The following is a 288358-nucleotide window of genomic DNA, read 5'->3' on the forward strand; positions in this document are numbered from 1 at the left end:
TGTCTTAAAGAAAAGATATTTATATAGCATGAATATGGAAAGAACCTCTGCAGTGCTCCTTAATTTTCAGTCATGTCCTGTACTATTTACATTGCAAATTAAAACTAATAAATTGGAGAGATCCAGAAATCTAACAAGATCTTTAAATTTTGGTCATACGTAGCTCTGAGTTGATTTATATTTTAGTTCCTTTTTATATTTCATTCTCTGTCAGTTTTCTATTAAATATTTTTGACCTCTGCCTTTCCTGAGATTGTATTGCTAGCCAAGATCCTACAATTACAACTCAAATTCATAGCTTGTGATATCAAAACAAAAAAAAAGTTTCAGTAAAGTGTTCTGAGATTGTGGTGCAGATTTTAGGCTGGAAGTGGATGAGATCATTAATATAGCTCAGGGTTTCTCAAGGCTGACATTAGGGCCTGATAATTCTTTATTGTTGGCGGCTGTCCTGTGTGTTGTAGGTTTAGCAGCATCACTCGAGGCCACACATTAGTGCCAGTAGCACTCCAAAGGTGACAACCAAAAATATCTCTAGACATTGTCAGATATCCTCCGGGAGGCAAAATTACCCCTGATTCAGAACCACTGACGTAGCTAAATCTAAAATACTGGTTCAGTAGAAGGTGAGTCTGTATTTTTAACTGTTGTGAGTGTTGTATTGACAGCAAGAAAATATGGTGAACAATAAAGCAACTGGTCTTTGTTCTTGCTATGACCATTTAAAGATTTACCTGCTACTTTATTGATGAGCAGAGGCTGTAATAATTGATATGGAAACCTCTCATTCCTGGTATTCTAGAAATCTCTCTGAGAAATTTTCTTAGCTGTACAAAAATGAACCACAGCTACAAGATGTGGTGGTTTATTTAAAGAAAGTATTACTTCCACATTTTATATTTTTACCTGCATCTCTAAAGACTTAATTTTATAATAAAAACTTGACTGTAGGCTTACTTTTTCTTATAAAAACACACTCCATTCTTGTGAAAAAAGCTTGAAATTATTTGTGTCTATTTATGAATATATTACCTTTGACTAGCAATCTTAGTTTCATATAATTATTTGCATAAAATGTAGTTGTATAAAAAGTGAAAGAGTAAGAGTTCTGAGTGTTGATTATCCAATGAAATTAAACTCTTATTAGAGCAATTTAAAACATGAAAAATTGAGAACTGAAGAACCTCACTAAAGCTGAGGAGCTCAAGAAGCTGCAATGTAAAAGTTTTACATAAAGATTTTAATTCTTTGCTATTGGGTTTTAAAAATGATGAATTCGTTAGAAATGTTTTTACTTATCTATATCTGAACAAGAAAAAGTAAATGGGAACTCAGATCTCTATAACGGTTCAGGTTACTTTTAATGTTAGAGTATCAGGAGAAGAATCCACATTTGACTGCCACTGGGGTAGAAGGAAGAAAATACACTGAATATGTAGCACAAGCTCAAGAAATAAGACAGTTATTTGATAACTACATTTTACCGAATAATTTAGGAAAAGGCTAAAAATTAATGCCTGAAATATATTTCTTTATGAAAACAAGCTCTATATTATTTCTTCATAAGTTTTTTTAATAGAGGTGAAATTTACGTAATATATAATTAAACTTTTTAAAGAGTACGATTTGGTGGTATTTAGTCTATTCACAATGCTGTGCAATCACTAGCTCTAATTTAAAACTGTTTCATCACCCCGTAAAAAAACCCATAAGTAATCACTCCCAATTCCTCCCTCCTCCTATCCGCTGGTAACCTGTAATCTGCTTTCTGTCTCTATGTATTTGCCTATTGTTGATATATCATATAAAGAGAATCATACAATATATATCCTTTTGTGACTGGGTTTTTTCCCTTAGCATAAAGTTTTCAAGGTTCATTCAAATTGCAGCATGTATCAGTATTTTGTTCCTTTTTATGGCTGAATAATATTCCACCAATATACCACAATTTATCCATTCATCCATCAATGGACATTTGAGTTTCCACCTTTGGCTATTATGAATAATGCTGCTATAAACATTTGTGTACAAGTTTCTCTGTGGACGTATTTTCAATTTCTCTTGAGTATATACCTAGGAATAGAATTGCTGAGTCACATGGTAATACTATATTTAACTTTTTGAGGCAGCTCCAAACTTTTCCATAATGGCTGTACCATTTTATATTCCCAACAGTAATGTACAGGGATTCTTATTTCTCCAAATTGCCAATACTTGTATTTCCTTTTTTTTTTTTTTTTAATTAAAGCCAATGTACTGGGTGTAAAGTGATATCTCCTTGTGGTTTTGATTTGCATTTCCTTAATGTCCTTCATTTTTTAATTGGGTTGTTTGTCTTTTTGTTGTTGAGTTGTAGCAGTTCTTTTTTTTAAGATTTTATTTATTTATTTATTTTCCCCCCAAAGCCCCAGTAGATAGTTGTATGTCGTAGTTGCACATCCTTCTAGTTGTTGTATGTGGGACGCGGCCCCAGCATGGCCGGAGAAGCAGTGCGTTGGTGTGCGCCCGGGATCCGAACCCGGGCCACCAGCAGCGGAGCACGCACACTTAACCGCTAAGCCATGGGGCCGACCCATAGCAGTTCTTTATTATGGATATTAAGTTCATACTCGATATATGATATGCAAATATTTTCTCCCATTCTGTAGATAGCCTTTTTCATGTTCTTGATAATGTTCTTTGATGCACAAAAGTTTTAATTTTTATGTAGTCCAATTTATTTTTTCTTTCGTTGCTCATACTTTTGGTGTCAAATCTAAGAATCCATTGCCAAATCTGAGATTATAAAAATTAACCTTTTTTTCCTGGGAATTTTATAGGTTTAGCTCTTAAATTTAGGTCATTGATCCATTTTGAGTCATAATTTTTGTGTATGGAGTGAGACTGAGTTCCAACTTTATTTTTTTGAACATGGTTATCCAGTTGTCCCAGCACCGTTTGTTGAAAAAACTGTTCTTTCCCCGCTGAATGGTCTTGGCATCCTTGTCAAAAATCAGTTTGCCATATATGTTTGGGTTTATTTCTGTATTCTCAATTATATTTCTGTTCTTAGGCCAGTACTACACTCTTTCAACTACTGTAGCCTTGTAGTAAGTTTTGAAATCAGTTAAGTGTGAGTCCTTCCACTTTGTTTTTCTTTTTCAATATTGTTTTAGGATATTGGGGGCCCCTTGCAGTTCTGTATGAATTCAAGGATTGGTTTTTCCATTTCTGTGAAAAAGATAATTAGAGTTTTGATGAGGATTGTATTGAATCTGTAGATCACTTAAAGATTGCCATCTTAATAGTGTTAAGTATTTCAATCCATGAACATGAGATGTCTTTCCATTTATTTAGATCTTTAATTTCTTTCTATAATGTTTTATAGTTTGCAGTGTAAAAGTCTTTCACCTCCTTGGTTAAATTTATTCCTGATATTTTATTCTTTTTCATGCTATTGTAAATGGAACTGTTTTCTTAATTTCTTTTTTGGATTGCTCATTACTGGTGTATAGAAAAACAACTGATTCTTGTGTGCAACTATGCTGAATTCCTTTATTAGCTCTGGTAGTATCTCCATGGATTCTTTGAGATTTTCTATATATAGAATCGTGTTATCTTTAGAGATAATTTTACTTCTTCGTTTTCAATTTGGATGCCTTTTATTTATTTTTCTTGCCAAAGTGATCTGGCTAGGACTTCCAGTATAATGTTGAATAGCAGTGATGAAAGCAGGCATCCTTGTCTTGTTCTTTTTCTTAGGAGAAGAGCTTTCAGTCTTTCACCATTGAGTATGATGTTGATTGTGGATATATCATAAATGCTCTTTATTATATTAAGGAAGTTGCCTTTTATTCCTAGTTTGCTGAGGGTTTTTATCATGAAAGGGTGTTGAATCTTGTCAAATACTTTTTCTATAACTATTGGGATGATCATGTTTCTCCCTCCACCCTTTTTCTGTTAATATAGTGTATTACATTGAATGATTTTCTTATGTTGAACTACCCCTGCGTTCCTGGGATAAATCTCACTTGGTCATGGTGTATAATCCTTTTAATGTGCTGTTGAGTTTGGTTTGTTAGTATTTTGTTGAAGAATTTTTGTGTGTGTGAGGAAGACTAGCTCTGAGCTAACATCTGTTGCCAATCCTCCTCTTTTTGCTGAGGAAGATTAGCCCTGAGCTAACGTCTGTGCCCATCTTCCTCTATTTTGTATATGGGGTGCTGCCACAGCATGGCTTGATGAGCTGTGCATAGGTCTGCACCCTGGATCCAAACCTGCAAACCCTGGGCTGCCAAAGCAGAGTGCGTGAACTTAACCACTACGCCACCGGGCCGGCCCTTTCTTGAAGATTTTTGCATCTGTATTTATAAGGGATATTGATCTGTAGTTTTTTCTGCTGTCTTTGTCTGACTTTGGTATCAAGGTAATGCCTCATAGAATGTGTTAGGAAGTGTTCCCTTCTCTTCTATTTTTTGGAAAAATTTGAGTAGGGTTGATGTTATTTTATCTTTAAATGTTTGATTGAATTCACTAGTGAAGCCGTCTGGTTCAGGACATTTCTTTGATGGAAAAATTTTGATTACTGATTCAATCTCTTTCCTTGTTATAGGGCTGTTGATATTTTCTATTTCTTGAGTCAGCTTTGGTAATTTGTGTGTTTCTGGGAATTTGTTTCATCTAGATTGTCTAGTTTATTGTCATACAATTGTTCATAGCATTCTCTTATAGTACTTTTAATTTCTGTAAGGTCAGTAGTAATGTCCCCACCTTTATTTCTGATTTTAGTTATTTGTGCCCTCTCTTTTTTTCTTAGTAGTCTAGCTAAGGGTTTGTCAATTTTGTTGATTTTTTACTTGGTTTCATTTGTTCTCTCTATTGTTTATCTATTCTCTATTTCATGTATCCCTGCTCTAGTCTTTATTCTTTCCTTCCTTTTGCTGGCTTTGGATCATTTGCTTTTCTTTTTCTAATTTCTTAAGATATAAAGTTAGGTTGTTGATTTGAGATCTTTCTTCTTATTAATGTAGGTATTTACAGTTATAAATTTCCCTCTAAGTACTTCTTTCACTGCGTCCCATAAGTTTTGGTATGTTTTGTTTTTGTTTTCATCCATCTCAAAGTATTTTTTAATTTCCCTAGTAATTTCTTCTTTGACTCATTGGTTGTTAAGGATGCATTGTTTAATTTCCATATATTTGCAGATTTCCGGGTTTTCCTTCTGTTATTGATTTCTAGCTTCATTCCATTATTGTTAGAGAAGATAGTTTATATGATTTCAATTTGGGAGGACTATATTATGGACTAACATAGAGTCTGTTATGAAGAATATTCCATGTGCAGTTAAGAAGAATGTGTATTCTGCTATTGTTGGGTGGAGTTTTCTAGGAGGTCTGCTAGGTCTAGTAGGTTTATAGTGTTGTTCAAGTCCTGTATTTCCTTTTTAATCTTCTGCGAAGATATCTATCCATTATTTGAAGTAGGGTATTGAGGTCTCCAACTATTATTGTAAAACTGTTTCTCTCTTCAGGTCTGTCAATGTTTACTTCATCTATTTTCTGGCTGTGTTGTTTGGTGCATATATGTTTATAATTTTTATATCTTGTGAATTGACCCTTTTAACAATATAAAATGCCTTTCTTTGTCTCCTGTAACAAATTTTTCTATAAAATCTATTTTGTCTGATGTTAGTATAGCCTCCCAAGCTTTCTTTTGGCTACAATAGCATCATAAAGTTTTGATAGCTAACTTCAGATTATGATATCTTGACAAGTGATGGTGGTTCAAAAACAAGTTTTTATCATGTTATTCTTATTCATTTAACTAGAGTTAGTTTAAAAATGTCAAGTAATGTCTTGCTTATATGAATGGGTATATATATATTTTTTAAAGTGTGAGTACTGTTTACTATAGAGTTCATTCCTTTGGGATTATGGAATTCCTTGTATTTCTTTCTGGCTGAAAGCTGATGCTGTAAACTTGAGCTTATTGTATGCATCCTGTCCTAGTTGCATTAATAGTCTATGTGGTCTACTATAGTCCTCAAATAATAGTCATATTAATTGCTACTAGATTATCATATATGTGTATATATATGTGTGTGTGTCTATATATATATATATATATATATATATTTACATTTCCTTTAATGTATATCTAATGTAGATATCAAGTCAGTTTTGTATGCATAATACCCAGTAAACTTATATTTTACTTCTACACTTTTGGAAATATAGATCACTAGATCACATATACTCTTTTTTGTTGAAAATTTACTACAGGTTTTTATTTGTAAAATTCTTAGATTATATTGGCTACATATATGCCACACATTTCTCTCTAGCTATACTGCTATACAAAGATGAACACATTATGGTGTTACCATGCTATAAAAGTAAATTGAGTGGGCTAATTCAATGTCAGTTTACTATAATTTTCTATTATCAGTTTCTCTTCAATTCTTTGAAAGAAAAGTTTAAGTTCAGGCTGTTAATGCAAGATGATTTAGAAATATATGAATTTGATTACTTTTTCCTTTTGGGAAAATTAAAGACTGTAGGGCTTTATTGATAGGATTATTTACATTTTAAAATCACCTGCCATAATATTTTGCAAAAAAAATTTATTATGGAAAGAACTCACGTGTACCTGTTGGCAATTGTAAGGAATTTAAGTTGCAAAATGATCTGTGAATGTTTTTATCTGTCCTTCCCTTCCTCCAGTACTTGATGTTCGTTGTTTTGGTTCCCATGTTGCTTCCAGTTCTCTAATAATCCTTTACGATTAGTACCTAATCCCAGCAAACAAAATATTCAAGGAGTCCCTATGGATTATGATGAGGAAAAGGAAAATTTTATCAAGAAGAGATGAGGTATTAGTAAGTATTACTGTCGACTTTGTGCTCAGCACCCTGGAATTCACAGTAAGAACAAGGATATAGAGAGTCAAAGATAAAAATACAGAAATTGTCATTCAGTAAGCATTTAGCGTATATGAGCCAAGTGCAATATACAATTGTATGTCTCATACAAGCAAAGGTTTGCTTTCCTAAAAAGGAAATAGATGATGCTATTAAATAACGTAGTGGTTAAAAATCTAGATACTAGAGGAAGACTGGCCATATCCAAAACCTGGCTCTACTGCTCTGATAATGTAGCCTTAGACAAGCTACTTAATCTCTCTAAACATTGGCATTTTCGTCCATAGGGACATATCATGTCCATATCATGTCCAGGGATCATGATAGTACTTACCTCATTCAGTTGTGAGACAGTATTTAGAGCAATAATACATTTTTAATAAAAAGCCTAGTTGTCTTTTCTTGTAGAAAAAATAAAGCATCTATTCATTAATATGATTGAATGAAATGTTTGCTTTTAAAAACATTGACCAAGTCAGAAAAAGTTATGTAAGGTATGTGAACATTCATGTTTTTACATTTATTTGGTAATATAAAGAAGAATGTGTGCTTCTATAATGCATTCATTTCTAAAAGAATGTAATATAATTTCATATTACAAAGTTATTTGCAGAAAGAAGAGAATATGATGAAAAATAATCATAATCTATAAAATTCCTTTTAATAAGTATTTAGCTTTTTTTCAAATACTATTTTTCTCATAAGATTTTGATTGCAGTCAAAGGTTAAGGGAATACTTATTAAAAAGCCATTGTTGCCTCACATATGTCCTCATGCTGATATGTCATTTGTAAATAGAGAAACAACCTTTAATGCTTTTTTTCTCCCTCAAAGAGAGTCTATACCAAGTAGAAATTGAAACAAGTTTACTCATGATTTTCTTTATTTACCTATTCTATGCACTGTTCCAGAAAGGAAATAAGACTTCCATTATTGAGTTAGTTTGATTTTGATACCAGTCAATTCAGTGAAGAAAAAAAGCCCAATCAAATCACATGCTATGTTGATAAGGCAATGAATTTCTTTGTTTGTTTGTTTGTTTTACAATTCCACTTCTTCATGCATTTTTGTAGGGGTCATACCATTTGAAAACATGTTCTGACTTATGTTTGTGCAGATTTTAGGAGGAACTGAATTCTGACTACCTCAAAATTGTTTGGTCCAGCCCAGTAACACTTACTGAACACTGAATAGATACCAGATACTGTTCTGGATATGGTCTTCAGAAGCAGATCAGGGACCTCCAAGAATATATTTCAATGAAATGATGTCACTTTTATTCACAAAGTGATATCTCCTGGATTTACTACATGGTATGGTGCTTCTCAAACTTTTCTCCTCAACAGTACTGTGTATAGCACCCTATGCTTCTCCTCTGTAGCAGGCTTCACATCTATAAATAATTATTTATTTGTAATAATTACACTTTTGTTAGAATACAAGTTCCAAGAAGACAAGTCCATCTTGTTCATTACTACGTCTCTACATCTTAATAATAGCTGGCACTTAGCAAGCATTTAATAAATTTTTATAGCATAAAGGACCTTTCTGAAATTACCCCTAATGGCCACTAGTCAATGCATACCTCCTAAGATATGGAGGCATAGTCCAAAGCTGCCTCTAACAATCAAAATATCTCTGAAGGAATCTGTTTTATTTACCTTTAAAATTCATGTGACTTTTTAATTCTCATCCATTACATGTTTCCTTTAATATGTGTTTTGTTATTCTCAAGAAAAATGGATGCATCAGGAATATGTATCATAGTTTTAAGGATATAGCTATGTGTGAGTGTGTGTAGTGTATGAGCTTTGGAATTAGAACTCTGTTCAAATTCTGTCTTGATTTTTAGTAAATATTAAAAACTTGAGTTAGCATCTGAAAAACAGGTTTAAGAATACTTTGAAAGCTTTTGTTGTTTTTTAAGAGGATAAATTGCAAATGTACTTAAAGTACTTGGCATACATAATAGACACTCAAATATTGGCTCCCTTTCCCCCTCTTACTAGAAAACTTCTAATTTCCCTTCCAAAAACCTCAATTTATATCTGATTCTTTCCATTAAGTATATATGATCAATAACTGTCAACTAAGAACTGAAAGTATTCTCAGTCTTTGAGCCAGGATTATAGCTATTCATCTGGGGACAGAGTTCTTTTACTGAGCATAGTGAATACCTTGTAGATGAAAATTTTCTAGCTATAATTTTTAAACCAGTGCCAACAATGTCCACAGAGAAAAGTTAAATTGAATTAATTTTTATTACTACTTATTTAACACAAGTTTACTTGTCCTAGACAAGTAAAAATTTATAGAATCTGTGCTTTATTGCACTACATGGAAACTAGAAATGCAGTTACACTGATATAGTGCAGTTTGTGGGAAATTAGGGATGGTGGTCTCCAGAATACATGAAGATTCTCAGTGATTGTTGCAAGGAATCACAAACGAGATCTTTGGTCCAAAGAAGACATCTCTGAAAGAAAGTACAACATAAGTTAAATACAGCTGAAAGTTATGATATATTTTAGTCTTTCCTGGGTTAAAAATTGTCAGTGATTTCCAGGATTTCAGATATGACTATTCTTTTTAGGTGAATAAATTACAAAAAGAATGAATGGGAGGACTTGCTACAGAAGCAACAAAGACCAAGAAGGTAATCAATTCTTCTACTTTCTCTCCATTTGCCATTGATATGCTATCGTTTATCCATAATGAAAAGGAAAGATTGAGTGATTTCAAAACATATAGTCATACAAAAAAATTTCATTTCTCTGATATGGGTAGGGATATGTCATGAAGTCTAAATCTACAGGTAAGAAACTAAGATTAAAAATTTCTTAGAAAGTCAGTAAATCAATTTCTAAGTTTTATAGAGAAAGGAGAAATGTTTAGCTACTCAACTCTGTTTTTTGAAAGATCACATCAGGTAATGCATAAAAATGTGTGGAATAATTTAAAATTGTATATGTGTGCAAGGTAGTGTTATGATTATGGCTCATTAGAAATATATTTAGCATGTCATGTACAACATGATAAATACAGTTAACATTGCTGTATGGTATATTTGAAAGTTGTTAAGAGAGTAGATCCTAAAAGTTCTCATCACAAGGAAACAAATTTATTTTGTTACTGTATGAGGTGATGGATATTAACTAAACTTATTATGGTAATCATTTCACAATATATGTATGTCAAGTCATTATGCTGTACACCTTAAACTTATACAGTGCTGTATGTCAATTAAATCTCAATAAAATTGAAAAAAATAGGATGGCAAATTAAGATTTGTGTTTACAGGCAGAAAAGAAAAAAAGAAATATGCTTAGCAAGGTAAGTCTGTTGCTACTGAGAAAATGATAACCCCAAATCAGATAGAAACTACTTTTGTATGTCCATACTTCTGTTCTCATCTATTAACACAGATAATCACAAAATTATATCATGAAATAAATACAAGTACATTTCAGTTAATTGGTTTCAAGTCCTACATTTAAAAAAAGCAAACATGGTATTTTAATAGTAGATGTCATTTCATTTATGTAGTAATCTGGGATAAATTAAGTCATTTTATGGAATCAGTTAACTCAAGTTCTTGTTATCATCATTTAATACAGTGATTCTCAAACTTTATCATGCATCAGAATCACCTAGAGGGTTTAAGCCATAATTGTTATGCCTCAGCTCCATTGTTCCTGATTTAGCTGGTCTGTTCTGGGGCCCAAGGATGGATGTGCATTTTTAACAAGAACTCAGGAGATATTGAAGGTTTTGTTCTGGTAACCATACTTTAAGAACCAACTGGCTTGATAGAAAAAATGTCTGGTCCAAATCAGAAGACCTGGGTTCTAGTCTTGGTGCTGATATTAACTAGTTATGTGGGATGGTGCTAGTCATTTTACCTCTCTATACCTTTCCTTGATAAGATGGTTATATCTGCCCTTTCTACCTCACAGATTTCTTAGAAAAATGAAAATATGATGACATATGTTGAAAGTAATTTGTAAAAGCTAATTTCAGTATGAAATAGCTAAGATCATAGTATTTGAAAGATTTGTCAGTAACTAGAGGAAAAAGATTTTAAAATCAAGTGCTAAAAATATTTATTGATTTATCTACCATTGTATTATACTTAAAATACATCTACTTTCCAAGTGAGTGGATAACTTCTATTTAGTTAATTTCTGGTTAACTCATACATAGAGCTAGAAAATTTTTCTTTGACCTTTACTGAAGTTTTCTGTCTAGTTAATTACTTGATCCTGTTCACTGGAATCTCGTATCTAAAGCCTTTTATTAGTTTTTCAAATTGGTTTAAGATGTCAACCTTGAAGGTGACTTAGCTACCAACAGGTTTTTTTTTTTTGTGGTTAAAATCAGATAGGAGGGCTGCCCCGTGGCTTAGCGGTTGAGTGCACGCGCTCCGCTGCTGGCGGCCTGGGTTCAGGTTCCGGGCGCGCACCAACGCACGGCTTCTCCGGCCATGCTGGGGCCGTGTCCCACACGCAGCAACTAGAGGGATGTGCAGCTATGACATGCAGCTATCTACTGGGGCTTTGGGGGAAAAAATAAATAAATAATATTATAAAAAAAAATCAGATAGGAAATTTAGAATTTAATAGATTGGAGTGTTATTAATTTCCTGGATTTAATTTAGTTTTACTAAAATCTGCCAAACTCTGTTTCTTAAATGAAAACATTCAGTCCATACACGATGGTGATGATTCTAGAAAATAGCTGAGATTTGAACAGGATTTTACTAAAAATGGTGATTAATTTCAGCAAACTCATTATGAAGGTGTCTTTAAAAAAAGTTGTAATGCATACATTTCATAGCAATATGTTTTGTGATTGCATTTCCTTACTTTGGGCAGCAGAGCAGTTCACTGAAGTTGCAGTAACAGATCATTTCACATCCCTTCCCATCCCAGAAATGGTCCTGGACGTTTACATCCATCTTTGTCAGGTCAGCTACTCCTTCTGGAAGGTTGTGACAGTTGCGATCTTTTAGTATCTTTCTGTAGCAAGAGAGGCGATTTGCAGGCATGGCTTGAACTCCTAGCAGCAAAGTTAGCCCAACGGTGACAGCAAGCGCTATAAATTTCATTTTGGCTTTTGGCCCTGAGATAGAAGAAAAACCAAAATGTGTCAGTGTTTTTGTTTTAAGATGGAATTCATCTGAACATAAAGTTCTATAGCATTCTCATAAACCTTGGCTAGAGAGAATGGGAGTTGAGCTTTTCTGCTCTTCTCTTTGAATGTGTTTCTCAAAGGGTAGTTTTATGACCATCTACAATAAAAATCACTTAGAATATTGTTAAAAATCAAATGCCTGGGCTCCACAAAGAAATATTGAATGACAAATGCTGGGAAGAGGGGGGCGGGTATGGTAAAAGCCACAATCTGCATTTTTAAGTACCCAAAGTTGTACATTCAGTAGAGAAAAACTGCTTTTTAAGGTGGTAAAACTCATAAATTTCTAGAACAAATACCATCAGTGAGTACAGTGGTTCTTGACTTCGCATATCTTAACAACATTGTCAGAGAACCTGGGTCCCACTCTGACAAAAACGAAAAAGCCTATTTATCCTGATATTGAAAGATGATATTCTATAGATACATTTATAATTCAGTTAAGTTTTTAAAAACTTCCAGAACTATTTTTGGGGTCCATTTTTGTTGCAAAGTTTTAGTAATGTTGTGAACTTTTATCCCACATGGATTACTTCATCTTAGCCTCAGTTGAAAACAGAGGCTTGAATTCCCCCTAATAAATATCTAGCCTGTTCTTAAACACTTACCACGATGGGGAACTCATTATTGACTAAGTCTACATATTCCACTGATATAGTTCTAACATTTCCATTACTGTAAAGTATTTTTCTGTAGTTTCCACCCAGCAGTCCTAGTTTGAACTCTTGGGATCATACCAAACAAGTCTAATTCCTCTTCTAGGAGATAAATCTTCAAGTACACTATTTGCATACAACTATGGAATATTCATCATCTATTAAATCAGGCTTCTCTGGCTTCCGTGTTAAACATGAAAACAATGGAGGCTATTGTAGTAAAGGAAAATTAGCAAAATAGTGGAGGAACTAGAATCAGAATCCACAGTCATTCAGATTTCATCTTGTTGACAGGTGCCAACGTGTCTTTCCTACCATGGAATATCAAAAAGAGGGGAAGACAGATATCCTATATTGTAATTTGAAAGAAAACAATATTGTTGAAAGGAAATTTTAGTATGAAGTTTTCAGTGATTAGATACATCTCAAAGGTGAATTATTTTAGGTAAGAATAGATTTTTAGAAAAGACAGTTATTTTAGAGCAGTTTTTGGTTTACAATAAAATTGAGAGGAAGGTACTGATTTCCCATATATCCCCTGCCCTCACACACACCTAGCATCAGGCTTGATCAATATCACTCACCAGAATGGTACATTTTTTACCAAGGATGAACCTACATTGACATATCGTAATCATCCAGAGTCTGTAGTTTACCTTAGGGTTCACACTTTGTGTTATATATAGTCTATGGGTTGGACGAATGTATAATGACATATATCCATCATTATAATATCATACAGAGTATTTTCAGTGCCTTAAAAATCCTCTGTGCTCTGCCTATATAACTCTCCTCACCGCCCCCCGTAACCACTGATCATTTTTATTGTCTGTATAGTTTTGCCTTTTCCAGAATGTCCAATTCCAGTTGGAATCATACATTATGCAGGCTTTTCAGATTGGCTTCTTTAACTTAGTAATATGCATTTAAGGTTCCTCCATGTCTTTTCATGGCTTGATAGAGCTATCTTTCTTTTTTGGCACTGAATAATATTCCATTGTCTGAATGTATGGCAGTTTATTTATCCATTTACCTACTGAAGGACATCTTGGTTGCTTCCAAGTTTTTGTAGTTATGAATAAAGCTACTATAAACATTCTTGTGCAGGTTTTTAACTCCTGTGAGTAAATACCAAGGAGCATGATTGCTGGATTATATGGTAAGAGTATGCTTAGTTTTGTAAGAAACCACCAGACCGTCTTTCACAGTGACTATACCATTTTGCATTCCCACCAGCAATGTGTGAGAGTTCCTGTTATGCCACATTCTCACCAGCATTTGGTGTTGTCAGTGTTCTGGATTTTGGCCATTCTGATAGGTATGTAGTAGTCTCTCATTGTTGTTTTAATTTGCATTTTCTTGATGACATATGATGTGGAGCATCTTTTCATATGCTTATTTGCCATCTGTGAATCTTCTTTGGTGAGGTGCTTGTTAAGGTCTTTGGCCCATTTTATTATCAGGTTCTTTGCTTACTGTTGAATTTTAAGGGTTCTTTGTATATTTTGGATAACAGTCCTTTGGCGGATGTGTCTTTTGCAAATGTTTTCTCCCAGATGTAGCTTGTCTTCTAATTCTCTTGATATTTTCTTTCACAGAGCAAAAGTTTTTAATTTTAATGAAGTTTAGCTTATCAATGATTTCTGTCATGGATCATGTCTTTGGTGTTATATCTAAAAAGACATCACCATACCCAAGGTCATCTAGGTTTTCTTCTATGTTATCTTCTAGGAGTTTTAGAATTTTGCATTTTACTTTTAGGTCTATGATCCATTTTGAGTTAATTTTTTGTGAAGTGTGTAAAGTTTTTGTTTAGATTAATTTTGCTGCACATGAATGTCCAGTTGTTCCAGCACCATTTGTTGAAGAGACCGTCTTTGCCCATTGTGTTGCTTTTGCTCCTTTGTCAAAGATTAGTTGACTACATGTATTAGATTCTATCTGAGCTCTCTATTCTGTTCCATTGATCTATTTGTCTATTCTTTCATCAATACCACACTGTCTTGATTACTGTAGCCTTATAGTAAATCTTATTTTATTTTATTTTCCCCCCAAAGCCCCCCAGTAGATAGTTGTATGTCATAGCTGCACATCCTTCTAGTTGCTGTATGTGGGACGCGGCCTCAGCATGGCCCGAGAGGTGGTGTGTCAGTGCGCGCCCGGGATCCGAACCCGGGCCGCCAGCAGCAGAGCGCACGCACTTAACCACTAAGCCACAGGGCCGGCCCGCCTTATAGTAAATCTTAAAGTCAGGTAGTATCAGTCCTCCAACTTTGTTATTCTCTTTCAATATCATGTTGACTATTCTGGGTCTTTTGCCTCTCCATATATTTTCACAGTTTCTCAATATCCACAAAATAACTTGCTGGAATTTTCATTAGAATCGCATTGAATCTATAGATCATGTTGGGAAGAACTAACATCTTGACGATATTGAGTCTTCCTATCCATGAGTGTGGAATATTTCTCTATTTATTTAGTTCTTCTTTGATTTCTATTCAACAGAGTTTTATAGTTTTTCTCATATAGATCTTGTTGTATACATTTTGTTAGATTTATACCTAAATATTTAATTTTTGAGGGTGCTAATAATGTAAATGGTATTTTGTTTTTAATTTCAAATTCCACTTATTTATTTTTGGTATATAGAAAAGCAATTGACTTTTGTATATTGACCTTGTATCCTGCAATTTTGCTATAATCACTTATTAGTTCCATGAGTTTTTTGTTGATTCTGTCAGATTTGATACATAGACAGCATGTCATCTGCCAATAACGACAGTTTTATCTCTTCCTTTCCAATCTATATATCTTTTATTTCCTTTTCTTGCCTTATTGCATTAGCAAGGACTTCCAGTATGATGCTAAAAAGGGGTTATGAGAGGGGACATCCTTACCTTGTACCTGATCTTAGTGGGAAAGCTTTGAGTTTCTCACTGTTAAGTATGATGTTAGCTGTAGGGTTTTTTAGATAGTCTTTATGAAGTTGAGGAAGTTCCCCTCTATTTCTAGTTTACTGAGAGTTTCTACCATACTTGAGTATTGGATTTTATCAAATGTTTTTTCTGCATCTCTTGATATGATCATGTGATTTTTCTTTTTTGGTTTGTTGATGTGATGTATTACATTAATTGATTTTCAAATGTTGAACAGCCCTGTATACCTGGGATAAATTCCACTTGATCACAATGTATCATTCTTTTTATAGTTGTTTGGATTCAATTTGCTAGTATTTTGTTGAGGATTTTTGCATCTATGTTTATGAGAGATATTGGTCTGTAGTTCTCTTTTCTTGTTATGTCTTTGTCTGGTTTTGGTATTAGGGTAATGCTGGCCTCATAGAATGCATTAGAAAGTATTCCCTATGCTTCTATCCTTTGAAAGAGATTGTAGAAATTGGTATACTTTCCTCCTTAAACATTTGGTAGAATTCACCAGGGAACCCATCTGGGCCTAGTGCTTTCTGTTTTGGGAGGTTATTAATTACTGATCTAATTTCTTTAGTAGATATAGACCTATTCAGATCATCTGTTTCTTCTTGTGTGAATTTTGGCAGATTGCATCTTTCCAGGAATTGGTCTATTTCATCTAGGTTATCAAATTTGTGAGCATAGAGTTGTTCGTAGTATTACTTTATTATGCTTTTAATTTCCATGGGATCTGTAGCGATGTTCCTCTTTCCTTCCTGATATTAGTAACTTTGTGTCATCTCTTTTTTTTCTTAGTTAGCTTGGCCAGAGGCTTATCAATTTTATATATCTTTTCAAAGAACTAGCTTTTGGTTTCATTGATTTTCTCTATTGATTTCTTGTTTTCAATTTCATTGATTTCTGCTCTAAATTCTTATTATTTCTTTTCTTCTGCTTACTTTGGAGCAAATTTAATTTGCTCTTCTAGTTTCCTAAGGTGGAAACCTAGATGATTGATTTTAGATCTTTCTTCTTTTCTAATATATGCATTCAATGCATTCATGAATTTCCCTCTAAGTATTGCTTTGACTACATCCCACAAATTTTGATGTTTTAATTTTAAGTTATTTAAGTTATTAAGTTTTAAGTTATTAAGTTATGATGTTTAATTTTAAGTTCAAAATATTTTAAAATTTCTGTTGAGATTTCTTCTTTGACACATATTATTTAGAAGTGTTTTGTTTAATCTCCATGTATTTTGGGATTTTCCAGTTATCTTTCTGTTATTAATTTCTAGTTTAATTCTATTGTGGTCTGAGAGCAGACATTGTATGATTTCTATTCTTTTAAAGTAGTTAAGGTGTATTTTATGGCCCGGAATGTGGTCCATCTTGGTCACTGTTGCAAGTGAGTTGAGAAAAATGTGTATATTTTACCGTTTTTGGGTGAAGTAGTCTATGGAATTCAATTATATCCAGCTGATTGATGGTATTTTTGTGTTTAACCATGTCCTTACTAATTTTCTGTCTGCAGGATCTGTCCATTTCTGAGAGGTATTGATGTTTCCAACCATGATAGTGGATTCATCTACTTTTCCTTACAGTTCTATCCGTTTTTACCTTATGTCATTTGACACTCTACAAATACCCATTAAGAATTGTTATGTCTTCTTGGAGAATTGACCCCTTTATCATTACATAATACCCTTTTTTATTCATGATAACTTTTCTTATTTAATGTCTGTTCTGTCTGAAATTAATATAGTGACTCCTGCTTTCTTTTGGTTAGTGATAGCATGGTATATTTTTCTCTGTTCATTTACTTTTGATCCATATGTGTATTTATATTTAAAGTGAATTTCTTGTAGACAACATATAGTTGGGTCATATTTTTTGATCCACTCTGACAATCTCTGTCTTTTAATTGGTGCATTTAGACCATTGGTATTCAAAGTGATTATTGATATAGTTGGATTAATATCTACTATATTTGTTATTGTTTTCTATTTGTTGCCCTTGTTCTTTGTTTCTGTTTTTCTCTTCCATTCTTTTTCTGGTTTTAACTTAGCATTTTATATGATTTCATTTTCTCTCCCTTCTTAACATACCCATTATACTTTTTTTTTGCCTTTTTTATTAGTTGCCCAAGTTTGCAATATACATTATAACTAATCCAAGTCTACTTTCAAATAATATTATCCCATTTCACAGATAATGTGAGTACCTTATAATAACAAAATAAATCCTAATTCTATCCTCCCATTCCTTGTATTATTGCTGTCATTCATAAGTATACATAAGCATATATATCTATACATCTATATCTATATATATACACAAGCAGACATGATTGAATACATCGTTGCTACTATTGTTTTGAACAAACTGTTACCTGTTAGATCAATTGAGAATAAGAAAAATTAAAGTTTTTATTTTACTTTCACTTATTCCTTCTTTGATGCTCTTCCTTTATGTAGATCCAAGTTTCTGACCTATATTATTTTCCTTCTCTTGAAAGAACTTTTAACATTTCTTGCAAGGACAGTTTACTGGCAACAAATTCTGTCAATTTTTGTTTGTCTGAGTAAGTCTTTATCTCTCCTTTACTTTTGAAGAACAGTTTTGCAGAGTACAGAATTCTAAGCTGGTGATTCTTTTCTCTTAACACTTTAAATATTTCACTTCACTCTCTTTTTGCTTGCATGGTTTCTGAGGAGAAGTTGAATATAATTCTTGTCTTTGTTCCTCTATACGTATTTTTTTTCCTCTGGCTTCTGTCAGGACTTTATCTTTGATTTTCTGTAATTTAGAAATTATATGCCTATGTATAGGTTTTTTGGCATATATTCTGCTTGGTGTTCTCTGAACTTTCTGGATCTGTGGTTTGGTGTCTGACATTAATTTGGGTAAAATGTCAGTCATAATTGCTTCAAATATTTCTTCTGTTTCTTTCTCTTTTTCTTCTCTTTCTGGTAGTCCCATAATGTATGTGTTACACCTTTTATAGTTGTCCCACAGTGTATAGTAGTTGGATATTCTGTTCTGTTTTTTTCAGTTTTTGTTCTCTTTGATTTTCAGTTTTTGAGGATTCTATTGGTATATCCCCTAGCTCAAAGGTTCTTTTCTCAGCTGTGTCCATTTACTAACAAGCCCATCAAAGGCAATCTTCATTTCTGTTACAGTGCTGTTTTTATATCTAGCATTTCTTTTTGGTTCTTTCTTAGGATTTCCATCTCTCTGGTTACATTGCCCATCTGCTCTTGCCTGCTGACTACTTTATCCATTAGAGTGCTTAACATGTTAATTATAGTTGTTTTAAATTCCTGGCCTGATAATTCCAATATCCCTTCCATGTTTGTTTCTGATGCTTGCTTTATCTCTTTGTCTTTTGGTATACCTTGTAAATTATTCTTGATAGCCAGATATGATGTACTGAGTAAAAGGAACTGCTGTAAATAGGGCTTTAGTAATGTGGTGGTTAGGTGTGAAGGGAGGGGAAGCATTTTATAGTCCTATAATTAGGTCTCAGTCTTTTAGTGAGCGTATGCTTCTGGGCTGTGAACTTCGCAAGTGTTACTTAGTTCTTTTCTCCCACTTTAAGTGGGATAGTATGGCTAGAGTAGGCTCGCATTGAATATTTCCCTTCCTCCAGATCAGTTAGGCTCTGATAATACCCAGGCAGGTCAGGGTCTGGTTAACTAGTTTCCTCTGAGGGCAGGCCTTGTTAAGAAGAACAGAGTGCTCTGGTGTATTTCAAAATGTACCTTTTTCCCTCCCCCTGCCAGAATCTTGAGGGGATTTTTCTCTGATATTCACTGTGTGTACCTGGTCAAGCTACTCAGGTAAATCTCACAATATTTTGGGGGACCTCCTATGATTGGGTTCCCTTGGAGTTTTCAACTTTCAGAGTTGTCCACACTGACCCTACAGCAGTTCGTGAATTATGGTTCAGGTTTTCCTCCCTGGGTCCTGGTTGCTGTGGCAGTTTCTACTAGTGAGTCTCTGCTCTGGTCAGCCTCAGCTCCCTGTATTTGCCTGTCTGTCTCTCCAATCTTGAGGGCAGTGGTTTGCTCTGTGTCCTCCCTTCTCTGACAGATCCAAGAACAGTTGTTGATTTTTCAGTCTGCTCAACTATTTTCCTGTCGTTAAAATGAGTAGTGATTTCCAATCTCCTTACATGCGAAACCAGAAGTCCATTAATGGAGTTTTGAATAAGCACACTCACTGCTTTTTGTCAGTTTAAAAGCTAAAAATATTCTTTATACTCTGAAAGAGTTTCTGATTTTATTTTATATTCTAATTTGAATTAGTCATTTTTGGCTTTACTTATATATTTTCTTAAAATTATAAATAGAGATCTTCCTCAACTTACAATGGGGTTATGTCCTGATAAACCCATTGTAAGTTGAAAATATTCTATGTCGAAAATTCGTTTAATACACCTAATCTACCGAACATCATAGCTTAGCCTAGCCTTCCTTAAACATGCTCAGAACATTTACATTAGCTTACAGTTGGGCAAAATCATCTAACACAAAGCCTGTTTTATAATAAAGTATTGAATATCTCATGTAATTTATTAAATACTGTACTGAAAGTGAAAAACAAAATGGTTGTCTGGATACAGAATTGTTGTAAGTATATGGGTTGTTTACCCTCGTGAACATGTGGCTGACTGAGAGCTGCAGCTTGCTGCCACTGCCCAGCATCATGAGAGAGTATTGTACCACATCTTGCTAGCCCGGGAAAAGATCAAAGTTCAAAGTACAGTTTCTACCGAATGCATATTTCTTTCACATCATTGTAAAGTCGAAAAATTGTAAGTCGAACTATCGTAAGTCAAAGACCATCTGTATTCAATTTAATTTCTACCTCCAAATATTAGTGAAAGAAAAGACAAAAATAAGATCTATTTCACTTTATATTTTTTCAGATTTGATGGAGCAAGACATTACAGTGTTGTATTACACCACAATCTAGTATATATAGAAAAATACCTTCCAATAGGCCTTTTGCAGATCGTAGCTTAAGTTTCATATTTTTAACACTATAATTCTCTGAAGTGCTCTAGTTCTCAATTACTTCTAATTAGGGCCTTCTTTATACCCATAAGATAAGTGACGTTAAAAAAAGGAAGTGCTACATTTCCTGACATTTTTTCAGGTTAATCTTCAAAGAAGGGTAATTAAACCTCCTGTTCATTGAGCATTTACTATATGGCAGGAATCACCATAACCACTAAGCTTCAAAAAACATATTGAGGTATAGGACAGAACTACACTATACAGGCAAAGTTTTTAAAAACAGCTTTATTGAGATAAAGATGACATATAATAAAGTGCAAATATTTAAAGTATACAGTTTGATAAGCTTTGGCCTGTGTATATTCCCATGAAAGCATAACTACAATCAAGATAGTGAACATATCTGTCATCCCTGAGTTTCTTCATTGCCTTTTGTAATCCATCCCTCTTACTCCTCCCTGCCCCCCACTCCCATCCAGACAACCACTGATCTGCTTTCTGTCACCAGAGATTAATTTGCATTTTCTAGAATTTCATATAAATGAAATCATAGAATATGTACTCTTTTTATCTGGCTTCTTTCACTCAGCATACTTATTTTAAGATTTATACATGTCCATTGCATGTATCTATAGCTGACTTCTTTTTATTGCTGAGAAGTATTGCATTATGTATGCTATTAATTGTTTATCCATTCATCTGTTGATGGATATTTGAGTTGTTAAAACAACTCAAAATAGTTTTAGGCTATTGCACATCAAGCGGTTATGAACACTACTGTACAAGTCTTTTTAAGATCATTGCTTTTACTACTCTTGAGCAAATACCTAGGAGTGGAATAGCTAGGTCAAATGATAGGTGTATTCTTTACTTTTTAGGAAATTGCCAAGTTGTTTTTCCAAAGTGGTTGTACCATTTATAATTTCCACCAGCAGTGTGTGAGAGTTCCAGTTTGTCCACATCCTATCCAATACTTGGTATGGTCAGTCTTTTAAGTTTTTGGCCATTCTAATAGGTGTCTCATTGTGGTTTTGTATTGCATTTCCTTAATGATTAATGGTGTTGAGCCTCTTTCATGTGCTTATTTGTCATCCATGTATCTTTCTGGGTGAACTGTTTGTTCAAATCTTTTGCCCATTTAAAAAAATTGGGCTTGTTTTCTTGAGTTTTGAGAGTTCTTTATGTATTCTGGATACAAGTTCTTTATCAGATATATGCTTCCCAAACTTTTACTCTTCATCTATGGCTTCTCTTTTCACTTTCTTAACAGTGGTTTTAAAAGAGCAACAGTTCTTGAAATTGATGAAATCCAAAGTATCAATTTTTTTGTGTGTGGAATGTGCTTTTGGTATCACTTCTAAGAAATCATTGCCTTACCCAAGGTCACAAAGCTTTTCTCTTATGTTTTCTTCTGCAAGTTTTGTAGTTTTAGGTTCATCTTTGTCAAATACCAGTTTTCAATGTAAGTGTGGGCCTATTTTTAGACTCTCTCTTCTTTTCCATTGATTTATTTGTTTATCTTTATGCCAATACTACAGTTTTGATTTAACTGTTGCTTTATAATACTTCTTGGAATCAGGTGGAATTAGCTCTGAAACTTTGTTCTGCTTTTACAAAGTTGTTTTTGCAATTCTAGGTCTTTTGCATTTTTTGTATGAATTTTATTATCAGCTTGTCACTTTCCACAGAAAAATCCTACTGGAATTTTGATTGAGATTGCATTGAATCTATAGATAAATTTGGGAGTACTGGCATCTTAATAATATTGGATCTTCTGACCTCTGAACGTATTTTTCAATACTTTTATTTTTACTTATTTGTGGCTTTATACTTTAAATGTGTTTCTTATAGGCAGTCTATAGATTGGTCTTATTTTTTAATTCAACCTGACAATTTCTGCCTTTTAAGTGGAATGTTTAGACCATTTACATTTAATGTGATTATTGACATGGTTGAGTTTAAATCTGTCATCTTGCAATTTGTTTTCTATTTGGCCCATCCGTTCTTTGTTCCTTTTCCCTCTTTTTATGTGCTCTTTTAGATTAATTGAAATTTTTAAATAATTCCATTTTACCTCCTTTGTTGGCTCATAAGCTGTAATTCTTCATTTTATTTTAGTGGTTGCTTTAACGTTTATGGTATATATCTTGAACTTATTGTTGTCTCTCTTAAAATGATATTATGCCACTTTACAATTGTATACTTCCATTTCTCTCCTCCCATCCTTTATGCTATTGTTGTTATCATTTTACCTATGTATATGCTATAAACCCAAAAATGTATTAATTTTATTTTCGTTTAAATATCTTATAGATTTAAATAATGAGAAAAAAATCTTATACATTAAACCATGGAGTTTCCATTTCCAGTGCTCTTCATTCCTCTGTGTAGATCTGTATTTCCATCCAGTATCATTTTCCCTATTCCTGAAAGATGTCCTTTAACATTCTTATAGTGTAAGTTTCCTGGTGATGAATTCTTTAAGATTTTGTATGTCTAAAAATGTCTTTATTTCACCTTTGTTTTTGAACAAAGGTTATAGTATAATAGGTTATAATATGATAGGTTATAGCATGTTAGATTGACAGTTTTTTTCTTTCAGCACCTTAAGTACGTATCTGTTTTAATGTCCTTTGCTAATTCTAACATTTGTATCGGTTCTGGGTTGGTTTCAATTGCTTGATTATTCTAGTTATGAGTTATGTTTTCTTGCTTCTTTACATGCCTCATAATCTTTGTTTGGATGTCAGACATTTTAAACTTTGCTTTATTGGGTGCTGGATATTTTTGTATTCTTATAAATTTTCTTGTGCTTTGTTCTGGGATGCAACTAAGTTACTTGGAAACAGTTTGATCCCTTCAGGTCTTGCTTTTATGGTTTGTTAGGTAGTTCCAGAGCAGTACTCAGTCTGGGGCTAATTATTCCTCACTACTGAGGCAATTCCTTCCTGAGTATTCTACCCAATGCCTCATGAATTATGAGTTTTTTCAATCTGTCTCTGTGAGTATTCCTGGCCTTTTGTGAGTGCTAGGCCCTCTGTTCTCTAATCCTTTCAGATATTTTCCCCCTGACCTTGGATAGTTTCCTCATTTGCATGCACTATTTAGTTTTCTGCTGAACACATGTGTGGGGCCCTCTGCAGACCTCCAGAGTTCTCTCTCCCTGTATCTCTCTTCTCTCTGGTACTCTGTTCTGTGAACTCTAGCTGTCTTGGTCTCTCCAACTCTCAGCTCCATTTCCTCAGCTCAGGACCTGGACTCCATCTGGGTTCCCTCTCCTTGTTTTGCAGCCTAGAAACTTTCTCAAGGCAGTGGACTGGGGGAAATTGTAGGGCTCACTTCATTTGTTTCCCATCTCTCAGGGATCAGTGTTCTTCCTTGCTTGAAATCCGGTGTTTTGACAAAGGTTGTTTAATATGTTTTGTCTGTTTTTTTGTTGTTGTTTCAAGGGAATGGGTAAATCTGGTTCTTGTTACTCCATTTTGGGCAGAAGCAAAGCTTTTTATATCACTGTTAGTATTTGTAGCTACTTTGGAGGAATATGAAGGACAGATACCCAAATCTTACAGATTCTAAAAATGAGCTGTGTAGTACTCTGGTAATTTTAATACTTGAGCCAAATTCTGAGAACTATGTTTCTCCTTTCTTCTACTCTTTCTTTCCCAAATTGAACTATAATTCCTTTGACTCACACCTCTTGGATAGGGTAAGTAGTTACTGGGTCCCAAAATACAACAAATAAGACCCATTATGGTTTGCATAAGAAGTCATTTATTCAGGCTGCCCTTCCACTTCTGGAATGATGCTTGTATATTTTTTTCTAGATGAAATAGGCTGCTGAAATATAGCCTGGAATCATTCTTTTATCTTCAGGCCCAAATCTTCATATACTTTCTCAGGTGACTTAGAATCCCTCTGCCCACACCAAGACCAAACCAGCAAGGATATTCAGGAGAAGAGCAGCCAATACTGGGAAAGTGAGGAAGTCAGAGAATAGCACTGATGTAGGACTCACTGATAAAGTAATTAAGTAATTATATGAGAGAGAGGAAAACAGTAGCAAGCTGGTTTAATTTGGTTCAACTTAACAAATGTTTTTTAGTGTTTCTTTTATGCCAGGCACTGTCCCAGGTACCAGGAATACCAAAGGAATTAAGGAAAATATCAATAACTAAACATATCCTCTTCCAATAACTTCAATTTCTTCGAGTAAATGTTAAAGTCATTGCAATGGCCTCCATGTGCAATGTGGCTCCCCATTACCTCGCTGAAATCATCTACTCTTCCCCTTGTCCATTCTGTTCCACCTATTCCTCAAAAATACCAGACGCCTTCTTGCCTTAGGGCCTTTTCACTGGTTTTCCTCTGCTCTGCCACCGGATATCTATCTGCATGTCTAACCCCCTCACCCGCTTCAAGTCTTTGCTCACCGTGCTCCTCAATAAGACCTACCGTACTGTCCTATTTAAACTTGTATCTCCCCTCACATATGTTCAATCTGCCTTACTTGCTCTACTTCTCCATGGCATTTAAAATCCTCTAAATTATTATAAAATATTCTTATTATGTCTCCCCAAACTCAAATGTAATATCCAGGAAGGCAGGATTTTCCCTGATGGATAGCCCAAGCATCTGAAACTGTGCCTGGCATGTTAGTGAAAGAATAAATAATATATCCTAATTTCTAGATACTTAGAGTTAGGAAAGGAGGAGTTTCTCAGATTGCTAAACTCAATATCTAGTTGCAGAGAACTACTGTATTTATTACTGGAAGAGGTTAGTAAGCTGTCAGATCCTTAAATTTGCATGTTATCAGGTACTATTGTTTTAACTTAATTGTATTTACTTTTTTCTAAATAGTCTGACTTTAAAATGTACTTCCCAATTTGTTTTGTTTTCCTTTTTTTTTTTTTTTGGTCAAAACTAGCATTTATTCTGATCAACTAGCTCGTACTTGACTTAAAAATATATATTTGTATGTGTGTGTACATTTATCAGAAGATTCAATAACAACAAACATCACCTGCCTTTTCTCTAAACTCTCTCACCAGACTCCTCTTTATTAAAAGGTTGGGTGTAGGGGGAGGTATGGGGAGACAGTTGTAAACTTTAAAAATTCTTTTGCCTAATGTGTTTGAAGAATTCTTTTATTATTTTAGGTCTTTGGCATTTTTCATATCTTTTATAGCTTTGATCTTCCTAGTCTTCTACTATCCAATTATGTTGTTCTTATTTTTGGTAAGCTAGCTTAATTTTTTGTCTAATTTTTGTGGCTGTTGGATAAAGTCATGCATTTAGCCAACTTGGACTCTTATTTCCCTTCTTATATTTCCTGCATATAGGTAGTGTGTTCCTAAGCTCATTTCATTACTATTAACTGTGTAAGCTTTCTTTCCATTAGGTGGTTCCAATGAGAGCCATAAACCTGATTGGATATTTTTTTAAGAAAATACTTTTTCTCAAAAAATTGTAAAATACTCAGTGAAAAACATGGAAAATACAGAAAAGCATAGATAGAATAAAATTCAACTAGAGTTTCAATGTAGAGAGAACTGTTGTTAACATTTTGCTGTGTTTCTTTTTGGTGTGCATAGATGTGGGTGTTAAGAAGGAGAAATTGAGATAGTCAGGGACAGAACACTGAGAAACTCTCACATGTCTGTACTGGGTGGAAGATAAGTCAGAGAAAAGTTATAAACCAATGAAAGATATGGAGAAGGAAGTACAGGGTTGTAAAGTAATGAGCAAAGGGGGAAGAACGAGTGAGTGGAAGGCTGAGGCATGTTTGACAAACTCACGTCAAAGACCGGCATTAACTAGGTTTATTCCTCGGAGTGTCTCCACTACACTCTGCTATGTGAAAGCAGATGAGCAATGAAAATAAATAAATAAAAAAGATATATAAAATAAATAAATAAGTAGAAGCAGATGAATTCAAAATTCATATACCAGCGCTCCCTGGCCTCTTTTATACTCCCCATGTCTCTGATTATATACATGATATCACCACTCAGACAGTGATATTTAATATTATTAAAGTAGAATATTGCCAGATAAAAATGGGATACATAGTTAAATTTGAATTTCATATAAACAATGGATAATTTTTAGTATAACTATGTAACAAATATTATATAGTTCCTACTACTTGAGTTAACTTTGATAATTTATATTTTGTTAGAAAACAGCCCATATCACCCATTAAAAAATATTGCAATAAAGATGTTTAGAGTATTTCCTTATAATTCCTCCTCCATTAGGGTCTTTCTATATGCTACCCTCTCTGCCAGAAATCCTCTTTATTTGGCTGGCTTCTTCTCAACTTTCAGGTCTCAGTTTAAATGTTATTTCTTCAAAGGCCTTCCCTGACCAGCCAATCTAAAGTAGTTTCAACCTGATTCTTTCATAGTGCCCTCTTCTTTTTCCTAATGATATTTATCATAATTTAAATTACGTATTTGTGAGTTTACTCATTTTATGTCTATCATTCCCATTAGATGGAAAGCTCCATGAGGACGGTCTGTTTTGTTCACCACCACATACCCAATGGCTAATACAATGCTTGGCCCCTATTTGTAGAATTAAATGAATGATTCTCTGAAAAGACTTTTTTTTTATCCTGAGCAAGAGCCTACAGAGGTGTCATGTTATCTAAAAGACTGTGAACTTCTTAGGGCTAATCCTAAGACCTTCGTTCTGTTTTCCTCCACATGTATCACTTATTACTAATGAGCTAGCCAGACCATCAGACCAGTCATCTCTTCAATCCTATATATGTGCTTTGCCTTATTGTTCCCTCTCACCTCTTCCCTTTATATTAATTTCTGATCATCCATTAAGGACGAACCTCAAACTCATCTCTTCTAAGAATCCTTCCCTGATCCAGCCCATTTCACGCTAACAATTCCCTTGCTCTATATTCCCATAGCACTTATATATACTACAGGAACTATGAATTTGACTAAATAATGTTTTGTCATTGTCAGCATTTTTCATGAACCAGTTAAACATATGGAGAATATGGCTACAGTTGGGAGTAGGAAATTCACTGTAAGCCATTTAGCCATTTAGTAAATTGATCATTCTGTGAATTTACCTAGAACCAGGAAGGAAGATCTGGAAAGATCATAAAGGGCCTTATAGGACATGATAAGGAGTTTAGATTTTATTAGGTATATTGGGAAACCATGTCCAAATTTTTGGACAAGTTAAGTTTGAGATGCCTATTAGACATCCAAATGAAGATGTTGAGTAGGCAGTTGAATATGAGTCTGGAGGTCAGGGCTGGAAATATAAATTTGAGAGTCATCAGGATATTTATTGATAGTATTTATAGTTCTGGGACTGGCAGGGTAGTGAGTGTAGATTGAGAAGAGAAGAGACAAAGAACTGAGGCCTGGGGTGAGCCAATATTCAGAGGACTGGACGAGGAGATGCCAGCATCATGAGGCCAAGGACTGTGACTTCTACTTCTTTTGCGTCTCTCAGAGTGCCTGCTTCAATGCTGGGCTCACAGTAAGTGTTCAAAAAATATTCACTGAAGGAATGAACAAATAAATTGCTGGAAAAGTAAGTGGGTATGTTGCCATACCATCCACCTCTTCTGACTATATCCATGCCAGAGCATAAAATAGTGTTTCTGTCACGGTCTCAGTTACATACTATGATGGAAAGTTCCACACTTGGCAAGCACTTACTGGTAGTTTTTTTTTTTTTTTTTAACACTTTATAAATTACATGTTTGAACTGAAATCTTCTCTTCTTCCTTTACTTAAGTGCAGATAAATAGCTTTAACTATTATTTAGTAAGTGGAAAAATATCTGAACAGTATGTTCCTGTGATACACTGGTTTGTTTTTTCATTAAAAGACACCAACCTTAATCCTTGGCAATCCATCAAGACCATATATTTTCAAGTGCCAAGAAGAGTGAAATGACTTTGGCCAATCTGAAGCAAATTGCTCTATTTTTTTTTTTCTCTTTCGTTTGAAGTACATGTACTTAAAATTCCTCCTGGAGTACATCCAAATTACAAAAGAAAACAAAGCTAAAAACTGAATATCTGAAGGAATAAGCAAGAGATCCTTAGAAAGTTATCCATTGGTTTTTTTGGATTCAATTTTATGTAATGAACATTGTTCTAATGTTGTCTGGTACCATTTATATCCCAATAGTGGCATAATTTTTAAAAGATCAATGCAGAGGATACAGAATTATGAGCAAGATGTTTCCGATTAAGAAATAGATCATTGCCACTATCATATAGGTAGGGAATTGCAAATTTTGATTGTGTGGGGGTATTTGGCACCAGCAAGCTTTGAATGGTTGGAATTAAATGGAGACTTAAAAAGAAAAATTATCCCATTTAATGGCTAAAACTAACAGGGCTATGTAGTTTAAATGTTCAGACATTTATGGTGCAATGCTCATACTGGCAGCTGATGTCAGTTCTGGGAACTGGTATTAAAAGCAGTGGAATGAAACAGAGTTGATGAATTAGACAGAAAGGGCAGTCCGTTTTCAGATTTCTTTCATAACTTAGCAAGAGAGAAGTAAAGGCTGCAAAAGCAAATGAAAATTCCAGCCCAGAATTTGACACTTAAAATATCAAAATTATAGTTGAAAGAGTTTAAAACTGCTGTCCAGCTTGTGGTGTTTCCCACTCATCTTTCTTGGAAGATGCAAGTCGCTGTTATTTTTTAAATTCTCTGTTTTTCTTAACTGTGTTAGAAGAGGTTTTGTGTTAGAATGACTGAGTCCTGAAGTGAAACTTCTCAAAGCGTATGTTAAAATAACAGAAGTGTATTGAAAACATCTTTAAAACAGACATGATCAGCCCAAATACTCAAATGACCTTCATCAGTGGAAAAACGAAGTCCACATCCTCCCTGAAGTGATCTGCCTTCAGGCCTCTCAGAGAATGTAGAAGATGATATTAATATTCAGTCTTGCATCATTCTAATTATTTTCGTGGCTGGAATAAATCATCATTACTGGAGAAAAGTACCAGCATTTGAGAGCTTTTCACAGCCTGTATAACTAAGTTAAAGAATTTTAAAGGGAATTTTTATAAGTCCCAAAGGGAAAAAGTGTTCGCTTTATCTTAGCAGTACAGACACTGTGTTGTGTTCCGTGGTGGGGACAGCAAGGATGAATTCCCTCTTTGTATCACACATTTATACCAGTTCCTTTTTAGGAATCAGGATTTTGAAAAGCAAAAAACATTTGCTTTCTTAGACATTGCAGTTAACTTTTTGTAGACTAGGTAATATAGAGATATAGCTACTGCAGTATAAAAAAACCTATATACTTCGTCATCCTCACCTAGTTCTGAGAGGTGGAATAATAAGGTCCTGTTTTATGGAACCAGATTCAGAGTGGACGTGGGCATTAATAAGCAGTAATGGTGAGAAAGCTGCCTCTTCTTAAACCTACGATTGTGACTTTCCCAGTTAAGGAAGGTACATTTTCTATTCTCTTTTAATCTGATTCTTTTCCTTTATCCTAGGAAGCATCATCTTTTTCAACGTACATTCATCATCTCCTTAGAGGATCTCTTGCTGTCTCTCTGTCTTTCTCTTCTGACTCAACACATAAATACATTTCTGCTCTAATCTATAGCAGTAGTTTGGAGTATACTAATAAATGATATAAAATGATTTTTAAGAAAAAATAATTACATACCCTTTTCTTCTTTCCTTTTGGTGTTCTTGGCAGAGGAATCTTCTTAAATGCTCTAACTCACTGGGTGAGTTTGGGCTAAAGGAGAAGAGAGGAGGTGCTGGAAGGAGGTTCTTTATAAAAGAACCTTTGTCTACCTTGTCTCTTGCCTGGGATTGACAGACTCGCTGCTCCAGCCAGGACTGGGGGAGGAGAGGAGTGGAAGAGAGACAGGGCTGCAAGAACTGCCTCCCTTGGATTCTTCCAAACCAGGCAAGGACAAACTAAATGGTTTCTTTACAGAGGGAAATAATTAGTCTATACAAGAACCTCAGAGAGGCAGACTCTTGGAGCAGTAAAATATAGAACCTGAGGGATTTAACAAGAACACAGAGAGAGTGATTTTTAGCTCAAGAGAAATGTGTGTGTGTGTGAGAGAGAGAGAGAGAGAGAGGGAGAGAGAGACAGAGAGAGACTGAGAGAGAGGGGGACAGAGAGACAGAGGGTGGGGAAGAGAAGTGGGGAGGGAGAGGAGGAAGAGGAGGAGGAGGAGAGGCTAATATGATTTAGGAATATAGCTGAGCACCTCTTCCTCTTTTATGGTTTCTTTGTGTTTTTTCACCAAGTTTTACTCCCTGCCTAGATCTCTCATTATAACATTTACGTAGATGATATATTCCAACTCTCCAACTCCTCGCCCAAAGAGTCATTACCAGTCAATAGAAAGCAAAAAATAAAATGACTGGAAAAAAAAATCTATTCTGTGCCTCAGAAATAAAGGCACAAAAGGAATTTCACTCTATTTTGAGCAAACTGTACTAGAATTGTAGCAGCTGTTCACTATCCTTCAGTTGTTGGGGTTTTTTTTAAATTCAATTTGGAGTAGTGTTGCAGGGGTTGGAAATATTATAATAGAATAGGGATTATCTAGACAGAGAGTGGAGGGAGCGCACTCTAGGTTGTGTTAACAAAGGCATGAAGGTGAAGGAGAGGGTGACAACTTTGGGGATTATATATAGTTTCATGTGGCTGGAACTAGGGATGGTAGGAGATCAAATTAGGGAGCTAGAAAGAGACAAATTGATGAAGTACCTTATATGCTATGCTGAAAATTTTGGATTTTATCCTGAAGGTGAATGGAAAGATGATGAAAAATATTAGAAAGGATGAACCTTCTGACTGCAGTGTGAAATAAGTATGCGGGAGGAAAGAGACTAGAGACTGGGAGAAGAATGGCTCTTGCGGCAATCCAGAAGAGAAGATAGTTAGGAAGCAAAACTAAAAAGATTTACTGACCAATTAGGTTTTTATATTTAGGGTAAAGGTAGTTGAGAGAAGGGGAGGAGACTATTAAATTTCAAAGGCTTGGACCCTTGGATGGATGATGCTGTTATTCACCTCAGAAAAAGAATAAAAAAAAAAAAAAAAAAAAAAGAGCAGTTTTGGCTGGAGCAGGAGTAGGGAGATAGAAATGAGTTAGTCTGTGAATGTTGAATTTAAGGAGCCCTAGATGCAATTGGGAATGTTTAGTAGGCAGTTGGTTAAATGGACTTGGAACTCAGAAAGAAGTATGGGCTAGAGAATTAGAGTTTATCAACTAATCAACTAAATAACTAATTGAGTTATTTAACTAAATGATCTTTGAAGCCATGTCTGTACCACTTAAAAGTTACTGAGCACTTACTGTGTGCCAGGCACTTCACATGTCTGAACTCATTTACTCCTCCTTATGACCCTATGAATTAGACACTATTATTAGTCCCATTTTATAAATGAGGAAACATCAGAGATGTTAGGTAACCTGCTCAAGATCTCACACACAGACAGCCAGAAAGTGGCAAGACCCTGGCAGTGTGCTTCTAGTGTCTATGCTCTTCACCATTGTGCCTCTCAGGATGGATTGCAGAGAAGAGAATAGGACTAAGATCAGAATCTTAGGGACCACTGGCATTTAAGAGATGAGTAGAGAACAAGAAGTAGTAGAAAAATTAGGAAAAGTCATGGAAGTCAACGGAAGAGCATTTCAAGAAGAATGGAGGTGAGTGGAAGGCCCATGGTGACAACAATTTTAGGGAAGCCGTACATGTGCACCCTGATATGGAGGTATGTAGAGCAAAGTGAAGACCAACAAAACCAGCCCCAAGAGAGATGGAATCTCTGGTCTCCGTTTAATTGAAGCTGGAGCAAGTGGCATGGAATTCAAGAAAAGCGATGAGAGGCATATGTGCAATTGAATGCACATTTCCTTTGCATATTTATAAATAAGTTTCCTGTGATACTTACTAAATAAAGATTATGCCATAGATAGGGTAAATTTATTTGTATGATTTAAATGTATAGAAATATGTGAGTGTAAGAAGGAAAATGGAACCTGTTCAGCCTTCACTCCATCTCAAGGGCTATCCATCCCGTTACTCCATGTCCATCTAGACCAGAAGTATGGTGCCAACACAAACTGATTTTCCTGTAGATGGATTTTCTCTTTTCCTCTTTGATTTACTCTTATTTCCCTGTGTCTAATTCTTTTTTTATTTCATTTATTGCATTCCTCATTTTGTTTCCTTGTATTTAATTCATAGCTGTTCAAAATAGTTGATTCATTTTTATATTCAGCAATCTTCAAATCTATACAATATGCCTGGGATTGTGTTTCTTGCATGCCTGCTTCAAGTGATACACAGCCGCTCTTTGGTAACTGTTTAATGCCTCTGGATCGTGTTCTTAGTCACTTAGGAAAGATTTCCCTTGAAAAGCACATTATGGGGACCAGCCCGGTTGCGTAGTGGTTAAGTTCACACTCTCCGCTTCAGCGGCCCAGGGTTCACAGGTTTGGATCCTGGGCGCGGACCAATACACCACTCATCAACCCATGCTGTGGCGGCATCCCATATACAAAATAGAGGAAGATGGGCACAGATGTTAGCTCAAAGCTAATCTTCCTCAGCAAAAAGAGGAGGATTGGCAATGGATGTCAGCTCAGAGCTAGTCTTCCTCACACACACACACAAAACAGCACATTAGGATCTTGGCTTCATTGTTTTTGTTGTATCTCAAATATTTACTTATGACTAGCTGGACTGTCCATCATTTCTAGGGAGAATTACTGAACATTGTTAAATTTAAAAATGTCTGCTGCTATTCATCTTGATGTCCATTACACAGAGTTGCCCATTTGAGAAGCAGTTGAATTGCAAACCAAAGCCTGCAATTGGAGAGGCTGCTCTTGTGACTTTTAATTTGGGGCTCAAATCTGAAACCACTATTTGTTTTCTTGTATACGGAGACTTAAGGTTTTTAATTTTATTTTGCTTTGTTTTCTCTCCTGATGATCTGTTACTTAGTCCTCTTGTTGAACCCTGGTTTATGTTGCTCTGGAGACCATCTGTCTCTTTGAGACAGCCCCTGGAGCCGCCCAAAGTAAAACTTTTATGTGAGATAGGTAAGGCCATTCAAATATACTGTCCAGATTTCTGGAAAAGATGTCCTGCTATATTTATGTGATACTATATATATGTGTGTGTTATTTATATAGGTTTATGTTATCACTCTTACGTCTAATCAAGTTTGTTACGAATGGAAAATCCCCACAAATTAGTGACAGAGCCAATTTATGAGTAGAGAAACATTTGATATACAACTTAAGTGATTATGTTAAAAGTATTGGTATTAAATTTAAAAAGAGAGCTGATTAGTATTCCTTAAAAAACAAACAAACAATAACAACAACAAAATCCTTCCAGTCAGATGAAGTCTCATGAGATGTCTTAGATATAAATAATTCTAGACATTGGACATCTTAAGCCTCTGAAAAAAATGGGAACACATATAAGCTCTCCCTCTGATTTCCACTCGGGAGCTCATGCATATGCCCTGATTTAGAATCTGCTGCTCCACTGTTCCGTAATTGACCCCTTTCTCTCATTTCCCTCAGGCTTAAATCCTTCTGGAGTCACTGAGGGTGGTAGTGTGGGGAGAAGCAGAGCTGGTTTCAACCTTCACAGGTTCCTCCCAGGAGAGAGGTAGGACCTGTTTTATGTGAGTATCCTTGACAAAAGGAGTTAAAAATAATTACGCTAATTGAAAACTAATTCACAGCATGTTTGTTGAAATAATAGTAATGAACTACAGACAAAATTACCTTTTGAAATTCCTTTAAAATCGTTCATCAGTTAAAAAGAAACAATTAACCTGTTTTATTAATTATTTTTGAACTCGGTAAAAGAGTATTCTTTTTGATTAAAACTGTTTAAAGTTTCCCTTAAGAGTTCTCTGAACTTGGAACATTTGTGTTTAGAATGTTTTTTGCAATGTTTTTTGAACAAGATAACCTCTATTACCCAAACTTAGCTTTCTGCCACTAAAGTGAAACATGAAAACAGACTCTATTGAGGAGTCTCAAGTGAGGCCCTTGAGGAGATGGCAGAATTACCAAGGAGCTGTTGTGTAAGATGTTGAGCTGATGCTGCTACAACTACAGGGAGAGAACTGCTTCCAAGAAGCATTCATATTGGAATGCAATTTCAAAGGTATGTTGTACTTGGGAACTGCTAGGATTCCCAGACAGGCAGCTGTGGCTATAACCGGGATCATAGGGCAGTCTTCTTGCTCAGAAACTTTTAGTCAGAATAGCAAACACAAGACCTCTTTTACCTAGTCATAGAGAGTAAGGCACCCACTGGAAGTGCTGGACTTTTTCACAGCATTTATACATAGAGATTGTAAGCACTCTGAATAACATGATCTTTAAATATGACAGAAATAAAGTCAGAAAAATGAACATCAGGAGAGAAGTTCGTCAAGGAAAACTATCTAGTTTTAGGAGCCCATGAAATATTTAGATTAAATGATAATGTTAACATGAAAATAAACTTCATCAGAAAAAAGAGGCCAAGAAGGAAAGGAACTTGAAAATAACCACTTTAGTTTCCTGGCAGTCTAAAAGAGGCATCGGACTGACGGTAAATAGTATTGTAGCCCAGATCCCAACAATAATTTTGTGGTTTGTTGGAAATGACCTGCTTATCAAATCTAGAAAGATCAAGAGATTGATTAAGTGTGCCCACATGTGTTCTTTTGTAGGTCCTGAGGTATTGCCCTAAGTTTCCCAAAGTTGTTTCATGGGAACAAGCATCTGATTGTTTGGTAATGATAGCAATAATAGTAATGATACTAGTAATAATAATGACATTAGCAACTGTGCCAAACACTAGAAATCTTGGCTGATTTAATCCAAGCAATATTCTTTTATGAGGTAATTTTTCAGATGGGAGAACTGAGGCTCAAAAAGATTAGGCAACTTGGCCAAGATCACACAGCTGGTAGGTAGTGGAGGTGAAATTGGAAAGCAAGATAAAACCATGCTCTTAACCTATTGCCTCAGTAAATAGTAAAAGGAGTAGAATGAGGGGTTGGAGAATCCAAAATAACAATAGTATTCAAAAAGGTCATAGCCCATAATTTGAGTGTAAATGAACCACACATACTCTCTGTGACTCATGGAGCAATCACTCTTTTTTTTTTTTTTTTGGTGAGGAAGATTAGCCCTGAGCTAATATCTGTTACCAATCCTCCTCTTTTTGCTGAGTAAGATTGGCCCTTGGCTAACATCCGTGCCCATCTTCCTCTACTTTGTATGGGACGCCGCCACAGCATGGCTTGATAAGCGATGCGTTGGTCCACGCCCGGCATCTGAACCTGCAAACCCCAAACTTAACTGCTATGCCACCAGGCCGGCCCAAGCAACCATTCTCTTAATGTGCCTCCTCAATCTATTTTAATAGATTGTTAATACTTGGCTTCAAAAATTCTTCCTTGGACACTTAACTTAAATCAGCTAAATAGAATTTCCTACAAAGTCAGATATGGAAAATTGCCAAAATGTCAGTCTTTTTGATAGAGTTCCTAAATAAGTATAATTCTAGGAGTAAAATTATAGTGCCAGACACTTGGTAAATATTTGTTAAATGAGTGAATGAATTAATGAATAAATGAGTGAATGGATGAAATACATGGGTAGAGGGTAGGTGCTTGGGAATTATTCACCATTCAATAATTATTTATTGAGTGTCTACCAAGTACTATGATTGATATTGTAGTGTCACTGAGGATGAAGTTTGGCAGCTGATTTCTCGAGGCCCCTCTCCAAAGTGCAGGCTACTTGCCAGGCTAGGCTGCTAAATCTTACTATAATTCCTCAGTTTTCTCCCTTGTAAATAAGGGGTTTGACTGATGATTTTTATTGTTCCTTCCATTTCACACTTTCTGTGAGTGTATGATTCTCAATATCTCTTTTAAATCAATTTTTTATTTTAGAATAGTTTTAGATTTATAGAAAAAATTGCTAACAGTACAGAGACCTCCTGCATCCCCTAGACCCAATTTCCTCTATTCTTCAGCATCCTACATTTGTCACAGTTAATGAATCAATATTGATATATTATTATCAACTGAAGTCCATACTTCATTCATTTTTTTCTTAGTTTTTATCTAATATTCCTTTTCTATTCCAGGATCCCCTCCAGAACACCACGTTGTCTCCTTACGCTTCTCTTGGCTGTGACAGTTTCTTAGACTTTCATTGTTTTTGATCACCTTGACAAGTTTGGAGGAGTACTTGTTAGGTGTTTTGTAGAATATCCCTCAATTGAGATTTGTCTAATGTTTGTGATTAAACTTAGTTACGTGTTTCTGAGAAGACCACAGAGTTAAAATGCCATTTTCCTCACAATCATATCAAGGGTACAGACTATGAATGTGACTTATCACTGTTAATATTAATCTTGATCACCTGGCTGAGGTAGTGTTTGTCAGATTTCCCCACTGCCAAGTTACTGTTTTTCTCCCTCTTTCCATTACTCTACTCTCTGGAAGGAAGTCACTATGTGCAGCCCACATTTAAGGAGCGGGGAGTTATGTCCACCTCCTTGAGGGCAGAGTATCTATATACATTTTTTGGAATTCTGTGAGATGTGTTTATTCTCCCTCATTTATTTATTTATATCTGTATGAACTCATGGATATTTATTTTATACTTTGGATTATAATACAATATTACTTAAAAAGTTTTTTGTTGGTCAAATTGTTCCAGCTTTGGCCAAAGCTTTTTCAGTGTTCTCTTATGTCCTTTTGATATACCCTCATCAGGTGTTTGGGATTTTTTTCCCCAACACTTCCTTAGTTTCTGGCACTACAAGATGCTCCAGGCTCATCATGTATATTTCCTGTCCTAGTCCTAGAATCAACCATTTCTCCAAGGATCCCGGGTTCCTTTGATTGGAGAATGGACTGGAAACCAAGATCCACGCACTAGCAATGGGCTCATTGCTACTGGTGTGTCATAGCTTGTGACACAGCAAGGAAATATATATGTGTATACTAATCTGTATATATACACATAGCTATAAATATTTCTCTATGTAACCATTTGTATGTATATCAAGCTAAACATGAGTTTATACTGATATCTCCAACTTTAATCCATTATTACATGGATTACATTATTATTTATTTATTACATTATTACATGAAGTGTTCTAGCCTCCTCCCCAACAGTGAGAAGCCTGTCTCCCCCCATCTGTCACTTATTTAGTTGTTCATTTCCAGTATACATGTATAACAGTATCAGAATTGTTAACCCACATCCTATGGTAAGTAATTTTATCAACTAGGGTACAGTGCTTATGTACAGTGTTTTTGCCTTCAGTTTTACAGACTCCATTTCCAAAGTTACTTAAGTCAGCACTCTTCCCTCCATCACACCTTCAGTGAGGTCATATATTTCTAATATGGTTAGATTGTTTTGTCACATTCTGCATTTCATCCTGGGATACCCCCACCTCTTGAGTTTTTTTTTTTTTTTTTTCCGGTGAGGAAGATTTGCCCTAAGCTAACATCCATTGCCAACCTTTCTCTTTTTTTGCTTAAGGAAAATTAGCCCTGAACTAACATCTGCACCAATCTTCCCCTATTTTGTATGTGAAACACCGCCACAGCATGGCTGATGAGTGGAGTAGGTCCATGCCAGGGATCCGAACCTGTGAACCCAGGCCGCCAAAGTGGAGCGTGTGAAACTTTAACCACTGGGCCACTGGCTGGCCCCTTAAGTATTTTTTTTTTAATTTGCATGTCTGAAGGTTCAGTCTTCGTGCTGTAAAGTTCTCTTGGTTTTGACAAACACATAATGTCATGTATCCACCACTACACTATGATACAGAATAGTCTCCCTGCCCTAAAATATCTCCGTGCTTCACCTATTCAAGCTTCTTCTCACCGGGGACACCTGATAACCGTTGATCTGTCTACCATCTCTATAGTTTTACCTTTTCCAGACTATCGTGTAATTAGAATCACATATTATGTATCCTATACGAACTGGCTTCTTTCACTTAGCAATATGCATTTAAGAGTCATCCACATATTTTCATAGCTTGATAGTTTATTTTTATCACTGACTAATATTCCATTATAAGATATATATATATATATACCACATTTGTTTATCCTTTCACCTGTTAAAGGACATCTTGGTTGCTTATAATTTTTGCAATTATGAATAAAGGTGCTATAATCATTTGTGTGCAGCTTTGTGTGGACATAAGTTTTCAAATAAGTTGGTCAATATCTTTTTCACATTTACTTTTCAGGTTGATTGTAATTCTTGATTTGTAATCATCTAGCCTTTATATGGCTTCTCAGATACAGCTATTTAAAAAACAATAAACACTTTCACATAATAAATCTGTTGAGAATCAGGCACCATTTTTTATACAAGTATAAACAATGAACCCATAAATACTTTATGGAATAGGAGAATTTTAAATATAGGGCTATTTGAAAGTATTTACATTTAATATTCTTTGAAATATGAGCAGGCCTGTGGTCTGCTGAGGCCATTTCTTTTAAATAACGAACAAGAAAATTTACAAGTGTTAAATTAGCTGCAAAATTGTTCCTTTATTGCTCCCTCACTAATAAAACATGTTAAAATTCCATGTTTGGAAATCCAAATAAAAGCATTTGCAAGTTGAAGTAATAAATACAACACAGTGTTAGATAACCTAATGTGTATACATATCAGATAAGACACATGAAATGTCAAGAAATAGTCAGCACTGGAAATATTTTCCCTGGATATTTCATCTCTAAACACATGATATTTTTACATACAGTATAATCCTATTGAAACATAATTTTTTCTTATATAGGATATGAATGTGCATTAGAGTGAGAGTCAAATATATGTCCACTAAAAGTCTAAGACATGGTAACAATTCTACCAAAAAAAAAAAAGCCTCTCTGTAACAGTGCCTTCTATCAAATGGAAAGTTAGTCTTTGCCATTAATACTAGTATTCCAAAGAAGGCTCCTTCTTTGGGGATGCATTAACAAAAATTGCCCCTCAGATTCTTACCACCTAACAGAATTTTCACTATATTTTCCCACAATATCCAAGTGACTTGTGTTGGTTTTGTCCAGTAAGGCTCAAGTATAAAATCCCCTGACATCAGAAAGCTTTAACAGTGTATGCTATGTTTTTATTTTGTGTTTTAAGTTACTTGGTATAAAATATCTGAGAAAACGGAGAAGGCCAAGTACCAGTGAGAATGAGGGGCTTAATGATATCATACTAGTTCAATGTATTTCTCCTCTCCACAGAAATTATGACCTTTTTTGTGTCAGAAAATGAATAAGTCTAAAGCCATGTTGGCAGATGCTGAGAGTTTCTTCCCTGACCTAAAAGGTTCTGAGATTTCTCCATAGGAGCCCGCCTCACGGAGAGATGAGGGCTGGTTTGCCAAGAAGGCTGGAGGGTTTTAGGGTTTTAGTTAAGTGGAAGGAATTCAGGAGAGAATTCTCAGGGGGCTGATTCTCTCTTAAGAACAGAACTTAAGATGCATTGGACGGGGGCTTCTGTAGATAGACCATGCCCCCCCCTTTTTTAAATTGATGTATAATTGACATATAACATTATATTGGTTTCAGGTGTACAACATAATGATTTGACATTTGTATATATTGTGAAACAATCACCATAGAGGGATGTCAACATCCGTCACCATACATAATTACAAACTTTTTTCTTGTGATGAGAACTTTTAAGATCTACTCTCTTAGTGACTTTCAAATGTGCAATATAGTATTATTAACTATAGTCACCATGCTGAACATTACACCCCCAAAACTTTTTATTTTATAACTGGAAGTTTTTACCTCCTAACCCCATTCACCCATTTCACCCACCCCCTAATCCCTGCCTCTGGCAACCACCAATGTGTTCTCTGTATCTATGAACTTGTGATTTTTTTTGTTTGTGTTTTGTTTTGTTTTTAGGTTCCACATATAAGTGAGATCATACAGTATTTATCTTTCTCTGTCTGACTTATTTAACTTAGCGTATTACCCTCAAGGTCCATCTATGTTGTCGCAAATGGCAAGATTTCCTTCTTTTCCATGCCTGAATAATATTCCATTGAATATATATATGCCACATTTTCCTTATTCGTTCATCCATTGATGGACACTTAGGTTTTTTCTATATCTTGGCTATTGCAAATAATGCTGTAATGAACATGGAAGTGCATATATCCTTTCAAATTAGTGTTTCCATTTTCTTTGAGTAAATACCCAGAAGTAGAATTGCTGGATCAGACCCATGATCCCCCCCTTTTTGTAAATTGATGTCAATAGTTTATAACATTATGAGATTCCAGTTGTACATTATTATTTGTCAGTTGCCATATAAATGTGTCCCTTCACCCCTTGTGCCCACCCCCCAACTCCCTTCCCCCTGGTAACCACCAAACTGTTCTCTCTGTCCGTGTGTTAGTTTATATTCCACGTATGAGTGAAGTCATACAGTGTTTGTCTTTCTCTGTCTGGCTTATTTAACTTAACATAATACCCTCCAGGTCCATCCATGTTGTTGCAAATGGGACGATTTTGTCTTTTTTTATGGCTGATTAGTATTCCATTGTATTTATACACCACATCTTCTTTATCCATTCATCTGTTGATGGGCACTTGGGTTGCTTCCATGTCTTGGCTATAGTGAATAATGCTGCAATGAACATAGCGGTGCATAAGCCTCTTTGGATTGTTGATTTCAAGTTCTTTGAATAAATACCTAGAAGTAGGATAGCTGGATCATAAGGTATTTGTATTTTTAATTTTTTGAGGTATCTCCATACTGTTTTCCATAGAGGCTGCACCAGTTTGCATTCCCACCAGCAGTGAATGAGGGTTTCCTTTTCTCCACATCCTCTTCAATATTTGTTATTTTTTGTCTTGGTGATTATAGCCATTCTCACAGGTGTAAGGTGATATCATAGTGTAGTTTTGATTTGCATTTCCCTGATGATTAGTGATGTTGAACATCTTTTCATATGCCTATTGGCCATCTGTATATCTTCCTTGGAAAAATGTCTGTTCATATCCTCTGTCCATTTTTTGATCGGGTTATTTGTTCTTTTGTTGTTCAGATGTGTGAGTTCTTTATATATTATGGAGATTAACCCCTTGTTGGATATACGGCTTGCAAATATTTTCTCTCAGCTGGTGGGTTGTCTTTTCATTTTGATCCTGGTTTCGTTTGCTTTGCAGAAGATCTTTAGTCTGATGAGGTCCCACTTGTTTATTTTTTCTTTTGTTTCCCTTGTCCGAGTAGACATGGAATTCGACAAGATCCTTTTATGACCAATGACAAATATCACTGCCTACATTTTCTTCCAGGAGTTTTATGGTTTCAGGTCTCACTTTCAGGTCCTTGATCCATTTTGAGTGATTTTTGTGTATGGCGAAAGCAGATGGTCTACTTTAATTTTTTTCCAAGTGGCTGTCCAGTTTTCCCAGCACCATTTATTGCAGAGACTTTCCTTCTCCATTGTATGTTTTTAGCCCCTTTGTCAAAGATTAGCTGTCCGTAGATGTGTGGTTTTATTTCTGGACTTTCAATTCTATTCCATTGATCTGTGTGCCTGTTTTTGTACCAGTACTATGCTGTTTTGGTTGCTATCACTTTGTGGTATGTTTTGAAGTCAGAGATTGTGATGCCTCCAGCTTTGTTCTTTTTTCTCAGGATTGCTTTGGCTATTCGCAGTCTTTTGTTGCCCCATATGAATTTTAGTATTCTTTGTTCTATTTCCGTGAAGAATGTCATTGGGATTCTGATTGGGATTGCATTGAATCTGTAGATTGCTTTAGGTAGTATGGACTTTTTTTTTTTTTTTTTTTTTTTTTTTTTTTTTGTGAGGAGATCAGCCCTGAGCTAACATCCGCCAATCCTCCTCTTTTTTTTGCTGAGGAAGACGGCCCTGGGCTAACATCGGTGCCCATCTTCCTCCACTTTATATGGGACGCCGCCACAGCATGACTTACCAAGCAGTGCGTCGGTGCGCGCCCGGGATCCGAACCAGCGAACCCCGGGCCGCCGCAGCGGAGCGCGCGCACTTAACCGCTTGCGCCACCGGGCCGGCCCCGGTAGTATGGACTTTTTAACTATGTTTATTCTTCCAATCCATGTCAGACCATGCCCCTTTTAATATACAAAATTATAACAAGGAAAAATCTTCCTTCTCTCTCTCTTTCACTGCCCCTTCCCCCATGTGACTGGGGGCCCTTCGATGCTTAGTTGCCTCCAATATCCTAGAGTCTTTCTATCCTTTGATCCCATGAAACTTTATAAGTGCTATGCTCTATATCTTTCCAGAATTTAACTACCTCTCAAATAGGAAAAAAATCTGTTAAACACCTTGGGCCAAACTATTTATAACTGATAATTTTTAAGTGTTCCAACTTCCCAGATATATTTGTAGTGATTTGAAACTTTATGTATATATGTATTTACATATTTAGCTAGAGAAGCAGCAAGACACAACAAGACATTGACCTCTTAGATCCTCTTTGATATTCCCTGCATACTCTTAATTATGCCAGTATAAAGTGAGTAGATATACATGTCTCTGGGGAAAGAACATTTTGTGGCCTTACAAAGATTGTTCTTCCCAGTGTCACCCTAGTATGCCAAATTAAATTTACATAGGGCCAAGGAAACTTCAGGAGGAAGGGGATCAAGACCCTATCCTTTTCCCTGTTGAGAATTCAACTTAATTAGAACTTTATGAAAGGCTGAGATAGCCCTGATTATATATCCTCTGATAGCAAAAAACATTAATATTTCCCCCAAGAAAAATGAGGGAGTCTGGCTCAATGACTTAGGCTCAAGACCAGGGCATGGAGGTTTGTGGGGACAGCGTGTTCTAGATACAGTGTGTAGCTGTGGTTAGAAACCCAATTATACCAAGCTACCTTGGCGAAGCTTTCGAGTTTGGGGAACAGTGGCTGATTGTGTGAGTGTAAATCCAATAAGCTGTCCTGTTGGGAGTCCATGTGCTGCCTGCTCAGGGTTCTATGGCAGCAAGGACACTGTTACAGCAGGACAAGGGCTTATTGGAGCCTGTCAGAACCACTTTTCAACAGTGACACTGTAGAAGTAATGATTAAAACCAGAACCTGTTAATGGGCTGATCAGTTCTCTCCACATGGAAATTTGAAACAAAACTGCTCCCTTTGGACTAAGTTCCTGGACAATTTAGGATATGGGGAGTCCTTAAGAGAGAGACACTGAATTATCTACAATATGGAGGAATGAAAGCTTGAGCAAGTAATTGGAAAAATAAAGAAACATGCCCAAATTTTTAATCCTAAACTGATGGAGGTCATACAGATTATATTTAATATGCCAGTTTATTGTGACTCTCCAAGAGCTGAAGCGTTTGCCAAGTTTGTTTGACCACCGAACTTTTCTTTTTGTTTTTTTTTGTGAGGAAGATTAGCCCTGAGCTAACATCTGTTGCCAGTCCTCCTCTTTTTCCTGAGGAAGATTAGCCCTGGGCTACCATCCATGCCCATTTTCCTCTACTTTATATGTGGGACGCCTGCCACAGCATGGCTTGATAAGCTGTGTGTAGGTCCGCACCCAGGATCTGAACCCACAAACTCCCTGCCACTGAAGCAGAGCGTGACAACTTAACCACTACACCACTGGGCTGCCCCCCCCCCACCTTTTTTTTTAATAAGCATCTTGAGGGACTAGATTCCAAAGAACACTTTTTGGCAAATGCTTCTCAAATGACAGAATTATTAGATACAAGGTCAGGACTAAGGTGGAGTAAATTTGAGGCAGGGACCCTTTCCTGGCTCCCACACGTATAATTGTCTAACTGTCTCAGAATAGACTAGCTTCACCGTTCTGTGGAGTTAATGACAATGTTCTAGTAACTCTAACCCAAGGAGGGCAGAGTATGCAGGGAGAGGGTGCTGAAATGAGATCACAATTTTCTCCTTAGCTCCTTCTATCTTTTGTCTTTGAATAATGACCACCACCTGCAATCAGTTGTTGGCTCCAGGATTAGGGATTTTCATCTGTTTTATTCTGTTATGTATCCTCAATGCCTAGAATTGTGCCCAGCACAGTTTTTGTGCTCAATAACTATTTGTTGAATGAATGAGCTTCTGGCAATCACTGTCCTGGCAAAGTCACTAAAAACCTAACATAGCCATTTCTTTTGCACAGTTTGTACCTTGCAGCTGCAGAGTAGGTCCTTATGAAGATTCAGGAAACATGAGAATAGTTGTGACTGGGAAATCTTGACTAGGTTTGGTAGGCCCAGTTCTCAGCAACAAATGGTAAATAACATTTCTTTTGTGAGTCAAAGGAAACTCATATTTGTCCGAGTCAGACCAACCTGGAATGGGGGACAGGGCTACAATGAAGCCATTTCAAACCCCACCAGCTGAATCACTGTACCCTGTTCCCCGAGTTCCCCATTGCTCAATCTAAGAATGATGTGTAACATATTTAACAACCTATCTAGCAATGTAAGCCAGCCCTGGTGGTCTAGTGGTTAAGATTTGGCATTCTCACTGCCACGGCCCAGGTTCATACCCTGGTCAGGGAACCATACCACCCGTCTGTTGGGTGTCGTACTGTGGCGGCTGCATGTTGCTGTGATGCTGAAAGCTATGCTACCAGTATTCAAATACCAGTAGGGTCACCCATGGTGGACAGGTTTCAGCAGAGCTTCCAGACTAAGACAGACTAGGAAGAAGGACCTGACTGCCCACTTCTGAAAAAACTGGCCATGAAAACCTACGAATAGTGGTGGAACATTGTCTGATACAGCGCCAGAAGGTGAGAGGATGGCACAAAAAGACAGGGCAGGGTTCAGCTCTGCTGTACACAGGGTCGGTGGGGGTTGGGATTGACTCAGCGACGGCACTAACAACTAGCAATGTAAGTTTTAGAAATAAATGTAATATATTTCTATAAATCAGTATACAAGCAAAAATTAAAAATATTTCCTTTCTATTCTCTAACTAAACTCTATATCATGAAACTACTTACCCTGTGATATAACTTGCAAGGCAAAATGTTCAACAAATTATTCTAATAATTTCTAAATCATTACTGATTTTTAGAAATTACTGGAGTGGTCTCATATTTGATAAGCTCTCACAAACTAAATACTGCCTGTCTCTAAGCTACAATTTTATGGAGGAAACTGCACCAAACTCTTCCAATAACTTCCTCATTAAATCCATGGTCATTAGATTTGGGACCAGGCACTTGTTGCAGCAGGAGAGTGACTGGGTGGGCTGTCCCTCATGTCCTGGATGCTAGTGCTTCTCACATAGCCTGTACCTGGAGGGCCTTTACTTCCACCCCCACATACAACACTGCCACTAGGCCGGCCTGTCCTGTCACTCCTGCCACCGCTGGGCCCCTCCTGAGCAGAAGTCAGGTACTGCATTCCTCTCAGCTACCTCCTTGATCTGCTCAGCTCGTGCCCTGACGTACTGATTCACCAGTCCCAGGTCCCATTACCACCTATGCTGTGGTCATTGGATGATTGGTGATGTGTGATCTTACTTAAGCTATTTACCAACCATTAGGGCAGTATTTCTATATTTTAATGTACAGGAACACCATGCCAGAGTGTATTGGCTGAATATCAGCTATAACCCCAATCCTTTCTGAATAGTTCAGAAAGTGTCAGTCTTCTCCCACGTAAGTCAGAATAAGGCCATGAACGTTTTTCTTCCATCTCATAGTATCTGCCATTTCTTCTTCTGTCTCTCACCTCCATAAAATGGCCCCCATATTTATGCATTGATTCCTGGAAGCAGCTACTAATTTTTCGTTATCTCTTAAAGTCACTCAAGTGGTGTAGCCCTTGCTGATGCTCCATCTCTGAGCTAAAACAGGAGAAAATCCCTTCCATTGGTCTGAGGGGCCCACAGTTGCCCAGCCAAAGCTGCCTTATTCTCTTTGTGACTTAGTCCTTACTACAACCCTGAGTCTCTGGATAACCATGTCAGAAAACAACCTGAGCATGGTGCCACCCTCAGTTTACTGTTGCTTCCCACAGTTCACCATCTTCTGGATTAAGACTGTACATTTCAAAACTCTTTCTGCCCCAGGTAATTTTTTCCCCCAATAGCTTGGGAGCTTAAGAAGAGATCTTTGATCCACAATGGTTTAGGGAAGTTGTTCTCAATATGGCTGGGCATCAGAAGCAGCCAGTTGAGTAGGACCAAAGCATGATGACTGAAAACTCCATAGGTGAATTGGGTCTGCATCCAGGGTTAAAAACTCTTAGGTTAGGGGTTTGTTTTAGGTTCCAAAGCAAGTACTCAATTTTCCCCTCTATTTATTAGGCCCCCTGCTGTATCTACCCATGTGCCCTCAATGGGATTAATTCTTAGGAAATTCACATGCAGCTTAGGTTGTTACTCTGGTTGTTTGTTACTCCTGCCACTCTGTGAACCACTCCTATGAACAGTGATGCACAATTTCCCTTAGGTTGATTCCATAAGTCGCATTTCAAAAAAAAAAAAAGAGACCTGACATCACAAGGAAACCACTTTTAGTTGCTCCATTTCCTGGAGCCTACAGCTGGCAAAATGCCTGGGACAAGAGGTATTCAACTCAAGTCAAAGTAGAGCTGTGTTAGGAGAAACAGATGGCCCACCTAAGGTGAAAAAATTACTTTCTTCGGGGGGGAAGTCAGGGTGGTTTATTCACCTCATCCTCTACGTGGGACTATGTGGAGGTAAAATAAATAAAACACATTATAAGTGCATTCCACAGATGAACAGAATAATTGGTGCTGAACAAAGCTATGGGAAGTATCCTCCTGCCTCCAAGCAGGCTATGGGAACTTGTCACACAAGTATTAAAGTGCCCCCAGGCCTTGAAAATCATCCCATCAGAAGAAGTAATAAGAACCAACACATAATTGAAAAGATCAACCATCACTAACCCTCTCTGAGAGCTGGTAATGAGGAGCTGAGAAGATTGGGAGTAGTTAAGGTGAGCCTGGTACAGGTTCAAGGAAATCACTGAATATAAAACAAAGCAGTGAGAATTGTATTGTGCTCTATCTGAAGAAAAATGGGATTAACATGGGTGGAGGTGTGGTAGATAGGTATCTCTATTTGTTTAGAGAAGGGGAGACTGGGCAGAGAGAATTTGTTGCTGATTATCTGACACTTTCCAAAGGAGAGAGACAGTTTCCCTGGGAGTTGTTAGTGTTCAGATCACCTAGAAAGCATATTCCACTCAGAAGTCTTTTCCAATACCCAGATGAAACATCCCTTAAGTTTATCCATTTCTTTTGTTCTGAATCCTTGTTCAACAAGTAACATTCTGATTATGAATTTGGTCTCCCAGCTACCTTGATAATAGGTAGGATTGAGGAAACAAGTTTGAAGGTCAATGGAAAGGTTTATTATATACTTGTTACAACAAATAAATTTGTGTTTTGTTGATATGTCAATCTCTTGAGGGTTTGGTTAGCATAGGCCCAGAGATACAGACAAAATCCTGCACAACCTAATTGCCCAGCAGTACAGACAAAATCCACTCTGGACCCGCACAGCTGAGTGCCAGATCCCAGAATACTGTGACCACTACTTCACATTGCTATCTTATGAGGCTCCACCCAAGCAGCCCTGGGCCTTCTTCCCTGACATCTGTGCCTCTCTTTATTATTTATTTATTTATTTATTTATTTATTTATTTATTTATTTTTGTGAGGAAGACCAACCCTCAGCTAACATCTGCCAATCCTCCTCTTTTTGCTAAGGAAGACTGGCCCTGGGCTAACATGCGTGCCCATCTTCCTCCACTTTATATGGGACGCCACCACAGCATGGCTCGACAAGCGGTGCATCAGTGCGCGCCCGGGATCCAAACCTGCAAACCCCGGGCTGCCGTAACGGAGCGCATGCACTTAACCGCTTGCGCCATCGGGCTGGCCCCCATGTGCCTCTCTTTAAATTGAACACAAACCATCCCAGAAAGTCATCTCCCTACTTTCTCCTTTCGAATCAACAGAGGATAATTCTAAATTATCTTCTCTGTAATGCATTCTAGTGTTTCATAGCCCTGAACCCTGGGAAACATGTTGTATTATCTATAATCACACTGTGACCATAGAGTTTCACCAAGTAGCAAACTTACAGCTTCTTGTGGTCCTTGCTGTCTTCTTCATCTTGAGAGGGTGGGTCATGGTAGCCCACGTAATGATGTCCTGAAGGTCCTTCAGCAAGGGGTTGGAAAGGAAGGATTATGCTACCAGACACAGTTCCTACCCAGACTCCCTTGTGACTTTTGATCAAGTAACTTGAAAGGGAGAGTGGTTCAGGTTAAATGAAGACAGGATATAGTGTTCTCATCCTCAAAAGCAGAACTAGAATGGTACTTCTTTCTGTCAGCTGTGCTCACAGCAGCTGTGGAAGAGTGTAGATCTTTGTCCATTTGACCCCCAGCAGAGAGAATGTATATTTCTATGGCTTGCCCGGGCATTCTCATCCCTGACTCTGTATTATAAAGGTGGAGCACCATTACATCAAGTACTCTCACTTAGTCGTCTCCTTCCTAGAAAGTAAATAGTAGACAGTGTGCACCCCTTGGTGGATACTGCACATTTGCTTGCTGTAGGACATTTGTCCACTGGTCTTTGCGGGCCAATAGTTTTTGCCCATCTCCAGAATGAGATAGAAGCAGCAATGACCCAATTCTGGAAATTATCTACTAGCTTTACATCCCAGAAATTGCCCTGGATCCCTTGAAAAGAGCAAACTATCTTCCCTTTGAATGCAAAATAGAAATATTAATATCACATGTTGATTTTTTCTTCCCCCAATTTGGAGAGTTGAGAGAAGGACTAATAACAACGGCTATCGTGAAAATTCTCTTGAAATAGTCATTTCATAAATAAAATAAGAGATACATTCACTGCAACCGAGATTTATAAAGGTTCTATGAAGTGGCAAAATGGGGTTTGCAATTCAGGATATTTATTGCTCTCAGGGGCTGTGGCTAATCTCTTATGAAGCAAGGTTTCAGTTAAGTAGAGATTGAGTAATTAGAACAGAGATGCGTGTAACTCCGTCTTCCTCTTTATTTACTGTGGACTGGTGAATATCCTAAGTCTCAGGCTATAGGCCAGCTTAATAGATTTAATTTTTGAGTATCTCGCATCGTGAGAGTTCAGCATTTCTTGCAAAAAGTGGGCATAGATAACCAAAGCCATTAAATCTGTTTCTGTGCTGGTGTTGAATTTGCCTGACAGATTCACATAAGGGCATCCTAATAGCCATTTCTTTAAAAGGAGAGAGAATTGACATTTCTGATTACTTACTCTGTGGCTACACTACCATTATTTCTCTTGGCAAATCTGTGAGATTGATATTATTTCCCCTGTGTTATGGATGGGATTGAGACTCAGAGAGATTAAGTAACTTACTCAAAGCAATAGAGTACTTTAGAAGCCTAAAACAAACATGCTGCCTTCTGGTCAGTTTTATGCAGGAGAAGTGAGGTGATAATACTCACTTCTGTATTTTAGGATTTAATCCCAGGCCTATCTGACTCCAAAGCCACTTCTTCTTTTACTGTACCATGTTGCCACATTAGCATAGAAGAGGCTGGAGAAATACTGCAGGATTTTTTTCTTTGTCTTTTTTTTTTAATTTCACTGCTCTGTATTTTTTTTTCAATTTTTTTTATTGTGGTAAAATACACATAATATACAATTTACCACCTTAACCATTTTTAAGGGTATGCTAACCAAACCCTCTGAACAAAACACAAATTTATTTATTTGTAACAGGTATATAATAAACCTTTCCAGTGGTATTAAATACATTCATAATGTTGTGCAACCATTACCACCATCCACCACCATAACTTTTTTCATCTGGTAAAACTGGAACTCTATTCTCATTAAACAATAGCTGTACATCCCTGACTCCCCCCAGTCCCTGGCAACCACCATTCTACTTTCTGTCTCTATGAATTTCACTACTCTAAGTACCTCATATAAATGGAATCATACAATATTTGTCTTTTTGTAACTGCCTTATTTTAGTATAATGTCCTCAAAGGTCATGCATGTTGTGGTATATTGTAGAATTTCCTTCATTTTTAAGGCTGAATGATATTCTGTGTATATATGTACCACATTTTGCTTATCCATTCATTTGTTGATGGACACTTGGGTTGCTTCCATGTTTTATTGTGAATATTGCTGCTATGAACATGGGTGTACAAATACCTCTTTGAGACCCTGCTTTCAATTCTTTGGGGTATATACCCACGAGTAGAATCGCTGGATCATATGGTAGTTCTATTTTTAATTTTTTGAGGAAACTCCATGCTGCGTTCCACAGAGGCTGTACCATTTTATATTCCCACCAACAGTGCACAATGGTTCCAATTTCTCTACATCCTCGCCAACATTCATTGTTTTGTTTTTTGATAGTGGCCACCTTAATGGGTGTGAGGTATTATATCATTGTAATTTTGATTGGCATTTCCCTAACGATTAGTGCTGTTGAGCAGCTTTTCAGGTGCTTATTGGCCATTTGTATATCCTCTTTGGAGAAATATCTATTCAAGTCATTTGCCCATTTTTGTTCTTGTTGTTTTTTGTTTTGTTGAGTTTTAGGAGTTCTCTAAATATTCTGGGTATTAATCCAGATATTAACCACGTATAAGATTTGCAAATATTTTCTTCCTTTCTGTGGGTTGCCTTTTTCCTCTGTTAAAAGTGTCTTTTGATGCACAAAATTTTTTAATTTTCATGAAGTCCAATATTGTGTCACATCCAAGAAATCATTGCCAAATGTAATGTTGTTAAGATTTTGACTTATGTTTTCTTTGAAAAGTTTTATTGTTTTAGCTCTTACATCTAGGTCTTTCATCCATTTTGAGTTAATTTTTATATATAATGTTAGGTAAGGGTCCAACTTCATTATTTTGCATGTGGATATCCAGTTTTCCCAGCACCATTTGTTGAAAAGACTTTGCTCCATTGAATAGTCTTGGCATCCTTGCCAAAAACCAGTTGACCCTATATGCAATGGTTTATTTCTGGGCTATTTTATTCCATTGTTATATATGTCTGTCTTTATGCTAGTATCTGTTTTGATTACTATAGCTTTGTAGTAAGTTTTGAAATCAGGAAGTGTGAGTCCTTCAGTTTTGTTCTTCCTTTTGAAGATTGTTTTGGCTATTCAAGGTCCCTTGAGATTCTGTGTGAATTTTACGGTGGGTTTTTCTATTTCTGCAAAAAACGTCATTGGGATTTTGATAGTGATTACGTTTAATCTATAGATCACTTTGGGTAGTATTGACATTTTAACAATATCAGGTCTTCTAATTCATGAACATTGGATATGTTTCCATTTATTTATGTCTTTAAATTCTTTCAGCAACGTTTTATAGTTTTTATTGTACAAGTCTTTCACCTCCTTGGTTAAGTTAATTCATAAGTATTTTATTCTTTTTCATGCTATTGTAAATAGAATTGTTCTTGTAATTTCCTTTTCAGATTATTCATTGTTAGTGTATAGAAATGCAACTAATTTTTTTGTGTTGACTTTGTATCCTGCTACTTTGCTGAATTCATTTATTAGTTCTAATGGTTGTGTGTGTGTGTGTGTGTGTGTGTGTATGTGTGTAATCTTTAGGGTTTGTACATATAAGATCATGTCATCTACAAACGGAGATAATTTCACTTCTTTTCTGATTTGGATGCCTTTTATTTCTTTTTCTTGCCTAACTTCTCTGGCTAGAACTTCCAGTAGTATGTAAAGTAGAAGTGGTAAAAGTGGGCGTCCTTGCCTTGTTCCTGATATCAGAGGAAAAGCTTTCAATCTTTCACCATTGAGTAGGATGTTTGCTGTGGTTTTTTCATATATGGCTTTTGTTATGTTGAGGTAGTTTCCTTCTATTCCTAGTTTTTTGAGTGTTTTTCACCATGAAAGGGTGTTGAATTTTTCTGCATCAATTGAAATGATCATGTGTTTTTTCCCCCTTGATTCTGTTAATGTGGCATATTACATTGCTTGATTTTTGTATGTTGAACCATCCTTGCATTCCAGGAATAAATCTCACTTGGTCATGATGCACAATCCTTTTAATATGCAGTTTAATTTGATTTGCTAGTATTTTGTTGAGGATTTTTGTATCAATGTTCATAAAGGATATGGGTCTGAGGTTTTCTTTTCTTTTAGCGTCTTTGTCTAGCTTTGATATGAGGGTAATGCTGGCCTCATAGAATGAATTAAGAAGTGTTCCCTCCTCTTCAATTTTTTGGAAAAGTTTAAGAAGGATTGATATTAGTTCTCCTTTAAATGTTTGGTAGAATTCACCAGTGAAGCAATCAGGTCCAGGGCCTTTCTTCATCAGGAGATTTTTGTATTACTGATTCAGTCTCCTTATTAGTTATAGGTCTATTCAGATTTTCTATTTCTTTGTGATTTAGTCTTGGTAGTTTTGTGTTCCTAGAAATTTGTCCATTACATCTAGGTTATCCAATATGTTGGCATACAGTTGTTCATAGTACTCTCTTACATCCTTTTTATTTCTGTAGAATCAATAGTAATGTCCCCACTTTCATTTTTGATTTTAGTAATTTGATTCTTCTCTCTTTTTTCTTAGTCCATGTAGCTAAAGTTTTGTCAATTTTGTTGATCCTTTTGAAGAGCCAACTTTTGGTTTCAATTATTTTCTCTTCTCTATTTTTTTATCTCTGCTCTAATCTTTATTATTTCCTTCCTTCTGCTAGCTTTGGGTTTAGTTTGTTCTTCTTTTTCTAATTCCTTAAGTTATAAAGTTAGGTTGTTGATTTGAGATCTTTTTTGTTTTTAATGTAAATATTTACAGCTATGTTTTTCCATTTGCACCACTTTCTCTGCATCCCATAAGTTTTGGCATTTTATGGTTTTGTTTTCATTAGTTTCTAATTTCCCTTGTGATTTCTTCTTTGATCCATTGGTTATTTAAAAATGTATTGCTTAATTTCCACAATTTTGTGAATTTTCCAGTTTTCCTTCTGTTGTTGATTTCTAACTTCTACCCACTGTGGTTGGAAAAGATACTTTGTATGATATCTATCTTTTAAAATCTATTGAGACTTAATTTGTGGCCTAACATATGGTCTATCCTGGGAAATATCCCGTGTACATTTGAGAAGAATGTGTATCTCTTGTTGGGTAGAATGTTCTGTATTTGTCTGTTAGATCTACTTGGTCTATTGTGTTAAGTATCTATTTCCTTACTTATCTTCTGTCTAGTTGTTCTCTCCATTATTGTGATAATGGATATTGAAGTCTCCAACTATTATTGTAGAACTGTCTTATTTCTCTCTTCAATTCTGTCAGTTTTTACTTCATATATTTCGATGGTCTGTCATTAGGTGTGCTAATGTTTATAACTGTTATATCTTCTTGCTGTATTGAAACTTTTATTAATATGTAATGTCCTCCTGTGCTTCTTGTAAACTTTTTTGATTCAAAGTCTTTTTTGTCTGATATTAGTATATCCACCCGTGCTCTCTTTTGATTGTTATTTGCATGGAATATCTTTTTCCATTCTTTTGCTTTTAATCTATTTGTTTCTTTGGATCTAAAGTGAGCCTCTTGTAGACAACACGTAGTTGGATTATGTGTTTTTATCCATTCTGCCAATCTTTTTCTTTTGACTGGAGAGTTTAATCCATTTACATTTAAAGTGATTACTGATAAGGGAGATTTACTTCTGTCATTTTGCTATTTGTCTTCTAAATGCCTTATAGCTTTTTTATCTCCCATTTTCTGCACTACTGTTTTCTTTTGTGGTTAGTTGATTTTTTGTAGTGAAATGTTTAAATTTCTCATTTCCTTTTGTGTATATTTATAGCTATATTTTTGTAGTTACTGTGGAGATTACATTTAACATCCTAAAGTTATAGCACTATAATTTGAATTTATACAGCCTATCTTCAATAACATAGAAAAACTCTGCTCCTTTACAGGTCTGTCCCCACCCCTTTCAGCTGCTGATATCATAAAATTACATCTTTGTACATTGTGTGTGTCCAAAAACATAAACTCATAATTCTTTTAAATGTATTAGTCTCTTAAATAATGTAGAAAGCAAGATTTGGAGTTACCAACCAAAGTTATAATAATACTAGATTTTAGATTAATAATTGTTTTTTTTCTTTAAATATATTAGTCTCTGAAATCATGTAGAAAACAAAAAGTGCAGTTACAAACCATTGTTACAATATTACTAGCTTTTATAATTATCCATGTATTTACCTTTATTGAGATCTTTAGTTCTCCATACAGCTTTGAGTTACTGTTATGGCTTCGAGTGTCCTTTCACTTCACCTTGCAGGACACCCTTGAGCAATTCATTCAGGGCAGGTCTGATAGTAAAAAACTACCTCAGATTTGTATATCTTGGTATGTCTTAATTTCTCCCTCATTTTTTACTTGATATAGGATTCTTGGTTGGCAGGTTCTTTTGTTTAGTGCTTTGACTATATCAGCCCACTGCCTTCTGACCTCCAAAGTTTCTGATGAGAAATCTGCTGATAATCCTATGGAGGATCACTTCTACTTGCTTTTCTCTTGCTGCTTTCAAGATTATCTCTTTGATTTTGGCTTTGAAAGTTTGATTATAATGTGTCTTCGTGTGGGTCTCCTTGAGTTCATCTTACTTGGAGTTCGTTGAGCTTCTTAGATGTTTATATTCATGTCTTTCATCAAGTTTGGGAAATTTTCAACCATTATTTCTTAAAATATTCTCTCTGCCCTTTTCTCTCTCTCTTATCCTTCTGGGACTCCCAGAATGTGTATGTTGGCCTGGTTCATGGTGTACCACAGATCCCTTAGGCTCTGTTCATTTTTCTTCAATCTTCTTTCTTTGTGTTCCTCAAACTTGATAATTTCTATTGTCCGTTCTTCAAGTTCACTGATTCTTTCTTCTGCCTGCTCAAATCTGCCTTTGAATCCCTCTAGTGACTTTTTATTTTAGTTATTGTCTTTTCAGCTCCAGAATTTCTTTTTGGTTTCTTTTTAGGTTTTCTATCTCTTTACTGATATTTCCATTTTGTTCATACATTGTTTTCTTAACTTTCTCCACATCTTTATTTATTTGAGACAGTTGTTTTAAAGTCTTTGTCTGGGGCTGGCCCCATGGCTTAGCGGTTAAGTGCTCATGCTCCGCTACTGGCGGCCTGGGTTCGGATCCTGGGCGCGCACTGACGCACCGCTTCTCTGGCCATGCTGAGGCCGTGTCCCACATACAGCAACTAGAAGGATGTGCAACTATGACATACAGCTATCTACTGGGGCTTTGGGGGAAAAATAAATAAAATTATTAAAAATAATAATAATAATAATAAAGTCTTTGTCTAGTATTTCTACTATCGAATTTTTTTCAGGAACAGTTTCTGTTGGTCTATTTTTTTCTTTGAATGGGCCATACTTTCCTGTTTCTTTGTATGCCTTGTGATTTTTTGTTGTTGTTGAAAACTGAACATTTGAATATAATAATGTGGTAATTCTGGAAATCAGATTCTTGACCTTCCCCAGGATTTGCTGTATTTTGTTTATTGTTTTTATTTTTTTGATTGCATAGGCTGTCTTTGTGCTAAAGCTTAAGCTGAGGTGTAAACTTAAGCTCTTCTTAGGTCTTTTCTGAGCCTTTCCCTGGGCATGCCCAATCACTTTCTAATTTTCCCTATACATGCGGTTGTTTTTTAATGTTCTAGTGTTTAATGTATGGCTACCAAAAAGGGAAAAATAAAAATGAGGGGGGTTTAAAAAAAAGGGTTCTGGGCCTTTAAATCTCCTAGATGTCACTTCAGCCAGATGGGGAGAGATGTGCATTAATGGGAGGAGGTGCAAAACAATGGTTGCCTGCCTCTTTGTCTGCACCTCTGTGATCAGAAGCAGCAATCAGTAATCAGAGCAGAGTTCTCTGATATTTGGAGGACAGGGTCCTTTTTGCTTACTCTCACTTCCACAAGCTGTATGCAGGCTGCTCCAGGAAGACATGCACAGCTGCCTGCCTCATGACTGAGGGTGGGGAATGGGTAGCTGCTAAACTGTGCTGAGAGCTGAAATTGACCAAAATTAACTGTCCAAGTCTTCCCCAAGACATTGCAAGCCTTTAATAAGCTGTCCAGAGTTCCAAAATAGTTACATCAGACAGATTCTGCCAGTGCAATTGTTGTCTAGTGGGGGAGACAGATTCTTAGTGTTTTCTATTTCACCATCTTCCCGGAATCCTCCAGGATTGTAAAAAATAGATTTCGATTTGTTTAAAGAAATTTTAGATTCACAGCAAAATTGAGTGAAAAATACACAGATTTCCCATATACCCCCTGGCCCCATACATGCATAGCCTCCCCCATTATCAACAGAGAAATGCCTCAGGCTTTTAAAGCACCACCAGTAAAATCATGTGTAAGAAAACACTTTTTGAGAAAAGACCAATTGTCATTTTAGAGCACTTCAATGCTCTCCACAGCAGGCAAGTCCAGTAGGCAAGTCTGGCTCTTTTAGGACCAGCATTTGTGCACCAGGGGGTGGTCTCAGTACCTAACAGGGCAGAAGCACACATGATCTCTTCTCAACATTTATGAGAAGTGCAAGAATAACAGCAATACTGCCACCCTAAAGTCATTTTTCTACTTTCTGTCAATGGCCCTAACATTTTCCTAGTTATCCAGGAAGTCGTCTTTCATAATGACTTATCCTACTTGAAGCCTCTTTTATTTAAGTAGTTGCCAAGTTGTAGAAATTCTGTTGCTGCAACATCTTACCCACTTCTATGCTCACTCCTGCTACTCTATTTCAGACTCCTGTATGTGGATTCTGGTCTGTTCTAAGAGTCTCCTAAACAATTCTACCCCTTGCCAGACATTCCTTGCTCCCATCACATGGTTATTAGATGTATCATCTTAAAGCACAGTTCCTATTATCTCATACTTCTGGTCAAAAACAGGGAAGCTCCCATGTTCCAAAGTCAAACCCTAGAAATTGTCTGAGGCAGTCACCCAGGCTCCTAGGGTCCTCTTTCCAAGCGTGAGGTCCTAAAACTATAGTGCTCATTTTATGTTTTTGGATGCCATTTCCTCAAAGTGGTACATTCTGAGGCACTATCAGATGCAAGAGTTCTTCTTTATAACAATTTATAAGAAGAAAATAAAAGTAATCTAGAACTCTCCCATTTTTACCACAAAAAAAGTCTTTGTCCTCTTCCATTAAGTTGTTGTCTGCCGCCACCTGGTGTTAAAACTAATCAGTGGCTCTAGAAAAAAGCAAGAACCTACTGTAAATGTTTTATCCCAAATTAAGCACTTTTAGCACTGAAAGGAACCTTAGAGATCATTTAGACAGCTGCTTTATTTTATAGATTAGTAATTTATCCAAGATGTAGAGAAAGAACTGAATCCAGATTTCTTGAATCCTAGGCTTTTCAATTTTCCAGCACGCCCCCATAGCCTCTTAAGTCTCCAAAGGAATTGGGCCAGAGTGATGCTATTTTTGGAAGACAAAAAAAGAATACTAACATTTAGTGATCCCTTATTATAAGCCAGTTATTGTGCTAAATACATTTATAAACATGACTTCATACATTCTTCGCAGGTAGTCTGTTCTTATTTCTATTTCACAGATGGACAAAGTAAGATTCAGAGAGGTTAAGTCACCTACTAAAGTTGCATTGTATTATTTATTTACAAGTATTCATTCCCTCCTTGCCCTTGCCGTACTTCTGTGTATGGGCCAGATATATACTTCCCTGCCCCCATTGACTTTGGGCTTGGCCAATTCGACTTTCTTTGGTCAAGGGAATGTGAACGGACTTGATATGTGCCACATGTGAGCAGAAGCCTTAAGTTTCATGGTTTGATTAAATGCACTTCAGCCCTGGCCTCCTCTGTGAGAACAACATGCCTTAGAGAGTGGCTGTTCCTTCAACCCTGGCTGCTGGGATGAGAAAATGTGGAGCTGAGCTAAAGCCAGCTGAGCTGAACCCATCAGAGCCACAGCTGACCCACAGTTAACCTGCAGCCCTCATGAAACATGAGCAAGAAATACATATTTCTTTTTAAGCTGCTGAGAATTTGGGGTTGTTTGGTGCTGCAGCAAAAGCTGACCTATACAAGGTTTGAAAACAAGTGACTAACTCCAAAATTTCTCTGGAAACTATCTGTGAAAAAGCACCCTGTTTCCAGGAGGATGTCTAATTTAACTAATGTGAGAACCTTTGTGTTAGGTCTTAAGTTGCTGAGGTTCTCACCTTCTTCAAGTCTTCACTTAATTCTTCTCTCTCACTGACACTTATCCTGAGAAACCAAGTTAATTCTGCAACCTTCTTCTCTGGCTCTACCTCCTCAGTACTTTTGATTCCCTTTACCTTGATCTACTTGTTCTCTTGTGAAAAGCACTCAAAACCTTCTAAAGTATCCCTTAATTAACTTATTTATAATGCTTATAGTTTAAATGTCTCCCTGCTGAATTTTAAGAGGGAAGTTTTTGTCTGTTTTGTTTACTGTCATCCCTTAAACAGTGCCTGGCACATAGTAGGTACTAAAAAGTATTTGTTGAATGAATGAAAATATGAAAACACTTCTGAAAGAATGGGAGCTGTTGTATTTTAAAAACATGACCAGTAGAGGTCATAGATGAGTTCTTTAAAGATGAGGAACCTGCAACGACTTTTATGTCTGTGTGTATACGAGGATCTGTTCTCTCTGGGTGTCTCAGTGATTAGTGTGGATTGCCACATGATCAGTTAGGTGGTGGCAATTGTTATAGATCATGTAAACTACTGAAAGGTAAAAATTAATAATGCCTCAGATTGGTTTCCCCTGCATATATGACCTAGTCTTAGAGCCAAGCAGAAAAAAAAAGCAAATAGAAATGGAAAATAGGATGCAAGATGGGGCACAAAGTGTTGGCTTTAAGATTGTGTCTATTTATATAAATTGCTTGTAAATAAAAGTTATGTTCAGTCAAACAACCAGAGAAGATAGTAAATTCTTATTGTCAATTCCAAAGCTATTTGTCTAGATTAATAACACAACCTCACAAAAGTGTGTGTGCATGTGTGTACAGATACAGACTATTGATACCAGGACACTTGACGGACTTTTTGCTTTTCTCTTTTACAGCAAAAAAGTGGCAAGTCAAGAATCACAAGAGTGTGGCTTATTCTCCCTCGCTCAATAGCTCATGCCTAAATGTCACAGTATGTAACTACATAGAGGGAGAATACAAAGGGATAGTGACAATAGATCGGAAACCAATTGTTTTCTTTAGATTGCATATTGGTTTTGATCGATTGGTTAGTTCAAGGATAAACATTTGAGAAGGAAGGAAATTTGGTTTTATTGATTGCCTCCCACACATCAGGCACTGTGGTAAGTATTTTACATGTTATCTCACTCCCTGAAGTGAACAGTGTCAAAGATAGCACCTAGGGGCCCGGCCGGGTGGCGCAAGCGGTTAGGTGCTCGCGCTCCGCTGCGGCGGCCCAGGTTCATTGGTTGGGAACCCTGGGCGCTCACCGAAGCACCGCTTGTTAAGCCATGCTGTGGTGGCGTCCCATATAAAGTAGAGGAAGATGGCCATGGATGTTAGCTCAGGGCCAATCTTCCTCAAGAAAAAAAGGGAGGATTGGCATCAGATGTTAGCTCAGGGCTAGTCCTCCTCACAAAAAGAAAAAAAAAAGATAGCACCTAGAACTTAGTAGAAGCTCAATAATTACCAAATAAATGAGTGAGTGAGTGAGTGAGTAAGTGACTGTTAGGAAAAGGAACTGTTTTTTTGCTTTGTTTTGGTTTGTTTGAGGGAGTTGATTTGTTTTATTTCCTTGATAGAACTAAATCCAATTTAAACCCAGAATGTGGGTACCTTTAAGTTCAGTGTTCTTTATTCACTACATGTGTCCTTTTATTGGACATTGAAAAGTATGCATAGAATGTGGTTCCTGTCACAAGACACTAAAAGGTAGGCAGGGATGAAGAGCTAAGATGAACAGATGTTAATTCTAGTCCTGCTGTGAAATTGGCCTTTCCTTTAGATTCTGTACAACTGAAAATAATAATTACATAATTCATACCTTTTCTATTTCACAACATGTCAAGAGATAAATATGAGATGCCATATTTGAAAGGTTTTAGGGTGGTTAAATGGGAAAGCTAGTCAATAAATGGGGGTTTAATAAAAAACTTTTTATGTTGCCCCTTGGGGAGGGAATGTGACTAACTCACACACTCCATCCTGTAACACACGTTGCTCTTTGTCTAAATGAGTGGATGAACGAAACAGAACAATAATCTCAATATCATATACTAGCTACACCTATTCTGCCTTTATGGGTGGTGTGGATTTCCAGACTGAAGAAATCCATTGTGTTGGAATATTAGAGACGATGATTTTCTTGAACTTTGTGTTGGTAAGTAGCTGGATAACATAATTGTATTTTATTATGAAGCTTGTAGCCAGATAAATGCAATGTGATGATTTGAAAGAGAATATGCAAACTACTCAAAAATATTTTTAGTGTGGGGGGGCCGGCCAGGTGGCGCAAGCCGTTAAGTTAAGCACACGCTCTGCTGTGGCAGCCCGGGGTTCACCGTTCGGATCCCGGGTGCGCATGGACACACCGCTTGTCAGGCCATGCTGTGGCGGCGTCCCATGTAAAGTGGAGGAAGATGGGCAAGGATGTTAGCCCAGGGCCAGTCTTCCTCAGCAAAAAGAGAAGGATTGGCAGATGTTAGCTCAGGGCCGATCTTCCTCACACAAAAAATATATATATATTTTTAGTGTGGGGTAGGTTGAGTGGGAGGATGGGGAAGAGTGGCCAATGGAAGAGTTCCCTCTAAGAGTTTATGAAGGTTCATTCTCAATCCAACGGAAGTAAAATAGGACTTCTTTCTTCCTCTCCTCCCTTTTCTTCCTCTACTGTTCTTAGAGATTTAGTTGACTATTAGGCATGTAACATACTCATTGCAAGCATAATCGCCACACAGAATGTAAAGATGCCAAGTGTGCATGAACAAATTAGAGGTTCTTACTCAAATCCAAACAAATATATACCTGATAATGGCTTTGGCTGAAATATATTTTTATATTTTATAGCATGTTCACATTTGCCAGTGGTTAGCAAAGAATAAGCTTGCCAAACTTCAGTGCGGTACAAATGCCATGTTTAAGGCAAAATAAGTGGACTGTTACACAGGATCTGGCAAATCAAAGGCATTATCAACAGCTGTGGTTTTCAAATGCTTTGTGAGACTGGAATAATAAAGTGCATGTCTATTCAGAGTAGGCATTAAATTTTTAAATATAACTTATAATTGCTGGTAGTTTCATATGGTTTTATAGTTACAATCATCTTCCGATTAGATGTGATAATGGCCAGAAGGCAAAAATCGATCAAGTCTCTGATTAATTAATTAATTAAGGATTTATTGAGGGACTCCTATGTTCAGGGTCATATACTTGGTGCTAATTGTAGCCAATCACTTCACACCCCTCCCCCTCCATACTTTTGCCAGAATTGCCATGAACGTGTGTTAATTTGAATTTGACCTCTTTCCATTTATCACCATTAGGGGACATATCTTTAAAAATGAAAAGGTCAAAAGGAGGGGGAATTTTCATAAAGATAATGAAGAAAAACAGTGATTCTAAATTGTGAAACAATTGACTTTTATATAGTAGGATTCTATATTATGGTTCCAACTACCTGATGTCAAAAACCATTTGAAAAGTGACAGAAGATTGACATTTTGCTTTATCTAGTGACTTGAACTGATAAGTTTCGTCATAAATATGACCATATATGACACAGATCGTTATCAATATCTTGACTTTCAATTTTATATTTGAGTCAAATCTACTTACCATAATTACAATCATAGTCAGTCAATTAAAAATTGCCTGTCAGATGTGATTTTATATATAGAAAACCCTAAAGAATCCATTGGAAAACCATTAGAAATAATCAACAACTACAGCAAAGTTGCAGGGTACAAAATCAATCTACAAAAATCAGTTGCATTTCTGTATGCTAATAATGAACCAACAGAAAGAGAGCTCAAAAAGATAATACCATTTACAATTGCATCAAAAAGAATAAAATACCTAGGAATAAAGCTTACCAAGGAGGTGAATGACCTATACAATGAGAACTACAAGACATTATTGAAAGAAATCGATGATGACATAAAGAAATGGAAAGATATCCCATGCATGTGGATTGGAAGAATAAACATAGTTAAAATGTCTATATTACCTAAAGCAATGTACAGATTCAATGCAATCCCAATCAGAATCCCAATGACATTCTTCACGGAAATAGAAAAAAGAATACTAAAATTTATATGGGGCAACAAAAGACCCCGAATAGCTAAAGCAATCCTAAGAAAAAAGAACAAAGCAGGAGGCATCACAATCTCTGACTTCAAAACATAGTACAAAGCGATAATAATCAAAAGAGCATGGTACTGGTACAAAAACAGACACACAGATCAATGGAACAGAATTGAAAGCCCAGAAATAAAACCACACATATACGGACAGCTAATTTTCGACAAAGGAGCTAAGAACATACAATGGAGAAAGGAAAGTCTCTTCCATAAATGGTGTTGGGAAAACTGGACAGCCACATGCAAAAGAATGAAAGTGGACCATCTGCTATTGCCATTCACAAAAATTAACTCAAAATGGATCAAAGACCTGAAGGTGAGACCTGAAACTATAAAACTCAGAAGGAAATATAGGCAACACACTATTTGAAATTGGTCATAAAGGCATCTTTTCGGATGACATGCCTACCCAGACTAGGAAAACGAAAGAAAAAATAAACAAATGGGACTTTATCAGATTAAAGAGCTTCTACAAGACAAATGAACCCAGAATCAAGATGAACAGACAACCCACCAGCTGGGAGAGAATATTTGCAAAACATACATCTGACAAGGGGTTGATCTCCATAATATATAAAGAACTCACACAACTGAACAACAAAAAATCAAACAACCTCATCAAAAAATGGGCAGAGGAAATGAACAGACACTTCTCCAAAGAAGACATACAGATGGCCAATAGGCACATGAAAAGACGTTCAACATCATTAATCATCAGGGAAATGCAAATCAAAACAACACTAAGATATCACCTCACGTCCGTTAGAATGGCTATAATCACCAAGACAAAAAACAACAAATGTTGGAGAGGATGTGGAGAAACAGGAACCCTCATACACAGCTGGTGGGAATGCAAACTGGTGCAGCCTCTATGGAAAACAGTATGGAGATTCCTCAAAGAATTAAAAATAGAGATGCCCTATGATCCAGCCATCCCACTACTGGGAATCTATCCAACGATCCTGAAATCAATAATCCAAAGAAACTTGTGCACCCCTATGTTCATTGCAGCATTATTCACCATAGCCAAGAAGTGGAAGCAACCTAAGTGTCCCTCGACTGACAATTGGATCAAGAAAATGTGGTGTATATATATGCAATGGAATACTACTCAGCCATAAAAAAAAGACAAAATCGTCCCATTTGCAACAACATGGATGGGCCTGGATAGTATTATGTCAAGTGAAGTAAGGCAGAAGGAGAAAGACAAACACTGTATGATCTCACTCATATGTGGAATATAAACCAACACATGGACAGAGAAAACTGTATTGTGGTTACCAGGGGCTATGGGGGTGGGGGTTGGGGGTGGGCATAAGGGGTGAAGGGAGACATATATATGGTGATGGACAAACAAAGATGTACAACCCAAAATTTCACAATGTTAAAAACTATTAAAACATCAATAAAAAAAATTGCCTGTCAGAGATTATCTAAAGTCCAGATTATGTATGTAGGGTCAGAATTTATTGTTTTATAAGGAGCAGGCTTAGAGGATCATATTTTTGCCTTTGGTGCTGCTGTTGGTTTCAGCTACCTTCAAGAAGACCATAGTAATCCTGGTTTACTTCACAAAAAAATTGAGGAGAGACTGCCATGAACCTCAGGACAGTAGATTGGTTGGAAAGAAAAAAATAATCTGAACTATTAAAGAACTAATTGTGCACTTTAAGAGAAAAAGTGGGGCTGGCCCCATGGTGTAATGGTTAAGTTCAGCGCACTCAGCTTCAGCAGCCCAGTTTCAGTTCCAGGTGTGGACCTACACCACTCGTCAGCAGCCATGCTATGGCAGCGACTCACATACGAAATAGAGGAAGATTGACACAGTTGTTAGCTCAGAGTGAATCTTCCTCAAGCAAAAAAGAGAAAATAAAGGAAGACTGGCAACAGATGGTAGATCAGGGTGAATCTTGCTCAGCAAACAAACAAACAAAAAAGTGATTTCATTAATTTCAAATATTCTTAATAACACACTTGATAGTTACATAGTTGATTTAATCACCAACATTGTTGCCTAGTAAGAGTCCTTTGAAGATGTTTTTAATGCAAAGATAAGACTTGATTCAAGATTTGCAAATCTAAGTTCCTACATGGTCTAGATGTCCAGATATTGTTCTGCTAGAGGTCAATAATCTAATTGGACCCGTAAATGTTTTTTTAACTGGAATGTAACAATGTTTCCAAGAAGAGGTACTTAACTTTTTCAGTACTTGAATCAGTCTTCCCCAATCAGTTTAGCACATTAATTTATATAGTTGATGAAGAAAATGTTTGCTAAAAAAGTTAAATTTTAGGCAGTCTGGGGAAATTATTTTAAATTTAGTTCAAATTATTAACAAGAAAATCTTATATTTGTATTCTCCTTTAACGTGAATAAATACTTTCACAGAGTATAATTCTCTTTATTTCTCTTTTGGTAACATTTTTCTTGTAGTATTTTGCTGTGAATATAATACCTCTGATGGAAACTTAACACACAATTAGTTCATATTGGGGGAGACTCTTAGGGAAAAACTTGAGCAGACAGCAAAAACTTTAGTTATCTGAGGACAACATAAACAGCTTATTTAGCTATGCTCTGTGGAGTTTCATACTGTTAGCATTTAGTTATTTGGTTTTATATCTCATTTCTTAACAAAATAAAAACTGTATCTTTTTCTCAAAAAGGCAAAACAGTGATGTAGTTTATGGGGTAACAATTCAGTCTACTACAAATAGATATCTCCATTTTGTGTCAAGATGTAACTAAAAAAAAATATATATATATATATTTTATTAGCTGCTTCTTCCACTAACCCACAGTAGCCTCATTAAAGCAAATAATATAAAATCGGGATGTCAAGTTAGGATACATCTGATTGGCACAAAGCATAGCTCCTTTAGAGCAACTGATATATGGCTACTCTGCTGGACCATCAGTATGCAAAGCCATTTTCTATATACAGTGAGCCTAAGAAATGTGTGCAGCGTATCACGTTGAGTGATTTTACAAACCGAAGCAGACAAGCTGATATGTAGAATTTGTCAGTCATCATCTATTTCTACCAATTTTCCTAGTTCCTATGTCAATCACCAGAAAAAAAATTACACATGTACTTTGACTTCTTAGCTGACAAGACTTTGCTGCTGTGGAAATACTTGCATGGTTCTGTAACATCATTTAAAAAATCCAAGGCTGAGTAAACCCAGAAGTAAAAGTATATTTTCAAAGGGGAAAAAAAGAGAGTTATCAGTAACTTGCCAATTTCATGACCACCATTTTGACTTTTTAGTTTGGTCTAAGGACATTCTTTTCATTTTCCAAAAGATTTCTCATTCCTAATTAGGAGGGTTTAGTCAGAAACTCAGAAGGCAACACTGTTCAAAAAGATCATTGTATGCTTTTCTTGAGTTTCTTTCAACAGCAAGGAATTTTCTGGCTGTTTTAACTGGTAGCTGGCTTTCAGCAGTTTTCCAATGCAATATTACTATTTCACTCCACTTAATTTTTTAAAAGACATCCGTTTCTGTGTCTCTCATACATCTACTGGATCTTTTCTTGTTTCCCGTAAGGGAAAAGTATGGTGGGCTACTGTATTTCCAGGCCTATAATCCTTTCTGCTGTTAGAGCTCTGTACTCTTTTATTCCATTGGCTCAAGGCCCAATAAGACTCACAAGAGGACTGTATTCAGAACATGGTTTCCTTAAACCAGCATGCCTCACCAATCTTTTATCTTATATAAGCCTTGCCAGTGCCAATCCACCCCTGGAATAACAATAGTAGCCCTATTTCTTCTCTTCTTGCCTGCTGCATTCCCTTCCTCTATCTCTACATCTTCTCCAGGGACCTAAGAGGGTGTTTCACTAATTGCTATAATGATAGTAATAGGTAGTATTTATTGAGCATTTACTACAGACCAGACAACCCAAGAATTTTACATGTGGAGCAAGAATGCTTCCTTAGGCCTAGCTAGCAACACTCTTGCTGCCACTTCTGTGCCATCGTTCCCAAGCCTTGGGGACTGGGACCCCAAGCTAAAAGTTCTCCTGGTGCCAGATTTAGCAAATAAAAATACAGGAAGCCCAGTTAAATTTGAATTTCAGATAAACAATAGAAAAAAACATTAGTGTAAATATGTCCCAAATATTGCATAGGAGGTACTTAGATTAAAAAATTATTGGTTGTTTATCTGAAATCCAACCTTAATTGGGTTTCCTGTAGTTTATCTGGCAACCCTATGTGAGAGCCTTCTTGTGCTGCACCTGTGGAAGTGAGCCATAAACCCTGACGTCCTTGGGCTTCTCCACACCCATTCACAGGTTTGAGAAAGGGCCCAAGGAAATGGGGCAGAGAACAAAACCACTGCTGTCTGACTTCCTCTTCTTCTCCCTCCCCCCACTTCTTGGACTTTCAATTTCTTCCACCTCATATCCTCCTCCTCTCTACTCCAGATATACCTAAAACTCTATGATCTAGTCAGCCAGTCTTCTTGATAGGGTTTGCTCAAAAAACCTGGATTTTAAGGATGACTTTCTTGCTATTGACTTAGAAATCCTATTTGGATGTCAGCAACTAAATACTAACTCTTCAAATCATTTTGCCTTCCTGCTGCTTTACTGTATCCCCTCCCTTATTCCTTGACAGATGGATGGCTCTGGCTAATAGGATACCAAGAAATGCAAAAGAGAATGCATATTGATGAGTTGTGAGGAGAGGGATTTTGTCCATTAAATTATACATATATTATTGCTTATTGTCTGTCTTTTCCTTTTCCTTCCACCCCGAACTAGAATCTCCATGAGAATATGGACCTTGCCCTGGGAATACTGAAATAATAGCAGGCACGTAGTAGCCGCCTTGTAAATCATTTGTTGGATGGATGAACAAACTCTCAATTTATCATGAGGAAAATGAGACTTAGGAAGTTAATTTGCCCAACTTGCACAGCAGAGCTGGGCCTCATATGTAGATATGACTAATGGATGAGCCCCAGACTTCACTTCTACCTCCTTCTGCCTGTCTGCTATCTAGCAGCTTATATAGTCCTCCTGGTGTGTTTTTTCTCTTGAAACTTTGGTTCCAATGTGAAAAACAAAAACAAAAACAAGAATTGCATTCCTTTACTTCTTTAGTTCAACAAAAGTTGACTTTCCAACAATAGCAACAAAAAGAAAAGAAAAACTTTAAGGGAAACAAAGAAAATCTCAAAAGCATAAAACCATCACATTTATGAAGTACTTCTTTCTGACCCTACAATAACCAACAAGCTCTGCTCTATTCCACAGAACAGAGGAATGATCTGAGAGTCTGATACAAATGTCCAGATCTTGATGATTTCTTGGATAGGGCCCCAGGTAGCCTGTGGGATGCCTTTGTGTGAATTAGAAAAAGATGTCCTTTTTGCTGACCAGGCACAGTGCACCTCTGTGGCACACAGCTTGGTAGGGAGAATGCAGGCTGAATTTCAGCCCCCATTTGCCACCTTGGCCAGCCACCTTCATGGAGTGAACAATCTACACCTCTGCAAGTAATGGTTCCTTTCTTGGCATAGCTGGCCCACAGACCAGAGTTTTGGCTGTAGTGGCTGGTAAAAGTTGAGAAATCTTTCTTTCCTTCCAGGTCCTTGTGTGTGTGTTTTTTTAACTAAACATTTTATTTTGAAGTAATTGTAGATTCGCACACAGTTGTAAGAAATGATAGAAAGATCCTATGTACCTTTACCCAGTTTTCCCCAATAGTAACATTTTACAAAACCATAGTACATTATCACACCCTGGATATCGACATTTATGCAGTCAAGATACAGAAAATTCCCTTATCACAAGGAATTGACTCTATTATTTTTGTGCATATTATTTTAAATGGAGTCATGTCTGAAGTTTTGATTATTTGTGGAATAACCTCTCAACTTTTTAGAGTAGAAAATATATTTTACATTCTGAACTTGTCTTTCTCCAGAGAGTATAGATGAAGAAAGTTCACTAATAATTGTTTCTCCATTAAACTATTTCTGTCACTCATTTTGCTTTTCTCACAGGTGCTTATCTGGTAATTAGTTGCATAATAAAGGCCATATATGACAAACCCACAGCTAACATTGTACTCAATGGCGAAAAGCTGAAAGCCTTTCCTCTAACATTGGGAACAAGACAAGGATGCCCACTCTCACCACTTGTATTCAACCTAGTACTGGAAGTCCTAGCCACAGCAATCAGAAAAGAAAAAGAAATGAAAGGCATCCAAAGTGGAAAAGAAGAGTAAAACTGTCACTATTTGCAGATGACATGATACCGTATATAGAAAACCCTAAAGACTCCACCAAAAAACTGTTAGAACTAATAAATGAATTCAATAAAGTTGTGGGATACAAAATTAATATATAGAAATCTGTTGCATTTCTATATACTAATAATGAACTATCAGAAAAAGAAATTACAAAAGCAATCCCATTTACAATTGCACCAAAAAGAATAAAACACTGACAAATAAATTCAACCAAGGAGGTGAAAGACCTGTACTCTGAAAACTATAAGACACTGATGAAAGAAATTGAAGATGACACAAACAAATGGAAAGATATACTGTGCTCATGGTCCTTGTTGGTTTTTTAACCACTTGCTTTCTGGATTATTGCCTCCCTCCCAACTTGATCTGGGGTCATCTCCCAGGAAAATTACTCAAAGATTTCCTTCCATTCCCCAGGTTCAACCTCAATCAGGCAGGTAAGCACAGTCTCCCAACTTCCTAAGGCCCTCCCACTCATGTCTGGTTTCATCTTCTCAATACCCCACTGATGTCCAGGGCAAAGTAACTGATACCCTTGGCATCAGTGAATAACTTGCTTTTCCAAGACCAGGTCAATAGCTCTACATACCTCTCGAGCTTTCTATGATAACTCACTCCTGAAACATGGGGAAGTGGTCTTCAAAAAGTTCTCCTCAGAATAACTAATATGTAAAAATACCTTGATTGTACAATTCTAGGTATACTCTGTAAGCCCACGTGCAATGTGTATGTTTTGTGTGTTTTCTTAGATACATAGATTTAAAAAATAACTAACAACTTAAGTTTGGAGGCAGCATGATATAGTGGAAAGCATCCAGGCTTTAGAACAAAACGTATCTGAGTTAAATGACAGCCCTACTACTTACTATCCATATGACTCTGAGTAAGGTCTTTAATCTTCCTATGCCTCAGTTTCCTTGTTTATAAAAAGAGAATAAGACTTAAATTGTAGAGTTGTGTATTAGTTTTCTAGGGCTGCAGTAATGAAGAACCACAAACTGGGTGGCTTAAACAACAGAAATGTACTGCCTCCCAGTTCTGGAGGCTGGAATTTTGAAATCAGGGTGTCAGCAGGATTGGTTCCTTCTGTGAGGGAAGGATTTACTCCAGGCCTCTCTCCTTGGCCTGTAGATGGCTGTCTTCATATTCACATGATGTTCTCCCTGTATGTGTGTTTCTATATCCAAATTTCCCCTCTTTGTAAGTAATCCAGTCATACTGGATTAAGGCCCACCCTAATGACCTCACTTTAACCTAATTACCTCTATAAGGACCCTATCTCCAAATAAGTTCACACTTTGAGGTACTGGGAGTTAGGACTCCAAAACATCTTTTTTGAGGGAGACACAATTCAACTCATAACAGGTTGCTAAAGGACTTAAATATGAGAACTTATATGAAGCACCTAACAGAAATCTTGGGTTATAGGAAGTACTTAATAAATAGCAGCTGTCATAGTTATTATTAACGATTTTTTCTTCTGTTTTTTTTTTGAATGATCTTATGAATATATGTTTGATCTCTGGGATTAATAGACATATATATAGAGGGTCTATGTGGGGAAAATGTGTAAATATCCAGAAAACGTCAGACATAAGAATCAATTATTGATAATAAAAGATTTTATGTTTATGTGTGTCTTTGGGGTGGAGGGGAGAGAAAGAGCAGGAATGTAGGATAGATGGTGAATAGAGGTGACAGAGTTTAATTATCCAGACAGATTGATTTTGAATTGATTAACACTCCATTTTACTTCACTTTGAAAACAAAGTCAGAGAAAGAGAGAGAATCAAAGTTTACCCTTGAACAATATAATTTGTACCAGAAAGTCAGAATCATTGTATTTTTAGAGCAAAAAAAGGTCATTAGAGAATTAGCCACTTGATTCTGATGACATAAAAACTCAAACTATAATTATTCCACAAACAGCACTACTTGGAAAATGTTTACTAGAGTATCATTTTCAAGTTCTATAGGATTTAAAAATGATACATTTTCTGTGGCATCTTTGGTTTCAGTGTGTTATTTGAAGAGAAATTCTCACTTTTTATAAAACTAGAAAGGAGAAAATGATATTTGTTACTTCATGAAGAGAGACATCTGGCTTGATCTTGAACTTTTCCCTTCAGGATATCCTCCATGGCAGATGAATAACCAACACAGTCCAATGGAATGCCTGGCTGAGAGGGTGAGTCTTCAAGATGAAGGGTTATTGTGTAAGAATCTGGTCTCCATTAAAAATAGAACAAGAGGAAATATGTTTGATTTGCAGAAGGAAGAATTTAGGCTAGATCCAAATACTCTCTGTATTGGTAATCAGTAAAAATAGACCTCCAAGAGAGTCTAAGTAATACCATTCCTAAGAAGATGTGTAAAATTATGAAAGAAATTGCATTGTTAATAGTTTTCAAAAATCATAAAGCCTTATGTATATTCTGCCAAGCATATGAGATTTGCATTACCCTACCCAATTTTCCAGTATCACTGTCTTTTCTAAATAATCCTTCTGATTATTATTATTCAATTCAATAAAATAATGTATTTTTAAAAAATGGACGGTTGGGTTTGATTAAATTGATCAAGTGGAAAGTTAATTTTGGTGTTATAAAGGCATGTTCAGATAATTTTCCCACTCAAAGATTTCCATTAAAGTCAAGCCAAAGAAAAATTGAAAATGGAGAGAGTTTTAAATGTTAAATTTAAGGCCTAAATCCTGATTTTTCCCAAGGAGAGCTTAGATTTCTTTGAGGATGGGGCTGGTTCTTTCTTTTTTTTTCAAAGCTGATTCCAAAGAACCTTTCTCATAAGGAAGCATTTGAGAGTTTTGTTTTGCAGAGTACCAGTAAACTCTGAACTCTATTTGTGAGAGATGAACAGAAGAGGGTGCTGCAATCTCCATGTTTTTTTTGGTGAGGAAGATTCGCCCTGGGCTAACACCTGCGCCAATCTTCCTCTATTTTGTATGTGGGATGCCTCTACAGCATAGCTGATGAGTTGAGTATGTCTGCGCCCGGGGTCCGAACCCGCAAACCCTGGCTGCCCAAGTGGAGTGGGCAGAACTTGAACCACTTGGCCACGGGGCTGGCCCTGCAATCTCCATCTTGATTGTTTCTGTTGATTGAAGCCACAGATAACTGCATAAATATTTTCACTTTCCTTAAGAAGATATTTTCAATGTAAGTCTATAAGGGATCAAAAGTGGTTACTGAGCAAGTCCATTTTCAGAATTGACTCTGTATACAAAGGAATCTTGACAGATAACAAGAACAGAAATGTTAAAAATATAAATACATGAAAAATAACAACATAGTACTTTCATTTCTGACAATACTGTTGACCAAATAATCTGAAAACTCTCTTACTAAAAATGACTTAGATATACTGGATAAAATTATGACAATCATGCTTTTAAGTGCTAATAAGAAAGTAAATACTATAGAACCTGACCTTTTGACTGGATTTATTTTTTTGCCAGTCTGGAGAACAATGGGCTTGGGTTTCAATGGCTATGAAAGTACAGGAGACAAATTTTGGGGTCCATGAAGGGCAGAAATTCAGACCTAAGACCCTCACATAAAGAACCGTTGAATGACTATACACCTGTGAAAAGGGAGAACTGAAAATGATTATCCCTTCCCAAAGGAAGGCTTAAGGAAACTCTTTTATTTAGCCTGATCTATGGGGGAAAGGGGAAGGGAAGGAAAACCCTGAGAGTCTGAAAAAGCCTGAGAACCTCAGGCTGCCCCCACTCGAGTTTAGGGTTTGAATTTATACTGTTTGGAGGGCCTAGATTCTCCAACAAAACAGTACAAAAAGCAGTTTCAGGGGGACTAACATTAGCATCATGGCAGCATGAGATGCTCTCTTTGTCTCTCCCGTTCAATCTACAACCAGTAAAACACTCATAACTCAACAAAGGTTCCTCTGCCCAACACACCAGGACACTAGAGAGATCCACACATCTGTACATCTGAAGGTGGGTGGATTGGAACACACAGAGGAGGTGGAACCAGGGGAAGAGCAGAGGCAGTGCCTGGGATCCTGGACCCAGGCCATGGCAGCTGAGCTTGCAGCCTAGGGAACCTGGTAGCAGCAGCAGAGGTGGTACATATGACCCTGGCCTCTTGACCACAGTGGCACCCATGGCCATAGGGAACTGGGCAGCAGCAGCAGTAGAGCCCATGACCTGAGTCCCTCCAGCCACAGCAGTGCTTACAACTCTGCCCCGCCCTGTATGTGGCAGCAATGCTTGTGAACCCAACAACTGTGGATGTGGCAGAGATGCCTGCAAATCTGATCCAGCCCCAATGCTCCCCTGTCCCAGCTACAGCAGCAGTGCCTGCAACCCAGGTGATCCCAGACACAGTGGAGGTACCCGCCATGCCGGTGCCCCCAGTGGTGATGCCAGTGATCGCAGTGACACCAGCAGCTGCAAGGCACCAGCAGAGGCATAAGCAGTGATGAGGAGGGCACCAGCAACACCTCTGACAGAGGTGATGGAGGGCAGAAAGTGGCAATTCTCAAATACAGCCAGAGGTAGCTCAGGTAAGGGAAAGCAAAAACTTTTGCTATAGTGCCACCTACTGAAAAAAAAAGAAAGTCCTCAAATTACCAAGCTGTTGAATTATTAGAATCAAAGTAAAGCTTTATTGAAATAAGAAAAGTGTTTGCCTCTTCAAATGTGCCAGCAGAGAAACAACTCATCAAATCACAGTAACACAGAATCACAAAAAGAAAATGACAATTCTCCAGAAACCAAGCTTAAAGTCACAGAAGATTGTGATCTGATAGAGAATTTAAAACAGCTGTCATGAAGAAACTCAACAAGCTACAAGAAAACTCAGAAAGGCAGTTAAATGAGCTCAGGAATAAAATTAGTAAACAGAAGGAATACTCTACCAAAGAGATTGAAACTCTAAAAAAAAAACCAAACAGAAATTCCAGAGCTGAAGAACTCAATAAATGAGATGAATGATTTATTGAGATGAGCTCAATAAATGAATGCATTAGAAATAGAGTGAGTGCATTGGAAATAGAGTAGACCACATGGAAAAGAGAGCTAGTGAGCTCTAAGACAGAAATCTAGAAATGATTCAGGTAGATGAGAGAGAACTAAGATTTTTTAAAAATAAAGGAACTCGGGGTCCGGCCCCGCGGTGTAGCAGTTAAGTGCACGCACTCTGCTGCTGGTGGCCTGGGTTCCGATCCCGGGCATGCACTGATGCACCACTTGTCAAGCCATGCTGTGGTGGCATCCCACATAAAGTGGAGGAAGATCGGCACAGATGTTAGCTCAGGGCCAGTCTTCCTCAGCAAAAAGAGGAGGATTGGCATGGATGTTAGCTCAGGGCTGATCTTCCTCACACACGAAAAATAAAGAAAGAAAGAAACTCTATGAGAACTGTTCAATTCCATTAGTAAAGGCAATATAACGATAATGGGTATTCCAGAAGGAAAAGAGAGGGAGATGGGAGCAGAGAGCTTATTTATAGAAATAATAGCTGAGACCTTCCCAAACCTGGGGAAGAAACTGGATGTACAAGTTCACGAGGCTAATAGAACACCTAACTATCTCACAGCAAAAATACCTCCTCCAAGACACATTATATTAAAATCTGTCAAAAGTCAATGATAAAGAAAGAATTTTAAAGGCAGCCAGGGAAAAAAAGACAATAACCTACAAAGGAACAATTAGGCTATCAGCAGATTTCTCAGCAGAAACTCTACAGGCCAGGAGTGGAATGACATACTCAAAATATTGAAAGATAAAAACTGTCAGCCAAGAATATTCTACCTAGCAAAGTTATCCTTCGGATATGAAGGAGAAATAAATGCTTTCTCAGACAAACAAAAGCTGAGTGAGTTCATCACTAGACCTACCTTTCAAGAAATGTTGAAAGGAGCTCTTCACGGGCCGGCCCCATGGCTTAGCAGTTAAGTGTGCGTGCTCCACTGCTGGCGGCCCGGGTTCAGATCCTGGGCGTGCACTGACACACCGCTTCTCCGGCCATGCTGAGGCCACATCCCACATACAGCAACTAGAAGGATGTGCAACTATGACATACAAGTATCTACTGGGGCTTTGGGTACCGGGGCTTTGGGGAAAACAAAGGAGGAGGACTGGCAATAGATGTTAGCTCAGAGCCGGTCTTCCTCAGCAAAAAGAGAGGAGGATTAGCATGGATGTTAGCTCAGCGCTGATCTTCCTCACCAAAAAAAAAAAAAAAAAAAAAAATAGAAAGGAGCTCTTCTACCTGAAATGTAAAGGCAGAAGTTTGAGTAAGGTGATAAATAGACAAAATCAGAAAATTGCAACTCCATACCAGAATAAGTTGTTAACACTTAGTTATAGCATAAAGGGTAAAGGGGAAAAAGGCATTAAAAATAACTATAGCTACTTCAATTTGGTAATGAACTCACAACATAAAAAGAGATAATTTGTGACAAAAAAAGTATAAAACGGGAAGAGGAAAAAGACGCAACCTGTATAGGCAAATGATGATAAGATGCTATCAGCAGAAAAAGGACTGTTTTATCTGTGAGATTTTTTGTTTTTGTTTTTTGTTTTTTTTTGTGAGGAAGATCAGCCCTGAGCTAACATCTGATGCCAATCCTCCTCTTTTTTTGCTGAGGAAGATCAGCCCTAAGCTAACATATATGCCCATCTTCCTCCACTTTACATGGGACACCGCCACAGCATTGCTTGAGAAGCAGTGCGTCAGTGCGCATCCGGGATCAGAACCTGCGAACCCCGGGCCGCCAAAGTGGAGCATGGGCACTTAACTGCTGGCACCACCGGGCAAGCCCTGTGAGATGTTTTATACAAACCTCATGGTAACCACAAAACAAAAATCTAGGGTAGAGACAGGAAACATAAAAAAGAAGAAACTGAGAAAAACATTATGGGAAATCACCAAACTAAAATGGCAGACAGAAACAGAAGGAAAAAGAAACAATAGAGATGTAGAGCAACCAGAAAACAAAAGATAAAATGGCAGTATTAAGTTCTCATATATCAATAATCACAGTAAAGGTAAATGGATTGAATTCACCAATCAAAAGACACAAAGTGGGGGCCGGCCCAGTGGTGTAGTGGTTAAGTTTGTGCACTCCGCTTCAGCAGCCCGGGGTTTGCAGTTTCAGATCCTGGGCATGGAGCTATGCACCGCTTATCAAGCCATGCTGTGGCAGGTGTCCCACATATAAAGTGGAGGAAGATGGGCACAGATGTTAGCCCAGAGCCAATCTTCCTCAACAGAAAGAGGAGGATTGGCAACAGATGTTAGCTCAGGGCTAATCTTCCTCACCAAAAACAAACAAACAAAAAGACAAAAGTGGCTGGATGGATTAAAAACAAGACCTACCTATATGCTGCCTCCAGGAAACTTATCTCAGCTCTAAAGACAAACATAGGTTCAAAGTGAAAGAATGGAACATGATACTCCAAGCAAAGGACAGCCAAGCAAAAGACAGTGTAGCCATACTCATATCAGTCAAAATAGACTTCAACCAAAAAAGGTAATAAGAGACAAAGATGGACATTATATAATGATAAAGGGGATAATCCATCAAGAAGACATAACATTTATTAGTATATATACACCTACATAGGAACACCAAAATATATAAAGCAATTATTAACAGACATAAAGTGAGAAGGTGACAGCAACACAATAAGAGTAGGGGACTTGAACACCCCAATTATATCAATAAATAGATCATCCAGACAGAGAGTCAACAAGCAAACCACAGCCTTAAATGAAACATTAGACCAGAGGGACTTAATAGACATATACAGAACATTCCATTCAAAAGCAGCAGAATACACATTCTTCTCAAGTGTACATGGAACATTCTCAAGGATAGACCATATGTTGCAGTATAAAACAAGTCTCAATAAACTTAAGAAGATTGAAATCATGTCAAGCATATTTTCCAGCCACAATGATATGAAACTAGAAATCAACTACAAGAAGAAAGCTGAAAAAATCACAAAAATGTGGAGATTAAACAACATGCTACTGAACAACTATTGGGTCAATGGAGAAATAAAAAAATACTGGAAGACAGGGGCTGGCCCCCTGGCATAGCGGTTAAGTGCGCATGCTCTGCTGCTGGTGGCCCAGGTTCGGATCCTGGGTGCGCCCTGATGTACAGCTTGTCAGGCCATGCTGTGGCAGCGTCCCATATAAAGTGGAGGAAGATGTGCACAGATGTTAGCCCAGGGTCAGTCTTCCTCAGCAAAAAGAGGTGGATTGGCATGGATGTTAGCTCAGGGCTGATCTTCCTCACAAAAAAAAAAAAATACTGGAAGACAAATGAAAGTGAAAATAAGACATATGAAAATCTATGTGATACAGCAAAAGTGGTACTAAGAAGTTTATGTACAGGTTAATACAGGCCTACCTCAAGAAACAAGAAAAATCTCAAATAAGCAATCTAACCTTACACCGAAAGGAACAAGAAAAAGAAGAACAAACGAAGCCCAAAGACAGTAGACGGAAGGAAATAATAAAAATTAGAGCAGAAATAAATGAGAAAGAGACTAAAAAGAGAGTAGAAAAGATCAACGAAGCTAAGATCTATTCTTTGACAAGATAAAAAAAAATGACAAACCTTTAGCTAGACTCGCTAAGAAAAAGAGAAGGCACAAATAAATAAAACCAAAAACAAAAGAGGAGAAGTTACAATGGATACGACAGAAATACAAAAGATTATAAGAGGCTACTATGACATCTATATACCAACAAATTAGACAACCTAGAAGAAATAGATAAATTCTTAGAATCATGCAACCTTCCAAGACTGAATCATGAAGAAACAGAAAATCTGAATAGACCGATCACTAGTAAAAAGACTGAAACAGTGATTAAAAAACAAAGTACAGGACAAGAAAGCTTCACTGATGAATTCTACCAAACATTCAAAGAAAGCTTAATATCTATCTTTCTCAAACTCTTCTAAAAAATTGAAGAGGAGGGAACACTTCCTAACTCATTTAATGAGGCCAAATTTACCTCGATACCAAAACCAGACAAGGACAACTAAAAAAAAGATAATTACAGGCCAGTACCTCTGATGAACGTAGATGCAAAAATCCTCAACAAATATTAGCAAACTGAATACAACAATACATTAAAAGGATCATACACCATGATCAAGTGGGATTCATTCTATAGATGCAAGAATGGTTCAACATCTGCAAATCAATCAACATGATACATCACATTAACAAAATGAAGGATAAAAATCATATGATCATTTCAATAGATGCACAAAAGGCATTTGACAAGATTCAACATCCATATGTGATAAAAACTCTCAATAAAATGCATATAGAAGGAACGCACCTCAACATAATAAAGGCCATATATGACAAACCCACAGCTAACATCATACTCAACAGTGAAAATCTAAAACCTATCCCTCTAAGAACAGGAACAAGACAAGGATGCCCACTTTCACCAATCTTATTCAACATAGTACCAGAAGTCCTAGCAAGAGCAATTAAACAAGGAAAAGAAATAAAAGGCATCCAAATTGAAAAGGAGGAAGTAAAACTGTCACAATTTGTGGATGAAATGATTTTACATGTATAAAATCTTAAAGACTCCACCAAAAAACTGTTAGAAGTAATAAATGGTTACAGTAAAGTTTCACGGTACAAAATCAATATACAAAAATTTGTGAGGTCCCTATACACTAACAACAAACTAGCAGATGGAGAAATTAAGAAAATAATCCCATTTATAATTACAACAAAAAGAATAAAATACCTAGTAATAAATTTAACCAAGGAGGTGAAAGACCTGTACATCGAACTTTATAAGACATTGTTGAAAGAAATTGAAGAAGACACAAAGAAATGGAAAGATATTCTGTGCTTATGGATTGAAAGAATTAACACTGTTAAAATGTCCATATTACCTAAAGCAATCTACATATTCAATTTAAACCCTATCAAAACCCCAACGACATTTTTTCATAGAAATAAAATAAAAAATCCTAAAATTTGTGTGGAACCACAAAAGACCCCAAATAGCTAAAGCAATCCTGAGAAAAAAGAACAAAGCTGGAGGAAGCAGTCTCCTTGATTTCAAATTATACTATAAAGCTGTAGTAATCAAAACAGTATGATATTGGCAGAAAAACAGACATATAGATCAATGGCACAGAATTGAGAGTCCAGAAATAAACGCACACGTATATGGACAACTAATTTACAATAAAAAAGCCAAGAACATACAATGGAGAAATGAAAGTCTCTTCAACAAAAGGTATTGGGAAAACTGGACAGCCACATGCAAAAAAATGAAACTAGACCACTATCTTATACCATATACAAAAACTAACTCAAAATGGATTAAAGACTTGAATGTAAGACCAGAAACCATAAAACTCCTGGAAGAAAACATAGGCAGTATGCTTTTTGACATCAGTCTTAACAGTATCTCTTTGAACATCATGTCTCCTCAGGCAAGGGAAACAAAAGAAAAAATAAACAAGTGGAACTACATCAAACTAAAAAGCTTCTGCACAGCAAAGGAAACCATCAACAAAATGAAAAGCAGCCTAACAATTGGGAGAAGATATTTGCAAATTATATACCTGATAAGGGGTTAATATCCAAAATATACAAAGAACTCATACAACTCAACAACCAAAACATAAACGACTCAATTAAAAAATGGGCAGAGGATCTGAACAGACGTTTTTCCAAAGAAGACATACAGATGGCCAACAGGCACATAAGATGTTCAACATCACTAATTATTAGGGAAATGCAAATCAAAACCACAGTGAAGTATCACCTCACACCTGTCAGAATGGCTACTATCAAAAAGACAAGAAATAACAAGCATTGGAGAAGATGTGGAGAAAAGGAAACCCTCATACACTGTTGGAGAGAAGGTAAATTGGTGCAGCCACTATGGAAAATAGTATAGAGATTCCTCAAAAGTTAAGAATAGAACTACTGTATGATCCAGCTATTTCTCTTCTGAATATTTATTTGAAGAATATGAAAACACTAATTCTAAAAGATATATGCACTCGTATGTTCCTTGCAGCATTATTTACAATAACCAAGATACAGAAACAACCTAAGCGCCCCTCAGTGGATGAATGGATAAAGAAGATGTGGTATATATATACAATGGGATACTACTCAGCCATAAAAACAGACGAAATCTTGCCACTTGTGACAACATGGATGGACCTTGACAGTGTTATGCTAAGTGAAATAAGTCAGATGGAGAAAGACAAACACTGTATGATTTCCCTCATATGTAGAATATAAAAAAACAAAATAAATGAACAAACAAAAACACATAGATACAGAGAATAGATTGGTGGTTATCAGAGTGAAAGGGGGTGGAGAGAGCATGAAATGGGTAAAGAGGCCAACTGTATAGTGACAGATGGAAACTAGATTTGGGTGGTGAGCTAACTGTGGTATATATAAAAGTCAAATTATAATAAGATAAAATACATGAAACTTATATAATATAAACCAGTGTTAGCTCAATGAAAAAAAAGCAGTCTCAGGCTGATAATAATACTGGTGCCCTCAATAAAAGTAATTAAAAGCCTTCTTTAGAAAGACAAATTTTCAATCTTGCACAGGATTCCTATAAAGTCCCAAGAAACATGAACTCATAATTCTAAATTACAAAATACATGAAGAAACAATTCAGAATCATCAGCAATAACAACCAATATAATTAGACCCTAAACTTCAGAAATAGATTATAAAATAAGTATATTTAAAGTTGTTAGAGAGAAAAAGCAAACTGCTGAAATACTTAGTAGGAGTAATTTTTCAGACCTACAAAGGGGTTAATTTGCGCCCTCTCTCGTATGTCATTTTACTTATGAAATAACTCAGAGTTCTGCTTACGGGCAAGAAGGCACACCATGTTATTTTCAGACCAAGCCCTCCTGTATTTGCTGGAGTTCAGGGTGCAAAACTAAGCATGGGAATGGGCGCAGTTGCTGGCCTTCATTTGTGGGCCATTGAGCAAAGGAAAATTTAAATCTGTATTCCAGCTGAAGCCAAATTTGGAAAGCAGACTGATTAATTCCAGGAGGGTGGAAAGAGTGAGAACCAAATGAAAGAGAAGCAAGACAAAGCAAGTGAATTTACGAGGCAGAGGATGTGGTGTTCCTTAAGGCAAAAGAATACAAATGGAAGCAACCATTTATAGATCACCTTCAAAGGAGGCTGTGGTTGGGAGCTGGCTTGCACAATATTCAGAAGTGTTGTTTTGACTGAAGTGAAGCCAGATCCAGTGAAAGAAGTCTAATTTCAGAAACAGACTGTGTCTGCTAGGGTGTGAATAGGAGATTTTAATGCCAGGAACTATACATATTTCACTGAGCTTGGTTTCTCCTGTCTCTGCTCCAGGAACTTCTATTCTTTGTTATGTGGGTGTTGGAGACAGAACTACAAGTGTTCTGCCTTGACTGATCAGCTTCCAAATGAACAGGAACGAACAAGTTTCTCAAAACTAGAATTAGGCCTTAATGTCATATCCTAATATGAGTTTAGCATCATGTCAGGTAGCACATCATGATGAAAGGAAGCATGCTGAAGTCATGTGATGGTTACTTTCATCCACATTCAGATGTTTGGAACTTTTTGGTACCTGTGTTTTAGGATAAGGAATGGGATATACAAATAAATAAAGTCAATTCAATCTTCTTTTGCTTAAGAAATTTCCAGATTTCCAGACAGGAAACAGCTGTCTTTATGAAGAAAATCCAACTCAAAGGTAAAAGCCAGATTAGCATAACTTAATGGGAATACATATTAGTTGGCCATTGTTTTGTTATAAAACGAAACATTCTAGTTAAATAGGAATAATTTAGAGCCAAGGGATCTGGAAAATCATCAGGCAGTTATTTTTTCTTCCTCCTTCCCTCCTTTCTCCTCGTCTTCTTTCTCCTCCTCCCTCTCCCTCTCCCTTTCCCTCTCTCTCTATCCTGGCCGTTCCTTTTCTCTCTGGTTGCCTTCGCAGACAACATTTTCTACCCACTTATCTGCATCTGCCACATGGTGGCCTCAGACCCGCTCCCAAAGTTTGTCTTGTAGTCTCAGTCTGTGTCAGGTGTTACAATCAGATGCCTTTTCTAGCCTGAGGTAGGCATGGAGAGGGAAGAAATAATCATAGTCCTAAAAGTAATAGAAAGCTAGGGAGTAGAGTTTCTTTTTATCTCCTTGAATAAAAGTAGAGCCACTCTTCGCTCCATGGGATAATTTTCAAGCGATCCTGTGTGTGCGTGGACAGCCAGGCATCCCAGGGCGCTCGAGATGATTCACACGGTTTCATGTGGCACTTCCCTGCTTCTCTCAGATTTTGTTGAAGCTGGTGGTCTTTGTTACAGGTCGTAGTTAGTGCTTCTTCTGTGGATTGAGGTGAGGGACTGTTTTCCTAACAGTATGGTGGAGGGCAGAGGAGGATGTCCCTTCTACAGATACCACGAAATGTGAAAGAGAAATAGTTAGATTTAATACTTTGCAGATAGAATTATATTTTTCTTCCTATTTCACTTGGATATGTCCTTTTTTTCCAGCTTTAGAAATTAACATAAAAAACAGTTTAGTCTTCAGTAGTACCTTTTTTTAGAACAGCATTTACAACACAGTTTGCATGTTCTAAGGAATAGTATACCTGAAGAAATAAGAAATTCACACTAAATAAGTTTTAGTTAATTTAGTTAAACAAAATAAAGCAGATTCCTTTACTGCAGGAATTCTCAGATCCTTTAATATGCTAACGGACATTTCGACACTTCAAGAGTGGGTTATAAATATAATTTTCCGAAATTTATTTGACCATCAAGAAAGCATAGTCGTGGAAACAAAAGCTTTTAACCTTGTTCCTGCAAATGCATGTTTCACTACTTTCTTGACCCAGAGGATTGTCTGATGCTGTGTTTGATCAAGATACTATCCCCCAGGTCCAAACCTTCCCTTCTCTACACTACTTTGTGATGCAGGAGCCAAGACTCTGGAAACCACATTTCGCTTTGGTCAGCTGGCTTCATACTAGGGTGCCCTTGAGGAAGACTGGGCAACAAGAGGAAGGGAGAGGGATTTTTCCTTCTTCCTTTTTGTTTGCTGTTTCTAGGTGTTCCTTGTCAATGGCATCTCCCTGGGCAGCAACAGTCAGTGGCTCTCTTCAGCTTCTCTCCACGCTCCCAGAACCTCACTGCAATCTGTGTGAGTGCCCCCCGGAGTCAGAGCTCAGGATCCAAGAGGCCTCTCCTCCAAGAACCTGAGGGACCAGCAGGGGCTCATGGAAGTGCCCCACCCTAAGACCTGGGTCCCAGCTCTATGTGGCCCTCTCCAGTTCTGGTAATGCCAACCTCTTCCCTAAGAGTGGACGCTGCTTCTTTCCTATCTCTATCTTAGTTTTCCTCTCTGGTTTTTTAGCCCTCCAACATCTGTAACAAATTTCTCATATCAAATTCCCTCTGTTAAAATACCTAGCATGGTGTCTATTTTCCTGGCTGGGCCTTGATGGAAAAAGAATGTATATAAGAGCTTCTCCTCCACAAGAGTGCATTTGAAGATGGAGGGAGGGAGGGAGAGTGAGTAGAGGAGGCCGGGGAGAAAAAGCCTTGAATTCTTTCCTTGAATCTAAAACAGTTTTTTTCAAACTTTAGAAATTTAAGTGAACTCAAAGGAATTTAATTTTGAAAATTTCACAACATCCCTTGAAATAATAGGAGACATTCTGGGGTGTTATTAAAATAGAATTATGAATTCCCTTTTCAACTATTAAGTTGCTCAGCAATTTTATTAAAAATGGAATGAAATGTATCCTTCTGCAGGGCTATATTTTCCACATCTCTAAAGCATGGATCAGCCATTCCAAGACAGTGGAAGGAGAAAGTATGACTTGGTAAAGTATTGGAATTGGGGGTAAAATGCAAGCAACGTGTTCTAAACAGAATCTCCAAAGATACATTTACAAATATTTGGTTTAAAAAAATAGCTAATCTTGGGGCCGGCCCCGTGGCTTAGCGGTTGGGTGTGCGCACTCTGCTACTGGTGGCCCAGGTTCAGATCCCCGGCGTGCACCAACGCATGCTTCTCCAGCCATGCTGAGGCCACGTCCCACATACAGCAACTAGAAGGATGTGCAACTATGACATACAACTATCTACTGGGGCTGTGGGGGGGGGAAGGAGGAGGATTGGCAATAGATGTTAATTCAGAGCCGGTCTTCCTCAGCAAAAAGAGGAGGATTAGCATGGTTGTTAGCTCAGGGCTGATCTTCCTCACACACACACACACAAAAATAGCTAAACTAACTCTCTGGTTCTCAAATGTGGCTGATCATTAGAATCATCTGGAGGAGCATTAAAATTACAGATTGCTGAAAATGATCCCAGGACCAGGGATTCAGACTCTCCTGGTTTGGGACCTTGGAACTGGTCAATCTTTTGGAAAACCTCACGTGATCAAGGGATTCTGAAGATCAACAGGTTTAGGATCCGTTATTACATAAAATTGAAACTTTTCTTTTTTCTTTTTTAGATCTTAGATTCAGAATTCAGTGATTTGGTTTTATTTCCATTAAAGTCTGAGCTAGGAGCATCATGGTGTTGACAGTCTCTATCCTGACAGGGGCAGTGGGGAAACAGGGGCTAGAAGAGACAAAAGGCAATGGAGCTTCCCTGGGAGGCTGATTTTTGAAGGGCTTTTGATCACCTCCACCCAGTGTCAAAGCCAATCGTGCCAAGGCAGCTCTGGCAGGTTCTGATTCCACTCCCGGCCACTGTCTCCGTCTGGGTGCCAGGGCTCTGTGGAGCCACCTGCTGTTGGGATGCTGGGATTCTACATCCTAAGTAAGATTTTCATGATCAGCGCAGAGCTTTTTCCAGGTTGTTACCTTTGTGGGATTTTAAGATCCAGTGACCAGGCATCTGACTTCTTAAAGAAACAGCCATGTATGTCCACAGACTCTGCCAGGAGCTTATCAAGTAAATGGAAAACAAAATGAATAAAAGAACATAGCCAAGGTCAGCAGCAAGAAAGAGTCTCATTTGACTTTAGCCGGGGTCAGTTTTCTTGCTTTGTGACTTTGAAATGAAATATGGAGCAGAGAGCCTCAGCATTTTTTAAAACTCTTGTGAAAAGGGTGAAAAAGGGTATCTTTCGGGCGGTGCGGGTCCTTCCCTCTCCCTGTGTGCCTCCTCACGAAAATTGGGGAAATCAAGAACTTTCTGTTCAAAGTCAGGTGAAAGGATGCCAAATCTGTTAAGATCATGAATAAGGATAATACGAAGTTTCAAGTTCGGTGCAGCAGACACTTTTACACCTCGGCCGCCACAGACAAAGAGAAGGCAGAGAAACTGAGGCAGTGCTTGCCCCTGGGTTTCCCAGTGAAGGAGCTGAAACGAGCTAGACATGCTGATTTAACTCCATTTTAAAATTTTTTAAATTCAAACTAACAAAGTTTTTTAAAAGGCTGCTTGTTTTCTAATTGCTCCAATCGGCCAATTGCCTATGGTGTCCAGTTTGGGTAATACTGTTGAGTTACTTAGTGTGGAATAGTGGGTCCTGGATTCGATCAGGAAATTCACTAGCCATGTGGCTTTTCAATAGCGGAATCTGTTGACACGAAAAATCCTCAGCACATTGGGTGATTCAAGTGCACTTTCATAATTTGCTCCCAATTTATCCCCTTTGTTATTTCCACATTTCACAAGAATCCATCACCCCTCTCTGAATTATGTGCTGCTCAGGACTGATGCTATACCACCCACTCAGGGAGGGCAACCTCAGCTTCTTGAACTCACAGAACCTATTGTTCTGTCCCTTTCTTACCCAGCGCTGTCACTGCAGCCCTATACTCCAGCTGGGAGGGCAGGGAAATGACTCCCCAGAGAGCCATTCATCACAGTAATAAATGTTCTGTGTTTTACTAAGTTCCATCAAAGTTCACCCCCACACGAAGCAAAACAATCGTTCTCTATGCATTCTTTTTTCTGTATCAGTATATTTATTGCCCGTAAAAGTGCATAGGTAAACTATCAGTGTACATGTGATGGGTAAACTTGAAGCTGTGTGCGCATCTGAACACAAGTTGTGTGCCGGTGTGTTTGTTTTTCAGTATGTGTGAGCATCTGGTGGTGTACTAGACCTTAAAAGACACCTTGGTGCCCGGCTGAACCACCGCCTTCACAGGCTTCAAGTGGATACTACAACTGCTTGTATGCTTGGGTTTTCATTAATTACTCTTCTCCAGTTTTCTTCCCAGCCTCCCTGATGTATTGATTTTAATTACTTCACGCATTTAAGCATCTCCAAGGTGCTTAAATGTAAGAGAGTAGTTACTAGGCCAAGCCTGCTGCCGGCTTATCCCTCTCCACCTTTCGTGCCCACACACCCAAATTAACCGGAAACATTCATTGCTCAGTGATGAGGTTGGGATTCCTCTCTGTGGAGTCCAGGAAGACATAAAAGGCAGCCTGTCTGTATGTCAACATCAACTCTTGCTTTCATTGTCTTCTTTCTACTATATGCTCTCAGCCGACTTACTTTAGAGAAGAAGCAAACATTACCCCAGCTTCCCAGAGCATGCAGTCCTGTTATTGAGCAATCTTAGAACAATTTACTGTATAAGACAGCCAAAACAAAACAAAACACACACACAGTGTGCCAAAACAAAAGTTGGGGCATCTTTTCCTTTTTTTTAAACCTCATTTACTCAGCGGCATATTTAATAAAACATATACCAATTTATTTTCTCTAGCAATATTTAATGCAATAACTTACACACACAAAAAGGCCTAAACATTTAGCCATGGATGTCTTCAAATAAGGGAAGGTTTGTAATAATGGCTTATAATTTAACATTTAGATTTTAAGAGATGTCTGGTTAAAAACAAAAGGGCTTGGGGCCGGCCGGGTGGCGCAAGCGGTTAAGTGTGCGCGCTCCGCTGCGGTGGACCAGGGTTGGCCGGTTCGGAACCCTGGCGTGCACTGACGCACTGCTTGTTGAGCTATGCTGTGGCGGCGTCCCATATAAAGTAGCAGAAGATGGGCACAGATGTTAGCTCAGAGCCAGTCTTCCTCAGAAAAAAAAAAAAGAGGAGGATTGGCATCAGACATTAGCTGAGGACTGATATTCCTCCCACAAAAAAATAAATAAAAACAAAAGGGCTTATTGATTTATTTGCTTTCCTTATTAACTCTATTTTTGAATTAACTGAGCAAACACCCAATTAGAGTGGTAACTGTTAGTGTCATACATTAGCTGAAAAGAAAAGAGAAAAAAGAAAAGCTATAGCAGAAGCTAGGAATTACCAAAGGCTCATCTGTGTGAGTTATGCTCTGACATCTTTTAAGTAGGCTGATGATGATCTATCCCTTCACGTATTAAAGATAAACAATTTAGACATAGTTCCTGCCTGGCTGCCTGAATCTTAATTGCAGGAAAAGACAATGTGAAACACAGAAGATTAAACAAACAAAAAAATATAGGTTGTGCCTACTTGCATAAGGAAAAAACAGTTCCAAATGTTGTGCTGAACTTAACTTCAATCGGTTCCTTCAATTTCCTTACCACATGGTTTCAAGAAACACCAAGACACTGTGGGATTTGGTATGGATGCTATCAGAAAGTTCAACTGGTTTGATCAAAATTGTAGTTGTGTAGATCTAGCCCTTCTCAGGCTAGGGTAAAAATAGGTAACCAGAGGTTGACAATTAAGCTTTTCATAAAGGAATCAGCAGTTTACAACAAAATCCCACATTAAAATAGCTGTCATGTGTTTATTTACCTTAGTTTAAATTCTAAACTTTGGAGATAAAGAGATTTTTTTGATAAAATAATGGAATCTGAGAAATATATTGATTAATCAATGACTACTACATTAATCACAAGCTTCTTAATAACAAAACATCCTGAAGAAAAGTTAGAAAAGCATCATCCAGATGTTTGATTGATGGATTCTAAATATTCACAGACTCTGTTTATGTTGGAGTTCACATTTTCCAATACATCTTTTATTTTTGTTGTTGTTGAGGAAGATTCACCCTGAGCTAATATCTGTGCCAATTTTCCTCTATTTTGTATGTGGGTCTCCACCACAGCATGGCTGCCAATGAGTGGTATGGGTTCAAACCCAGGCTGCCAAAGTGGAGTGTGCCAAAATTACCTGCTAGGCCACGGGGCTGGCCCAATACATCTTTTATTTTTTAATCTAATTTTTTTTCTTTCAATTATTGCTGTTGGGACTTAATAGATTTACCTAATTCTTGTAAGACTTGATCATGACATTTTTCTTCTTTTGATTTAAGACTTAAAATCTTTGAGATGTTGTCATGGACAATAATCAAAGATAGAAGAGACTGTTGGTTTTTCACCAAACCAGGTACCTCTTCTTCCTGGGCACACACGTGGTTTCCTAGGTCCCGCTGCAATTAGAGGTGCCCATGAGATTGAGTCCTGAGCCAATGGTATGTGTGCAGAGTGATGTGGACACTTCTGGGCCTAGCCCCCTAAGAGCCTCCCAAGAGTGCTTCTCCATGCTCTCTCTTTCCTCTTCTGCCAGAGTAAATGCAAACAAATGCAAGTGCAGGGTCCTTAGAAACCAGATATTGAAAATGGCAGAGTCACAAGATAGAAGGAACCTGAGTCTCAAAAATTACTGCTTGACAGAACACCTCCTAGTCATCAGGACTACCCATTTATGTGATCAAGGAATAAACTTTTTTCTATGTTAAAGATTTTTAGATATATATATCACTACAAAATATAGGAAGTTCTCCAGCATATAAAAGCCTTCTTATTTGGGGCAAATATGTGGAGACAGGTCTTCATCTCCTGCCACTATAGCTAAAGGCAGATAGATAATTCTTGTCCCTTCTCCTGGTAGGAAGAGCATGAGCATGTGGCCCTCATCCAACCAATCAGATGCTCCTGCCAGGGCCTTTGACATGGAGTAACATGCTTAATCATTCTTATTTCTTTGCTATGAACAAAGACTTGTGACACTGTCTCCACAGAATTGATTTTCCTCTTAAGTTCTAATATGGGTTCTTCTAAATTAACTTCTTTTATGGTTCTTAATCCAACTAATCAAAATGTGAGCATCTCTAGGTGTTTCAGAGAGATACTTATGAGACGTTAGCTGTATTTCTGCAAAAATATTGTGATATTTCTGTCAAAATTAGGAGGTTTAAGTTTTAAGATGTGCCTAAGCAAACTTCTTACTTTCTCCCTATTTTTGCTGCCTGGCAATTGGTAAACTCTACCAGTTTTGTTTTTGTTTTTTTTTTCCCCCAAAGCCCCAGTAGGTAGTTGTATGTCACAGCTGCACATCCTTCTAGTTGCTGTATGTGGGACGCGGCCTCAGCATGGCCAGAGAAGCAGTGCCTTGGTGCGTGTCCAGGATCCGAACCGTGGCCGCCAGCAGCATAGGGTCCGCACATAACCGCTAAGTCACCGGGCCAGCCCTTGTTTTTGGTTTTGTTTGTTAATACTCTATGGCTTGGGCCGGTGGTTTTCAGCGTGTTTACCATAAAGAATTTCTTTTCTAACTTTTGCCCTCTACAGAATCTGTGTAGATGGGAAGATTTTAAATCCACTAAAGGATCTTATTAAATGGTAATAAATTTGCTTTTCTATATTTTGTTACTCTCTCCTATTCCTCACCCTGGAATAAGTGGCAGAGTGGGGCGGGGCTATTTCTGGGGGAGTGGACATGGCTCTGACATGGGTTAGTGGGAGTCTGGAATTTTGGCAGGCATGGGAAATTTGAATCTTGGTGGACATTTAGAATTGTCAATTATGTCCCAATCAGTTTACTTTAATAATATTTATTTTGTCAGGGGCTGGCCCCATGGCTTAGGGGTTAAGTGCGCCTGCTCCGCTGCTGGCGGCCGGGATTTGGATCCGGGCGTGCACTGAAGCACTGCTTGTCTGGCCATGCTGAGGTGGCGTCCCACATACAGCAACTACAAGGATGTGCAACTATGACATACAACTATCTACTGAGGCTTTGGGGAGAAAAAGGGGAAAAAAAAGGAGGAGGATTGGCAATAGATGTTAGCTCAGGGCCGATCTTCCTCAGCAAAAAGAGGAGGATTGGCATGGATGTTAGCTCAGGGCTGATCTTCCTCAAAAAAACAAATAAATAAATAATATTTATTTTGTCAGATATTGTGTGAGGTGCTAAGGACACAGAAATGAATAAGCCATGCTTTTATCTCCAAGAAATCATAATCTGGAAGGGGAGACATATATACAAAAAGACATGTCCAAAATGATGTGGCAGTGTTGTATGTCAGTGGATATAAAAGGAAAAGGGCTCTATATGAGTTTCCTACGGCTGCTGTAACAAATTACCACAAACTGAGTGGCTTACAACAACAGAAGTTTATTCTTTCACAGTTCTGGAGACTAGAAGTCCAAAATCAAGGTGTTGGCAGGGCCATATTCCGTCTGAAGGCTCTCAGGTAGAATCCTCCATTGCTTCTTCTAGCTTCTGGTGGTTGCCGATAATAGTTGGCATCCTTTAGCTTGTAGATGCATCACCCCAATCTCTGCCTCTATCTTCACATGGCCTTCTCCTGTGTGTCTGGGCCCAAATTTCCTTCTCCTTAAAAGGATGCCAGTCATATTGGATTGAAGGCCTACCCTAATCCAGTATGATCTCATCTTAACTTGATTATCTCTGGAAGACCTTATTTCCAAATAAGGTCACCTTCACAAATTCCAGGTGGACATGAATTTTGAGGGAACACTATTCAACCCAGTATAGGTTTCTAACCCAGAAGAGGGCAACTCAGAAAGATGATCAGAGAATGTTTCCTAGAAGAGATGATAGCTGAGCTGCATCTTGAGGGGTGAAGGGAAGTTAAAATGGAATTAAGATGGTTTATCACCTAAACATGAGTGATACCATATAAAGCAGATTAAAAAATACCTTCTGCACAGAAAATTTTATTTTGTTACTATTTTAATTAAGATGAGGTCCAGTCTCAAACATTTACTTTGTCTTTGTCCTATAGCAATGTCTCTTTCACTGCTCTAATCCAGGCAATTCCACTTTATTCTCAGCTGTGAAATATTTAGAGGCCATGTGCTAAATATATCACATTAACACTTCCTGGTGTAAGAATCTCTCTGTAATCCCAGCCCCTTTGGCCTTATTCCAACTGTGAACATGAAACACCTGTAGGCCTCTCATTTTCCTCTAATTTTGAGTCTAGGGCTATCCTCACTCATAAGGAAGTATAAAAGATGACTGCCTTAGGATCAGAACTAACTTCATTCATTTATTCTATCAATCATTCATTCCACAAACTTTTTTGAGTATTAGCTGTGTGCAAACCACTCTTCTAGGTGTGGAGAAAATTGAAAAGATAAATACAATATATGTCCTGTCCTCAAAAAGTCTGCTGTCTAATAGGGAGAAAGAAAACATAAGTAATATATACAATTTCTGGCACACAATAATTACTCAAGAAACATTTGCTGAATTAAACAAAAAGGCTTAAACATGATGGAGCAAAAGGAATTATTTTGTATGTTAAACTCCCTGTGCCCTTGCCTGCCTGGATCTTTAAAATGTACTTAATTCCTCATCCTTTGAGTCATTGTCAGCTTTGAAATTCAGTACTTAACCCTGCTGGGACCCCTGCCGCCTTGCCTTATTTCCGGTGTGACTCACCCTGCTTAGAGTGAAGATGTTCAACTTCCTAGAAGCAACTATTTCTCAGATGTGTCTCTCAGAGCTTCCTGCTAATGGCTTGAGAGTCACTGCTGGGGCACACACATCCTTGACTACTTGGTGAGACAGATGATGCAGATCTTTCTCTTTTCTTCAAACTACTACAACTGTTTCCCATCTAGTTTTCACCTCATGAAACATGTGAGAAATCTGAAGTCATCACCTCAACTTCAAACTTAGTGTTCTGAGGAGTTCTGTGGGACAGATGGAGTAGGCATTAGAAGGATATTTCTCCATATTCTTATAACCTTTCAATATCTATCTTTTAGCACAATGCTCGGTGCATAATAGTGCACATTTAAAGTATTAGGTTAGGAAAATACCTAAAAGCTGTAGTTTTGAGGATAACGAGAAGTAGTCACAGATTCCTTTCTGGTTTAGCTCAAGGATTTTCTAATCTTGTTCAGAGTAAATCCTCTTGACTGGAGTGAGGCTTCTAGTTTCACCTCTTACCATGAGTGCTTTTCAGACCCCTTGTAAGACATTCTAATAGGTGACAACAAGAAAGAAGTACCATGGAATAGGAGGGAAATCATACAGGACTTGTATCAACAAAGTTGGACAACAATGATGAAATTCCACCTTTTTATCTAGAAGCAACCCTGGCATTACGTAATCATTAAAGCTAAGGAAGACGTTAAGGAAGGGGATTTTGCCTAGGGGAAAATCCTCTACAGGGCCTGTAGCACTAGTGTCCATGAGTGGAAAATGCTAGACCAGACCTTCATATGCTGCTCACCTGTCTTTCAAGAGTGAACACCAAAACACAAGGAAGCTGAGTAAAACAGTGGCCTCCTCAGACCAGCATTCTGTCCAGTTGTCTCATGAGACGTTTTAGGGGAGAATATATGTACTTTAAAAATATTTTTGCCTTGGCTTTATCAATCACTTTCTCCTCTGAATTCTTATAGTACTTGTAACCTTCGATATATAATTTATGTATTCGGCACTGTGCGATGTATACTCCATTAGCTGCGTCTCCACATTTCAACAGCAGAGAGCTTATTTTTTAGAGCCACTCTGTCTTGCAGTAGTCATTGCGGTTGACTTGTCATCATCTATCCTGCCCTGAATACTTCTCTACACCGGGGTCAGCAAACATTTTCTGTAAAGGGCCAGTGCTATGGTTTGAATGTTTGTGTCTCCCCAAAATTCGTATGTTGAAACCTAATGCCCTATGTGATGGTATTTGGAGATGGGGCCTTTGGGAGGTGATTAGGTCATGAGAGCAGAGCCTTCGTGAATGGGATCAGTGCCCTTAAAAGAGATGCCAGACAGCAACCTCACCCCTTCAGCCATGTGACAACACAGCAAAAAGATGGCCCTCTATGAACCAGGAAACAGGCTCTCGCCAGACATTGAATTTGCCAGCACCTTGATCTTGGACTTCCCAGCCTCCAGAACCAACAGAAATAAATTTCAGTTGTTTATAAGCCTCCCAGTTTATGGTATTTTGTTATAGCAGCTCAAACAGACTAAGACAGCTAGATAGTGAATATTTTAGGCTTTGTGAGCCACATGGTCTCTGTTGTCACAGCTCTACTCTGCTGTTGCATGAGAAAGCAGCCATAGACAATATGTAAACAAATGAGTATGGCTGTGTTTTAATAAAATTTTGTTTACAAAAAGAGGCTGTGGGCCGGGTTTGGCCCTTGGCCATAGTTTGCTGATTTCTGGTCTAGAGCAATACTGGTCATACCATTTCCCTTGATAGTGACTGGATCAGGAATGGCATGTGTGTGTGACCTAATCGTGGTCAGGAAACATGAGGGGAAATCTGGTGGGGACCTGGGGGAAAGTCTTCCTTGATTTTAAGGAAGCACAGTAAAAGCCTGTCCCTTGTTTTCCTCTGGACAGTGTTGTGTTGGGAGCAGCCATCATACTACCTGCCAGAGGATGATCCAACACTGGCAAGAGGACAAGGCTGAGAGAATCAGAGAGAGAAGGAGGGAGACTCTGACATATTCACCTTGAGCCCACTCTGCTCTGGTCTCCGAACTAGGCAAATTAATATCTTTCTTGTGTAAGCCAGTTAGTCTTTTTCCTTGCAAGAACGCATACTAATTGATATAGTTATATTTCTGAAATGTTAAAGAGATATTAAATTGATGAGTCTGGCTTCATGAGGAAAAATGATATATTTCATATTACATTTCTGATAAAGAACACAGTGTCCAACTTTTTATAGAAATGATAAAAATGCCATGTTGAATCAACTAGAAATGACATATTTATATAAAGCTTTTTTCCATTGCCTATAAACTGATGATTAGGGCAGTATAGAGTCAGTTACTTCGAATTACCATGCATCTGTATTATATGAAGTTCTTATGAAGCTCCCCCCACTTTTTTAGTGGAGACACTAGGCCCATTTGTTTTTTTTCATTTTATTAACTCCAAAAGTCATATAGGATTATTTTTTAAATTCAGACAATACAGAAGTAAAAGAATGGCGTCCCCTTTATGACCCTGAGGATACTACTTATTTTCTCCTTTATGTTTACCCTGTAGCTAATATAAGCATTATATTTCAGGGGGTCTGTGAGGTCAAAACAATTTTCATAATAATACTAAAACGTGATTTGCCTTTTTCACTGGGTTGATGTTTGCAATGATGGTGCAAAAGCAATGGTGGGTAAAACTGCTGGTGTCTTAGTGTGAATCAAGGCCTTGGCTTCCAGCTATACTAGTAGTCACTGTGTTCTTCAACGCTATACACTCATAGGAACAAACAAAAAGCTGGTTTTAATTAAGAATGTTCTTGAAGAATCAGTAAAAATGATTATTTGTATCAAATCTCAACCCTGAGTATACATGTTTTTAATATGCTGTGAAGCAAAATGGGACGCACAGAAGAAGCACTTCTGCATACCGAAGTACGACCATTGTCTGGAAGATCAGCACTTGTGTCATTATTTGTGTGGTGAGCTTAACTAGCCTCTTTTTTAATAGAATGCCATTTTTATTTGAAAGAATGGCAGACAGACTATGGTTATTCAGATTGAGTTTTGGCAGATATTTTCTCTAACATGAATCAGGTGAGCCAGTCACTTCAGGTAATACTGCCAATGATAAAATTTGAGCTTTCAAGTGAAAATTTGAATTTTGGAAAATTTAGATCTGCCACTGTGAGCTTGGTAGCTTCTCAATACTTAGAGATATTTCTGATGAGATAAGTGGTGTTATTAATTAATGTGATTTTTTAATATTGTATCATGAAATGTGTCAACATTTAGAAGATCTATGTCACTCAACTAACTACTCTTTTCCAAATGATCTATGCCTTATGTTATGAAATCATGCATGGGTAAGAGATTCATTCAAAATACAAGATGGACCAATGGATTTTAATGAAACGGGAACATAAAGTTCATTGATATGGTTTCAGACATCACATTGCAAGTAAACTTTAAGAAACTACCACTTGTCCAGTTGTGGTGTAGTGTCAAAGAGGAATAGCTACAATTATCTGAAAAGGCTATTAAAAGTCTCCTCCCTTTTCCAACTACATATCTGTTTGAGGATGGATTTTCTTTATACATTTCAACCAAAACAGCATATCATAACAGACTGACTGCAGAAGAAGATAGGAGGATCCAGCTGTCTTCTATTAAGTCAGACATTAAGAAAATTTGCAAAAGTGTTAAAACAATGCCACTCTTTTCCCTGATTTTTTTTTGAAAATAGTTATTTTTCATAAAGGATATTTTTAACATAAAATGAATAGTAAGTATATATTTTAAATTTGTCCATTTTAATTTCTAATATGATTAATATCAATAGATATAACTAACATAAACAAAACCTCTTTGGGGTACTCAATAATTTTTAAGACTATTAAGGCATCCAGAACCAAACTGTGATTTAGAAAAATACTTAATGACACTTGAAAATGCTGTCAAGGGGTAAAAAGCAGAATATTGAAATGGATATACAGTGATTCCAATTATGTAAAGAATATACATGCACAGGAAAGGAATAGAATGAAACACTATAAAATAATAATAATTTAAGTAATTTGAGTTTTATTTTTATGGATTTTCCAAGTTTTCTACAATAACAAAATTTTAATTAAAAAAATAAAAATATTTGTGTCTTATAAAAAAAGTTTTGCTTTTATAATCAGGGAGAATAAAATTCAATTCCAACCACAGATCATACATTTGCCTTATAATAGTGGCATCCATCAAAAGAACATTACGGTTTCCTTTTATTAGTCATGTATAAGGATTTAATATGTCTGAGTATAAGACAATAAGGTTTTTAAATAAGGAAACTACCCAAAATCAAATGAGTCTATTTCTTCCTAGTAGTTCTCTTAGGAGGCTATATGCTTATGCAAATGATGTTTTTTGGAACCCTTATTGAAGAATTGTCTGTAAAGAGAGTCGGCCACAGGAGAAATTACTCTTACATGTTTATAAAGATACAGCATTTTCTCTCCCTCTCTCCTCTGCCTGCTTAAGCTAACAGTTTGTGTGCTTGTTGATATTGACCTTGAGAGTTGTTGGGGAGGGCTGTAGGGCCACATGCAGGAAGGAGCCCAGGAGAGCCCCAGTCTCCAAATAAAAGCAAGTCTACTTGTGGATTACAAGATGCTTTAGTAGCTAGCAGAGGTTTCCTTGGCTGTGCTCCATAAAGGTGAATTAAAAGAAAGTGAGGAATTAATTGCACCTTCCTTTTATTTTTTGGTGAGGAAGATTGTCCCTGAGCTAACATCTGTGCCAATCTTCCTCTGTTTGTATGTGGAATGCCATTACAGCATGGCCTGATGAGCAGTGTGTAGGTCCATGCCCAGGATCCAAACCTGGAACCCCGCGCCACAAAAGCAGAGCATGCAAACTTAACCACTATGCCACCAGGCCCACCGCACACCTTCCTTTTTACCCCCACTCTGTACATAGCATAATGCTGAGGACAAAGCAAAGGTTCAATTAATCGTTATTAATTGGGCATCTATGACATTCTACGTAGTGCCGATTGGGGCCTGGATTGTTAATATTGATTTATCATTCAGCTATAGAGAAGCTGAGAATTACCAGCTTGTTTAGACTAGAGGATAATTCAGGTTTCCTAAATAGCCTAAAACCTGATCTTCTACTAGGGTGACCAACTGGTCTCAGTTTGCCCAGGACTTTTCTGTTTTTAGCACTAAAACTCATGCATCCCAGGAACCTCCTAAGACCCAGACAAACTGAGAAGGTCGTCACTCTATCCTCCAGTGATCCAACTTTATAATAATGCAACTTCTCTTCCTTTTAGTTTGACCTGGCTCCTCTAGCCAAGTCTGTTCACCCAAGGCCAACCAAAGCTGGATGGAGGCATCTGTTGGCCAGCCACCTGAGCTGCTGCTGTATGTCCTTGTCCTTGAGATGAACAAGCCAGAACAAAGGGACTAAATGCACAGAGACAGGGCCCCAAACTTAGAACATGGTTATAACTTTCCCAGGAAAGCCTTGGGATCCTGGGTTACCCATCCACTCCTTTTAAAGAATGTCTGTTTTTCAGGTTGCGTCATCACTTCTATTTTGCCCTACTACTTACAGAAAGACAAATGGACAAGCCTGAAATGACCCTCCTAGGAACAAGGTTTTATGCCAGGATTTGACATGCTGGAAAACTTGTGTTCCTAAAAAAGGTACTCCAGTCTTAACATTAGTAAAATGAAGACTTTATTTTTATTTATTTTTGCATTTGGAGAGGAATGACGATGTCATACATGTCTTAGACACATCTTAATTTGTGGATTTTTTCTTATTTAACTCTCTTAATTGGATGAAAGTATGCTGCTGCTGATTTATGGATCTCCAGTTGGGCCAGGCATCATTTTAAATGTGCACAGCTGCTCTGCAGTAGTTTAACTTGGCAGATAGTATTAAACCATTGAATTGTGTCATTTATTTGTATATGCATACAATAGCCTCCTTGTGCAGGTTCTTCAAAAATCTTTGCAGGCAAGGCTGGGACCAGGCATTTAAAGAGTCTCGTAGAGTGATTTATTCTTTTGGAAGGTTTTCAAAGTTCCCAGAATGAAGAATGAGATATCATTTTGTGCCATTGATAAGTTCCCAAGGGAATCTCAGAGACAGGCGGATGGAGAGGTTAACAGAGTGAGAGGTCTCGGGCTTACGTTTGGGAACTCCAATTTCAGAAGTCTTCAGACAATGTAGGACATGTTACTGCTGACAACAGTCTCACTTTCATTATGACATATCACAGGGAAGCAGCCAAAAGAGGGGGGTGATCTAATACAAGTTGCAGCATAAATAACTTGAGAAGATCTGTTGACAATAGAAAATCTGGCATTCACAGTGGTTAACAATGCTATCTTCAAATTCAAAGGGCCCTGAGATTTGTCACTGTTGTCCTTTGTAGTCAAGGATGATACTGTTGACACTACGGCTATCCCTGTATGCAAGTGTGGCTGAAAATACCCGAGTGTGACAGATGATAAGACCTTTCTGCAGAGTGTGCGTGGAGAGCCTTGTTTTGTTTTGTGTCTCTTGGCCTCTCAGCACATAGCTTGCCTTGTCACAAGTCATCGTGTCTCTGCAGCAGACCCAGCTGCTCTGGTCACGGCCTCTTGGCTTCAGCGTTCCACAAATGTCTCCATTGCTTGAACATCTTTTCCCTGGGCTCTTGTGCTGACTATACCTCCTACTTGACCTGCCTACTATCTCGCATGCTAAGCTAGCCAAGCAGGTTAGTGCCGACCTCCTTCCTACACTGCGGCTTGTGAGAAAATCACTTTGAGGTGGGCTGTGCTCCTCGATAGCTTTGTTTATTGCTGATTTTATTTTGCCATTTGAAAATTGAGTGTTTTCAACAAGAAAGATCTCAGAGGCTGAAAGAATTTTTCCCCCTTTCTCAGGGTTGCCTGTCTTAGAACAAGAAAAAGCAGAGGAGGAAATGCTTTTAGCAAAGGTATGCCTTTCCTATAGGTGGACTAGATGGACACTTACACAGCCTGTTGCTTTAAAAAAGTGTTCCTCACCAGCCTATACTTAAAAATTGTCTTAAGGCCAGAAATTCCCAAAGGGTCATCTCTGAAGCCTAATAACAGATGTTCACAAGCCACTGTAAATATCTCAGAAAGCCTTCCTATGCTGGCTGCTCAGGTGACTTGCTTTGGGTAGCAATTAGATCAGGTCAGGGTGCAACACTGTGACCTCATGCTGATAGCAAGCACTTTCAGGCAACTCATTACTTTGCCTCTTTAGCAAATAAAAATCTTATTACGTATGGGTTCAGGATGGGGATTAGGAAGGATAGTAACAGAGCTTCTTGATGGTGCCTTAGCTTCAAAAGCTCCTACAGAGGAACTGCAAATTATCTTGGATAGGGAAACCCCAAAAAAGCTTATTAGCTATTTAACCTCTGAGTGAATTGTCTTATCAGATCTTCGAGAAGGGTCTGAACTGAGGATAGCTTCATGCATATGAAAATTCTGATGAGGATAGTTGAGAGAGAAGAGGGATAAGAGCTCAGACTCAGCCTGGGTCATTGAGCTTCCCCAGAGGGGAAAGACCACTTAGAGCATCCATGACCAGCAAAGGGATTCTGAGTGTCCAAGAAAGGACATCTTATCAGAAGAGAGAGGGGGCCTGAAATTGAAGGGGGGATGACCTGAAAACATACTTTGCCTACTTCTCAGTTTTGCCTCTCTTTGATTTGAGGTCATCCAACAATACAGTCCCATCTGACACAATTTTTGAAGTTGTTTCTCCAAGGAAGGTCTCTGAATTAGCTTTAAGCTCTTCTTGGTCCTCCAAAGACTGTAGAAGTGAGGCACAGATTCTCCAAGACTCCAGTACATGTGGCAACAGTCTCTGATATTCTAGTTACCTTATTTATTTATTTTTTTTAGAGGAACTAAGAGGAATAGGATTGAGAGTAAGCAAGCATCTAGTATGAGGGATGTTTTGTTATTTCCATTTTATAAATGAGAAAATTGAAGCTCAGTTATTGGACCAGGATCATGTAAGGGCTAAGTAGCAAAGCTGGGATCTAAACTGAGACTCATCTGCCAGGGGTGAGCAGGTCCACAAATTTGCTCAATTCAGGAGCTCCCTGGATTTTACTTTTCCATTTCTGTCTCAGAACTGTAGAGTTCGTCTCTAAAGTCCTGACCAAGAACTTCACCAAGAAGACAGCAAGTTCTCCTCATGAAGTTTGAGAAACCACCAATGGAAGAATGAGCCTCAGCTGTATCCCCAATGGCCTATTAAAATAGTAAATAGTAGCATTGCTATAATGGTGAACATCAAAATGCCACTGTCTATCCCTTGGTCATTTTGAAGGACCATGCAGAATCTGCTGTTCTAAGATCAGTATTTAAATTATTTTAATTAGTAAACCTTATTTGGTTTGGTGAGTTAAAGTAATGTCATCAACCTCCACTATGTATTTTAGATAAGAGGTCAGAAGGACATAGTTACTCTGAGATAACTTTTGCAAGAAGATCCTAATAGGTTTAGGTTGATAGATGTCCAAGAAGTTACTGATTGTAAGGACTCTAAAATCAATGTATGGCCGATAGGTTTATCCCATATATTTTCCTTCCTTTTCCATTGGATTTCTAAGTGTCAGGAATCCCCAATTATACATGATGGGGTCCCATCTAGTTTACAAAGCTCTTCCTCACGCATTGTTTCATGAAACCTCAGGAATCCCAGGGAGAGAGTCAAAGCCTCTGTTGTCATTCCTTTTCTATCAGATGAGGACACTGAGACAAAAACACCCATGCATTCCTGAAGGTACCAGAACTAGTAAACAAGGGAGCTGGGACTAGAATCTAGAACTCTAGTGTTCCAAGCATTGCCTCACCTTGCTCCCTTCTCCATAATACACAGAAATGTTTAATTAAGGGTCACACTTTTGCATAAAGCAGTCTGATGAGCAGCAATTGTAATCTGAAGCCAAGATTCCAGACTGTGGAGCAGATGGGGCTTGAGTATCTCTTGCCTTAGCTTAGGATTGGCCCTAAGGATTTAAATCATGGCTGAACCCCCTCTTGAACATGAGGGTACAAGAGGAAGAACGCCAAGGATGGAAGATAGGCCCAGCCAGACTTTTGGCAGTGCTGGTGGCACTCAATGTTAGGAAGCATTTTCAAAGTATCTATGAAATATTTTTTAAGGTGATAAAATCTTTACGCTCAAATTGTCAGAAAATATTTGAAGAAGCCATTCCTAATTATGTTGATGCAAATATTCCTAAGACAGACTACACATACGTAAGTTAGACTAAATTCTTCATAAAAGAGAATGCAATTCAATTGTTTAAAATGAGTTTTCTTTTGGACTACATGGTCACATATATGTGGTTTGCCCATAGTCCTCACTTTTCAATCTTTTTGAGTGTCAAAAAGACATAGGATGGCACCTTGCTTATTAAATGTGATTTACAATATACTCCACACTCAATGAAAATTGGGTTTGTGTTTTAGTTAGGATTAAGTTCACTTATGTGGCAGAAAGCCCAAAATAACAGAGGATTAAAGAAAATAGTTTATTTTCCTCTCATGTTAAGAGATCAGGAGATAATCTGTTCAAGGATAGTACGGTGGCTTCATGGTGTCAGGGGCTCATGCTCCTCCTATGTTGTTGCTCCACCATGCATAGATTCTATTTCCAAATTCACCTCATGGTTCAACATGGCTGCCAAAGCTCCAAAAATTATATCTGCAATCCAGACAGTAGGAAGGAAAAGGGGGCAAGAAGAAGGGAATGCTCTCCCTTTCACTTCTGCTTATATCTCATTGGCTAGAACCTAGTGTTACGGTCACAGCTGGCTCCAAGGCAGGCTGAGAAATGTATTATTTTAGCTAACCATAATGTTCTCAGCTGAAAAAAACTAGGATTATTTTTACAAAGGAAAAAAGGGACAATTAATATTTATAGGCAATTAGGAGTCTCTGCTACAACTTGGTTCTCAAACTTATCCCTTCATCGTGTTCCCTATGCTCCCACATTCTCTCCTTCCCAGCTCCCTCTTGCACACACGTATTTTAAAAAAAGACCCTACTGCTGGAAAGCCAGGGCCATGTAGAGCAGAAAAGATGGATATGGGTTGAAACTGAGTCAAACTAGGGAGTGTGTTACTATAATTATTTAACCTTATTATCAATATTATTTATATCATCATCAATAAAACCTATTGTGTACTCAGAATTCATAGGGGAAACTATCAGAGGTGTTAAGAAATATAATACAGGAGTCCTGTCTCTAATCTTGACTTTCTCATTTAGGGGAAACGAGATTCCCATAGAAAGATACTGTCAAGAACTGTGAAAAGTCTGAGATTTTACCCTACTTGTAAGTAAGAAGCTAGCCTGACACAGTGTCATGGATGCTGGTAGGAGACACAACACTGGTGGGTCAGAGATAAAGGACTTGATTATAGCAACAGTCAGAGCATCAACCTTTTCTTGTGCCACTTCCCCAGGCCCCAGTTCCCACCGGGTGACACAGATGGCCACATGACAACTGCACATGCAGTGGGTTGCATTACAAGAGAGGAATTCTGAGCTTAAGGAACCCAAGTCTTCTATTTTTTTATTTTTTATTTTTACTTTTTGCAGGGAAAGATTTGCCCTGAGCTAACATCTGTTGCCAATCTTCCTCTTTTTTTTTTTTTTCCTCCCCAAAGCCCCAGTGCATGGTTGTATATCCTAGTTGTAAGTTCTTCTAGTTCTTCTATGTGAGCCACTAACATTGCATGGCAACTGACAGACAGAGAGTGTGTTTCCACGACCAGGAAACAAACCTGGCCCACCAAAGCAGTGAGAGCACTGAACTGTAACCACTAGGCCATCAGGGCTGGCTCAAGGAACCCGAGTCTTTTATAATGGGCAGTAAGTATGCCTGCCCTTTTCTCCAAAGGGAAACACTATCTATCTCTATATTTCAAAGTTATTCACTACATAAACATCATTATAAAGATAGTCCAGAACAAAGGTAGTCAGTTGTCTCTGCTTGCGAGATGTTCAGAAATATGAGAGACCCATGGAGAATTGTCTCCCAATAGATATGAGGCAGTGCATGCCAAGTGCTACACAAGTACTGGAAACATTAAATATTACAGCGTTCTCCTTATGAGTGGGAAGTGAACTGGAGGCTGAGCAGTCTAGGAAAGAAGCTGGACTTTGAAGGGAAGTGAGAACCTGAACCAAGAAAGAGGAGAGAGCCTCTACTTATGCATGCAGGTGTGGAGACAGGAATGTGATGATGCATTTACAAAACTACAAAGACCAGTTTGGTTGAAGGGAAAGTTTATTTAGAAAGCTGTGGGAGGTTGGGACTGGTTTCTGAGGGCCTGGAACACCTAAGAAACTTTCCTACAGTAATGAGGAGGGACAGTAGCAATGCTAACTGGCAGCACAGCAGAGGATGGGCCTGAGTGGAAGCAATTAGAGGCAAGGCAAAGAGGCTACTAGAAGGTTATTGCAATGGTCTGAGCATGAAGTATTGAATACTTGAATTTTTTCCATATGGCAGGAAAACATACCTGTATTTATTCAATTTAGTTTCCTTTAATACAGAGCACTAAGCACAAACTTTCTAGGTGACTCTGTATGTGTAAGGATTGATTTATAGCATCATTAATAAATCTGTTACTTTAAGTGCCACTTTTATAGACTTTCTCATTCAAGAGGGTGCCCTCCAAGTATGTTTAGTGCTGGATTCTCTTATGCACTTTGGGATCAGGCCATTCCCTGAAGGTGGCAGGGGTCAAGTCTAAAGGACCTCAAGGGATCCTTCCTGGCCAAGATAAGGGAGGGCTTTGGTGTGGGGGCAGATTGATAGAAGAGACACCTGTTATACATGGGTGACCAGTTACCATTTCAGCTCTCAAGGTGAGAAAACTAATGTAAGGGACATGTCCCCAAGGAAACCCGGGGTACTAACAAGCAAATGGCTTGAACAGGGGGAGCCCCTTGATAAAATAAGTACTAAACATCCATGTCTTTAACCCTAAGATTGGAGATTGAAATGACCTGTAGTTGTTTCTTATTATTCTTAGGTAACAGTCTTGGCTCCCTGACTTTGTTGTAAGAAACATGAGCAAGTCTCACACCTGCCTCTCTACAAATGTATGAAGTGCCACCTTACATGTCCCCGGGCTCCCATCATCCTCCGGGGCCTCGCACAATCCTAGGTCCTCAGCAGGTCCATTGTGAGTCCACTAGATCATCACTGAAGGCTTTGGCAGACCACCGTGTAAGCACACTCCTAAATATTTTTAACAGAGCCCATGGTTTACAGGTGTCAAACTTTATATATTAAGGGAGTATTAAAAACACAGCTATTTCTAATAATTTATTATGCACATGCTCACAAACACATTACACTTGTCACGGAACATATACCTGTAGTTGGCCTTCCACAAGGGAATAAATAACACTTACCTAATGAGAGGCTGATGTTGTTTTGCAGATGTCAATCACACCAAGGTTCCAGCATTGAGGCAGAGTCACGGTTGGCAGTCTTTTAATGGGGAGTCCCCTGACCACTGGCCACCTGTAGTGTGGGGGCCACCGGTTGGGAACCACTGCACTTGGCAAAGGAGCAATGACCTATATGGCCTTACTCAGACCCATCATTAAACTGTTCCCTGAAAGTGAACTTGGAAGTTTTCACAGCCAGTGACCAATTAAGCCTTCAAGGAGAAGTGGAGTGAATGTTGTGGGCTCATGTGGAGAAAAGCAATCTGTCATAAGTGAAAAAAGCCATCAAAGTGCCAAATTATTGATGGAAAATTACCACACCCAATGCACTGTGTCTGACTGGGGACACCACACTTCAGGAGGAATAAAAACCAAAAAATGTGATACATTCAGAGGAGATACATTGAACCATACCATACTGGGAACAGTCAAGAAACAGGACACATGTGGACAGGAGAAGACTTGGGAGGACACAGTAGCTGTCCTTAAATACTCTGAAGGTTGTCAAGAGGAAGGTTTTCCCAGGGGAAGGGGAGGTGGAAACCAGTGATGAAGGATGGAGACCACAAAAACAGATTTAGGCTGAAAAAAGGAGGATGACAGAGAAGCACTTTCTAATAAAGCTCTTCAAAAATGGACTGGACGGGCCAGCCCCATGGCTTAGCAGTTAAGTGCGTGTGCTCCGCTGCTGGCGGCCCGGGTTCGGATCCCGGGCGCGCACCGACGCACCACTTCTCCAGCCATGCTGAGGCCGCGTCCCACATACAGCAACTAGAAGGATGTGCAACTATGACATACAACTATCTCCTGGGGCTTTGGGGGAAAATAAATAAATAAATAAAAATTAAAAAAAAAATGGACTGGACGGCTTGGGAGATACCAAATTCTCTGTCATCTGAGGCATTCAAGCCTTGACTGTGCAAGCATATTGGAAGAATATTGCAGAAGGACTCAAATATCTTATCATCAAACAAAGTGACTTTAAGTTATTTCACTCTCAGGATTCTGTGATTCTCTGTACAGGGAACTCGAATCTGAAGTAGGGCGTCCTCATGAAACCTTCACAACTTTGACTCACAATAAACACTGAATTAAAATCTGTATGGTAACGAAACTCACATGAGTGAAGAGGAAACACCCAAAGTATATTTTTACATTCAGTTGTAGATAATGATGTGAGCTGATTTGGTCTCAGTGAATCTGAAGGTATGATTTGGTCTCAAGAAAATCATACCAAGCTCCCAGCTTTCTCCTGGGAAGTTACCCTTTCCAGTGGCAGCATTTCACTTGGTTGTCTGCTATCACCTAGAACACATACGTGTATATACACATGTACTTACACATGTAATTGCTATAAACTAACATTTTGAGTTGCTTTATTGTACTAAAAAAAACCAAACTTTTTATTATATAACGTCCACTCGTTTGTACACTTCTGTTATTGAAAATCCCAAAGGTCGCAAGTGGAAACACTGTATTTCCAGCTTTGGAAAGGCAATGAATAAGTAGGTATGTTGAACAGCTAACAATACGTACATAACTAAGTAGGAATTAGAGAAAAAAACTGCAAGAGTTAGGAAAAAGTAGAAAGAGTAGAAAAGGTTGCACTGCTCCAGAGAGAATGGAAAGGTTTGTGTTTGGTATGCTCGAGGATAACCTCCGTTCCTTGTGCTTCCTGAAGGTGGAGGTGAGGGGCGGGGCAGGTGTCAGGTCCTGGCCTCCCAGGGGCTCTCAGCCTAGAGATGGTCTTGCTTGCTTTATGGTCAACAGTTGACCCTGAATCTCAGAGGAGCCATGAAAGGGGCTCAGGAGGCTTTTTTCCATCTCTACATCAGAGACCAGGGAGGCAGAGAGGAGAATTAGGAGCTAATGCCTTTGTTTCCTTCCTACCAAAACTGGCATCTAAATGTGCGGAGGGCCAGAAGAGCCAGAGCTCTGCCATTGTCCATGTTGCTTAGAGAAGCCTCCTGCAGAGGAAGGGGTACCAGGGCAGAGAGGGCTCACTGCCAAGCACAGGCCATGGCCTGTACAAGGAGTGGGGAATAAAGAAGCACTTAGAACTCCTCTTGTAGAAAAGTGCAGCAAATTCTGAAGACAGAATACACACAATAAATGATGTTATGTTAGGATGCTGATGATGACACTTAACAAAGAAAAAAGAGGGTTTTCTCACATTTCAGAAGACTGGGGAGTGGAGCCAATTCCTTGTGTTTCTTTGTTATGAAAAGAAAAATAATTTTTTTTTTGGCTTTTGTCTTGAGTTTGTCTCTGTTTTCCACAGAGAGTCAAAACATTGGGTAACCATCCTTACTCATTAAAAGAATAATTGGTCCTTGGGGACTGGCCTGCAGACAGTCTCCCACCCACTTCCCAGCGAGGTGTCTGTCCTCCCAGATGTGGGCTAGACTGTGAGGCTGCCTGGAAACCTGTAACTCAATAGTCTTTTGTTACTCCACTTTTAACTCCGGTTTTTTCTATAAGATCTTGCCATTTGTAGTATTTTAGGCATATGTGCCTGCTAAAAAAGTCATCATAATCTTGTAGTAGCTAAAGAGTGTGTGAAAGCTATACTGACACTACCTGGACGGTTGGGGTTTTGCTCATCCTGTATTTGTGTCCTGTTGTCCCTCTTCACCCATCCCTGACTCCCCCCCAAGCCTCCCCATCCTCTGTCTCCCTGAAGGAATCCTTGTTTCCTGAGTGAAAGCATTTCATTTCTATAAGGTCTGTCTATGTCTCTAAATCCAGGGGGATCGCGGGTTGCACGGTACCTGGCAGGGCACATGGACACTCTCAGGACAGGCCTTTGCCAGGCTGTGAATGAAATGCCCTCTGAGTTCCCTAAATGGGAATGGGAATGAGAATCTCAAGATCCCTAACTGCCCCCATATGACTGCTACTGACTGAGATGATCTGAACTCAGGAGTAGAATATGCACCAAATAGGGCCGTTAGGGGCCTGGGGTGTATCACGGGGAGTCCAGCCATCCTGACACTGTCTGACAGAAATTTAAAAGCATAAAAATTAATCCAGTCAGCAAAAGAAAAATCATATCAGTAATGACTAATTGTTTAGGCCTGCACTTGTCCTGTACAAATATAATGCAAGTCACATACGTAATTTTAAATGTTTTAGTAGCCATATCAAAAATAGTGAAAAGAAACAGATGAAATTAATTTTAATATTATATTTTATTTAACCCAATATATCTAAAATGTTATCATTTAAAAATGTAGCCAATATAAAATTATTCATAAAATATTTTACATTTTTTTTATACTAGGTTTTCAAAAGGTAGTGGGTATTTTACACTTACAGCACATCTCAATCCAGACTAACCACATTTCAAGGGCTTAATAACCATATGAGGCTAGTGGCTATCAGGTTAGCCAGCGAAGGTTTAGTCAACGACTCAATCTGTCAATTCTGTGGCCTTATCTCCTCAGCAGAGTTGTAATTAATGAGTTATTAACCTGTTGCCCTGGAGTCTATACATATCCTCTTCATGATTTTTCATTCAACCAACACTGTTTCAGATACTTAGGGTAAGGGCTTCCTGACCTTCATGAACAAGGTCCCTACTCTCCAGTGTCTGACATGGGCAATAAATTAGTAAACAAATAAGAATACACAATAATTGCTGCTAGTAAGAAGTGATATGAAGAAAATAAAACAGGATATTGAACAAACATTTTTTGTCAGAGTGTCTGAATTCTTGGCAAGGCTGAACTTGCCCTTTGCCTTGACAGATTCTACACTCTGCCCTAAGGAAGGCACATGTATTAGTACAGGGATGGGGGTGAGGACCTTTCCTGGATCCTGAGAGTTACCACAAACTTGCATTCCCAGAATACAGTCTCTTAATGGCTCTGTCTGGTCTGGGTCATCAGAATGGTCTCCTGCCAATGAACAAAGACACCTTGGAGGAAAGGGATGTGGACTCAGAATCAGTAGACATGAATGTTCATTCTAGATTTGCCATTCGTTAACTCTGAACAAGCCTCAATTAACTCAATAAACTATATAGGCCTCAATTTCCTCCGTGCTTGCTAAGTTCTAATACTTTGTGATTCAATGTTTATGCTAATGGAGCTTTTATGGCTTATAAACCCCATGAAAGACTAATGACAATGAACACTGAGAATTCCAAAGGATGGGGGGGGGGCGTTGAGTGGGCAGGGCATATTATAGAATAATGAGGAACATGAAGTTGGCATTTGGCCAGCAGATTAAAAAAAAAAAACAAGCAAAGGAACAGAGCTGGTGGTATAAGACAGCTGAGCCAGAATTAAATGGGCAGAGGGGGGAAAATGCTGATTCAAGCAACATTTATGACCAGATTTTAAAATTGTTGAAAGAGCTTGTAGTCAAATGAATTGACTACTGTTTAGAATCTTCTCTTTCAGTTGGGAGGGGATGGGAACGGGGTTGTTGGGGAATGGGGCTTCCGAATGATTTTTTAAGAATCTCAAACCATTTTTCCACTTAGACTGCATGTAAACACCTAAAGTAAAGTAGAAAATTGAAACTACCTGGATAATTAAATAAAAATCACTCTCATCTCAACCATCTAGATAGTTTATGGAAAATATCTAAAGATGTCCCAATTCACTTTTTATCATTACTCGTTAATCACAATGAGTAAAATGAACTTTAATGAACAGACAGAGTTGCAGGTCACGGCTACACATAAAACAGGACTAGAAAGTGTTTATTTAGTTCAGAGTTTTCAGAAAGTTTGGGTGATGCATTCAGTTGGAAACACAATTAATTGTACCTTCTCAAAGAACAGAATAGTCACCAATGACCAAAAAATGTGGTTGTAAAGAAACACTACCGGAATAGTATCTTTCTTTTGTCAAAGTATCATTTTCAAAATGTTAAAAATATATGGGTGAGCATAGATCCCTTAGAATGGCTCTTATCAAAAAAAAGAGAAAAGAAAAATAACAAGTGTTGGTGAGATGTAGAGAAATCTCGTACATTGATGGTAGGAAGGTAAAATGGGGCAGCTGCTGTGGAAAGCAGTTCGGTGGTTTCTCAAAAATTTAAACATAGACCCAGCAATTCCACTTTTAGGTATTTACCCAAAAGAACTCAAAGCAGGGACTCAAACAGGTACTTATACACCCAAGTTCATAGCAGCATTATTCACAATAGCCAAAAGGTGGAAACAATCCAAGTGTCTATCAACAGATGAATGGCTTAACAAAATGCGGTATATACATATAATGGTATTTATTATTCAGTTTTAAAAGGGAATAAAATTCAGACACATGCTACAACATGGATGAAGCTTGAAAACATTATGCTAAGTGAAATACATCAGACACAAAGGACAAATATTGTATGATTCCATTTATATGAGGTGCCTAGAATAGTCAAATTCCTTTATAAACAGAAAGTAGAATAGTGGTTACCAGGGGCTGGAAGGAGAGAGGAATGGGGAGTTGTGGTTAATGGGTACAGAGTTTCAGTATGGCAAGGTGAAAAGTTCTGGAAATAGAAATAGTGATGGTAGCACAATAATGTGAATTTACTCAATACCACTGAACTGTACACTCAAAAGCTGTGAAAATGGAAAATGTTATGTTATACAATGTATATTTTACCACAATTTGTGTGTGTGTATGTATGTGCACAGACAGCACACACAATGTCCCAACCTTACTTTTTGGTTCATAGGGCAAGTGGTCTGTCTTCCCAGGTGCGAAAGGAGTATCATTTTCTTTTCCTCAAGTCTTCCTTTCAACAGAGAAGGAAATTAGCCATAAGAGAGACTTGGTGCTGGCTTAGAGCCAGGCGCACTTCCCCTTGGTTTAAAGAATATTTATGGATAAAATGGCTAATCTGAGGTAAAAAAAAAAAAAAAAAGGCAAGAAGGAGACAGGTTAAAAAAAGAAGAGGAAGAAGAATGAAGAGCAGGAAAAGAAGAAGGAGGAGGAGGAGGAGGAGGGAGGAGCAAGAGGAGGAGAAGGAGAAAAATCTTGTGAAACTTCGGAGGGCTTATACTTGTGGTCAAAGGAAACAAGTTTTGTTTTTTGGTACATAAACTTGTCCTAAGCAATGTGCTCAAAGGGAAAATTCCCAAGCAGCAAAGCTAGGTTTGGGGTCATTTGTCAAGTTAATCATGATATATTTTCTTGCCTTGAATAGTGTCAGCTGGAATATGTTACATTCCATCCTGGGAAGGGAATCCAAGTGAACGATTCCCAACAAACAATTGTTCAGTCTACAGAGAGTGAAAACCTCCAAGTCCTTTCATTACTGTTCACAATATTTTTCCATGATCTTCCAGTTGGGGAGATATAGTCAAATGGGAAAATGAGGATTGGAACCTTATACAGAGTTTTGGAGCCAACACAGTGTTGGTGTTAGGGTAGACCGAGATTCTAATCAGAAGGCAATGCTGGGTTTGATACAAGATATTCACTTAGGGAGAATGGAAAAAATAATAAGTCACGCCTGATAAATATTTGACACAAACTTAAAGAAAGAGTTCAAGTGCTTAACTCAGTCTCATTCCTAAGTACCTGAAATAAATGGATGGCCTAATAATGAAATTGTAGCATTCAGCCATGTAATATTTGACAAAGTAATGGAATTAATACCCCAAACTGCAAAAATGCAGTGAATTGTAAAACTGAATATCAATTTGAAGACTACAATGGATTTAGAATGTAAAATTTTATAATTCTGAAATGTTGTTATGTTCTTTTACTTCATTTGAAATAAAATATGCCAATATTCTATTTGACTCACAAACTTGATGTAGCTACCTTACCCAGGAATGTCCACAGGAAAAAAATAAACTTGGCTATAAACTAGTTTCTTAGTTTCTGAATTTGTAGCAGCTATGAGTTCTTCTCTTCCAAATTTGGGCCTAATATTACTGCAGCAGGAGACACACATATCTATACATGAAAAGTAGGGAATTTTCTGGGTCATTTGGATTAAAAAATTCTTTTCATGGAATATAAAACCACTTAAAGCAATGTTTTTAAAGAAAATATATTTTTCTTAACTATAACTTATCAAGTTAATTTCCTCTTTCTTCCCTTGTTCGGATGTGAGTGAACAGTCTACTGATGTAAGACATTTTCCTATTGTACTAAAGAATCACATCATCTAGTTTTTTGGCATTGGTCTAGAATCTAGACATCTTTTATATTATCTAGACATCTTTTATATTATGCAAATAGAATCACTAGATTTGCCATAAAATGACTACTCAATGCACTAGATTAAAAGTGAAGGAATCTACACAGGAGACAAGCAAGCAGAGGCACAGAGCAGCTGATCCTTGACATGCTGACTGTTGCCTTTTGGGTCCATGTGACTGTGGGGAGGGTGGAAAAGACTGAATTTGTTGACAAAAATTGCTAGTCACCCAAGGCCAGACTTTTTGCCTTGGATTGTTTTGGGAGAACTTTGCCAACAATTTAGGAAAGATGATAATTTGGACACTTGCCTGTAATTCTTATAACCCCTCCCAGCAGGAGCTAAATATTAGCACTAAAACCCTCACATAAAAATGGTCCTCTGAGGTTTAGTATCTCTAGGCTGATAGAATCTGCTCCCAATTCCATTTCACCTGAATTCTAAAAGCTACATGTGTTCTTATATTCCAATAATGTTGAGTCACATTGAGTCAGCCAAGCCGGCAAGCATTGGGAGTTGGTGGAGGAGAACATTTTGAAATGATCTAAAAAGACCATGCTTTTTAATTATAAGAGAGTGTGGAGTGAGCAGATGTCTCCCCAAGTAATTGGACCCAAATGGGAATAAGGCTTTGCAAAAATGGAATTATTGAAAAATATCAGTAGAATGATGTCTAGATGTTAAGTCAAATAGTGGCTCCCTACATATTTTAACCCAAATAGGCCCACAAAATCTATCCATTTATCCATCTGATGAAAACCTTTGCTGAAGGTTTACTATGTGCCAAGCACGTAGGTGAGTTTTAGACAGCACTGGATGTGTAAGGGAAATGAAGAAAGAGCGCCCTCTGGCCCTGCTAAGAGTGCCATTCTCAGAGACGGCCCCAACCAGACATGGACAACTGTGTGTACCCTCTAGCCTCTCTACCACTGACACTGTCTCACAATCCAAAAGGAGGAAACTGTGATTCAGAATGTCCTTTGAAGTACTTGACTGATCTACTCTGTTTGCAATTGACAGGCATCAGAAAGAAATCTTGACAATGGATAGTCAAGCACACTAATGACACAACTCATGGCTTGTAAGTGAATTCATCCCTATTTTGAAACCCACTGATAAAAACAAACTTTTTTCCTCTAGAAACACAGTGACATCACAGTTCAAGAACCTAATCCAACAAGGACGATCAAACCGGGCACTGAGCCTGAACCACTTTTGTATTCTCAGCACCATACTTCGCTCAGTGTAGGTGCTCAAAAAATCCTGTTTTACCTAAAGTGAAAGGAGTAGAAGCCTTCCTCATGGGGCATACATAGCAGAAGCTTGGAAGTGTCCCCAGTGCAGTGATCCATGCAACTTAATTTTGCCACTGTGTATAAGAAAAGACTGCCCAAGGTATTTTTATTTCATTTCGTTTGGGAGTCACTCAAGGCAGAAATTGGATACTATCTTGGATATTGGTGATGGGCCATGAAAAATAAATTAAGTCCTTTAAATAGTAAGTATTAAAAAACTCAGGAATTATCCAGAGAAAAAAATGACAAAGCAAATTTTTTTAAATACATTTTTTTTGGTAATCAATTGACTATTTTTAGAATTCAGACAATATAATAGACTCAGAACTTAGTCATAAAAATAAAACTGCCAAAATAATAATGTAAAATAAATGTATAATACTTTATTTTTATGAATTTCTTTTTTCAAAAGAAAATAGAAACTCTGCCAATTTATTTCTCAGTAATCTTCCAACTGTATAAAGCATTAAAATAATATATGCTATTTTAAAATTATTAGGAACACATTAAATTGGCAAGATCTCAGATTTCATGTATTCAGGATTTTGCTTTGGTGGGAAGCAAATTCTATAAACTCTATTTATAAAATATAAATGTAATTAGATATTTTTGGATATGAGCAGCAGTTTTCTTTTAACTAGAAAGAAAATGTTGTACAAATAAGAGTAAATAATAAATTTCTGTTTGCTGAATTCTTCTCTTAGCATAAGACACCAACAAAACAACCGGCAGGAAGGAAGAAGAAACCATCCTCCCACTCATGGATTCTCCGCTTCTGAGGATTTAGATACACCGAGGACAGGAATTCTTCTCCAGCTCCTTCCGAGTTTATGGCTGTGTGAGCGGAGGCTTGTTACTGCTGGCTTTATTGTCTACACAAGGCCACCAATTCCACTATTAGAGGCACATACTGTCACATACCACTGCTTTGTAGCTACCCAGGCTCTGTGGGTGTGTGCACATCTCTCCAGTAAACGAATGATAACCTTTCCGGGGGGGTCTTACCTTCTGTTGGGATGCTGAGCATCTGACCCAGCCCAGGTAGAGAACCCAGAGTTGGGAGCAAGGGGCACAGTTATATTAGTGATCTGCCCCCTTCCTATCTCTTTTTTTCCCCTCTTCTCTGTTTTTCTTCCCCAGTTATCATTGGTAAGCATCTCAATATGTGTTTACCAAGTGGTATAAGCTATTATAAGAACAGAAAGTAACAAGACTTTTAATTGGTACAGTAACCTATATTGGGCAACTCTTATATGCAATCCACCATCCAAGTCATAAGGAAGATGCAAGACGAATGAGACATAATCCCTCCCTTTTGGAGTTTACAGTCTAAATGACTGAGATCGGCTGACAGGTGATTTGGTGTTTCACATTGATTTGTCAAATAGTCTCTGGTTGCTGAGCAAGTGGTCATAAAGACTGAAAAAAACAAACAAATCACCCTTCCACAAAAACAAATTAAATAACAAAGACCCAAATTGGATCATTTACTATTTTCTGTTTCGAATGTACTCCATATGAACATTTGCCTTCTAAAATGAATTTTTGTTTTATACATTAAAGAAACCATATGACCCTTTCCTTTATTTCTTTTTAATACAGTTCAATGAAATTATCTGGATTCAGCACCTTGGTTTGTTATTTTTTAGCATTGTGGGAACTTTCAGAAACACAATTATCCTAACAGCAATGGAATATAAGTTTTATTTAACAGTTTTTAAAAGTTATATGTGTTTATAGTTTAGTACCAAAAGGTGACTAAAATGAACAAATCTCATGAAATATCAGTGGACTCTAGGAAACAAGACATTAAAAAAAATACTCCGTGAGCAACAGACGTTAAACACGTTTTTTCCCCCAAAGAACAAAGGGTACAAATTAAGATGAAATAAGAAAAGTCTACTACTTTTTAATCTTTAAATATTATTTATGCAGAAATAAAAACTGAAAATGTTATGTATTTTTTGAAAATTAGAAAAACATAACAACTTGGCTCATGTGGTGAAATAATATTGACTATGCACAGAGTTTTTAAAGCCCGTTATTCCTGGATACTGAGATTAGAAATGCAGTATAGACTGAGTCAGAAAAAAGAAACCATCTGATTGATTTATGAGAATAAATTCCAAGTCCTTCAAAGAATTAAAATCACCCTGTATAATAGCAAGTACCTAGTAGGTTCTTAATAAAACTGTGTGCAATTGGGAGAAAATAATGCATTTTTGAACTGGAGGATTAACAAGTCTTCTAAACTGGCTTCTTGACTGTGGTTAAGCCTCCACAGGTCCCCATACTTGATCTGAATAAGATTCTGAATACGAATTACCCCATCCTGGGGGCAGCTCAATATAGAAATTGGAAGTCTCCTCTTAAGCTTCTACCAACCTTTCCCTGCTACACACACAATTTTATACTCAAATAAGCATTTAATTCAATAAAAAGTAAAAATTTTTAAATGGCAATTTCAGAGTTTAAAAAAAAATCCTGTAAACCAGTTTTTGGATTGAATTGCGTGGTCAATATAGTGAAATGGTCACTCTGGCAGCCTTGTCCAGCCCAGCCCACAAGAGGGCACTAACTCCTGAATGGGCGGAGATGGGAAGCGAGTTTTGAAGGCAAGAATCATACCTCCTACCACTTCTGCTTTTTCCTTTTCTTACCCTGTTTCTCCCTTAATTTCCCCACAAAGCTTTTGGCTGTTCTTTGGTGAATTTATCATGGAAGAATTTTCTTTTAAAAATTAAAGCAAAGAAAAATAAAATTAAATGTCTAGCACATAGCCATGGAGTAAACTAATAATATGCAAGACATGCTCATATATAGTTTACCTTTATCATACGTGATTTCCTTTACCCAGTTGCATCTCCACAATATTAACATTTTAGAAGTATTATTTTTATCCAAAGCTTTGTGATACTTCACGGCTGAACTTAACAAAATTAGATTTCCTTTGGCTGCGTGTATTAGTCGGGGTTCTCCAAAGAAACAGAACCAATAGGACATAAATCTATAAAGAGATTTATTATAAAGAGGTGGCTCACACGATTAAGGAGACTGAGAAGTCACAAGATCTGTAGTCGCCAAGCTGGCAATCCAGTACTACTGATGGTGTAGTTCTGGTCTGAATCTGAAGGCCTGAGAACCAGGAGAGCCGATGGTATAGTTCTAGTCTGAAAGCCAGCAGGATTGAGACCCAAGAAGAGCTGATGTTTCAGTTCAAGTCTAAAGGCAGGAGAAAAACTGATGTCCCAGCTCGAAGGCAGTCAGGTAGGAAGAATTCTCTCTTATTCTTGGAAGGGTCAGCCTTTTTGTTCTGTTCAGTCCTTCAATTGATTGGATGAGGCCCACCTACATTAGGGAGGGCAATTTGCCTTACTCAGTCTACCAATTCAAATGTGAATCTCATCCACAAACACCCTCACAGACAAATCTGAATAATGTTTGACTAAATGTCTGGGCACCTTGTGGCCCAGTCAAGTGGACGCTTAAATTAACCATCACACCAGGTGAGATTCGATTAGATGATTAAATGGTTGCTGATAACATTTACACTCAAAGAATTATGCTTATATCATAAGTTCAAGTACTTGGTCATAGAACACTTGAAAACATAATTAGCCAAAAGTGTCCTAATTTGGGAAATAAATTATTTAGCCATCCAGCTCTAAGGGATGTGAGAGAAATTTCTATAAGATACAGTGGGGGGGCCAGCCTGGTGGTGCAAGAGGATAAGTGCTTGCGCTCCGGTGCAGCGGCCCGGGGTTCGCCAGTTCAGACCCCAGGTATGCACCGACGCACCGCTTGTCAAGCCACGCTGTCGAGGCGTCCCATATAAAGTGGAGGAAGATGGGCACGGATGTTAGCCCTGGGCCAGTCTTCCTCAGCAAAAAGAGGATTGGAAATGTTAGCTTAGGGCCAATCTTCCTCATACACACAAAAAAAGATACAGTGGGGATGCCCACGAGGGAGAGGCTGAGCTACCTGTTGGAGAGTGGGGGGAGAAGAGCTCTCAACGGAGCCTGTGATTGACCCTGAAAAATGAGGATAGGTGTTTACCGGACAGAGGGAGAAAGGGAAAGCGAGCACCGTGCATAAGGGCCAAGAGGCAGGCGTGAGTAGTGGGTACAGGACAACTGTAAGTATTTGGACGTGTCTGGGGCAGTGGGCACTAAGGGGTTGGGGGAGATAGTGAGGCTGCAGGGTTCACAGTAGCTGAATGCTGAAGGCCTCTGGGTTGTGCTAAGGAGTCTGAACACATCCTGTTGGTGATGACAATACATTGGCGGGGGTCACAGCGGATAGTGTTTTAGGTCATTTGTGATTTAGAAAAATAAACATGTCTGTTAAAACTTGGCTTTCTGAGGATTTACCAGTTTGAACCAACTTTTAAAAAATTAAGTACTAGAATTATTGGCATTATTATCTTCACCGTCACAATTTTAGAGCATTTTATCAAATGATGAGTGAGTTCTAGGCTTTAGGCTAAGCAGATTACATACATTGCCTCAATTAATCCTCCCAACAGCCTTCTGAGGTGAGGATTAGGTCTGACTTCCTGTGCACGTGAGTTTTTGTTGGAGGGAAAATCATGAAGAAACGTTCACGCTTTAAAAATATATAAGCAGTAATTTCAGGTTAGCACATTTAATAATGTTTGCAGAAACGTTTTGATTTTCTCATTGGTCATTCAGATGCGCTGCCAGGAGCCAGAGGAACTAGGAGCAGGACTTCTTTTTTTTTTTAAATTTTTTATTTATTGCAGTAACATTGGTTTATAACATTGTATAAATTTCAGGTATACATCATTATACTTCTATTTCTGCATAGATTACATCATGTTCACCACCCAAATACTAATTACAACCCATCACCACACACATGTGCCGAATTATCCCTTTTGCCCTCCCCCCTCCCCCCTTCCCCTCTGGTAACCGCCAATCCAATCTTTGTCTCTATGTGTTTGTTTATTGTTGTTATTATCTACTACTTAATGAAGGAAATCATACGGTATTCGACCTTCTCCCTCTGACTTATTTCGCTTTGCATAATACCCTCAATGTCCATCCATGTTGTCACAAATGGCTGGATTTCATCATTTCTTATGGCTGAGTAGTATTCCATTGTGTATATATACCACATCTTCTTTATCCATTCGTCCCTTGATGGGCACTTAGGTTGCTTCCAAGTCTTGGCTATTGTGAATAACGCTGCAATGAACACAGGGGTGCATGTACCTTTACAAATTGGTGTTTTCAAGTTCTTTGGATAAATACCCAGCAGTGGAATAGCTGGATCATATGGTAGTTCTATCCTTGATTTTTTGAGGAATCTCCATACTGTTTTCCATAGTGGCTGCACCAGTTTGCACTCCCACCAGCAGTGTATGTATGAGAGTTCCCTTCTCTCCACATCCACTCCAACATATGTTGTTTCCTGTCTTGTTAATTATAGCCATTCTGACGGGTGTGAGGTGATATCTCATTGTAGTTTTGATTTGCATTTCCCTGATAGTTAATGATTTTGAACATCTTTTCATGTGTCTGTTGGCCATCTGTATATCTTCTTTGGAGAAATGTCTGTTCAGGTCTTTTGCCCATTTTTTAATTGGGTTGTTAGTTTTTTTGTTGTTGAGATGCATGAGTTCTTCATATATTTTGGAGATTAAGCCCTTATCAGATGTATTGTTTGCAAATATCTTCTCCCAATTGTTAGCTTGTCTTTTCGTTTTGTTGATGGTTTCCTTTGCTGTGCAGAAGCTTTTAGTTTGATGTAGTCCCATTTGTTTATTTTTTCTACTGTTTCTCTTGGGGAGCAGGACTTCTGTCAGCTTCATGCCAGGCCTTTCTCAGACAGCTGCCACCGTCTGTTGTCACCAGGGGTATTTTGATATTCTGAGAGTGTGCTCTGTGAATTCACATGCTTCTTCAGGGACTATTTATTTTTTAATTTTAGATGAAACCATTAGTAGGCAATGTCATTTAATAACTCAGGATCCCACAGATAAAGAACTGAACGTTCATCCAAAGAATAAAGGAGCCAAATGGAGGTTCAAGTGGAAAAAGACACCTGCTGGATATTTGCTCAGCTCTTCCCCTGGTGACTGCTGGGAACAACACAGCACAAGGTCCCCCCACAAATCAAAGAACATCTTGGTCCATAACGTCAAAGTATGTGCCAGAACTTTGTATGCAAGGACTCCTGTGAGGAAGTTTCAGAATAATAGAGCTAGGCTGATGTCATCTGGGGTTCCACAGGGCATTGTTAGTGACTTTTTAATTTTTGTTTTATAAATTAAAAAAATATATTTTATAAATTCAACTCATATTTTCTCTTAGACTGTTGACTAACTGTTCATGTTCATGCAACACACCAAGGGGAGAGGGATAGCTGACATTCTTTCCAATTAATTGGAATGCATCTTTTGCTTTATCTTTGTTCATGAGAAATTTTAATTTAAGCATTATTTAATTAATAATTAACCACTTTTTCGGAATTAAACCACCGTGTAAATCCAGAGATTTGTGGCTGGGGAGGCCGACTCTTAGAGATTAAATCACTTGGTTAGAAAGTAGCCAGCTCTCTGACTTCAAAGCTCTTAACCACTTAGGGAAGCAAATCATTTGAACATCAGAAAGTTATGAAAATAAAACTTGAAAAGGTATGTAAAGTTTAAATAAAGTGGAAAAAGAGTCAAAAATTCTTGACACTTTCAGAACATTTAGCTCCTCCAAATTATGATATGTGAATTCTTATAATTATTTACTAGTCACTATCTACAATTACACTGTTTTTTAGAGATGATACTTAATCATCTAATTGAACCCCCTCGCTTTCCCGTTGGAGTTACCTGTGGTCATGAGAAGTCAAGAGACTTCACAGGTCACAGCTGTCTGTAGTTCACTCGTCTGTAGATCACTTGTTTGTAGTTAGCTACAGACATGTCACTAGACTCGTATCAGGTTCCAGGAAAGGGATAGTAGGATATTGTGATTTATAATAAAAAAATACGTATTTGGTCTTCATCCACTGTTCCTGGCACACAGCTCCTAAAACCCTTGTAATTTCCTATATAAGAGCCATGGCGCATCTTTTCTTATAATATTTGGTCTTTTGTCATCAGTTCCTGAAATAGCTCCAGAGCCATAAAGGTGAAAGGACTGTCTTATTATTCATAACAAGCCCCTTTCAACCACACTCAGTTTACATTAATGAGGAGACTTTTAGAATGCCCCCAGGATGGGACTGGTTGCCAGGGGAACCAACCATTTGATTAGAGGGTTGGAACTTTTAGTCCCACCCCTCAACCTCCAGGGAGGGGAAAGGGGCTGGAGGTTGAATCAATCACCAATGGCCAATGACTTAATCACTCATGCCTGTGTGGTGGAGCTTCCATAAAAACCCAAAAGGAGGGGTTTCAGAGAGCTTCTGTGTTGGTGGACATGTGGAGGTGCTGGGAGAGTGTCATGCTTGGAGACAGTGTGGAAGTTCTGTGCCATTTCCCCATACCTTACCCTATGCATCTCTTTCATCTGGCTCTTTCCGAGTTATATCCTTTTATGGTAAACCGGTAATCTAGTCAGTAAACTGTTTTCCTGAGCTCTAGGAGCCACTTTAGCAAATTAATCAAACCCAAAGAGGGGGTCATGGGCACCTCTGATTTATAGCCGATTGTTCAGAAGCACAGGTGACAACCTGGACTTGCTATTGGCCCCTGAAGTGAGGGGGGGGGCAGTCTTGTGGGACTGGGCCCTTAACCTGTGGGATCTGATGTTAACTTCAGGTAGACAGCATCAAAGTTGAGTTAAATTGTAGGACACCTAGCTGGTGTTGAAGAATTGCCTGATGTGTGGAAAATCCACCTATCTAGTGTCAGAAATGAAGTACTGTAGTAGAGTAGTGTGAGAATAAAGGAGAGACATGCAGGTGTGTGTTTTTCTTTTAGAGACAGGAGTGATATTCGTCACTGCATTCATGTTGTTAATGTAGTTCTTATGCTTTTTTTTTTACTTTTTAATTTTCCTACCCTCCATCTCTGCCTCTGGCAACCACCAATCTGTTTTCTGTACCTATGAGCTTGTTTTTTTTCCTTCTTTTTTAGATTCCACATATAAGAGAGATCATATGGTATTTGTCTTTCTCTATTTGACTTATTTTTATTTCACTTAGCATAAGGCCCTTGAGGTCCATCCATGTAGTCACAAATGGCAAGATTTCATTCTTTTTTATGGTTGAATAATATTCCATTGTATATATATAATACCACAATTTCTTGATCCATTCATCCATCAATGGACACTTAAGTTGTTTTGTATCTTAGCCATTATGAATAATGCTGCAATGAACATGGCGGTGCATATATTTTTTTGAATTAGTGTTTTCATTTTCTTCAGATAAATACCCAGAAGTGCAATTGCTGGATTATATGGTAGTTCCATTTTTAATTTTTTTTTTCTGAGGAAGATTTGCCCTAAGCTAACATCTGTTGCCAATCTTCCTCTTTTTGCTTGAGGAAGATTTGCCCTGAGCTAACATCTGTGCCAATCTTCCCCTATTTTGTATGTGGCTCACCGCCACAGCACAGCCGTCAACAAGTTGTGTAGGTCTGCACCCAGGAACTGAACCCGAGCCACCTACACGGAGCACACAGAACTTAACCACTAGGCCATGGGGCCAGTCCCTATTTTTAATTTTTTGAGGAATCTCCATGCTGTTTTCCATAGTGGCTGCACCAATTTACATTCCCACTTACAGTGTTCAAGGGTTCCCTTTTCTCCACATCCTGTCCAACACTTGTTATTTCTTGTCTTTTTTGATAATAACCATTCTACCGGGTGTGAGGTGATATCCCATTGTGGTTTTAATTTGCATCTCTCTGATAATTAATGATGTTGAGTATCTTTTCATGTACCTGTTTTGCAACTGTATATCTTCTCTGGAAACATATCTATTCACATTTTCTGCCTATTTTTTAATTGGATTGTTTGGTTTTTTGCTATTGAGTTGTACGAGTGCCTTATATTTTTTGGGTATTAGTCTCTTATCAGATATATGATTTGCAAATATTTTCTCCCATTCAGTAGATTGTCTTTTCATTTTGTTGATGGTTTCTTTAGCTGTGAAGAACCTTTTTAGTTTGATATAGTCCCACATTTATTTTTGCTTTTGTTGCTTTTCCTTTTGGTGTCAGATTCAAAAAATCATTGCCACGACTTATGTCAAGAAGTTTACTGCCTATGTTTTCTTCTAGGAGTATGGTTTATGTTGTAGGGTTTCAGGTCTTACATTCAAGTTTTTAATCCATTTTGAATTTATTTTTGTCTATGGTGTAAGATAGTGGTTGAGTTTCATTCTTTTGCATGTGGCTGTCCAGTTCTCCCAACATCATTTATTGAAGAGATTGTCCTATCTCCATTGAATATTCTTGAATCTTTTGTTGTAAATTAATTGACCATATATGCGTGGGTTTATTTCTGGCTCTACATTCTGTTCCATTGATCTATATAACTGTTTTTATGCCAATACCACACTGTTTTAATTACTATAGCTGTGTAATATAGTTTGAATCAGGGAGTGTGATGCCTCCAGCTTTGTTCTTCTTTCTCAAGATTGCTTTGGCTATTTGGGCTTTTTTTTTTTTTTTTTTTTGTGGTTCCACACAAATTTTATGATTATTTGCTCTATTTCTTTGAAAAATGTCATTGGGATTTTGATAGAGATTGCATTGAATGTCTAGATTCCTTTAGATAGTATGGACATTTCAATATTGATTCTTCTTATCCATGAGCATTGAATATCTTTCCATTTATTTGTGTCTTATTCAATTTCTTTCATTAATGTCTTGCAGTTTTCAATATACAGTTCTTTCACCTACTTGGTTAAATTTACTCCTAGGTATTTCATTATTTTTTGTATGTGTGTGAGGAAGATTAGCCTTGAGCTAACATCCATTGCCAATCCTCCTCTTTTTTTGCTGAAGAAGATTGGCCCTGAGCTAGTATCTGTGCCCATCTTCCTCTACTTTATATGGGACGCTGCCACAGCATGGCTTGACAAGCAATGCGTTGGTCCGTGCCCGGGGTCCGAACCTGCAAACCCCAGGCTGCTAAAGCGGAGCATGAGAACTTAACAGCTATGCCACTGGCCTGGCCCCTATTTCATTCTTTTTGATGCAATTGTAAATGGGATTGTTTTCTTTATTTCTCTTTCTGATAGGTCATTATTGGTGTATAGAAACACATCAGATTTTTATATATTGATTTTGTATCCTGCAACTTTACTGAATTCATTGATTAGTTCTAACAGTTTTTTAGTGGAGTTTTTAGGGTTTTCTATGTATAGAATGATGTCCTCCACAAATAGTGACAGTTTTACTTCCTCCTTTCCAATTTCGATGCATTTTATTTCTTTTTTAGGCCTAATTGCCCTGGCTAGGACTTCCAATACTATGTTGAATAAAAGTGGTGAGAGTGGGCATCCTTGTCTTGTTACTGATCTTAGAGGAAACTTTTTCAGCTTTTCACTGTCGAGTATGATGTTAGCTGTGGGCTTGTCATATATGGCCGTTATTATGTTGAGATATGTTCCCTCTATATCAACTTATTGAAAGTTTTTATCATAAATGGATGTTGAATTTTGTCAAATGCTTTCTCTGCATCTATTGAGATGATCGTATGATTTTTATCCTTCATTTTATTATTGTGGTGTATCTCACTGACTGATTTGCAGATGTTGAACCATCCTTGCATTCCTGGAATGAATCCCACTTGATCATGGTGTATGATCCTTTTAATGTATTGTTGAATTTGGTTTGCAAATATTTTGTTGAGGATTTTTGCGTCTATGTTCATCAGGATATTGGCCTGTAATTTTCTTTTCCTGTGTTCATATGTTTTGAAGGACATGTATGCAAGTCTAAGGCCTTTTTAGAAAATCTAAATTTGTCTGACAAGAAAATAAAGATCACAAACACCCGTAGTTACTCAAAAGAAGAAAGTAAACAAGATAAGAAATCCTTGTATAGTGAGTTAACATTTTGAAATATAATCTCTCTCTCTCTCTCCCCTCCTTCCTCCTCCTGTCCCCTCCATTCAATTAAACTAGGCCATTCTCTGCTTATTGAATCAAGGAAGGATGTGACAGCAAGACAGAGAAAAAAGAGCCTTTTCTAGGATTTTGAGTTTCCAGAGACAAGGTCTTAGGACATCAGAAAAGATTCAAGGCGGGGTTCAAACGGGGCAGCTTCCTCCCATCCCTACGGAGACAGTTGAAAATGTGTTATGTACTAGTGTGGGGTAGGGGGAGGTGTTTGTCACAACAACTGGGAAACATTATCTCATTATCTGCAAATAGGGGGTGGGGCCAGGGATGCTAAACATTCTGCAAGGAGTGGGACAATCCTGCATTACAAGGAAGAGCTGACCGCAAGTGCTAAGAGCACCCTGTTAAACTTCACTGGCAGGCAAGGATATGGAGAAATTGGAACGCTTGTCCATCGCTGTGGCAATGTAAAATGGTGCAGTCACCTTGGGAAACAACATAGCAGTTCCTCAAAAATTAAACGTAGAATTACCATATGATCTAGCAATTCCTGGGTATATAACCCCCAAAAAATTGAAAGCAGGGACCTGAACAGATACTAGTACACGAGTGTTCATAGCAGAATTATTCATGATAGCCAAAAAGGTGGAAACAACCAAAATGTCCATTGACGCATGAACAGATAAACAAAACGTGGCATATACATACAATGAAATATTATTCAACCTTAAAAAGGAAGGAAATTATGACATGTGCTTCAACATAAATGAACCTTAAAGACATATAAAGGCCTGACGTTGAAGGCAAGTTTTTTCTGTCCTTAGTACCGAGAAAGTATTCCTCAGGCTGGGAGAAGTAAGAGAGGCAAGACTGAGAGGCAGACCATGATGGGTTCCTGAGAAAGGGTCCTGCACCCTGTTCTTGGGAAAAGGGCAAAAACCTTCACAGATCTAATATAGGAAGAACTTGGACCCTTGGACCTCACTTCCTGGGTAAAACCCTAAGTATGGCAAGAATTCTGAAGAGGAAAAACTATGGCTCTGTGCTATGTCCTGGCCATCCAGGTCTTAGCCTCACAAAATCCCCAGGCTCCAGTGGGTCTAAGAACAGCAGAATAATTGCTGTGTGCCCAAGAGTGGTGGGGAAGTGGCAGAAAGAGGCATGGGAACTGAAGGGCAGGCAGATGGAGCTGAGGGGATTGAATTTATGACCAGGGACAACCCAGGTTGATGGGCAACTCAGTGTCTCCTGAGGGGACAGACAACATGGAGAACCAGATGAGCCTCTCCGATGCCTTGGCTCTGTATAAACCACCCCAAAATTTGTATGTGACACCAGGGACAGAGAAAGTTCCTGAACTGACTGAATGATGGCTTGAAATAAAATTGTAGTTGCATCATAAAGTTACATTTCTTGTACACTGAATCTCCAGCCTGATATAAAAAGCCATCCTTACATTCCTTCCAGCTATCTAAAGGCTATTCAGTCCCTTGGGGCCTTCATAATTACATTCCATTCTAATTTTTCACTTGTGTAAGAATTTCCATTATTAGTGACCTCAATTAGCATCTCTGGGTGATGCCTTATCTGTTGATTCTTTATTTTATCTGGAACAGAAGGAAGAAATTGGCTGCCCAATCTATAAGAATTTGAAGTTGAAAATGGCACCACTGCATGTAATTTTGTTCAAATGAACCAGCAGATAAAAGGTGGAAGCTTCGGACACTGCTTCCTTTGGCCCTTCCAGCCAAGGGCACTTCAGCAAGAGTAATGAAAATTGTAGTTCAATGCCTGTTACTGTCTTATCTTATGTCTATACTTATTATAGCTTCCAGAGTGAGGGGACCCTGCTGCAATGAGCTGCCGGGTAAATGATGGCCTGAAACACATGTATGGTCTGAAAGTTGAGTTCTTTATAAAGGTGTGACTTAGAGCTTTCTTAGAGAAAGGGGAAAAAACATTCACTGCACCAGGAACAGGAAAGTTCTGTTTCCATCTTCTCTTCCCTATTAGGTAAATGCATTTCTTCCGTCATTCACAAAATGCTTCCACTCGGTGTCGGGGTAGAAGTGCATCAATAGAGCACACACCTATGGACAGCTAGGACACTGTTCCCTTCCAAGACAGCAAAGCCCGTGCAGAAGCAGTTCTCCATTGTAAGTGACTATTTTCTATTTGAACATGGAGGAAGGAAGCTGAGTTGAATGAATATGATTGAGCTCCTGGCCTGAGATATTCAGCACATAGTCTTGTTTTTGTTTTCCCTTCAAGGAATGATGCTAAGGCCTAGTGACTGGGTTTGGCTCTCCCAGACACCTGGATTTTAGTTTCTTAAAATTTAAGCTAATTAGAAAAAACATAATTCCTACTTCATATAGCTTTCAACTGCTGATGTCAATTTAATATGATTATTCCCAGTGTTAATTTCAAGTTCTAAATATAGTCTCATGTAATAGGTGGCTCACACAGAATCCCATCTCTTCATTTCACTGTTTCTACTGCAGATAAGTGTTCCCTGGGCTATTCAGGCAAATCCTGGGAATCCTGGGAATGTGGTCCTTAAGTAACTAACTTCTAGTTGGAAAAAAATACCAGTCCTGGTCTTCATCACATTTCTATACTCGACTGAGCCCGGCTTTGGGCAGTTTCCAGTTTTCTTGTGTCTAGAGACTTCAGCTGCCTGTAAGACTTGTGAATTTTCTCGTTTTCCTCACATGTCTGTTGTAGAGCGTCTCAGTTTTAGCTCTCCCTCTTGCTTGCTCTTGCTCTCCCTTGTTTTCCCCCTCTCACCCTGGGAATTAAAGGTATGTGCTCAGCAGTCTCAGTAATGCTGGCTTTTACGTGAGACCACAGTACAAAATAATAAATGATATTTTAAACAATGTTTGAAGTGGGTGCGAGTCACGTTGTTTGTTTCCAGACCGATATTCTTGCGGAAGCCATTGTGGAAGATGACGAAAGGCAAATGAATCGTAGATGAGGGTGAAACAAAAACAAATAAAATAAAGTAAATGAACAGACACAGATTTTAGAAATTATTTTCTATTCCTGATTAGGCTTGATCCTACTATGTTTGGTTACTGGTGTGTTTTCCCTCACATCTTTTGACCTTCTTGAAAAAGAAAACAAAGTCACTTCAAGGGACCCATATCTCAGTTGTAATGTGTGGCACAATGAGTTCACAATAAGAGTCTAGTAGCCCTCACACCTACTGCAACACCTGGCTTCTTGGTACACTTGGGTGATGCCCAGATCTCACTTCATTACTCATGATAATACAACAGGCACTTCCACAGCGTTCTATGTTGCTCCATTCCTGAAGTTGGCATGTAACGATCATAAAATAAGTGGATAAGGGAACTACAACACACAGCTCTGGGAACCCACTAATTCCCAATTTACTAGCCCAAGAATGCATGACTGCTGTAAACCACAATAGTACCGGAAATGACAAAGATATGAGCAAAGAATGAATAATTATCTAATGGCTTAATGCAGACATTGGTTTGTTTTCATAATTTTAGGTTGAATATACCCAGCTTGAGGAAAGCTTTGAAAAACTGAGTATAATTTTTTTATGAAAATCAAAAGCACAATGAGTTATATTTTTTAAAAAAATATAACTTTAGGGAACTGGATATTTTCGTGGTGCCAAATTATTGCCCCACTGTTGACTTGCTAATTGACAAAGGGAAAATGCATCTTACTAGTGAAGAGAGCTGTGGTTGCCATCACCTTAACTCAGGGATCAAACCTGGTGTCACCAATAGTGCAGTAACCAGGCTTAATGTGCTGCTGATGTCACACACTATGAAATAGATACTCTCACTTATGGAATATTCTTCAAAATGTATAACCTGAATCTTATCAAGACTTTAGATCTAAAGGATATACAGAAGATGGAGGAACAAGTTAAAGCACCACGAAAAAGAATCAAAAAGTCCAGAATTGGAGCATTCTATAAGACAAGTGTCCTGGCCTCTTCAAAAAGTCAGTAGCATGAGAAAAAGGTGTGTGTGTGCTATTCAAGATTAAAAGAGACTGAAGTTATAATAATGTAACATGTGCTCCTTGACTGGACTCTAGATTGGAAAAAAAGATCTGTAAAACCAAGGTTATAATTTTTAATATAGACTGGGTATTACACAATACTAGGGAATTAATATTAATTTATTAAATGATATATTGGAATTTGGTATGTAAGAGGATATTCTCATTTTTTGGAGTATATACTGAAATGCTTTGGGGTCACTGACTTTAAAATGGTACAACAACAAAATGCACATAAACAGATGAAGCAAAGATGGCAGAATGATAACAATTATTGATTAAAGGTATTGGGTTATGGGTAGTCATTGTATTATTTTTTCTCTATTTCTCTGCATGTTTGAACATTTTTATGATAAAAAGTAAAAAACAAAAAAACAAAAACCTTACCTTTATTAGTTGATAATTTCTGAAAATTGGATGTTTCAAAACTAATTAGTTTCTCTCCATCCATTTGGACCAGATCAACCTGCCAAATTCACCAAAAAGTAAATAAATAAATAAAATGAATAAATAAATTACTAATAATTAAAAAAAATTTAAAGTAAAACCTGCAGCCCTTACATGAAGACTCATCCACTGGCAACAACAACAAAGGAAAGGCAATAATTTAAACTAAGCCACATCAATTTCCCTTTAATGATCTTTTTCTTACGAGGAAAAGACAAAAACTTGAATTGGTTTTTATGTAAGTTAAAATCAGTAGAATTGATTATTTGTTGCTATTATCAATGAAAGATTTTTAAGTAGATGGTTAAAAGTGAAAACAACCTTGCTAATGGCAAATTATCTGTTGAAATTGATAATTTTTAGGTGTGAGTTAGTTGAAGCATAGCGAGTACCTGTCGCAAAAAGAGAGCTAGATTTAAGGAACTGCCCATAATTTGTGAATAATTGTGCCAGTTTGCAAATTAATAAAATAATTTACACCTCACATCTATTTTAACCAGCCTACTTTCCTAATTGGATGTATGTGTAGAATATGCTAATTAAATAAAATATTTATATTTTACTGCATATATTTGACTTAAATTGTTGTCTTGATTTGGTAGTCAAATGTTGATTTACAAAATTGCTGAAATTCATTTCTTGTAATAATACAGTGATCAACTGGGCATAATGAAAATGGCATAGGACTGGGAGTTATGAAACCTACACGATAGGCCATGCTTATATGCTTGTATACTAAATAAATACCTGTTTGACTTTGGGCAAGGCTTTAGTCTCCTTGAGCTTTAATTTCCCTATTTAAATATGCCAATGGTTAGAATAAAGGCTCTTAACTTGGGCTAGAAGGATCCTTGAATCCTCTGAAATTAAAATAGTTCATATGTGTTAGTGTAGAGCATTTTTCTGAGAAGTATGGTAGATTACATATGGGAGTTGGAGCAACTCTCATCTAAAGGTATTGACTTCTTCCCTGTCCCTTGATCTGGGCTGGCCTTGTGACTTGCGCTGACCAATAGAATGAGGGAGAAGTGATGTTATGTGACTTCCAAGCCTTGGCCTCGAAGCTTCTGCTTTTATTCTCTGGGGTGCTGCCCCCATCATATAAGTTAGTCCTGGCTCTCCCACTGGAGAAATGCAGCTCAGCTGACAGCCAGTGACAACCACTAAACCTGTGACTGAGGCTATCTTGGACCAGCCAGCCTCAGTTAAGCCATCAGGTGACTGAAGCTCCCTGAGCAATTTCAGACAAAGCTAGCAGAAGAACCACCTAGCTGGGCCTAGCACAAATTGCAGAATTGGGAGCAAATTAATAGGAGCTGTTTTAAGCCACTAAGTTTTAGGATGGTGTGTTATACTGTAATATCTAACTACTTCAAGAGAGTTTTAGCTTTTATCTGATTCTCAAATGTTACTGAATTTGAATTAGATTATTTAAAATTTTATGATTCCTTGTCTCTACTCCCTTCATAAGCTATGTCATAGGTATGATTTAACTTGGTAAGTCTTGCATTCAAACTAATGCAAAGTAAATTCTAGAATTTTCAAACAGAAGAATCAGCAGGTCTTCAAGTCTGTAGTTCAAAGACTTTTTCCACTTTCTTCTTGAAAAATAAATGTAGACAGTGTTCAGGCACCTTCTTTCATTCTCCATATTTTTAAAGATTAAAGCAATTACAACTAAAAATTCTATTCATATTCTGGTTTGTTATAAATTGTTAGCACTTATTTAGGACAGCTGGCATTTGCTCCTAAGTGATCTAACTCAGTTCCTTCTTACCAAACCTAGTCCCACCCTTTCTAGTCTAAAGAGTGACATAGAGCGTGAGGGTGTGGTCATCTTGTATCTTCACTGTTGACATGACATCGACAAAACGCCATCACGGTCCTGTATGGATTCTATACTTGCTCTTGTTGCAAACAACCCTCATCATCATCTAGAATGTTAGCCTCCCTCTGGATTTAGTCTTTCTGACTCTTTTCTCACATATTCTTGACAGATTTTTTTGTATCCACCCTTGTTTTTCTAGATCATCTTCCACAATTTACATGCACTGTTTAAAAATATATCCGATCTCGGCAGACAGCTTCCTGCATGAAGATACTAAATCTTTTTGGCTACTTCCTTCCTTTCTCTTTTCTTCGTTTTTCCCCCCTTCTTTGGACCATTTACAATAATAGCATCAGAATTTTATTCTGAAGAATCTCCTCTGCTTCTTTTTGGAATCTCAGACTGGGGGGTTAAAGTCAGGCTTTTATAATTTCCTGAGATATTTTAAAACTCAAACTAACTGAGTGTGAGTCTGGCAGTGACCACATCCCTCTGGAATTTTCTGATGGCCAGGTGGCCCTCTTCCAGGATTCCTGTCACTTCTGATTTTCCATTCAGGGCCTCTGAGTTGGCCAGAATTAGAAGCAGGGTGTTAATCCTCTTCATCACTTCCTCTCCCTTCTGAAAGATGAAATTATGGAGAGGGTTAGTGATTCTCAGCCTGGCTGTACATTCGAATCACTTGGGGGCACTTAAAAAAAAAAGTCTGGGGCCCTAACCTGAGATTCTACTTTAATTAGAATAGGTGGAGCCTGCTTATCAGGTTTTTTTTTTCTTTCTCTAATTCTGGGATTATTCTAACATGCAGCCAGGGCTGAGAAAACTAATCGAGGCAAATCGTGGATTTATTAGATGTTCTGAGTTTAGAAAGTGAGATATCTGGGAGATGCCTGGATAGTTGAAGCCACCATCATTAAGATTTTGAACGCTTCTTTTCTCTAGTCCATTAAGATTTAACACAGGACATATAGTTCTAGCATGTCTAAACAGGATAATGACAACCAGAACCATGACATTACTTTCTGATTGTTGATATTAATCTCAGCACAGCTCTAACATCTTTAAACAAGATGAAGCTAGACAGCAAGAAGTCTATTGAAAAGTTCAGAAGAGAGTTTGAGACACTAGCTTTTCTGAAATTCCAAATAAAGATGAATTACATTGCCCTTGATGGTTTTCCTTGTTAGTAAAGAGAGTGATTTGACAAAGGAAGTATATTTAAAATAAAACATATTTTTCTCCTTCTTTGGTCAGTTTTCAGGATACTAATTTCTGTGTTAGTCAAATGGCAACTGAGATGTCAACTACATTAGATTTTTGAAAAATTCTCTCTTACCACACACCACACACACGACATATTTGGGCTTTTAAAACTTTATAATTCTGTTAATTATTATCACCATGTATGCAAATACAATTTTTCCACGAGGCTATTGTTGTCCTTTTGCAATAGAAATGGCCTTGTTTCTGGTTAGTGGCAGAACTGATTTTGGTGTCATTCTCAGAGGTAGGCTAAGTGTTATGTCAGCCAAAGTAGGACATTAAGAGTGGGTGGCAAATCAACCCTGAAGCTACAAGACTTGGAATGAGTGTCTCTTCAAAGGATCTACTGAGGGCACAGCGGCATCTTGGCAACCACAGCACGTGCTGGGAATGGACAAGCGTGATTGTGCAATTTGGTAGGCATTGTTAGACCCTACAGGCAGGCAGGGGGGATTCAGCCTCCTATGACTTAGAGATGGTTGTGGGAGAACACGAGAATGCAATTTTCCTGAATGCTTACTCAAGGGATAAAAGGCATCGAGTGTTCTAAAACTCTAGCTCTAATCTGTTCTGAGTTTGCTGTGTAGTAACTGCTATCCGGGCACAGTAGAAGTCCAGAAGTATGCTCTGTAGGACTCTGGAAACAGACAACAGAAAGGGTAAGCAACGTTCTCATGTTGAAATACTGCAAATGCTTTCAATCAAGCAGGGCCTTTCGGAATCATGTGCATTTTGTCAATAATTCAGTTTTGCAAATGTTTTGGAATATAGTTTCATCTGACAAACTCTCAAAAGGTATTTCTTCACTTTCTAAAGAGAGCACATGTAGAAATGGTGTCAAATAACATTAAAGTGTGTGTTTTGAAACTGTGGACACTACGAAAATTAGCGTTGGTTCTCTCTCCAACTCTAACTCGTGCCATCTTCAGCTAGGATTACAGGAGTCTGAAAACAATGCATGAGAGGGTGGTGGAATGAAAAAGAATGCTTGACAAAACAAGACAGAGCTAACAGCAGAGTGAAGACAACTGATACAGGGTTTCCTAAAATTGGTAGATTTAACTCAGACTGAGAGTTATTTTAATGTCTCTTTCATTTTACTTAGATAGACATACCTAAATACATACAAATATTTCACCATCCACTGCCAAATATCAACACCGAAAACAATGTATACTGTTGTTCTGTAACAAAAAAGGGCTAAAATTGCAAATTCATGCATAAATGTTTACAGAAGTTTTAAAAAACAATCAAGTTACATATCTGCTCCTACCAAAACTATGCAGTCTTTCTAAACAACTCTGTTGACTTTCCTGGAGAAAAGAGAAGATTCCTACTACTTCAAATTAAAGTCCACATATTAGCAGAGGAATTATTGGTTATGACTGATTGAAAACAGACTGAGTGTTCCTTCCATTAGAAATAAGTACATTCATTTTATAAATGATTTGTTATAGGAAAGCAAGCATGTTCAGATCTCAGGAGTACATCATAGATTGCTTTTTCCACCTCTTTCCTTAGCAGTGCAGGAAAAACCATATTTAGTACCTCTAATGTTTTGGTTTTGAAGCAATCTAATCAATCTCCTGTTTTCATTCTAAACCAGTAGGCGTTTCTACTTTGGTAGAATTCAACCAGGGCTGCACAAATGACTGGGATCAAAAGAAGACATTCTACCTCTTCACTTGAACTGAGCCAGTGTGAATTAATTTAAAATGTCAAACTCGATTTCCAGAAAACAGGCTTGAAGAACAATACTGTTTGGTTAAGAAAGAGGTTAATGAGGAAAATGTAATCCCCACGCGAATGCCATTGGAATGCAAAGCCACATTTATTTGCATGTGTGGTATCTGTAAAAGGTCCAAGGAATTTATTTTTGGTGTTTTGAATTTGGTGTTTATAATGTATTTTCTTTTTATTCCATCTACTAACAATTCCCAGAAATGATGGAAATCAAGAGAATGGAAAAATATAAATGCATTTGGGTTCTAAGAAAATTACCAGTTGCAACATCAGCTCTAGCCACAGTTCATAAAGCAGGTGATTATGGAGACAATAAAGAAAAATGTTAGTAAGTCAGGAAAAATCCCATGAATACAGTCAATTCTGTGATAGCGCCTTAAAGTCTGACACTCCAAAACAGTCCATGCCATATTTTGCAACAATATTTCACTAATAATGATGCTCATTTCCAAGCATATCGTTTAGATATTCCAGGCTGCAGGACACAACACACACAGGATAATTTCTTTGACCTTGTTATGTTTTATTAAGTCATTTACCAAAGTGTCAAATAAAACAAATCTATTATTTTAAAATCAACCCTGGAAAGGTCACTGACTTTCCAATAGACCAATTTTTTATCACACTTTTAGGTTATTTTCTTGCACGTTTTAGGGTCAGGATCTGATTCATTAAGAATACTGGGTTTCAAAATAACCCCGTTACCCTCAGGCCCAGCAGCCTAGCGCAGAGCACTGTGCTGGGAGCCACAGGCCACCAGTTAACAATGAGCCAGGCCCTCGGGGCAAGGGACGTCTTGGCAGAAAGTCAGTCATATTAATATTCAGGTCACAAGTTCCGATTTACTATGGAGTTGCTGCCCTATTACAGCAATGTGCTAATCAATTACTTTATTTAATGATAACGGTTAGGATTACCACGGCTTAAACTCTTATTTCAATGCCTTGGCCTGTCACTTGAATGCGGCTGTCAAATATTCAAGAATAAAAATGAGACAAAAATTAATGTTTTCATGGCCTCTCCTAATATTTCTATTTCTGGCAAATTCTTTTTGATATGTAGAGTGGTATAGTTTTACAGTAACAAAATCCTTTCGGAAATCTCTATTTCTCTCTCCTAAAGTTGTCAGGGGGCAGGACCTCCTCGCACCCCTTCTTGCCTCTGGCAGGGAGGAGGAGCGACTGATCTGATTGGTACATTTTTTTCTTTTTAATTTTTTTCCCCCAAAGCCCCAGTAGATAGTTGTATGTCATAGCTGCACATCCTTCTAGTTGCTGTATGTGGGACGCGGCCTCAGCATGGCCGGAGAAGCGGCCTGGGATCCGAACCAGGGCTGCCAGCAGCGGAGGGCGCGCACTTAACCGCTAAGCCATGGGGCTGGCCCTGATTGGTGCATTTGGAAGAAGGACTTGAGCTTCCCCCTCCAGCCCTCTTGGACCAAACTCTGGCCAGGATGAGAGGTGTAATTTACTAGGCTTCTAGAATCTCAACCACTTCACAGAAGTAAATTAATACAGAATTAATAGTTTAAAAAGAGTTTTAGCAACATGTCCATCCTGGATTCCTGCTGCCCTGCTCCACATCGTCTTCACCCTGGGGCTCAGGCCGGGGAGCTGCCGCTATCTGCATCATTGCTGACGTGGTTAGAGGGACTAAAGACCAAGGGCAGACCAAGGGCAGTCATTTCCACTCACACTTCGTTGGCCAGAGCCAGTCACCTGGTCACAATCAAGAGTCAGAGAGTGGGGACCTGTACTCCTCCTGCAGAGAGGGGTACCATGCATTTGTGAACAATGACACAGTTACCAGAGCAATCAATTCCTTCTGCACAAAAATTCGTGACATATATTCAATCTTGCCTCTGTTCAGGAAGAACTGATGAGCCAAAGAATCAGCTCCTAAATAGTATCTGCAGGTTCAGGCATGAAGGTGGGGTTTAGGCAGCAGAGTGGACAGAGGCGACGGTCCTGCTGTCTGCCGCGGCAGAGATCTGCAGCAGCTCCCCAGCTCTCCGTTCACGCTAAGGGAAGCCGACTTGCCCAAGGAATTTGTTCACCCTCAGGCTGGAAACCGAAAACTCATTACCTTTCCTGCTCATTAAAATGGGTAGAAAAGACAGTCATTGAGCTCTAGCAAAAATTTTTCCCTGACCTCTCCAAAAAATGGCAGCTTTTCCTGCTTTGCCATGAAAATCAGAAAGAAAAGCCAGTGGAAGTGAAGCTTTGTGGTGAGAGAAGCAGAATGAGATGAGAGCAACCCAGATGCTCAGCCCTTCAAACTCATGATCTCTGGAGAGCAGGCAAGCTCTCCTAGATGAGGTCACCACCCCCAAATTTCCCCCAGCTAAGGCCAGTCATCTTACCACCTACAGGGTCTCTACTACTCTGTGCCCACACTGATCCAGACCTCAGGTACAAAGCACTAAGACAGCCTTGTTCCCTGTATCAGTCAGGATTCAATACGGGAAACGGAAAACACTCTAGATCTTTCAAGCTCAGAGGGATTTAATACAAGTTATCGAGTGGAACGGCTGGAGGAATAGAGTCAGGGCAGCCATCAGAGCCCCCCACACCCACGAGGCTGGTGACTAGACAGTGCACCATGGCATGCAGCCACTGCCCATACTCACACCTGCCAGAGCCCTCTTGTGTGCCTACACAGCTGAAGAAAAAGCGCGCCCTCCTCTTTTCTGCCTTTCAAATCCCATGTGACTGCATTTCATTATCAGTGAACTGCATCCTGAATCTTGCTGCAGAGGTGACTGGGAATTATAGTTCTTACACTTGCAGGCCCTGCAGTACAAGGCGGTGGGGAAACCTCGGAAGGCAGAGTGGCGGAGAGTAACCAGCACAGCGCTCCTACAGGGACTTCACAATGAATCCCGTGCCTTAGTGGTCTGAAAGTAAGGTGCCCCTGAGTCCCCCTCAAGATGGAGAGTCCCTAACCTAACCCCTGAGAGCTGGCGTTAGTGACTGAGTCACCCTCCTTCAGATCAGAGCTCTCACAGTCTTGAGTGTTAGAGGATTGGCTTGGGGTGGGGAGCAGGGTTCACAGAATTAAGATGGTATTAAGGCCAAGATTGTTTTCATCTTGCCCTGTCAGTCACCTTTCCACTCCACACCCTTCTTCAGATTTTATAGAGCAACGGTTCTCAAGGTCTGGTCCTGGGCCATCAGCATCAGCATCACTTGGGAACTTGTTAGAAATGCAGATCCTCAAGCCCCACCCTAGACCTGGTGAATCAGAAACTAGAGTAGGAGCCTAGCAATCTGCCCAGAATCCCCACCAGGTGATTCTGATGCACGCTAAAGTTTGAGAACAACTGCTCTAGGGAATTACACATTTCTGGAACAATAGAAATTGGGAAACAATGCCCACTTGACCACTAGGGGTGAAAACAGCATAGCCTTGGTGCAAAGCCCTAGTCAAGCTAAGATAGAGCATGTGGTTAGGTCCATGGTCCCCAAAGTCCAAATCTACATCTCCTTTCCCTGTAGCTGACCACATGGTGCAGGAACCCAAAGCCATGACCAGCATGTTTTCAGGTGAAGAGAGAGAAGGAAGGCCACACTCAAGCCAGGTCTGGGTTCAGCTAACCATTCTAGTATCTGGAGTGGAGAAAAGAGGGAGCCGGTTGACATTCCTTAGGGTAGGCTTTAGCAGGTCCACTTACCAGGAAATAAGAGAAAGAGCCAAAAGGAGCCATTGCCTTTTAACACAAAATGACCTTCCCTCTGGTAAATATGGTTTAATCAGTGTCCTGAAACTTGAACAATAAAAGTAGTATCTGTTCCTCCTAGGCACTGGGACAGAGAGGAAGAGGAGGGGTAGAAGCATTTCTCACTCCAGCAACAGTCACGGAGCTCCTAAACTGCTTCTCATTGGTCCAGACTCTTCTACCTGGCCCTGTTAAGATAATGAGTCTCTCTTCCAAAATTTCTGACTCCAGCCACTCCTCCTCCCACCCCCCATTCCCAGTCTGAATAAGCTGGCTTCTGCTTTGGTCTGTGCTCGCGTTCCTGTTCTAATCCTCCTATTGCTACCAGTCCTCCCTGAAGCTGGGGGCTCCATGTCATTCTTTCTTGCCAGTCCTCTCCCTGGGCCTAAAGCCTGACATGGTCGCTCATCCAGCATTACTTTCATAACCAGCAAAGAACCCACAGTGCTGAGATTTTAAAAACTGAATACCCACCTCCTAAGGGGGTCCATACCCACCGTAGCTGAGTGTCGAGCACCAGGGGGCAGCAGGGGCCTCAGTCTTGCACCCCAAACCTGAAGAGCCTAACACTGATGGGAACCTTGTCAGAGAAACATGGAGTTTTCCAAAGCCATAGCTTTCAAATTTTTTAATGTAATCCATGATAAGAAGTACATTTTATGTTGTGACCCAGTATACATGAATATATATGGGAAAAAAGATTTGTGAAAGAGGATTTATCCTTACCGTTGTTCTGATATCTTCTATTCTTTTCTATTTCATTTAAAAAATGCTAGTCAAATCCCACATTGGTTTCATGAGTTACTAATGGTTGGCAACCTGCAGTATGAAAAACACCGCTGTAAAGTGCACACTGTAATAAACACACCACCGGCAGCATTATAAAAAGCAGCATTAAGAGCACACCGTTATCATTACCAATGTTGCTGAGTGCTCTCTGTGTTTGTGTGTTACTGTCATTTCAAATTAAAATCTTAAAATTGCTATAGGCCATAATACCAACTCTATTCTCTTAGTATTCCAGTGAATACAAAAAAAAATGCCTTTTATTGAATTCATCTTAACTTGCAATTTGGTGATGATTTGCAACAGCACAACATATGGATGGCTAAATTTTCATGACCAGATTAGCAGCTACTTGCTAAGTTTCAACAAACATTTTTGTTCAATGAAGTTTGGTTTAAATCAAGTAAATCGACATAACTGTATAATGAAGTTTCTCCCTGTTAAATAACAGTAGTTCAAAGACTGGAAATATTTCAAGGATAAAAAATGAGATTTGAAAAAAACGTGTGTCTTCCATAAGAGATTCAGACCCTCGGCTGTCAAATGAGGAACTTCGAAGCCCTCCTTTCACAGCTGGGAGGACTTCTGCCTCTTTATAACCATGCAGTTACTCTGTCACTTACGAATAAGTAGGCCACTACCCACCACACTGGAGACATGCCCCGGCACCCACAGGTATGCGCACACCGAGGCGCGCATCTCCCCTCCCGGCGCCGTGCTCATCTGCCGCCCAGACAGATACAGGACGCTGGCAGATTGGAACCGGCCTTCACCTCTCCTCGCTCGCCTTCTCCAAATCAAAACCCACCGTAAACCCTGCGAAGAGCCAGGAAACCTCATGGCTTTAATTATTTCCGTTCCTCAAGCTCCATGTGGCACACAGGACACCTCGCTTCCCTTTAGGCTTGCCGTCCGCCTGCGAGGGGTGCGGAAGAAGAAACAAGCACAGCTCCATCGCCGAAGGGCGGAGGGCGCGGGCGCAAGCGGCAGCCCAGGGCTGTGCTCTTCCTTCCACCTCTGCGCTCCTCTGCACGGGCAGGCAGATCCTCTAGCTCTAGCAGGGGTTGAGAGCTGGCGCCACCTGGCTTCTTAAAGAAGAACGAGACGCAGGAGATAGACGAGGTTGAAGTGGAGCCCGCGCCCTCCTTTCCGCCGCGGGCACCAGCCGGCGAGAGGAAAGCCCGGGGGCGCCTTCTACTTCAAAGCCCTCGGGGCAGCCCGGCAGCTGGCAACGGCGCTCTGCGGCAAGAGAGGCAATTACCCTCCCGGGAATCGAAAAAAACAGGAACTTCCCTCGCTACTGATGTTACAATAGCAGATTCCACATTTAAGGCAGGTTCAAAGTGCGGAAATACCTATGGCAACTGAAAGCATTATAAATAGCACCCATCAATTTACGTATTGATCGGCTCTGGCTCGTTAGTATCAGTCATCTATTCTGACCAAACTTTCTACACGGATCTGTGGGAAAAGAAAGGAGAAAGGGTATCGTAGGGTTCTGACCTCCACTCGGTTGCAACATTGGCAAGGAGGCAGGTTCAATGAATCCTCTGTGCCTCGGTTTGTTCACATGCAAAATGGAGAAAACAATGCCTTCAATAACTGCTCCAAGTGACCGAAGTGAAAATAAAACGAAAGCTTGGCAGGAAAGTGCTTTTCAACGTTACCATTTTAGTAGAAAGGTACAATAATAGTCGTAGTAAAAATGGTAATGGACTATTATTGCCCTTCAGTGCTCTATAAATTTGCACTAAGTTTGTATTTGTGGGTAGGGATGTAATGAATTCACAGAAAGATTGCTAATGAGAGGACGCTGCTACAAATTGCTTTATCTAGAACCTGGACTAGTTATCAAAAGTAATTGTTTATCCACCTATTTCAGCATGCCTTTTAAAGATGGGATCTAGAGACAGGTATGTTTGGAAACTGCTGTTACATGTAACCATGCAGGTGCACAAACACAGACCCATGGACACATATAATATGTGCACATTAAGTGCTGTGTGAAAATGTGTACGTGCCCGGGAAATGTGGGTTTGCATTTATCATAATAATGACTCATGTACAGTGCTACTCAGTTTACAGAAGACTTTTGCATTCACTTTTTATTTAATCCTCACAGTATTAGGGGGCATTGTTAGTCCCCATTTTACAGATGAGAAAACTGAGGCTCAGAAAATAACTTTCCCCAAATTTTGATGATAAGAAGCTATAGAACCAAAGGCATTTATTCTAATTCTGGACCATTCTCATATTCAGCAAACATGAGATGGACAGCTACTGTGTGCCAGGCACTTAAGCATTGTAGTCACAAAGATTAACGACTTATTCTACTGCCCTCAAGGAACTCACACCAGGTGAAGAAGAGAGAGACTACAATCCTGTAGGATATAAACTCCATAATCAGCCTGGGGCGTAGTGAAGGCTTTCAAAAAGAGGAGACAGACATCCAGGCTGAATCTTGAACGACAAGTAGAATGCAGTCTGACGGAGAAGGAGGGAGGTGTGTACCAGGCAGAAAGACACGTGCCAAGACATGAAGGCAAAAGAAACTAGGGTGTTCAATACAGTTCAGCAGAGCCAGGGCTTAGCATGTGTGTAGGGAGAGTGACGAGAAAGGAGACTATACAGAGCATTATATGCTCATCCTTTGGATTTCCCTGAAATCTATGTGGAGTGAATGCAAGATTTAAAGTAGGGAAATGTCATGATCAAGTTGCGTTATATAAAGATCACTCTGGTGGCCCTGTGCACAGACTGGAGGTACATTGGCAGTAGGAGAAATGATGCAATGATGCAGGCAAAACTCAATATCTGTCATTACTAAGGCAGTAGGTCGGAGAGGGGGGCAAGAGAGCGTAGATTTGAAGGATTCAAAAGATATTTAGGAGGACTTGGTGACAGTGGCCAGGTTACTGGCCTGAGCTCCTCAGGCTGGTGGTGCCATTCAGACTAGGAGAACAGACTATGGGTGTGCAACAGGGACTAGAAATAAATTCTGTTTTGAGCATGATGAGTTTTAAAAATCTAAGCACATCTTCATGGAAATATCCTCCAGCAGCGAGTTGGATATTCAGGTCTAGAGTTCCAAGAAGAGGTCTGAATTGTGTAGAGAAATGTGTCAGGAACATCAACTGAGACCATAGAATGGTTAATAATAATAACCTTTGCTAACATGCATTGAGTACTTAACTATGTATCTGTCACTGTGCAAAGCACTTTTAGCAGATTTTCTCATTTAGTCCTCACAACAACCTCAGGAAGTAAGTATTATGATTAAGTATTGCCGAGGGAGAGATTATCACATAAGAAAAGAAAAGATCCAAAACAGGACCTGAGAATTACATTTAAGATGAAGGGCAGGATGGTAAGAGGAGTGCAGATGGCAGGTGGACTTGATCCTTGCTCACCTAAACCTGTCACAGAGACCGATGGACCCATCTTTGCAATAACTTTCCTGGAGGAGTATGGCACTGAGCAGGAAGCCACCCTCGGCTCTCCAGCTGTGTGACCTGCGGAAATCAGCTCTCTGGGCTCCGGTGTGCTCATCTGTAAGATGAAGGGGCCGAAGCACCTCTAAAGCACTTTGCAAGTTTAACATTCTCTAAGGACTTAATACAAGAGTAAGCAGAGTTCTAGTGTTGGCTCTGTTACTTCTCCATCTGGTATGGGTAAGGAGCTCATTGCATGTTGATACATAGGATAGCATCAGAGAATATGAGAATGAAATTGGATTTATGGACCAACAGATCACCTGTTAAAATTAATATATATGTGTATATGTATGTGTATATAGATAGAGAGAGAGAGAAGAGAAAGAGAGAGATGGAGAGAGGAATAGATCCAGAGAAATTGACCGGTCAAGATATGCAGTGGGTTGATGGCAAAGCCAGGTCTAAAGTCCAAATCTTCTAACTCTTTGTCAGGTAATTTGCTCACTGGTCTCTGTGTATGTCATATAAGTGACATTTATAAGAACACTAGAAGATTTGATAAGATTTGTATTTAATCAGCTCCATGCGTAGTATGCTTCGTTCTCTCACTATCATCAATATTGCATTAGAAAAAGCTGCATGTATGGAGACAGCATGGATCTTCTTATAAATGGGAGCCCCAAGAATTTACCCCTGCCTTTAATACTAACCCTACATGTAAATTTGCTGAAGAAGAATATTCTGAGATCATTTTTCAGAGGTGATGAAAGGAATCCATTTATTGGAAGAAGCTAGAAGAGAGGAAATTATCCAGCTTGTCCTTCCACTGAGGGCAATTATGGGGTAGTGAGCCCAGCAGGGAAAGAGGGCACATCCCCAGTTCCATCCCAGTTGTGTGCCCTGGGCAAGTAACTTTAACTTTTTGGGTCTCAATTTATCTTCAGGGAAATTCAGAAGTTGAACTAGATCCCTTTTGAGATCCCTAATATTCTGAGATTTCATCTTGAGAAATTCCTAAAGCAAACGGCCTGAACTTTTAGCCAACTGTCCCCTGCCTCTCTCTGTTAGGTAATTTTAAAAACTGGGACAGTGATCTAAATAATAATAGTAATAATGATAATAACAGTTAATGAGGAAGAGGAGCTTTGCAACCCTGAATCTTGTTTAGACTGAAGTAAAAAAGTGGTTTTCAGGCTATTGCCTTCACTTAGTTCGTTCAATATTCATTCAGTAAAGATTTAACTGCTCTCTATACACCGAGCAATAAGCTAAGGCAGGGGACACAGCCAGTGTATCTTGACCACATTAAGGAAGCACCTACCAAAAGGAAAATGTGCTTTTGCACATTTTCACATTAAAGCCCAAAGCGACCTAGGATCTCTAAATGTGATAATGCCGAAACTCTGCCACGGCCGGCTCTGGGGTCCTGGGCAAGGCACGTTCTCTCTGGCCTGCCTCCTGAAGCCGCCGCCGGCCCATCTTCAAAGTCCCTTCCTAGGCTAGACTCAGTTCTTGAAAGGCCTCATTGATCGCCTCGGCGCAGCAGCCAACCGCCTCACGTGAACGCAAGACGCCCTAGGTAACCCGAGCCTGCGCCTCCCTCCCATTTGGGGAGAAAAAAAGAGATGGGGTCGGGGGCAGGGATCGAAAAAAAGGAAAGGAGGAAAATACTGAGAAACATGTTTTGGCAGGCAAGGCCTTCGGAGACTACCATATGTGCTCCACATTGAGCAGCCCCTGGTCTTTGATGTTTTTTTCTGAAAGAAAAGACATTATTCTTTCTCAAACTGCGCCTAAGTACTACACACATTAAAACAATGAGGCCAGGACGCGCGCACCCGGCTCTAAGTGTTTAATTGGTCCTTCGCCCGAGTGCCTGCCACCAGTGAGCTCCCCGTGTGCACCCCGGCAGCTGGCAGGGCTGCCATCCCCTCCCGGCCCCATCCCCCTTTCAGGCCTGGTTTGTGCGGATCCTAGAACGCCTCAGCGCCAAGTTCGGAAGTAAGTACTTTCCCGAACGCCGGGCGAAAAGTCCCCAGATGTTTCCTGCGTCCCGGAAACGAGCCCAGGTTGGATCTGAAGCCTTCTTACGACGGCGGGTCACGGGTTCCGCCCGGGGCCTCCCGCACCCCCCAGGTTCGCGCCCACCCCAGCTCGCCGGGGAGAAGCCAGCACAGTGGGAAATAAACGGCGGGATTTATTACGTGCGGAATTATGAATCGCAACCGAAGATCCCTAGTAAATTTACACTCTAATCTTTGGGGAGTTTATTAAATAGTCACTCACGCGCCGACTGCAAATTCCTCCTTCCCTTCGCCTCCCTCTACCCACGGCCAGTCAGAACGGCGACCTTAACTAGCGACCTAAATCCCCGCGGGGTTCCTCCGGGGGACAGGGAGGCCCCAGGCCGCGGCAAGAGGGGTACCCAGAGGCGGGAAGTTCCCGACTCCGGCCGGGAGAGTGGCGCAAACGCCCGACCGCTCTCGCCCTGCGCGAGGCTTCGCAAACGCGCGCCGCTCACAAGTGGGCGGGGCGGGAGGGCTCTCCCTCGAGACTAGCCGGGGTGCCAGCTCCTGCTGCTTCCGGGTCTCGGCAAGCGCTTCCGGGGTGCGCGGCACGCGGCTGGTGTCCGCGCCTATGGATAATTACAAATAACCAAGGGGAAAAGCAGCGCCAAGAGAGCACAGTAACGACCGTGACCGATAATATCGTCGGGATGGGCGACATCAGGGCCCCTTTAGTTAGTCATGGTCAAGCCCCAGTGCTCAAGCACGTCAGCTCTACTCTCGGCAGGCCCAGAGAAGAGGGACTCTTGTAGGGGCTCAGAATGCCCCGGGGATCCGCGAGGCGCGGGACTGGAGCGCCGCCTCAGCCCCCAGCCCCACCCGTGGTCGGTGGCACTCGGGCACCGCCCGGGCGCCTCTTTACCCAGAGTCAATTCACTGGGCGCACGAGGTACAGCCTTTCTGCGCTCTGGCCTCTGCGCCTGGTGGTCTGGAGTGAGTCTGGACTCGGTACAGTGGACTCAGCGCGCCTGACCCCTGAGGGTCAGAAAAGGAGCGCTGTCCGCCAGAGGTCACAGTGATGCCTTGTCTATGTGAAATGGGTCAGCTGGAGCGGGCTCCCTCGACGCCAAGGTGCGGGTTATTCAGGAGGAATAGGCCTGTGTTCGGCCACTGGGTTGAAAGTGGGAGCAGATCCTCCTGAGGTAATCTCGTCTGTGAGCCTGAAATTAACTGAAAGGGCACAGGATACACACACGCGCGCCTTTACTTACACTCGCTCTCAAATAATTTGCCCCTTATCCTTCGGAGCATCTGTTCTGTCAACCAGGATCTGTTGTCTCAGCGCCTACTGTGTGCTCAGATCTTTACCAGGCCCTTTGGGGGACACAAAGTCACAGACGGCCAGGTTCCTGCTCGTGAACCTGGCTCAGGACTGGGAATTAGTGCGTTAGTGCAAGAAAGAGAGGGCGCCCATTAACATTTCTTTTTGTGCTGCACTTTTTTCTGGAATGAATCAATGGCGCCCGGAGAAGAATATAATATTGCACGCGTGGACTTCGGGCTCGGCTTCCTTTTTCTGACCCTTCCTTAACCTGGCTTTCCCTCCTCAGGAGATTTGGAATTCTCTTTACGGAGGCTGGGTGGGGAAACAGCCAGCCCAGGTAAGTATGGGAGCCACATGGTCTCGCAAAAGGAAAAAAGGAAATCATCTCCAAATGCAGCCAGGCAGGTGGGGGTAGATCGAAACTGAAAGGGAATAGGAAATCTGAATAACCCCCAAAGCAGCAGACTCCGTGCCTGGGTGGTGAGGTGTGAGAAACAGTCAACATTTGGAGCACTGGAGTCAGAAGGTTTTTGGCAGCTGTTAGATAACTTCCTGATCTGCAATAAAGTTCACATGACCCAGAGGATGTTTCTGCAGTTCCGTTGCCTGGCTACCTTCCTCTCCTCTTTCTCCAAGTCTGCAAGTTGAAGAGATTTTGCTGGGTCCCGGTTGAGTGGTGGTGCTGGCCAATGTGGGCCCTGGAAGGAATTTTGGTGGCCGAGGACTGCTCGGGTCGGACTGGGGCAGTCCCGATCTCACTGACCTGTTGCCTCCCCAGTTCTCACCAGCAAGGTGACATAGAAGCCCCCGCTTTTGGAATGGGAAACGCAGGCACCCCCCTTTTCAGCCACGAACCTGCCTGTTCTGGACCCTCCCCAAATGGTCCAAACTAAACCTTTTCTTCTATGTAAAGTTCCAAGTGACTTCCGCAGCCCTGGCGCGCTCCGGCCGGAACAGCCACGTTTCTGGACGCGATCTTCCATAATTAGGGCCTGACCGCTATGGAAATATATGCAAGATGTTTGTTTTCCTTAGTGAAAAAAATTAAAAGGGAGCCTGGCATGCTCTGCGGGGGTCCCTGGGAAGCAGCGCGAATTGAGAGGGACCCAGCACCCGCCAACCCTTCTCTAGCTGGGCTAGGGCTGGGGCAGGGGCAGTGGAGCCCAGGCCCACACGGTTCCCTACGACCCAAATCTTTGGGTTCGTCCTGGCCGGGGATCCTGCATGGCCAATACAGGTGTCGCCTCTCAGTCTCTGTGGCCACAGTTGGCCCTCGCGTCATTCCCACTCCCAGGCCCCATAGTTGTGCAAGTGCGGACTGGCCTGCCAGGCAGGTGGGTAGGAGGAGGTGGTGCTCCACTGGCATCACCGATCCAGGCTTTTGCGCCTGGTTCCGGCCTGTTTTGAGGAACTGCACTCTAAGGCAGTCGAGCGTCGGCTTCTCCGACATGCAGCGGGAGGGTAATAGAACTGGTTGACCAGCAATCGCCAAGAAGGCAGCAGACCTCACAGGCCAGCGTCGGAGAATGCAAACGGGGGCATGTTCGAGAACGCGCTTGCGAGACCCGAGGAAAGAACTTGAAGTTCAAAGTCGAGGGTCACTGCGTCTCCTGGAGGGAGGCGATCGGCTAGGAAGCTACACCTCGCTGTGGGAAAGGGAGATGGCAATTCCATCATGTTCCCCACGTTTCTAGGAAGAAAATGCAAGGATTTCCCCAAAGACGAATAAATGCACAGAGATGAGGATCACCAGGGCTGGGCAGCACTTTCAAACCCCCTTACTGGGCAATTGTTCCGGTTTTGCAAACGCAAAAACAAACTCAGAAGACAAGATGCTGGCTCGAGATCACAAAGTCAGTAAGTCCAGAAGCCAGGACCTGTGGTTGGCTCTGAAATGCATTGAGCACTTGCCACTTAGTCTCTGACCAGCAGCTCAAGCGAGGTCTTCACGACGTTCCTAATTCTACAGGAGTCCTTGATGTGTCCAAACTCCTGATGGCTTTTGAGGGGGGGAGTGTCATCCTTAGCAAAGGCGAGACTTACCTTCAACCTGCTGCTGGGGAGGAAGTAGGGGGTAGTAAGTCTTAGGTACACCAAGAGTGTCATATTTTCCGCAGACCATAAGCACGGTATAGTCTAATTGTTGCACGTAACTGCCTTCCAGCCCCGCACAACTGCAAACTCCGGAGCTCAGAGCCCACCAGTGTGCACCACTTGGTGGAGCACTGAGTGGATGCTGAAGAAGCAGCTGTGGACATCGTCAACCTGTGCAATCCTCCACTAGCAGCCGTCACGCAGAGTCCAAGCTGCACTGATTTTCTCATTTGGATCCATTTCTTTTTGGTTGTGGCTTGAGAAACCATTCTAGTCATTAATAACTGGAATAAGATCACTCCGGCTCAAGTCACCCTGGATGGCGAGGAGCCCAGAGGCTCCCCTGGGGCAGCAGGCTTGGAGTGCTCCTCTGGTACCGGTACCCAGTAGTGGAGGGCCTCCACTGGACCTGGCCGCACCTCCCAAGGCTTTTCCCATTCCCACTCCCTGCACCACCTCCAGCTTTCCCTACTCACTGCCAGTGAGTAGAGCCCTCCCAGAAACCAGACCCACTGTTTGTGAATGTGCCATTCCCAGGCAAAGAACCCCCGAGATACTGAACAAGGGAACTGGGCTCTAGAAACCACGCGGAGAAACCCAGTGGAGACACGCTTTAACTTCAGTTGTTGGAAACTCAGGCAGAATTCCGAATGCCTCTAAATTTTGTGCAAAATTATTTTCCTTTTTCTTTTTCTCTCTTTCTACAGCTTCTCGTTCTTTTAATTTCCCTCTTAAATTTCTTGATTTTTAGAGTTTCCAGACCACCAGAGTCCCTGAGAAGAGAGGAAATGTCACTCCAGGGTCACAGCTATCCTTAGAGGAAGTCCAAGTTAGTCCAAGTTAGAGGAAGTCCAAGTACAATGCAAATTGGCAACCTAATCCCAGTCCCAGGCGTCATGGATCTCTCGTGGTCCGCCTCTGCCACTTGGTGTTCCTAAAGTGCAGTGTGGGGCCACCATCCACAAGTAGCAGCAGAAACAATGGCAAAGTAAGATAGAGGAGAAATAACACAAATGCAGGGCAACTTTCCTAACTTGGTTTTTACTTGTCTATCAGCCTTTTTCGTCATGTGACCACTGAGTTAGATAATAAAAGTTTGTAAAATAACATTTGTGGGAGCATAGGGGCTTACTAGTTGGCATTTAGGAAATCACCATAGTCCTGCTCTCTCCCACTGCAATGACTGTAAAATGAGCTAATCTACCTTGGTAGGGTTAGAAAATCCTATTAAATGACCACTCTTCTAGCTGCCTCCAGGTTTGGAATAGTGCTCCAGGGGAATTAGGGTCCAAAGGTCTTAGATTAACCAGAAGTTCAAGAAATGCACCTGATGCCCCAGAACTTCCCCTCCATGCCTCAAGGGAAGAGAGGGCTCAACTGGGATGAGTATGGCTTCAGGGACTCTTTAAAACAATCTGTCCTTAGTGCCCACCTAGAGTCGGGGTCCTGTGCAGCTGACTGCCCAAAAGAGAAGGATGTGGGGTCCCACTCCATAATTCTTCTTCTTGCTCAGGCTTAGCATCAGGAGAGTAAAGGAAAAGGAAAGGGGGAAAGTAAATAGACAATCTGGCCAGGACTGTGTGTCTTTGTAGGAGAGGAAACAGAAAAAGTTTCCCTAAGCAACTCCCAAACCACAATTACCTCCCCCCACAGGCCTGTGCACTTTCCTTCCTCCCTTTCTGGTTTTGTCTGTTTTGTCTCACCCCTCCTACCTTCTGCAAATGCCTCAAATCCAAAATCTAAAGCATTTTCTTGAGAGTGTAAGCAAGCAGTCACCAGGCAGCCTCTCTCTAGATGAGAAGGAAGTCCACGACACCAAGAAGCAACTACTGAAGGGCTGGGAGGTGGATGTGAAACTAACAATGTTTGGGAGGTGGAGCTCCTGGGGTTTGCTTCCAAAAGTTGACATGTGGGTTTCCAGAGCCTCACACTCAGTCCTCCTCCAGCTTAGGGTGGGTGGTCCCTTTTGCTCACCTGACAAACTCTAACCCTGACAAGTAGAGAAATGGCTGAGGCGGCACTTGGAAGTTAAGAACCAAGTTAATCCCCCCCTAGGCCTCTCTCCCCAGGCTTCTGAGTCCCAGGCTGAAGGAGGAGCTTTGGGCTCAGTTTAGATATTAGTGGTATGAGCAGAAACTCAAGTAAGTCCAGTGAATCTGAGTTGAAATCTTCTCAACCTTGGAGTGGTGGGGCAAGAAAAATGACACTGAGGGACACACGTGTGGTAGACTCTGGGCTCCTCCAGTTGAGTAAGAGAGTCCTGGTAACTTTGACTCTCTCATGGATATTGGGAGGGATCTGTATAAGGACACAACAGCTTAAAATGGTGCCCAAAGCTTCAAGTCCTTAAAATTGGATTTCCCATCACCTAAATCACCCTCTGGGAGTGTATGTTAGAGGCTCAAGGAAGGCAGCTCAACTCTCTCTTCAAGGTCACCAAGAGCCCTGGTTGCAGGACCCCTCAGTGTGTCATCAACTCCCAGGACAGTTGCTAGAAATGCAGAGAGGTAGCCAGGAGGCCTGGAGTGTGTCTGGATGCACAGATCTGGGGCTCTGGCCAGGTTCTTCCTCTCTGCACCTCAGTTTCTTTGCAAACACACGGGGTGTAGAAATGCCCTCCTTACAGTTTGTGAAGATTAAACAATATGCAGCCTGTGAAATGCTTGATGCATAATAGGCTCTCATTAAAAGTGAGTTCTTTCTCCCATGTCCTAGAGGTAGCAGGCAGGTGGGTTTTATTACTCCTCTTTTCTTGACGGAAGAACTGAGGTGGGGTCCTGGAGGAGCAGCAGAGGACCACCCTTAGATTGAAGCCCTAGGGCCACCAGCCTCAGTCCTGCTAAGGTGGCAGACTCGCAGCTCCCGCTAGGAACTCAGGCACAGGCCTAGACAAGGGTCAGCATGGTAGTGTCTAGTGCCCCAGTCGGGGCCCAGTCCACTGTAACTGGACTTGGAGAATCTGCCCATCGTAGGTCCCACCTGCTGTGACTGACTTGAGTCTACTCCACAGCCAAAGAGCAAGTGACTCTTGGTGCAGGGAGTGGTGGCTTCCCAGGGCCAGCTTTGTGGCTTTCCCAGTGCTTGGCTCTAACTCGTCCCATGCACCCCAGCTTTATGGAGCAGCCCCTGATTCTCAGAGCTGCTGCATGGCGTCCAGAGGAAGCAGTGGAGGGCATTGCACTCCACTGCCTCAGAGTCCCTTGGTGCCCAAATGCTACCTGTTGGGCCTGCAGCTCCTGAAGGTAAGGCCAGGAGGTGGTGCTTATTATGCAGGCCAGGCCCCACCTTACTCAAGGCCTGGAGCAAGGTCTTGTTCTTTAAAAAATTGCCAATCTAGCCTCACACATTACTGAAAGCCCGAAGAGTCCCCAAGTCCCTTTTTTTCGCAAATACCCCCTTCACATTCTTGAAGGGCCAGGGCTAAGACCTCTTCCACACCTGAGCACCTCCACTGTACTACCTTACTAGGGTCTGGAGGTAGATCCCAGGAGAAGAGAAGAGAAGAGAAGAAAGAAGCCAACAAGCAGGCACGATGAGAAAGCAAGCTCGTCCTATCCCCAGAAGAAGGCAGATGGCTGGCTTGGTGCATGGAAGTATTTAGCAGGTTCAGTGTTATTACTGCCTAACAGGGTGTGAAAAGTAATATGAATGTGAAATACTGTGGGAAAATGGAGAGTTTCCAAAGCAGACAGACAGGCCTCTCTGCCGCCTGGCCTGGAAGGCCCAGAGTCCCTGCTGCCCCCTTAGAGGTGCCTGCAGGTGCTGCTACTGGTCTGGAACGTGGGGGGAGGGATTAGGGCCCTGGTGGATGCAGGGGGGCAATGTGCACAGAGAAGATAGGAGGCGGAGGTGGGAGCCAAGCTGGCAGTATAGTATATGGGAGAAACCTCAGTAAAGCCCTGTGGGCTCCCACTCCTGGCTGCCGAGGTTGACACCAGGGAGCTTCCTAGAACTTCACCACCTCCCCCTTAAATGTACAAAGAAAGACTTAGAGTCAAAAAATAGATAACGATCATGATGTAAGTTAGGTTGAAAACAAGATTTTACTAATTTTATGAAACAGGCTTTCAATCCACTGCGTAAAGATGACAGGAGGTATTTGGGTGCCTTTTGCAGGATGTGGAAGTTGAGGTGAAATGGCGAGGTCCTAGTTGGTGGAGATTTCTCTAATCAATTCTAGATCGAGAGCGCACCAACCCGACAAGCATTCCCACACTGTGCCCTGCAGACAAGGACCCCTCCTCCCGGTCTGACAATAATCCCCCAGCCTCTACACGCACAGGGGTTCTGCTTTTTCCACCTCTCAGGCCTCAGCAATCCCAACCGCCAGACGCCCAAATCACCGGCCGGCAACAGGGGGAGCCAGACCACAGGCCGCGCCCCTGCGCTATGTGGGTGCCCAAGCGACTTCTCCCCGGCAAGGGCAGGGCCCTCCAGAAAGGCACTAGAGAAGGCCTCGCGCCGGGGTTTCCCCTTTACAGCGTAGACCTATCCCCAACCGCCGTGCCATCCAGCCCCCAGCCGGGTTCTGCACCATCGCCAGCTCTCTTCCGGACGCGAACGCGCTCTGCGACCACCAAAGGACCACTCCGCACGCAGGGCCCGTCGGGCTGGAGTAGCACTCGCGATCTGGGAGGCCGACATGCCAGTGCCTCCCTTTGGGATAGGTGCCACTGCATTTATTAGGCGCTTTGGCAGTTTGGAAACGCTGGTACCCGCACTCTCAACATTTTCTGCTTTCATGGCCTGGTGCCAGGCGAGACAGCTGACCTCCCTCCTTAGAACATTTTCCTAGACTCGACTGCATCGGAGCAGCTGGTGATGGTGCAGTTGGTGGCAGATGGTACCAGATTTGGAAACAGACCCCGCAGCATATTATTGTAATTCGCAAATACTAACAAGTATTCAATAATTGGCGCCCGTGGTCACTGTTGTTTTCTCATGCAAGTAACTTAACATTCGAATCGTATAGCAAAGCTCCAGGACCCGCTTTTGCAAGGGGCGCTGACGAAGGAGAAAGGGAAGGGGGTGTGTTTGTTGGGGGGGGGGGTGCACGCGCGCGCAGGAGGGGCAGAAGCAAACGGTCTCGCGGCGGGAGGGTGGGCAAGCCCGGGGACGTGGGGCCGCGTCCGCCGGAATCAAGCCGTCGCGAGTCTCCAGCCTCCAGCTTCTGTGCTCGAGGCCTGACCCTCGCGCGTCGCGCCCGGCGCTCCTCCTTCCGGGAGACAGAATGCGCGGCTCGAGATGGAGCGGGAGCCGGCGGCTGGGCCCTTGCAAAGCCCTCCCGGCCCCCAGCCTCCTCGCGGGCGCCAGCAGGGCGACCTGGCCTCGCAGCCCCTCCCCCGGGCTCCGCGCGCCTCCGGGCCGCGCGCCTCGGGCCTGGCGGCTGCCGGCCGCCGGCCAGTCTTTCCTGCCTCCCCAGTGAGCTCACTTCCTCCCCGCGCCGCTCCCCCGCGTCAGCGGAACCCGCTCCTCGCCAACCGACGCGGTGGGACGCCTGCGACTCGGGGCGCAGCGCCTTCTCCGCGCCCCGGGACTCCTCTGGGGTCCACGTCTGCGAGCTGAGGGAAACTCCTCTCGGAGGAAAGGGGAAGACGAAACCTCTGAAAAGAGAGGAAATGGCTTCATTCGTGACCAAACTGGAGCGCGGGCCGGAGCGCAGGAGGCCGGGCGGTTCATCCCGGGCGCCCTTGACTCGGGCCCAGCAGCCTGCGTCTCTCTCCTTCCTTCTTTCTTTTTTCTTTCTCCCCCGCCCCTTGTCCCCTTGTTTCTTCTTTAGTTTTCACATGTTTTAAAAATTCATATGTGGGCACGTTTAAAAAGCAATTTCACATTGTAAAGTTGGCAGCAGCAGAGGAAGAATTACAAATAGGATTGGATTTAATTAGCTGGTAATGCTCCTCTCATGCCCCCATAATTAAACAGAGATTCTAGTGGTGCTTCAGGGCCCACAAGTGATTATTACAAGCATATTTTACATTTACATTAAAATGTTATCCCCGGGGTGTAATACAAGATCTGGCTCCATTTATTCGGATTTCGAACCTGAGCGCAGAGGCCTGAGCGCTGCTCCCCAGCTATGGAAGGATGGCTTGTGGGGGCTGTTGTTTAGTTTCCTTGGCTGATTTTTAATTTTAATTTTGTTTCGGAGGCTTAAGGAAAGGCAGCCGATGGCTCCCGAGGGCCCTCTGTATCTGGCCAGGGCGTCTTCAGCCTCAGACCCTACCGAGACACACGCCAGAAGAATGAAAAAAATTTTTATTTTAGCATGCATTTGTGCAAAACTCAGAGCCACCTTGGTAGTTCCCCACCCAACACAGAGAGGCACATGCAGCCCGAGCAGTATCTTCAGCCCCGACAGCGGCCCGCATCTGGCTGCCCTGGGAGAGGACTATGTTTCGCTATAGAGATCCACAAGCCGGGTTTCATGACTACGAAATCTCTTTCCTCCTGCGCCGCCTTCTTCCCGATTTCATCTTTCTCTATTGCAGTGATCTACCAGCCTCCTCTGCGATTCCCTGTGAATTGATGCCAGTCCCCTAGCCGGGCCACAGTCTCTCTCCGGCCCAAGGATGCAGCCCGCCTGCAACCCAGTACTAAGCGCGCTCACCCTGGGACCCCGCAGTCCTAGTCGTCCCCCACTCCGCCTCGGCCGCCTGACAATTTCCAGGCTCTAAGCAAAGCGCGTGTCCGTGTTGTCATCAGATCAAGGAGTGCTTTTGGTGAGAGCTGCTTCCCTTTTGGAAACACCATTCCCTCTCCCCAAGAGAGAAGAATCTATTCTCTTGGACTGGCTTACACACACACACACAACACACACACGACAAAGTTTCTGTGGTGTGAAAACGTCAGCCTCTAATAGCTGTCTTGGAGTCGAGTAGAATTTTCAGGAAATGGTGGAGATAGGACTGCTCAAGTAATGAACCTCCAGATTGTCATTTCTCTGGCTACCTTTTCTCCTGCGTGGCCCTCTACATCATTTTTTTTCTTCAAAACTCTTCCTACTGCAACCTCCTCCTTATTTATGCCTTTATCTTTCTTAAACAAGAGATCCCTGGAAATAACTGCCTAAGGAAAGGAAGGGAACCTACCCCCTGCCCAGTCTCACTCATTAGTGGCCCACGCTGGCCAGGTACCAGGAGCATCTTTGAGCCTGAGTCTTCTCCTCTGTAAAGAAGTGGTTAGAACAGATGAACTCTAAAGGCCTATTTCCACTCTTAAATTCAATACTTTTAAGACAAAGCTTTTCTTTTTTATTTCTGAATGATTGAAGATTTTATATGTATGCATATATATGCATATGCATTTCAGTAATGTCCTGTGCCAAGATGCAGATGAGGAGGACATTTTAAACTTCTGATGGTGCCCTCTTTGACTGGTTCCTCCCAGACCAGGCTTCCTCTCTGGGCACAGAAAGAGATCCTCAGGGAGGAGAACAACAGGGGTAGGTCTCCTGAACACAGCCACCATCCAAGTCAACTTGTGGTCCTGTGATTCATTAGGACCCTTAATCCTCATCTGACCCTGCCGATTCAGGCACTTCAGTGAAACCCCATAAAACCAGCCAAGAGGCTGGCCAACATACGCACACATTAATTAGAGTTATGTGGGCCTTTGGCTTCCAGTCTGATGAACAGCTCCAGGGCCACAGGGGGCAGAGAGTTTGGGGTCCTTTTCACCTACCAATGCGCTTTGGTCCTACCATGGCATCAATGGAACACAGTGGGTGATCTGAAATCTAGCCTCTTTTGGAGAGTGGCTAAACTGCAGTAATTAAGGCTAAAACTTGGCAGTGGGTCCCTAAGAGGGACAGGCAAGAATCTGTTCAAAAGAGGAAAAGCGAATCAACAGTGAGCTTTTGTTGTTATTACTTCATCCAGTATTATTATGAGGGAAGGGCAGAGAGAAGCCCAAAGTGAAAGAAGAGAAATTTTTGGCATTAATAGAAGGCATGAATATTTAGCAACCCTCTCCCCCAACACACACACACACACACACACACACAGTAATGGCTGTCGTCTATCAAGAAGCTGAAAATGCTTCCAACTCCATTTACAAGGATAAGGGAAGGCATGATGAGGAGGAGTGTGTGGGCTTGAGCCAATTTAGCAACCGCAATTCTGGCCAGGTACCAGGAAGTCACAGAACACCCTGGATAGCAGCACCGGCCCCATCCCTGGCAGGTGGCCTTGTGCATGGCACTTTTCCTACAAGGTGTGTCCTCTTCTTCAGCCACATCTGACTCCTAAATAGAGGATGATCAGGGTCAGTCACTGTCGGGCAGCAAGACCCCTTAGCCTCTCTGAGGGCTGCACAGATGTAACTGAAGGTGCCACCTGCTCTGTATAGGGAGCAGGCAACACTGGCTTTGTCTTAAGCCTCTTGTTGAGTTGTAAAGGACAAAACGCCTGAGGTCTAAGTCTAGGTACACTTACTTATTGCACTGCAGAATTTATCTCAGTTGTTTTACAATAAAGGTGCATTTCCCAAAACTCCCCCCCCCAATTATAACCCATACAAAATATCTGCAGGCCAGAACATGACAAAACCTCTCTTATAGTAGGAGGAAATTTACTTGTTACTTATTTGATGCATAGCAATTTAGTCCTTTCCAATTTGACTTGGGGGGAGCACATCAAAAAATGAGGAGCCACATTCACTAATTCTAGAATTTTAAAACCTCACTCTTTCTGCTTGCTTTTCTTCCTTCCCTTCTTCTCTTTTTCCTCATTCTTTGCACTCAGCCACAGAGAAAAGACAATCCAGCTTGGAGCCTTAGGGGTCGTCTGTTCTGTATGTGCCCCATCTTCTCTTTCCCAGATATCTTAAATTACAGTCAGGAGGCCCCTCACACCCTGACCAGATTGTGTTTGGTGTGAGCCTCTTTAAGTTCTTCAAAGCTTCCAGGGATCTCCCCCACTGCCCCAGTCCCTCCTGATCAGCAGAACAGATACAAATGGAGTAACTTGTATCATTCTAGATCCATAGAAATTATATTCCTATTTGCTTTCCTATGCCTTAGGAAGCTCTGGAAGGATGTGCAAGAAATGAATAACAATGGGAGAAGCAACTGGACAGATTTTGAAAGAGAGACTATTCACATGTACATTTTGTATATTTTTGAACGATGGAAATGTACTGCCTATTCATTAGAAATTAATTTGATCAGGATATACATATATGAGATGCTAGATGCTAAATATATTTAGACATAATATCACGTATTGAGGAGGAGGATCTAGAGGACATCTATTGAGAATATGGGATTGAAAAACACGTAATAAACTTTCTGTTTTGCTCAATGGGTCATACGTTGGAAATCTGACTGGAAATAATATTTTTATGCAGAAGTATGAAACTTTAGGTGAGGCAAAATGTCCACTATTCATCTCCTTAAAGACCCCTCTCCTATTCGCAGATGTGCATATTTGCCAGTTTAAAGCCATTCGATCCTCCAGTTGAGCCAGGTCACTCGGAACGCAGACTTGAGGACTGACGGAGCCCTCAGTCCTGAATGGAAAGGTTAAGCCAGAACACAACTGAAAAAGAAGGATCGACATTTTCTAATAGATGTTTAAAAATGGACAATTTCTTGTACAAGGACAAGACCCCTTCCCTAGAAATGGCTGCCTCTCAGCCCACTCCCCCTCCATCCTCACACCCTCTCACCCCGCTCAGGGTGGGCTGAACATTTTGCCCTAGCATGTCTGCCCCTTTCCCTAGGCTTTAGCCAGGTGCAAAAATTTTACTCAGGAAACTTAATGTTTTAAGCCCGAATGAAAAAAAAAGGAGAGCAAAAATTTCCTTCGCGATGTTAACTCAGAAACAGAAGGGATCAACTAAGCAGTGAGTTGAAGAATCAACCTACTCCACTCTCAGGTCATTAAATGGCCCCTGAGTGTCAAAAAGACTAAGTTAGAACTGCTCTGCTCTTTAAAAAATATGCAAATAAACAACTCTGCCCCACCAGGGGATGCAGCTCTTCAGCTCACACTAGTGTTGACATCTCTTGCAGTTTTTCCTGTTGCATAGTCCCTGCTAGAAAAACAACTTAAATCGCTCTCTGGGCAAAGGTCAAATTGCAAAAATGAAAGGGATTTTTAAAAACTCTTATTTAAAGGTATGGTATATAAAAAGCCATAGGGGGAATTATCTCTACTCTACTCCCTTGTGTTAATAAACAAATTCCCCCTGAAACACAAAATCAGATTGCTTTTTCCCACGAAAACAGGTGATTAACTATGTGATTTCCAAGGAGGTGCTCGGTTATACTAGGAACAGGGAGAGATTTCAGAAGAGGGACCAGGAGAAAAACAGGCCAATGTTTATGAGACCCAAAAAGGTGGCATTTGGAGGAAACTGTGGGGCAGGAAGGAAAGGGAAGAGTTGAAAGAGCCCTTGGTTTCTCCAGCTGTTTGCAGAAGTTGGAACATATGGTGCCAGGGTTTTCCAAAGATGACAAAGGATAGAAAGTAAAATTATTTTTTTCCCCAAGGCATGCCTTCCTCCAAATAAAGACATGTCTTCAGGCTGGAGATTTTTTCTCCTTCCACAGCGAATGAGCAGAGGTCACTTAGAACCAGTTCTCACTATTTAGCAAAAATAACAGAGTGATTATGGAAGCAACAGAAGGAGTCAAGGTGTTTGTCCTAAAAAACTTCAAGATCGGGCCTGGCCTAAAGTGGGAATATCCAAACGGGTTCTTCATATTTCACATTTTATAGACAGTCTTTCCCCTAAAGGACATACTTTCATTAGGTCATAAATGCACCAACAGAGGAGAGAGAGGGAAAGAGGTGTGTGTGTGTGTGTGTGTGTGCGCGCGCGCGCGCGCAGCGTGGGAGCGCGAGTATGCAGGTCCGGCTGCGGTGGGAGGTGGAGTCAAGGCGGGGAGGTATGTGCCACCTACCCCCGCGGGCAGAGGTCTTGGACCGCGAGTTGAGGCCGCCTGCGGTGAAGTTCCTGGGGATTCTGCTTCGCTTAGTTCTTATGTTTCCCGTGGGTTTTACCGAAGCTCCTAACTGCTCAAAGTCCAAGCCTTTTCTTGCCTAAAGGCCACAAGAAGAGGGAGTGGGGGGGGGGCGGGACGGGGCAACGTTTTTTAAAGAGAGTTTGTTAAAAATTTAGCTTGGGGAAGTTTTTTAACTGTAGCCTCAGTACCTGAGCCTAGGTGGGAGGGAAATGAGTGGTCTGGCAACTTTCACTTCCCGCTGCACCCCGGTTCCCGGACTGGAGAGGCTTACCTCCCCCCACAACACCCAAGGAGTGAGACTTGGTGCCCTCAGAGGTGAACGCTCGCGGTGTCCGCGCTCCCTGTTCTGGGCAGGAGAGGGTTTTGCAGACAGGGAACCGCCCGATCTCCGCTAGCCACGTCGGCTTCTTTCAGCGCATTTCTCAAAGTGGGTTGTAGTCACTCAACCAGCATCAATTAGCCTCCTGTGTCGAGTCTCGGAGAATGTTGAAATCCACAGCACTGATTTCACACTTAGAAATCGGTAGCAGTTTTGAAATTATTGTAAAACATCACCCAGGTGATACATTGTCTGTCTAGGCCAGATTACCAAGACGCGCGCTCATACTCTATGTTTAAATCACACCCTGAAATGCGGAGAAAATATTTCAATAGGGATCTACGCGCGACAGAGAAAAACCGGAGCAATAATTATTTCCTTCTTTGATTTCCTGTTTCTAAAGAAAGCATTGGTATCAAGGCCGAGTTAGGTAATGTGAACTAAAAGGCAAGCAGGTCGCTGTCGTTAAAAGCCTAATTACAGTTCGCAGTTCAAGGAAAACTGCCTTTAATTGACACCGTGTATATTCCTCTGCTCCTCTCGGGCTGCCCTGGCAGGGACGCCCCAAGAGTATTTATTTCTAGGGCTGGAAACAAAACAACTAACCGGGTCTGCTGCGTAAGAGAGCGCTCCAAGATGGACTGCCGGAGAAAGGCTTTTTGACCCCTATGGAAATTAGTCATATTGACAGACGCCCAGGGAAGGTAAATTACCCCGCGCGCTGACGTTACGCAGAAGCGCGCGCGGTTGCGACTCCGCTGCGGCGCCTAGGGGGCCAGAGGCTTCCAGTTCGTTTCCCCAGATTCCGTCCGACAAAGCCCCACTTTGCTTCTCTGGGCCTGGGATTTCAACGTGAAGGCAACGGAGAGAGCGGTAAAAAGGCGCTAGAGAGGAAAAGGGCAAGAGAAAACCAAAAAAGTGGAGGGAAAGAGAAATGTTGTGCGCTGTAGCGCGGGCAAGCTGGAGAATCAAGGAGAAATGAGCCAAGTCCACAGGGGAGGGAGAAAGGGAGGAGGCAGGGAGCGAGAGGACCTTGTGGCTAACGGGCTCCGAAGTCCGCCACTTGGGAGGTCTCGGCCCCAACGCAGGCCTGGCCAAATGTCCCCCCGGGAGGCTCGGGGCTCGGGCGGGGTCGCAATTACGCCTCGGCTCCAGGCGAGGACTTAAAAACCAAGTGGCGGGGGGCTGCAGTCTGGAAGCAAGGCCCTGCGGTCATCAGAGGGGGGCCGGGCCCGTGCACAGGAACCTTTTACAAGGCATGTGGGTACAAGAAAAAAAAATCAAAATAAACCACTTTCATCCAGCATGGGCCGTGAAAATAAAAGCTGCCTTTTAGAGGGGGCGAGCGGGAGTTTTGAAATTCAGTGTGTGTTTTGCTTTTATATAAAGTTTTGTGGTTTAACGTGACAACCTAGGGGGGAATTGTGAGGGAAAGAACTGCTAGATTTTTGTGGGGGGGGAGGGCTGTAATAAGGGGTTCACAGGTTTCTCCCAGATCAACTTGTGTCCCAGGACAGCAAGCAACTGCAGACATCCATATAGATCATTATAGAAACTGGGGGAGAACACTTGCATGTTTACATGGGATCTAGATAGCGATCCCACCTCTTTACTTTTAAAACTGAGTCTGCGGAGGGGGCAGAAGGGAAAGCGTTAAAAGTGTGGCATCTGATTGTACCGGAAGATTCGACCGGCAGGCTTCTTTAAGAGTTACCAGTATGGCTACAAAAGACCCGGGTCAGGGCGCAAAGATGAGGCGAAATTCGCCTGGCGGCTGCAGTGTGGGTGCCCGGCTAAGCCCGGGCTCCGGCCCTTGGCTCAAAGGAAGGGACCCGACAGCCGGCCCGACCCTCGAGGTGGAGAGGGCGGCTGCCCAACTCCAGAGCAGAGCCAGGGCTGGGGGAGACGGCTAGCTCCTCCCGGACCTTGGGCCTCGCGTCTGAGATATTTTTAGCTCCTCTCTCCGTTCCCTAGAGGCTCTTTTGTAAGCCGAATGGAGGCTCTCCAAGCTGCCCTCACGCGGAGGGGTGTGGGAGTAGGTGGAGGCGGCTGCACGGGTATTTTGAAGGAAAAAAATTGCTTATCTTTAAATTAAAGCAAAACTCGCTCTCTCTACTTTTCTGTCCTTCCTTCCTTTTCTCTCTTTCGCCCCCGGCCCAGGCCCGTGGGAACACCCCAAGTTCCACAGTTAAGAGGACCGTGGGGGTAGGGATAGGTGGGGTCTAGAAATCCGAGCAGATTCAGGATGCTATGCGCCTTCCTTTCCGCCTTTCATCCACTCTCTCCCGGCCACTGCTGCTCCCCGGGAGCCGGCCTAGGCACCCTTGGGAGGGGACAGGAGGAGAGGAGGAAATCTTCGTTGCCTCCGAGGAGGCAGGGACACAGGGCATTTGTTTATTTTTTGAATAAAGGTTTAAAATAAGTTCAAACGTTTCTGCAACGGAGTTTCCAACCCAATGTGTGTCCAGGAATTCGAAACTTGGGACTCAGACTGGCAACTCTCAAGAGGGCCAATGTTGATCATGTAGAAAACTGAGTCTCGCTGCGCCCCCCTCTCACGTAAGAGATGCCCCAGTCCTGCTTCCCGGCTTGGGCCGAAGCAGGGACTTCCGCCGACCCCCTTCACCCCAACCTGGATCACGCTGGGCCCCTGCTGGCTCCTATGGCCCGCCTTCACCCCACTTCCCGGTCCCAGCAGACAGTCCTTTCCCCCTTTCTTGGGCTCGGCGCTGCCCCTGGAGATTGCCCAGGTTGGCGAGACGGAGCTCCGCTGGGGAAAACAAGGAAGGGAAGCGGGAGCCAGGCCTGGGTACTCTCTGCTTCTGCATTGGGTTCAGTCCTCTTCCCCCCACTCCCCGCCCAGCTCTCCCCACGGGTAGTGTTCGTCCAGGCGGTCCACCCCAACTGCCTGGGGTGCTCTAAGTTGCCCCCTCGTCCCGGACGCCGCACCGCTACCCACCGGATTGCCTTCGGGGCCCCTCTGTGCAGTGTCGACGGCGCGGCGCTGTGGGCCAGGCGAACAGGAACCACCAGGCCGTCAGGTCTGCGCTCTGAGCAGCTGGGTAGCCCTGCGGGTCGAAGATGCTCAGAGGAGGAGGAAGTGCAGAGAAAAAGAGGAAGATAAAAAAAAAAAAAAAAAAAACCTAACACACACACACGCATGCAAAACCAACTTTGGGGTTGGACTTTTTAAGTTTCACACGAAGCGACCTGGAGTATCTGGAGAAGGTTTTTGAAGACGTTCAGGAGGGAGGGTGAGTTTTTTGCTGAGAAACTCAATCTGCCATACAGTAGCGGCCCCATCTGGGATCTGTCACTGCTGACAGCACCACAGGGCACAGCCGTGATCTTCTGCACAGCCTGCACTCCCCGAAATACCCTCCTTAATCAAAGGATGTCTGCGCGCCCGAGCTCAGCTGACCGCGCCAGGAGCAGAATGGCCGGCGAATTCCACCCCAGGCCCGCCCCCTCCCCACGGACACAGCCACGGCCCCTCTGGTCTTCCCAGCACGTTAATTAAAAGCGGAAAAGAGACAGAGGCTGATGTCATTGCTCTCAGATGATCATAAACGTAAAAGAGTCATCCTGTGAGAATCCCTGAAAATGACTTTAATGAATAATTTTAGAGACAGTTATGGCTTTGGGTGATTACTGAGCGAGAATATGAAAACCAGATTTGCAAAGCAAAGGCTATGGTCAGGGACCTGGTGGCAACTTTCTCCCATTAAAACCGCACCAGCATTCTTTCATCATGGAGTTCTAGATACAGACTTAGGTTGCATTTTCTTTGAAAATAAAAGCTACAAACACATTTTTCTTTTCTTGCATTTTCGCCTTATTCTATAGACAAAAATGTTACCTTAAGGCAACAATAACCCACTTTAAATAGAAGGCAACCCTGCACTGCCTCAGTGGCCATTGGCTTCCATCTTTGAAGGAAGGAGGTATTTACTGCCATTTTAATGTAGAATGGTATCTCTTTTGGCCTCTTCTCTAGGCAACATGCTTAATGAAGGTTGAAAACTCTCTCTGCCCCTAAGTGCACTGTTTGTTCTAAATCCTTTCAGCCAACAAGTGGGTAGCAAATAACTCCACCTCTTACAGAAAAATCTGCAGGTCTCCCTGACTCTTTAGTCTTTGTTCACCTGTGAACTGAAAGGTGATTTGTTGCTACAACAGCAATGATGCTTTGAAACACTCCATCTGGTCACAGGGAAGCATCAGTTTGGGTCTGGTTGTTCATGATTAGCTGTGCATTAAATACACTATTTGAGAAAACTGGCTTGTTAGTTGGGGAGGGGGCTGGTGACTACCCTGTGATCCTTTATATAAATGGTTCAGCCGCCTGCAAGCCTGTCTCCTTTGCTTGGAAATATACACTGGGATTCTCTGGACCTGTGGCCCATGTTGATTCATTCCATCTAATTTAAGTGAAAGTTCATTTATGCTATGTGCAAGAAAGTATTAGAGGCAAAGCAATGTGGGGTTTTGTTGTTGTTAGTTTTGTTTGTTTCTGAGTGGTCTGAATGATTCAGAAAACTGTCAATTTTCGTAGACTCCATCATTAAGGAAGATCATGGAGAAGCCACTTACCAACCCTGTGGGAAACTACTTTCTGCAGCCATTACCTGCCCCTCCCCATCTAGAAGCACAGATAGGCCCCTCCTCCTCCAGTCCCTAAGCATTCAGCTGTCTAAAAGCCTCCTTCTCCACCCCTAGCCCTCCACACCCTCCCCTCTGCCAGCTCAATATTTCCTTGGAAATATTGGGGGATGGGGGGGTGGGGGGAGGGGGAGCCCAGCTCTCCCAGTGGGACGTTTTTCACTGACTTAGGAGGAAGTGGTCCTCTTCAGTTCTAGATTACATGAAGACACTTCGGAGTTTGGTGTATTGAGCTGCCTCAAAGAATTGAAGAGGGGTAAACATTTGGGAAACTTTCTCAACTGGATTTCTGTTTATTTTTGATACCCTTGGCCCCCCAAATAGATCTTGTTACTGCATTCAAATCATGGGCTATAACTTATTTCTCTACACCTAAATGCACTGTAGCCTCTGACTAGACACACAGCTTGGGCTTTGCAGCCTGTACAGAAGTAAATAGCATCTCTTGGTTTGCTCTCAGTCCTTGCTGTTGCCCAGTTAAATCAAGTTGTAGGACTGATCCATGATATGGCCAATCTCTCCCTGTAGGGACGTTAAGTAATGCAGGCCTTGCCGTCCCCTTCCCCATCCTTGATAAAGCCACCTTCATCCGCACTGTCCCGTGTTTCACATGACCATTGAGAGAGTGCCTAGGGTGAGAGACTGGCTGCAGTGGGTGTGTGTGGCCTTAGGCAGTGATTCTGAATCCCCTGGGGAGCTTTTGAAAACTGCAGACTTGAGTCTTGTCCCCGACCTGCTGAATCGGAATTTCTGGTGAAGGTGGGGTGAAATAGGGGCTGAATTTTATCAAGTTCTTCGGGGATTTCAGATAACTAGCTAGGTATGGGAAGCTCCAACCTAAAGAGTTTTGGAATTGAATTCATTCCAGACACCAGGCCAGCATCCCAGGGCGCCAGGTTTGGAGGTCTGGGGTGTTGTCCTCCCGTGCAGGAATTATACAAATATACCTAGCCTCTGCTCTGGGCACTGAGCCATAGTAGGGGACAAAGCTGCTGCCAGTCATCCTTGCCCTCGAGATGTGTCAGTGTTTGCGCCAAGGACAACTTCCGTGAGGGAAATGGGGGAGGCAGAAGAGGGTCTTGCGCCTCTGCTCCTTAGGTCCATTAGGCTTTAACAGCAGGTGCAAAGACAGAGATTTGGGGAGACTTCAGGTTCTGTAATCAGCGTCTGCCTGGCCACCCTACTAGGCAGAAACTCCCACTATTTTGGTCCGAGGGCTATAGGGGCCAACTGGCTGCCAGTGCGGGGAGGGAAGCCCTAAGAGCAGCCTGGACCCCGAAGAGCCTCCCCGCTCCCTGCCCACGACCTGCATGGGCACCGAGGCAGGGGCCGCAGCTGTCAGTGTAGGAGAGCAGCACCCCGGCGCAGAGTTAGCAGAGGAGAGCCTGCCGATCAGGACAGGACATGGGAAGTTTTTCCAGGCAGAATGCACCAGACGCAGCGAGTTGGAAAATTTAAAGTGGGGAGGGGGCGGGTAGAAACTTTAACCGGCCCCGTCTCACCTCAAACAAGGAAAACGAAAACGTCTTCTGGGCTAAAAATACATATTGAGAAAGGCCCTGTGCGCAGGAGGGCGGCGCGTTCCAGCTGCTGGCCTGGCCCGGGGAGGACTTGGCCGCGCGGCCGCCGATTACACCCAGCTCGGCTGGGATGGCTCCGAGCCGTCTGCCCTGACGTCAGCGAGGCTCCGGGCCCCGCCGCGGCGAGATAGGCAGCGCGGCCGGGCGCGGGCGCGGCGCTAATCACTCCCAGATGTCCCTAATAGCGGAGATAAAGACGGACGGAGCGGCCGGGAATAAATTTGTAATCAGGGCTCTACCATCTGATCATCAAAGCGGCCCAAATGCCGGGAGAATTTGAAGGGAATGTGTGTGTCGGGGGTCGCGTTTAGGGGAGAGGCGGGAGGCGCGCTCCTCGAAGAGAACTGACTTGGGCAGGGTGGAGCGAGAACAGGAGAGAAGTCTCACTTCTGTGCGCGTGTAAGGCAGATACCCAGTGCACTTTAACTTCCATTAGCAGGACTGGCCGAAGCCGCTGAGCTGTTCCAGGCCTGTCAGAACCCGGCCGACAGTGGCTGAGCTGGGAAGCACGCCTCGCGCAGCGGCTGGATAGTAAAGCGGCGCGCTCAGAGCTGTCTGGCCCCCGGAAATGTGGGATTCGTTTCCTCTCCTGGAGTTGCCCCCTCTTCCCTCCTCCCCTTTCCAAGCAGTTAAAAAATACTTCGTCCCCTTTCCCCCGGTAGACATAAACCCTATAGCACGGCTGAGCTTCCTAAGGGATGGGGCTGCTGGGGCCTCGAGCCGGGGTCCTGGACCAGCCTGAGGGCTGCTCCAGGGTCTTTCTCTCCAAGAGAGCGGCGGGCTCCGACAGGCCAGGAGTCCTGTGCGTCCTGGAGACTCGTTAGCGCCCTTCCTCGCGCAGGGAGTTGGGCTGGCTGGAGGGAATGTGTTCCCTCAGGTCAACAGATCAAGAAAAGACAGGCAGTACTCAGGGTCAACCCTCTAACGGGGCACACGCCACAAGCCTCCTTTCCAGGTCATCTCCGCTTGGCATCCACCACCAGTCCCTTTTCCAAATCCAGGCGCGTGGGTAGGACTCGCGGGTAGGGAGAACGCGAGGCCGCTGTGGAAGAGAAAACTGCTAGCCGCGGACGCAGCGTTAGATGTCGCGTTTCCTGAAAGCCGCAGGAATAACTGAGAGGTTTCCCGTGCTTTGTAGACTCGCAGTGCAAATGCAGCCCCGGCTGTTGTGACATCCTTTGCCCAGTTTACTGTTCCCTGCATATACACCTCAGGCCCTCGCAATGGGCTCGGGTTCTCCGTGCAACGCTCAAGTCTCAAAGTCTCGGAGGCAGCTCGCAGGCCTCCTTCTGCTTCCTGTGCCTTGCATCTGAGCTCACCCTCCGCACTCCTTCCTGCGAAATACACGTGCACACAACTCACTCAACCTCCTGCTGCTTAACAACCGGGTGGGACACCAGCTCTACGATCCTCGCCAGCCCCGGGCGGCGGCCAGCAGACGCGTCGGGGAGGGGAAAAGGATCGAGCCACCCTCCACCGCTGATTCATGCACACTTGCTCTCCGAAGGCTTCCTTCCCTGGCGCTACTGTTGTACCCATCTCATCGCGGGGACGACCAGGCCGCCTGGTCTTGCCACACCTGAGGAGGGCAGCCTAGGCTGTCCCTTCCTACGTGCCACGACCTATTGGCTAACCTGCTCAGAGGCTGGAGCTTCCCGCCGAGGCCCTTTTGGAAGGCAAGAAGAACCTCAAGTGAACTTGCTGTCATCTTCTCGGCGTCTGGACCTGAAAAACCTCTTAAAACTGCCGTCAGTGTCCCGGCTGGGGGCGAAAATCCTGGAAAATTGCGACTGGGAGCAGGAAGTGTGCTCAGGTCCCACTCTATCGAGTTTTCCAAATTACTTCCCAAGAAGTTGAGAATGGGTCTGTAGGAAAACACATACACACACACACACACACACACACACACACACACACACACACAGCGGCAGAGCCCTCGCCCCGCCGGTGCTCCAGGGTTATCAGGCGCTCGGCCTGCGCGGCGGTCTGGGGCCTGGCCCTGACAGCCAGATCTACCATCAATTTACCTTCCGCCGCCCCAGCTTCCCATTTAGCTTTTAACGTCAAATCCTGCATTTTTGTCGGCTCCGGCCTGTCTAGAGAGCTTGTGATTTCGCTGCAGGAGTGATTGCTTTTAACAAAATGGCAGCAACCACATTATCCGAGCAATTAAAACAGAGGCCTTTTAGCTAGTCCCGCAAGGCAAGAGCTTGGAAACTTTTTTTTTTTTTCTTTTAAAGCGAAGACCAAAGGGAATTAAAAGAGAAAGAAATGTGTAGACGAGAAAAGCATGGACGCACAGGAGAAACGCCTGCCCAGCCCGCCACTCACTTCCCTGGGACTTGACGACGCGGGGCAGGGATGCGGGCGGACTGGGAGCGTTGGGAAGGTTGGGATGTCGGGGCAGCTGGAGGGACAGATAATCTGGAGTGTCTTGCTGGTTAAAGTCTCTGGCCAGTTAGGGTGTGCGTCCCGTTAGGGGCTTCAGCCCCCTGGGGTGTCCAGTCTGCTGACTCTCTGGCCAGCTATGGTTTCCAGAGGGTTGGATTGTCGAGGAGGTTGAGATGTCGGGGTCTGGAGCTGCTGGGCCGAGGAGGCGGCGCAGCAGGAGAGGAGGCCGGCAGCGCCTGGCTCAGGCCAGACAAAGAGGACACGGTTCTGGAGCTCGAGTTTAAAAGCATGTGTAGCAGCGAGCTGCCCCGGGTCTTCTGGTCACCCTCTGCTGGTGTTTGAAAGACCAGAAAAAGTGTTCAACCAGCAGAAATGCGTTAGATCCCAGGTGGCGAAGGAGAGCAGCTAGCTTAAGGCAAGCACAGGCTGACATGCACAATGAAGATAACTCCTCTCCGGCTGCTGTTTTAAAAACCTCACCGCATCCACCACCATTCACTCCACTACTTCGGTAAACTCTTTTCTTCCACCCCTTGGATCTGGCGTCTTTCTCTTGAAAGGATTAGAGTAAAGACGCGAACGGCGGCTGGAGGCAGGAGAGGGAGGGAGCCACTCGGTCAAAGAGACAGGGATCCCGAGAGTAATAGAAAATCAGGGCGCGCCTCCCTCCGCCCCCCAGTGCTATAAACAAAGGCAAGTGTCTGTAAACACAGGCCTGCGCCCACCACGTCGGCCCAGCGCTGGCTGACCCGAGGGGAGAAAGTTCAGATCGCTTTGGCCGAGTTGTTCTAACCCCTCGCCCTCGCGTTGTCAGCTGCCCGCAGGAGAAGCCCGCAGAACCGCTCGCTGGTCCCTCGCGGGGCATTTGCCAGTTCGCCCGCTGCAGGCGGCCGGCTCGGACTGGGCACCGGCGAGGCACGGAACCCTTGGGATATCCAGGGAGGGTCTGTGCCCGAAGCCCAGGTGCGAACATCACCCAAGAATGGCTTCCAAGATGGAAACCCTCTGGCAAGCCTCCCTAACACCAGATTTATATACGTGCCGTTTCATGAAACAAACCGCTTTTTAATACGTTTCACCTTTCTTCCCTCCCCTCCTCCCCACTCCCGAATCCCTCCCCTCTTCTCCCCACCCCTGGCCTGCCGGGTCCTTTATGGCACTTCAGTTTCTCTGGTTCCTAGAGCTGAGATTCCGGCTCTAGCCAAGCCCACGGGCAAAGGAGGCCTCAGGGACTTCCTTCCGGGATGTGCTGGGACTCTAGGAGACCGACCCTCCGACGGGGTGAAGTCACGGGCGGTTGGTAGCCGGGGGAGGGCGACGCTTGCTCGGCTGGCCTGCGGGCCGGGAAGACTTCAGACACAGCACAGTTAATATTGAGTTCCCCGTAGCTCCTTGTAAATCTGCCCCACCTCCACCCCCCTTTAAATCCACGGTCTTGTTCGCGATTTCTTACTTGACGTAAAATTCCTCGTTACCTAATCATGGACTTTTTCGAAGGCCCTCCCTCTCCCCTTGCCTGCTCAGATGAGAATCCCCCCACTCCATCGAGACTACAAGCAAAAACCTCCTCTTTTCCCTCTTTTCTTTTCTTGGATAAAAGCCCTACAGTTTGAATTAAAAACTCTAGACTAGTTCTTGCGGCTGCAGTAACGCCTGCGATCCTCCTCCACCGACAACGCGCTCCCCAAACAAAAACCGAAGCCCCCACCGAATGGCATCTGGTTGATTTCAGGAAAACGAGGACACCTTTCCACTTTATGAGCAAACTGCAGAGGCCTTTCCCTGGCCCAGAGCCTCCTTCTAGAAACGGGCTCAGCCTTCTCCTGGGGGCTTGGGGGAGAAGGAAGGAGACAGGACTTGGGTAGAGCCCAGGTCCTTTGGCAGAACCAAGAGACACTTCTCCAAGGACACTTCTCTTTAAGGGACACTTCTCTTTAAGCGAGGACGGCAGCTCAGGTTGATGATTGGTCCGAACCACTGACTCTTTCAAACAAAGTTAGAGGCAATCTTGATAATTTAGTTTACTTCTGAATATTTTAAATATTATGAAAACAAGTATAACAGTTTTGTTTTCAAAACTCTTCTGAGGTATCAATCATTAAAAGATAGGGGGTTTGTAAAAAAAACACACAGTGGTTTATTGAATACTTACAACGTTTACACCTTCAATATTAATTAAATTCCACTTAGTTTTAGAGGACGGAAGTGCACAAAACAAATAGCTGTTGGAAACATCTTCGAATAGGGAACGACCACAGATGAAACGACAGCACTATCTACCGATCCCAACGGAAATGGTAGCGGCCCCGTTTTCTGCTTTGAAATAAAACTTTATAATCCCCAGGAATATTTATATCCAAAGGCCAAGTATTAAAGATACACTTCACATATACACTATTGTCCTTTGTCTTTATCTTGAAGGGGTTGAGTGGGTGGGGAAGGGGCAACGCTGGTGTCTACACAGCCAGAAGGGAACATTCACATACAGAGAATCTACGAGACGACGGGATCCCTTACCACGCGGGTGTGTCCTCTTCATATTAAAATATGGAATGCTTTTCTTCAAATATCCACTTTTTTTGGAGGGGGAGGTGGGGAGCGGATGCCTCAAAGGGGGGCAAAGAGAGGGGAGGCAAATTGCACATAAATAAACCAGATGATTCCAAATGCAAGAAGTCCTCAGAGCGGAGCGCAGAGAGCTTGCCCGGAGTCCTGAGTCTGCATCCGGCTCCTGGGCCCCGGCTCACTCGCGCTCTCTCCTCCTCCTCCTCCTCACTGTTTGAGCTCCAGGGCCCAGACGTGCTGCGGCCAGCCCGTCCGGCCTTTGGTTTTCTTGTCGTTGCTGCTCACTGTGCTTTTCAAGATTTCGTTCTGGGCAGAGGGGGAATGAGAGGGAGAAAAGTGGAAAGAGAAATTCAGAGAGGAAACCTGGTTCCACGCCACCCCAGCGCTTCCCGGGCCAGAGGAGACAGTGAGAGAGGTAGAAAGGGATGGGAGATGGGATGGTTTCAAGTCCTAGCCCCTGCAGAAAAGCTACGAAGGTCTGTGCTGCCCTGGCTACCGCCCGGGCCTCTTCGCGCCTGAAACGCTCAACTACCGGATCCACAAGTTTATAAACAACTGCCCGTTTTCAAGTCGTTTATGGAGGAGCTGGGGGCCTTTTTCTCTAACTCCAGATGTAGGGGCGCGAGCGGGGGTCGGCGCTAAATCTGGTTTCCCTGTTTTCAATCGCAGTCCCAGATTCTCGCTCTAGGGAAGACGGGGAGAAGGTCCCTCCGCCCTGGCCTGGGCCTCTCAGCCCTCGGCTCTCAGCCTCCGGCTCAGCAGTGCCTCTCCTCCAAGGCCTTTGAAATCCCTGGCTATAGGGGACGTCACTCGCTTATGCAGCGACTAAAGCGCCACAGGCCTCAGAAAAGAAAAACTCGACAAATGGAATTACTTTCCAGGCCCTTCATGGCAATACCTCTGCTCTCGACACCACCACCCGATGGGTACTTGGTAGGAACTTGAGAAAACTTTAATTTTCAGTTATAATTTCGTGTTACTATTAACAACAACAGTGACCACAGTGATAGTTACTTTTTTGTGTTAAAATGTACAGGCTCATGCAAATAAAACAGGAAACACCCATGAAATATACTCATCCGGGAGGTTACATTTTAACCTCATTGCCAAAGAGATACTGGAGCTGCGTTTTGAAGTTAAGAGCGCTTGTTTTATGTTGACCTTTACGTCTTCCAGGCACAGTGATGAGAACAACCATAAAACTCTCTTAGGTCAGTGGCAGCCTCGCTCTCAAGAGAGGGAAATGGGATCAATAGCGAAATAATTGGAATCGAACGCTTCTGGGCGACTTACTTTAGAAATATCTGAAAGCAAGATCGGATTGGAGGCCAAATGAAGGCTCTAACGGACGCGGAATGAGGGGTCCGGGCCAGTGCGATCGGAAGATCAATCCGGCCCCTTAGTCCGCGAGGCCCGCCCCAAATGCCTGGGGGAGCAGCGATAAGTCGGAGGGAAGATCACCGGCGCGATGCATCCCTCTTAACTTCCTCCTCCTGCTGACACCCTCCCCCATCTCCTCTGCTTCTGCGGGAAACCGTCCTTACCACAACCCGGTGCAAACAACCCTGGCTCAGGACGCAGCCAAAGAACGCAGGATGCCATTGCTCAGCCCAAGTGGGAAGAGACCGGGAGCACCGGTCCCCTGAACCCCGCACCCCCACTGCCCGCTGCCCCCCTGGTACTGACCAGCTCCTTCTTCCTCTTCTCTTCTTTCACATCTGTCTTCTTGATCTCCGCCTTGAAGGCCTCCGCCTCGCCGTTCTGGTCGTCCTTGGCCAGCAGGTCCATGAGGTAGGCGATGTAGCTGGTGGCCAGGCGCAGCGTCTTGATCTTGGAGAGTTTGGTGTCCGCGGGCACGTTGGGGATGCACTCGCGCAGTTCGGCGAAGGCGCTGTTGATGCTCTGAGTCCTGCGCCGCTCCTTGCGGTTGGCCGTGCCCCGGCGCTTTACCGGGCGCGGCCCCCCCAGGCCCGGGGGCCCGGCGCCCGGCGGCACCCCCCCGTAATGGGAGTGGTCCAGGCCGGCGGCGCCGCTGGCGTACTCGGGGCTGTAGGACAGGGCCATGCTGTAGTCGGGGGGCGACATCTCGGGGTGGCCGATGAGCCAGCCGTGGAAGTAGGGGTTCTCCTCGTGGCTGCAGCGGCTGGCGGCGGCGGCGGCGGCGGCAGCGGCGGCGGCGGCGAACGGATAGCCTTCATGGTGCACCACCGGGTGGTGGGGGAAGCCCCCTACCAGACTCATCTCGCCCTCCGCGCCCCTCCACGCGCCCCAGCGTGCGCGCAGCCCCGCCGCGCCCTCGGCCCGGGCCCTTGCTTCGGCGCTCGGCGGCCTCCCCCACCCCCCACCCCCCAGCCCCCGGGTGCCCGGGCTGGCCCGGCAGCCGCAGAGGGGGCTGCTGCAGCCCGGGCCCCGGGCCCCCGCCTGGCCCGCCGGGCCCGCCTTAGCAGCGCTGCGGCCGCCGGCTCCCCATGGGGCGCGGCGAGCTGGTCCCGGCACCGTGCGCCCCTGGCCGCCGCCGCCGCCGCCGCCGGCTCTCGCCTTGCTCCACGGCCCGCGCGCCGGCTCCTGTTTCCTGGGCTGCTCTGGGGAGGCAGAATCCTCTCGTGTTCATGCAAAGGTGCCTGGGCTCCCGCGAGGCTGCTTTGAGGAGTCGCCGGGCTCCACGCCCCGGCCGCGCTCCTGGCACCGAAGCTAACTCGGAGTCCCAGGAGGAGTCCGAGCCGCGGTTGGAGGAACCGGCCCGGCTCTGCAGGGAGGCGGCGGGGTCGACTGCTCACTGTGAAGCTACCTCCATGCGACCCTCCCCTTCCCGCCCCTTCCCCTCCCCCCACCAGCCCGATCTGGGTTCTTGGGCGCTTATTGTTTTAATGATTTTTTTGGTTGTTGTTGTTTTGGTCCTTGAACGTGATTTTAGCTGCTAGTAACGTGTCCTCGCTCCTCTCGGGCTCCCTCGGAGGATTTTCAGAGAGGTCTCAGTGCATCCATTTTCTCAGATCCTCTCCTTCTTTCGGGGGAAGGATCTGGGGCCCTGCAGGCTCCTTGGAGCGCGAAGGCGGCGGCTCCGGCTCTCGGAGGGGTCTGCGCAGTGGCCGAGGGAGCTCCTGGGTGGCGGCGGCGGTGGTTCTCCTGGGCTGGACGCCGTGAGCGGAGCAAGCGGATTTTCCCAGCAAGATCTCCATGTACAGCTACATCTTTAGGGCCGCTCGGGTTAATATATGTCGTCAGAGGCTCCTCACGCCAATCCCGGGGCGGCGGGGGCGGCGCCTCGCGCTCGCTGCAATAAAACTTTTTGATGTTCTCCTTGCTAATTGCCGAGGTCCTCTTCCAGGATTGGCTGCCCCTTCATAACCATAAGATAATTAAAACGAGGGGGGGCAGGGTTAAAAAAACTTTTTTATCAGCCAGAGGTTAATGCAAGTGTTTAACAGATTCTTCACTATTAAAATATTTTTTTCCCTCAAGTCTTAAATATTGAAGAATCTCAAACCAGGTACAGTATCACTTTACTTTCTTTTCTGGTTAAAAAAGAAAAAAAAACCGCAGATATTGCTTTTCGAAGTGTTTTGTAGGTAACTGAGGTAAGAAAAGAAGCAGGCAGCCTCGTGCAGTTTTGTGCGGGGGCGAGATCAGAGGAGGCGGGTGGCTGGGGCGCCCACAAAGGGGCTGCTGGAAGCGGCGCTGTCTCTTCCAGGACGGGCACGGGGCGCGGCAGGGCAAGGCTGCTGCTGTGACCTGGGCACAGGCTGGAAACGCCCGTCTTGGGGTCTCTTTTCTTACCCACCACGTTACCCCGGCCCGGGCCGCCTGGGGCGGCTCATGTTAGTGTGGCTGCTTTTGGAGATGATGGTTGAGACCCTCGGACGAACGGTCAAGTCGATTGTAAATGCTCTTATGTCCATATTCTTCAGCGAGATCAGCCCCAACGAAGACCTTGGGCGATTTCACAGCGCAGGGACCTCGATTCCCCGAATTTGTGGTGTGGCCAGTATCGGTGTTCCCCTGGTTTAACTAGCCTGTCTGGTAAGTAACCGAATATTTTTTACAGCCTGTTCAGAGCTTATTTTCCAGTTTTTATGAACAAACATATAAATATGTCTCTGCATTCCTGCCTCTCCCATAAAAGCGGGCATCTGTGGAAAGCAGGTTTAGTTATCGGAGGGGAACCATTAAACACCAGTTTAAGAGGCAAGCCGGGAGGACGGCTCGTGGATGTTTAGACTGCTGGCCTTGGTGATCTTGAACGCATTATAACGGAAAATGGATCTCCACTTGTAAGTCACCGGGCCGCAGGGCACTGGGGCCGCGGCGCCCGCGTGGCGTAAGCATCTTGAGAAGGCTCGCAAGGGGCTGGGGGGTGGGGCCGGACAGTGGCAGGAGCTGACATTGTCCCTGGGGCTTGCCTGGGAGCCGCGAGGGGAGGCTGATGTGTAGATGAGGATTCCGACCCATGGAGTTCCGTGTGGAAAACGGTGTCAACAGGAGCCCGCGGGCCGTAAATTAGAGGCACCCGAAGGCGGAGTGTGCAGAAGCCGGCGCGGGCCGGGGTCCCCCCGGGGAGACCAACGACTCCACCTTGGGTATCGTCCTTTGGAGGCAGAGTCAGGCCCCAGGCCGCAAAGGGAGCCCCAAGGACTAGGGGAAGACAGTCCTTTCCTTGTCCGCTGGGCGCTCGCCGCGGGGTACATGGTTCGGGGATGGAAGGCGAGATCAGAGCGAATGGAGGGCGGGGTTGGGGGGCGCCCAGCTCCCATGCTGCCAGGGATTCGGGACTCGGGCCCCACCAGCCACTACCCTGGGGGCCCTGGGCAGCAGCATTGAGAACTGTTTTTTAGATTTGCAGCGGCTGGATAGTAGGAGAGGCGAAGGAACTCAGAGGGACGCAGAATCTCAGGCTGGGAGTCCATGCAGGGCCCATTTTATTTCCTCGGCAAGGGGTCAGTTTCCCCCCTCACCCCCAGCAGAGCGTCTGAGTGCAGAGAACAAGAGGCGGGGAGTAGCTGAAACCAGATTTGTTGGTAAGTGCCAGGGGCTTGCCTTTGCGCTCGGAACAAAATAGCGACCTAGAGCTTCGAACCCCCAGCTTGGTGAGTCTGCAGTTATGAGCACAAGGAGAGTCTTTTCAAGACCTTGTTCTTCAAGGAAAGAATATAGGTAGTGTGGTCGGGGTTCTGTTTACATTTTCACCAGGAAGGCAACCCTGAATGTGTAAATACTGGTAGTTCAATCCTCTGACATTTGATACATTAAAAAAAAGTCTGTTTATAAAAACACATCTAGGCCTTGGGAGCAGGTAGACAAAGTAAGATGGTTGCACTCCTGCTAGAAACAGATAAAAATTCAGGGAAAGGAGTTGGTAGGGTGTTTTCAGAGGGAGCTTTGAGAATTGAAAGGAGGAAGAAGAGACCAGGCAGAGGGCTGAATTGGGGATTAGGATGCTGTGTCCACCAGAGGCAAGTGGCCTCAGTGGTGAGGGCTTCAGAACTTGCCACTTTCAGCCTTTCTCATGCTTTTTTAATTGAAACAGAAAATGGGTGAATCTTTTCATGGTCCCTGCTAGCACGGCAAATGATAAAAGAGATGGACAACATGGGACAGAAGAAAGTCGTAAAAGATGCTAATCTGAACATCAGTCCTCACTGACAGTGTCATTATCAGTTAATTAATGTGGTCCAAGGGTCTCGGGCTCCATGTATTTCAGAAAACCAAACTCGGAGCTACAGCCTTAGGAAGGCGGCTTGGAGGTAGGGAACAAATGGATGAACTCGAGTGTCTTCAGCAGTAGTTGCTGACACAGGCCAGACTGGCTGAGCTCCACTCTTGCTGCACTTTTTGCTCTTAGTGTTCTTCTTGGCACATTTTGCTCCAGGTCTAGTGGGATGCTGGGTTAGCCTGCTGCTTTGGAAAACTGTGAGGCAAAGATGCCATCGCAAGTTTGCTCTCAATTTAGGTGGCCTGTGCCTTCTGAAAGTGGTAGTGGTGGTGATGGAGGGGAAATGTGGAAAAAGAGAGGAGGATGAAGTTCCCGGCATAGATGTGAGCCCAGGGACCCGACCCCTGGGCTGTACTAGTGTGGTCTCTAGTGTGCTGCTCCCAGAAGGGCATGTGTTCTGAGTACTCAAAAACACTGAGCAGCTGAGATGATGTGGACTGGAGGCGTCCCTGGGAACCTGCAGGAGGAATCCGGCAAGGGCATACTAACCGCCTCTCCTTTTCCGAGGCCCTGGGCTGAGCTGCAACCCATCTTACCTCGAGAGACTGCTTCCCAGGAAGGTAGCCCCAGTTTGGGTGAATGTTTGTGATTCTGTGTCCACAGTCTTCATTATAGCTGATGGTGTGTCCACTGTGCTGCGTATTACATCTGCCTCCAGCTAAACAGACAGAACTGGGTTCAAACATTTATTTTGCGCCCACGTCTCTTGTCTTTTTCCCTTCACTCCACCCCTTCCCCTGGAAGAGATTCAAAGAGCACGGGAGAGGCTGAGCACTCCCTTGCAAACATTTTGGTCTTGTGAGATATTACTTTTAAAATCAATCTGGTTTAAACTAAATATTTTTTTAAAAACTTCAGTCTGTTTTTAGGGAAAATACAGATCTTTTTGAGGTATTTATTATTTCAAAGGCAAGGGCAGTTTGTATCTTGTGTTTTGCTCTTGAGAACTCAAAATAAACTGGACCTGAAAAGAACCAGGCCGGAGGGCCATAAACACACATTTTATGTTTACGGGAATTATGGCTCAATTCCCTTCATCGTTTTTCAAATCTCGTTTTACCTTATTTTCCCAACCAACCTAGTTGAAATGACTGAGCATTCTCTTATAGGTCTATAACGGTGTTACGTAAAGTGACCCCCAGAACATGCTAAGAATCCCAGAAAGAACATCAAACCCAGAAGGTTGCAGAAAAGCCATGTGTTCTTGAAGATGTAACCCCAACGCCACCTGCTCCAAGGACGGTATTTCTTGTGACACTGACGACTTCGCATTCCTGTCTGTACTAGGGTCGGATTGAGTCATTTTACATGCTAGCCGCTTAGTCCTAGAACCTTTAGGACATCTAGAACAATGCATGTTGTCTGAGTAGGGCAAGGGTCTCCCTTTAACTGAGGTTTTTTTTAGTCCTTCCCTTTCTTGTTTTCCTTTTGGGAAATAGTTGTCTACCAACATGGCAAGTGACAGTGGCTCCAGAAATGTGTTGTGGGGCTCTACAAAGCAGAATCAATTGGTTCGATTGGACTTTCGAACTAACTGGTTCGATTGGACTTTCATGTCTGTTTCAAAAATGAAGAGCAGGAAAAGCTGCCCTTGGCTTTTATGAGTTTTATTTCTTCTGAGCATTTTCTTTTTGGATTTTGGGATGGGGGTGGGGTATTTGGTGAGTGAGCCCTCTTCCCTCCTCTTCCTCATCCAGAGCAGATCTGTGGAGAAGGGGGTAGGGAGGGGCCGACCCTGCTGCAGTGATGACTATGGAGGGGCTGATTGCTTAGGACTCCTTCAGTCCAGCTTTGATTAGGAAACATTTAAGTCAGTGGAGAAAATCAGAACCTGTTTGGTGCTTGTAAAGTCCCTCCCTTCCCATTTAGCCTTACTCTCTCTCTCTCTTTCCCCCTCCCTCTCTCCATCCCTTTCCTTATTTCCCACTCTCCCTCCTTCCTCCCTTCTCTTCTTCCCTCCTTTCTAATCTGCCTTCCAGCAATGTTTGGATTTACAAGGTTTTTTTTATGTCATTGAATCCGAAACTGTCGAAAAAGACTAAGATACAGGTTTGTCCTTAAGTCTTTTAAGAAAAGTCTTTAAAAAAGTTGAGATATAACTGACATATAACATTGTGTAAGTTTAAGGTGTACAACGTGTAAGAAAAATCTTAACATCCAGGATTATAGACAGTGGGAATTTCCACTTTCTCCAAATAATCATGACTAGATCTCCATATTAACTGGCAAATATGCTACTGCTCTGGAGGGATTTCATTGATAAGGGAGAACTAGATATTTTGACAGGTATCCGAGTCTGTCTGTAAAGCTAAAATACTTATTCAGACTAAAGGGAACAAAAGATTTTGCACGTGAAAGGGCTTCATAAGAGGCAGCATGTATATACATGGGAGGTGTTATTAATGTTATTATACTGGTCCTAAGAGGTACTGTAAATCTGATCTTTGCTATTTTGTAGTAAAATATAGAGTTTAGAGCAAAAGCAGCATAAGAAAACACATCCCACAGGATTTATGTTAACTACTCATCTGAATTCTTGTTTCAAGCAAATTACATACACACTAGCAATATTTTCTTCTGAGCCGGGAGGAAAGCATTCAGTATTTAGATGAGGAAGTAATCGTAATTTTGCATACACGCTCTATAGAAACAGTAAGTAATAGACTTCAACTAGTCTACAGTTCAGTCTGGGGTTCAGAATAAAATATGAAAGCAAATGGCAACTTAAAATGTGGGGCTTTGGACAAACCATTTATGTGACTGAAGGGTTTGTTTGTGACTTGAGGCCCCAGCACGTTCCGGCATTCCCAGTTCTAACTGCAGTGTTGCTTGCATTCCTGGGAAGTCCGGTTCTGAAGCCTCCCTTGCAAATTCACATAAATGCGTTTCTTTAGCCCTGGCAGTTTTTTCCAAGCCTTTTCTGTTTTCTTCTAGGGCCTTTGCTTCTAGACAAGGGACTTGAGCCAGGATGGTTAGATTTCATGTTAACAAAAAGAAACACTTTTATTGTCAATATTAATGGCAAATCTCGATTTTTACAAGGCTTGAGTTTAGCAGCACGAGCAGATCAAAAGCAGCTTGGCTTGATTTCTCAATATTCTCTGGAGCTTAGACAATTAACTGCAATTTTGCTCCTAATGAAACAACACAAAAAAGTTAGTTACAGAAATATTAAAGTTAGTCTTTTACCAGAGATTTTTACCTGTGAACAGCATGTCAGAATCTAACAAATTTGTCCACTGAACCGGAGGGGAGTTTTAAAGGAAATCTCCTTAAGAAAATGTGTGAGCAGAGTGTCTTCATTTGCAACACCCTGAGTCTGTTTCAGTGTGTGCATTCCACGCTTGCCTTACTGGCTGGGTAAGGATCCGGCAGACTGAGGTCTCCCTGGTAATTTGGGTACACCAAGTCTCCAGTTAATGATAGATAATCAGCCTTTGGGTCATTCGGTCATTCTCTTATTACAAACCCCTCCTGCTCTCTCTGATCTCCTTTCAAACTAAATTTCACACAAACAAATAAAGCAAGACAGGGACAAGTTCTTAAAAAAAAAGAGATAGAAATATTAGAAACTCCTGATACAGAACTCTAAACAAGGAAGGCAAGCTAAAAGAGGATAGGAAAGAACATCTTATCAAAATGAACATGTTGTGTACAAAACATTAAAAGAAAAGGCTCTGGTTTCTGTTAAAGTGACAGAAAATTAAAATAAAAATAATTGCAGGCAGAAAAGTTATAATATAAACAGAGAAGGCAGGATGCTTGCTGGAAATGCGCAGCACTGGAAGGCTAATTTGTTGTTACAGATTATGTATCTGCCTCATGATTGGAGAGGCGCTACTTTGTTCCATTTTCCAGAAGAGAATGGTTTTCTTTTTAATACTTGTGTGAGTGCCCACTTAAGTTAACACAGGCCAAAACCTCGAGGAACAAAAAATGGAATTGCATTCTGCTTGCAAAGCATCCAACTTCAAACGAAAGAATTGGTTGCATACAAAAAAAAGCAGAATTCCATTCAGAACACATTTGAAGGCTTCACTAAATCGGTGTGACTGATGCTTTTTTGTTTTGCTGACAGAAGGCGAAGATCATACTTGGGGAAGTACAACCGAATCCAGTCCTCCCCTGCCCCCTCTACCTTGGGGGTCTTCATTTTCCCTATCTACATCTGCCTGTGACTCCAGAAAGACAAACTTCAGATTGGCCAAGGTACATCTCTGACCAGATCCCTCTGAGAAAAGCGCAGGAATGTGTGGCTTATAGTTAGGAGTTCTGGTGAGAGCGCCCCCAGTGCCATTTTCCTGCCCCTGCCCTTGACAGTCCCTTTTGGCCCAAGTCCAGAGCTCTGGAAGGGTCAAAGTCTAGCTGCTGGTGTCATCTCGAAGCCCTCGGTTTTCAACACTAAGAGAGATTGGAATTTTGGCTCAGGGTTTGATCAGCTCACAATTCTTCAAGTTGGAGGTGCAGCCAGGAGATGGCAGCAGGTGGTGAAAGTGTGACCCCCACATTGTCCCCAACTGTGGGTCTAGCACCCCTTGACTTGCCAGCACAGCTGGCAAACAACCCATCTCTCTCCCACGTTAAAGAGTCCACGCGTCCTTGTTTCTTCCAGGCCCAGCTTAAATTCCACCTCCTCCAGGAAGCCTTTCCAGGTATTGCTTCTCTTCTCTTTGCTCCCCCAAATCGTCTCCTTTCTTCTGACCTCTTTTCTGGTGCTCCTCCTCATATTCTCTCTGGTAGATCTCTCGGCACATATCTTTCACCTCCTGTGATTGTGAGTTCCTTGAGAGCCCAATCAATGCATTGTACCCAGTAGATGCTTAAACAGCTTGTGTAAAAGGGATGACAGAGAAATCGGGTGAATTCCGCACATCCCAATTGCAATCGGATTGCTTTTCTTTATTTTGAAAGCAACTGGAGCTAGTAGATGAACAGACCTTCATCTCCAAGGCTTGGAGAGGACCAGAGAAGGCTTCCTCTGGATGGCCTGCAATGGGTCTCCGTCAGCCTGCGTTGGATCCGAGAGTGGGAGACTCAGCCTCCGCCTGGCCTCCCCGGGTCGCCCCAGCCTCCGCCTGGCCTCCCCGGGTCGCCCCTCTCCACATCCTGAGCTCCAGAGTCAGAGCTGGGCAGGGCGGACTCTCGGCTCCCCCACGGACTGGCTGCCTGACCTCGGACAAGCTCGTCGGTCTCTCAGCCTTAATTTCCCCAGCTGAGCAGTGGGGTAATGACACCGACCTCGAGGGTGTGTAGGGAAGATTAAATGAGATCATGGTGCACGCGAGAGCAAGACGCCTGAAGAACAGGCTGCGCTCAATAAATGTTTATGTATTTTCTCTTCCTGCCTCTTCGCTTCCTTGCCTTCCCTTCCAGCCGCCTAAGACCTAGTCCCACAGGAATGGGCCGAGTCGCGTCGGAGGGCACCACCTGGGCTCGGTAGCCCGAGCCGCGCAGAACTGGGGGATCCTCCGCGGGGATCCGAGGACCTCAGCCCTCGCAGGGCCGTGGGCGCGGAGAGGGAGACGCGGGGCTGCGGCCACGGCCGGGGGATGTTGGCAGGCAGGGGGCGAGGCCAGAGCCGCCACCTCGGATTTCGGCCGCCGGCCCTCTAGCCTCTGCGTTGGCTGCTGGGTCGCCCCCTCCATCCTGGTTAAATTCTCGTTTTGATCCCCAACCCCTCTCGGTTTCCACCACCGAGGAGGCCGATTTTCCGCCGCGCAGGCCGAGGGAGGTCACCGCTCCCGGCCGGGGTGGCCCCCCAGCTTCCCCAAGCTCGGCTCCGAGGACTTGTCGCCGGAGGCGGGCGGGAAGGGGTTAACCGCGCCCCGCCCCCAGCCCCGCGCCCTCCGCGCCGGGCGAAGGCCGGCGCTTCCCTCCTGAGGTCTCATTAGGGAAACCGTCACCGCTATTTTCAACATTTCCTCAATCAAGTGCCTTTAAATAGAGCTGCACAAACAAATTGGCGGCAAAAGCGTAGATCTTGTCACGATTGAGACCAATCCAATATTTCAGCCTTGTTTACTTTGCAATTACGGGTTGGCTTGTGGCTGCGGTGCCACCGGGGCAAACCTGCAGCCGCCCGCCTTCTCCTCTGCACCCTGGGCGGGTGGAGGAAGCGACCCGCAGAGCCACTGTGGCGAGGAGAGGGGGTGGCGCGGGGGAGGGGACGCGCGGGGGCAGCGGGCGGCGGAGCCTTTGCTAAACGCGCGCGAAGGGCGCGCAAAGCAGTGCTAAAGCAGACGGGCTTTTCAGGTTCCGGACCGAGCCACTGACGTACTACGTACAATAAAAATAAAATGTGCGATACACGTGTGGAAATCAGTGTTGTGTCCTTACCCAGCTTTCTTTCTCTCCTCTTCCCTTTCTCCTCTTCTATCCCCATTACATTTTTCTTCAGTATTTGTTAGCGGTTACTACTGGATTTCCCTTCTCTCTCGCTGTTAAACTGCTAGCATGATTTGTTATATTTTCCATAGCTGCTTATTCTTGTTTGACTTTTGTACAAAGTCACTTTAAATCTGCTGCAGGAAGAATAAAGCTCCAAGCCCTTTGGATGCGCTCCTGCAGGCGTGTGGCTGCGCCCAGCCCTCCTTGACTTCTTGCGGGATGGTTCCTCTGTGTAAATCAGCCTCTGGGTGCGTTCGGTCACCCTGCAGGCCAGCCTAGTTTGTATCAGCAGAACAGTAGTTAACTCAAATCAGGTCCTAAGCCTTATATTTCACAGACAATTAAATCTTGGCTGCTGTTTAACAAAATTGTAATATTTACTCTGTTCTATGCTGAGGAGCACTTTTAAAGTCAAAAACAAATACTACATTTCAAAAAGAAAATATGATAATAAATCTCTTTTTATGGATTCTCTCTGCGTAAGTGGAAACAACATGATTTAAATCCTCGACACCCCCACCTCCCTTTCAGGCGCAGCTGAAGCTATACAGATACTGTCTTTTAACACACATTCTCCATGTCTGGGAGGAGGCACCTGTATTTGTTATATTCAATTTAGTTTCCAAGATTTCACACCCCACCCTGACCCATATGGCCGAATGTAACAAAGATTATGAAATAATTGAGTCTTGGATGTGAGGTCTGTTTTCATATGGATTCAAGAAAGATGAGCATGACGTGGGTAATTAATTTACAATTACATATTTCTTCCTAAATGACTACCCATTTTCCTCTCATGTCAACTGCCGAAGGAGGTAGAAAAGTTGAGGCAGAGAAATGCTTTTATAAGACTCTAGGGTATATATTAAAATATGCTTCAATATTTTTAAAAATGCATAAGATATGGACCTACATTTGTTTGCTTGTGGTCATAAAATAAATTCATAGCCGTCCTTGCTGATTAGCAATCTCTTTTATGCTTTAAAATTTTTTGGTTTATAATCCCACCTGAATTGTGTCTTCATTCTTCTGGATCATCCTCCTTTTGTAATATTTTGGTTCTCAATTTTATTTAAAGCAAAATTCAGACACGATAGCTTCATAAAATTGTGCAATGACAAAGCCATAGAATATTTCAAGTCCACAAGTCATGCATACCCGTGTATATCTCTCATGAAGTTTCCTAGCTGATTGCTTTAGTATTTCGAGAAATAGGAAGCAGTAGCCAGAAAGGGTACCATTTCATAAGAATTCTCTCTTCACCCAAAAATTTGGTCTGGCATATTAGTCAATGCACAAATTATAATATTACTTTCATGTGTGTTAATCTGTTTAGTATTAAAACTGCTAGAGTGTCTTAACCATTAACATGTTTTACCACACCACTTTCAAATGGGTGATCTCAGATAATTACTAAGATTTTGATGTTAATCTCACATTCAGTGAACAACTATAAAAATAACCTTAAAGCATTATTATTCTTATATAAATGCCAACAAACACAATTGTGGAGGGAACACGATTACTTTTTATCTGACATTATCCTATAAGGATATGGCTACATTCATTTCTTTTAAAATCAGAGCAGTTTTCAATTACTTTTTAACATAATTTTTTTCAACACAGCATTTTGCAATGCCTACAAACCACAACTTTGTACTGACAGATACATATTTTTCCAACATTGTTATTCATTAGCCTCTTTACAAACTGACTAAAATTGAATAATATACAAAAATATCAAAATATAGAGAACAATTATTAGGGTCTACATATTTATTTACGTAAGCCAATGTTATTAAAATTAAAAACATGTGCCTGGCATATAAATGTTTCTTTAAGAATTCTTTTCTGGATGAACGGTTATTATTTTTTAAACCAACTCAGATTTTCAAGTACTGATTTTTCACTCTAAACAGGCATTGCATTGTTTAAAACAGTAGCTCCCGGAACAATACTCTTTAGTATTTTAGACTTCCAAACAACAATTGGAATTGGATAAGTGCTTTCAGCTGGGAGCACTTTCCTAATACCTTTGTAGGTAATAGGATTCCTTATTTATGCTGAGTGACAAACGGACAGTGCACTGGACAGACTGCCTACTCTTTGCAGTATCTACCAGAAAATGAGATTTTTCTATGAGATTGCTTGTGGTCCATCTAAAAATAATTCTGTTAAAATATGAAATCAGAGAAAATGACTGAGTGCTTTTTCTACCTACAGTTATGAAATGATGGCTCAAAGAGGGGTGTAAGATATAAGACAAGAGGAATGCAGAAACATAAAACCTGAGAAAGTAAGCTTCTGTAGGAAGGATCTGGCTCTTTCTCTATAAATAGCAAAATAGATTGTTTTTTGTTTTCTTCAATTCAGTGATTTTTAAAATAAAATTTTCACTGGATGAAGAAGCCCAATCAAAGACATATATGTAAATTCTTGTATAGGGGAAAATACTAGCTACCTTGATTTTTAATATTTGGTTAAAATACAAGGACCTTTAATTCACTATACCACTGTTCTTTCTAAATGAATGCATGTTGTAACAATTGGTGTCAAAAAGCATTGAATTCTTTTAAAATAGTGTTAAACTGGAATAATAAAGTATATCCATGTGATGATTTTCATAAAGTCCAACTTGCTGAGAAAAAGGTGAAAAAATACTTTTTCAGGAAGAAACCAGGCAACGTTAACTATTATTAATCTGGGATAAATAAAGCAAAAAACTGCCTCCTTACATTCTTAGTAATTCTTTCTGCTTTTCCAAACATGGTTAAGTTCTTTGCATTTTGTGCTACTCAAGTAAAATGATGTCAGAAATAAAATTACAGAATCTAATCAAGTGACTATTTTTGATTTATTACAAAATATATATATTATATTGGGCTGTTGAAGTGCTTAGTTGTTTGAATGCTGAATTTTTCTTTTTTTAGATAGAGTAATATTTAATGAAGTGTTTATAAAGATCAGTATGATGGTTCATCAGGGATAAAATAGTCATGGAATCAAAGTGGCATTTGAGTCTGTGTGGTGTGGGCTGCGCTTTGTAAATTATAGTGCTGTTAAAATCATGACCTAGGTGTTTGTAATGAGGACATCTGAGAAGAGAAACTCAAGAGTCCTCAACATACACAGGCAAGAACACATGATCATGTAGGGCAACGTGCCCTCAGAAGCATTTCTCCATTGAAATTGCCATTTCTTCACCCACTCCCACTCATACTTCCACTTGTTGTATTTTACTGAAAAGTCACAGAGTTAAGAGTGGCTGCACTCACTGGACTTTTCTCTCCTTAAAGATCTTAATATAACACAGCATTAATATAGCTACACTAATGATTGAAAAGTTCACTCAGCTGTCCCTGGGTTTTTGTTCTCATTGTTAACTGTCTGAATACGTGGAAATAAGTGGATCACGCACTAATTTTTCTCATTGTCTTGGATGATAGGAATTTTAACTTATAACCTCAGATTTGTCGTTGTTACCTACCGTCAAGTCATCTCTGACTCCTGGCGACCCTATGAATGAGTGATGTCCACAATGTCCTGTCCTCAACAGCCCTACTCAGCTGCTGTAGACTCAGGCCTATGGCTTCCTTTATGGAGTCAATCCATCTCATGTTTGGTCTTCCTCTTTTCCTGCTGCCTTCTACTTTTCCCAGCATTATAGTCTTTTCCAAAGAATCTTGCCTTCTCATGATGCGCCCAAAGTAGGACAGCCTCAGTGAGTAAATAGTAAGCCATATACATTTTATTGTATTACTATTTATGCCTTGCTTTATGTCAGAAAGGATTTAAAGCAGTTGTTTCAAGAATTGATTAGATGAATGTTGCAAATCTGTTTGTAAAAATAATTCCTATAAATGACACTGTAATTTATTTTGACGCTTATTTATAAGATCAATGATGTGTTCTGATAAATATTTTGATCCCAAGATGAAGCAAAATGACTTTTGGAATGAGACAATTTTTTAAATTAATTTTGAGTATGTTGTAAAGAAATCTGAATAATGATACATGGAAATAAAACTATTATTATGCGTGTAAAGCAGCATAACAGTGATTAAGAAGGAAACCTCCTGAGTTGGAGGCACAGTTTTGAATCTGGACTGCAATACTTATCAATGTGTGACCTTGGGAAAATTATTTAACTATTCTTTGCTTCAGTTACCACATCTGTAAAAGGTGGATAATAATTGTAGACTCTGTCACAGTGTCATGATGAACATTGGGTGAGATGAGTCACATGAGGCTCTTAGTAGGGAGTCTGGCGTAGAGTAAGTGCTTAATAAACATTAGCTCTTCTCTTTGGCATAGCTCTGCAATGTTGAGACTGGCACGCCACAGTTACCTTCTGAGGGCCACTAAGTATGTGTGGGGATGTTGACAACTCCACAGACTTCATGGAAATTTGTATGTGGGGTCTGCATTGGCTTCCAGCCTTCAAGGTTGACAGGGTGAAGGCAATGGCTTCTGGTTGCCTTTAGAGGCTCTAGAAAGATATGCAGAAATGGTCCTAGTGGTAGCAACCCACCAGACTGGCAGAAAACGTCTAGCTTCATGCTATCTTTTCCATGTGTGATGTGGCATCTTGGTGTCTGCCACAAAGGTCTAAACTGGGGAAAATGACACTTTAAAGAAATGGAATACCCTAGGTCAATGGTCTCCCCATTTGTTTTTTCTTAACACTAAATGTCAGATGTGATTCATTCTTACCAAGAAGATGGTTTACATGGCCCTGCCACCGCCCAGGAGTTCAGGGGATTTTAATGCCCAAGCTCACCACAAGGAAACAGCTTCAAATGCCATGAGCCTTTAAAGATAGGGCAAGCAACCCAGGAGACAAAATATATATATATATATTTTAATGTCAGCTTTCTTTGGTTTAAACTCTACAACTTAAAGCTGAGCGTTTTAGACACATTACTTAACATCTCTGAACCTCAATTTATTTGTGTGTAAGGCCTACCTCTCCAAGCAAAGAACTATATTAAAGGAATAATGTGTTGAAAGAGCATAGGATAAAATAAGTACTCAATTCCTTTCCTCCACATCACTCCATTTGATCCTTATATATTCTAATACACGTGCTTCCTCTTAATCCGTTCCCAGCACCACTTAGAACCATTGCTTCTGCTCAGTTTTATAGCTCTGTCTGCCCTCATTTCAGACATTGAACTGAGGTTCAATGAATGGGATCTCTCAACTGTTTTAATTGTGCATCCCAACAGCAAAACATTTTAAGTGTATTTATTTGAAATTATATATCTGCACTACTTTACTGATACGTTATGTGCCTTATAAACCCATGCAAAAAATAAACTTAAGAAGGTTAAGATAAAGAAGTATTAAACAATAGGTTTAAATATTTTAAGGTGAGATTCAGCGTCATCAGCAGTGGATGCAAATCCACATTTCAAATAGTCTTGGTTATTTAAAAATGCTTTGGTTGATTTACTGTTCAGTTCATGTTGTCAGTGTTTCTGCCTTGTTTTGTGGCTGACTAGAGCTCTTAACTGGGAAGGGGAGCAGCATTAGTTGTGCCATTTTCTTGTTGATGGTTTATGCCTCTATTTGGATTATCTTCAGTCTAAGGTTCTTTGCAGCAATCTTTTTAAGCCTCTTGCTCATTTGGTGAAGGCTAGTTTAATTGAAACTGGATTATATAATCTGCTTCCACCTAACTGAGCCACATAAACCATACCACATCTCAGTCCATGTGAGCTTGTGAGGGGGCCACTGTCAATTCCTCTGCGGCTGAGATCTGCCCCCTTCCCTGAGGACACCATGTTCCCTGAGGCAACTGTTGACCAGGACCAAGTGAGAGTGTTGGTGAACTCATTTCTGATTGTTTATATAAAAAAAAAACATAAAGAGAAGTTCTAACATGATCTTCTTGCGCCCCTTTTCTTGGGGCACCACTGTGCTAGACTCATAAGTCATTGTGGTTCCTGCCATTTCTCTACCTTGACATTCTATGACAGGATGAATGAGATCCTTAGGTGCACTGGACTTTGTTTTTTATAACTTGCCTTCCTCTATTTGCCATGTAGTTGAATAGCTATTCACTGTTTACAAATTACTTTTCACATTTCTTTCATTTGAATTCTGTATCTTTGTAAGACAGGTAAAGCAGGTCTGATTCTGTCCATTCCAAAGATGGAAGAGATGACCCATCAGTGATATTGACTGGAGCCCAAGTTCACACGATTGGTAGGTGGCAGAGCTGGGTTTGAACTTGTTTTCTGAAAGCAATATCGTGTTGTTTCTGCTCCCTCATCTTAAGACCTTTTACACTATATTCACATTTGTCTGAACTAAGGGCAGACAGAGCTATAAAACTGAGCAGAAGCAATGGTTCTAAGTGGTTCTGGGAACGGATTAAGAGGAAGCATGTGTATTAGAATATATAAGGATCAAATGGAGTGATGTGGAGGAAAGGAATTAGCATTTATCGAGCACTTATTTTATCCTATGCTCTTTAAACACATTATTCCTTTAATATAGTTCTTTACTTGGAGGCGTAGGTTTTATATATAAGGAAATTAAGATTCTGAGATGTTAAGTAATTCGTCTAAAGTGCACAGCTTTTAACTTGTAGAGTTTAAACCAAAGAGAGATAACATGAAAAAAATATATTTATATACTTAGTTTCCAGGTAATGTTAAAATAACAAAATATATTAAATTTGAAAGGCCTTCTGTCAACTTTGTCTCAAATTGGATCTCTGGCTTTGGCTAAAAATCAACCACGACAACACCAAATGCTGTCAAGGATGTGGAGAAACTGGATCACTCACACACTGCTGATGGGGATTTAAAAAGATACAGCCAGTCTGGAAGACGGTTGGACAGTTTCTTAAAAAAATGAACATGCAACTGTCATATAACTCAGCAATTTTACTCTTGACCATTTATCCCAGGTAAATGAAGACTTAAGTTCACACAGAAACCTGTGCATGAATGCTTATAGCAGCTTTATTCATAACATGCCCTAACAGGAAACAACTCAGATGTCCTTCAATGCATAAACAAACTGTTAACCATTCTGTTAACAGTTAAGCGTGTGTCATTAATCAGAGTACATCCGTAACCATGGAATACTACTCAGCAATAAAAATGAATAAATTATTGATAAGTGGGACAACCTGAATGAATCTCTAGAGAATTATGCTGGGTGAAAATGCTAACCTCAAAAGGTTACATACTGCATGTATGGTTTCATTTACATACCATTCTTGAAATGACAAAATCATAGAAATGGAGAAAAGATTCGTGGTTACTAGAGGTTGAGGAGAGGTGGCAGTGGAAGAAAAGTGAGTGTGGCTGTAAAATGGGAACCTGAGGGATCCTTGTGGGGATGGAAATGTTCTGTATCTTAACTATATCAATGTCAATATCATGGTGTGATATTGTTCTATAATTTTGCAAGATGTTACTATTGGAAGAAACTGGGCAAAGGGTGAATGGAATCTCCATTATTTCTTACAACTATGTGAGAATCTACAATTACCTCAAAATAAAAAGCTTAATAAAAAAGTTGACTGACCTTCAGTGACTTCTAGAACTGACCTGAAAATAGACGAAGGATGAGATTGAAAATAGGATTTGTCAACTTGAAGAATGATTTTCAGCACGCCACTCAAACGCTTCTGAATTTTTTCCTTCTGATTTTTATTATGGACTATAGTGCTTTCTTATGCTATTTTTGGGAAGAAAAAAATGTCACCTCTCCGTCACAGGACTTTCACTTTGCAAACCATAGTGATTTTTTAATCTATCAGCTGACTGATTTATACATTAGAATATGAAACCAGATTACACTGGATCTGTCACAATCTATTTTTAAAGTCAATCAGAGAGTTTTTATTATGCTTCTTGTCTACTTTTCCTTATTTTTCTTCTTTTTTCCCTCATTCTATTTGAACCCATATTTCCCCATATTGTACTGTGTAATCGGAAAAAACAATATGTGTGCATATTGTAGATGCAATTAGAAATGGCTTCTTAAAATGAGAAATAAAAAGATCTATTGATGCTCTACGCAATATCATACTCCTGCTGTCTGCTTGGATGTTCTTATTTTCAGAGAGGAGTAGTGGAGATTATAAGTATAATTAGAAAAAATCTATTGATGATTACTTGTTGAGAAGATAAGTAACAGCAATGTTAAGAGTGTTGGTCTTGCTTTTCCGGGCCACCAGCGCAGCACCAGGGCCTCTGCAAAGCCCTGACAATGGAGGAGAGTACTGTAGTCATTACACAGGGGCTGCTGTCATGGCAAACATGGGTTAAATTGTGAGAATTTCAGGACATATTTTGGGGAAGGATTAAATAAATCAAGGGACTTGCTGACAGCAAATTGTATCTTTGAGCGGCTGATTTGAAACACAGAATCAGAGAACAGAGATAAATCCCAGGTGGTCTTTGGGAGCTGGAAAAAGTCCCAATGAGTTGGCTGACAAGTCTAGGCTTCATTTTATCATCATTAAATAGTGTTTAAGTGATGACATTAATTATCACCTTAAGAAAAAATAATATTAAATACAATGTTGGAATTAAGGTATGTTAATGTAGGGAACATTATTTATAGTTCATTTAAATGATTTCTCTCATGGGAGGGTTAGAAGGCTCTAGAACTTCTTCTTTATAATCTTTCCAATTCTATCACACTTTGTGTTACTACTATAACACACCTTTTTCAAGGAACTTACAGTGCATTAAATTCTTAACTGTCAGAATGAAAAAAATTTTTTTATTCTAATAATGCATTTAAGCTCTCGTTCTCTTAAAATAGTGAACGATAAACTTATTTAAGGATGCCATTGTCGGATGTGGAAATGAAGCTTTTTGACTCAACTAGCTCACAGTGGAATGAGAACTGTCAGGAAAAGTGGTTGGTACCACACAGCCTGAAAAAAATTTGCAGCACAAGTGAGCATTTCTAACTGCTTACCAGGAGGAAGTGCCACCGGGGCAGGGGTTGTGAAACAGGTGAACACTGGGGAACAAAAATTCCCAGTTCCATGTCTATTTAGGAGAATTTAGCAAGGCTAGTTCACCTTGCTTTATAGTTTTCCCAGACCAAATAGGAAAAAAAAAAAAACAAAAAAAAACCCCAAACCAAAAACAATCAAAATCCTGAAACCAACAACAATACAACGAAAACTTTAATACGAACCAAAACAAAAATAGGGCTTTTATGAGGTTGACTTGAGGTCAGGAAAAGGATGATAAACTTTTGAGAGGAAGAAAGAAATCATCAAAGCCAAGAGAAGCTCCAAGTGGGGTTTAATAGCAGCTATCATATTGCGCCGAAGGCTTGACCATTTCTGATGCAGCTGTTTCGTTTTAAGATGTTCTCTTTCCTCTTCCACCCACACAGCCCTCCACAGTGACCCGGGTGTGCACACTGAGGCATTCTGGCCATTCTAGATCACCATAAACCCCTCAGAGAATTGCTGCAGGGGCAGTGTAAATGGAAATGATGAAATCCAATATAGCATTTAGCTGAATCGCTGTTTGAGGTTAAGTCCAGTGAACAATTAGCAATATCGAGAGTTTCTTTGTATCTGTCAAAATTGCACTGGTGGCATTTCGTGCAAATTATGCACGCATGGGGAAGTTATATTTTATGTTTAATATCAGTGGACCTTGGGTAGTACGTGGGACGTAACTTTTTTTTTTTAATACTTAGGGACAAGAGTGGCGATAAGCTTCTCACCATGGAGGATCTTTTTAGACATTGCAAGACATTAGGCCTTTTGGAGAATTCATTTTATTACGTGGTGACCTTTGTCTTCTCATTCACAAAAGGAGGATGATTTATTATAGAAGTGAACATTCTCTCAGGGCGATGAACACCTCTAGGATAGCATGAAGTCCTAGAAGTGGGTCAAGGCCCTGCTCCACCCTACACTAGGAATTAGAGGTTAGAATAATAAAATAATCATCATAATAATACAGGCACTTACTATGTGCCACGCCCTGATCTAAGTTCGTTTCCTATATTAACTCATTTATTTTTCACAATTACCGACTAAGATAGTTATGATCCCTATTATATAGATGAGAAACTGAGGCACAAAAAAGTTACCAGCGTCACACAGCTAGTGAGTAACAGGCAGGAATGAAACCCACGCAGACTGGCGCCTGAGTGCATTCTCTTAGCTACTATCATTCACTCGTTTGCCACATATTTATTGAGCATCTCGTATACAACAAGAATTGGCTTTATGCAGGCAACACTTTAGTGAATCCAGATAGATGTCTTGGTTTTCTTTGAGCTTACAGCTTCTTGGCCATAAAAGCTAATAAGTGTGTAAGGAACTTGATGCTGTGAGAGAGGATTAGTCAATATTTGTATGACACATTGATTTTGATATAAGCTCCTTAATAAAAATAGGTAGCTTGACTCCTTCCCACACAAGCTTGGGTGTCTTCTTCCTTCTGCTCCCCATCTGAGTGGGTAGGAAGATTGGCTCACTTAAATGTGAACCCTCAATATCAGGCTCCTTCACTGTGCTCTGATGTGTGTCTCAGGTTACAGGCGAGGTGGGCAGGTTCCTCACCAGGATATGCTGTGCCAGTAACAGTGGCAGTGGGGATAGGAGTTGGAGGTGGGGTGATCTTAGAATGCATTGGTTTGAACTCATTTTTGCTTTGTTTTGATGCATAGCCATACAACTCTGAAATCTGACTCTGGGTTCACCAACTCGGGAATGGCCTCCCGAGGGGCTTTAGGAGAAAGCCCCAAGGGCTCTATTCTTTTATACAAAGGAAGGTCCAAGCTAGTTCTTCTAAAGATATAGTCACATCCATTATCTTTGACTTCTGCCTAACCAATTCTGTCTGGATCTTTTGGAAAATTTAAGACTATTTCCTCCTGGGACTCAAACTCAGAATTAAGTGGAATCAACTCCCTGAGGTAGATCTAAGCCTAGTTTTTGAGACTTGTATCTTGAATTCCATCTGGAATCTCTTCTAGGGTACACCCCTTTGTGATTGTGGATTAAGTTCCCAAGTTCAGGTGATTGCGATTCATTCATTCATTCTTCAATAAATATTTATTGAGTGTCTACTGTATGCAAGACCTAGAATAAATCCAATTTGAGATCTTAGAGTTCATTGATTTTCTTAAAAATTCTAAAAACAAAAATGTTAACTTTAGATTCATATGCGTATTTAGGATAAAAAGGAAATAAATAAATCACTGTTCAGGAAACAATGATTTATTCTGCTCTGGAGGAGAATATTCAATTCTAAAGGATACTGATATGTATAAACACATTTGGTAATGAGACAATATAATTTTTATGAGAGCATATCTAACCATGAACACTGAGATCTAGCCTTTTCCAAATGTGTAAAATAAGTCAGAGTATTATTCATACTAATGATAATGGGAGTGACATATGTGCATAGAGTGAGTCCGTGCTTGAAGGCTCAGCTGATTAGGAGCTGTGTTCTGTGGTTTTTGCCACTTGAGTGTGATTAAACCCTACAGAATAAAGTCTGTTCCCATGCATTTGGTTTATGAAGAAAACTAGTAACATGATATTGAATTAATGATCCAGTTTCTCAAAAGGGGAGACTATTGGCCTAACACCTTCCTAAGTTGTAGCTGTCAACATGTTTAGTTTGGTTCTAATGGGAGCTAGGCTGGAAAAAGGAAAAGTTTTGTAGAAAGATTATGTGATATTAATAAGTACCACATTCTGTTTGATGTTCCCTCGAATTATATGTGCTGTATCTTACTAAAATTGAACCATCCTCCTTTTCTACGGTCCACAAATGACCAACATTTTGGATGATCAAAAAAATCTTTGTCCTAAAGATATCCCCACTTCTAGCTCAGCTTTATTTGCTGGTGCTGATTTACAGCTGAAAGCACCACTTCGTATTTTTTCCAAGCATCAAAGTCATAATGTGTTTTACAAATACTCAAAAGTGCTTAAAATCCATGAACCTCTGTATTCCTATTTTTTTTTATTATTCTATAAGAATGTATTCAAATTGGTTGAACAGATGGCTTTCTGTTTTTGAAAAAAACTGCTGAGAATATTCACCTAAAGATGGAGAAATCATAGGTTAAATTTCATTCTGGAGTGCACTTTTACAACCACATAATTAACCTTTGAAAATAAGAGTATTTGAAGGAAACAAGGAAAATCTTAACAAGATGATCTCACTAACACTGGTATCGTAGACTTCTTGGAAGCAGATGCTCCAGAAGGTTAATAATTAAAGACTTTAAAATATTTTACAAACATAGTTTAATTTTTCAAGTTTTCCTTTTTGCTCTGTTTTTACAATAACCTTAGGAAACAAATTCTTCAAAGAGTATTTCTTCATAACAATGGGAATTGGCACAAAAATTCTTGGTGGGAGAATGGAGGTGCTGACATTAGTTAGTCATTTTTCATCAGTCATATTTGTTGGGTGTTTACCATGCTTCTGAAGGGATACAGCAAATTATAACATGTAGAATCTGCCCTTTGAGCTTACAATTTAGTTAGTCTGAGAAGGAATGGATTAATGAAAAGTTAAAAGGAAAGTAGAAGGGAATAACAGATGGAGTGTTGAGGTAGTCCATGGTTGTTATCTGAGACATTGTGTTAATGACACTAAGTTAAGAGAATAAGAGACCATTAATGGGATGGAGTGGACAGGAAGGAGTTCCTCTCCTTACAGCTTGCCCTAAACCTTGAGAGACAGACCAGTTTTGGAAAGGCAGAATTTGGGTATATGAAGGCAGAAAAATACCCTTGAAAGGAGAAGAGTTTCATTTTAGAGCCAGACAGATCTGGGTTCAAATTTTGGTTGCATTGCTCTCTAGCTGGGTAATCTTGGGAAGTTACTCAGCTTTTCTGAGCATCTTGTGGAAAATGGGTATAATATGGACTATTTTTTTTCAAGATTAAGTGAGATAACTTATATAAAATGATACATAATAAGCACTCAATAAATGCTAATACCCTTAGTTGGAGAGAATATCCTGAACAAGTATGGGGTAAAGAGAGAGCTGACCATATTCATGGCGCAATGAGAAGACTATTATGAGTCTTGAAGGGAAGGATTAAGTAAGAGAAGTGGAATAAGGTAATATGGAAAGACAAATTAGAATCAGAGTCAGTCATTCACTTTTTTCCTCATTCAATAATTTTTTGGTTTCCTTCTATGTGGGAAGCCCTCTGCTAAGCATGGGAATGCAAAGACAAAGAAGACATAGCCTTGAATTTCTGTTGGATGTCAAGGTAAGGAGTTGGAACTTTATGCTGAGACGAATTATATCTTTCAAGAGAGGAGGAGCTTGAAAGTGGTATTTTTGGATGGTATCTGGAATATATTTCATGTGACCCAAGATATGAGTTCAGTTGTTGTCTCCTAGTGGTTGGGGGTTAATGTTGTGCCTGTGGTCCTGTTGTAGCTCATTCCTACCATGGAGAGTCCATTTAAAGGAATGAGGAGGAAGGACTTATGGGTGTAACTTCATCTCATCCCTTGAATTGAACCTTGGCGCTGAAACTGCACATATTGCACTTGTGGTTAAACTTCTCATCTAATCTGGGATTATTGACACTCAATGAGCATTGCATTGGGCCTGTAGTCATGGTGACCCTTAGAAGTTGGCACCAGGATAACTGTCTATTCAGGGCTAAGGAGAAATGTAAGAATTCAGACTTTAGACTTTCTCCATTGAGTGTTCTATGAGCAGAAGTCCTCTCCACGTTAGCAGAGCTCTATAACCAGACATCCTGCGACACATAAAACACATGAATACTCAACCAAAAGTTGTAGATTGACTGACTGAACACAGATGTTTTATCACGAAGCTTTGCCTGGATAAGCAGCTTCTATATCTTCTAGCCATAAATTTCTTTGTTGGTCCTTATTCTTAACCTCCACATCTATCAACTACTATTCTTATCTCTACTTCCTCTTTTAGCCTAAGGCTCAGTAGAATACAGATCAAATGAGATGTAGAATCTATTGCTGGGGTCTCCTAATACATTCTGGTTAACTACTAATTTCAATGACTGACTTCTTTACTTTAGGGCTGGTATCATATTGAATTGTGGTACAGAACTGAAATAAAATTCTTTTTAAGGTGATTATTTTTGGTTCTCAGCTTGGAAAACGCCACCAGGCTTGGGGTACAAGATATATAACTTATAACACCCTCTTTTAATACCTAAGCACCAGCTTTATGCCCATTGTTACAGATTATTTTATACCTTGCATGACACCCACACACAGACATCTATCTACACGGCATTCAACCTGTACTTTTTTTTGTGGCTATTTAGCTCAGGTGGTTAGGACATTGAGCTAATGAGAACAAGGTCACAGGTTCAATCTTTGTGTGGGCCAGCAAGGTTTGCTTTGTTCAGTGGCCACAGACCTGGTCCAGCCAGCTGTATAGCATATGTCTGCCCCAGGTCATAAGAGGACATGGCAGGAGTGTCTGGATGGACAAGAGCAAATCCATCACCACCATTAGAGAAAGCCAAGCCAAGCACGTGTCCTACTAATGGGGGTCAATAATGTCTCATTTAAATGAGGTTGACATTTTAATACCTCTTGCTGAGAGGGCCTTTTGAACACCAAATTTAAACTATGTTGCTTTTTTGTGTGAATTCAGTCCTAATAAATGGAAAGCTGTATAAGATCTCAGACGATTACAGATTTCCAAATATATATTAATGACTAAACACTTAAAAAGGTGGTTTAGTATTTAAAAAGAAATTTCAGTAGGGCTATTTAGTTCCTTTTCCTTTTTCTTAAAATCTGTTTAAGCTAGTAAAATAAAACATTAATTAGTTCTTCAGAGACTGATTGATAATCATTATCTTCATTTAAGAATGAAAACATTTTTATTAAACTTTCTGATAATTAGATCATTAAAATGTTAGCAAGAAGCAGGTAAAATTAATTTTGTGTTATTCAACTTTTTGGCTATTACCCAGCCCACACATTCCATCTTTCCTTTCTAGGCAAACATGTTCCCCAAATTACTTCATTATTTAGCATCATGTCTTGTTAGATTTCAAATTGGATGAAAAGCAACTCCATTCCAAAGTGCTCTGCCTCAGCTCTTTCCCTCAGCTGGGTCTTTGTGAGCGTTGAAAAGGCATTTGATATAGACGAAGGGAGGGCAGAGTACAGAAGGGAAATTTGTCAAGAGAGGGATGGAGAATGATATACTGGAGATTCTTTTAAAATCTATTTATTAAACAAACATTAGAGCAATGGTAATGGAAATATATATTAAAAATTTTTTTGAATAGGTAATACATTCACAAGGTTAAAAACACAAAATATACAATGGTAACTTGTGAAAAGTTTTGCTCTGTCCTCTATCCATCGTGTATTCAATTCTACCTCCTTTGAATAGCCATTTTTACTAATTTCTTGTGTACTTTTCTGGAATTTATTTATGCAAATATATCTTAAACCCTCCCCTCTTTTAGTGCAAAATTTAACAGACTATAAACATTGTTTTTAATCTTGATTTTTCACTTATTATATTTCAGAAATCTTTCCATATATGCAGAATAGCTTCATTTTTTTCACAATTGTGTACTATTCCACTGAATGGATGTACTATAATTTATTTATCTAGTCATCTATTGATGGACCTTGATAGAGTTTCTAATATTTTCTATTACAGACAACAAAGTAATGAGTTACCTTGAAATGCATTACGCGGAAACCGTTCTCATTCTTTTTTTAACATTTGCATATCATTCCATTGAATGGATATATAATAACTTATTTATTTAGTCTCCTCTTGGTAGACATTGAGTTCCTGATCTTTTATTTTTATAGGCAATGTTGTAGAGAATAACCTTATACATGTATTATCTTATACATGTGCAAATAAATATGTAGAATTAATACCTAGAAGTCGGATTATTAGTAAAAATGGAAATTTTAATGAAATAAGTCATAAAAAATTTATTGTCACGTTATACAATTAAATATTTTCATTTTCCTCTATGCCTAAGTGATTATTGACTAGTTGTAGAATATGAATTATTTTACTTTTTTCACTTGACCTTATAGTGTAGACAATTGAAGGATATGGATTCTTAAGCTATAGCAAGAATTAAAAATTTAAGGGAAACCCAACAAAGGTGAAGCTCTCCTGGAGTGTACCAGGGTGTTATTATTGTCCTCAGGCTGTGCCAGACCATACAACAAATCTAACATTAGGGAAGTCTATGTAGCCTACTTAAAATTATAGAAAATGACTTACATAAGAAGTGTGAGCTCATGACAACTGCATGAGTGAAATGTTTGGTTATGAATAATATTTTTCACATATGGATAATTTTCAGATACTATTAATTTTGAGAAAAGTGGGGAAAAACCCTTCTGTCACTGAATTTGAAATTTTATGAGAAAACAATTAGTGCTAATAATGATTAATATTGGCACGTACAATTTAAAAAGTTTACTACATGTAGGTAATTTTATTTGATACCCAATTAAGTATGATATGAAGAACTCTAATGATTATTTTAAATGAAGAAATAGTAAGTAGAAAAGAAGATAAAATTTAGAGAATGTCACCAAAGAGCACTTTCCTTAGTAATTCTCAACCTGCTCTATACATCAACAACATATCCTTGTGGTTAACATTGTTGTTGGACATTTCTTGTTATGTGTGATCAATATGGCATTTTCCTTTAAAGAAAGGAAATTGAAGCAAGCTGGATGGAAGACTGGGTTAAGGTGGAACATATTAAGACCCGGGTTATTTTGGGGCTATGGCAATGGCATTCCCTATAGAGTATCCATCATTCATAAAGCCATTCATTCAATTCATTAATTCATTCATTCTTTGTCAGATTCCATAGCTCCTAGTGTGCTAAAACCCCGGAAAATAAAAGTATAAAGTACGGATCATACCTTCCAGTCTTGTAAGGGAATTAAGAAATGGACAGGATACAATAAAACTGTGCGTGATATAAAGTGCTATGGCAGTTCCAAAGAGGAAGACATTACTTTCAATAGGCAAGAGATGGTGGCATTTGTCCTGGAGTACAAGACAATTGGAGTAACAAAAACATAGCACAATGGATTTTACTTACAATGCAGTGACTTACTCAAAGTCTTCATTGACTGGATAAATTGTCAGAAGCTGAGGAATGGACTGCTGCCCCTGCCAGCTGCCCACCTTTCCTTAGGGCAAGGGCTGATACTTCACACACTTGCATAACCTGGTTCCTTGTTGTCCGCTAGAGCTGGATGGGCTGTTGGGCAGAGGATTTTAGCATTTCTCCAGATACACACAAGGGACAGACTGCCTCAGCTGTTGCTCAGGACCCAAATGCTCTTTCTTTCATGGTTGATTTTATCCCCTCATTTTTAGCGTCTATTTTGGTGAGCTTAGCTACCACTTTCTCAGGCATTCCCAGCCTTAGCAAATCACCATTGTAGCTTTAGTATATTTGATAGACACAGGTTGAGGCAAGACAGCATGGTACTGGGCTGCCCAGGCATTACCCTTAGGCGACCTCTTTAAACTATCCATTCTGACTGCTTTTGCTAAGCCATCATGGCTGCATCTGAATCTGTTCTTCCCAGGTTTGCCACAGGTTAACTATGGAAAGGGTCTTGAATTTGGACCTAGGATAGGGCAGAGGAGGAAAGAGAAATCATTCTAAGTGGAAGAAACAAGACAAACAAACCTATGCACACAGGAGGTTGCCAAGTGGGAAACAGAGTCCAGTGTAGCTGAAGTAGAGAATTTGGATGGGAATGGTGGATCTTAGTTTCCTGTTTTTCAGCTTGCTGCTCTAACGGAGAATTTGTAAGTTATTGTCATTTAAACAAATGTACATATTGCATTTATAATGTATGAATTATGAGTATTAAAACTGCAGTGAAATGAGAGTGATATACGTAATTAAAGTTAATTGGATTTGTTAGCACACCCCTAGAAGGACAACTATGACATTTATTTATTTATTTATTTTTTTCTATGACATTTAAGATATCATACTAGATCAGATTTGTCTAATTAAACTTTTGACAGCAATGGAAATATTCCATATCTGTGCTGTCTAATACAGTAGCCACTAGTCACATGTAACTATTGAGCACTTGGATGAGGCTAGTGAAAATGAAAAACTGAATTTTTTATTGTGTTTAATTTTAGTTAATTTAAATTTGAATTTAAATGGCCACATGTGAACTGGTAGCTACTGAATTGGACAGCACAGCTCTAAACAGTTCTTGAGGATTTTGAATATGTAGAATCATAGATTTAAGAACTGGAATACACTTTAAAGTTTAGCTAGTCTGGTGCTTTGATTTTACAAATGGGGAAACTGAGGCCCAGAAGTTGGGGCCAAGGGCACATGGGTAATGTTGAGCAGAGTTGGCACCTGGCCTTCTGATGCCCTGACTCCCAGTTTGGTGGACTTTTGACCCCACCATACTGCTTCCCCAGTTATGACAGCAGGGCTGTGACCACATCCAGTTAAAGATGGTTCATTGGTAGATTGAAAAAGTGAAGTCAAGCTTAGTCTTTCAAGTCAACCAACCAAGAGATATGTGCTGGATATGGTGCCAGGTACTGAGATTAAGAGAGAGCTGCAAAATGGCATAAAGAACCCACAATCAATTTGGGAAAACAAGAAATTTGTCACTGGTACAAGGTACAAGTATACATGGGCTAGGTGAGCAAAACTCCAAGCAGGGCTGTGGACATTTAGAGAGACCACCGTGGGTCAGTGGTCAGGGAGAGCTTCAGGGACAAGACTTGACCTATAAAGTCTCTAACACAGGAGGTAAAAAATGACATTAATGTCATTCCAACTTAACAGTAGTTGATACGAAGCAAACTTCTGGTCTATAGTTAAAGCTGTGTTATTAGATCACAGAAATGTAAATAGTCATAAAGGCTGTATATTTAAATCAGGAGAAAAGTATTGGCTATTATTATCCTGTAGGCATAGCTGGGAAATGAAATCCTTGCTTGGCTTATTAAAGTCTTAACCTAGTACTGCATGACAACATTTCCAGAGATATTTTTCCATTGGTAGGCAAAACAAATGAGACCCAAGTGCTCATAGAACATTCCAAAGAGTCAACAGAGAGAAATGGAAAGTATTAGAAGCATGATTGTGTTTGAAAAAGGAGACATAAATATAAGTAAAATGGAGAATGAAAAATCATCTATTATCTAAATTTGAAATCCACATTGTGGAAGTTTCTTAAAATTTTTTGTTTTTCTAATTTTGTAAAGGTAGTATGTACTTAATGTATCCAGCTAGGAAAATAAAGGAAAGATAAAAAAGCAACTAAAAATCAATCTCATTCAGAGATAGCCATTGTTAATTTCTTTTTTCCTTCTTTGCAAACACCTAATTTTAAATGTTTAGACAGTTAATATTGTAGCGAGCATTTTATCTAATTTTTCACTTAATCTTAATTGAGTTTTGAATGGAAAATTTTTTTGAGTGAAGGACTTTTGCTAGGGAAGCCATGCAAGATGGGACAGCAATGCAATGTTTTCTGCCTCTGCAGATCTTTAAGGATGTTAATAAATTACGTCCTCTGTTGGCATGATTTTGTGAGGGGGTAAAATAATCTGGTTTGGTAGCTTGTTCATTGACTAGCTGTTGATATGAACCATCCATCAAGCAGCTCCAAGTGCCTCTTGTGCCTACACTTGAGTCACCAAAGGCTGCCAATTCCAAAAACATTGAATGTCTTCAATTGGCAGGAGCCAGAAATTCCCAATTGTCTCCTTTGCTTATAGAGATCTGATTTGATCTATTTGGCTTCTGGAGTGGACTTCAAAGTCATTTTCTCTTTCCAATGAAACAAATTTATGTAATCGTGATATATTTATTATATGGACTTTTTCTATGCCATGTAAATGACTGAAAATAACTTCACACGCTGTTTTGTTCAGTCTCCAGAAAGGATCCCTGATTCAGCAATTTGGTAATTTTTTAGTGTTTGTTCTTGCTGCAAATGATCTATTAGCAATATTGCTAAAAATGTTTGATCCAACTTGGATAACCTAAAATGATACCCGGTACTTACTAATCTTGAACTTTATAAATCAGTTTCTCATCCTCAGAGGAATTTTTTTTTTAAGATGTTGTTTCCTGCACAATTATTGCCTCCTTTGATCTCACACTACATTTGGTCTTTCAGATAAGGGAGACCAATAATTCCTCAGCTATAACTTCAGCAACACAGATAACTATCATGCATTGTGTGACATGCAATTCATTATTCAGTTGTGAATAACCACCATGGTCCTATATGAAATGCTTTACAGCTCATCTATTCGTGGCTCACTGAGTTAGTATAACACTTATGACTATTTTTGTGCCCAGGGGGGATAAAACAACTCTTTATAAAATGGTATATAATATTTAAATTAAAACATTTTAAGACATCTTAGAAGAAGAAAATACTGTAGTGAAGTAAATCTCCATATGTAGCTTAGTTATTTTATTTTATCCAATAAAGGGGCCTCCTTTCTTTGATGTGTCTAGTAATTCTCATTATTGTCTTCTGGATAAACTAGATGAATATGCAGAAGCAAAATTCAGTCTTCAGAACTCTCATGATCAGCATTTAGTGATGTTCCATCATCCTTCTCGATCCATTTTAGAATGTACCGTTGAGTTATTTGCCCAGTATAAAGACCTCTTTGGAAAGTAATAGAAAACAAAAGATTGGTTCAAGATCTGATCACATACTTAAGGACAATCTTCCTACAGTGTTCAGTTCACCAAATAAAGAGCTGGCAGTCTGGAGATGGCTGGAGGAGCAGTTTCCTAATTTTGAGTCTTTGGCAAGCTGGAATTCCACCTGCTAAAATTTAACAGTGTAGAGATTGTTATCCAGTGGGTACATTTGCAACTTTCTGTTTGGTGCTCAATAAAGCAGACTGTATTACTGTGCTGGAAAAATTTAACTTGCTGTTCATTTGAGTATTAATCTATCAAAATATTTCCTGGACTTATTTTATAAAGTAACAAAAGAGCTATTATACATTTACCATCAGAAAGTTCTTAGTTCATATTGATATTTTTAATTCCTTAATTGAATGGTTTTACTTCCTAGCTTAATCTAGACATTATTTTCAGATTATTAGTGAACTAAGAAAAGGTTAATTTGTAAGTTGAATTGGATTTTTGTTACAAACTGAAAAGCCTTTTTGTAGCCCAAGAACGTTTTTTTTCCTGGACTCTGATTCTCTCAACCACCATTCCCTCTGCACCCCCCTGACCTCAAATGAGGCTCCCCCATTCCTTAATTTCTACTTTTCTTCAGCAAAGTGGTTACTCTGTCAGATAGCATATGCTCACTCTTTGGTACCAATTGGTTCCCCAACATTTCAAGAGGGATGCAGAAATTAAATATGACATCAAAGGAGAAAAAGGGATGAGAGCATAAAGTTTTCTGGCATAGATATCATGATAAAAGTCTGGTCACTTTACAACATAAATTGAACTCCAGCTCAAAAAGAGTTTTATATTATTTTTTCTGAAAAATTATTTGAGATGATAATATATAGTAGGTTCTTTTCTAATTTAGCATAAAATTCCAAAGCAAAAGCTTAAAAATTTTTTTTCCAATCATGACTGGGGCTCATTTTTTTCACTTCTCTTTGTGTAAAATTTTTAACAGAGGAGGTTCAAAGCTTATTTAGACTTGGAAACTAATTTTTCAAAAAAGGTAGACTTAAAACAACTAGTATGGACTAATTCCTACCTTAAAAACACAAATAGGAGTTGTTTTGAGTTCTGCTCTCCTTCCTTGCTCTTATTCAAACTAATTTGTTGATGTGTGTGTGTATGTTTGTGGGCATGCATGAACTATCAAAAACAAGAGACTTTAATAGAAGGAATGACCACAGTGAATAAGACCTTGTCTACACGAGCAATAGAGGGCCATTTAATAATTATCAGGTGAATTTGGACTAAACAGAAAGACATGATGGTTGATCGGTCTTGATACCAAATTCCAATTCCTTCAATAATTATTTTAAAAATGCGAAGACCAACCTTTACTTCATCTATATAAGTCCAGCTTAGCGTCTAGACTCTGGGCGCTACCAATATTAGCAATCTGAAGCTGCCTAGGCAAGGTTTTGTCAGAATAAGAATCTATACTTAATAATGACCTTTTCATAAGCCCCTTCTTTGCATCTGTCCGCATGTGCTGTTTGCTTTGCTGAGCTGCCAACATGGTGAAATGAAAAGAACAGAGTTTTAGAGTCGAAAGACCCAGTTCAGAGTCTTATAGCTGTGAGACTTTAGAAAAGTCATGTAGCTTCCCTGAGACACAATTGTTTCTTCTATAAAACGGGTTGGTAATATCACCTACCTTACAGGGCTGTTGTGAAGAAAAAATTAAACATGCCAAAGTGCCTAATAATTCCTGACATATAGTAGGTACTCAGTACATTTTGTGTTCACAGAACATAAAAAATTAGTTATTACTGATTAAATACTTAGTCATTTTTTGCAATGTGGCATCAATCTTATAGTATTTTGGGGTTATCTCATTAATAGCCAATGTAGCCGCAGAAGAGGTATCTATATTATTGTTTATTTGTGTTATCTGATCATATGCAAATGAGGAAAGGAATAATAGACAGTACACTTCTTTTAAAACTTAGTGGAGAGGGCCTGGCTGCCCTGAGCACTTTCTTTCTGGAGATCTTCATGTGTATCTACTTCCTTGCCTTGCAGTAGCTATTTGCTCAAATATTTTTGTTGTGGACCCTCTGGGGCCTCATGCAGCCTTCCCACACCACCACATACCCACAATCCTCAGCACAACCAGAAGTTCATTACTTTTTTAAAATTACAGTAAATCTCAAGGGCCTGGGAGATGAAAGGGCTGGAGTAGAGAAATGTTCCCTTTGTTCACCTGGCTGGCCATTTTCTGCCATTCCCCCCAGAGAGCTTTAGGAGGCCCACAGTATGGTCTCCATGACCTCCTCTGACATCCTCTCTGTCCTCTTTGTAGTAGGAAAGGCTCTTTCTTCTTTTTGAAAATCACTCCTGTGGTACACCAAAGCTCTGAAGAGGAGAGGGCTCTCTCAAGGACAGACACTATTGTCATTTGGAGGTTGTTCAGCATCTTGAATGGCATGCCCCTCTCAGTCTGGGTGTCCTAGTGGAGGCTGAGGCCTCAGATGCTGCAGCCCCATGAGCTATATGACCCCATGTCCATGGTGGGCAGTAGTTTAGGGATAAAGCTTTGCGGCCTTGAGATCTTTTCACCTTTGTCCTCTCTGCAAAGCCACTTCATTTACATAATCGGTAAGAGGGAGGTACCCGGAATGGGGTAACCCTTGTCGTGTTGTGTGACCTTTGGTCTTACCTTCATTATTTAAAATAGGCATAATAATAACACCTACCACACATCGCTCTGCGAGCATTAAGTGAGATGGGATGTTGTGTCTATTGTACTTGGCACATAGTAGGTGCTCAAATACATGTGTCTTATTACTAATAATAACAAAAATTAGTTCTAATAAGGATTAGAGGAGCTTCAGAATCATGTACCTTCTCCTAGTCGAGCAAAGACAAATGACGCTGATGGAGACCAGGATGAGCTCCCCCATCCTGGTTCTGGTGCCCTCTGTCTTGGGTGTGGTGGTTCCTACACTTGCTCCATGGGTTTAAACCACTGCTGGTTCCAACAATTGCAGGGAGCCCTGGCCTGGGGGAGGTGGCTGAGAGTGGCAGGATTGTCTTCGTTGGTTTCTCAATGAGCCATAACTCTTTCAGATTCACTGCTCACATATGGCCTCCAAGCAGATCTGGCAGTTTCTATCCATGATGCAGGCTGGGAAAGGTAGAGTCTGGAAAACTCATAAAAGCAAACTGAATGGTAAAGGAAAATCAATCTTCTCCTGTTTTGGACCAAGTTGATGAGAATCATTCTCCCTGATTCTCTGTAAATTGGAACAAGGCTTAGGACACTAATCCTACTGTAATACCATTTGAAGACGAACACTGACATTTGTGACATTTAAATAACAGTTGAGGTCTGCTATTAAACCAGGGCCTCCAACTGTTTAACCTTTGCCCTTGTGTACTATTACCCTTGGTCCCGTGCATGCAAATGTATTTATTAATGCATGTCAGCTTTCAGATGACACAGGCTTATTTAGTTTTGCTGGATACATTGCTTCATATGAACTGCACTGCACCAAACACAAAATTTATTTTAAAACTTTTAAATGTGATACATTCTAAGGCCCTCTCTTAGATTGTTTTTATACAGTTAAAGCTAAATAAGAAGTTGAGGCAACTATCCAGAAATCTTCCCGTGGGTGGAGGAAAGTGATTTCTTGAACTGAAATTATTTAGAGAAATCCAAATCCAATTCATTCAATGAAATTTCTCAAGTGCTTTTTATGTATCACATACAGTGCTGGATCCAAAATAAGGAAGATGTAGCCCCCATCCTTAAAGAACTGTGGCTATGCGATTTTATGGTCCTGCTCACATAGTTCTGCATCTTAATTTATGTGCACCTTACCTTAGTCTTTGCTGAATTGCATGGACAAAATCTTTACTGGTTTCAAAAGAGCAGATTCTCATTCAGTTACAGTCATGTTAACTAATGAATTAGCAGACCCAGGGATATGGATTTTTTCCACCGAAATATGATATTTTAAAAAAGATAGTGTTGGTATTAAAGTTAGGAATAACCTTCTCTTCATCTCCTGGATATTTTCCTAAACGGGGAAAAACACTTCCTATTATATTCTTTATCATCACCTATCATTTCCTGAACATCAACAAATCTGCTCCACATTTGATGGGCAATTGAGTATGGTCACTTTACTATTAGGGTCACTTCCAGGCCTGAGATTCTAGTTTGGCTTTATATTAAGTTTGTCCCAGCCTTGTTGGTACCTGGTAGAGCCAAGCTTGACGACTGGTTCTGCCAGTTTCTAGATGTGTGACATTCAACAAGACGCTTAACTTCACAAGCCTCAGCTTCCTCCTCCACAAAGTGGGTTAATAGTACTCACCTTGTGGAGCTGTTGGGAGGATCACAGAAAATAATTCCGGGAAGATTGCCAACATAGAGCCTGTCGCACTGTAGCCTCTGTTCTGGTCCCCATACTTTAGAGAGACCCTCACCGCATTCTGGCCCTCTTCTAGTTCTGCCACTAGTCCCAGCAGGAACCTTTCCCTTCTAGATTAGTGCTTCTAAACTGGGAGCAATTTTGTCCCCAAGGAGACATTTGGCAGTATCAGGAGACTGTTTTGGTTGTTACAACTTTGGGGGGATATACGACTTGCATCTAGTAGGTAGAGGCCAGAGATGCTGCTAAACATCCTATAATGCCAGGAAGACCTCCTCCTTTCCCACCCACAACAAAGAATTATCCAGTGCAAAGTGTCAATAGTCTGAGATTGAGAAACCCTGCTCTAGGTCCCTAAGACCCTGAAATTCTCTCCCCAAACAGCCCATTTCCAGGATCTGTGCTTCTCCTCACCTGGGCACAGGGGGTGGCTATTTGGGAGCAATGTGGGCAAAACTTGGATGTGTGGGATGGGATGTCCACGTGCTTATGTGAGGCTCCACTCAGATGCCTGGGGTGGAAGAGGAGGGGAGTGGCTCTTGGGCTAGCTCTCTCATACCACCATGTTCCAATGTGGAACTCCAAGGAGTCTGAGCATTGGAACCTGGCCTTCCAAGTTGTTATGAAGGTATGTTTGTCAAGGTCAGAGGATAAAACATTTTATTTAACAGTTTGTAAGCTTGATTTAAAACTTTAAATATTTAGACATATGATATGTGGGTCTTTGTTTGCATTCTTGCTCTGGGCCCCACAAATGTTAGGGATGGGCATGCCAGTTGGATTTCCAAAACTCTGCATCCTTTCCTCTCCATGGCTGGGATTACTTGGTCTCCATCTTTCAGCCTCAGTTCTAAGAATTCACCTATACCTAAGGCAGATGATGCATGAATTGCTCTACTGCCACATGCCCCATGTACTGAGAGACCTGGAAAGATCTCTGGGTTCCATTAGATACCTCAGTTCCTTCCAAGAAATTCTCTTGTTTGCTTAAGCTGGATTGAGTTGGTTTCTCTTATGTGTAATCACAAGGACCTTGACTAAGACATTCAATTCCTCTTTTGGTAACTTTCCTCAAATCTCGGTGCCGTTCCTATATCAAGTCTGGCCTTGTTCTCACCAGTGACTGACTGGCAGTGTGGTGGATGGAGCCCACTGCTGGATGTCACACTTTACCTGTCAGCAGGACCCTTTCCCTATCATTTGCAGGTGGGGACTGACTCCCAGGAGCTATCCAGGAGTAGGTAGCTTTGGTTATGGACCCTATCTCTTTCTAGTTGCAAGAAACAGGACCATTCAGGCCATGTCCTTCAATGTGATGTGATTTAGTCTCTAGAAATTTGCAGTTTAAAGCTGAATCTACAAACTTAAAACGTCCAGGTAAAACTCCCCAAATAAATGGATAATTGTGCTTGGGAAATTTATGAATAATAGATAAGGAAACAAATTTTTGACTGCACATGTGCAGTTATTAGACATAATCTTGAATACATATCATTACAGAAAACCTAGTACAAATGAATATTAAGGTGCTAGTACAAGGCCCTAGCTCAGAGGACGTGAATAGAGTTGTGGATTAGAGTATATGTGCATGTGGGTGTGGGTGAGTGAGTGTGTGAACCTGCTAGAACTCGATATATTTTTTCTCATTTAATCCTCACTATAACCACATGTAGTAGGTATTATTGGGAATGACTATTTTTTTTAATCTGTTTGTGTTCTGCAAAAAAAAAATAAGTTCTAAGAGATCACTTAGAAATTCTATGTTACTCAACAGTTGTGGCCTACAGACTCATCTGACACACTTGTTTCTTTTTTTCTCTGTGTTTACTTATCAGAGGATTTAAACCAGCTTCCACAGGAGCCTGTTTGTTCATTAATACAGCCAAATTTTTGTTAAGGACAAAAAAGTAAAAATGGCTGTTAGGTGTAGTTCAGTTAAGACAATTAGTTGATTAGATTGCTCACTCTTCCTTTGCCCTTGCTGATATTTTTTTAGTTTCCTCCCTGTGGTTTATCCATCTTTTTCTTCTCATCTTTGTCCAGGCTACTCCATCAACGTCAACTAATTTATTTGGATGGGTTTGTCTGAAGTTTCCTTATGTACTGTCTCAGGATGATTGTCTGGCTAATCTGATCATCTATGCTAATATTACTGTTAAGATGACCTAAAAAAAAAGGCAAACAAATTCCAAATATCAATTCCTTGACCTCCTCAACATTCTATTTATATGTTTCCAGGCTTAGCCTGGCCATAATCTTAAATTCAAGAACTGAACCTAATTATAGATCTATGTATAAAAAAAGATGTTTAGGATAAGTTTGTCATGATATAGAGAATTCTAAGCCAACAGTTTTAGGACTTAATTTTGTTTATTCCTAAAATTCCCAGTCTAATGGGCATATCCAGGATTATGTCAAGTATGGAAGTCTTACCATGATTGTTAAGCAATTAGATTTTTTTTTTCAAAATTACTTTACCATGTATTTTAATCAGTAACTAGCAACATTTAGAGTCTTAAAGATTCTACCAGTTATAGGAGAAAAGTAAAGGATTAATTAAAGACCTAAGTCCACAGTAGAAAAAAAATGATGAATCTTTTCATCACTCAGCAGCATGAGGATGCTCCAAATATATGGTGTTTTTTTTCCCCCCTTTGGAGTTATTTATTGGCCAGAGGGGAGGGTGGACAGAACTTCTTTTGAAGTTAAACATCTTGTTTGGATGAGCAGATATGTTGCATCAAATCAAAGTAATAAAAAGACAAAATGCTTTATTAAATCTTCTTTATCACTATATTGTGCTCCAATAGGATGATTTAATTAAAGACACAGTTGAGCCTCTTTTCATCTGAGGAGGAGTTCAGAGTCTTCGTTATTAAAAGGTTTGCACAGAAAAGAATACATTGCTGTACTGCTTCCAAGTTTCTCAGGGATGCCTCCTTCCTGTTTGGCTCTCATTGTTATGGATGTCTTGGCTGCCACTTCATGGCTTGATACTAATTAGTCCTTTTTGTCTTCAAAGTACCCGTAAGGCACTAACATGATTAATATTCATAATACCACTTTGAGGTAGGCACTGGAAGTGCTATATTCTTTTTGCAGATATGGAAACAAAAGAAAAGAATTTAAAGTGGTATTTATTTGAATGCTGATGATGAACACTGCTTTCTGGTTCTTGGCTTCCAAGTGTCTAAGCTGGTGCTTTACCTCTGTGCCTTTCCCTGCACATCCCTGCCAATTCATTCCACTGCCGATTCATTCCGTATAACATGAAACTTCTTCAAGTAACCAAGTTAATCACCACCATCATCATCCGAAAAATGTATACAGATTAGGAAGAACTCCTTCAGTTGGATTGTCTCTACGTCCTCTTGATTTAACAAAGCGTTCACGAGGTACTGAATTGTGTTTTAATTTAATTCCTGGATGATATCATTCTGGTGTAGAACTTCATTCAGGTTGGACTAAATTAAGGATCAAAAACTAGCAGCTGTGTATAGATGTTAATTGACCAGCCAAATGGTTTCATAATTTTCTTTTTTGAATTTACAATTCTTTTGTTGAGGTTTGTGCTTCTGAATCATCACAGACCCTGCTATCCTCTATTGCTTTATGCAGAGTTGATTCTGTGTAATTTATGTTACCTGTCTAACTGTTGAAGACATTTGAGTTTACTGACAAAATAGAGAAGGGAAAGATTATCTCATTTCCCAAGATAAACCAGAGCAAATTTGGTAAACCAAGGCAAATTTGGTAAATTGGCAGAAGTGGTAAACTGTTGAATTTCTTTGACATCATGTCAAACCTGCCTGAAAATTATCTCTCCCCTTTCCCTGTCAAATTCTTATTCAATTATTTCATTTCGCATTCTCAGAGGAAATTAACCTAACAAAGAAATCTGCATCAAGTTGTAAATGACTGACACCAGCTTGATGTTTTTCTCCTCTAGAGCTGCTAGGAGTATAGAAGAGAATGGTAACCACACTTTCATCTCTGGTATCTACCAAGACAATGGAATTTTTTTTTTTGCTTAACAGCATGATTGGAATCTCTCAAGTCACATTATATAGTTGTGATTATTGGCTTTTACACTGGGTGCATATAAGGCAAAAGCCTGTTTTTCCTATATTCAGATTTCTATGTCAGAATCTAAAAAATTGGAAGAAATCAACAAGTAAATGTTAAAAAGTAAGTCTAAAACATTGCTTATTTACTTAGGTTCTCTCTGTATTAAAGAGAAAACAGGAAGAGAATGTTCTGGGGTAGCAGCGCAAAGAAAGCTAGGCAGACCCTCTTACATTTTTATTTCCATTCTGAATTTGATGCTGACCCACCTGGCCCTGGGAGTTGCAGACACAGATAGAAGGGAGCTTTCCAGCCATGATGAATGATCTTGGACGAAGAGCTGGTCGGGTAACAGCAACTATTAGGGAGAAATGTGAAACATTCCAGTTGTGACCTATTCCAAAATGGAGCTGCAGGTCTGAGAGGTGAAAGCCTAAAGTACAGCCTCCCCATGTCACTCTCTCGTGCCCTCTGTAGCTTCACTTTCCACTTTAACTCGACCTTAGTTGAATTTACTCAACCTAAGTCCTAAGGCCCAGGCAGTGCAAAAACAAGTCACTTTATGGAACACGTGCATCTCAGCTAATTCCTTTGGACTTCCATTTTTAATTTTTACAGGTTTTCAACTTTAGCTTAACAATAATTTGTGATCAAGGTTAAATTAAAGTTTATTTTATTTTCGGTGACATTTTCACAACTAATTTGAACTTAGGTCTCTTGTTGGAGAAATATTTACAAAGAAATAACATCAAATTGCACGGTATAAATGCCATGCCATTCAACTATGTAAATAGCAGCCGAGATGTTTAATTGAAAATAAAACACTGGTAAAATGTAAACATCATTTTTGTTCCAGTTGCTCTGAGTGTAGACTTCAATGGCACAAATGAACATGGTAACTGATGGTGGAAGTTAGAGTTTGTAACAGGGGCCAATAGCTCTAGTGTGTCTGGAAACCTTTTTAGTGATTGCTGTATTCTTCAATGCTGTTCAGTCCACTTCTCCAAAAACTCTCATTTGTTGTCATAAAGATTGGCTGTTTGAGACCCCCTACACCGGCATTTTAATGTACAATTTAATGTACCACCAAGGATTTGGTTCTTTCACTCATTAAGCTCTTCCGTGTCTGTACATTAGCTCTCTCTCCAGATTGCTTCATTCTCTCAGGCCACGAGAAGTACACCTGGCACTCCAAAGCATCAAATTATTATTGTTTTGAATTTGCTTATCAATTTATGTAGCTGTAACTCTGTGTTTTATGGAGCAACCTCTGTACCCCAAGCAGACCCCTCATGGGTCATATCTTGACAAGCATAATATTAGAGGAAACATACATACTTGGTTATGGGATAAGGGGTGTACAATTTCCTGGGAGACAGTTGTCTAAATATATCTACTTTTTGGAGAGGAGTCCTCTATTCCAGATTTATAAGCTCTAATATGTGAAGATGAAATTGTAACAACTTTTGGTCCAAAATTTGGTGGAGGTGGAAGATTATTTCAACGATTCCAACCGATGGCATATTTTATCTTTACATTATATTAACGGAAGAACTTCCATTAGCTTTCTTGAAAAATTGTATCCAGAGAGGAATTATAATTTAACTATTGAGAGCATAGACTCTGGAGCCAGACCTTGCCTTGGGCAAGTTGCTGAACTGTTCTACCCCTCAGCTTTCTCAGCTGTAAAATGGGTATAAAAATAATACCTAGTTCCTGAGGCTGTTGTGAGGATTAAATGAGTAACATATGTAAAGTAATTAGGACCTGGCACAGTTAGTGCTATATAAATGTAGTTATTATTTATTTAATTCGTAAATATTTATTAAGATCTTTTATTATTTAGCATTTAATACACGACTTCCTATATTATTGTTTATGGGAACTAATTCTTTCATTTTAATGATTTATTTTATTTTATTATTTTTTCCAGCTTTATTGAAGTATGATTGACATAAAAATTGTGTACATTTAGGTTGTACAATGTGATTTTTTTAAAAGATGTACAATGTGATGATTTAATATGCATATATATTGTGAAATGATTACCACAATCAAGTTAATTAAGCCATCCATTTCCTCATATAGTTACCCTTTTTTTTGTGGTGAGAAAATTTAAGATCTACTCTCTTAGCAAATTTCAAGTATACAATACAGTGTTATTAACTATAATCACCATGCTGTACATTAGATCCCCAAAATGTATTCATCTTATAACTGAAAGTTTGTACCTTTTGGCCAATATCTCCCTATTTCTCTCACCTTCCAGGGAAACAATTCTTTAAGGAAGTAAACCTGATTACATATTCTCACTGCTTCATTCCCCACAGTGAAGGTCAGGTTTTGAAGTGTCAAAACTTTATGAAAATATGCTCATATCTGGCAAAATTCTTAGTATGAACACTTTTTTTTTTTCACTTAAAGGGCAACATCTGGACTTTAGTAAGCAAATATGCAATAAAATATTATTTTAACCTTTTAAAAAGTTGATCCTTGTTTTATTCAAATGATAAAAATATCCCAAAGAGTTCCATATTGAATTGCATTTTTGCCATAATTTAGTGAAATGTTTATGTGCAAATAATGCTTTTACATTTCATATTTTGTACAAAGAAAATTAAACTATAAGCTGACAAGAATCAAACTATCAGCTGACAAGAATCACCTAAAATAAAAAATGAGAAAAATCTGACTTCAGCTCACCAAACATTGGAATCGAAGTTGAAAATATTCTTTTTAGTTGAGAAAAGGCTGAATCTTGTTTTCTAGCATAAGGGTCAAAGGTTTCAGGATAGATTGTTTTGCTCTCTGTTATAGCCAGGTCTCTCTCTGTGATCGAAATCAAGCAATACCCAGGAACCATTTTATAAACTTACTTGCTGCAGCAAAGACATTGGTGTGAGGCACGTCTATTTTGTTTCCCTTCCAAGGCATTTAATTTCTAAAGCTCAAAGTGGCCTGCGTCAGAAATAGAAAATTATTTCCCCAATTCAAAGGCTTTTTAGAAACAAGGAAACCAGCACGTTTGTAGTAAACCTTTGTCGTTTGTGTGTGTGTGTGACTCCATTATCTGACTTCCCTTTCAGTAGTCTCTGGGCCCCTTTTGGTGAAGCCTCACTGTGTGGAGTCCTACGGAGCCACACAACTGTCTACAGGGGCCAGACCCTCCCTCTCTCTTCCCTGAAGTAGCCACGTGATTTCGATTTGGACAATCAGACATTGTATTCTGTCCGGATCTTTGAATCTTGAGCAAACAAGTAAGGAGGCAAGGGACAGATGGAGGGCATGTTCGGGCAGCGAGCAACAGCTGCAGTGGGATTGGAGCAGCCTGCTCAGCCTGCCTGCTGCTCTGGTTCCTGCTGCCCAGCTCTGTCGGACCTCTGGGCTCCTAACAGTTTTCTCAGCCTGGTCCTCCAGCCTCCCACCATTTCTGCAGGTCTCTATATACTTCCATTCAACCTCCTTTCCCACCTTTTTTTTCTTTATGATAATCAGAGTAGGTTTCTATTTCTTGCAAACAAAAGCTTTTATTGATGCAACAATTTTCAGCATCTAGATAGAAATAAATGCCAATGTTTTACACTGAATTATCAATGAAAACCAGTGGTAACCAGTCTGAGGGTGACTTACCTTTAAATAATGTTTTATTTGAAGCTACTAGCTATTATGAAACTGTATCAATTATATGCTTCTGTAGGATTGCACAAATAATATTTTGCCCAAATGTATTTTGGTTTGGCAATCATCTCTAATCAGTCAGTGATGGTAGACATTATAAATTGCTTCTGTATTTCAGCATTTTTGCTGCTATTTTGGAAGTAAAATTTTGACATTATTGGAATGAGCTATATTAATGTCTTGGGGAGCTTGGGGAAGGTAAATCAGCAGACACGTAATTGATTTCAATACTGTGCTTTCCAAAAGTGAAATGTCTGCCCTGGTGTTATTAGCTGAGATACTGTAGATAGTTTTTACACGTCAGGAACAATTAACACATGTCCTGTGGGTCTGATTACTAGCGTTAAGGAAGTTCTGCTCTGCATAAACCCCAAAGCAAAGCCTCTAGGAAAGTTAAAGGTCCCTGTTCTACCATTAAAATGGGAAAGTAATGTGCCTTTTTTTGATTGACTATAAACTTTGACTTGTGGGACTTTGTTCTTAAAGGTGAAAACAAATGTGAGTAGGACACAAGTTGTTTTCCTTAAAAATTCTCAAACCTTTAGTTGAAATCATTTATCAAAAAATTTCCTAAAATAAAACTAAATCAATATTGCCTTATTGTAATCACAAGAAAAAACAAGTTAAAAAGCCAAAGTGGACATTTTCCTTAGAATACTGTGCAAAAGAAATTTCAAATGTTTAGGCCATTGCCCAGAAGAGTGATAAATTTGATATTGATATGTGAAACTGTTGTAGGAATAGCATAAAGAGTTGTATTTATAAAAGACTTTAGGAGTAATTAAATGATTGAAAGCAAATTTATGAGACATCCTGATTACTACATATCATAGGTCCTTGAAAAGTAATTAGGTGAGATTCACACAAACACACAGTAACTTAAAGGTATTACTAGCAAAGTCCAGTAATATGCATATTCTCCATTACATGCGAGTAGAGAGATGGTAGAGTCGAGCTGTAAACCCAGGCTTCTGCTCCCAGCTTCTTCACTAACCAAGTAACTAACTACAGGCCAAGTTACCTCAAATGTAAAGTGAAGAACATGACTACAAGAGTTCAAGCTTCCTATCAGCTCTGAAATCCCATGGTCCTAAAATTATAAGCTTATTTATTTTTTTAGTTGTTTGTTTCTCTTCTCTCAGGATGGAGGAAAAAAATAGAAAGAAATATGATGTCGAAGTGGACAGTATAATCCAAAATGCCTGGCCTCTGAGTGGATTTGGGAATGCAGACACCCCTACTTCATATCCTTCCAGTCTAAAAAAGAGGTTGGGGGCTGGCCCCGTGGCATAGTGGTTGAAGTGTGGCGCGCTCGGCTTTGGCGGCCCAGGTTCACGAGTTCGAATCCTAGACGTGGACCTACAAAATAGAGGAAGATTGGCGTGGATGTTAGCTCAGTACCAAACTTCTTCAGCAAAAAAACAAAATGAAACAAACAAAAAAATGAAGTGGGGCAGGCATTGCTCCACTCTTGACCATCATCCAAGACAAAGAATAAGTCTCTTCATGCCACAGGGAAGTCCTGGTGTCATAATGGAAAGTGCTGGACTGAAGAGGCAGTTTCTGCCTCTGACACAAACAGCCCTGTGGCTTTGGACAAATTATGTAGCCTCCGAGGGCCTCTTACCTTCAAAGGATGAGCTAGGACAGACCTTCCACATTCTTTCTAGCTCTTATATTCTCTGATTCAAAGAAAGCAGTGTTTTGGGTATTAAGGAATGATCTGATTTGTCTTCTAATTTGAGGTTAAGTATTCTTTATTTTGCCTAAAATATCGTCACTCCAAGTTGCAAAGTGGAAATAGCTCCAAAATTGAGACTAATTTTGCTATTTTAAATTACAACAGGCAAATTTCGGACTTTTCCTTGAATACAGGGAATAGAAGAGCTAGGCACACAGTGAGGAAAACTATAAAGTTGTGGGAAGATAGAGAGATTAGACATTTTTCTATCAAAGGCAAGAAAGTTGTAAGAGGAAAGCGAAAAAAAGAGAGAGAGAGTGCAATCATGAGGGAAGAAGTGTGGGAGGAAGAAGGAACTAGAATAAGCACAGCCCCTCTTGGGCCTGTGGGGCTTTGAAGTGAGGCCAGAACTATAGCAAAGGACTGTGGGATAGGAGGTCAAGAGAAAAAGTAGATGGAGACCCTTTGTTCAGAGGTTAATAGTTATGTGTCAGAAGTGCTTTATCAGAGTAAAATGCGTGATGCATTTTTAGATACTTTTTAGAGGAGTAAAGCAATTTTGTGGAAGTTTCCCAAGGTCTTTATGAAATAAGAGTTCTACGGCTTAAAACCTAAAAAAAGATACTTTGCAATCAGAGGCTCTGTTTTAATTAGACATAAGGACAAACTACAGAAAAGGCCTGGTGTTTTATATTTAAAATTATTCAAAACAAACTGGTTTTATTTTGGGGCAAAAGGGGTGGGTGAGTGAAGCAGCTGATAGTGATCTCCAGAGCCTTTTAATTGCTCACCAGGATCTGCACTGTTTCTACAAGTTCAGCGCCATGTAGCCCTGTAAATTATGAATGAGAAAAAGTATCTTTGCTCTTCTTAGGCATTCTGAGTCCTAAGCAATTCCAGCCAAAGGTCAAAACCGAGGTAAATTCAAGTTTGCTTTGGCAAAACCTACTTTCTTATTCAGATAGCTGAGTAGGTGATTGTGTAAAATTAGCAAAGGTTACCATGGAAGCGCTAGGAAAGTTTACTGGAAGTGTAGGAGACAGTAGCACAAGTGGTATTTCCTTGAATGAGTTATCCAAAGTGCTCCAAATCAGTTAGTTCCAGGGAGTTATATATATATATTTTTAAGTAAGAAAGCCAAACATTTTCCTTTACATTTGGCAGGTTTCTTTGTGTGAAAGTGACGTGGTCAAGTTGTTATTTGTCTAGCTCTCCTCCAATGTGCAGTCATGTAGCCTCTCGGATGATTAAGAGGGCTCACAGGAAACCTCCACCTCTGACTGTTTAACTTACCAGCACTTTTAAAAGCCAGGCTGATAAAATTCATAAATTTATCACATCTCTCTCGGTTGATGACACTCATCAAGTCCGTTTCTAAACCTCTTTGGTTCTGTGCTTTTGTGAAGCCGGGTCACTGATGACAAATCTAAGGCAGAACGATCAAGTCATAACTAAACTTTAAGTGTTTCCTTGAAGGTTAAGACCGGAGGATCTGAATAAAAAGTAGCAGGATCCTCGCTCTGATCTTTTTCTGACGTTTCTCAAATCCACAAGGCAGAGGGCACGGTGCAGGTTGGAGTGTAAATTGTTCCATACTCTTAGCCCTCACTGAGCAGTGTAGCAAGTTGGTTTCTGCAGGCGCGAAAAGGAGTAAACAGACATTATGCGACTGATATTTGATTTGACTGTGGGTTTATTTTTAATAAGCTTCTCAAAAACACTTATCTGCAAAGAAGACTTGAGAGCCAGATGTAATAAATTATCATATTATCGCAAAGTGCTGAGATGCAGATTTCTTTTGTTTGATGTATTTTTTTTAATTCTCTCATTTTTCTGGGCTCTTGCAGTCCAGTTGTTATAAAACAACTGATTTAACACCATCTCAGGATTATAAAAGTTGTTTAACCCGTGCAAAAGGATTACATTTCTTCCTCTCTTAATTGTTGGTCAAAATTTCAAATAGAATGTGATATTTTATATGTATGATGGCAGGCAAACTGTATGTTTCCTGTGGGATGGATGGTTAGCTGTCCTTGTATAACCAAATATCAGTCTCCGGAAAAGCAGGTCAAGTAATGCTAGACTTAGTAATGGCTGTGGGCACCTTGAGCACGTCTCAAATCGACAATGACAGAGGTAGCCTGATAGCAATTTATGAACCACCGTCCTCTTGGGAAACATATATCAAACCATGACTTCATCTAAACTGTTTATCGGCTAAGCTTGCTCAAATGTATGAAGTGTCAAAAAGTTTCTTTGACATTAGGCTTGTTATTGTCCTTTGATTTACGTAGCCAAGCAAAACGTAGTAAATAAAAAGATTGTTTGGTGGTTTGGTATTTTAAGGAAATGATTAGAAACATTTGCCAATGCTATTCGTTTTATATATTTTTTTCTTTCCAAATAAAGAAAAGTGTTTCCGTCCAGTGAATGACTTCACAGTAACGGAACCTTAAATGATCATTATAGTAAGCGGAAACGACGATGAAGTTGCTATGAAGTATTCAGAGAACTCTGAACTAAATGTGTAATGTTCATATAAAGCATTTGCCCCTGTCCTTGAATTTTGAGCACCAGACAGTCACAAAATGTCCCGTTTGAGACACGTTTATGGTGATAAATCTGACTTATTAAAAACGTGGTCATCATATCTTAGTCGGTTTTTGTGGAAACTTCCACATGAAAAATACAAAGGACTATGCTCTTGAAAAGCATCCTTAAAGAAAATTCTTGGGTATACACAAGCATTTTTATTTGCTTAAGAATAAAAATATTGACTTTTTAGATTTTTTGATGATGGACTATTATAGAGATATAAAATGCATCAAAAGGCAAACTATCAGACAAATCCTTTGAACAGAATTTCATTTAAATATTTTGGTACAGGATTTTACATTTTATTTCAATTTGAGGGTTTCCATTCTTATAATTACTAAACCAGATTTTCATATTAGGCGACAGTATGGGCAGAAGGTGTATAAAAACCTAAATATAAGATTATAAAAGTTGGCCAAGGATTCCAAAGGATCACATTGTGAGTTTTTAAAAGATTAATTTTTTTTAAAACTTGTGTAAATGGAATTCACTCACACATTGAAGGGAAACAAGAAACCTAATGCAGATGGACACACTTTAATGCAAGGGTTGCTTAAATGAGGACTCTTTCTGTTTCCAATATATCTTTTTCTGAGTGGTTAACTACTAACTTGATGGGCGCTGTAAAAAAAGTCACAGACATAAAAGGGCGAATGAGTACGCAGATATCTATAGGAGCGTTGTTAACTTGTTAGCGAATCTGTTTCCTTGAAAACAGGATACAGTGAATCTGTGTGTATTTAATGGAAAGTGGCCGCATGTACCGGAGAATTAGGAGAAAACACTCCCTGATGGAGTCAGAAGTTCTGATCTGCTATCCTTCAAAGAAAGACTGTTTCCTAGGCTGGCGAATATTCCTATGGAGCAACCTATGCTTATTGATAAGTTATCCAATTCCTCTCCGGAATCAGCTGGTCAGGAAGGATACAGAGGGGAGGCAGGGAGGGGAGAGGGAACTCTGATTGTGGCTTTGTCTGATCGCCAAGGTAGGAAGGGGGTGGAGAATTGACAAAGGAAGAATAAGAGAGGTGAAAGATAGGAAAGAGAGCAGGAAAAGTAGGGAAAGAAATCAAACAGAAACAAAGCAAAACAAAGCAGGGAGATGATAGCTAGATAGAAAAAAAGCATTTTTGTAAATGGAATCTCATTCCAGACCTCCAGGCACTTTAGAATGGGGATTCCTAACCTGGATTTTATGGACTTCCCCAAGTATCTGAACCCACTGGAATTGCACGCATATTTTGCCATGGGCATTTTTTTCGGGGGAAAGTGTCCTTTTCTTTGATCTGGTTTCCAAGACTCAATAAAACTTAAGAACTACTACTTTAGTGGGATCTTACACACACTGTAAAGACATTTGTCTTTTAAGGAGTCTTTGAATGCTTGGGATTGATTGTAGATAGTCACAGAATGTTACCTTCTAGTATTAAGCTGTGTAGTCCGGGAAGACTATTCATTCTTTCAAACCTCTAGAATGCTAGCTATTCTGTCAAATACCATTGATTGACTATTTGCATTAAATTAAGTCAGCAATTTTCAAATTGGGAGTCCTGGGAGAGTGAAGAAACAGTGCAGAGGGAAAGGGTGTTAATTTGGAGGCAGATATTTCTGGGACACAGATACCGTTTGAATGCTAATGAAACCAGACAGGTAACACTTCCTCCTGAACTCTGCATCTTTCCCGGTAAATGAAGATGATGATGATGACTCTAATAGGGCTGTTGTAGAGATGAACTGAAATGCAATACTTGCTTACGTTTATTGGGTGCTTACTATCTTCCATGCACTATGATAACATTTTATGTGCTTCATGCAAATTAATCTTTCCAGCAATTTTAGGAGATTGCTATTATGTTTCTTTTCATTTTACAGATGGAGAAATCGAGGCACAGAAGTCAAGAAATTTGCTCCAGGTCATGAAAGTAATAAATGGTGGAGCCAGTATGTGAACACAGGCCGTGTGACTCCAGAGCCGCCTCCTGAACCATTAGACAGACTGAAGCAGTGCACCTGGTGGGGCAATTGTTTAGCTGCTGCTGACGATGATGGAAGAGGATCCTGTTCCTTCCGTGGAGTGGTTACCATGGCACTGCTTGCAGTGAAGCGGCTCCTATTTCTGAATTATGTATTGTTTTATTTCCCTCCATGTTGAACATTATACTTTTCTGTTCCGACTTGTTCTCTTCTCCCCTTCAGATGGCTTCCTGAGTTCTTGTGGGGTTCTGTAATTCTAGGAGAGAAAGGATGACAGAATCTTGATGTGAATTTCAGAAAACTAATTTTCCATCACCTACACCAAGTTGTTTCCTAGAAGCTCCAGGAGAAATTGCATCTCCCTGGATACCTGGTTTTCTATCAAAATGAGATCTAAGGCTTCGGAAGTATTATCTCAGAAAGATAGACCCCACCTCCTCTACACACGTTTAAAAAAAACCGTGGAGATGTAACATCTTTCTTTTTAGCTACCCAATTTCCCGTGGACATTATATAATGTAAGTAGGCATTATATTATTTGGTACTTTCCATTCAAAGAAAGTTCAGAGCTTTTTCTCTTTTGGAATGTTTTCCTTTTTTCCTGAGGGATCTGGGTATTCACTGGTGTGTTTAGTGTATTTAAATCCTAGAAAAGCACCCATATAAAAATGTAAGTTTCCTTTTCTTATAATCAAACTTCCTCTCTTTTTTCCTTTTTTAGTGCTGTTAATCAACAAAATAGCCAATGTTAGTCTTAAAAGAACCTCATTATCCAGATTTTTGGGGAGATTTGGGAAGATATGAGCCTGTTGAAATAGATCCTTTCTTTTTTCCTTCTAGGAGAGAATGGTTTTCAGGAAGAGCAAGGACACATATGGAAGGCCTTAGCTTATCTTTAGTGCCTCACACACCCGTTCTGGACCCCAGGAAAGGCCAGTGAATGGGATTAGGCCCCAGAGATAGCATGTCAGTCATCATGAGGGATGAACTAGAGCATCCTTTAATTTTTTTCCTTTGGGTCACATGTAAAAAGCAATTTACCAGCATTGATGAGTTAACAATGTCATTAACAATGAGATAGGATATAGTGCCCCCCTCCCCACCCCCAGATATGCTTAAAAATAGAATGGCAATCTTTTCTCTTGAATGATTTAAATAATGGGCCGGGAGGAAAAGGTGGTTGGCAGAAGTCTTAAGGAATTTTTTTTATTTCTGTGCTCTATTCTAAGGCTTAATTCCTCAACTCCCTCTATTGCCCTAGTTCAATCCAACAGAGATCTGAGAAATTTTATTTTTACTAAAGCTCAGATCAAGGTGCCAGTTACGCTGATTTTTTAAAAAAATCGAACAGATCTTTCTTTCCCACTGAGTGGTTAAATTGATGTATTATTTCCATCCCCTCACGGCCTAAGTACCTAATAGGCATCCTTGGGATTTTTTAATAAAGCCCCCTTTGCCTATTTTTTTTCCAAATGTAATTTTCTTCTTTTCCAAACATCACCTTTTAAATCCAAGGAAATAATGGTGCCTCACTACCTTCCAAAGCTTTTTGATCTTCAAGTTGGAAAATAAATTATTTTTAGGAAAGGAGTCTCAACATCATTTTACTTAAAAATGAGCTCTCTATTTGTGAGGAGCAAATTTTTCATTGTAGGTATACTAGGTCTTCCCAGTTTGAAACCCAGGATGAATAATTCTTCTCTGAGGCTCTGGAAAGGCTGGGAGTGAGGTTTCCTGACCTGTTACTCCCTCAACATCTTCTCTCACTCGCCTCCCTCCTTCTCAGAAGCAGTGTGCAGCAGTGGGCTACAAGACTGATTTTCACTGGTGCCTGGTAGAACCTTAATTCCTTCCTGTCAGCACGTCCCTAGGCCACTCTCATAGTTAGGATAAGGACTGGATAAGCAGTTGAACTTCTGGATAGTTTTCCAAATGAAATTCAACCTCTAGACCTTTTGGAGTTTACCCAGTCTTCCTCACCACCCTAAGATGAGTTTGGAATGAATTTTTACTTAATGGATTCTATTTGTGGGTGGGAGAGGTAATGACGGCATTGCTCAGAATCATGAGCATAACTTCAAATAAGGGAAAAGAGCCAGCAGGAATGTGAGAATAGATGTGATCCTGAGGAAGCTGTGCCTGAGGAGGTGCTGGGAGATTCTGATCGGCTGTTGAATGGAGATACTGTATCTCACATGACAGAAGTCACCTCCTGACACTAGAGTTGTGTTTGACTGGTGATTTAAAAAATAATATAGCTGATGAAGAAATATGAAAGGCATTGCTCTGAGATATAGTGAAATGAATATGCAACATTCAGGATGAATTACGGCACACTGATAAGCTGGGAGAAAGGCAATAAAACATTAAAAATAAAGTTTGTAGGAATAGCACCCTAAGTAAGTGGGACTATGCCTCCTGCTGGTTTGTTGCAAGGAATTTTCTTTTGGGAAAATCCTATTGAATTATGTGACTTGTGAAGGGGGTTCTAGGACAGTAAATGTTATAAGAATTGAAAAAGAACTATTTTAAAATACCAAGATATCTTGAAAAATTCTCATTTTTGGCACAGCTACTTTCCATTAAAATAAATTATTACATTTCTATTTGTTCTGGTTACTGCTTTCATACCACAGCTAGAGCTAGGGTGGGGTGAGTGTGGTGCCTAAGGCGTGGCCCTATTTCGTACCACATGCCTTATTTAATAAGAGGTTAGGCCCCAGATATGTGTGCAAACATGCTGTGCCTCCATATATTTATTTGGGTAATGTTATAAATAATGGAGAGAATACATTAAAATTCGGCAATAATATTCCTTTGAACTAAATCTATTCTTCTTTGAAGATGAAACTTATTTCCCGTAACAGAAAAATGTTATCTCCAACATCTCCTTTAACAACAAATGATTATGCACGAACATCTCTTATACAATCAGTGAAGTCACTAAGAGGTATAAGATTTAATCTTATCCTCAGGATGGTTATGGCCTAGTCAGAATACAAGACAGGTAGATGGTATGATTACTTGTTATATGTGGTAACATACGCTAAGTGCCAAATGTGTGATGCTGATGAGCAGTGCTCCAGGAAGACCATGTGGTATTTAAGGTAGACAGGTTGATAAGCAATGGGACTTGAACCAAGTCTTAAACAGAGGGTGGACCTATTAGTAGAGGAGTGGGGTAGATATTTCAGGTAGTGGGGTAGATTTTGTTTTTGTTGGCAGTTACTCACTTCTTCTCTTCCCTGTAATGGGATTATACACTCCTGCTAGTTGCTTTGTGATTTTTAATGTCCATTTGCAGGGGAAGTATATTTTCTTGGCCCATTAATGCGGGCTTACGTGACTTGCTTTGACCAACAAAATATGAGTGAATCCTGACTTATGCCCCGCCAGAGCAGAAGCTTTTAAATGTAACTACATGTTTTGCTTCTGTTCTCTGCCAGGACTACAGTATGTCTCAGGGAGCAGCAGCTTCTTGGCCATGGGTTCCAGAATGAAGTGAAATATAGAGCAGAATTGAAACCTGGAGCAGGGCTGAAGCTCACTAGAAACCTACATGTAATGTGAATGAGAAATACATATTTGTTGTTGTAATCCATTGAGATTTGGGGGGTTGTTTGTTACCGCAGCATAGCTGACCAATACAGGGAGAAAACACAACTTGAACAAATGTGTGGAGACAGAAAGCTACATGTGTGAGGGGCAATAGAAAAATCTAATTTGGTCTAGTCAGGGGATTTGTGTAGGAGAGAAATAAAAAAAAGAGGTTGGGCGATGTTTTGGAAGCCTTGAATAGTAGATTAAGAACATTGACCTTATTCTATAGACAGTGGAAAAGTGCTGAAGATTTAGAGCATAGTGGCAAGGGAACAAAGGGAAAAATCTTAGGAATATTTCTCCAACAGCAGTGTTAGGATGAAGTGGAAAGTGGGAAAGAAACAAGTTACAAGCAGCATGGTCTTAAACATGTGCTTTAAAGATGTTTTTGAAGAAAAATGATTATTTTGTTGGAAGAGGGTGGTGGTCATATTTCCACATATAAAAATGCAAAGAAAAAAATCGAATGGGCAAAACAACTTACAGGTAAAAAAAATTATATGACCGTGATAACACAAATGTTTTCCTACAGCAGGGAAGCAGCACAACCTGCCATGATTGGTTGACATCCTTCTCAAGCTGGCACGTCACATGACTACATTAACCACCTGAGGCCGAAGTCTTCAAGGCCTTCATAATTCAAGTTTGCCCCTTTTCTTTGTACATATATTCCAAGCTACATGCAATCTTTTCCTTTGTCTGCAGGTCCATTATCAATGTTCAGCTTATTGTGCTACGGATCCTGTGAATCATGAAGTGGAAGGGAATTATTTAAAGCACAGCAAACTCGTAGACTTGTTGTTAGTCTGTAATCCTTATGTGCAGAATCTGTAAAACTTCAGCACGAGTGACCTTTACCACACACGTGAACTGGGATGGAAGTTGACGTTCAGGGGGCTGTCCAGTATTCCCCAATTATATGAAGTTTACCTGCTTTTTATTTTGCTCAATACTGCACCTGGTTTGGGTTCACCCATAAGTATCTTTCATATCTGAGCAGGACATTTTTTACACGGATTTGGTGATCTATCTTGCATTTTCCTAGATGATGTGTCATTTGACAAATTGATTTATTGAGAGCCAATAACAGAGACTCATGAAAACACCAACACAGAGCCAAGAAGGTCATCTAAATGTTACAATCCTCAGCTGTGTCCAGACATGAATTTGTTCCTTTTCTAAATTCTCAATAGAGTTTTCTTGGTTACAGGGAGATATTTTAACTTACCCTGATCACAGCGTTTGCCTCAAATCTCATAAAGCCTGGCATGTTACTGCTGTTCTGAAAGTCTCCTGCTTTGTGAACGATGGGGTTTAATGAATTGGGAGTATCCGTGCACATTACTTTCACTTAAAAAGAGAAAATCCTTTTAAACAGCTATAGCTACAGAAATTCAATTTCGTTTATTCAGGAGGAAATGAGAAACTTGAATTGTAGGTATGGAGTCTTACAATCTTTTAGACTGATAAAAGTATGGTTTGGGGGATGGTTGGAACAGCACAGAATTGCCTCAGCCAAAATTATTTTTGTGAGCACATTTCCAAACTCACGATCATGTTTTGATAAGAAAAATCCCTTTCTCCGCAAGTTCTCAGGTCCCACTCAGCGGCCCCTCACCCCCGCTTCTAGAACCTGTGTCAGGCTGTTATGTGGCTTAGTTCTTGGTGATATGTTTTCAATTTGAGTCAACTTGATGAGAGAAAAATTACTAAAAAGTGGGAATGAGCTGTGAGGTGAATAGGGTTTTCCTATCAAAGTGGGGGTATTTTTAAAAGCATTTATTATTTTAAACCAAAACATTTATAGAAAGCCATGAGTGTGAAGTGTATGGTTACCAGTTGCGGCTTGCCATATTGAAAAATTCAAGTTCATAGGAAATATTTACTGAGGCTCTGGCTGGCAAGTAGTTTGTTCCTGGGAATAATTTGGTCCAGAAGGCATGTCAGTTTAAAACAATAGTTTACTAACGTAGTCGTAACAGGCAATTAGAATTCATAAATGTTACCACGATTGAGACATAATTGGGGTCTTAGATGGAAACAATTCTGTATTAACAGAACTTAAATGCTATATGTCTATGTCTTACACAGGACATGAATGTCAGAAGTGAGAAAATCATTCCTCGATTTTCAATATTTTATGGGTTCTGATATAATATGGTTATTTTTTTCTGTGTTGAAAATGATGAACATTGTTTTTGCCACATTTGTTCCATAGTAAAAATGTATGTAGCTTACAAGTGAAAAAAGTCTGGCTTTGACTGTGGGTTCAAGAGATGTATAGCAGAGTTCACTTTCTTAGGCAAGGTCAGTTTTGTGTGGCATTCTCTGGAAATTTGTTTGGAATGTATAAAATTCTCTTGTCATGTGAATTCTGGAGATCTGAGGGATATATTTAATCACATTGGGTGAGAACATTCCTTTTTATGTGAGTTCTTAGTAAGTTCACAATGATTTTTCTCACTCAATGTTATGTCGTGGAGTTCATTCCACAACAATGCATATGGCATATTGTTGAGTAAAGAGCAGCTGCAGACAGTATTTATGGTATATGATCTTATATATACATGAAATTTTACATATGTGTGTGTGCATGTGTATAAAAAGAAAGATGTGTTGAAGGTTGTTAATAGTTAACTCTGGGTGGTGGATTCTGGGTGATTATCTTCTTTGTATAGTTTTTTAGAGTGCTTAATTTTCTCTTGATATTATGAAATGTGCCATACATTTGAAAGAGGACATATGTACAGTTTAAAGAATAATAATACAATGACTACCTACTGCATAGCTAAAAAATAGAATATTACGTTATTTTAGAAGCCAAGCCTTCCTTCTGCCTCTGCCTCTTTCATGGAGGTAATTAGCTGCGTGAAGTTTGTAGTAACCATTTATTTGCTTTTCTATAAGGTTTAGCCACCTTTGAATGTATTCACAAGCTGCATACGGCTTTATTTTGATTGTTTTGAACTTTAAATAAATGGAATAATACTGGATATATTCTTCTGTGACTTTCTTGTTTTTTGCTCATTATGTTTTTGAGATTCATCCATATTGATGTGTACAGTTCATTTTTTTCCCTGTGAGTGGATAATATCATTTAGTCACAAAATTCAATGAAGTCATAGTTATTTTGAAAAGGAAAACCTCATATTTATATTTAAGAAATATATGTGCTGGAGGAGTGCTGAAATAACCATGCTTTTGTGAAGTGAAAAAATTTTTTCCGGTTCTTATTTGTCCACAGGTAGCTGGTGTCAATAGCTGCCTACAGAGTGTGATTTTCAGAATTGCAGGCTGTACACAATAACAGAGAAATACCTCCCTTTCCTGCCCCTGTTGGGCAGCCACTGTATCTGAAATTCAATCATTAGCTATTCTTTCCTTGGGATTTTAGGAACTATCTTCCAAATGGAAAATTGTGTCATTTACCTTCCAACATGAATTAGTTTAGCCAATGATCAGCTTTAGTACTTGGAAAGCAAGGAGCAGGTCTTGAGGGGAAGAAGAAAGGGACAGTTCTAGACCTTGAGATGTTTGGAGGACAGGCTTCAGTGAGACATTTAAATGAAGAGCTCTGGGCATTGCAAAGGCAACTGAGGACAGAGTGAGGAGGCAATACCAGGTGTGTGAGCTACAGAGAAAGGAGGTGGGAAAGCAAAATTTTACCCACTTTATGACTTTGCCCATATATAGTGACAAACACTTTTTAAGTACATAGTGTATCAGGCTCCGTGCTAGGCATTCTCAATTCAAAACTATAACTGAGATCCAGCCCCTAATCTAGAGAACCCTCAGACTAATGGAAGAATCAGATACACCAACAATAAATACTGTGCCCCAGGTGGCTACTGGAGGAGCACAAAAGAAAAATCGACTGACTGCCTGGGAGGCTCCAATGAGGAGGTCATGCTTGTGCTGAGACTTGAAGGAAGGATGAGTCTAGTGGACAAGGAGGAGACCATCTCTATTAGAAGGAGGGACATTTACAGAGGCATAGAGAATGGGCGCACAGGCTCCAGGGAACTGCTAATATATATGCCTGGAGTCTGGGTCCATCCTACGCCACCAAACTGATGGTTCTAAAAGCTGACCATGTCACCCACGTGTTTGAAATCATTCTATGCCTCTCTAGCGCTAAACTCTACATGGCACATAATATTATTTACACTTGGCCTCAGTCCACCTTTCCTACCATGCTTTTCACATTATTTTCCTTAAATGACTCCCTGCATCACACTTTCCTCATCTACAAAATAGAGAACTACATCAGGTCACCTAAACTCAGCTCTCAGTTTTTTCCACAGACAGCCTGACAAAAACCACCAACACTTGGTCACTGGCGTATTGAGTATTTCGTCTTAGAAACAGAAGATTTCTCTTCATTACTGCAGTTGAACTATAGTTCCAGAAACATCCAGGTTCCTCTGAATGTGGATGACCTATCCATGAAGGTCTAAATGTAGGAATCTATGAGAACACCACTTAATCACTTATCAAATATTTGAGTACCTACTGTGAGCAAGATACTATATGACCATTATGCCATGTTATTAATCCACTGGAAAATAATTTGACCTTGCTTGTATAGTACACCTATAATATACACTTTTGTTTACGTTTATCTTACATTTTATATCTCTATTATAAGTGTTTGGAAACCAACTATTCAAAGGCCATATACGAGGTATGGTTTTATTGTACTTTGCTGCTTTTTCTTTTGTTTTGATAAAGCACAAATATGGTACATGAGTAGTATCTTACCAAAGCAAACAAATACATTATAGTTTTAAAAAATGTAAAATTTGGGAACCATCAACCATGAATAAGAAAGCATCAAAATTATAAGAAGCAAATAGATCTATCTAGAAATAAATAGAATTTGCTGTGCAACTCAATTAAATCTGGTTTAACAAATAATTACTGGCACCTATATCAGGCACTGCGGAGGACGTCACACCTGCCATGAAACGACCCCTCTGCCCTCGGCAGCCTTGAGTGAAGATGACTCTATGTGCTTTGCTGAAGAAGCAGAGAACGGAGAACTTCCCATCCCTCTCCCCAGCCTCGTCTTCCAAAAGCAGCCTTCCTGTCATCTGACTCTGCTGCATGGGAAATCCGTACAAAGCTCGCCAGCCCTGTAATTAATCCAGAGCAGGTGGTGAAGAAGTGAAGCAGTGATGAGCAGAGGCAGATGGAACTACAGGTGTTGGAGTCTGCACTTCACTCAGAAACTGATCATGAATGTAACAGACCTTTTCCTCTGCCGCTTTTTTCCTTTCATGCCCAGGCTTAATGTTATCAACCTAGAATTTCTAATACTCCAGAGAAAAATCCTATGAGACATTGCATATGAGTCGCGGACCCCATTCTCTTTGCCATCCCTAACTTCTCTTGGATAAATATACTTTATTTTTCTCTATAGTACTTGTTGGCATCTAGTATATTATATACTTTACATTTTTACTTTGCCTATTCTCTGTCTCTGCTCACTAGAATGTAAGCTATGTGAACTTTTTGTCTGTTTTCACATTACACTAAGGGAAGGCTGCTAAATTGCAGCAAGATTGTGTTCAAAATCATCTCCCTGCTTCTTTCTGGATCTCCTCTGGGGTGTTCATTCTGGGGAATAAATAGGAAAATCTCTACTGCTACCATCTTGGTCCAACCACCACATATCTCACCTGGTTATTGCAATATTTTCCTAACTGTTTTCCCCACTTCTGTCCTCACCTTTCCTTCAGTCTATTCTCAGCACAGCAGTTGGAATGATCTATTAAAATGTCATTCCTCTGTTAAAATCCTATAAGACAGTGTGCCTACTCCTTGCCTCACCCCACCCCATCCTCTCTCTCACTTAACCTCCCACTGCTCTCCTTGCTTACCGTACATTTGCCACACTCACCTCCTTGCTCTTTCTCCAACACACCAGGCACCCTCTCACCTCAGGGCACTTGCACTTGCTGTTCCCTCTGCCTGGACCATGCTTCCCCTATATCTGGTTCATTCCCTTACTGCCTCCAGGTCTGTGACATTCTCAGTGAGGCTTTCCCTGGCTGATTTGTATGAAATTGTAACTCCCAGACTCAATATTTCCTACTCTCCTTCCCTATATTATTTATAAAAATAAATATATTTTTTATTTTAATAAATATACTTTATTTTTCTCTATAGTACTTGTTGTCATCTAATACATTATATATTTTACATTTTTACTTTGCGTATTCTCTGTCTCTGCCCACTAGAATGTAACGTCTGTGAACTTTTTGTCTGTTTTCACATTACAGATATGCATGGCTTAACGACGGGGATACATTCTGAGAAATGTGTTGTTAGACGATTTCGTCATTATGCGAACATCATAGAGTGTACTTACATAAACCTGGATGGTATAGCCTGTTATACACCTAGGCTATATAGTACTAATTTTATAAGACCATGGTCATATATGCAGTCAGTTGTTGACTGAAACATAGTTACGTGGAGCATGACTGTACTGTATTCCCAGTGCCTGAATGGTACTGGCACTCAATTTATATTTATTTGTTGAAAGATTAAACACATCAGTGTGTAAAAACAAGGGCTTACTCCTACCTTATATTACTTTTTAGAATAGTCTAGTTCCGATCCAAAATTTAGTTAGAACAAAACTTAGTTTTCACTGAGTGAAAACATTTGCACACGGTATTTTGTTTTTAGGTACCACAATATTCAACGTTTGAACTTTGTTTTCTTCCAAACTGACAAGAATAACATATTGAGTGCACGTTTAGTAATTTCTGACTGTTTCTACATTTTGGAAAAGAGTCACTTGTGTTAGAAAATGAAAAATCTTCAAGATTTTCAGAAATATTCTCTTTGAGGGAACATTTCAGAAGTAGCTTTTAAATGTATCTTTGTGTGATCTACACATCCAAAGAGAAAAGAAATCTTTGAGCAGCAAGAGTTATTGTTAGGCTAGGGCAACTTTTACGGTTGAGGTGGGTAAGCACATTTCACTCAATTCTTCATCTCAATCTTCAGATATTTGAGAGAACATTTGGGTCAGGTGGTCAACAAATGCATGTATTTCCTTTTTCTTCTTTGACTTAAATCAGGGGATGAGAAGAAAATTTTCTCTACAGAAGGAAGATGAGGGGTCAACAAATTGTTCCCCCTCCTTGTTTTCATAAAGTTTTTTTGGAACACAGCCATGCCCCTTTGGTTGTCTGTGGATATGGTCTATGCCTGCTTTCCTGCTAGCACAGAAGAACCAAGTAGCTGCAACAGAGACTGTCTGGCTTGTAAAGCTTCAAATATTTACTATCTGACCCTGTACAGAAAATGTTTGTGGATCCCTGACATTAGATACACCCAATTCAAGCTGGAGAGGCCAGCCAAAAGGCAGCTGGCCATATGAGGAGGATGAAACAACGCTGTTTGATAATCCACAGGATGGCAACTCAGTTCTTAATTAATTTCTAGATAATCACACATTTTCTCAATTTGTACAATTGCTTGGTCCTGTTACATTATTTGTAAATATAAAATTTCTAAATAAAGCCACTTATCCTCATTAACATATTAAAATTCAGAACTGTTTCATTTTAGTTTTGGATTGGTTTTCAAGGAACAGTGATTTCTGCCACAAGTTGCAGTTCCTTTGCAACTTTTTAGATCAAGTGCTATTGTATAGGCAACACTGCATTTTGTAACAAATTACACTCTAATTTACCTGTTTTATATGTGTGTCTTTTAACATATAATTGAAATTTGTTGCAAGTGAGCCCTATTGCAGTGATTAGTTTTGATGAAATCATCAAATCTCTTAAAACATAACTACTTCACAATGGAAAAATAGGTAGCATTAATACTGTAGTTAATTTGGCTACCCAGTCAGGCTTTATGAAAAACAACTTGCTTCTTAGATTTTCTTAAAACATAGACAGCACCTATAGATTTAATGTTGTGTTTTATTTCTGGAATATCAAGATAGAATATATTGAAATGCCCATTGAGATATGTGATAAACTATCAAAATTAAGTACTCTGTTTAACAATTGAGAAGGTTTCAGAATGTGTTACCTGCATTTGGGTATCCCCAGGAAGGCTCTACTTAGGTTTGTCATCTGTTTAAATTAATGAGGTAGGTATAATAGAGACTAAAGTGTCAGACCAAGCCTTCCAATATTTATTGGGAAATACAAGAAGACTTGACAAATATAAGTGACATTTTTTAGTGTTAACTTCAATGCTAGTGGTCTGAAAAAGTTAAGTATCTTTGTAAACATATTATAATCAGATTGTCTTAGGCTCTGTGGAAAACAGAGTAGACTTCTGCTTATAATACAGGCTTAAATATATAGCCATTAAGTCACAAGTAGAGAACACATCTGGCACTGCAATGTTGCAGTGAATTCCATCATTAAATCAAAATGTAACAATAAAAAATGTTACCACTCATGGAGTCTCACGTGTGCCAGGCATGGTTCTAAGTACTTCCTCGGCATTATGTCATTTGATCTTCACAGCAACATTTCTGTCTCTATTTTGCTGATGAGGAAACTGAGGCTTAGAGAGTTTAAGTAACTTCACAGGAACACAGAGAGGAAGTGATGCTGCCAGACTGTGGCCCATCCAGATAATCTGTCCCATTCTGAAGTCCGGCTCTTAACCTCTGTGGTCTATTACCACTCTAGACAGGTGTAATCTTAGCTTATACTTTACTTTATGGGAAAAGACTTCAATGGCTCCTCTCTTCTTTACGTCTTGTACAATCTGGTTAAAAACAGTGTTCTTTCCTATCCTCTATTGTATCCTGCACCCTTACACCCTGCGCTCCTTACATTTGCATATTTAATTTTAGAGAAGATCCTTATAAGTAAAATTAAAAGCCATTTTTTTGAAGCATTACAGTCATCCTCTTATTTATCCTTTTCCTGGATTCTTAAATATGATGTTGTAAATCTCACCTATCATCCATGTCTTGAAAGGTGCTTTCTCATTAAAAAAAGAAAAACAGAAATCCCAGTGTTGTTCCAGACAGCTGTATTATAGTAAGCTGACTTAAGTCTGGAAGGTGTTCATTCTACTGGACATTTCTGGAAACAAATATTTTAGCTTGAATTACAGTGCTGAAATAATTATTGTTATTTTATGGATTCCACATAATTCCATTGGAAGAACAACATTTGGAAAGCGTCTTCCAATTGTCCAGGCACCACTCCCTGCCCTGAATTATTTCAATTTAATTAAACCGTGTGGTACTTTGTGTCAACAAATTTTAGAAAATGCTTGTAAATGGACTTGAAGGTGAAAAGTATCATTTAGCAGGACATGTTAGTGATGTGATGCCATCAGTCCACATATATCAAGCAATGTATAAGCACATTCTTTGAACACATTTATGTAGAGCCCATAGTTACGGTGTCGGGACATAATCTGGATGGCACTCTCTCTCTCCACCATCAGGTGAAACTCTGGGACGTTTGGGGAAGAATCTAAGTTGTTTCACACTAACTTCCTTTCTCCCTCTCCCAGCTTCTAGATTTGTCTGCTGAATGAGCAGGGAATTATGCAGCATCTACAAGTTGAAGAGTGTAGTCACATTGCCTGCTCAATGCACATCTGACTGGAATTCCACTTTTGCCTTTGGGAGGATATTGAGGAAAGGAGGTGAAATTTTGGGCAAGTAGTTGACAGATCCAGCAAAGCTTACTTAATAGTTTCCATAACCAATGAATTATTAGTGACTAATTAATAGTCAACCTTATTCCAGAAAAGATTTGAGGTGATACACGTTCAGTTCAGCATATTGACAAGTTCCTGTAATTCTAATGTTCGTTTTCATATTTTTTAAAACCGAGCACAATGAAATACTTTTTTGAATCCTTTTTCTTCTGGATTATAAAAATGTAGGAGAAGAGTGCTGCGAGGAATTTAATACAATAAGCTAACATATATGTAAAAAAATGTAAATCATATGTAAAATAAGATTAAAAGTTGCATGAATAGAAAGTATGCATGAATGCAAGACTGGAGGAAATATAAAGTGAAGGGCAAAGCTGGGGAGAATTAGAACAGAACCGTTCAGATCAACGTGAGTAAAGCCAAGTTCAATTTGTCTCTGAACTTCCTGTGACTAACGTGGAAAGGGAAACATAATTGGTAGAGTCTAAATTTAATTCACTGAAAAGAAACTATGCAAACATTTCAGTGCTTTTTCCCCCATTGTTTTGAGCAGTAAAAGTCATAGTGTGTCAGAACTTTTGTAAGTTCCATCTTGATGTGTTAGTCATTTTTAGGGAAGTGAATTGATTCTTTCCTGCTACAGATAACATAACAGAACGTATTATTCCATTACCTTAAATGGCACCTGGAAAAAAAAATTCCTCTCACAATGTAGTCAATTGAAATGTGGGCTATAATTAACTCGCTTGGCAGAATCTGGCTGGTTCATTCTTAGTTCAGTTATAAGGACCTACTCCAGTGATGTAATTTAGAACTATATGGAGATACTCATGTCTTTCTCTGTATTTCCCCTTGCATATTCCTGTTCCTAGGCCTATATTCAGTCTGTGACCTCTGTCTCAAACATGCCTGGTGGGAACTGTGAAGGGTCTGATATTTTAGCTTCTTGCAAGCTAGCAAGATAGCCTGTCGGAGTTTCATGACTCACGGCAATCCCGGTAACAGAGTTTTAGCATTTGTGTCAGTATCCCTATCTGCAGTTCCTACAGGGCCACATGAAGAGGGCTAGGTGATATCTGTGTAATTGGTGGGTTGTGTTACAGGTGAGGAACCCGGAGCTTAAGGAACCCAAATATTTTATAATGGGCCGAAAGCATACCTGCTCCTTTGCCCCGGAGAAAGACATTATTTCTGTCTTCTACTGTGGTTAGCTGTACAAACATCCTCGAACGTAGAGTTTGGAACAATGGTAGTTAGTGCCTCTGCTTGCAGGAAATGCAGAAATGTGACAGACCCATGGAAAACTGTTTCCCAACAATATCCTCACTCCCTTACATCTATTTAAATACTATTCCTCCCTGAACATCAAAATTTTTTTTTTTTTTTTTTGTGAGGAAGATCAGCCCTGAGCTAACATCCATGCTAATCCTCCTCTTTGTTGCTGAGGAAGACCGGCTCTGAGCTAACATCTATTGCCAATCCTCCCCCCCCCCAAAGCCCCAGTAGATAGTTGTACATCTTAGTTGCACGTTCTTCTAGTTGCTGTATGTGGGACACAGCCTCAGCATGGCCGGAGAAGTGGTGCCTCGGTGCGCGCCCGGGATCCGAACCCCTGCTGCCAGTAGCGGAGCACGCGCACTTAACCGCTAAGCCACGGGGCCGGCCCCATCAAATTTTTAAGCGCTATCTTCTTTCAGTCTTCTGGTGCCTACATTTTAGAGAAGTCTTCTCCCTCTCTGAAATTTCATTATAATTACAATTTCATTGTAATTATAATATATATAATATGTACCAAGATTCTGTTATTAATCTTCTAGCATATACTTCCCCATTTCTAGCAGTTTCATATGAGTCAATATTTTCTTCTCAAGGAGTGTCTAAGGTCTTTGAGGGCAGAAACCACTTTTGGAGCTTATTTCGTGTCCACCATGATACTCAATACTGTAGATAGTATTAGAGAACGTATACATGAGTATGAGAAAAGGCCACAGTTGGAAAGGTTGTCCATGGTAACAAAATGATAAATAATTGTCCGTAATTTCCAGTTTGTCATTCTATAGTGACCAAAGAAACAGAATTCCTAACTAGGAATCTGAAAGTTTTTATGATTTCATAGCTGTAGCATGCCAGGATTCTAAAGCCAACTCTTGGCTTGATTTTACAGGAAAATCGTGGTGGGTTAGTGACTTGTGTTGACTTATCTCTGATTAAACGTAAGGGATGGGAGGAACTCTCATGAGATAAGTCTGGCTCTGTTTTTATCAAGAAGCTTCTTGAATAAATAAGGCCAGGCAATGTGCAGAAGACAGGTGGCAGCAAGGTGGAAGGCAAAATTCTGAGATAGTATAGTCCATGTAGATACTAATTAATCAAGCAAGTCCATATTTATTGAAAACCGATTAGGTGTCTGCACTATGCAAGTCTTGTCAGCCTGGCTCCTGGGACAGAAGCAGAGAATGAGACCAGTATGTGTATTTGAAATAATCTGGCAACCTAAGTAAACATTTTTCTTTTTTTTTTTGCATATCTCTAATAACAACAAATACGTTTTAGGGTTGAAGTAGAAGGCTGCCCTACAGAGCATTATTTTATAGATGTGTGAGAGGCACTAGAGCCTAGTGGGAAGCATAGGCTTGGCGCTGGGTTAAAATCTCTTCTGCACCACCTATTCACTTAGGTTAAATTACATAAGTTTGCTGAGTTATCAGTAAATGTGGAAAATAAAACCCACATCTTGGGATATTTGAGAATTAAATGGGAAATTGTATGTCAAGCACCCAGTGCAAGGTCTGAAACATACAATTGGGCCCCCAAATGGTAATTTTTATTACTGTTAAAGAATTGACTCATAAGATGATTCAAGGCTGGAAAAGTAGGGAGGTGACTGAAGAAGAATTAAAAAGATCAGTGTTGGGGGAAGGATGAATAGGTAGAGCACAGAGGCCTTTTAGGGCAATGAAACTACTCTGTATGGTACTATTTTGGTGGATACATGTAATTATACATTTATCCAAACCCATAAAACGTACAATGCCAAAAGTGAATCCTAAGGTCAACTATGGGCTTTGGGCGATTATGATGCGTCAATGTCGCTTCATCAATTCTAACAAAGGTAGAGCTCTGGTAGGGGATGTTGATAATGGGAGAGGCTGGCTATGGATGTGTGGGGGTAGGGAGTATGTGGGAAATCTCTATACCTTCCATTCAATTTTTCTATGAACCTAAAGCTGCTCTAAAAAATAGTATATTTTAAAAAAAGAAAATATCACTTAGAGGCATCCCTAAGCAGGAAAAAACCCAAGTGACCTGGGAAGGTTTTAACTATGAGCCAGGGCACCCACTAGGCCTCAGAAATGAAGGGAAAAAAATGACTGCTCTTCAATGGGTTGTCCTGATTAGTGATGGATTAAATAAAGAACTTCAGTTTTCAGAAGCGTGGAGAAAAATTTTAAAATCTTGTAACCTTATCAGTCTTTGTACATTTTCCATACTAAAAGTAGACAACTTACATAATTACCTGTGATGTACTAGAGAGGCTTTGTCTGAGTTTCAGCTTGGCTTTTTGTATTTTTTGCTCACTTTTTAGATATTCCCATTATAAAGTATAAAATCGAAACTATAATGTAGGGGGTAATAGTTTCTTTGTCAAATTGAAATAAGGTAATTGGTAGCTTTCCAAGACAGTCTGAAGGGGGCAAGTTACATTTATGTGATCTAAATCCGTTAGTTAAATGCACAGGGATTAACATCTGTTAAAAGAATTGTGCTTGGCATGCAGGTGTTTCAATGTTTGCATTTAGTACGTGTTTCAGAAACAGCCTCTGAGAAAAACATTTATATAACAATCTGGTGGTTTTATTGTCTAAATCTGTCAGGACAGTCATTTTGTTACTCAGACTTTGTGACCCTCTTGCAAGCCGTAAACTATTTAACGAAGTGAGTATATTGAGAAAGATGACAGACTTTCAAACTTTGGGGAAAGAGTATTATATGAGAAGAATCAGCTTTCCCCTTGAGAATGTGCCTAATATGTGAACAGCAAAAACAATTACATTGGTGATTTCAGGAAGTTCAATAAATTCCATTGCACAGTCCCACTTTTGAAATATTACATCACTCAGCAAAAGCTTAGGCTCATATATTAGCTGAAATGAACTAATCATGAATTAATTACCATCAGTTCAGTTTTGTGAATGGAGTGCAGAGGTAAGGCTCTGGTTACAGTGTGGCCAGCGCCTCGAGGTTTAACTATGCCTGCAGTGGAAGTCTCACTGTGCCCATATGTGGAGGGCACTCAGGAACTCCGCATTTCAGCAGTCCTGGCGAGCGCCTGTCATTGTGGTGATTGACTTAACTGTTCCGTAATCCACATTGTTAAAATAAGTTGTGCTCTGGTCGTTTGTTTTGTAGGTAGAGCGGGGGGGAAATAAAAGCAGTCTTTCTCCAGGGATTTGTGGCTTAAAATTAGAAAGAAAATAGAGGAATCAATTGGTTTCACACACTGCCAGATTATACCACAAGTAAATTAAAACTGGGTAAAAGCTGAATTATAAGTGATTTCAGCTTTATAAAAACCACACGTGGCTATGATAGCAAATGATGGCTCACTTTGGCTTAGTTACTTCTTAAGTGCCTTAAATGCCTTAGGGTATCCGAATATCCAGTCAGAAACAATGTTTTGTATAAATAGCAATTAGCTTTTGATGTTAATGTCCACTCTGGTGGCTTGTTCTCATACAATTACTTTGCTTTTTGACTTCTAGATAGTTCCTAGATCTTGGTTATCTCAGGCCACTTTGGGAATTCACCCAGGATGTTTCAGTCAATGCAGATTTTAGATGCCTTATTGCTTCGGGTGATTGTCTCCATGAGCCACCAGTAGGCTGGGGATGTGTATGTGGGGTTGTATTTAGAGTTCTGTCTGATGGCTTCTGGAATAGTCTGCATTCCTCCCAGGCCAGAATAGCCAGCTACTGCATTTTCTTCACTGAATACTAATACTTCTCCCAACTGTTGTAGCCAGTCCTGTAAACTCTACCTTATCCGTATCCCTCCTTTGGTGGTTTCTAGAAGTTTGGATTGCATGGACCAGAAAAATTTCCAGAAATTTTGGGAGGGACCTATGTTGATAGTCAAATTTGGTTTTGCCAATTATAGACATAAAAACTTCTATCGTTTAATAAATGAGTACATTTTAACACCAAAAATTAAGGAAAGTATAATGATGAATGAAGAACAGTGCTTTAAATGGAGTCAACTTATGCAGAAGTCATTTCATTATCTCGTTTTACTCACTCGGGTGACAACTTTGCCATGAGTTGACATCTAGCAGGAGAATATTGAGAATTATTGACAAACTTAAAAATGCCTTTGGTCTGGAATCAGGAGACCTGGTTGGGGGTCAGACACCACTCCATGTTAGCTATTGGATTCCCTCTGAAGTGTACACCTCCTCTCGGAAAAGAGAATGATAACTCTGGTCTGGCCTTTCACACAAGGTTATTGTGAAATTCACATGGAATAATGTAGGCAGAAGTGTTTCTGAACCATAAAGCACAATGACAATGAGGTGGTTTTATTGTTAATTTATAGTAGATGATCATGAAGTGCTAGAATCCGATGGTTGGGTGCAGCGTTAGAAATCATCTGAGGCCTCACCTCACAGCCTTTCTGCTGAGTGTTTGCCCTCTCCACTCTCAGTGGCAGCGCCTGCCATCTCTGGTCTCTGATGGGTAAAGGATATATGGGCTTTTAGTTGAGCTGGTTGAGATCTTTTCCTGTAGCATCCACCTATTGGTACCAGTTGCTTGAAGAAAGAAATGGTATTCTGTGATGGCCCTTGAGAAAAGTGAAGGAATTTAATTTCTGAGATTTTGTTTTCTTTCCAGGTCAAATATCTCTAATTCCTTTAATCATTTCTCATGTGGAAAAATTCTGAGTCCCATTGTCATCCTGTTCTACTTCTGCTATCTCTCAGTGGAGCTAAAGATCGGCAACGGTATTCCGGGTGAGCATAACGACAGGTGGCGTCTCAAACTCCCTGCTTAACACACTGTACTGCTAGTAACGCAGCTTAGGGTCTTGAGGGAGCTGGCATCTGGGATGTCTTCCCTGAGTGTCTGGGAGTTGTCTTCTTTGCTTCCCTTGGACTCTGCATACTTCTGCCTTCGCTCCTACCACATTCTATTTAATTACATATTAATGTGCCTCTTTCCTCTACTATGAGTCTCCTTCAGAACAGGGTCATTATCTTTTTCGTTTTTGTGTTCCCATTACACAATAGATTCTTAATAAATGTTGCACTCAACTGAACATGGGTCTTTTTTTGGCAGCCACATAACTCTCTTTACAAATATTAAACTGATAGCCCAAATCTTCATGTCTTTTTTTATAGTCATATATTTCCTATTTTTTATTTGCTTACTTTTTCTAGTGTCAAGAACAAAACCTTATAAAAACTTAATTGTATCTTGTTAATTTGGCCCCGTACTCAGGTCTAATGTCGAGTGCAAGACTGATTTTTAACTTCTTAAATGATTTTAAATCCAGGTAATATATGTATAAGGAATGCAGTTCAAAGGGTGCAAAAGTGTGTGCAGTATAATGAAAGTCTCCTTTTTCTCTCTGTCTCAGAGCCAGCCATTTGTCCTCTCTGGATGAAATTGTTACCTGTTGCTTGTGCATTCTTCAGAAATAGTTTACACACACACACAAATACACATTTTTTGTATATACACATTATTCTACATGATGTTTTTATTTTTTGTTCAGGTTTATTGAGAAATAATTCACAAATACAATTGTATATACTTAAAGTGTACAACGTGATGATTTGATATACGTTGTGAAATGATTACCAAGATCAAGGTAATTAACATATCCATCACCTCACATAATCAACTCTTTTTTTTTTTGAGTGAGAACCCTTAAGATCCACTCTCAGCAAATTTCAAGTATATAATACTGTATTGTTAACTATAATTGCCATGCTGTACATTAGATTCTCAGAACTTATTAATCTTATAACTGGAAGTTTGTATTCTTTGACCTACAGCTCCCCACTTTCCCCTCCCCACAGCCCCTGGCAACCACTACTCTGTTTCTGTGAAATCAGCTTTTTTTTTTTTTAAAGATTCCACATATAAGTGATACCATACAGTATTTGTCTTTCTCTGTCTGCTTTATTTCACTCAGCATACTGCCCTCCAAATTTGTAAATATTGCCTCAAATGGCAGGATTTCTTTCTTTTTTATGGCTGAATAATATTCCATTGTGTGTGTGTGTGTGTGTGTGTGTGTGTGTGTGTGTGTGTGTATAATAGCACATTTCTTTATCCAATCATCTGTTGATGGATGCTTAGGTTGTTTCCTTATTTTGGCCACTGTGAATAATGCTGCAGTGAGTATGGGAGTGCGTATATCTTTTCAAGATAGTGATTTTACTTCCTTTGGGTATATTCACAAAAGTGGGATTGCTGAATCATATGGTAGTTCTATTTTTAAGTTTTTGAGCAATCTCAATACTGTCTTCCATAATAGCTCTATCAATTTACATTCCTATCAACAGTGAAGAAGGGTTCCCTTTTCTCCACACCTTTGTCAACATTTGTTGTCTCTTGTCTTTTCTGATAATAGCCATCCTAACAGGTATAAAGTGATATATCATCGTGGTTTTTATTTTCATTTCCCTGATAATTAGTAATGCTGAGCACCTTTTCATGTACGTTTTGGCCATTTGTATGTCCCCTTTGGAAAAAACATCTATTCAGGTCCTTTTTCCATTTTTTAAATTAATTGATTGTTTTTTTGCTATTAAGTTATGTGAGTTTCTTATATATACAGTCATGCATCATTTAAAGACGGGGAAATGTTTTGAAAAAATGCATCGTTAGGCAATTTCATCATTGTGCGAACATCATAGAGTGTACTTACGCAAACCTAGTTGGTAGTCTACTACACACCTAGGGTAAGCTGTATGGTACTAATCTTATGGGACCACTGTCATACATGCAGTCTGTTGTTGACTGAAACATTGTTATGTGGCGCATGACTGTACTGGATATTTACACCTTATCGGATATATGGTTTATAAATATTTTTTCCCATTCCATAGGTTGCCTTTTCAATTTATTGATTGCTTTCTTTGCTGTGCAGAAGCTTTTTAGTTTGATGTAGTCCTACTTGTTTATTTTAGCTTTTCTTGCTTGTGCTTTTGATGTCTTATCACAAAAGTCAATGCCAAGACCAGTGTCAAGGAGCTTTTCCTCTAGGAGTTTTACAGTTTCAGGTCTTACATTTAAGTCTTTAATCCATTTCACATTAATTTTTGTGAGTCATATGAGATAAAGGTCCAGTTTCATTCTTTAGCATGTGGATATCCAGTTTTCCCGACACCGTTTATTGAAGAGATTATCCTTTCCTCATTTTGTGTTCTTGGTGCCCTTGTGAAAGATTAGTTGACTGTATACGTGTGGGTTTATTTTCAGGCTCTCTATTCAGTACCATTGGTTTATGTGCTTGTTTTCATGCCAGTACCATGCTGTTTTGATTACTATAACTTTGTAATATAGTTTAAATCAGGAGTGTGATGCTTCCAGCTTTGCTCTTCTTTCTCAGGATTGTTTTGGCTATTTGGGGTCTTGTGTGGTTCTGTACAGTTTTGAGGATAGTTTTTTCTATTTCTGTGAAATATGCCATTGGAATTTTGATAGAGATTGCTTTGAATTTATAGATGGTGTTGTGTAGTATGGACATTTTAATATTAATTCTTCCAGTCCCTGAGCATGGGATGTCTTTTCATTTGTTTGTGTCTTCTTCAAGTTCTTTGATCATTCATCAATGTCTTACAAACGTTTTCAGTGAACAGATCTTTTACCACCTCGGTTAAACTTATTCCTAAGTATTTTATTGTTTTTATGCTATTGTAAGTGGGATTGCTTTCTTTCTCTTTCAGAGAGTTCATTGTTAGTGTACAGAAACACAACTGATTTTTGTATTTTGATTTTGTATCCCACAACTGTACTGAATTTATTAGTTCTAACAGTTTTTAGGTGGAGTCTTTTGGGTTTTCTATATATAAGATCATGTCATCTGCAGAGATAATTTTACCTCTTCCTTTCCAATTTGAATGACATTTATTTCTTTTTCTTGCCTAATTGATCTGTCTAGCACTTCCAGTACTATGTTGAATGGAAGTGGCAAGAGTGGGCATCCTTGCGTTGTTCCTGATCTTAGAAGGGCTTTTAAATTTTCACCATTGTGTATGATGTTAGCTGTGGGCTTGTCATGAATGTCCTTTGTTATGTTAATGTACATTCTTTCTAATACCTAATTTGTTGAGAGTTCTCATCATGAAAGGATGTTGAATTTTGTTGAATGTGTTTTCTGCCTCTATTAAGATGATCATAGAATTTTTATCCTTCATTTTGTTAATGTGGTGTGTATCACACTTATTGATTTCTATGCTTTGAACCATCCTTGCATCTCAGGGATAAATCCCATTTGATCATGGTATATGATCCTCTTACACCCTGTTGAATTCAATTCACTAGTATTTTGTTGAGGATTTTTGCATATATTCATCAGGGATATTGGCTTATAATTTTCTTTTCTTGTAGCGTTCTTATCCGGTTTCAGTATCAGGGTAATGTTGGCTTCATAAGATGAGTTTGGAAGTGTTTTTTCCTCTTCAATTTTTGGAAGAGTTTGAAAAGGATTGATATTAATTCTTCTTTAAATGTTTGACAGAATTCACCAGTGAAGCCATCTCATATGGCCTGGGCTTTTATTTGTTGGGAGGTTTTTGATTACTGATTCAATCTCCTTACTTGTTATTGGTCTGTTCAGATTTCTTATTTCCTCATGGTTCACTCTTGATAAGTTGTGTGTTTCTAGGAATTTATCCATTTTTTATAGATTGTCCAATTTGTTGGTGTATAATTATTCATATTAGTCTCTTATGATCCTTTGTATTTTTGTGGAATCAGTTTTAATGTCTCCTCTTTCGTTTATAATTTTATTTGGTTCATCTTTTTTCTTAGTTTGGCTAAAAGTGTGTCAATTTTGTTTATCTTTTCAAAAAAACCAACTCTTAGTTTGGTTGATATTTTCTATTTTCTTTCTAGTCTCTATTTCATTTATTTCTGCCCTACTCTTTATTATTTCCTTCCTTCTGCTAACTTTGGCTTAGTTTGTTCTTGTTTTTTGTAGTTCCTTGATGCGTGAGCTTAGATCGTTTATTTGAGGTCTTTCTTTTTTCTTAATGTGTGCATTTATCTCTATAAACTTCTCTCTTAGAACTGCTTTTGCTGTATCCCATAACTTTTAGTACATTGTATTTCCATTTTCATTTGTCTCAAGATATTTTTTGCCTTCTCTTTTGCTTTCTTCTTTGACTCGTTGGTTGTTCAGGAGTGTGTTGTTTAATTTCCACATATTTCTGAATTTTCTAGCTTTCTTCCTGTTATTGATTTCTAGTTTAATATCATTGTAGTTGGGAAAGATACTTGATATGATTTCAATTTTCTTGAATTTATTAAGACTTGTTTTGTGACCTAATGTGTCTTCTATCCTAGGGAATGTTCTGTTTGAGCTTGAGAAGAGTGTCTATTCTGCTGCAGTTGGGTGGAAGGTTCTGCATATGTCTGTTTGGTCCATTTGATCTAAAGTGTAGTTCAAGTCCATTATTTCCTAGTTGATTTTCCATTATTTCCTAATTTATTTTCTGTCTAGATAATCTATTCTTTGTTGAACGTGGGATATTGAAGTCTCCTACAATGATTGTATGGCTGTCTATTTCTGCCTGTTCTGCCTCTTCAGTTCTGTTAATAATTTTTTAATATATTTAAATACTGTGATGTTGGGTGCATATATATTTACAATTGTTGTATCTTCTTGATAATTGACCCCTTTATAATGATATAATGATCTTCTTTGTGTCTTGTCACAAATTTTGATTTAAAATCTATTTGGTCTGATATAAGTATAGTTACTCCTGCTCTCTTTTGGTTCCCATTTGCTTGGAATATCTTTTTCCGTTCCTTCACTTTCAGCCTATGAATGTCCTTAAAAGTCAAGTAAGTTTCTTTTAGGTAGCATTTGGTTGAGTCTTGTTTTTTATTTTTATCCATTCAGCCACTCTATGTCTTTTGATTGCAGAATTTAAACCATTTACATTTAGACTAATTATTGATAGGTAAGGATTTACTCTTGCCACTTTGTTAGTTGTTTTCTGGTTATTTTGTAGTTTCTTTGTTCCTATCTTGCTGTCTTCCTTTGTGATTTGATGATTTTCTTTTTTTTTTTTTTTATAATTTTATTTATTTATTTTTTTCCCCCCAAAGCCCCAGTAGATAGTTGTATGTCGTAGTTGCACATCCTTTTAGTTGCTGTATGTGGGAAGTGGCCTCAGCATGGCCGGAGAAGCGGTGTGTCGGTGCACGCTGGGATCCGAACCCGGGCCACCAGCAGTGGAGCATGCGCACTTAACTGCTAAGCCACGGGGCTGGCCCTGATGATTTTCTTAGTAATATGTTTTGATTTTTTTCTCCTTATTTTTGTGTATCTATTATAGGTTATTTCTTTCTTGTTATCATGAGGCTTTCATAATAAATCTTATAGATATAACAGTCTATTTTAAGCTGATAACAACTTAAATTCAATTGCATACAAAAGCTCTACACATTTATTTGCCCCTCCCACATTTTACATTCTTGATGTCATAACTTTTTATGTTGTGTATCCACTAACAAAATATTGTACCTATAGTTATTTTAACAGTTTTGTTTTTAGCTCTTATACTAGAGTTCGAAATGATTTACACACCACCATTATAGTATTAGAGTATTTTGAATCTGACTATAGATTTACATTTACCAGTGAATTTTGTACTTTCATGTTACTAATTACTGTCCTTTCTTTTCAGCTGGAAGAACTCTCCTTAGCATTTCTTATAAGGCAATTCTAGTGGTAATGAATTCCCTCAGCTTTTGTTTGTCTGGGAAGGTCTTTATCTTGCCTCCATTTCTGAAGGACAGCTTTGCTGGGTAAAGTATTCTTAGTTGGAAATGTTTTTCTTTTAGCACTTTGAATATATCAGTCTCTCCTTGCTTGCAAATTCTGGCTGAGAAATTTGCAGATCTCAAGGTCCCCTTGTATGTGATGTATATTTTTTCTCTTGTTGCTTTCAAAATCCTCTCTTTGTCTTTGATGTTTAAGAGTTTGATTATAATGTGTCTTGGTGAATATCTCTTTGGGTTGAAGCTGTTTGGGATCTTGGAGCTTCATGTACCTGGATGTCCATATTTCTCTACATATTTGGGAAGTTTTTAGTGATTATTTCTTTAAGGTTTTGCCCCTTTATACCTCTTCTCCTTTTTGGACTTCCATAATGAGAATATTGTTTTGCTTAGTGGTGTCCCATGATTGACGTAGGCTTTCTTCACTCTTTTTTATTCTTATTTCTTTTTTTCCCTCTGACTGCATAATTTCAAGAGATCTGTCTTCAAGTTAGCAGATTCTTTCTTGCACTTGGTTGAGCCTGCTGTTGAAGGTCTCTATTGCATTTTTCATTTCATTCTTTGTATTCTTCAGCTCAAGAATTTCTGTTTGGTTCTTTTTTATGATTTCTATCTTTTGTTGAACTTCTTGTTTTGTTCATGCATTGTTTTGCTGAGTTTGTGGGAAAATTATTCCTGAGTTATCTGTCTGTTTTTTCTTGAATCTCACTGAGCTTTCTTACAATAATTATTTTAATTCTTTTCAGGTCACCCTCAGCTCTCCATTTCTTTAGGGTCAGTTACTGAAAAATTATTGTGTTCCTTTGGTGGTGTCTTGTTTCTTTGCTTTTTCATGTTTCTACTGGATTTACATGGATATCTACACACCCGAGCGAGGGTTTACTTTGCAGTAAGGAGTAAGATAGAGGTAAATCTTTTCTTTTTGAAAAATACCAATACATTTACATTTCAACCTAATATATTTTATAATCCATCTTCTTCCCATTGATAGGAAATTCCACCTTTATTCTATGCTAAATCCTCATATGTATGCAATTCTACTTATAAACTTTCTGTTTTATTCCATTGATCTATCTATGTATGTAATGTTATTATAGTTTGTAGAAATATTTTTAGCTTTGGTAATATCTAATAGAATGCAGCCACTCATTATCCTTCATCAGAATTTTCCTGATTATTATATTTTTTAAAAGTTTTATTGACGTATAATTGACATACAATAAACTACATATGTTTAAAGTGAACAATTTGATACATTTTGGCATATGTATACACTTATGAAACCGTTTGTACAATCAAGATAATGAGTGTTTTCATGACCCTTATAAGTTTCCTTGTGTCCCTCCCTCCCGCTCCTCTCGATCCTCCTTCATCCTCTAGCAATTATTGATCCACTTTCTGTTACTATGTGATTAGTTTGCAATTCCTAGAATTTTATATAAATGGAATCTTACATATGTACTCTTTTTTTTCTTGACTTCTTTCATTTAGCATAAAATTTTGGGGAGATTCATCCTTGTTGTTGTGTTTATTAGCAGTTCATTACCTTTTATAGCTGAGTAACATTATTTGTATGGATATATCACAATTTTGAAAAATCCATTTAGCTGTTGATGGACATTGAAATTGTTTTCAGTTTTTGGCTATTACAAATAAAGCTACTATGAAAATTCATTTACAAGGCATATGCCTTTCTTTCTCCCGAGTAAATGTCTAGGATTAGAATGGCTAGATCATCTGATAGGTGCATGTTTAACTTAAAAAAAATTGCCAAACAATTCTTTAAAATGGTTGTATCACATTGCATACCCACGACAATTGTATGCAAGTTCCAGAAACTCCACATCCTTGACAACTCTTGGCCAGTTGTTTTAATTTCAGACATTCTAATAGGTGTGGTATAGTCTATCTCATTAATTTGCATTACCATAATGACTAATGATGTTGAACATCTTTTCATGTGTTTATTTGCCATCGATATATCTTCTTTGGGGAAGCTTCTGTTCAAATCTGTTTTTTCCAGTGGATTGTTTGGTTTCTCATTATTGAATTTTGAGAGTTCTTTATATATTCTGGATATAACTCTTTTATCATATATATGATTTGCAAATATTTTTCCCAGTCTATGGCTTGTCTTTTCTTTCTCTTAACTGTGTCTTTTGAATTACAAGAAGTTTTTAATTTTGATGAAGTCTAATTTATCAATATCTTCTTTTTACGGATTGTGCTTTTGATGTCATATCTAAGAAATCTTTTCCTAACCCAAGATCATGAACATTTTTTTCTAGAAATTTTATAGTTTTAGGTTTTACATTTAGGACTATAATCCATTTTGAGTTAATGTTTGTATTTTGCATGAGGTGTAAATCAAAGTTCTTTTTTGTATTGTGTAAATTGTATCGTTTTTAAAATTTCAATTTCTAATTATTCATTGCTAGTATATACGAATGAAATTGATTTTGTATATTGATCTTACATCCTGAACTCTTGCTAAACTCACTTACAGGCTTTAATAGTTTTTTTTTTTTTTTGTAATTTTTGAAGAATTTTTCTAATAGATGATTATTTTGTCTGCAAATATGGGCAGTTTCTTTCTTTCCAGTTTGGATAACTTTTATTTCTTTTACTTACTTTTTGAACTGGCTTAAACTTCCAGCACAACGCTGAATAGGTGTGGTAAAAGGGGACATCGTTGCTCTTTTTCTTGTTTTAGGGAGAAAGCTTTCAGTTGTTCTCCATTAAATGTTATATCAGCTGTAAGTTTTCTGTAGATGCCCTCTGTCAAGTTGAGGTAGTGCCCCCCGAGTCCTGCTTTGCTAAGAGTTTTAGTCTGTTACTGTGGTAAATTTCATCAATTGATTTTTGAATGTTAAATCAACTTTGCTTTCCTCGAATGAACCTTACTTGACCATGTTGTATTATCCTTTTTATATGTTGTTGAATTTGATTTGCCAAAATTTTGTTTAGAATTTTTACACCTATGTGCATGTGGGATTTGGTCATGGTTTTCTTTTATTATAATGTCTGTCTGGTTTTCATATCAGAGAACTTCTGGCCTCATGGAAAGAGTTGGAAAATATTCCTTCCTCTTCAATTTTCTGGAAGAGTTTGTGTAGAATTGCCACCATTTCTTTCCTTTTTTTGAAAAGAATAATTATTTGCATATTTATATTGGTATATCTATAGCAGAATTCAAAATCCAGAGTCTATAACTTCATATTACATTGCATAATCACTTTGATAATGCCACTCTGTGGCAATTTGCTTGAATTGTATTGCTCTCAAGATGAATTTCTGTTTGCATATCTAGGCTCTAATCAGTTACATATACATAAAATCAAATTCTCCAATATCAGTAAATTACCCATAAGATTATTATTATTATTTTTTTGTGAGGAAGATCAGCCCTGAGCTAACATCCATGCCAATCCTCCTCTTTTTGCTGAGGAAGACTGGCCCTGGGCTAACATCTGTGCTCACCTTCCTCCACTTTATACAGGACGCTGCCACAGCATGGCCTGGCAAGCAGTGAGTCGGTGCGCGCCCAGGATCTGCACCCAGGCCACCAGCAGCAGAGAGAGCACACTTAACTGCTATGCCACAGGGCCAGCCCCAAGATTATTTTTTTAAAAATCAGCAAAACTTGTTTTGTGAGCTTATAAATGCTATTAAACCTGTTGGTTTTTTTTAATTAATTTTTTTTGTTAAAGTAACATTGGTTTATAACATTATATAGATTTCAGGTGTACATAATTATAATTTGACTTTTGTATACGCTGCATCATTTTCACCACCAAAAGTGTAGTTTCCATCTCTAATTATACAAATGACCACTTTTACCCATTTTGCCCTCCCCTCATCCCCCTTCCCCTCTGGTAACTGTCAATCTGTTCTCCGTATCTGTGTTTGTCTGTTGTTGTTATTGTATCTTCCTCGCATGAGTGAAGTCATATGGTATCTGACTTTCTTCATCTGACTTATTTCATTTAGCATAATACCCTCAAGGTCCATCCATGTTGTTGCAAATGGTAAGATTTCATCTTTCTTTATGGCTGAGTAATATTCCATTGTATATATACACTGTATCTTTATCCATTCATCTGTCAGTGGGCACTTAGGTTGTTTCCATGTCTTGCCTATTCTAAATAATGCTACAATGAACATGGGGGCATCATTTCTTTCTTAAATGTTTGTTTAAACACTTAAATGAAGCCATCTCAGTCTGAAGTGTTTTTTTTGGTGAAAGTTTTTAATTACAAATTCAACTTATTTAATAGGCAATTTAAGTTGTCTATTTTTGAGTGAATTTGATAGTTTGTGTCTTTCAAGGAATTTGTCAATTTCATCTAAATTGTCAAATTTATTAGCATAATGTTCTTCATAATATTTCCTCATTTTTCTTTAATATCTGTAGAATATATAGTGATGTCACCTCTACCATTCCTGATATTGGTAATTTTTGTCTTCTCTCTTTTTTCCTTATGATTGGTCTGGCTAGCTTTTTATCAATTTTATTGATTTTTTTTAAAGAAACAGTCTTTGGTTTTATTAAATTTTTCTACTGATTTTCTGCATTTTATTCCATTGATTTCTACTCTGATATTTCTTTTTTCCTTTCTTCTACTTTGGTTTTTATTTGTCCTTTTGTTTCTAGTTTCTTAAGGTAGAAGTTGAGGTCATTGATTTGAGACCTCTCCTCTGTTCTAATATAGGTGTTTAGTGTTATAAACTTACCTCTAAATATTGCTTTAGCTGCATCTCACAAATTTTATAGTATGTTTTCTGTTTCATTTAGTCCAACATAATTACTAATTTCCTTTTCTGTTTTTTCTTTGAGCCATGTTTTATTTCAATGTATGTTGTTTGGTTTCAACACACGAGGATTTTTCAGGTAACTTTCTGGTATTCATTTCTAATCTATTTTCATTGTGCTCAAAGAGTATACATTTTGTATGGTTTGAATCCTTTTAAATGTATGGAGATCTAAAATATGGTATCCCTTGGAAAATGTTCCATGTGCACTTGAAAAGAATATGTATTTTAGTTTATTGTTGTTGGGTTGTTCTATAAATATCAATTAGGTCAAGTTGATTTAAAGTGTGCTTTAATTCTTCTATACCCTTACTGACTTTCTGTTTACTGGTTCTATCAATTACTGAGAGAAGATTGTCGAAATCTCTGACTATAATTGTGAATTTGTCTCTTTCTTATGGCAGTTCTATCAGTTTTTATTTCATGTGCTTTAATGCTCTGTTATTATATCCTCATTGTGAATTGACCTCTTTATCATTATGAAATAACCTTCTGTATCCCTGGTGATATTCTATATTCTGAAATCTACTTTGTCCTATATGAATATAGCTATTCCATCTTTTGATTTGTGTTAGCATGGTGTAGATTTTTCCATTCTTTTAATTTTAATCAATTTGTATTTATATTTTTTTTGTAGGCAGTATACAGAATTGAGTCTTGCTTTCTTTTAAAATCTGATCTGACAAGCTCTGTCTTTAACTCAGGTGTTTAGGCCATTTACAGTTTACCGTGATTATTGATATGGTGGCGTTTAAATCCTGCTATTTGTTTTCCATTTGTTCCATCTGTTCTTTGTTCCCCTTTTCATCTTTTTTTCTGTCTTCTTTTGGATTAATTAAATATTTTATTGTTCCATTTTATTTTTGTTGTTGGTTTATTAGGTAGAACTCTTTGTTGTGTTCTTTTAGTGGTTGCTTTGGTATTTATAGTAAACATCTTTAAGTTATCACAATTTCCTTTCTAGTGCTATTATACTGCTTCACATACTGTTTAAGACCCTTACCACAGTACACTACTATTTTCTCCTCCCAGCCTTTGTGTCATTATTGTCATATATTTTATTTCTACATATGTTATAAACCCCAAATACACTGTCATTATTTTTGCTTTATACGGTCAATTACCTTTTAAAGCTACTTAACTATTAAGAAAAAAAGTATTTTAACAACATATAGTTACCATATTTGGTGCTCTTTATTTCTTTGTGTGGATTACGATTTCCATCTGGTATAATTTTTCTTCTGGCTGATAGACTTTCTGTGTCATTTGTTGTATTTCAGCTCTGTTAGTGATGAATTCTTTCAGCTTTTGTATATTGGAACAAGTCTTTATTTTACTTTTGTTTTTGAAAAATATATTTGCTGGATAAAGGATTAGAGGTTGACAGATTTATCTTTTTTTTTCTTTCAGAACTTTAAAGGTGTTCCTCACTATCTTCTGGCTTGCATTGTTTCTGATGAGAAATCTGATGTCATCCTTATCTTAGTTCCTTTGTATGTAATGTGTGATTTTTCTCTGGTTGCTTGCAAGATTTTCTATCACAAAGGTTTTAATAGATTTGATCATGATATGTCTTAGTGTAGTTTTATTCATGTTTGGGGTTCATTGAGCTTCTTGGATATGTGGGTTTATATATTTCATTAAATTTGGAATACTTTTTGGCTATTATGTCTTAAATACTCCCCCATCCCTTTCTTTTCTGTGGGTTCCAATTGCATGTACATTAGACAATTTGAATTTTTCCCTTAGCTCACTGATAGAGACTCTGGTAAATCTTTTTAGTCTCTGTGTGTTATTTTGGATAGTTTCTATTTCTATATCTTCAAATGAACTAACATTTTCTTCTGCAATGTCTAATCTACTGTTAATCTCACGCAGCATATTTTTCTTCTGAGACTTTGTAATTTTCATCTCTAGAAGTTTGATTAGATCATCTTTTTATTTTCCATATTTCTCTTTAACATGTTCAGTCTTACCTCTTGTTTCTTGAACATGTGGAGTACAATTTTAATAGCTGTTTAAATATCCATTTTCTCTAGTTCTGTCATCTATGTAATTTGATTGATTAATTTTTCTCCTCACTGTGGACTGTATTTTCCTACTTCTTTGCATCCCTCACAATTTTTAATTGGATGCCAGACATTGTGAATTTACTTTGTTGTGTTCTGATATTCTTGTATTCCTATAAATCTTCTTGAGTTTTTTTTTGTTTGAAGCATTTGAGTTACTTGGAAATAGTCTGATATTTTGGGTCTTGCTTTAAGGTTTTTGAAGTGAGATGGGTTGGGTCTAGGGCTAATTTTTCCTCAGTATGGATACAAAACCCTTCTATGTACATTATCTAATGCCCCTGAAATGATGAGATTTTAGACTTTTCTGATGAGAATAGAAACTATTCTTACTTCTGTGTGAACACTAGGTATTGTTCTCTCTTATCTTCTTGAGTGGTTCTTTCCTGGTCTCAGTTAGTACTCAGTTGAAGACTTGGCATGGACACTGCGGCTCTCTGGAGCTCTCTCCTCTCTATTTCTCTGCTCTACAAACTTTGGCTGCCTTGTTTTCCCCAGACTCCCAGCTCCATCTCCTCAACCCAGGGTGACCATTGGACTCTGCTTGTGTGCCTCCTCCCTGTTGCCGTGGCCTGCAAACTCTTTCTAGGTAATGGCTAGGCATTCATAGGGCTCACTTTATTATTCCCATTTCTCAGAGATCACTGTCTTTTGTAGGTTTATGAAGTTAAGTGTTTTGAAAATTATCATTTTATTTATTTTGTTTGTTGTTTTAGTTGTTTCAGGTGACAGAGTATATCTGGTCTCTGTTACTTCATCATAAGTAACAGAATCATAAGTTCTTGAATATCTATTTTTATACACAAAATTGTGGACCTAACCCTTGCTGCATGTGATTAGAATCACGTGGAGAGCTTCTAAAAATGAACTTTTCCCTGAGATTCTGATTTAATTGGTATGGAGTGAGGCTTGGATATTAGTGTATTATATCACTACTGCGGTTGTTTCAATTCTTCATTGCTTTATAATTGCCACAAATAACGTTATTAAAAGTTCTAGGTACTTCAGCAAACTGATGGTCATCAAAGTCATTTAGTTTGTCCATAATTTGACCTGTGACATTAGGTCATGTCATTTGTTACTCTTTCATTAAAAAAATTAAGGTAGTTCCACAGGTACTTACCTCACCCTTCCAGGGAGATTTTGGTGCTGGACATAATACAGTTGATGAGTAGTCTTATTTTTTCTTACACTCAAATGACAATTCACAAACTTATACATATTCCATGGGTCACAAAAAATCACATAACCAAAACAGATTTAGTATGTTTTAAATTGGAAAGAAAATAGATATCAACTTGATTTAATATTTAAATTTTAAATTGACAATTTGCACTGCTAAAAAGGACTGCAGCACCATACATTTTAAAACTTTATTCATTGAATCTTCGCTTCAATTTCTTCTGACTTGAATGTAAGATCTGAAACCATAAAACTACAAGAAGAAAACCTAGGCAATATGCTCCTTGACAAAAGTCTTGGTGATGACTTTTTGAATCTGACACTGAAAGCAAAAGCAACAAAAGCAAAAATAAACAAGTGGGCCTACATCAAACTAAAAAGCTTCTGCACAACAAAGGAAACCATTAACAAAATGAAAAGGCAACCTATTGAATGGGAGAAAATAATTGCAAATCATACATGTGATAAGGGCTAATATCCAAAATATATAAAGAACTCATACAACTCAATAGCAAAAAGCAAACAATCTGATTAAAAAATGGATAGAAGATCTGAATAGACATTTTCCCAAAGAAGACATATAGATGGTCAACAGGTACATGAAAAGATGCTCAACATCATTAATTATCAGGGAAATGCAAATCAAAACCACAATGAGATATCTTACACCTGTTAGAATGGCTATTATCAAAAAGACAAGAAATAACATGTGTTGGTGAGAATGTAGAGAAAAGTGAACCTTGTGCACTGTTGGTAGGAATGCAAATTGGTAACAGCCATAATGGGAAACAGTATGGACATTCCTCAAAAAATTAAAAATAGAACTACCATACAGCTCAGCAATTTCACTTTTGGGTATTTATTCAAAGAAAACAAAAGCACTAATTTGGAAAGATATGTACACTCCCATGTTTATTGCAGCAACATTATTTACAATAACCAAGATATGGAAACAACCTAAGTGTCCATTGATGGATGAATGGATAAAGAAATTTTATATACATACATATATATATACACATATATACATATGTGTATATATATATATATACACAATGGAATATTATTCAGCCATAAAAAGAATGAAATCTTGCCACTTGTGACAAAGTGGGTGGACCTTGAGGGCATTATGCTAAGTGAAGTAAGTCAGATGGAGAAAGACAAATATTGTATGATCTTTCTTATATGTGGAATCAAACAAACAAACAAACAAACAAACAAACAAACCCACCAAACTCATAGATGCCAAGAATAGATTGGTGGTTACAAGAGGTAGGGGGTACAAGGGTAGGAGAAATGAGTGAACTCTTTTTTTTAGTTTAAATAAATTGAATAAAAATTAAAAAAAAAAAAGAATTAAGAAACAAAATTTACATTACCACTAGCAAAAAGAAAAAGAAAAAGAAAACTGTGGTCTGATGAGACATGGTAAAAGAAAGAATCTGGAAAACTGGTAGTTTGATAGAAAATGGTGGCCATTTTTCCTAAAATGAAATAAAGAATTTAAGGAAATGTGGTGTTGCACTTTGACCTGCACCAGGGTTGCAGTACACTGAAAAATCTGTTCTTCTAATTTTGATCTTCATCTTTGAGATTGCAATCTCCTCCCAGGACTTTATTTTACACATAAAGTTATTAACCCCTTTTGTATCAGGTCTCTTGTAAATGTTCATTATAATCACTGCTGCTTAATTTAGCAGATGGTTGGAACTGAACAATTCTTCTCAGAGGAATTAAATATGGTTATGTCATTTCCCAAGGAGATTTAAAAGAAGTAATTTGAGATCAAGTAATGTTTTAATTTCAGTATTAGTTCAGAATCATTGCCATAGTTGGCTTCTTTTCTTCATTTTTATAATTTTGAATATCTGTGATGAACTCGGTTGGTCTTCCATTTTTTTAGCTCTCAGTATTCTTTAATAAAGAAATAAAGATGAATAAATCATTGTACTCCCCCCGTCCTCCCAAAAGAAAGGATACAATAATAATTGTAACTTGATGCTAAAAATCTACCTAATTAATAACAAGCTTGACTCAGCAAGGCATGATACATTTTCCTGGAGGATTTCAAAAAATATCCAGTCTGATTGGCTGTTTGAGTTGCTAACTGTGTAATGCAGGTGAAATGTATATGAGCTTTAGAGATGACCATCTTTAAGAAATTCTTGTATGCTTTATTATACATGAAGGTTACAAGCAATTACACTTTCTAGTTAGAATTGTGGATAGTGTTAAGCATCTGAGACACCCTTATTCTGGGTCTTCAGGACTTAGCTAGGCTAAATTCTGATCTATATTTCATTTTACCCATAGCATATTGTTGAGAACAAAAGCAGGTGAAAATAACAGCAGCAATGACAAGGAAATGAAGTCATCACAAGTCAGTAGCTTGAAATTTATTTATGGATATCTGGGAGAAAGTCTTTATCCTATGAATTTGCTTTAGTGATGGTATGGGATTTACAGACAGGTAATATAAAATGAAAACTACTAAAATAAAAAAATCTGCTTCCTAAAATCTGTTTCATACTCCCTGACTTTTATATTTCCATTAATAGAATGATTATTTTTATAGCCACATACCTAGGCTCAAATCTCTGGAATAATCTTTTATTCTTTTCCCTCTATACATTTTTAATCAATCACCCATTATAGCTGCCTTTTATTGAGCGTCTAGAGTCTGCCAAAAACTGTATATCATCTAAGTCTCACAATATCCTGTAAAGTAGGTATTATTATTCCCATTTTCCCAATGAGAAACAGAAGCTCAAAGAAGTTAAACGGGTGACTCTGTATCACTGAGTTTGTAAGCAAAAGAACCAACAGAATTCAGAGTTAAGTCTATTTTTCTCCCAAGCCCATTTTTTCCAGTGATGTAACCTATCTTTCAAGCAACACTAATACGCTCTATGGGGTTTACCTCCTGAATAATTTTATTATTATTTTTTACGTTTCAGGGACACAGAATTAGATTAATCATAATCCTTGGTTCATGACACTTTCATCACTGGTTCATTAATGGCCATCTTTTATTTATTTGTTTGGGTTTCTGTTTTTTTTTTTTCCCTGAGAAAGATTTGCCCTGAGCTAACATCCATTGCCAATCTTCGCTTTTTTTGCTTGAGGAAGATTAGCCCTGAACTAACATCTGTGCCAATCTTTCTCTAGTTTTTGTATATGGGTTGCCACCATGCTGATAAACGGTGTAGGTCCGCACCCGGATCTGCACTTGTGAACGCGGGCAGCCGAAGTGGAGTGCACTGAACTTAACTACTACACCATGGGGCTGGCTCCTTGGGTTTCTGTTTTGATATAATAATAATAATAAAGTGAACTACTGTCCAACATGAGAGACAGGACCTTGAAAATAACTTACGTCTGCTCAATAGCTCTTTTATTAATCTTCCTTCAATTCCCAATGCTACTATGCTAGTTAAAGTCTAAATGTCTCACCTTTGGGCTATTTAATTGCCTCATAATTGGCTTATATCCAATGTTCTTTTGTCCAATCCATTCTAAACATTTCTTACAGATTGAAATTATTGAAACACAACTCTCTTCACATCATTATCTTGCTCCAAATCTTTCACTTTCCCCAATATCTGGCTTCAACCTACACTCTAGCTAGATCTCACAGTATTTCTTGTACACTGTGCACTTTAGATAAACCAACGTGTTCATGCTTCTCAGAACATCCCCCATATTTTTATCCTTAGCACGTCAAGCCGTTTTCTTTGCTTGTAATTGTTTCCTTCCAATCTGACCATTTTGTCATCTCTTCTGTAAAGTTTTCCTTGACTCTCCCAACCAGAAGTAAACACTGAAGTATGTGAATCACTCATTTATTAGTATCTATTACATGGTTCTTGTCACCTACTAACTCATGCTACAATAATTTGTACTCTTGTTTTATGTCCCTTAATAGATTATAAGCTTCCTAGGGATAGGGAGTATTTTAAATTTATTTTTGTATTTCTCATCAGTGTAGTCATTTCCTTTGGCCCTTATTTGAGGGAAGGGTGGATCTCCATTAATCTCAGGTCTTCTTCAACACCAACCAATTACTTTTGTCTTTCCTTCTCTAAGCTTTCTTCTTTTGCTTTTCATGACTAACTGCTTCTTCCTATCTGTGCATTGACTGTATGGGTGGTGATGGTGGTTTAGTGGGGGTGGGAGGAGTGGAGATGAGAAAAGAAGAAAGGAAGTACCCTATGAATAGGGCTATGTCAATAGTCTTCAAGGGTAGGATCTACAAGGAAGTGATGTAAGCACATTGACAGGTGAGAATATGACAATATCACTGCTCCTTATTTCAAGAGTAAGGAGTGACTGGAATGGAAATTAGATCAATGAAAAGGAGGTAGGTAGGGACTCCAATTTCATGTCATGCCTAATCTGCTATTTCTGGTGCATCCCAGATGATTAGTCATTCTTACTACATTAGATAATAATGCCTTGCCCTTGAATAGCATATTATAATGTAATTCACGTTATATTCCTATTTTAAAGATGAGGAAAATAGCTTGATGAAATTTCTTTAATTCTTTTATTTACTGTCTAGGGAGTTAGTAGTACTTCACCCCTAGTCTAAAAGAATGTAGGAACTTCTGAGAGACAGAAAAGGGATGATGTCTCTAAATATGTCTGCACCACAGAATCAATGGAGGGAAGTCTTCCCCCTTGATGTGGTACTGTCCTAATCATAGACTTGCATACATTTCCTGAGGTTCTGGGTCAGGGTCCTCCTCTTGCCAGTCTCAATGTTTAGAGCATCAAAGTGGTGACAGACAAATTATGCCTTATTTAATTGTGTGAATTCTGGTTTTCTTAGATCCATTTCAGTTAAGTTGCTAAGAAGGAACAGTTCTTTCACACATTTATTTCTGAGAAAATGCCATTAATGAAAACACTGTAGAGTCATAGTTCCACTTGCTCTCCAATAATCTGTATAATGAATGACCTACCACATGCTGCTTTTGCAGATTTACACCTTCGGTGGAAACTTGCTCACTGAAGCCCTTAGGAAAGAGAGAGGGAAGGACCAGAGGGAGGGAAGGAGGGAGGGGAGGAAGAAGGAGGAGAGGGAGGGGGAGGGGGAGAGAGAGAGAGAGAAAGAAACTAAAACTTTATTTTTAGCTTGACTCCTAAGTCAGGAAAGAGAGGAAACAATCACAAATGTTCATGACATTGATGTCTAGGTGATGAGGCCTGTCATGTTACTAAGTTGTTCAGGATTTCAGTGACATTTCTCGTAAAATATAACCTGTAGATTGAACGTACTTACGAAAAATTCCAGAGAAAAAGTAATTTCCAATGAGTTTTTGTTGTGGTGGTGGTGATGAGGGATGTGTGTTATTGATCTTATAATAGAAATAATGACTTCAACCCAGGTTTTCTAAGAAAATTAATGACTGCCCCAGGTTAATGGCCTTCAGCCAATCTCCCAGTCAGCCATTAATCCCCAGGAAATGCCCTGGGCCTTGATCATTATTGTGTAAATAATACAAAAGTGGGTATAGTTCTCTTGTCAGATGGGAAACATAAATTGCCCTTGTTCTTTTTTAGACCTCCTTTATGACAATAAGAATAACATACTGGGGGAAAAATGCAACAATTTTGCTATCGATGCAAATAAATAGTCTTGTTTAAATAAAATTATTAAACAAAATATTAAGCAAACTTGAACACTATATGTTTCAGTAAGAAATAACGTAGGTCTCCAAGCTCAAGATTCTTAGACAGTTGTAGTTAGAGCTATGACTGACATAAAATGTAGAGCCAAATGTTGAATTGAGAATACTGCAATTACTGTCATATTAGATATTTCAAGTTAAAATCAGGGTTAAATAAACACGTAGTTGACTACTATAGTGGTTGCAAGCAAAAGATGGCACTGATATTTACTTTTAAAATTGGGACCTTATATTCTAATAAAAATATCTTAAGTAACTACGTTTTAAAAGTTTTCAAATAAGTATCATGATGGATAGGGATATTTTTCTTATCTTAAAGTATCAAAGGATTTTTATAGTCCTTTTCATGGCTTATTTTGCATTCCAGGATCTTCAAGAAGGCGAATAGTAAAATGAAAAACATGTGCAGGAAATTAGTATAGCAGTTGCCCTCAGCTGCCAAAGGGGATGCTACTGAGGTGGAAGGGTCTTCAAGCGACTATACCCACTTTGAACAGAGATGTGTGTGCATAGCGTCACCCCATGTCCTAAATTCAGGTGCAGAACTTTACACCATGTAGTTTCTCAACAAACATTTTCAGAATGAATAAATGCATGCTTTAAATATCTAACAATTTTCTTTGTCAATTATACCTCAATAAAGCTGGAAAAAGATTTATTAAAAAAATGCTCCTCCTTGCCCTAAAAGTTCTTTTTGGATTAGCTCTTTATCTTTATATATGTTGCAAATATTTTCTCCTAGATTGGCATTTTTTCCTTTCTTTTACATTTTTTCTTTTTCCAAATGACTATCCAGTTGTCACAACACTATGTATTAAAAAGTCCATCTTGTCTTCACAGATGCGAGATGCTGTTTCAATTATATTCTAAATTTCCATATGTGCTGGGATTTATTTTTAAATTTTCTTTACTGATGTATTAGTCTGGCTGTTTATTCACATGCCATGTTTTGATATGTAGGAGGCTTAACCACTTCCCTCTTGGCTCTTCATCGTGAGGGGCTTATCAGTTAAGTTCACATATATACATAGATTTTATAGGCGACTTATCTAACTCCAGGCAAAAAATCTCATTTATATATTTATTTTGGAAAATCACATTACATTTATATTAACTAGGAGGATACCTGATACCATTTTTTTGTTGAGTCATCCTAATGAAGAGCAAGGGCTCTTTTTCCATTTGTTCAACTTCACTTTTGTCTTTCAGGAGTATTTGTAATGTTCTTCACACAGGTTTTGTACATTACTGTTAATTTACAAAATGTTTATTTTTTATTCATATCTTTTTTTCTGTCATTATATCTTCTGACTGGTTATTATCTAAATATATTATGGCTTTAGATTTTTGTGTAATTTTGTATCTTGCTCACTTACTGAATTATTTTATTTATGACAGTTTTATCATTGATTCATATATTCCAAGTAAAGTATTATACCATATGCAAATAGAGATGGTTTTACTTCTTTTCCAATTCTTTTATCTCCAATTATTTTCTCTTATTTCATCACATTAGCTAGTAAGTCCAATTCTGTGTTAAATAGTTAAATAGAGGGGCCAGCCCAGTGGCATAGTGGTTAAGTTTGCACGCTCTGCTTCAGCGGCCTGGGGTTCGCTGGTTTGGGACCCTGGGCACAGACCTATGCACTGCTCATCAAGCCATGCTGTTGCGGCATCCTACATACAAAATAGAGGAAGATGGCACAGATATTAGCTCAGGGCCAATCTTCCTCAGCAAAAAAAATAAAAATAAAAAAAATTAAATAGAGTAGCAGGCATCCTTTTCTTGTTCTGGATTTTAGTGGAAATGCTTCTAGTGTTTACCCGTAAGTAATATGCTGGCTTTATGATTGAGGTAAGTCTATTTTGTCAATTTAAAGAAAAATCCATGGTTTTCTATTTTACAAAGTGTTTTATCAGACTTGAGTTTTGAATTTTGTGAATTTTTTTCAGTATCTATGTCAATAGTCAAGTAACTTTTTTAGATCTTTTAAAATGGTGGTCATACTAATGGATTTATTAACATTGAATCATTCTTGCATTCGTGTAATAAACCTTACTTGGTCATGATACATTAATTTTTTAATGTGCTGTTGGATTCTATTTCCTAATATTTTATTTAAGATTTTTTGCCTCAATGTGAGATTGGTGAAATTGGTCTGTGTTTTTCTTTACTATGCTATTTTATCAGGTTTATTTACTGATACTATGTTTTCTTTGTAATAGAATTTTTGGAAATGTCTATTCTTGGAAAAATTTAAGTAGCATGGATTATCTAGTCTTTGAAGGTTTGGCTGACTTTCCCTGAAACCATCTGCACACGTTATTTTTTGAGGGCTAGTTCTCCATTTCTTCAATGAAAATTGATCCAAGTTTTTTTTTTTTAATAAGAAATCTGTATTCAAATCTGTGATAGGAGAATAATCGACCCTAAAGACGTCCATGCCTTAATCCCCAGAATCTGTGACTATATTACCTTATGTGGGAAAAGGGAGTTTGCAGATGTGATTAAGGGTAAGGACCTTGAGGTGGGGAGATTATCCTGAACTGTTTAATCTTTTGAGAAGTTAAAAGTGAATAATTTTTTCCTGCTGGATCAGAGAGATGTAACGAGAGAGGGCCTTGACCTGCATCCACTGTTGCTGGCTTTGAAGATGGAGTAAAAGACCACGAGCCAAGGAATACGGGCGGCTGCTACAAGCAGGGAATGACTTTCAGCTGACAGCTAGTGAGAAAATAGGGACCTTGGTCATACAGCCACAGGGAAATGAATTCTGCCAACACACGAATAGCAGGAAGCAAATTCTCCCCTAGAACCTCCAGAAAAGGAAGCCGCCTGCTGACACCTTGATTTTAGTTCAATGAGACCCATATTGGATTTCTGACCTACAGAACTATAAAATAATATATTTATGTTGTTTTAAGCCACTAAGTTTGTGGCCACTGTAGAAAACTGGTACTTACCTGAACAGAGAAGTTCAAATTTGATAATGTATTTTATATGAAATTGAGTAGTGTAGCTGGGTTTTCATAGAATTATGCAGTATAGACTCGTGATTTTCAAAGTTTTATCTATTTATTTCCCCTTTGTCATTTATTATTTTGTGTATTTGTACTTTCTCTCTTTTTCTTTGATTAAGTTAGCTAAGTTTTCGTTTATGGCTGCTCTTAGGTCATCTGAAATAGCAGTCTTGGATGAGAAGGCAAAAGGCCGTATCTTCATCTCATCTTTGCCACTAGACTGGCCCCATTATTTTGGTGATGTTTTGGAGAGGACTGGGCCAGTCTTATCTCTTGCTAAATCTGCCTCAAAGAAATGTCTTATAATTCCCTTGAACGAATATCTCTTGCAGGACTGCTAAACTTGGCAAGGAAAAGCCACCTGTCACCGATATTCTGATAGTTTTTTCCTCGCTAGTCTCACTCACAGGCTGTATCTGCATGTGATTTGTACTGTGAGGTATTATAATCTGCAGCTAATCAAATAGTACAGTTCACCAAATACCATACCGTGGCAGGACAAGGATCTCCAACTTTCCGGTCTGCACTATCTATTTGCTTGCTGGTCACCATCTGACCACTAAATTAATATTTCATATTTTAAGTTTTGTTTAGTTAGCTCAATTTCTAGGTACCAAACTCTTTATTTGTAGAGTATATCCTCTATTAACAATATAAAGAGTAAAACAACAGTGATTTTAAAGAAGTAAACATGTATTTGTCTCTCTTGTAATAATCCAGGCATAAGCAGTCCAGGATTATGATATAGTAACTCTGCTGTCTTTCATGCTCTGTAACAGTCCCTTGGGTTTGCTCTGGTCTGCGTGTGTGTGTATGTGTGTGTGTGTATAGTATTTTTAGGCTATTTGAAAAATATCATAAAACAAAAAACATGAATTTTAGTACTTCTATGCTACAAGTACATTATAACTTTGTCTGCAGAAGGCCACATTAGCTGTTTGAAAAATAAAAAATTCTATGTACAACTTTTTTTTTGTATTATGAAATAACCATCTCACTGCCCTTTTTATTTTCAAAAGCAATTTCAAAATTTAAATTGATTAATTAACTGGTTGTTTTATTATTATTAAACCTAGCTGGATGAATAAATAGCTAATAAGCTTCTACTGCCAGGTAAGAGTTTACTATGCATCCCATTACTTTAGAAGTAAACATGTGTCTATTTTTGCAATGTTTAAAACTACCTGGGTTACTTTTAATCTTAAATTTTTTGGTAATCAAGTTAGGAAAGGGTTGATTGCAAACTCTTCCAGATCTATTTGGGTCTATACGGGGTAAATGTAATTGCCCATTTCAGGAGGCTATGATTCTAGTTCTGTAAGTTTGAAATGAGTGAACCTACCTAAAGACTAAGAGCTAATTTTGTCATAATTTAGACTAATGGTAGTCTCTTAGGATAAAGACATCACCTTTGATTAGGTTAAATGTTGAAACCACTGATTATTATTATTAATAACATAATTGATTGTGTTAAACATTAACACCAGTCTTCTTCAGTGTAAAAGTCTTGGGTTAGGTGCTTAGAGAGGACTGTAGGGTCAGACTAGGTATTTTTCCAATTTGATTATTAGAGTATTTATTATATATTTGTTCTATATATTTAAAATCTGAAATCTTACTAAACTATTCCTTTTATGTCATCATTTTAGTCCCAAAACATTACAGCTTGGTTTACTTATGCCAGCCCCAACTTTTAAAATCTATTCAAATGTCCCATTCATATTTTTACATAGGTACTGAATGTTAATTCTGTGGTCATAATTGGAAGCATTTTATTTAATATAAAAAAGGGAAAAAAACTCATTTTAAATTGCCCTTAGAAATTCAAAGTGCATGATTACTGCAGCTGTATGTAATTGACATACATATTATGGATGCCAAAATCAAATACATGCATTTGATTGTAGTAGATAATTTTCCCCTGGTGGTATCATGTTTCTCTTAAATCTTTAGGAGTCTGTAGGCTGCTATATAAATGGTCTGAGCGCTAGGTGAATTTTTTTGATGTAAAGATATACAAAATTGTAGCTACTTATTTCTGTGTGAGAAAGACAGAAACTGTGACATAAATTTGGTTGTTCTTGTGGCATTTTAAACAAGCAAAAAAGTTAAACTGTCTATAAAGAAACTGCATTTATAAGTTTTATTCTTAAATCCACCACTGCTTTGCTGACTAATAAAATGGAAAATGTGTGCTTTTACAGGTTTATAAAAAGGCAAGCTATAGTTTCATGAAAAATATCTTGCACCGATTGAATACAGGTGGCTACTTGTTTAGACTTTGAAGATGTAAAGGCTTAGTATAGATGTCTGAAAAAGGTAATATGGCACAATAAAAAAATCTTCCTTTCTTTGCTCATCAATCCTTTGGGTATTCCATGTCAAATAAACGCTACAACAATTTATAGTAAAAGTACACAGTGGAAGTGCCAACGTTAACACTCCTTAGGACTGGATACCTGCCAGATTTTTCACACCAATATTTAATGTGAACTAAAATGTCTTTCCATTGGAAGTGTGAGAAGGAGCTTGCTTTCCTATATTTGGCAACGCGCTTATGTGAAGTATAAAGTCAAATGCCCGTGATGTTCTCTTTATTTCAACCATGATAAATTGTGTTCATTTGTTTAAGTGCATGTGGCAGCTTTAGTGTTCCAACTATAAATTTTGGTTAACTTCTATTGACATGCTGTATTAAACTTAAGAAAAACAAATTACACTTCACCCGTTTTAATTGACTAAATGTGTCAAAAACACAGTAAGTATAACACGAAAGGTCAGAGCCTTAGTCTACACTGTAATGGGTGTCATGGCAGGGATCCAACTTTTCTCGTACTTTTCATTTTTCATGAAGTTTTAGGACAAGGCATACGTTTAACATTCACTTCCACTTCTCATTTGTACTTCAAAGTTTATCATAGGCTGTGTGACTACCAAGAACACTTTTCTCTTGTGCTATTTAAAGTTCCCTTCGCACTGACGTGCGTGCCCAGAGAATACTGATGTTCTCCTGTAAACAAGGCCTTGAGAATGGACTTTGGCATTCTGAGGAATGAAATGCTGATTTATAGCACACCCATAGATCACTGTGACACTCCCTGGAAAAGACCTGGTTTACATATCTAGTCTCTGCTTCCATGACTGAACAAGCAACCATGTGGTTAGGTGCCGGATTAAACTTGGCACATTGGATTTCCTTCAGATCTGATTAGAGTTACCAGTTTTAATTCTTTTGCTCTATGTCCAATGGTTTATATAAGCCTTTATTCCTTCAGTAATTTACTAGCTTGATGCCTGATGATTAAAGAATATTAATTAAGCTAGGCTCTCTTTCACCTGCTGCCACCTACCTCTCTTTTTTTCCCGAGTTACCTCTTGGTGTGGTATCTTTTCATCTCTTTTCTCAAAATTATCTCCTTTTCAAGGGTTCAAACATTAGTTTCCAGTGTGAATTTATGTCTGGAAAAACTCAAAACAGGGTAGGTGTTTGCAAAGTGTTATGCTTTGTATTGGAGAAAACAAGGATTCTAAATCTTAAAGTTTATTCCATTTTCATCACAACCTGTAAGAATCTCATTCCTTAGGACACGCTTTACCAACAGGAAACCACAAGTTTTATGTTGGTAATAATGGGAGACTGTCACTATTTGTTTGCTTTTTCAGTTTAGGGATGGGAAGAATAACAGTCGTCCTTATCCAAGAGGCTCAGAGACTGCCTGATGGAGCCTGATCAGAGGTTTCGATTCTCCACAAAGAAGGGAAGAGACCATCCTGCCCTCCCCCGCAACCCAGAGGATCACTACTATCCTGAAGATTCCCTGAGAGTGAGTCTGGTTCTAAATTACAGGTTGGCAAACTTTCTGTAAAAGGCCAGATAGGAAAACTTTTAAGCCTTGAAGTCCAGATGGTCTCTGTCACAACTACTCAACTCTGCCATTGACAGCAAAACCATTGACGTTATATAAACAAATGAGTGTGGCTGTGTTCCAATAAATATTTATAGACAATGAAATTTGAATATCATATAAATTTCACTTGTCATGAAATAGTCTTCTTCTGACTTTTTCCCAATCATTTAAAAATGTAAACACCATTCTTAGCTTGGGGGCCTTACAAAAACAGGTGGCAGGCTGGATTTGGCTTGGGGGCCCTAGTATGTCAACTCCTGCTTTAAAATAACATAATATTAATTTCTAAAAGGCCCAAAGAATTTAAAGTAGGGAAGTTTTCTTTTAAAATAATGTTGTTCTAGTCTTCTCTTACATACAGCATTCTCTTACATACAAGGATAATTTCCCTCCCTTCCCTCATTTTTCAGTCAGATCATAAATATATTGGCATTTGGAGTCCAGTAGCAAACGCTATTGATGCCCTGTCCATATCTGCTCTGTACTCACCATTCCCGTGCCTATCCACTCTGCTGCTTCAGGTAGCAGGCACTTGAGACTTGGTATAAGGTTTTCTCTGGCCAATGGAGTGCATCTGGCCTGTGAGTAATGCATGCTGGAAGTGCTGAGGCATTAAGTTCCCTTGGGAGTAGCCCTTGGTCAATGACTGATAGAGTTGGAGGGTAAGTATCCCTAGCTTGGGATATCTTTGAGGCATATTCTACGTTGTCTCCCTGGGCTCCTCAGTGGAATTGGAGCTCCAGTTGCTAACAGCTGTAACCTGCTCGAAAACATACCCTTTACTGGCCTCTTTCCTTTCTCTATTTCCCATCCCTACTTCTCTCCTGGTGCTTCTCAGGATTACTTATGAAATAAACCACTTGCTTGATAGATTCTCGAAAGACTGCATATTCTTAAATTCAAAAACAGCTTTTTGTAGAAAATGAAGGCTGCTGGGCAAAGCTGTAAATTTTAAATCATTGCTTTTTCCTTTTGTATTTAGGCAGAGCTCGCCACCTGTCCTTTGAGTATGGTGGGGATTTTCTCTTCCCCTCTTTTGTCTTCACCCAAAGGACAGATATCACAACTATTGGCCATCTGCATGATTACTAATCAAGGAGCATTCCAAGAAGTGGTGTGACATTTCCACCCAGGTATCACACTGATTGTTGTGTCCTCTACAGTATGACACACAACACAAGAAAATAGGTCATAGAGGACATTGTGCATCCTCCACCTCCTCCCTAAACCCATCCTGTAAACATATCAAAGGCTATGTCTATGAGAGCTCACTTTTTCTTTTCCATTGTGAAGTGTAGAATTGGGATGAAGTAAAATGATATGGCCTCCTTGAAATCCAAATCTTTGATAAATTTCACTCTGCATCTACTCCACTGTAGATTTCCTTTCTTATAGTCCCCTGCACTTTGGCATATCTGCTCACTTTTTTTTCCAGAGCACCTATGCTTTATGGTGCTAAGACAATGTATTCCAAAAAACATTCTTTTATTTTTATTTATTTATTTATTTATTTATTTATTTATTTATTTATTTATTTTAATTTTTTGTTTATTGCAGTAACATTGGTTTATAACATTGTAAAAATTTCAGGTGTACATCATTATACTTCTATTTCTGCATAGAATACATCATGTTCGCCACCAAAATACTAATTACAACCCATCACCACACACATGTACCGAATTATCCCTTTCACCCTCCTCCCTCCCCACTTCCCCTCTGGTAACCACCAATCCAATCTCTGTCTCTATGTGTTTGTTTATTGTTGTTATTATCTACTACTTAATGAAGGAAATCATACGATATTTGACCTTCTCCCTCTGACTTATTTCACTTTGTATTATACCCTCAATGTCCATCCATGTTGTCACAAATGGCTGGATTTCATCGTTTCTTATGGCTGAGTAGTATTCCATTGCGTATATATACCACATCTTCTTTATCCATTCGTCCCTTGATGGGCACTTAGGTTGCTTCCAAGTCTTGGCTATTGTGAATAACGCTGCAATGAACACATGGGTGCATGTACCTTTACAAATTGGTGTTTTCAAGTTCTTTGGATAAATACCCAACAGTGGAATAGCTGGATCATATGGTAGTTCTATCCTTGATTTTTTGAGGAATCTCCATACTGTTTTCCACAGTGGCTGCACCAGTTTGCACTCCCACCAGCAGTGTATGAGAGTTCCCTTCTCTCCACATCCTCTCCAACACATGTTGTTTCCTGTCTTGTTAATTATAGCCATTCTGACGGGCGTGAGGTGATATCTCATTGTAGTTTTGATTTGCATTTCCCTGATAGTTAATGATTTTGAACATCTTTTCATGTGTCTGTTGGCCATCTGTATATCTTCTTTGGAGAAATGTCTGTTCAGGTCTTTTGCCCATTTTTTAATTGGGTTGGTAGTTTTTTTGTTGTTGAGATGCATGAGTTCTTTATTTATTTTGGAGATTAAGCCCTTATCAGATGTATGGTTTGCAAATATCTTCTCCCAATTGTTAGGTTGTCTTTTCGTTTTGTTGATGATTTCCTTTGCTAGACAGAAGCTTTTTAGTTTGATGTAGTCCCGTTTGTTTATTTTTTCTATTGTTTCTCTTGCCCAGTCAGACATGGTGTTTGAAAAGATGTTGCTAAGACCGATGTCGAAGAGCGTACTGCCTATGTTTTCTTCTAGAAGTTTCACAGTTTCAGGTCTTACATTCAGGTCTTTAATCCATTTGGAGTTAATTTTTGTGTATGGTGTAAGGTAAGGGTCTACTTTCATTTTTTTGCCTGTGGCTATCCAGTTTTCCCAACACCATTTGTTGAAGAGACTTTCTTTTCCCCATTGTATGTTCTTGGCTCCTTTGTCAAAGATTAGCTGTCCATAGATGTGTGGGTTTATGTCTGGGCTTTCAATTCTATTCCATTGATCTGTGTGTCTGTTTTCGTGCCAGTACCATGCTGTTTTGGTTACTATAGCTTTGTAGTATATTTTGAAATCAGGGAGTGTGATACCTCCAGCTTTGTTCTTTTTTCTCAGGATTCCTTTAGCTATTTGGGGTCTTTTGTTGTTCCATATAAACTTTAGGATTCTTTGTTCTATTTCTGTGAAAAATGTTGTTGGAACTTTGATAGGGATTGCATTGAATCTATAGATGGCTTTAGGAAGTATGGACATCTTAACTATGTTAATTCTTCCAATCCAAGAGCACGGAATATCTTTCCATTTCTTTGTGTCTTCTTCAATTTCTTTCAGAAATGTTTTATAGTTTTCGGTGTATGGATCTTTCACCTCTTTGGTTAAGTTTATTCCCAGGTATTTTATTCTTTTTGTTGCAATTGTAAATAGGATGGTATTCTTAATTTCTCTTTCTGCTACTTCGTTGTTAGTGTACAGAAATGCAACTGATTTTTGTATGTTGATTTTGTATCCTGCAACTTTACCATATTCGTTTATTTTTTTTTATTTTTTTAATTTTTTGTTTATTGCAGTAACATTGGTTTATAACATTGTAAAAATTTCAGTTGTACATCATTGTACTTCTATTTCTGCATAGATTACATCATGTTCACCACCAAAATACTAATTACAACCCATCACCACGCACATGTACCGAATTATCCCTTTTACCCTCCTCCCTCCCCCCTTCTCCTCTGGTATCCACCAATCCAATCTCTGTCCCTATGTGTTTGTTTATTGTTGTTATTATCTACTACTTAATGAAGGAAATCATGTGGTATTTGACCTTCTCCCTCTGACTTATTTCACTTTGCATTATACCCTCAATGTCCATCCATGATGTCACAAATGGCTGGATTTCATCGTTTCTTATGGCTGAGTAGTATTCCATTGTGTATATATACCACAGCTTCTTTATCCATTCGTCCCTTGATGGGCACTTAGGTTGCTTCCAAGTCTTGGCTATTGTGAATAACGCTGCAATGAACACATGGGTGCATGTACCTTTACAAATTGGTGTTTTCAAGTTCTTTGGATAAATACCCAACAGTGGAATAGCTGGATCATATGGTAGTTCTATCCTTGATTTTTTGAGGAATCTCCATACTGTTTTCCATAGTGGCTGCACCAGTTTGCACTCCCACCAGCAGTGTATGAGAGTTCCCTTCTCTCCACATCCTCTCCAACACATGTTGTTTCCTGTCTTGTTAATTATAGCCATTCTGATGGGCGTGAGGTGATATCTCATTGTAGTTTTGATTTGCATTTCCCTGATAGTTAATGATTTTGAACATCTTTTCATGTGTCTGTTGGCCATCTGTATATCTTCTTTGGAGAAATGTCTGTTCAGGTCCTTTGCCCATTTTTTAATTGGGTTGGTAGTTTTTTTGTTGGTAAGATGCATGAGTTCTTTATATATTTTGGAGATTAAGCCCTTATCAGAAGTATGGTTTGCAAATATCTTCTCCCAATTGTTAGGTTGTCTTTTCGTTTTGTTGATGGTTTCCTTTGCTGTGCAGAAGCTTTTTAGTTTGATGTAGTCCCATTTGTTTATTTTTTCTATTGTTTCTCTTGCCCGGTCAGACGTGGTGTTTGAGAAGATGTTGCTAAGACCGATGTCGAAGAGCGTACTGCCTATGTTTTCTTCTAGAAGTTTCACAGTTTCAGGTCTTACATTCAGGTCTTTAATCCATTTGGAGTTAATTTTTGTGTATGGTGTAAGGTAAGGGTCTACTTTCATTTTTTTGCATGTGGCTATCCAGTTTTCCCAACACCATTTGTTGAGGAGACTTTCTTTTCCCCATTGTATGTTCTTGGCTCCTTTGTCAAAGATTAGCTGTCCATAGATGTGTGGGTTTATGTCTGGGCTTTTGATTCTATTCCATTGATCTGTGTGTCTGTTTTTGTGCCAGTACCATGCTGTTTTGGTTACTATAGCTTTGTAGTATATTTTGAAATCAGGGAGTGTGATACCTCCAGCTTTGTTCTTTTTTCTCAGGATTCCTTTAGCTATTTGGGGTCTTTTGTTGTTCCATATAAATTTTAGGATTCTTTGTTCTATTTCTGTGAAAAGTGTTGTTGGAACTTTGATAGGGATTGCATTGAATCTATAGATGGCTTTAGGAAGTATGGACATCTTAACTATGTTAATTCTTCCAATCCAAGAGCACGGAATATCTTTCCATTTCTTTGTGTCTTCTTCAATTTCTTTCAGAAATGTTTTATAGTTTTCGGTGTATGGATCTTTCACCTCTTTGGTTAAGTTTATTCCTAGGTATTTTATTCTTTTTGTTGCAATTTTAAATAGGATGGTATTCTTAATTTCTCTTTCTGCTACTTCGTTGTTAGTGTACAGAAATGCAACTGATTTTTGTATGTTGATTTTGTATCCTGCAACTTTACCATATTCGTTTATTACTTCTAAAAGTTTCTGGTGGATTCTTTAGGGTTTTCTATATATAAAATCATGTCATCTGCAAATAGTGACAGTTTCACTTCTTCCTTTCCAATTTGGATCCCTTTTATTTCTTTCTCTTGCCTGATTACTCTGGCTAGGACTTCCAGTACTATGTTAAATAGGAGTGGTGACAGTGGGCATCCTTGTCTGGTTCCTGTTCTTAGAGGGATGGCTTTCAGTTTTTCACCATTGAGGATGATATTAGCTGTGGGTTTCTCATATATGGTCTTTATTATGTTGAGGTACTTTCCTTCTATACTCATTTTATTCAGAGTTTTTATCATAAATGGATGCTGTATCTTGTCAAATGCTTTCTCTGCATCTATTGAGATGATCATGTGATTTTTATTCTTCATTTTATTAATGTGGTGTATTACGTTGATTGATTGGCAAATGTTAAACCATCCCTGCATCCCTGGAATAAATCCCGCTTGATCATGGTGTATAATCTTTTTAACGTATTGTTGTATGCGATTTGCTAGTATTTTATTGAGGATTTTTGCATCGATGTTCATCAGTGATATTGGCCTGTAATTTTCTTTTTTTGTGTTGTCCTTGTCTGGTTTTGGTATCAGGGTAATGTCAGCTTCGTAGAATGAGTTAGGGAGCTTCCCCCCCTCCTCAATTTTTTGGAAGAGTTTGAGAAGGATAGTTATTAAGTCTTCTTCGAATGTTTGGTAGAATTCAGCAGGGAAGCCGCCTGGTCCTGGACTTTTATTTTTGGGGAGGTTTGTGATTACTGTTTCGATCTCCTTACTGGTGATTGGTCTATTCAAATTCTCTACTTCTTCTTGATCCAGTTTTGGAAGGTTGTATGATTCTAAGAATTTATGCATTTCTTCCAGATTGTTGAATTGGTTGGCATATAGCTTTTCATAGTATTCTCTTATAATCTTTTGTATTTCTGAGGTGTCTGTTGTAACCTCTCCTCTTTCATTTCTGATTTTACTTATTTGTGCCTTCTCTCTTTTTTTCTTGGTGAGTCTAGCTAAAGGTTTGTCAATTTTGTTGATCTTTTCAAAGAACCAGCTCTTGGTTTGATTAATTTTTTCTATTGTTTTTTTGGTCTCTATTTCATTTATTTCTGCTCTGATTTTTATTATTTCCCTTCTTCTACTGATTTTGGGCTTGGTTTGTTCTTCTTTTTCCAGTTCCTTTAGGTGCATTGTTAGATTGTTTATTTGAGATTTTTCTTGTTTGTTGAGATAGGCCTGTATGGCTATAAACTTCCATCTTAGAACTGCTTTTGCTGTATCCCATAAATTCTGGCATGTCGTATTTTCATTTTCATTTGTCTCCAGGTATTTTTTGATTTCTTCTTTGATTTCTTTGTTAACCCAGTCGTTGTTCAGTAGCATTTTTTTTTTTTTTTTTTTTTGTGAGGAGGACCAGCCCTGAGCTAACATCCAATGCCAATCCTCCTCTTTTTTTTTGCTGAGGAAGACTGGCCCTGGGCTAACATCCATGCCCATCTTCCTCTACTTTATATGGGACGCCGCCACAGCATGACTTAACAAGCGGTGCGTTGGTGCGCACCCGGGATCCGAACCGGCGAACCCCGGGCCACCGCAGCAGAACGTGTGCACTTAACCGCTTGCGCCACTGGGCTGGCCCCTCAGTAGCATTTTGTTTAATCTCCATGTATTTGTGGCTTTTCTGATTTTCTTCCTATAGTTGATTTCTAGTTTCATACCGTTGTTGTCAGAAAAGATGCTTGGTATTATTTCCATCTTCTTAAATTTATGGAGATTTGTTTTGTGGCCTAATATGTGATCAATCCTGGAGAATGTTCCATGTGCATTTGAAAAGAATGTGTATTCTTTGGTTTTTGGATGGAACGCTCTGTATATATCTACTAGGTCCATCTGTTCTAGTGTGTCATTTAAGGCCAATGTTTCCTTATTGATCTTCTGTTTGGATGATCTATCCATTGGTGTAAGTGGAGTGTTAAAGTCCCCTACTATTATTGTGTTACTGTCTATTTCTCTTTTTATGTCTGTTAATAACTGCTTTACATATTTAGGTGCACCTACATTGGGTGCGTAGATATTTACAAGTGTTATATCCTTTTGTTGGATTGTTCCCTTGATCATTATGTAATGCCCTTCTTTGTCTCTTTTTACAGTTTTTGTTTTAAAGTCTATTTGGCTGATATGAGTACTGCTACCCCAGCTTTCTTTTCATTGCCATTTGCATGGAGTATCTTTTTCCATCCCTTCACTTTCAGTTTGTGAGTGTCTTTAGGTCTGAAGTGTGTCTCTTGTATGCAGCATATATACGGGTCTTGTTTTTTAATCCAGTCTGCCACCCTATGCCTTTTAATTGGAGCACTTAGTCCATTGACGTTTAGAGCAGCTATTGATAAGTATGTACTTACTGCCATTTTTTTTTTTTTTTTGTGAGGAGATCAGCCCTGAGCTAACATCTGCCAATCCTCCTCTTTTTTTTTTTTTTTTTTTTTGCTGAGGAAGACGGCCCTGGGCTAACATCAGTGCCCATCTTCCTCCAGTTACTGCCATTTTTTAACTTTTTTTTTTTCTTAGTGTTTTAGTAGTCCTTCTCTGTTCCTTTCTCCTTCTATACAGAATTGATGGTCACTTTAGTTTGACCTCTGTCTGAAAGCTGTACTCTTTAACTCTCCTCCTCCCTCCTTTGATGTTTTTGATATCATATCTAACCTCTTTTTTGTGCATTTGTATCCATTACATTCTTATCATGGGAATAGATAATTTTTCCTATTTGTGGTCTTCTCTTTTCCCCTTAAATCAGTCCCTTTAATATTTCTTGTAGCACTGGTTTCTTGGTGACAAACTCCTTTAATTTTTGCTTGTCTGGGAAATTTTTGATCTCTCCTTCCATTTTGAATGATAACCTTGCTGGGTAGAGTATTCTTGGCTGTAAGTTTTTTCCTTTTAGCACTTTAAATATATCGTGCCATTCTCTTCTAGCCTGTAAAGTTTCTTCTGAGAAGTCAGCTGATAGCCTTATGGGGTTTCCTTTGTACGTAACTTGACATTCTCTTGCGGCTTTTAGGATTCTCTCTTTATCTTTAATTCTGGACATTTTGATTATGATGTGTCTTGGTGTGGGCCTCTTTGGGTTTATCTTGTTTGGGGCTCTTTGTGCTTCCTGTACCTGGATGTTTGTTTCCTTCCTTAGGCTAGGGTAGTTTTCATCTATTATTTCTTGAAATAGATTCTCTGCCCCCTTGTCTCGCTCTACTCCTTCTGGGACACCTATAACACGGATGTTAGTGCGCTTGATGTTGTCCCAGAGGTCCCTTCGACTGTCCTCACTCTTTTTAATTCTTTTCTCTTTTACCTGTTCACCTTGGGTAATTTCTTCTAGTCTTTCGTCCAGCTCACAGATCCGTTCTTCTGTATCCTCTACTCTGCTTTTGAGTCCCTCTAATGAATTTTTCATCTCCAGTATTGTATTCTTCATTTCTGATTGGTTCTTTTTTATATCTTCCATTTCTTTGTTGACATTCTCACTGAGTTCATCTATTCTTCTCCCCAGATCAGTGAGCATCCTTAACACTCTTAGTTTGAACTCTCTGTCAGGTAGGTTGCTCATTTCTGTTTCACTAAGTTCCTTTTCTGGGGTTTTGTCCTGTTCCCTTACTTGGAATGTATTCTTTTGCCTCTTCATTTTGCCTCTTTTCCTGTGCTTGTGTCTACGTATTAGGTAGGTCAGCTACGTCGCCTGCTCTTGGATAGGTGACCTTATGTAAGTGATGCTTTAGGAGGCTTCCAGTGTGCTTCCCTCAGTTCTCAGTGTTCCAGGGGTGACCCCTATGTGGGCTACGCGTGTCCTTCTGTTGTGGCCTGTTTGCTGTCCCTGTAGGCACCCAGGGAGGCCGAGTTATGCTCCTGGCCAGCTGTTGTAATGCTCAGCTGCTTGTAGTTGTTGTGGGCCCTTCAGTCTCTTTATCAGGTGTGGGGAGCCGCAGGACAGTTGGCTGCAAGTTCTAATACCACATTTGTGTTGCAGTATTTCTTTTAAGTGAGTAGGCCCCCAGCGTGGCAGGTTGTTAGGCTCAGGGCCTTACAATTGCTGTAAGCCTCTAGCCTATTAGGTCTCTTGTCAGCTCTCTGAGGATTGCAGCTGGGTGGGGCTGGCCTCAGGCACAGGAGCACCCAATTGTTTCAGGCTTTGGAAGGTGGGGCAAACCCCCTATGTGTGTCTTTGAGAAGCACAAGTCTTCTGCAGCTGACAAGCCCTGCTGCCCACAGGTCCACACACACAGTCAACACAGTCCTGCCCCGTGTGCGTGCCCCAACCTCCCCAAGCGGACCCAGTCTCTCCATGGCGGGAGCCCCACACACTCCGCCACCGCCCCCACCCTCCACCCGCTCCTTGTGCACACCCTGCCCCGCTAAAGTCGGCTCAGTTGCCAGGCTGCCCAGAATCCAGTCACCAATCTATGCAGGCCCACAAGTTGCCTGGGGGCTTGTTGTTGGGTGGGGCCAATCTCTAGGGTGGGCTGCCTGCCCTGGCTGAGCTGGATTAAATTGGTGCTCTAGCGGGTGGGGCAGACCCTGGGCTAGCAGGCCTCAGGGAGAACTCCCATGGCGTCTGTGTCAGCACGCCCACACCAGGCCACAACAGTGGCCGCTGCCAATGTCCCAGTCCCTGGAGAGGTCTCACCCCTCACCAAGATGCACTCAGGTGCTATTAGGTGAGTCTCTTTTCACCACAGCACTGTGCGCCTTTCTTTCTGGTGATTTTAGGATGCTTTCTGAAACGGGTGAGTTTGCGAGCAGGCCCTTTAAGAGCCAGTTTTAGTTTCTTCGTGAACCGGGTTTTCTGGGGGTACTCCCCAAAGTTTTAGTAGCAGGCAAAGTCAGATATTATGTCGCTGGTCTCGATTGTGCTGGGTCCACAAAATGCCCACAGCGGGGGCGCTCCCCGGCTCAGGGCCCCACGCCTCCAGGGAGGGCTGCATACCTGTGCGCTGCTCCCGGGGGGCCGTGAAGCTGGCGGCTTGTGAAGGTGGCATTTTTCCTCTCCAGCAGGGTGTTTCTGCCTCTTCTACTTCAATTAGGATTGTCGTTGTAGGAGTTCCTCTTATCCAGTTTTCAGTTCTGTCTCAGGGGTAATTTTTCCACGAGTAGTTGTAAATTGGCTGTGTCCATGGGAGGAGGTGAGTTCTGAGTCTGCTTATGCCACCATCTTGACTTCTCTCCTATTTTTATTAAAACTATTAAAAAGTAGTTAAAAAATTTTCCCTGATAACACCCTATCTCTATATCTTTCTTTCATTAGCAGGAAGCATGGAAATTCTTTACTAACATTCCTCCTACTGGCTCCTGTTTTTAAAAAGTACAATCCCTTTCACTGCTTGCAGTGTAAGTGGAGAAAGAATAGGGATGACCAGAAGCCTTTTTGGGGTAAAATTTTCTTGAGGAAAGAAATACAAAGTGGATAAATGCAAAGGAGAGACATTAGGATTCTTTTTATAGCAGCAAAGGGAGAGTGGTAAAAGTATCTGAGAACATTAAATACAGAGTTGATAAGATAGAAGGGCTATGCTTACCTAAAGCCAGACAAACTAAAAGAGAAGCAAATTCATATATTAATTGAAAGTTTGTATTTTTAATAGAAGGCCCCACTACTACTTCAAATTGAATGTCAGATTTTAAAGAATGCATGTGCGAATAGATAATTATCACCATATTAACTCCCAATCCCTGTGAATATTAAATCAATGATTACTTGGACCAAGATATTTTAGGTAGTTTGTCATGGGGAATGATGTGAAAGGCTAAGGTGAGAATAAGAAAGACCAGAGATATACCAGGAATTATACGTTTATAAGCCATACTTACAAACTTCAAAATGAAATAGATGCATTCATATAGTTTAGAACTTGACTGTGAACCTACACTGAGTTAATATGGCCAGTTTTGCTCAGCAGTTGACCAAGATGATTCAGGAAAGAAAAATAGATTTAAAAATAGTCCTGTGTCTAAGCATAACATTTGTTAATATATATACACGTAACATAGGAGCATCAAAGTACACAAGGCAACTAAAAACTAAAGGGAGAAATTGACAGCAAGACAATAATAGTGGGGGACTTTAATACTCCACTTACATCAACCGCTAGATCATACAGACAGAAAGTTAACAAGGAAATATTGCCCTTAAGTGAAACTCTAGACCAGATGCACTGAATAGATATATACAGAACATTCAATCCAAAAGCAGCAGAATACACATCTTTCTCAACTGCACATGGAATAGTCTCAAAGACAGACCATATGTTGGGAAACAAAACAAGTCTTAATAAATTTAAGAAGATTGAAATCATATCAAGCATATTTTCTGACCACAATGGTATGAAACTAGAAATCAACCACAAGAAGAAAGCTGGAAAAGTCACAAATATGTGGAGATTAAACAACATGCTACTGAACAACTACTGGATCAATGAAGAAATCAAAGGAAAAATAAAAAATACCTAGAGACAAATGGAAATGAAAACACAACATACCAAAACCTATGGGATGCAGCAAAAGAGGTACTAAGAGGGAAGTATCTAGCAATACAGGCTTACCTCAAGAAACAAGAAAATCTCAAACAATGTAACACTACACCTAAAGGAACTAGAAAAAGAAGAACAAACAAAGCCCAAAGTCAGTAGAAGGAAGAAAATAATAAAAATTAGAGTGAAAATAAATGAAATAGAGACTAAAAAGATAATAGAAAAGATCAATGAAACTAAAAACTGGTTCTTCGAAAAGATAAACAAAATTGACAAAGCTTTAACTAGAATCACTAAGAAAAAAAGAGAGAAAACTCAAATAAATAAATGAATCAGAAATGAAAGAGGAGAAATTACAATAGATGCAAGAGAAATACAAAGGATTATAAAAGAATACTATGAAAAGCTATACACCAACAAACTTCATAACTTAGAAGAAATGGATAAATTCTTAGAATCACACAACCTCCCAAAACTGAATCAAGAAGAAATAGGGAATCTGAATAGACCAATCACTGTAAGGAGACTGAAACAGTAATCAAAAACCTCACAAAAAACAAAAGTCCAAGACCAGATGGTCTTTCTGGTGAATTCTACCAAACATTAAAAGAAGATTTAGGGGCCGGCCTGGTGGCGCAAGCAGTTAAGTGCCCGCGCTCCACTGCGGCGGCCCGGGGTTCGCCGGTTCAGATCCCAGGTGCGCACCAAAGCACTGCTTGGCAGGCCACGCTGTGGCAGCATCCCATATAAAGTGGAGGAAGATGGGCACAGATGCTAGCCTAGGGCCAGTCTTCCCCAGCAAAAAAAAAAAAGGAGGATTGGCAGATGTTAGCACAGGGCTGATCTTCCTTACACACACAAAAAAGAAGATTTAATACCTATACTTCTCAGTCTCTTCCAAAAAATTGAAGATGAAGGGCTGCTTCCTAACTCACTTTATGAGGGCAACATTACCCTGATAACAAAACCAGACAAGGGCAACACACACACATACAAAATTACAGACCAATATTTCTGATGAACATAGATGCAAAAATTTTGAACAAAATATTAGCAAATCAAATACAGCAATACATTAAAAAGAGCATACACAATGATTAAGTGGGGTTTATTCCAGAGATGCAAGAATGGTTCAACATCTGCAAATCAATCAACGTGATACACCACATTAACAAAATGAAGAATGAAAATCACATGATCATCTCAACAGATGCAGAGAAAGCATTTGACAAGATTCAGCATCCATTTATGGTAAAAAACTCTCAATAAAATGGGTATAGAAGGAAAGTACCTCAACGTAATAAAGGCCATATATGACAAACCCACAGATGACATTATATTCAATGGTGAAAAATTAAAAGCTATCCCTCTAAGAATAAGAACAAGTCAAGGATGCCCACTTTCATCACTGTTATTCAACATAGTATTGGAAGGCCTAGCCAGAGCAATTAGGCAATAAAAAGAAATAAAAGGGATCTAAATTGGAAAGGAAGAAGTAAAACTGTCACTATTTGCATATGACATGATTTTATATATATAAAACCCTAAAGAATCCACTAAAAATCTATTAGAAACAATTAACATATACAGTAAAGTTTCAGGTACAAAATTGACATACAAAAATCAGTTGCATTTCTATACACTGACAGTGAACTAGCAGAAAGAGAAATCAAGAATACAATTCCATTGGGGGCTGGCCTGGTGGTGTAGTGGTTAAGTGTGTGTGCTCCACTTCAGCAGCCTGGGGTTTACAGGTTCAGATCCTGGCTGTACACCAAAGCACCACTTGTCAAGCCATGCTGTGGTGGCGTCCCATATAAAGTAGAGGAAGATGGGCACAGATGTTAGCCCAGGGCCAATCTTCCTCAGCAAAAAGAGGACAATTGGCATCGGATGTTAGCTCAGGGCTGATCTTCCTCACACAAAAGAAAAAAAAAGAATATAATTCCATTTGTAATCACAACAAAAAGAATACCAAGGAATAAATTTAACTAAGGAGGTGAACACTGAAAACTATAAGACATTGCTGAAAGAAATTGAAGAAGACACAAAGAAATGGAAAGAGATTCTGTGGTCATGGATTAGAAGAATTAACATAATTAAAATGTCCATGTTACCTAAAACAATCACAGATTCATTGCAATTCCTATCAAAACCCGAACAACATTTTTCATGGAAATAGAACAAAGAATCCTAAAATTTATATGGAACAACAAAAGATTCTGAATAGCTAGAGCAATCCTGAGAAAAAAGAACGAAGCTGGAGGCATCACAATTCCTGATTTCAAAATATACTACAGAGATAGAGTAATCAAAACAGCATGGTACTGGCAGAAAAACAGACACACAGATCAATGGAACAGAATTGAGAGCCCAGAAATAAACCCACACATTTATGGACAGCTAGTCTTCAACAAAGGAACCAAGAACATACAATGCAGAAAGGAAAGTCTCTTCAATAAATGATGTAGGGAAAACTGGACAGCCACATGCAAAAGAATAAAAGTAGACGACTATCTTAGATTATACACAAAAATTAACTCAAAATGGATTAAAGAGTTGAATGTAAGATCTGAAACCATAAAACTCCTAGAAGAAAACATAAGCAATGCTCTCTTTGACACTGATATTAGCAACATCTTTTTGAATATGTCTTCTCACGCAAGGGAAACAAAAGAAAAAATAAACAAATTGGACTATATCACACTAAAAAGCTTCTGCATGGCAAAGAAAACCATCAACAAAACAAAGACAAGTCACCAATTGGGAAAAGATATTTGCAAATCATATAACTGATAAGGGGTTATTATCCCAAATAAATAAAGAACTCATACAACTCAACAACATCAAAACAAAGATCCTGATTAAAAAACGGGCAGAAGATCTCACCAGGCATTTTTCCAAAGAAGATATACAAACAGCCAATAGGCACATTGAAGGAAGGATGTTAAACATCACTAATTATCAGGGAAATGCAAATCAAAACCACAATGAAATATCACTGCATGCCCATCAGAATGGCTATTGTTAAAAAGGCAAGAAATAGCAAGGGTTGGAGAGGATGTGGAAAAGGGAACCCTTGTATACTGCTGGTGGGAATGTAAATTAGTGCAGTCACTATGGAAAACAGTACAGCGATTTCTCAAAAAATTAAAAATAGAACTACCATATGATCCAGCTATTCCACCTCTGAGTATTTATCCAAAGAACACAAAAACACTAATTCAAAAAGATATTTGCACCCCATGTTCATTGCAGTGTTATTCACAATAGCCAAGACTTAGAAACAACCTAAGTGCCCATCCATGGATGAATGCATAAAGAAGATGTGGTATATATATAGTGGAATAGTACTCAGCCATAAAAAAGATGAAATCTTGCATCTTTGTGACATGGTTGGGCCTTGAGGGTATTATGCTAAGAGAAATAAATCTGATACACTTATGATTTCACTCATATGTGGAAGGTAAACAAACAAACAAACACATAAATACAGAGAACAGATTGGTAGTTACCAGACAGGGAGAGGGGTGGAGGGAGAGTGAAAGGGGTAAAGGGGCACATGCGTACGGTGATGGATGGCAACTTGACTTTTGGTGGTGAATGTTTGTAGTCTATACAGTAGTCGAAATACAATGACGTACACCTGATAATGTTATAAATTGACATTGCTTCAGTAAAAAAATAGTCCATGTCTCTGAGGAGCTGTGTATTAGCTGAAATCTTCTCACTTAACATTGTTATAAGTATGAATTTGGATGGATCAATGGATTTTCTTAATTCATTCTATACACAGGCTCAGTGCTGGGTGCTAAAGGTGCCACAGTTACTAAGATGCAGTCTCTGGCTTAAGCAGCCTGTAGTCTAGTGACTTCATGAGCAGCATCAAAATTGGTACAGGAAAACTCATTAAATGCATTATGCTGATTCCAGCCTCCCCTGTAACATAAAAAACCTGTGGCGTGGTCTTAGTTTTGCTTGGTGCTGGATTCATGTTGACTTCATCCATCCATTCATTTACTCACTCACTCAATATTTTTTGATCACATACTATATGCTAGATACTGTCCTAAGTGTTTCAGATGTCCTTGTGGAACTTACTGTCTTGTCTTTAAAACAAATAAACACTGAGATTTAGGAATACATTAGTAATCCTTGAGATCCAGGATTCATTAAAATTGAATTATGATGTTACTGAGTTTTGAACAATCCATATATGTCCGATTACAGTTCTTGAGGACTGCTGACTGGCAGCATATCACTACAGTTACATGAAGACAGGAGATAATTTGAAGACAGGACATCTTCTATATTATGTTTAAAGATTTAGTTGCTAAGCATTGTTCTTATTACTCTGTATAATATCCATGTATCAAAATTCAGCCCAATGAGTTTTTAAGTTTCCTATTGGTCATTTGAATAATCCCTCAGATAAAGTTTTTCACATTATGGATGGATGCCCACCACCTCGAGATCACTGCCCATCTCACTTCATCATTCCTTGGGATTCTCAGCTGCACTTCATCAGACATCGTCACCTTTTAGCCTGCTCTGGTTGCCCCACCTCACACTTCATCACTTCTTGCATTCTTTGTGAGCTCTCCGCTCTGTTATAGAATCTGTCTCCGTTGTCCACTAATTCATTACTTCCAAACCAAGTATAAGTTAATCGAACTTTATTGGAATTAGTTCTTTTTAATTTATCAAAACAGGAACTATTGCACATTATTAAAAAGGAGTAATTTCTATAATAAAATGTGGTTAAGAAGGTATTATATGAACTATGTAGTTTCTGGGCTTTATTCCTCTCTCTATTGATTCTATAAACTTGAGCAGGCAACATATTACTAGGCACCTAGTTACATTAAACCGAGAGAAATAAAGATACTTGCTGACTGCCTTGTTGAGGTGTCAGCATTATGAGCTGGTCATGTGGCTTTTGGTGATGTTAACTTGAGCAGGTTATTACTTTGAGTACATTTCAGAGTAGCGAGTGTCATTTTTTGGGGTCACCTTCTCTAAACAGTTAAGCAATTTCCTTCATTATGATTGACCAATCCAAGCTGAATATTTGTAAACTAACCTGGATCATCTGAAATAAAATCTTTATGAAAAATTTAAAAGTACTGTTATATGGTTTGCTATTGATTTAAGTAGATTTTTCTGAGTGAATTATTCCTTCAAGTTTTCTAATGCAAAGTTGCCAACAATATATTTTATTTTACAATGGAATTGGTCATAGCAAATGTAATATTTTTATTCACAGTCATTATGCTTTATCCATTCAGATTCTCATATATTCTTATGTGTAATTTCCCATTCTTTGCTAATATAATGATTTCAAATTACCCAAATAGATTTTCGATCACTCTGTGTGTCTTAGTCTGTTTGGGCTGCTGCAACAAAATATCACAGACTGAGTGGCTTATAAGCAATAGAAATTTATTTCTCATAGTTCTGGTGGCTGGGAAGTCCAAGATCTAGACACCAGCATGGTTGTTTTCTAGTGAGGGCTCTCTTCCTAGTTCACAGCTGGTCATCCTCTTGTTGGGTCCTCACATGGTGGAAGGGGCTAGGGATCTCTCTGGAGCCTCTTTTACAAGGGCACTAATCCCGTTCACGAGCGTCCCACCCTCACGACTTAGACAACTTCCAAAGGCCCCACCTCCTAATACCATCACTTTTGGGAGTTAGAATTTTAACATATGAGTTTTGGGGGGATGCAAACATTCAGGCCATAGCACCATGTCCACTAGAATCGAAGATTGTACTTTTTTTTTTTTTTGCTGAGGAAGATTTGCCCTGAATTATCATCTGTTGCCAATCTTCCTCTTTTTGCTTGAGGAAGATGTGCCCTGAGCTAACAACTGTGCCAACCTTCCTCTATTTTGTATGTTGGTCACTGCCACAGCATGGCCGCCACCAAGTGGTGTAGGTCTGTACCTGGGAACTGAACCCAGGCCACTGAAGTGGAGATGTGCTGAACTTAACCACTAGGCCATGGGGCTGGCCGCTCAAAGGTTGTACATTTAAAAGTTCACCATCCCCATAAGTTACTGCAATCCTTTTTGCTTGCCATTGAGTTTCAAAGTGGTTTGGTAGAGCCTAGGGGAGGCTGGCCAGCAATTTTAGGATATAATGTGAAAGGATCATGATTTCTGAAGTTCTCTCTTTAATAATTCTACAAGTTGTATTCATAGATATATGGTATACCTCATTGATGTGACTAGCTCATTACTCAATTAGTCTTAGTGAGTATTGAATTTATAGTATTCAAGTGGAGAAAACATGCCTATAAGAGGCATTTTGATTATTATTTAGAAAAATATTTATTATTTAGAACAATATCTTAGCTTAAAAAACAAAACTGCTGCAAATTTAGTATTACTAACCTTTACCAAGACTTCCTTGGGTACCTCATTATTGCCTAGGTACTAAATCGTGATATTAATCACATATGTTACAACTAAGCAGGCAGGTGTGTGTGGTCAATTTTTAATTTAGTTTTTATTTTACTCTTTGGTCTGTGGAATTTAAGACTTTGTTTATCCAGAGGGTGATGAGAAAACCCTGCCTTTGGAGTACTCCATAAAAATTTACAGAGACAATGCTTTTTTCTTCAGTCAAAACAATGCATTTCATTTACTTTAATGACTGCTTGAAGTTGTAACTGGTTTGCACTTTGAAGCACTTGAGCGTTTGTTGGTGGTTTTTAACTTAATTTACGGTAAGCAGGTCAAAATACAAATGGATTACTAAGTTTTGACTGACTTTAGAAACTTGTCTTTTCAATTTAATTTCATGAATCCAAGAAAACAAATGTTAAAGTTTGCAGAATAAGAGAATATATGTTATATTTCTCTGTATATATATATATATATATACATATATATATATATATATATGTATATATATATATATATATACAGAAACATTCTTAGACCTATCTGGTGTGACCCAGAATTAGAACTGTGTGAATTTTTAAAATTGACACAGGCAGTATGGCACTGATATTAATAAGTAAGTGACTGAGGGAGCATGCTAGAGGAATTTTCTGTAATCTCTGACTGCATGCAGACATAAAAGTTACTTTATGATTGGATTCAGATGGAAAAAGTGAGATGATTTGAATGATAAATTTTAAAAGGCCCACAGCCAGTATACAAAAGCCCAGTGCCTACCCAGAGGGGCAAAATATCATCCATACTTACTATTTGTTCAGCAAACATTTCTTGAGTCCCTTCAATGTGTTGGGCACAAGTGATGGAGATATAAAGATAAATAAGACACTATCCCTCCTCAAGGATGGGGTCTTCCTCCTCAAGGAAAATAGTAGTAGTAAAAATAATAATAGTTACCATTTATTGAACACCTAAAGTATGCCCACTACTTAAATGCAGTTATCCTTAACACAATGATTCTGCAAAGTAGCACTTGCTTTGGTTTGCCAACACAGAAACAGCCTCAAAGTGGTTAATTAACTTGTCAGAGTCACCTGAGAGCAAATAGAGAATTTGGATTTGAACCTTGTTCTGATCCCCAGGTCTAAGGTCACCATTTTGAAAATACCTGGGTCAGATCATGTGGGTCATTTAGAACATTCCAAGTAGTTTAGATTTTATTCTGGAGGCTATTGAAAGCTACTGGTTTTAAACCGCACACGGCATGCCTGGATTTGGGTTTTAGAGAGAACCTGAAAATAGTATGGAGAATGGAAGGGAGGGGTATGAGACTGGAGGCAAAAAGCCATTGCAAAAGTTAAGATGGGAGAGGGTGAAATTCTGACTTAACACATGGCAGTGGGACTGGAAAGAAAGCAAAAGAATTTAAGACATATTCAAGAGGGGGTGGGTGCAAGAAAAAGTCAAGGATGATATCCAAAGTTCTTACTTGAGGATCCAGTTAGAAGATGGTGCCATCTGATGCTGTTTTGTGAATAGGAAATACAGAAAGTGAAGGAGGTGAGTTTAGTTTTAAAAATTGTGTTGAAAAATAGAACAAGCTCATTATAAAAATTAAAACAGTATAAGAAGGCAAAAAGTGAAAGTTAAATTTTATATTACATCTTAGAACTCAGAAATATTAATTATTAACTTTTGGTACACTTAATTCTGGACATATTTCTATGGGAAAATATATAGACAGAAAGATAGGTAAATTACAAGATTTACTCAACTTTAGACAAATGATTCTTTACCATAAGGAATATTAGTTCCTAAAAGCTCCCTCTAAAATTAAGACAAAAGATTATAATATACGTCAAGAGTAATTCTGGTTTTATAACTACATATTACATCTCTAAATAGTATCCTATGGGTTCAAATTCAGTTTTGTTTTGTTTTTTTTTTGTGAGGAAGGCTAGCTCTGAGCTAACGTCCATTGCCAATCCTCCTCTTTTTGCTGAGGAAGATTGGCCCTGGGCTAACATCTGTGCCCATCTTCCTCTACTTTATATGTGGGATGCCTGCCACAGCATGGCTTGATAAGCGGTAGGTCCAGGCCCAGGATCCAAACCTGCGAACCCTGGGCCACTGAAGCGGAGCATGTGAATTTAACCATTACACCAATGGGCCAGCCCCTCAAGTTCGGTTTTTAACGTGCTGAATTTAAGGTGTTTATGGGACATCCATATGGAATTTTCCTTTAGTCAGATGCATTTGTGGTCTTGGATCCACAGTGAGATCAGGGCTGGAGATGTTGATTCAGCAGACATTATCATATATGTGGAAGCTGAAACTCTGAAGCTATAACACTGGGTTAGCACATAGAATCAATGAGGCCTGAGGATAGACCCTTTGAGGGTACACAAATATTTAAGGAGTGGGAGAAATAGGAGATGACTCTCCAAAAAGTATTTATTTAGCTTTAAGAAAAACAAAGAGATAAGATGTTATAAAAGCCAGGAGAGAAAAAGAGTTTGAAAAAATTGTCCATAGTGTCAAATGTCATAGAACAATCAAGAAAGATAGGGTGGATCATTATCCATTGGCTATAGCAATTTAGGAACAGCATGAACAGCAATTTGGTATCATCAAGAACAGTTTTTGTAGAGTGATGGAGAAAGAAACAAATTACAGTGAGTGAAGAAGTAAGTGGGAGGCAAAGCCCACTCTTAAGAAACTTGGTTGTGAAAGGTTGGGGGAGGCTAGAGAGAGATTGCTCAAGAGAGACACAGCGTTGAGAGAGGGCTTGTTTTTTCACATGAGAGAGTCTTGAATATATCATATGCAGAGGGTAGGTCCAAAAGGCAGGAAGAGGCTGAAGTGTAAGGGAAAGTAGACCTGATTGGTGGAGCAGGGTCCTGAGTAGGTGAGAGGTGTGGGTTGCAGGACTAGCTTTGGGCAGAAGGCAGGACATCTCATTCTCTATGATAAGAAGGGATGTAGTAGGTATACAGATATACTTAGGTAGGAAAATAGGGCTTTAAGAAAGTTCTTCCTAAATGATTTGTGTTTCCTATGTTAAGAAGAGGATAAGATAATCTACTGCAAATGAGCAAGATGAGGTTTGAAAAAGGAGTTTGAGAAACAGTAAATGTAAATAGTAAACAGTAAAATTTGTGGTAATGGGAAAAGGAGCAGACGAGGGATATATGAAGGACTCCTGATTGGCCCCAAAGGCTTGATCAAAGTTGGAAACCATATTTCTTCCTGGTGCCAGATTTCATGGCCATGTGATTTTCTTCACGGAATTTAGAGGTAGAAATGGAGTAGATCAATGGTTAGATTGACCCAAGAGTTTTCAGTTCTTATACATTGGAAGAGAGACTGACAAGGTCAAGGATGATAGATGTTGACAAGAGAATATTTGAAGGGGTAGGCCAGGTAGGGAAGAGAAAGGGAAGAAGAAAAGATGTGTTCTCTGAGGTTAACTATAGGTATCAATGAAAGTAAGAGAGTGGAAAATCTGTAAAGAGAAAAAGTTGTGACTGGGATGTGATGTTTTAGATTTAAGAGATGGATTGCTTTCAGTTGAAATGAGAAATTTAAAACAGCCAAAGCAATTTGCACATTTTTTGATAAAAGGAACACAGTAACTGGGAATTCCAT

The 288358-nt window shown here is 39.5% G+C and overlaps 2 protein-coding genes across 3 annotated transcripts; both read right to left on the reverse strand.

Moving 5' to 3' along the window:
- Window positions 1–9148: 9148 nt before the first annotated feature.
- On the reverse strand, window positions 9149–161138 carry SCRG1 (stimulator of chondrogenesis 1). Of its 2 annotated transcripts, none has more exons than XM_058550364.1 (4): window positions 161031–161138; window positions 128525–128603; window positions 11764–12019; window positions 9149–9374 (listed from the first exon to the last, which is right to left on the reverse strand). In XM_058550364.1, the coding sequence occupies exons 2-4, from the start codon at window positions 128586–128588 to the stop codon at window positions 9320–9322; spliced, it is 375 nt and encodes a 124-aa protein (XP_058406347.1). In that variant the 5' UTR covers window positions 128589–128603; window positions 161031–161138; the 3' UTR covers window positions 9149–9319. The 2 variants fall into 2 exon arrangements, with proteins under 2 accessions (XP_058406347.1, XP_058406348.1); XM_058550365.1 differs by lacking the exon at window positions 161031–161138 and adding an exon at window positions 138731–138898.
- An 8230-nt stretch (window positions 161139–169368) lies between these two features.
- Window positions 169369–171510, reverse strand: HAND2 (heart and neural crest derivatives expressed 2). The gene is made up of 2 exons (XM_058549791.1): window positions 170956–171510; window positions 169369–169575 (listed from the first exon to the last, which is right to left on the reverse strand). Exons 1-2 carry the CDS (start codon window positions 171508–171510, stop codon window positions 169477–169479), a joined length of 654 nt encoding a protein of 217 aa, XP_058405774.1. The 3' UTR covers window positions 169369–169476.
- Window positions 171511–288358: the final 116848 nt, after the last annotated feature.

This window comes from Diceros bicornis, chromosome 11 (assembly GCF_020826845.1).
Source record: "Diceros bicornis minor isolate mBicDic1 chromosome 11, mDicBic1.mat.cur, whole genome shotgun sequence".
NCBI classification, from domain to species: domain Eukaryota; kingdom Metazoa; phylum Chordata; class Mammalia; order Perissodactyla; family Rhinocerotidae; genus Diceros; species Diceros bicornis.

Bases quoted from the DNA above. Each gene is read 5' to 3' on its own strand.
- SCRG1 (XM_058550364.1), bottom strand. From the start codon at position 128,588: ATGGATGGAGAGAAACTAATTAGTTTTGAAACATCCAATTTTCAGAAA. The intron at 12,020-128,524 runs GTAAGGTTTTTG...CTTCTATCTCAG, and splicing joins GAAATTATCAACTAATAAAG to GGCCAAAAGCCAAAATGAAA. The intron at 9,375-11,763 runs GTAAGGAAATGC...ACTTTCTTTCAG, and splicing joins GAACTGCTCTGCTGCCCAAA to AGATGTCTTCTTTGGACCAA.
- HAND2 (XM_058549791.1), bottom strand. From the start codon at position 171,510: ATGAGTCTGGTAGGGGGCTTCCCCCACCACCCGGTGGTGCACCATGAA. The intron at 169,576-170,955 runs GTCAGTACCAGG...CCCTCTGCCCAG, and splicing joins AGAAGAGGAAGAAGGAGCTG to AACGAAATCTTGAAAAGCAC.